This window comes from Stegodyphus dumicola, chromosome 4 (genome assembly GCF_044657685.1).
Source record: "Stegodyphus dumicola isolate Sdum_Otavi_A_Nest chromosome 4, ASM4465768v1".
NCBI classification, from domain to species: Eukaryota; Metazoa; Arthropoda; class Arachnida; order Araneae; family Eresidae; genus Stegodyphus; species Stegodyphus dumicola.
Genome location: NC_140771.1, coordinates 27,320,674 through 27,588,895, shown reverse-complemented (window position 1 = coordinate 27,588,895; position 268,222 = coordinate 27,320,674). Strand labels below are relative to the sequence as shown.

Sequence of the window (268,222 nt, the reverse complement as noted above, 5' to 3'; positions counted from 1 at the left end):
AGATTTTCAAGGTTGTCATCTTCGCTCATGGCACTATTTGAGTAGGTTTTATCATAGACATGACTACAACAACAACAGCGCGTTTTATGCATAACATATTCCAAAGCAAGTACGCTATCGGAAGTACAAAGATAAAGAATTTAGAACACAGGCTAAATTAATAACTGAAAGTTATTTTCAACCATAGTTTGTGGAAATAACTTAAAAAAATACAGAATACAAAATTTAGAAGATTTCGCTAACTCAAAAGAAAATACAAAATAAACTTAAAACCGCTAACAATTTACAATATTATTTAATCAGCTAGGTTCTTGGAAGCATCCTAATTCTCGCTAATGTTCTAACTTTCACGTAGCAGAAGGTTGTCAATTCATTGTCAGTATTCAACTCATTTTCTAAAAGACAACAGCACCTACCTCAAAAAGGAACTTTATTCCTCCATTAACGAATTTGCCATCATTCAATTTTATCCGCTTGTCAGTTAAAAATTGCTTGAGATTTCTACAAGTTTTAACTGTTAGGTCACTTATCACCTATCAGTAAAATTCATTATTCAATTCTTCTTTCAGATCCCATCTCTAATTTTACTTCTTAGGGAATGAATAGCTGATGTTGGTAGTGTGGTTTGACAAATATCTGATGTAATCAACTTCATGCACAATGGATTAACAAAGCGTTTATAAGAAGAGTGGATTAATTACACCACATAACGCTTTGATAGACGAATAAAAAGCTAATAGAAAAAACAAATCCCATTAATCATTGCATCTCAGTATATTCGGAGGTTAAAATTACAACACCACTCCTCAATGATTAATCCTTAATAGAAGAAAATAACTTACCTCGAGATGCATACATTCATTAAATTGATACATAACATGGAATTCCAACATTAATATAATTCAAAGTATTGTTTAATGATTCTTAATTTGTTTGTCTTTAATGGCTTTGTTAAAATGCCTGCAGTCATTTGTTCAGTAGGCAGTCATTCCGTCATTCATAATTTTAATCTGTATTAACATCTTTCACAAAATGTTATTAAGTATCTACATGTTTAGTTCTCCCACTGCATATTGATGCAATTTTTATTACCCTAATAGGAAATGAAAATAGTTTCGTTTTCATAAAGACCTTGCAAAAGCCTTTTAAGCGAAAACTGCTTTCTTTAATATTAGAGGTAAGAGCTATAAATCCCGCTTCAGGCGATGAACATGGTTATTTTCACATACGGTTAATTTTGTAGTTAAATGCAAAAACACTGTTTTGATATGCAAATAAATTCATAGGAGTTAGATTTCCTATGAATAGGGTCCTTTCCCCAAACTGCATAACCATTGCATAATAGAGAATTGTTTTCTTCCTCGCTTACATTTTTTAGACGCAATTTAAGATCTTTAGTTAATTTCAAATATCTAAAGAGCCTTGTCACTTCGATATGTTACGACGCCATTTTGTATTTCGTCTTCGTGTCTATATTTCTTCTGGTATCCTTGAGGATAACTTTAGAACGGAACACGTTTCCTTCGCTATCTTGTTTGGTCTTGTATACCATTTGCAGTCTACAGTGGTTTTACCTTCAGGAGGCGATTTGTCAAAATTCATGTGCTATTCGTCTTTAAAGCATTAATCTCTTCTTGCGCGGCTTATTTGTTTTCCTCATTGGCATCTAAACAAACTTTTTGATATAATGTTGAACCTGCTGCTTCCTCCTGTGCTGCGAATGAACTAATGCTGCATTTGATAGGAGGCAAGCCTTTGTTTTGTTTAGGAAATCGTGTTAGTTCTGTTTTGAGAAACATCCTCCTTTTCTGAATTATCTTTAAAAGTAGCTGAATCTTCTGTATCCTCTTGGTTATCCTTAAAAAGGGGATTCTTTGGTATAAAAGTCACGTACTGACCATACACCATATTATCAATATTTGTATCCAGCTAAGGGTAATCTTTTTTCCTTCTTCATATCAAAGTTTAACAGAAGTGTCGGAAACATCGTGTACGAAAACGATGAAGAGCCAAACTCTGTGGAGGAGTTAGATGCAGCGCTGTAATAAAGAGTAACAATTAAGTTATACAAGCAATGGAAAGGGCACTTAGGATCAGGGAATACAGTATTTCAAACTGAAGTGGCCGCAGTTAGGCAGGCTATCACAGCAACGGAACAATTTGATGGGCACACATACCTCATCTTCACAACCTTCTTGCTATTTATGCAACCCGTTTTGGGACGCAAATGCCATGGCCAAATACAGATTAAAGAAACTTTCAGTTCCAGCACCAGCTCCATAACATCAATGGAACTTGACTTGTAACTAAAATCATTGTCAGTTTTAGAAGTGACCATCACAGACGATTGAAGATTGACTAAGATGGTAGGAATACATACAGGGACTGAGAGAACTGCCCGGAAACCGAACTGACAACTGCATACATTTGTCCGGCCATTCTTGCTGAGTTGTTAAAAAATTAGGGTCTTGTTTAAGAGAACGAACCTTTATGATGATAACATTTTGCAGATTTTCAAGGTTGTCATCTTCGCTCATGGCACTATTTGAGTAGGTTTTATCATAGACATGACTACAACAACAACAGCGCGTTTTATGCATAACATATTCCAAAGCAAGTACGCTATCGGAAGTACAAAGATAAAGAATTTAGAACACAGGCTAAATTAATAACTGAAAGTTATTTTCAACCATAGTTTGTGGAAATAACTTAAAAAAATACAGAAAACAAAATTTAGAAGATTTCGCTAACTCAAAAGAAAATACAAAATAAACTTAAAACCGCTAACAATTTACAATATTATTTAATCAGCTAGGTTCTTGGAAGCATCCTAATTCTCGCTAATGTTCTAACTTTCACGTAGCAGAAGGTTGTCAATTCATTGTCAGTATTCAACTCATTTTCTAAAAGACAACAGCACCTACTTCAAAAAGGAACTTTATTCCTCCATTAACGAATTTGCCATCATTCAATTTTATCCGCTTGTCAGTTAAAAATTGCTTGAGATTTCTACAAGTTTTAACTGTTAGGTCACTTATCACCTATCAGTAAAATTCATTATTCAATTCTTCTTTCAGATCCCATCTCTAATTTTACTTCTTAGGGAATGAATAGCTGATGTTGGTAGTGTGGTTTGACAAATATCTGATGTAATCAACTTCATGCACAATGGATTAACAAAGCGTTTATAAGAAGAGTGGATTAATTACACCACATAACGCTTTGATAGACGAATAAAAAGCTAATAGAAAAAACAAATCCCATTAATCATTGCATCTCAGTATATTCGGAGGTTAAAATTACAACACCACTCCTCAATGATTAATCCTTAATAGAAGAAAATAACTTACCTCGAGATGCATACATTCATTAAATTGATACATAACATGGAATTCCAACATTAATATAATTCAAAGTATTGCTTAATGATTCTTAATTTGTTTGTCTTTAATGGCTTTGTTAAAATGCCTGCAGTCATTTGTTCAGTAGGCAGTCATTCCGTCATTCATAATTTTAATCTGTATTAACATCTTTCACAAAATGTTATTAAGTATCTACATGTTTAGTTCTCCCACTGCATATTGATGCAATTTTTATTACCCTAATAGGAAATGAAAATAGTTTCGTTTTCATAAAGACCTTGCAAAAGCCTTTTAAGCGAAAACTGCTTTCTTTAATATTAGAGGTAAGAGCTATAAATCCCGCTTCAGGCGATGAACATGGTTATTTTCACATACGGTTAATTTTGTAGTTAAATGCAAAAACACTGTTTTGATATGCAAATAAATTCATAGGAGTTAGATTTCCTATGAATAGGGTCCTTTCCCCAAACTGCATAACCATTGCATAATAGAGAATTGTTTTCTTCCTCGCTTACATTTTTTAGACGCAATTTAAGATCTTTAGTTAATTTCAAATATCTAAAGAGCCTTGTCACGTCGATATGTTACGACGCCTTTTTGTATTTCGTCTTCGTGTCTATATTTCTTCTGGTATCCTTGAGGATAACTTTAGAACGGAACACGTTTCCTTCGCTATCTTGCTTGGTCTTGTATACCATTTGCAGTCTACGGTGGTTTTACCTTCAGGAGGCGATTTGTCAAAATTCATGTGCTATTCGTCTTTAAAGCATTAATCTCTTCTTGCGCGGCTTATTTGTTTTCCTCATTGGCATCTAAACAAACTTTTTGATATAATGTTGAACCTGCTGCTTCCTCCTGTGCTGCGAATGAACTAATGCTGCATTTGATAGGAGGCAAGCCTTTGTTTTGTTTAGGAAATCGTGTTAGTTCTGTTTTGAGAAACATCCTCCTTTTCTGAATTATCTTTAAAAGTAGCTGAATCTTCTGTATCCTCTTGGTTATCCTTAAAAAGGGGATTCTTTGGTATAAAAGTCACGTACTGACCATACACCATATTATCAATATTTGTATCCAGCTAAGGGTAATCTTTTTTCCTTCTTCATATCAAAGTTTAACAGAAGTGTCGGAAACATCGTGTACGAAAACGATGAAGAGCCAAACTCTGTGGAGGAGTTAGATGCAGCGCTGTAATAAAGAGTAACAATTAAGTTATACAAGCAATGGAAAGGGCACTTAGGATCAGGGAATACAGTATTTCAAACTGAAGTGGCCGCAGTTAGGCAGGCTATCACAGCAACGGAACAATTTGATGGGCACACATACCTCATCTTCACAACCTTCTTGCTATTTATGCAACCCGTTTTGGGACGCAAATGCCATGGCCAAATACAGATTAAAGAAACTTTCAGTTCCAGCACCAGCTCCATAACATCAATGGAACTTGACTTGTAACTAAAATCATTGTCAGTTTTAGAAGTGACCATCACAGACGATTGAAGATTGACTAAGATGGTAGGAATACATACAGGGACTGAGAGAACTGCCCGGAAACCGAACTGACAACTGCATACATTTGTCCGGCCATTCTTGCTGAGTTGTTAAAAAATTAGGGTCTTGTTTAAGAGAACGAACCTTTATGATGATAACATTTTGCAGATTTTCAAGGTTGTCATCTTCGCTCATGGCACTATTTGAGTAGGTTTTATCATAGACATGACTACAACAACAACAGCGCGTTTTATGCATAACATATTCCAAAGCAAGTACGCTATCGGAAGTACAAAGATAAAGAATTTAGAACACAGGCTAAATTAATAACTGAAAGTTATTTTCAACCATAGTTTGTGGAAATAACTTAAAAAAATACAGAAAACAAAATTTAGAAGATTTCGCTAACTCAAAAGAAAATACAAAATAAACTTAAAACCGCTAACAATTTACAATATTATTTAATCAGCTAGGTTCTTGGAAGCATCCTAATTCTCGCTAATGTTCTAACTTTCACGTAGCAGAAGGCTGTCAATTCATTGTCAGTATTCAACTCATTTTCTAAAAGACAACAGCACCTACCTCAAAAAGGAACTTTATTCCTCCATTAACGAATTTGCCATCATTCAATTTTATCCGCTTGTCAGTTAAAAATTGCTTGAGATTTCTACAAGTTTTAACTGTTAGGTCACTTATCACCTATCAGTAAAATTCATTATTCAATTCTTCTTTCAGATCCCATCTCTAATTTTACTTCTTAGGGAATGAATAGCTGATGTTGGTAGTGTGGTTTGACAAATATCTGATGTAATCAACTTCATGCACAATGGATTAACAAAGCGTTTATAAGAAGAGTGGATTAATTACACCACATAACGCTTTGATAGACGAATAAAAAGCTAATAGAAAAAACAAATCCCATTAATCATTGCATCTCAGTATATTCGGATGTTAAAATTACAACACCACTCCTCAATGATTAATCCTTAATAGAAGAAAATAACTTACCTCGAGATGCATACATTCATTAAATTGATACATAACATGGAATTCCAACATTAATATAATTCAAAGTATTGCTTAATGATTCTTAATTTGTTTGTCTTTAATGGCTTTGTTAAAATGCCTGCAGTCATTTGTTCAGTAGGCAGTCATTCCGTCATTCATAATTTTAATCTGTATTAACATCTTTCACAAAATGTTATTAAGTATCTACATGTTTAGTTCTCCCACTGCATATTGATGCAATTTTTATTACCCTAATAGGAAATGAAAATAGTTTCGTTTTCATAAAGACCTTGCAAAAGCCTTTTAAGCGAAAACTGCTTTCTTTAATATTAGAGGTAAGAGCTATAAATCCCGCTTCAGGCGATGAACATGGTTATTTTCACATACGGTTAATTTTGTAGTTAAATGCAAAAACACTGTTTTGATATGCAAATAAATTCATAGGAGTTAGATTTCCTATGAATAGGGTCCTTTCCCCAAACTGCATAACCATTGCATAATAGAGAATTGTTTTCTTCCTCGCTTACATTTTTTAGACGCAATTTAAGATCTTTAGTTAATTTCAAATATCTAAAGAGCCTTGTCACGTCGATATGTTACGACGCCTTTTTGTATTTCGTCTTCGTGTCTATATTTCTTCTGGTATCCTTGAGGATAACTTTAGAACGGAACACGTTTCCTTCGCTATCTTGCTTGGTCTTGTATACCATTTGCAGTCTACAGTGGTTTTACCTTCAGGAGGCGATTTGTCAAAATTCATGTGCTATTCGTCTTTAAAGCATTAATCTCTTCTTGCGCGGCTTATTTGTTTTCCTCATTGGCATCTAAACAAACTTTTTGATATAATGTTGAACCTGCTGCTTCCTCCTGTGCTGCGAATGAACTAATGCTGCATTTGATAGGAGGCAAGCCTTTGTTTTGTTTAGGAAATCGTGTTAGTTCTGTTTTGAGAAACATCCTCCTTTTCTGAATTATCTTTAAAAGTAGCTGAATCTTCTGTATCCTCTTGGTTATCCTTAAAAAGGGGATTCTTTGGTATAAAAGTCACGTACTGACCATACACCATATTATCAATATTTGTATCCAGCTAAGGGTAATCTTTTTTCCTTCTTCATATCAAAGTTTAACAGAAGTGTCGGAAACATCGTGTACGAAAACGATGAAGAGCCAAACTCTGTGGAGGAGTTAGATGCAGCGCTGTAATAAAGAGTAACAATTAAGTTATACAAGCAATGGAAAGGGCACTTAGGATCAGGGAATACAGTATTTCAAACTGAAGTGGCCGCAGTTAGGCAGGCTATCACAGCAACGGAACAATTTGATGGGCACACATACCTCATCTTCACAACCTTCTTGCTATTTATGCAACCCGTTTTGGGACGCAAATGCCATGGCCAAATACAGATTAAAGAAACTTTCAGTTCCAGCACCAGCTCCATAACATCAATGGAACTTGACTTGTAACTAAAATCATTGTCAGTTTTAGAAGTGACCATCACAGACGATTGAAGATTGACTAAGATGGTAGGAATACATACAGGGACTGAGAGAACTGCCCGGAAACCGAACTGACAACTGCATACATTTGTCCGGCCATTCTTGCTGAGTTGTTAAAAAATTAGGGTCTTGTTTAAGAGAACGAACCTTTATGATGATAACATTTTGCAGATTTTCAAGGTTGTCATCTTCGCTCATGGCACTATTTGAGTAGGTTTTATCATAGACATGACTACAACAACAACAGCGCGTTTTATGCATAACATATTCCAAAGCAAGTACGCTATCGGAAGTACAAAGATAAAGAATTTAGAACACAGGCTAAATTAATAACTGAAAGTTATTTTCAACCATAGTTTGTGGAAATAACTTAAAAAAATACAGAAAACAAAATTTAGAAGATTTCGCTAACTCAAAAGAAAATACAAAATAAACTTAAAACCGCTAACAATTTACAATATTATTTAATCAGCTAGGTTCTTGGAAGCATCCTAATTCTCGCTAATGTTCTAACTTTCACGTAGCAGAAGGCTGTCAATTCATTGTCAGTATTCAACTCATTTTCTAAAAGACAACAGCACCTACCTCAAAAAGGAACTTTATTCCTCCATTAACGAATTTGCCATCATTCAATTTTATCCGCTTGTCAGTTAAAAATTGCTTGAGATTTCTACAAGTTTTAACTGTTAGGTCACTTATCACCTATCAGTAAAATTCATTATTCAATTCTTCTTTCAGATCCCATCTCTAATTTTACTTCTTAGGGAATGAATAGCTGATGTTGGTAGTGTGGTTTGACAAATATCTGATGTAATCAACTTCATGCACAATGGATTAACAAAGCGTTTATAAGAAGAGTGGATTAATTACACCACATAACGCTTTGATAGACGAATAAAAAGCTAATAGAAAAAACAAATCCCATTAATCATTGCATCTCAGTATATTCGGATGTTAAAATTACAACACCACTCCTCAATGATTAATCCTTAATAGAAGAAAATAACTTACCTCGAGATGCATACATTCATTAAATTGATACATAACATGGAATTCCAACATTAATATAATTCAAAGTATTGCTTAATGATTCTTAATTTGTTTGTCTTTAATGGCTTTGTTAAAATGCCTGCAGTCATTTGTTCAGTAGGCAGTCATTCCGTCATTCATAATTTTAATCTGTATTAACATCTTTCACAAAATGTTATTAAGTATCTACATGTTTAGTTCTCCCACTGCATATTGATGCAATTTTTATTACCCTAATAGGAAATGAAAATAGTTTCGTTTTCATAAAGACCTTGCAAAAGCCTTTTAAGCGAAAACTGCTTTCTTTAATATTAGAGGTAAGAGCTATAAATCCCGCTTCAGGCGATGAACATGGTTATTTTCACATACGGTTAATTTTGTAGTTAAATGCAAAAACACTGTTTTGATATGCAAATAAATTCATAGGAGTTAGATTTCCTATGAATAGGGTCCTTTCCCCAAACTGCATAACCATTGCATAATAGAGAATTGTTTTCTTCCTCGCTTACATTTTTTAGACGCAATTTAAGATCTTTAGTTAATTTCAAATATCTAAAGAGCCTTGTCACGTCGATATGTTACGACGCCTTTTTGTATTTCGTCTTCGTGTCTATATTTCTTCTGGTATCCTTGAGGATAACTTTAGAACGGAACACGTTTCCTTCGCTATCTTGCTTGGTCTTGTATACCATTTGCAGTCTACGGTGGTTTTACCTTCAGGAGGCGATTTGTCAAAATTCATGTGCTATTCGTCTTTAAAGCATTAATCTCTTCTTGCGCGGCTTATTTGTTTTCCTCATTGGCATCTAAACAAACTTTTTGATATAATGTTGAACCTGCTGCTTCCTCCTGTGCTGCGAATGAACTAATGCTGCATTTGATAGGAGGCAAGCCTTTGTTTTGTTTAGGAAATCGTGTTAGTTCTGTTTTGAGAAACATCCTCCTTTTCTGAATTATCTTTAAAAGTAGCTGAATCTTCTGTATCCTCTTGGTTATCCTTAAAAAGGGGATTCTTTGGTATAAAAGTCACGTACTGACCATACACCATATTATCAATATTTGTATCCAGCTAAGGGTAATCTTTTTTCCTTCTTCATATCAAAGTTTAACAGAAGTGTCGGAAACATCGTGTACGAAAACGATGAAGAGCCAAACTCTGTGGAGGAGTTAGATGCAGCGCTGTAATAAAGAGTAACAATTAAGTTATACAAGCAATGGAAAGGGCACTTAGGATCAGGGAATACAGTATTTCAAACTGAAGTGGCCGCAGTTAGGCAGGCTATCACAGCAACGGAACAATTTGATGGGCACACATACCTCATCTTCACAACCTTCTTGCTATTTATGCAACCCGTTATCCCTACCATCCAGGTTTATTAGAGAGAGCGAGAGTCGAAGACTATTCATATCTCCTGGATAAAGGCACATGCTGGATACCAGTGGAATGAAGCCGATGACCTCGCCAAAGAAGCAGTAAGAAATATCAATGCTCAGCCTATGCCCATTCTGCTACCTAGACCTTATCTCAAGAGAGGGATATGGGAGAAGGTATTAAAACAATGGCAAGAGGAATGGGATGCAGCTCCTGCATCCCATTCCTCTTGGATAGGAGAGCCCATGCATTTTACCACTAAGTTTCCACTGATCGACTCATCTCGAAATCCTTTGTAATAAAATTTGTAATGGGCCACGGCCCTTTCCCAGAGTATTTATGTAAAAGGAGATTTGTCTCATCTAGCCTGTGGGTGTGAACGGTGAAGCTGGTACTCTAGACCATTACATAATAACATGCCCACTCACAGAGGTGTGGCACATGAGGCTGCCGGCTAGTGATGCACCATTCATGCGCTTCTACATTAAGCTATAAGGTATTTTTCCCGCCTTCTTAGTGTGCCTTCGTGATGTAATGGTCTGCACTCTGGGTGCGTATTCCAGAGGTCTGTAATTCGATTCCCGGTGAAAGTGTTGTTCCTTTTTCAAGTTTCTAGCTTCCAAAAAAATTCCAATGTCTCTACAGTGGAGCCCGAACTAAAAGGGTGTTGGATGATGATTCTCCCCACCCAGGATTTGGCGAATAAGTCTCCTAAAAACCCCAGTCGCCCTTTAAAAGGGGGAGTATATAAGGTACTTCTCCTGCTTCTTCGCGTGCCTTCATGGTGTAGTGGTCTGCACGCTAGGCGCGTATTCCAGAGGTCCGTGGTTCCATTCCAGGCGAAGGTGTTGCTCATTTTTTAAGTGTCCTGCTTCCAAAAAAAATTCGTAATATCTCTAAAAAGCAGTCTGCTTTTCTCAGAAAACTTAAACTCATAAATGGAAAAATTGAAGGCTTTGGTACAAGACCTTTGTCATGTCACCTGGTGCACTATGAATCCTGGCCACTCTTCAGTACTAACTGTTTTGCTCCTGGAAGTCTTGTTTGTTACTAGTGCTCTTATGCGGCATGCTAGCTTGCTATTTAGTGTATGTATGATGGAACTGTACACTAACACTCTGAAGTTATTAACATATGCAGAGCAACTATATATATAAAATGCACCAGGGTAATTTGTGTGTGTATGTGCGTACGTGTATATATATATGCATCATTGTAGAATTGGCCTATAATTAAGAGTAAAATCAGTAAACGTTTATGTATTCGCTACAAAGTACACATGTGTAAAACAAACATTATTGTAACAATACATTCTCAGTGTTTAAACCTTGTCGCACATAAAATAAACAAGGGTATGTTTAATTATTGGCGCATAATATTTATGCAAAAGCTACAGTGTATGCATCAGTATACAAATATTGTATTGCGCAAAATGTTTAAATAACAATGCAAAATTCTCAGATTTCAGTGTACGATATCAGCAAAATTTTCTATTACGTTTCCGATTCCATGCTTCTACGGGGCCAAAGAGTTCTTTCATTGTATAGTTAAGGATTCCGGGCGATACCTGAATAGTTCCTTTAAGCCATCCGGGTGTCCGGACTCGCTCTCACCTGTCTCCTGTGACATTACCAGACTCTCAACAGTATTTCCATACCTAGCCTGATTGTGATAGATAAACACCCACTTCCTCTTTGTTACACCGAAATGAGAAATAATCAAGCATTTTTAATTTCATTGTCATGATCAGCAGTCCCAAACTAGTAAAAAATATGCACTTAAATACCAAAATGTGAGTAAAATGGTGTAATTTATTTAAATATATTTCGCTTCTAATATTGGTGACTAATTCGAAGATTATCACTGACCGAAAATCTTTAACCTTAAGGTTTTGACAACTGGTAGTGGTCCCTTAAATTTTGACTTCAGATAGTCTTAAGATACTGAAGATATATATTAACTTTTTTTTGCAGTTTTAAATTTTATTCATTTGTTATGCATGCGACTTGGAAGTGGAATAACAAGATCCTTTGGTTTATCTTTTATGATGACTCGCATGTAGCCATTTTTCGGTTGCTGTTAGGCAAAGTGTATTCTTTATTTTATACTTCAAATTCAGTCAATCTGTAATTGTTTAGCAAACGGAGTGCTTTAATTATTGAGCCACAGAATACTGTGAATCAGAAGGTGGATGGTGACAAGCGGTTTGACGATAAGTGATGGTCTTAGGTTTAATTTAATTTTAATAATCTATTTAAATTTAATTGGCCTCCTTACACACTGACAATCAAACTGTAGATCGGGATTTTCCTCATTAATACTCTCATCCCGATGTAAGGAAATGTTGCATTTCCTCGTAATGCTTTCTGTCTCCTTAATATTCTTATGTTTAATGTTAATGCTCTTATGGTGCATGTGATTAGCCCATCCACCTAGTAACATAGAGATTCACTGCTCAAAATCCCGAGAGGTCATAATTCATTTAGCACGTTCTCAAGTTTCGAAAAATAAAAACAAAATCTGTACAATACTGCCCGAACTTAAATGTGGTCGATAATAACGCATCACCACCTGGATTAGATCTACTAGATCTCATTATTCCCCCCCCCCGAAACCTTTTAAGGGCAAGATTTTTAGGTCCTGATCTCGTGGTGTGAAAAGCAATCATTTAGCTAGCATTCAGAAGATCTGTAGTTCGAATACTAATGTGGATAGGTTGATTTTTCATGTTCCTTGGCTTTGAAAGACTTAAAATTGTCTAAAACAGTGTCCAAACTAAAATGTGAAACATTTGTAGTTATTGTAGCTGAATCAAGAACAATAATTTATAAATGAGGAAAGGTAGAGAAGAAATTTGATTAAAGACCTAGTATTCAGACAATGGTACTAGAACTACAAATTTACCCAATATAATTTCGCAAGACTTATTGGTAATCTCCGAATGCTTCATATGTTTTGTAACGTTTGACAACAATTCTAAAATACCTTGTAGAGTCATTAGGTTAATTGGAAGCATAAAAGATGAAAAATATGTAACCACCTTCGCCGGGAATCGAACCACGGACCTCTGGAATACCGGCCCAGCGTGCTACCATTACACCACGAAGGCACGCTAGGGAAGTGGGAGAAATACCTTACAACTTTTCTATTTTAGCTCAATAAATTGTTTAGAGGAACTGCTGTTTTATTTAATAAATAGTTTTTAATTATCTAGTTAAAAATAATGAGAAATAAAGCACGATGTAAATGAGAAAATGTTTTTTGTAATGCAAAAGAAGGAAAAGAAATCGTCGAATAAGAATAATACGCCAAAGAGGTGTTTTTTTTAACTTTTTGTGTGTTACATTTATTTATTAAATATCATGTTCTTCGCACTTAAACCATAAAATTCAATTCAACAGCAATATCGCAAATTATTTAAAAACAACGTATCTTTAGAATTTCTAATACAAAATATCGCGCGCTGGAGATAATAACGTTTTTTTTTTCGTACAGTGTTGCCATTACTCGCTTTGAAATCGTTGAATTTATTAATGAAAAATTCGTTAACGTTTTACAAAATATGAAACAGGTAATAAAACAAATTCCAAACATCGTCTTTCAGATGCCTATATTTGAGTGAAGGACTACGATTTTTATAGGTACCGTTGTTTTATCACAATGCGAGAAACATACATACATACATGCAGATTCTTCATTATTTAATTCTTTTAAATATAATACAGGGCTCTAATATTTGGTGGCAACAATTTGAAAAGTGAAACGCCGTTTTATAGTGGACGACGCAAAATGCAAAAACGAAATTAATAGCTCTTCTGGCCAAACTTTCCTTTTGAGCTAATAATAATATAATGTCGAAGTGATCATTATTCTGAAGTCAGTCGGTCAGTCGAAGACACAACAACTTTAGTAATTATTTTTTTTTAAAAGCATAAAAAGTTCTTACTGTATCTACCTTTTCATTAATAGCGATCAGGTGCTTAGTGAGCGGCCAAACTAATAAGCAATACTACATTTCGCGATTATCATAAATTTAACAGGAAGTTAGCGTTTAGTTCGTTTTCTCTATTTCCTACATATTATTTTACTACCGAAACGAAGTTTTCTTTCTTCATTGTTTCAATAAGCTTAAATGAAATTAGCAATAGAGTATTTATAGCTTCTGAGAAAATTTTCATCCTTATTACAATTTAAAAAGAATGTTTCTGACTCAGAATGCTCAGTTTCTGACTCAGATGTGCTTAGCTCAGAATCGTTTGCTTTTAAATGTGAATACCGTTACTTCTTAAGCGATACATATATTCTACTCATTTGTATCCTTTCATCAGCATGGAGAACATTAAATTAAACGCTCTTTATATTTATGAACAGAATTATCTAAATCTCAATGTTTCAATTCTTGTAACTCAACGTCGTCCTTATTTACAAGCGACCTTGTAACAGAAAATGGTATCTCACTAACTTATCTTTACATCCGTGATGTGATGCTTGTTATTTGTTACTCTTTCTCTGAACTGTTGTGTTTTAGATTAATGATCTTGGCTTTACTGCATATGACAAAGTAATTGTCTGAAATTTAAGACTACCATGTTTAAAAAAAATAAATAAGCTCAGTACGATGTGAATTTTGTTTCGATTTTCCATCACCCGATAGCAATCTTCTGAAGAGAATCTTCTGATCTTTTTCAATCTTCTTTTTTTTTTAATTCTTTCTCACTTTTTCGAATTCGCTATCGACTATCTTGTTGTGGAATCTCGGGAGTTGGAAATAAATCCCGAGTTATCATTTGAATCTTCACTTCCGAGTAAATTTCCAATTCTTGGTTCATTTCTTTTCGAATAGAACTGATTCAGTTGTAAAAAAAAAAAAAAAAAAAAAAAAAAAAAAAAACCACTTGGTGTTAAAAGCATACTACTGCAACACAGCATCGCATGGTGTAAGCAAGCTTAAAAATACAGAAATCTAAAGTATTTTTCAAATTATATCCATTTTAAATTGTAAGAAAATTAAAGTCAACCCTTTTGTATATCCATGCAGTGTAATGATTAACGGATGTGGCTTGGGTTTTGAAGATCCGGTTGTTCAATTAATCGCTGAGGTTGTAGAGACATTAGGTTACTTGGAAGCAGGAAAGATGAAAAATATGCAAACGCTTTCGCCGGGAATCGAACCACAGACATCTGGAATACCGGCCCATCGTGCGGACCACTGCACCACAAAGGCACGTTAGGAAAGCGGAAAAAATACCTTATAAGGTTATAGATGAGTCTCTTGTTTTCTTATTGGGAAAAACAAAAGAAGTCTCTAAAATGGAACCTGGACTAATATGTTGAGGACAACTAGTCACATTTGGCTGTTTCATTCACCTCAGTAGTAGTCGAAAATCGGTATGTGTATGATGGGAATATAAATAAAGAAGGCATCCCTCCATGCGATGTAGTGGTTAACATATTTTATCTACAGCCATAAAGTATCAGGTTTGTTTCTTGACAAGAATATTTTTTCTCCTCTCCTTTAAGATTTCTTCCTCCCGAAAGCTTGATGACTCTACATGTTTGAATAAAATATTGATGCAGATCATTAAAATAATGAAACTTCGTATTCTATATTGAATCTTCTGTTTCCATGCACAAATATATTTTAAATTCCAGACCGTTGAATGGTAAAAGCGCAAAACATGGTGGTTTCACTTGAAATAAAATCCAGACGAATGGGCTGGTTGCATGGCAGTTTTCGTGTTTTTCTCTTGTGTACGCGAATACGCATAATTCTTTTTTACTTACTTGTAGAAAATAGTTTGTAACCGCGAAAAATTTTGTGTATAATATTTCAACTGAAATATCTGATCTCGAATCAATATCAACGATGTTTTTATGCTTTTGTGTACTACGGACAGAATGAAGGTCTCTCTTTCCTAAAATGGATTTAAAATTGTTTTTTTCGTGACGTCTGTACGTACGTATATATGTAACTCGCCTAACTCAAAAATGAATAGCCTCAGAATGTTGAAATTTTGTATATGGTACTGCTATAACATGTAATTGTCACCCCCTTTTTGATTGCAGTCAACAACAGCAAAAGTATATATATATGATATTTCGGCATCAAAGTTCAGGCATGGTTTTTGCGGAGTGGTAAGGCTAATTCAAATGAAGAGGTAATTTGATTTACCTTTTAATGGTACATCTTTATATTCCATAGCCTTTATTCAATTTTTACCGTAGATCATGCTTTACTTCATATGAAATTCTCTAAATCACATATTCAATAGTAGTTTAAACCAAGTACGACTAAAGTTAAACTTTATGCGTCATTACTATTTCTAACAAAGGAAAGATAGATCAAGCAGCAGGGAAATGTATAGCAGAGGAGGAGAGGCGAGCTTCTGACGCAAAATTGGGCGGTGCAGGAAGCTGAGATGTAGAAAGGGGTGTGACCAAAGTCACGTGAGCACTGAGATGACATCTGATTGGTGTTGAAGTATTCGTCAAAAAGTAACATATATAAAATACAAGAAAGATATAAAATAAAATAAAAATATAAAATAAAAAAAAATAAAAATATAAAATAACAAAAAAATATATATATATATATAAAATAAAATAAAAATATAAAATAAAATTCCGACGCAAAATGGCGCGCATTCGTTATTTGTAGTAGCGGTTACGTAATAGGCTAGCAAATTCTAGGAGGTACTGGTCTAGGGGGAAGATTCTGAATTGCAGAAAGTTAATTAAAGGTTAAGTGTTCACGAAGAGCAAAGCCATCGTATTTTTTTATATTTTACATATACGAGAGCAATCCCAAAAAAAGATCTCCTATTTTTTGGGGACATAGAGAAAGTTTTAATATGGTTGTTGGCAACACTGTTGTGAGTGGTGCCTTCTCCGCTACCACATAAGCACGCAGGCGCTTCGCTCGGATGCTCAGTCTTGGCTTGGCAGCCATTCGAAATGGAGCTCCCGATAAACGTTACCGCCAAGTGCGAAGTGCGCGCAGTTATTCAATTTTTGAACGCAAAAGGCGTTAAACTGGTTGAAAATCACCGCCTAGTGACAGAAGTGTATGGACAGTCGTGCATGGATGTCAAAAACGTTCGCAAGTGGTGTAGAGAGTTTACAGCCGGTAGTACTGAAATTCATGACGAAGAAAGGAGCGGGAGGCCGTCAATTGCCAACGAGACAATCGCGAAAGTTGAGTTCCTCAACTTTCGCGGTTGTTGAGTTCGTATTCGTTGAGTTTCGCGATTGTTGAGTTCGTAAAATGAGTAAAGATCGGAGGATCTTCCGGATGCTCCTGAAGCTCCTCAATGCTTCCTGAAGGGTATGGCGGCAAGCTGGTATGACAGGGGCATTGTAAAACTGCCACAGCGTCTACAAAAATGCATCGACCGAAATGGCGATTATGTTGAAAAATAAAGCATTCTGCAATCTTTAAAGTGATGTAGCAATTATAGAAAATAAACGGTTCTTTGTATATCTAAAAATCTAGGAGACCTTTTTTTTGGGATTGCCCTCGTATATATATCCACTCTGTTACCCGGCTCAGTGAGCTCAAGTATTTTTATATTTATATGGTGTTAAATTATGCATTTTTTGCTTTAAAAGTGATTGACTTACGTTGTTCTTATGCTCCGGTTAAGGTTTTTATGCCTTTAGTTAATCTGCATGCAATAACTATGGAATTATCATCAATTTAAGTTGTAGAATTATCAACAATTAAGTTACTCAAATTAGTTAAGTGCTACTAAACCTAACGGAGCCGTCATTTGTTTGCATTTGGAGCTCTTAGTAAAACAGTGAATTAAGTCTGTTTCTGCAGCAAATTCAGTGTCGTTTTGGCGAGTGGAACCAAAGGTAAAATTTCAGTGTTGTGCACCGAAAAACCTTTTTTTTTTTTGGCCCGTTGGTCGAATTGCTTGTTTTTTGCGTAAAACTTCTAATTTAAATTGCAAATTTTTATAACTTCTTTTATCTGTATTTGGTATTTCAGGTTGTTCTGTGTTTTACAATTTTTAATGAAGATATTTTGAGTTTTTATGCCTTTTTGCCTTGCCGCGAAGTGAGAACTGAATTAATTGAATGAAAAATACGTCTAATGAAATTTTGAAGAAGTAAGTTTAAATGAAATGCAGCCAAAACTGTGCATAAATTACTATGCCGTATAAGGAAGTCATGTAACGTCCACATCGAATTCTGTTTTAAAAATTTTCTAGAAAGGCTTGTAGGATTTTCCACTATGTATTTTTCAGTTGAAAGTGAAGAATCTTAAGAACTCGTAAGCGAATAATCACTTGAGTTCGTGAGATAGAAAACAACAAGTAAGAAGGGTGAAATAATTCTTTATTATTCCAACTAAAGTTTAACAAAACTCCGTTTTGAAGTTTTACAATAAAACCGACACTTGGGCTTGAACTTAAAAGACTAAGAATTAAACTAATCTCAGCCGAAGCTATCCAAAATTATAACAGAGTTGGCCCCTTAACGCTCATTGACTGCGAAGCTATCTAGGGCCTAAAGTACGGCCGAGCGTAATAATACCTTATGAGAGAGTAGCCTAAAAAGGCGGACTCGTGCAGACAGAATATCTGGTATCTCTCTCAATAAGACTGTAGAACTTTGCGATTATATACCGCTCTTCCTCATTAACATTCAAACATGATTCTAAAACTACTTTCTGGCCGGAAGTGGTAAGTTGAAGTAAGAATCGATAGGAAAGGAAGTTTAACTAAAAATTTAACTGTTAATAAAATTAACATAATTCTTACAGGCTTATCCAGATCTTTACTTATTTAGGTTAGCTCTAATGTCCTTTGCGATCATCTAATAAAATAAAAAAAAACCTGCAACGTTTAGCTGGGGCGTTAAATGTGCAGATGAATAAAGAAAATGAAATTGTGTGTTATGGTTTTTGACTTAAAATTGTTTTTAAAACTCTATAAGCGGATCGAAGCATATTATCACAAGTGACAATAATTTCATTCACACTTTCATTTAAGGCAAGCATAATTTTTTTCAATGGAATCCAAGGGAGACTTAAGATATTTATGATGATATATAATCTCGAATATAATCATATCAGTATAAATGGATAGTTATTTTAGTAAAATCGATTTCTTAGAGCAATAATTTTCAAACTGGGCACCTCGGGGTTTGTGTGACTTATATAAGCGCCACGCAATATTTGAATACTTTCGTAGGGATGATATTTAATCCACGTAGCTTTAGAATCAAGCCATAAATGCTGTAATAAAAAGAATATCTAACAGACGATGTACAAGACACAGTTTCTGAAAAGAATTCGTCTGCTTATCAAATTTTTCAAAAATTACATTAAAGAACAACGTTTTGACAAATTTCTGTGGATTCAGGACCCTTTGATATCCAAAGTTCCATTTGAATTTCAGAATTTATTTCTTTTGAAAGAAATCCTGCTGATCTCTCTTGCAAGAATGTACCAAAGACTTCTCTGAATTTAGGATATTACTAAAATATGAAAAGTTCACAAATTACGTCATGTTTGTGTAAAGCTATGTTTCAATAGCTGTTGTGACAGAAAGAAAGTATCGTGTGTAGACTGGATTATTATAGCAAAGTACACTATAGTTATGTCTAAGAGGAGGGATGCCTTCGTGAAAGATTTTCTACAGAAGAGTGGTTCTCATTAACATTACACATAGTGAAAATTCGAAACTGTTTGTACCTAGACATTTTACGACGATCCAAACCTAGGTCAAATTACCAGTGTTTAGTGATTCAGGGTTATCTATTCGACACCCAGGTGCCATGAGAAAAGTCAGTATGGAATAGAATATGAAGAGGTTTGATTTCAAGATTTCAAAAGACTGTGCAATGAAAAAAAGGCTTATCCTCTTCTCACTAATACAACTAATTTATTCAATAATATGAATGTTCAAAATGTGTTTTTATTTAATAGATTTTATATTCATTAATTGTTTCTGAATTTGAAATACGTGTTTCATTTATTTTTTAATTTACGTATCAATTAGGATCTATGTTTTCTGTTAAATAGATCTATGTTTTAAACGCCCTGGAAAGATTCTGATACCCCAAGAGCAACGGGCCGAAAATGCTTTGTAACAGATCATGACAGTCAACGGTAAGAGCCCAAGAACTAGGAAATGGTTTAAACATATCGATATTTCATGTTAAAGAAACGTTCTCGTCTCAAATTTCAAACATGTGTTACATCCAATTTGAACATTATCTAAGATAGATTTCTTGAAGATTTTAGATTTTATCTTATCCGATAATAAAACAGGAATATTTTCGTTTACCTTATTTTTTATCGCTTGTATTCGAAACGTGCAAATGAATGTTTTTCGATCTTGAATGGAGAATACCATAAAGTTTACAACTGAAAATTTTCATTTCGTCGTATTGTTTTATAGAAAAAAGAAATTACCTCCTTCATTAGAGTCAAATCTAAATTTTTTAATGCGCTGCTAAGTGCTCTGTAAACGTTCTGAATCAACGGTTGATAGTCGTCTTCCTACAAAAAGAACTTGCTTATGTAACAGCCTATCAGTGTTGAATGGTTAAATGCCCACTGGTGGGGACTTCAACCCGGTTTCTATCCTTATCGAACAGGTTGACGGCATGGTTGGTTTTCGTTGTTCTCCCCATGCGTAACGTGAATGATTCCATGAAGGTATCCCTCTTCTTAGGCAGATAGATCTTGTGTGCTTTGAGATTTTTCAATGCTCTTGTTGTAAATCCATTAGGTTTGTCGAAGCAGAGACTCTGAGAAAAAAGCAGTAACATAGCCGAGATACGAAACCTTGACCTCCCGATTCTTAGCCGGAAGTATTTTCAATTACACCAAGAAGGTAAGCGGGAAGGCGGAAGAAAATATCTTAAATCCTACCCCACTTAAAGGGCGACTAAAGAGGCAAAGAACCAATCGCCAGATCCTGGTAGTGACGAATTATCGTCGAACACATTTTAACTTTTAGACCCAGGAATCATGAAAAATTAGAAATGCCATCTCCGAGATTCAAATTTCGAACTTCCTGATTTCTATTTAGAGGAGTATTTATACTTAAAATACGAAAGTAGGGAGAACATACCTTATAATATAACTCTAGAACACTTCAAAAGAAAGTTGAAGGATGCATAAGGACTTAACCAGGGAGCTCTGCATACTGTTCAGTAGTATGAGAACGAATTGTGAGAATCAACGTACGGATCTTATTATGCAACCAAAACATGCACAGTTTATGCACAAGTGTGTTTGCTTATAACGGAGTACGTAAAAGTTACCTGGCTTCTTGGAGGACCTTCTGGAAGAAACTGGCTCTGTTTGTATTAAAAATGGATGAAACCAAGAAAAAGCTCATACAGGCAAGCTCATTTGCTAGGACTAGAATTCAAGGTACTAATATTTCGAATCCAGATACCAGTTTTCAACTGTCTTAACTATTGGGGCACTAGCACACTGCTCCTTTGTTAGAACTAATGCGAAATATTTTATCAGATGGAGAAAACCGCAGCAAAAATTTATTTTTGCTCAAGTGTGATTCGGTTTTACAACAATTGCGGAAACTGCAATCGAAATGTCTTATTTTAAAAACCACTAGTTTGAAAAATTCCAGATATTAAAAATTAAATAAATTAAAGAAGTAAACTCTTTTCGCTGATCTAGAGTTTACTTCTTTAATTTAGGATAAGAAACATATGTGACATTATATTTGGTCCTTTACGAGTTTTTTTTTACTTGAAACGTTTACTTAAAATGCAAAAGAATTTTCGTCACATAATTATCGATATTTAAATTAATACATGCCTTTATAAATTGAAAAACATTAGATAGGTTTTTCAAAAGAAAATGGTAAATATAGACAATAAACTAAAAAGAATATTTTTAAAATGTTATTAAACTTTGTTCTAAATCATCAAATTTTTAGATTAACTTTTTCAGTCATAATCCTAATCGTATTATTTCTCCTTTTTAATGATAGATGATATTTTTATTCAATCGTACCCTAATTTAGAAGTTACGTTGACAATATATTTTATGTCAACAGCAACTGATGATACGATTACGTTCAAGAAATTTGGATTAGTAAATAATTCTTCACTTCGCCAGGAAAAATTCTGAAACATGGCTACTATATCAATGGAATGTAAATTTAGAAATTAGGAAATTTTTGGGAAACTGCTGATTATATAGAAATGTTTTTCGTGTTTCATAGGAAAAAGGAAAAAAAAATAATTACGCCTTATTTTTTAAAAATTGTATGTGCTATTTATTTATGAAATATTAGTTTGTCTGAATTATGAACAAAGATTTTAATTTTATTTTTTGAATATAAATCATTATACATTCCACGATACACAGGAAAACATAATATTTTATACCTCTCCAGGACACCAAAAGGTATTGTTAAAATTTGTAATAACAGTTAATTAAGCACAGCGTAAAATCTCTAAAATATTGATTAAATAAATTAATAAAAATGATTAAATAAATGTATATGCTTAAATAAAGTTGCCACAAATTATATAACTAAAACAATGCATACAGGCATGTTACGTTATCCATTTCCAAAATATGATAACACATTTATGATACTCTGTAAGAGACTAATCACGTTAGGTTTGTTAGGATCTTGAATTATTTACAAACCAGGCTTCAGCATCAACAGTACAGCATCTTGGTGATATGCTCTATGACAATCTATGCATTGCTAGTTCGCTTGGCAAAGACCCAATGTAGCATGTCATTAGAAGCATTTTCAATTGTTTGATAAATTTCATTTTTAATGCTGTTAAAGTCAGATAGCCTGAGATTGAAAACTTGAGTTTCCAAATACTTCCATTAAGAAGAAAAAAAAAATAGTTCTGCTACCCTTACCCAGGTGACTTCTATCTCGGTTTAGCAACACTAATGGTTCTTATTAAACTCTCTTCAGGGCAGTGATACCTTGATTGCCATAGAAGTCATCTACAAGAAGTTGACTTAAAGAAGCGATATCTATTTTGTAAATCTAAGACACTAACTCAAAGACATGATCAGTTATAACTGTGTGCAATAAATGCGTTATTTCTGCTTTGAGAATGAGTGTTGTTAAATGCTACACTCCGTACACAATGCATATATAAAATTTTTAGTATTATATTTTTAATATGTTCAAGTGAACTTTCTAAACGATAACTGACAGCCTTTATTACAATGACGTCTCAAATTGCTTGCTCTTAAATATTTTCTGCTTTCTATGTAGTTACTATTCATTTTGGTCTAAAGAACATCTGCTATCACGGAGTCAAAAGCCCGGTAAACGCTAGCAATAAAGTTCTTTTCTTGTTCTGCTTTTGCAAACTGAGGGAAACAGCAACGGAGGCATTTGAAATATTGTGTGAAGGTACAGGGATCAAGCAATAACTTGATCCCTTTGTGTTTCGTTGGCATGGACAGTTTCGTGATGGATGCAAAGATGTCAGAAATGCATACTTTGCAATCTCAAATGGATTACAGCATCTGAAAAGAATGTGCTACTGAAAAACCGTCATGCGTTTTTTCAAGTACAGCTGATGAGTTTAACATCGATATAGACTCTGCTTGCAAGATTGTCATAAAAGATCTTGCTCGCTTTGTTCCTCATGAAGTTCCAGCATAGAAAAATAATCGAATTTACTCGTGATATGGTTTAATCGAAATGGCAGATACTGATCCTGGTTTCCTTAAACAAATTCTGACTGGAGATGAAATTTGAGGCTAGGTCCTCAGACAAAACGTCCCTCCCTTGGATTGGAGAAGATTCACCGCGGCCACAAAAACGTTCAAAAATCTCTGCTAGTTTATTTTAATGAGTGTTTTTGGCTGAAAACTTATAATTCACAAGGAATTTTCTGCTGAACGACAAAAGTTGACTTCCATATTTTGTAAAGTTTCAATCGATAGTCTTTCAGAGAGAATTCAACGTGTTAGGCTTGAGAAAGATCAATCGTGTATCTGGTTTCTGCTACAGTACAATGTCTGACAGTCCATTTCTTGTCAAATAGTTTGTGGCAAAGAAAAATGTCACAGCTCTCAATTACTCTTATATTTTCATTCAATTAAACTGCGGTTGGAGAAAAGCATGAGACTTAGTTGATACAGGCTATGTGATGGAGAGATATCATTTACACGAGAGAAAATGCAATAATTGTTTAAATTTTCCTCCATTTAAAGGCGAATGTGGAGAAGCACCAGAGCCAGTCAACTAAACCTAGGTGATGAAGAGTTATCGTCCATCATATTTATTTTTTGAGGGGAGGGGGATACACTATAGAGACTACTACAATTTTTACAATGTAAAGCGTAATATACATATATTTTTTCGGAGTTATGAAACGTCAGAACCAACTGTGCTGTCACTGGGTTTCGAATTAATAGATCTGCTTGCTAGCTAGAATATACCAACTATTTACTCTATGACAGCATGCGAGGGGAAATGTAATAATATCTTATAACCCATCATTGTTATCTTTTATATAGCATACAAAGTTTTGTACTTAAAGGAAACTGCAAAAGAATTTTGTACGATGAAAAATATTCTTACAAATGTTTAAAGGGCTAATAAAACTGAAATTAAATTTAGGTAAGTATAACATATAAGTACTTTTGTTGCTGTAGATCTGGATTTTACTTTTTGTATAAGATGCACAAGAAGAGACTGTATATTCGAAATTGTTTCTTATTATATTTTTAAATCTATTCATTGAATTCTTCAACAGCGTCCGAAAAATTTGCACATTATCCGGCCTAAGATCTGGTTCTGTAGGGGCTTGTTAATACAGAGTCTGCCTTAAATGATTGGCTAATTCATTCGATCATTTTAAGCATTGGAAAAGGGAGTCATGAAGAGTATTGGAATCTAATACATTTTCTAGCCATGGAGCAAAAGAAGGAAAAAAATTATTTTTGATATAAAAATACAAAATGACATAAAAATTGCAATGGGTCTGTAGGTGCCTATAGTTTTAACAATTATTTAATAGTCAAAATTCCAAGCTCAAAACCGGCTGGAATGTTGATTCCGTCGCCATAGCAACCGTTGGGATGCAGGGCGGAGGCAGGGAGCATGCGCATTCTAGTCATTGAGAGGAAAGGCTAAACCTCGCTGAAACCTCTAACATTCAGAGAAACGGTCAAGCGAGGAGTAAAAGGTTGAGAAATTACACACCGAGTGAAAAGGATTCACACACGTAACATAACGCTTGGAGGTCTCAAACCGTTAAAGGTAAGGATAACATTTCTTCTTGAAAAATTATTATCTTAATTTTAGAGAAATCTTTATCTTGCAGTAGAATAAATTTTGGAGAAATATTTTTTTTTTTAATTTCACCGTACGTGGAAAATCATGCTTTCACCTTTTGACATTGAAGCATTTTCAGGACCTGTGTGTAAAAGTAAATTTATTGGATAGATTTAAGAATTCGAATGATGGTTTGGGTGAGATTTATTTAAAGTTTGCTTGGATTTTTGAGAGCTATCCATTTTTTTTATATTCCGGGTGTATAAATTAAAAAAGAAGGAAGGCATGGTGTTTGTAACTACGAGTCAGTAACATGTTTTTTTTATGGAAGAAATATCATTGCCAATATGTGCCAACTAAAAAATGTATAATTTTCGGGTACATAATTGTTTGCTTCAGCAAGAAATCGTAAAAGAATTTTGCATGATTAAAATATGTAATGGCATGGTTTATTGTAGAAGTTTAAAATGCTTGTAAAATTGAAATTTGATTTATGTTAGTATGATACATAAATATCTTATAAATAAAAATTACACATAAAGTTCTGAAATTTCCTTAGTGTATAAAATACATATTGCAAAATTATATACTAGTTATTACTTCTTCCGTTTGTATTTTTTGTTATGTTCATTAAACTCTCGAGCAACGCCCTAAAAAGGCACAATTTCTTGCTAAATTTCTTGTGATGTAGGTAATTTCAAATCAGATCCTTTACTTTTATTATAAATTTGAGACAGTTTCTCAAATTCCAAAGAATGTTTCGGCAAATAATTATTTATAGTAAAAGGAATGCGTGTATTTAAAAAATGACAACAGTTGGAAAGTTTTTGCGATGAAATTAGTTGTCAAAGCACAATTAACTCAAGGCAAAGTAGTGATTGAAATCACAAGTGTAATTGCTTATTTTTTTACGCTTAATGAGAGTTTTTAAAAGTATCCTCTGTATTCTACTCGCATTTCAAAATATCTTCTCCAAAGCAATAAAGTAGAATGAGATGTAATTTTTCAAATAAGAACATTCATAAAATCTTTTTCTTGTACTTTTTTTTCACTTAATACTACTGCGAGGAAGTGATTTCAGTATCTTACGATTTAATATTTATTATAAATATATGCTTCTGTTATGATTTTTGTTATTTTTTTAATCATAAAATTTAATCCCCCAGAAATAAAATAAATAAAATAAATAAAAATATAAACAGACCTTGAAAAACTTGCTTACCAAATAACAATCTTCTATAGGCCAAACTTGAGTTGAATTTTTGTAAAAATTTCACAGGTATTTCTTGATCTTAATAACTTGGATATTTTTTTAGCGTATTAATCTTTTTGCAAGGTTTAAGTTTTGTAAATTTTAAACCGTAATATTTTATTCCTGAATTCAAATATAATTTGCTAGTTTTTTTTTTTAAATCTGCTAATCTAACGGTATTTTTTAGGTTGCGCTGATATCGAGATGAGTTATAGCCAATTCAAGAATTCATAACCTGCAACACAACTAAATTAACAATAATTAAAAATTTATTTAAGTTACAATTTGCGGGACATGTACGGTGTGTCTACAGAGTTACAGTTAAATTCGCAAAGGAATGAACGCTGCAAAAAAACAACGTTTAGCTATTAGTATAACTATCTTTCCAAGATTATGCAACACTTAGCACATTTATCCAGTTGCTTGCATCCTTGAAAGAACTCATTTTTGAAATACTGCTTGCGGTTTTCTTCAGACTCTTCAAAGCTATTAAAGTAATATGAACTTTGAAGTCAGACTTCATTTAGGGAAGAATGCCAAATCCGATGAGTAAGGGGGATGGTTCAGATATGTGACATTTTTGTTTGCTAGAAATTACTTCAGAAAATGGAATTGTGTGAATTTGTATTATCGTGCGACAAAAACTTTTTTTTCTGACTGAGTATTTTATGACCTAATGCTTTGAAATGTTTTCAGAAGTCTGTCCATTACGTCTTTGTAAAATACGGAGTTCACAGTTTGTCATTTAAGAGCAAATTACTTGTGAATTAGAAAAGCTCTTCAATGAGAAAATCAGAAATCCTTTCCACTCAAAAAAGCTCTCCAATGAGGGTTTTTTTTTTTTTTTTTTTTTTGTTGCCAGATTTCTAAAATTAAAGTTTCTGTAACCTTGGACCACCTTCTCCAACCCAAGAAGATGACTGCCCTTTTGCTTTAAGATCATAAGCAAAGCATCAAGTTTCATCCTCAGTCACATTTTGTTTGAAAACTCAGGATTAATTTCTGCTTTACAGCAGAATGTTGCTATTTTTTGCTCAGCTTTCAAATCCATGACAACAGATATTCACTGCGTAGAGACATTAGGTTTTTTTTTGGAAGCAAGTAAGAGGAAAAATGAGCAAATGCCTTCGCCGGGAATCGAACCACGGACCTCTGGAATACCGGCCCAGCGTGCAGAACCACTACACCACGAAGGCACGCTAGGAAAGGGGGACAAATACCTTATAACTGCATCAAAGCAAAGATTAACTGAATTAGAAATTCTATCCGTAAGCAGACGATATTTTAGGATAATCAGTTTGAGAGATCATAATATTAAATGCTGCCAAATGCAATTTCGGCAAATTCCTTAGAATTGATAAAAATTAACGCTAATGACGTACTGTGTGATCAAGCTCTTAAAGTTAAATATGTGCTTATCTCCTTCCGAAACGAGCAATATATTTGCTTTATAAAAGGCACTTCAGGATCATTTTTACCCTTCCAACTTGCATTGTAACGATGGTAGCGATAGCTATAACAGGTGGTCCAGTCTCCTAATTTTTTCCCCACTTCATTTCGGCTTAGCGCTTTGTGAAAAGCTTAAGCGTGTTTCACTTTGCGAAAATCTAAAATGTACAGTATAAAATGAGGTAGAGAAAATAAATGTTATTACGGTGGTGGCGACTGGGCTTACGATTGCGTAGGAGGTACAGTCGCAAAGGCCTTGAAGAACCTATTATAGCAAAATAGCAGCACATACCCAAGAGACACGATACTTTCTCTAACACGAAAGGATCTTGCTAGAATTCATCAGTTCATAAATTGCTATAATCTCGCTTAGCTGAAGTTTGTGCAGAATTACTGAACTGTACAAATAACTACGGTGGGAAAAAGGAATATGGCACTAAAAGTTAACTGTGGGCAAATTAACGCTGCTATCAAAAGTTAAATATACGAATTTTACTAACAGTAGGTCAAAATGTTATTTAGAAATACACATTGTTTACAAATAGCTCAGCTTCGTTTTCGGATTGAGGTACAATAAACGGTTATCATTTGGAAGATACGATCTTATGGCGTTTGGTTTGACAGTAGCTACTTTTACACAAAGTACGCCTATGTGAGCAATAATAGATTTTACTTGTTATCCGAGTTAAGCTGCCAAAAGATAATGATGACCTCACCACTAAGCAAAATTCCGAGAAATGTCACTCAAAATTGTCAACAAAAAGGACACCCCGAAGTACTAAATGTTAAAATAACAAATGATAAACAACAAAAATTGAGTAACGTGAGTTAGTTTGCAAGGTATGATTTCGGAGGTTAAATAAAAAACTTTTTTTCAGCTGCGGGGAAGAACATAACGGGAAAAACAAACGTGGATTTACACGAGAATAACACACAGAAATTCTAGCTAAATGATAGAAGAAGAAGCTCCAGCTTCATCCGCTGAGCGACTAGTAAAGTTAATTTAAATGCAACAACAACAAAAAAACAAACAAAAAAAAGTTACCGACAAAATAAATAATAACGTAATGGATGATAAATAACAAGAACTGGCGTAACTATTAATTTTCTGTCAATACATGATTACACCCTAATCATGTTTTCTATCATTCAGCTGGTTCAGCTGGTTTCTATCATTCAGCTTGGTTTTCTATCATTCAGCTGGAAAATTCTCAAATTTCTTTATTGTTCGTAAGTCTCTTTCTTCGCCATTTTTATTCCCTCAGCTGAGAAAGAAGATTACTGTTTAGGGTTCGAAACTGTACTCTTACAAATTTACTCAAGTTACGTCTTGTTGCTTTTCGTTTATTGCCGTAACACTGTTCTAAATGTTTCAGAATCTTACAGACATTTAATACTGAGCAATTAGAGAACGCTTTCAGTGCGTTGGATAACCGGTTTGCGCATTGTTCCACGAAAGATAATCATTGTATTTAATATCAGAAATAAATGAAAAAATTTAGAAATGAAATTTTGAGGAGATTAGAAATAAAACTCCGAACATAGATTGCAGTGTGTTTGTATCAGTTATACATCGAAACTTATTTATGCTTAAAGTTGCACAAGATGTTTATAAGTAATTTGTGGGCAACTTTTAAAAACAACTCCCTTAATTAAAAAAGTATTTTGACACTGGACATGCATTTATTTATTTTAATTACATTACGCTATCATGCATTTATCATCCATATGGTTTGATAAATGTTGCTACTGCAAGAAACATTGCACTGCCCCCGCACACTAAAGTCAAACTATACATTGTAAGAAAACGCACTGTGTAGAATAAAAGAATATGTTAAGTAATTTACATAAATATGCTGTACCAATGATACTACATACCTGTAATCTATGATGACTGCTGGGTACCAATGATATGTGGTCACTGGTCAATAGGCCGAGCGACAGGTGGCGTTTATTAACACTTTGGGTTTAATTAGGTTTCAGTAACCTATTTAATTGGCACGATTTTAACGATATTTAATTTACAATATGGAGAAATGATAATTTTTATAAAAATTTGCGACTTTGTGGTAATTAAATAAAATATATTTTAAATACCATAACTTAACATCTTCGGAACAATATCACCATTTTTTTTTTTTTTTAAATCTTTTAGTTTAAAATCGGGCGATGTGTAAGAAAAAGAAAGGTACTTTTCTTGCTTAATTTCTGCAAAGAATTATAACTAACCATGCTAAAAAATAAAATTCAACTCAGCGGCACACATGATAACGCCGTAGATTGTTGAGCACCGAAGTTCGTTTAGTTTCAAACAATTAAGATTTCAACACTTTCGAAGTATTGATCAAAAGTGTAGTTTCAATTAACGCTCAGCCGGAATAAATTAGATTAGATGGATAAAGTGGCGCTTTCTTAACAAGTCTGACATTGACATGATAGAACACAAGACTAAGGCGGTTAAATTATTTAATGGGTTATTCCAAATAACCGATGCACTTGTATAATGGATAATATTAATTTTTTCGTCCCTGAATGTCAAGCAATTTACGAGAAATATAAGCTATGGTTATAATAATTTGGATTCCGCTTAAATAATTCTACTATAAAAGTCGATTTATGTCTTGGAAGGAAGTTGGCGATGATATATTTGTTGTACCAAAAGGGTTTTAGTGTGGCAGATATATGTACTATTAGGGATTAAATAATGCAAGATCTCCTAACTGTTTTTCCCAAACCAGAATTCATTATAAAATACAGCTATTTTATAGTATCATCAATGTTTATATAGAGGAACATTAACTTTATTGGCATTTTCTGATTCACCGTCGGTGCCACTCTTTGCAGTTTTCTAAGGACACAGACAAGAAAGTCTGACTAAAAAGTTCCAGTACTTCTGTGGTCAATACTCGTTTCATTTTAGCTCTAAAATAAAAATGGCAGACTTGTAAAGTTTATTTTATGAGTACATTTTTGCTTATGTTAAAAATCTGTCATATTCTCTTACTGCTTCGTCTGTTTCAGCATAATATATAAATGGAGAGAAGTTTTAAATAGTAGTAAGCAACCTTGTCATAGTGAAAATCGTCTTTTGCTGTTTGACATCAATAGTATTTGTACCAATCTGTGAGTTTCCCCTTTATCTGAATATTTAGTAGTCGTACTCCTGCAGGAAATAAAATAAAATTGATGTTACTTAGGTTAGTTCTGTACGTCGAGGTAAAGTCAACAATAGATTTTTAGTTGCTTTATTTCTCTTGTATTCATTTACTGTTCCAGTTTCTACAATTAAGCGAAATGAAATTTTGTTTTGCAGTATAAACAAAGGAGAATGTTTGTCCCCAAAAGGAGTTTAATCTTGTAGAATTTAAAATCTAATAGTATTCGAGTGCATTAGAGAATATACGTATGCACGGACCAAAAAAAAAAAAAAAAAAAAAAAAAAAAAAAAAAAAAAAAAAAAATTAGGAACATGACAAAAATAATCCAAAACAACAGGCGGATTACAAACCAATGTAAGTACCTGATGGCTGGGATTGCTCATAGATTCATGCATCCCCATTTAGGAAGATAGCCACTGCGAGTTTTACCGTATTCAATTAACTTAACTTCTGTTGTTACTTGAATTATTGATAGCAAAAGATCCAGTGAAATAATATTTTCCTGTTTCTGGAATGTTACAACATGCTGTCATGTACTTTAAAATTTTAGAGATACATATATGGGGGCGAAAGGTTTAAATATATAACATCTTGTGTTATAAATACCATCTGCTTAAGTCTAGGCTACAAAACTGACAGTTCGTTTTTTCCAAATTACTATTACAGTCTCAGAATACCGAATGAGCACAGCAGTAGGGTAAAAAAATCAAACTTAAAAAAATATTACAAACTTCAGCTCGAAGTGCAGAACAAACTTAACAGAAATTTACTTTTGATTCTTCCGAAAAAAACAGATAATACTGAATGAAAATTATTTAAATTTCACAAAATAATTCCTATCTTATAGTCCGTTTTTTTAGAATAGACACTTCAATACCATTTCTTCTCCCCAAATGATGACAAATAACCATAATAATGACTGCTATAAAAAAACGTTTGAACGCTCTACTTTGCTAAAATCTTTTAATTCCCTCTGTGCGGTGCTGACGACACACGTTACCACCGCCAATGACGGAAGGTTCCCTGCAACCTCGAAATGCCGATTTTGAAGTATTAAACTATAGCACCTAGGTCAGTAAATTTCACGATCTAATTAATTGATATGCAGTATCAAAAGGAAAACTTACCTGCTCAGAGAATTAACGGGTGCGATGAGAGGAGTTCCTTTAAGGTCACTGGCGATGCCAATCCTTATTCCCTTAACTTACATTCTTACACCTATTTAAAAATCCTTTTATTTACATATTATAGTGGAAGAAGAAGAAATAATAGATGTATAGAACATATTTAAACATGTTCAAAACGTTGTTAATTAAAATAAATCTCATATTACAAATTCTTATTAAATTTTTAACATATAAATTGTTTTAAATGATAAAATTTTAAATAATAACTAACCAAGAATGAATGGGAAGGCGAAAATTTTGAATGTTTCAAAGGAATGTATAAAATTAAGGACTAAAGAAACTAAAAGTTAAAGATACAAAAAGGAGTAAAAATTAAAACATTCCAAACTGATCTTCGTATTAGATTCAAGATAATACAAGAAAGAATTTTAAGATGAGCATTTACAATGAGCTTCCTAATTTAAGAATGCATTCCCCGAAATTCATTATGCAAAACATAAAGTCGTATATTTAAAAAAGGCTGTTCAAACTAACTCTCAAACTACATAATTAAAAGCTGTTAAAATATCGTTCCATTTATAAATCAAACTCAAATATAGACTTTTACATCTTTAAATAAAAAAGAAAAAAGTCTTAATTATTCTCAGTGTTAACAAATGCGTATATTTCACCAGATCACTTGAACGCTTGAATTAGTTATTTCCAGCGAGAGTAGTGATAATAATGTATATGTTTTCAGTTCTGTGAAAACAGTAACATTTTCTTCGGGATGGAGATATTTTTAACTAAAAAAAGAAGGCCTAAGCATCTTTTATCAACCACGAAAATGCTGCAAGTGTTCATAAAAATTATCCATCTGGTAGAGCATAAATTAATTACATCAATTAGTTCTGTTTTTGAAAATGTCAGATGTTTTGCGCTGTGGCAACACTTGCCATACACGGTAAAGCAACGTGATGATCTGAACACTTTGGAAAAATCTTCTTCTACAAACATTTATGACATAACATTGTTGCATATTACAGACAATAAAATAATTATTCTCTTTTTAAAATAATTGCTATGCATCGTTCACACTTACGTATAAAACACTAAATGTTGCGCAGATAAGATACTTTTCAAGAATGCCACTGCCAAAAGTGTAATTCTATTATTTTCAAAATTATCCTGAAATTAATTATCAGAGAAATATGTATTATTTCTTGTATAGTAAGAGTAAACCGAAGTATTTGAACTGTAAGTGTAAAAATTATGTGTAGGAAAAAATGAAAATGTACTCTTTATTATTTTTTTAAAATTTATTCTCATTTCAATAGGATGTAAATTTTGTTACATATATATATTTTAAAACTGATGTTAATCATTTTCGAAAAACTATTTCCTGAGAGAGAGATGTTTCTTTAGATTATTTTTACCATAATCGCTAAAGCCAAGAAGTATTTAAAAATGTTTTAAGGGTGTCATTCTGAATATTTTGGGCATAATATTAAATTGCGCTGCGTTACACTGCTTGGTAAATACTATCCATACATCCTAGTAAGTGTTACCTCCGTACAAGACATAGATTATTTAATTATTTTCTGTACTGCATAGCGAATAACGACTTCCAAGAATGCTGCCATTCCAAATGCCGTAAGACTTTTAAACTATATTTCAAATTATAACTGCAAAGTGAGAGATTTAAAGAAAGTAAGAGCATTATTGATTGTTAAAATATATTTTTCTTGTAGTATAATTAATTGATCTAATTAAAACTGTATTTAATTCATAAAGTTATAAGGTATTTCTTCCGCCTTCTTAGCATGCCTTCTTGGTGTAATGGTCATATATAAAATAGATATACTATTTATATATAGGTATGAATTTCTGCTATTGATAAAAATTGTTTTCTGATAGCGGTATTACGATTTTTTTTAATCAATAGGTTTTTCCTTCATAGCATTTTTAAAAATTTACATCTGTGAAAGAAAAAAGTTTTTTTATTTCTTTCAACTTTTTGTGGTTATTAAAATGCAAATTGAATTGTGAATAAAAATGATCAAGGCTAGTGAGTTTAAACAGCTCAAACTTCCTCGCTAATTGCCAGTTAGTGTAAATTATGAATTGTTTATATGATACAACAGCGATCAGCAAATATGCAATTAATAAAGTTATTCTCTGAAATTTAATAAATTTACTATTCTAGAAGCTGCCTCATCTATAAACAGCAATACTGTTACAAATGCACTGCACAAAAAACTAACGTGTTTACCTACAGATTTGCATGGTAACAAATATCAAAATGCAACCTAGAAATTTCAATTTGCAGTTTTGTGCCCCAAACCAGAACTTACAGTTAAAGCATAATTAAAAAAAAAAAAAAAAAAAAAAAAAAAAAAAAAAACTGAAATGTTTCAGATTTTAAATTACGTCCAAAGGGGTGATTTTTTAACATTTTGTGTGTTACATTTATTTATTAAATATCACGTTCTTCGCACTTAAACCATAAAATTAAGTTCAACAGCAATATCACAAAATAGTTTTAAAATGAACATATCTTTAGAATTTCCGATACAGACACTCATGCGTTGAAGATAAGAAATGTTTTTTTCTGTACAACGTTGCCATTGCTCCTTTGAAATCGTTGAGTTTGTTAATAAAACATTCGTTAAAGTTTTACAAAATGTGAAATCGATAATAAAACAAATTTCAAGCTTAAAATTTGGTCTTCCGCATGCCCATATTCGTAGAAGGATTACGTTATTCAAAATTCGATGGCTCTATGTACCGTTGTTTTACTACAATGCGAGAAATATACATATATTTATGCAGATTTTTCATTATTTAATTTCTTTAAATATAACACAGGGCGATAATATTTTGTGGCAACAGTTTGAAAAGTGATTCGCCGTTTGTAGCGAATCGATGCAAAATCGCAAAACAAAAACAATAGTCCTTTTAGAGACAAAGCTCCTTTGGACTAAAAAAAATTTTTAAATCAGTACTTAAACAAAATTTAAAATGTAAAAAAAGTCATAAAAAAATTAACAAAATTTGAAATGTTTCAGATTTTAAATTACGTCCAAAGGGGCGTTTTTTAATATTTTGTGTGTTACCTTTCTTTATTAAATATCATGTTCCTCGCACTTAAACCATAAGATCCAGTGCAACAGCAATATCGCAAAATAGTTTTAAAACGAGCATATCTTTAGAATTTCCGATACAGAGACTCACGCGCTGGAGATAAAAATGTTTTTTCTGCACAACGTTGCCATTGCTCGCTTTGAAATCCTTGAGTTTGTTAATCAAAAATTCGTCAAAGTTTTAAAAAATAGGAAATCGATCATAAAACAAATTTCAAATTTCAAATTTGGTCTTCCACATGCTCATATTCGTTGGAGGATTACGTTATTCAAAATTCGATGACTCTATGTACCGTTGTTTTATCACAATACGAGAAATATACATACATTTATGCAGATTTTTCATTATTTAATTTCTTCAAATATAATGCAGGACTCTAACATTTTGTGGCAACAGTTTGAAAAGTGAACCGACATTTATGAGTCCGACGCAAAATGCCAAAACGAAACTAATAGTCCTTCGGGATTCAAATCCCTTTGGACTAATAAAATTTAACTGCTCAAAAGAAAGACTGCAAATTATTATTTGTGTTGAGATTCTATTTTAACGTTTGGCAGAGTTTTTAACTAAACAGTTGTGTCAAGCCTCCTAGTTTATGAATCCACCTGCAAAAATTCAATATACAGAACTGTTGAACATGCAGCTATGCTTACTCCAATTTTTCACCGTATCGCTTGTACACGAGTATAGCGATTTCTCGCAAATAAGTGGCAGGAGTTCTTACTTTGTTAGAACATAAAATTCGTACCGCGAAAACAACAATAACTTCGAGGCGTCAAACCCATCAGTAGCCAGGTGGATAAGACCACATAACAATACTAGTTTGATCCGGATTTAAACGCAGATAAATAGGATAGCTGCAGGCGTTTACACGGTTTTCTTCTGTTTTTGTTTGAATATCCCCTACGTAGGCATCTGTCGCCATAGACAGACAGTTATTTTGTGTTTTCCCGTAACCGAATAATAACAATAAAAGTCCAGAGAAATTCGAAGCGCTACAAAAAAGAAAGCCTTTTTACAGAGGAGAGACTTTAAAACATTCGAAGCGCTACAAAAAAGAAAGCCTTTTTACAGAAGAAAGACTGTAAAACCTAAGTCAGTTTTATTACTTTTTTAGTTCAACACTGCTTTACGTTCTATGCAGGTCAATTGCAAGCACTGAAACATTCATTATTAGTCCAAAGGGACAATTTTCCCTGAAGGACTATTAATTTCGTTTCGGCATTTTGCGTTGAAAACTTTAAAAGGCTGTACCACTTTTCAAATCGTTGCCACCATATATTATCGCACTGTCTTATATTTAAAGAAATTAAATAATGAAGAATCTGCATAAATGTACGTATGTTTCTCGCATTGTGATAAAACAATGGTACCAAGAGCCATCAACAATTGAATAACGTAATATTCCATAGAATATGGGGATGTGGAAGCTCTAATTTGAATTTGAAATTTGTTTTATTATCGATTTCAGATTTTGTAACACTTAAACGAATTTTTGATTAAAAAAGTAAATGATTTCAAAGCGAGCAATGGCAACACTGTACGACCCCCCTCCCCCCAAAAAAAATCTCCAGCGCGCAAGACTCTGTATCGCAAATTCTAAAGATATGCTCATTTTAAAATTAATTTGCGATATTACTGTTGAACTGAATTTTATAGTTTGAGTATGTAGAACATGGTATTTAATACATAAAGGTAACACACAAAAAGTTTACAAAACGCCCCTTTTGACGTAATTTAAAATCTGGAACCTTTGAGTTTCCCTCTTTTTTGTAGTCATTTATTAATTTTAATGTGTTATTCTCAGTTTGTTCATATTTTCCGGTTATCTGGTTATATTTTTACGGTTATTTATTCCAGTTATTTATCTGCGCGTACCCGTGAATTAATTAGCTCAAGCGTGTGTACTTTAAATTCAAAATTTTCTAATTGGCAAAATCTCACCTATAAATCTCTCAAATATAAAAAATATAAAAAATCATATCTCTCATCAAAAAATCATCCCAAATATAAAAAAGCAGCCTTAGATTAGATTCTCTCTCGACTTCAGGCCCACCAGCGGCCGAGCGGTAAAGTCGCTGAACACCGGTAGTTCGGTCTGAAGTTCGAATCCCGCGAACGAGCTGGCTGCATGGGTGTTTTCGTGGTTTGCCCCATGTGTAACGTGTGTACGAGCCAGTTTTCCATAGAAAGTCCTCCACGAAGGCATCTCTTCCCTTAGGCAGATAGCCCTCGAGGCTTTGCCGTAATTAAATAACCTAATCTCTCTACCGACTTCGAGAACGGCAGTCAAGGGTCCCTCTTTATCAGGAAGAAAACATTGTTGCCTGCTTTAAATTTATACATTAGCTTATTTCTCTTCCACTACTTCCACTTATTGAATAACGAAGAAAAATAAATAAATTTCAAGAAAATAAATTTTTGTATTATCTCTCACACTTAAATGAAAGTAATCTGTAAAGTTCATATCACTATAAGTCTGTTTATCCTTTTAATAAATTAAATATAATCCTAATTTTAATACATATCATCGATTCCCTTTTTGTTAGAGAAAGTTAGCATTTTTATGTTCCACGAAATCAATAGAAACATACTCTCAATACATTTCGCGTTTTTATTTAATTTTATTTTCGGAATTATCGATTAACAATTACCTTTGAGAAACTATTGGAATTTTCTCTTAACCTTCTGGTATTTAATTACATCTCCCCAGTTTGGGATAGTATTTGTGAGATACGGAGCTACATGTTTTGGTTTCGTAAGCTATGACACAAGGGCATTCAATTTTAGCATTTAATGGTATTCAATTTTAGCAATTAAGCAGCATTTTGTAATGGATCCTCGGGAACGAATGTTTACCTCTTTGCTTTGTAAGCGACTTTTGCTTATCAAAATAAATGAGCATTTAATGACTAAAAAGGTAGAAAGTTAGAACAGAAATTTATTCGATAGCTTATGTATTTAATTAAAAATTATTAAAAATATTGCTTAGCACTGCTAATTCTAATTTCGACCTAGTTTTTGACAGTAATACGAGTATCTGTAATTTATCAGTTTCAGAGTCCCACAACAAAGGTTTAAATTAGTTTTAAGGATACAATGTCGACAATTTCCCATTACCTTAAGGATGTTTCATAGCCAAAGCTTGATTTTAATTAGCTTCTGTTGAAGGAAATCGTATTTAACTATATTGCGACAAAGCCCGAAGCCAAAATCCGATAACAGAGAAAACTATCTGACTTTTAGATATCATTAAAAGCTGAAAAGTCTGCATTAACAGTCTTGCTTATGCAAAGGCTACCGCTGTAGTAGAAAATAATTATTGTGCATGAAATGCATTTTTCTGATTATGGCAAATCACACTAATGCTATATGAACAAGAGTAGTGATGTTTCTTGAAGGAGTTTCTAAGGAAGGCCGGCTCGCTTTCACGTTACGCATGGAGAAATGATGAACACACCCATGCAGCTAGCCCATTCGCCGGAATTGAGCCCAGATCGAAATACCGTCGTTTAGCGGTCTTATCCAATCGATACGCAATATCGGGAGAAAACTCAATATGATAGGAAAAGAGGCGGTCATGTCTAAGTTGATTCTAAAATTACGAAATATGCGCAATATAAAAAGGCTCACACTTCATTTAATTGCAGTCAATTTATTTTATGGTAAAATTATTCAAAACATTTATTCATTTATTATAAATTATATAAATGGTATTTGAATTTCGAATACGTATTCCATTTATTTTTAATTGAATCAACCTAACAGCGTAGCGTCATTATGCTCTGTACCAGTAAGTCTGTGTTTTTCTTAAAGCACAATGGAAAAATTCTTACATGCAAATTACAGCATTGTGAATTAAAATTGCTTGCGGATACAAGTGTTTTAATGACTTACAATATATTAATGCATTGATTATTTTAATGACTTTTTAATGTATTAAAGCAGTTTACTTACACTATACTGACTTACACTGTATTAAAGCAGTTTAAACAAGAATATAATGTAAATGTGATATTTACGCTTAAAGCAATGTAAAAAATAAAATTTATAAAAATTATCATATAAATTTTAGTGCTCACATATTCATTTGAAGAAAACATCGCGTGTTAGAATTTATTTATTTCAAATTTCCCATTGGCTAGTTATATCTGCTCCCTCATCTAAAACTTCCAACGGATTTTTGAAACTGAGGAAGGATCAATACGTGATAGCATAATGTAATAAAACACGCCAATAATTTTAAAAAGATTCCTTTAAGAACGCTTCCAACATCACAAAAACTGTTTTTCTTTTACAATTAAAACAGGAGTTAACAAACAGTAATCGCAAAATAGGGCCTTCCACAAGAAATAAACTTGTAAACTATTAAATTTATGCTGTTATAAATTTAATCTTTTAAATAATTAGTCCAAAAGGGCTTTGTCCCTGAAGGACTATTGTTTTCGTTTTACGATTTTGCGTTGCATCACTATAAATGTCCGTTTCACTTTTCAAACTGTTGCCACACAATGTTAGAGCCCTGCATTATATTTCAAGAAACTAAAAATGAAAAAAATCTGTATAAATGTATGTATATTTCTCGCATTGTGATAAAACAACGGTACATAGAACCATCGAATTTTGAATGACGTAATCCTGCTGCAAATATGGGCATGTGGAAGCCCAAATTTAAAATTTGGAATTTGTTTTATTATCGATTTCCTATTTTGTGAAACTTTAACGAAATTTTGAGTAACAAACTCAACGATTTGAAAACGAGCAATGGAAACAATCTACGGGGGGGGGGAACTTTTTATCTCCAACGCGCGGAAATGTGTATCGGAAATTCTAAAGATAGGCTCATTTTAAAATTATTTTGCGACATTGCTATTGAACTGAATTTTATGGTTTAAGTGCGAAGAACATAATTTTTAAAAAATAAAGGTAACACACAAAACGTTAAAAAAAAACGCCTTTTTGGACGTAATTTAAAATCTGAAACCTTTCAGATTTTTTTAAAATTTTTTATTCTGATATTATTAAATTAGTGATTGTGCCTGTTGATAAGAGAAGGTAAGGGTTCTTATAAGAGAAAAGGTTTTTTCTAATTTTAAATAAACTTGACTGTTATTTAAAATGTATTCATATTTTTTATTAAATACTTTTTGAAACGAAAAAATATTGAAATCTTTTACTAGAAAAAACTGATAACTGTTTCGGAAGTTCTTATTTTCCCCCATCTCTATCACATAGATCATTTCAAAATTAAGGTTAAAAAATTGTATTCGAAAATCAAAATTTAATTTATGCTTTTTAAGCCCAGAAGATGTTGCTAATTTTATAATGCTTTTTAATACTCAAAAGATCCTATAAGATCTTTTTTAGAAAATTAAAGCAGGGATTATGGCCCAATTTTCTATAATTGGATCCATTTTTATGGATAATAATCTTATTATCCATAAAAATGGATCTGATATCAGAATTTTATTATTTGATTCTACACGCATTATATAAAATTTTTGTACTTAGGACCGCCGTAAACTGTACAAATATTTATGGAATTTCTGCACAAATTTCTATGGAATATGTACACATATCTCTGTATAAAATTCTATAGGTATTATATTTACAGTTTTACAGAATTCCATATAAGACTAGCCCACCAGCGGCCGAGCGGTAATGTCGCTGAACACTGGTAGTTCGGTCCGAGGTTCGAATCCCGCGAACGGGCTGGCTGCATGGGTGTTTTCGTGGTTTTCCCCATGTGTAACGTGTATACGAGCCAGTTTCCCTTAGAAAGTCCTCCACGAAAGGCATCCCTCCCCTTAGGCAGATAGCCCTAGTGTGCTTTGCCATAATTAAATACACCACACCACACCACACCATATAAGACTTCTGACCTAATTTACGGAAAATTGGGCTACTATTCTAAAGATGTTTAAAACTGGACTTTCTTATAATTCTATATCAGACATTTTTGTTGGAGAAGCCACCTTCAGACCATCGCTTACTATTAGGCATAACTTCTTAAATTTAACCGCTGCATTACAAAACATGTAGTTGCCAGGTAGTTAAAAACATTTAGAAGTTATAAATTTGTCTCCTTTCTATTCAGTGTCCAGAGGAATATCAATAATTTCAATTTTATACCCTGGATTTTCACAAAATTGGGAGAAGGGGGAAAAAGGGGTTCGTATAAGTAAGAGATTAAGAAACACTGATATGTAGGACGCGTAAAAGTTCCTCCGTTCATCTAAACTCGTATTTGTTAACACCGGAAACAGAAAAATAATTTTAAGACATAAAATTTCAATAAAGCGTGTTAGACTCTAAATATCTATTGTTTTCAAATGTATTCGCAGAGTCGTAAATTCAGGCGAAACAATTGGAAAAGTTTCACGTAAGGTTATCTTTAAAAACCTCTAAAAAAATGCTGCAAGTAGACTTACGCATTGTGTGCGAAACATCTAATGATAGTAATGAGCAAGGGTGTCTCCTTTTACAAACATATTGTTAAAATTCCAAGTACTATATTGCAAAAGTGTGTAAAAGTCTGCCACAGCTGTTTCGTAAGAGTATGATAAATAAAGAATAATAATAAATAAAGAAATCTGAGGAAAAAAATCTTCAATGAAAAATCCTCTATATTTTATAAGACGAAGTAGAATATAATAAGCTTTGTGGCAGCCGTGAAATATACGTTTTATGAAATAAATTTTTAAAATAAGCAATCTGAAAATTTCAGAAACAAGTCCAACTCTTAACAGAAGCTTTACCATTCGAAACTGATTTTAGTTAAACGACGGGTTTACTAGCTCAATTAAATTCTAGAAATTCCTAATAGAGAACGAAAAATCACAGTTTTCGAATGAGCTATTCAAAATAACAACGCCAAATCATCAGGAAGAGAAGGACTTGCTCTGTTATTACTGCGCCTACAAAGTTTTAGAACGAATTTCTTTAAAATAAATTCCAAGAAATCTACAAGATAACTGACAGCATTTGTTATTATGGCATCTCAAATTGCTTTCTAAAGTACCGTTTGCATACGAAAAGAATTTTCTATGTAATTCATTGCTTATTCTAATTCAATGAACAATTGTTGTCATGGATTCGAAAGTAGGTCAAAGAATAGCACAAAAAAAAAAAAAAAAAAAAAAAAAAAAAAAAAAAAAATCACTTTTAAAGCGGAAACTAATCCTAATTTTCTCGAGCCTATTGTGAGTGGAGATGAAACAGGGTTTTTTGGTTATGATTTTAAGATAAAACAGAAATCTCTGCTTGTGTTGGAGTAGCTATCTGCTTATGTTGGAGAAGGTTCATCATAGCCAAGTTTCAGTTCCAGAAAACCATGAGCAAAAATCATGTTGGTGGCAAAAATCATGGTTGGGAAAAGATAATTCAAAAGGAATATGTCTCTGAGGAGCAGTTGTTGAACTCCATACTTTATAAAGACTATATGAAATTCTTAAGAAAGTTTAGAGCTTTAGGTTCGAGAAATGTCAATCGAATAACTTATTTCTGCTGCACGACAATTTGCCGCCACACAATTACATTCTCGTGAATCAGCTTTTAGTAAAGAAATGAGTCAAAATTCTCAACCAATTTTCTTATTCATCAGATTTAGCACTTGTAGGGGATTTTTCCTTCCCTAAAATGAAGTCTTGCATTAAAAATCGTTATTTTAAATAATATTGAAGAGATTAATCAAACTCTAAACAGTTTCCAAAAAGATGAGTCTACGAAAATATCAAGCAACTGTGGGAGCGTAATAAGCTCGCAACCAATATTGAAGAATAAGAAGTAAGAATGTTTTCTATTTAATTTTCTGTTCCATACGTCTTAGTCTTAAAAAGTTATAGATGGACTGTTCCATCCTGAGACAACATTCCACGGAGACTTTCGCATCTATTTCATAAAAAAAGACTGGATTATCTAAGACATAACTGGGCTTTTTTTCCGATGGATCGCATTGCGGAGAAAGTATGCAACATATTTCTCTCATATGATTTGATAGCAATTTCTGTTTTGCCAGAACATGAAATATTATTATGAATGTAATAATAGCGTCGAAATATCAGTGGAATAAATGAAATTGTTAGAAATATTTCTGCTATGTAATTAAAGACATTATTCTTCTTATATATTGAAAACTATTTATTTTTTGTATTATATAATATACAAAAAATCTGATGTGTACACCACATGACTTCCTTGTACGGAATATTAAATTATACGAATTTTTTCTTGCATTTCATTTAAACTTATTGGATTGAATTAAATCTACTTCGCCGACAGCGCATAAACCACAATAGAATAAATGCATTCTTTAACATTCACTCTAGTATTTGTTTATAATAGCGACACTCTGTCGCTAGATTCACTTAACAGTATTATATTTCGTTCATATTATAACTCATAATGCACAAAATTTATATCATTTAAAGAATAGAATTATCTAATCGTTGCCACATGTTCTATTCAAATACTATAATAAAGCTAGAATGATGTATAAAAGAAATTAAGCAAACAAAACAAAAAAGAAACTTTTCACAGACGATTGAGTATTTCTCATTCAATTAATTCAGTTCTCACTTCGCGAGAAGGCAAAAATACATAAAAACTCAAAATATCTATATTAAAAATTACGAAGTAAATCTTAAACACTTATTTCCTCGGAAAAAATTCCAGAAAGGATTAAGCATGATTTAATTGGCAATAATAAATGAAGGCGTTAACTTTGCTGTTGCGAAGCTACGTTTCTCTAGATTGGCAACAAATCCACTAGTCTGCTGTTTCAAATGTAAACAAACAATGGCTGCCATCAAGAAAAGGATTAGGCTTAGCGGCACTTAAACAACTTTAAAATTGTTAATAATTCTAAAAATAATGCATACAGATTTACTAAAGGCATAAAAACCTTAACCGGAAGATAAAAACAACATAATTCAATCCTTTTTAAAGCAAAAAGCTTTTTTTTTTTTTGTTCTACGTTTTCCATAGCCTGCTTGTCACTTATGAGATTCGACTGAGAAAGCATTTGTCAACAAGTGCAGTGTGAAGATCTTTCTTTCTATTCATGTTTCCATAATATTAACAATAACTTCAATTTGAAAATTCCAGGTTACTGTTTAACACCTCAAATACCTAACCATTAAAATTTTCAAAACGTAATGTGTGCTGAAAAACTTAAACTCTGAAAGTTTTACAAAATATTAAACACTACGCGAATATTCATCTCCTTGTTTTAAATAAAAATAATATCCACTGTTTCCTTCCCATGAAACAGTCTGAAGAACATTGAAAGTTAGGTCAAAAAGGATTTTAATTTTAAAAGCACAGGACTTCGTTTCAGTCCTTCATTTTTTGAAGGCACAATGTAATAAAAATGTTAGAATCATTTTTGATGTTCTTCATTAGTTTAATTTTGAACTGTTATATATTGATTGGTAGAGCAATATGCCTCTGGGAGCTGCTGGGTTGGAGACGAAGTCCTGCTTGTTCGTGCTCATAACTACAGGTATTGGTCTTCATCTTTCATTTGACTTTTGGCGTTCCTTTGTAAGCCTTTTGATGGTGGAATTTGTAACTATTGCCAAAGTGTAAATAGTTAGCACGTCCATCTAGCAACTGAAAATCCGTGGTTCTAATTTAGGCTAATGAAAGATTTTTCATGTTGCCGCTCCGAAAGTTTAATGAATCTCTGAAAAGTCTGTGGCTCGGAGAAAGATTCCCATTTAGATATTTGTCTCATTCCATCTGACATATAATAATTAGACTAATAGGTCTAACAGATAATAATTAGAAGATCATTTTAACAAATGGTTCCTCAGATTTCTTCTCTCACAGACACGTTAGAATTAATGCCCAGTTTTGAAACAAGTGTGTTTAGGCTAGTGTCTCATGGCGCAAACTGATATCCCCATCAGTATTGGCATACTGCAATTATCTTATATTGCAATGCTATTTTCTTTAGAATAAAATAATAAATGAATATCTGTGTCATAAGGTTTATTATCCTTTTGAGTTATCACTTGCTTTGTAAGTTTTCCAATTTTTATGTTACTGTTGTTGTGACTTAGATTACTTATTTTAAAGTAACATCAGACCAAGTCCATGAATTGCATCATGGCAAGCAGTGCAGAAATGTACTTGTGGTAATTGGGTCTCTTCCAACAAATAAGTGAATTTACCTAGTTCGTTCAAATTTTGAAAGCGAATCCCTCGGGAGACGAGACCAGAGGCCAACCGTCACTCTTTCCCTACCGACAAAACCACTGAAGAGGATTTTAGACTCACCATACGTTTAAGTGTCCCCATGCCGCAAAGTTACATCCATACAGTTACATCCAAGCCTTTTCTGGGATTCTGGTCCAGATATTGGATCAATTTTAATCTAGTAAGAAGACATGTAGAAATAATTATAAAACTAAAAATGTGAAATATTTTATGAAATAATGATGCACTTATAATCTTAACGGAATCAAAATTTACAAAAAGAAAAAAACTCAGTATTTATTTGTTTACTTTGTTCAATATTTCTTTCAATGTAAATTGTTTAAGTTGCTTCGTTGATTTTGGGCTAACATTTTCTCTTTAATTCTATAGATAGATATAATTTCTTCTTCAGTCACAAAGTTCCATTGTCCAAGTCCTGTAATTGCCGTGTAAAAATTTCCCGCTTAATTGTTAATCGAAATTGTTTCGCTCTCCAACTACCTCTCTGTCACTTTCTTCACTATCGGTATCGGTATTGTCTGGCTTTAGAGCGACAATACAGATTTCGCGGTCCGTGAGTTGAATTGAAGTGTTGTCATCGCAATGGAAAATCTTCTTCTATATTATCTTCATTTATTACTTCTTCTCCACAAATTCTATTAGTTGGAAAAATTCGCTTTTTGTTAGAGATATCTGAAAACTTACAAATTCGCGGCTGTCCTCATTAAGTTTAGCTAGCATTCACTGTACATTTTTGACGATTTTTTATGAGATTGGTGATTAAAGACATGCTTGTTTATTTTTTGCTAAATAGACATGCTAAATTCATTATACTTATGCCCATTTCTCGCACATGCTTATTGGATTCCCGAATAAATAAATTCCCACATATAGTACTTAAAACTTATCCCGGGCCAAAGCTAGGCATTTTGCAACCCAGTTCGATCACTGCGAGTCCTAAATTCTTCTTCTAAGCACCTTTCTAAAATATGCATCCCAATGACTTCCCTAAATTAAGGGGTTTCAAAAAACCCCTTAATTTTGTTGCTTGGTGTTTATCTAAATTTTAAAATCTTCACCTCCTCTAAATATTGCAGCCTGGTATGGCTGCAACAGCTCTGGTGTCGTTCCTGGGCTTGACTGAATAATAAATCAGTTATTCTTAATTCAAACAGCTCTCTACATGTTTAATTATTAATCCGAACTCTGCATATGTTTTATTGTGTAAAAATATCAAATTCACATGCGTAAAACATGCATTAAAAAAAATGCGGAGATCTGAATTTTAGATCATTTCAAATAATGGATTTTGGACTGTCCGGATTTTGGGCCTTTTCGGATTTCGGATTTTATCATATAACATTATTTATTCGTATTTCCAACTAGCATTCGGATATTTTAAGCTCAGCTCAACAAAAAAGTACGGCTGAATAATTTAAGTTTGCGATTGTAATTCTTATTGCTTGTCAGATCGATAGCTGCCCACAGAGTTAGAATACTCAATGCTCATTGCATATCGGAATTGAAACTCAAGAGGCATAGACTTTAGCTTGTTGCGAGGCCCCAACTTGTTCGCAACAGTAGTAGTGACTACTATGAACTGGAAGTTACACAAACTCGTAAGAAGGGTATAATCCCTTTTTATTTCACTTTAGAACTTACAGTTGCATTCACTTGACGCTCACAAACTACGCCGACCCGGCGGTGTAACAAAAAAATAGAAAAGTACAACTAAAAATAAATAACAGGATGCATAACTAACGAAGTCACTATCTACGAGGCTCTATAATTGTAACTATCTTAACCGCGTTCTAAGATACAGCTGAGATTCAGCAAACTTTCTGATTAAGACGTTGAAAGAATTCAACTAACTGCCGAAGTAGGCACACAGGCCGAAACGCGCGGTTCTTAAACTTCTACCAAGCAACCTTCACGCTCGTGAATCAAGAAGCACATTTACAAACTCGTTTCCCTTCTATTTAACTCAAATTACTTCTGCTAAAAATTTGAATACTCTGCGCGTTCTACTAAAATTTACATACTCTGGCATTGGCAATTCCAGGGGAAAGTAAAGGCTTGACAGGAAAGATAGTTTAAACTTAAAATAAATGTTAGTTAAAATAAATATAAACCCTACATTTGCCGCTGCCAAAATTCGGTAAACTTGGAAGCAGGTCCTAGAAACGACCTGTTGAAAAAGTTTCCATATTCTGATCTAAAACTCAAGAGTTCCGTTTACATAAAACAAACTGTTTCGTATAAGATTAGAATAATTTCTGTAGACGCATAATGTTACAATCTCTTCTTACAGGATCCTTTTCTGGCCTTCAGCAATCACTCTTTTCTCTTCCTTCCAGCATTTGCAAGGAATAAGTATCAGTATCTTCTAAATACATTATGATTTACACTTTCTTAACACTGGAGAAAGTTTTCGTTTTCGATCGTTTTATTTTCCTTAATTAACTGCTTAATTCACATTCATTCAAGTATTCAAACATGAATTTAACTTTACCTTTCTCCACCATGTGTGGTGTCAAACGGGAATATTCGTGTTTTAGTATTACAACACTTCCCCTAACCACAATGATTTGTTAGACTTCCAACAACCAAATAGACACACCTTAATCGACATACTGAAACTCGATGAGTTATGTTTAACATTCTTAAAATTCAAGTGTAGGTGGAGAACCCTACAAAACACATTTATTCTAATTCCCCCTCATTCATCTTTAGACATGCAGGCTTTCGCTCTAAAGCATGATTTTATCTACAGTTTAATACTTAAATTTGAATTCATTTCTTTCGAGTATTTACATTTAGCATCTAAAATTTTATGCTTCTAGACTAAATTCTACTTTTACATAACTTTCAAGTATTTACGTATATTTACAAGATTCTAATACATATGATTTTTACAATTTACCATAAAATGAATGAGATAAAAATAAATTTTTACTTCACGCATTCTTCGCCAAGCTGGCGGCACTGAAACTAAATTTTTCATTAATACAAGAATACGAAGTTATTTTACTTTCGGCCAAATTTTGGCTTTAACATAACAGAATTAGTCTTTCGACCAACAGGAACTGCTTGCTCTTAGATTTTATACTTAAAGAAAATAATGCTTTTGCCTTAGCTAAATTGTAACTATCTTAACCGCGTTCTAAGTAAAACAAAACTAAGTCTGAACCGAAACAAATTGACTTCCGTCAAAACATAGAACTTCGTATTTACGCATAACATTTCGGAACAAAAGAAAAAATTTATAGAAGATTTTAACTTATCTTTGAGTTTTCGATGCTTGAAACTCCGACATCCTCTTCTGGCAGAATTGGTCCCAAGTTATGGAATTCATAGAAGTCAATCTTCGCCTTTTGGGTTCTTCGAGTTTCGTCCATGGTGACTTCTTTTTCGCCCTCTGTACGCCGGCCTCTTGGGGTGGTAGTGTTCGAGTTCCTGTCCGTTTTGCCCCTGGACGGCTGGTCTTGGCGGCCTCCGGTCTGGAATCTTGCTTGAATTTCTTCTGTTGGTGGCTGTCTTTTCGTTCCTCCTTCTGTCTTTTTGTTATCGTGAACGGTGGCCTTGTTTGCCCCTGACTATCTGGCCCTGGAAGTGGTCTCCTCGACGCAGAATTTCTACTGCGGGACGTTGTAACTGGTCTTTTCCTCTTTACCAAAGATTCTTTACGCGGCGGCGTTGATTTCCTGTACTTCTTGAATGCTGGAGTCTGACCATTTTCCTTTCTTCTTTTCGGGACCCTATAATGACTTGTAGAAGGGCTAGGTTCCTCTTCTGTTCTCTGCTTCTTGGGTGGTGGAGCGGGTGGCGTTACTTCTGGACCTACCACTTCCTTTGCGCTTGAGTCCTGCAAGAAACTTTTTCAAAATCATTTTGATTATAATATTTTTTCACCTGGTCGGGACTTTTACAGATTTCCCCTCTCTCGTTCTTAAGGTACAATACGACTCCCTTGATTTCCTGAATTACATAGGGGCCTTCAAATTTTGGAGCCAACTTTGCAGTGAAATTATCTGGGGCACTTGATAAAGAAAATTTCCTCTTTCACACTTTATCCCCAACTTTAAAATCTGCTTCACGGCGTTTTCGATCATAGTACAGTTTCTGTCTATTTCTTGCCGTATCCGAACTTTTAACCGCCTGGTCAATGAGTTTTTGTATATCTTTTCGTCTGAATTCTTCCTCTCTTTGTTGCACAAAGAATAATTTATCTAGTGACGTAATTAACTTCCGTCCTAAAAATAATTCTGCTGAGTTTTTCCCGTAGTATCATGATTTGCTGTTCTCAAAGCATAAGCTAACTCATTTATGTAGCCTTCCCAGCGCTTGTGATGTGTGCTAACATAACTTCGAATTATTTTTACAATATTTTTATTAACTCTTTCTGCAATGTTTGTCTGTGGTCTATACGGAACCATTTTGATACGGCGTATGCCAAGTCCAGTGCATATGTTTTCAAATATTTGACTAATGAATTGTTTACCGTTATCGCTAATGATTTTTATCGGTGCACCGTATTTTAAAATGTATCTGTGTAAGAATGCATCTGCGACTGTTTTGGCTGACGCGCGTTTAAATGTAACAATTTCTGTCCATTTTGAAAAATGATCTACAATTACTAAAAGAAAACGATTTTTATTTAACTCACTCTGGGGGAAAGGACCAAGAAGATCTATGCCTAAAATTTCATTCGGAAATGTAGCGCGAATGCTATTTAAGTACCCTTCCGGGCTGTAATTAATATCATTTATTAACTGACATTGATTGCAGGACCTGACATACGCAGTTACTATTTTGTATAATTGCGGGAAATATACCGCCTCGTGTACCCTTTTTAAAGTCTTTCTGACCCCTAAATGACCCGCTGTTTTCGTGTCGTGTAATTCTTTCAAAATACTTAATCGAAGCGAGGTTGGGATGACTGGTTTATATTCGAAATTTTCGTTTGTTGTTTTCGTATAAAATAATAAATTATCTATTATTTCATAGTTTTCTGCTCTACTTCTTATTGAAACGATATCTGTGTGTTCAAAGCTTTCGAGGTCTTTCAAATATTCATAGATACTTCCAAATTCAGGATCAGCTTTCAATTCAGCAGTAATTGTATCTCTAGAATCTAAAATTTTTGAAGTCAACACAGCGCATTTAAGTTCATTTCCTTCATCGTCCAGTTTTATACGAGATAGTGCGTCAGCAACATTGTTTTCCTTACCCGGTTTATATTTAATTATGAGATTATATTCTTGAAGTTTTAAAGCCCATCTTATTAACCTGGGCGTTAGGTTTTTCCCCGAGTAAAGTCTACCAACAGCCGCATGATCCGAAAAGACTGTTACTGGCGCTTTGCCGAAATAAACTCGAAATTTGTGTACATCCATTAATAGGGCTAATGTTTCTCTCTCTGTAGCTGTATAATTCCTTTGTGTAGGGTTCAACGTTTTACTAAAAAATGCCAAAGGATGGCCATTTTGCATGAGAACAGCACCTACAGCATAGTCTGACGCATCTGCTGCAATTTCCAGGTTTTCGTTCCCTCCGGGAATTTCAAAACAGGGGCATTGATGAGCGCTTCTTTTAACCTTTCAAATGCGGTATTTGCTTCTGCTGTCCACGTGAATTTACTTTTCTTTCTTTTAATTACTAACAAGGGTTCAACAATATAAGCAAAATCTTTTATGAATGACCGATAATAAGAACATAACCCAAGGAAAGAAGAAAGTTTCTTGGCGGTGTTGGGAGGTGGGAAATTCTTGATGGATTTTATTTTTGAATCCTGAGTTTCTATACCCTTTTGCGAAATTTTATAACCCAGATATTTAAGTTCTTTAGTCGCGAACTTGCATTTTGATGCGTTAATTGTAAGACCGGCCTCTTTTAATAATTTAAAAACCTCTTCTAAATCTTTAATATGTTGTTCCAACGTACTACTCGTTATAATTATATCATCTAGATAGATTAAAGTCGATTTTCCTAGGACAGGCTTTAGAACAATGTCCATAGCTCTCTGGAATGTTGACGGGGCCCCACACAACCCAAAGGGCATGCGTAAAAATGCATAAGTGCCCGATTTTGTGATAAACGCGGTTTTATGTATGTCTTCGGGTCTCATAGCTATTTGATAGTAGCCAGACGTTAAATCCAACGTAGTCATGTATCTCGTAGACTTAATCTTTCTAATAATTTCCTCTATAACCGGCAAAATCCCGCAAACGGGCTGGCTGCATGGGTGTTTTCTTGGTTTTCCCCATGTGTAACGTGTATACGAGCCAGTTTCCCTTAGAAAGTCCTCCACGAAGGCTTCCCTCCCCTTAGGCAGATAGCCCTAGTGTACTTTGCCGTAATTAAATAACCCCCCCCAAAAAAAACAAAAACAAAAAAACAAAAAAAAAAAAAAAAAAACCTATAACCGGCAAACTATAACCGGGAATTTAGTAACACTATTAAGCTTTCTGTAATCGATAGCAAAGCTCCAAGCCCTTTTATCGGAGGGAGGGAACTCATTCTTTATCCTACATAGTACGACTGGACTCGCGTACTCACTATTTTTGGGCGTTATTATCTGGTTCTTCAACATTTCCTGAATGTGTTCTTCGATAATTTGTTCTTTCTGTTTATCATACCGGTAAGGTTTAGTCCTACAGGGTTTGTCGGCAGTTAATTGTATATCATGCGTAACAATTTGACAATTACTAAACCGTTCTGAAAACAAGTTCGAAAAAGTACTCACCACTTGCTGGATGGCTTGGCTTTCATGGTCATACAAATGGCTAAGGTCGACTTGCGGTTGTTTCACTGGCTCCACCACCCTCTGGTCCATTTCCAGCATAATTGAATTTTTCTGAAAATCCAGTTTGGCCTTCGCGGCCTTTAAAAACTCCATGCCTAAAATAAGTGGACTTTGCAATTTTTTTACGACAAAAATTAATACTTTAAGGCTTTCATCTTTTACCTGTATTTGTAATGATAATTTCCCAATACAAGTTTTTCCTTGCGCTGCTAAGATTTCTGTGTTTTTATTTTTAAATAATCGTAACCTATTAAAATTCTTCTTAAAAATGTATCACTCATAAAATTACCTTCTGCCCCTGTATCGATGAGGGCTTCTACTGGTACATCGCCAACCAGGACTTGCATAATCGGTAATTGTGAGTTCTTTACCACGACCGTATTTAGGTATCTTCTTGAGGGTTTTTCGAAACTTCCGGGGTCTGGACCCTCGCTTTTACAGGCCCCTCTACTCGTTTAAAGCTTTCCTTTCAACTTCTGTCTTCTGGGTACGCGGACGGTTGTTTTCAAATTTCCTTTTTGGGCCTTGACATTCGAGCTTCGATGAGTTAGCTTGATAGCTCTTTCCCCCATAAGAGCGATTTGTGTTTCTGGTCTGTTGATTTGACGATTGCCTTCGGAGACCTTGAGAATACGATGCCCCTCTAACGATTTTGGAACTTGACCGCCAACTCGAAGAGTTCCTGCAAGGTGCTTGGGTTTCGAATTTCGAAGTAATCTTGGACAGCAGGTAGCAATCTTGGTAAGATTATTTCAATAATCTCCGCGTCGGGTTTCTTCTCATACAGCATATCCGTCAGTTTAATTTTTCGCAGAATAAAGTCCGTCAACTCTTCTATATTTCGTTGATAAAAACTATATAGCTCGGCTTCTAGCTTTGCTCGGTCTTTCACTATGGGGAAGGCCTTTAACAATGATCTTTTGAAATTTTCAGAGGTATATGTTTGGCCTCCGAATTCCCCTAATAAAAATTTGCCTGTATTCTTCCACCATAGTGAGGCCTGTCCTCTTAGTGCAGACGTGGCAATGGCAATTTTTTCTCTTTCAGGCACAGGGTATAGCTGGAAATGATTTTCTAGGGCTTCTAAAAATACCGCCACCGAATTGTTTCCGTCGAAATTGACGTTTGGCTTGATCGATGCTCTTATCGTCTGGACCAGGTATCCAAATCCTTCTAATTGGTTCGCCATTTCTTGTTGTTGGACTTGTACAGGAGCTTCCATCCAGTTTTCGGCCATTTCAATTCGAAAAGTGTTCGTGCGCCAATGTGATGTTGCGTGGCCTCAACTTGTCCGCAACAGTAGTAGTGACTGCTATAAACTTGAAGTTACAGAAACTAGTAAGAAGAGTTTAATCCCTTTTTATTTCACTTTAGAACTTACAGTTGCGTTCACTTGACGTTCACAAACTACGCCGACCCTGCGGTGTAACAAAAAATAGAAAAGTACAACTAAAAAAAAATAACAGGATGCATAACTAACGAAGTCACTATCTACGAGGCTCTATAATTGTAACTATCTTAACCGCTATCTAAGATACAGCTGAGATTCAGCAAACTTTCTGATAAAGACGTTGAAAGAATTCAACTAACTGCCGAAGTAGGCACACAGGCCGAAACGCGCGGTTCTTAAACTTCTACCAAGCAACCTTCACGCTCGTGAATCAAGAAGCACACTTACAAACTCGTTTCCCTTCTTTTTGACTCAAATTACTTCTGCTAAAAATTTGAATACTCTGCGCGTTCTACTAAAATTACATACTCTGGCATTGGCAATTCCAGGGGAAAGTAAAGGCTTGACAGGAAAGATAGTTTAAACTTAAAATAAATGTTAGTTAAAATAAATATAAACCCTACAAGCTCATTGACCATAAGTAGACGATAACGTATATCAATGAGCGCAGGAAAATTCTCAATATACGAAGTCAGTTTTGAAATACATGTTGATGTTACTGGCTACATAATATATTTTGTTTAACGTGTAAGCAGAGGCGTAGGTAGGGAAAGGCAATGGAAGATATCTGTCCCTGGGCGCAACATCCAAGGGGCGTCAAACTGATGTTAGGAATTTTTAGAGTGAAAAGTTTTCCATTTTTGGAAAACAGGACGGGGCTGGAAAACTTCAACTATACCCAGGTGCTGAAAACTATAACTACAGCTCTGCGCGTAAGGAATTCAGGACATAGTTTTCACCTGAAACCTTGCATCAGCGTATTCAACTAGCAGCTGGAAAGTCTCGAAATCAATACGTGGCAAGAGCACAGTGATTTTTCAAGAACCTTTTCTGAAAGAACTAACGACTCTACAAGCCACAATGAAGAGAACACGTCCTAGAATATTACACATGATTTATTCCTTTATATTAGTTATATTTACTTCAAATTACTTTTGTAATTTTTGTCCAGTGTTTGGACCTGGCGATTGGACTTCCTTGAAAGCAATTCTTGGCGAATGGCCGAACCTATCGGTGTTTTAGACGTCTCGTCAACGAAAGCATAGCCTTAAGTGTATCGTGAGGGATAGACCGTTATTATCCCGGCTAGAAAGGGGGAAGGCATAAAAAAACAACAAATTCTAACACGGAGTTGAAGGTTACTCTTGATTTAGGGTTGGCGGATAGCCTTCGCTCACTTGCAAGGCGTTTTTATAAAACACTTTTCAAGTCAAACAATACAGGTATCAAATTAAATGGGAAAAGAATTAAAATGATAACTGTTCTGAATTCATTTTTCAGTAAAATAAGAATGTATTAAATACATTAATGAGAGCATTGTCAATATTCATAGTAAGTCCTCCAAATTAAATTTCAGTTGAAACGAACTAACAGAAATCTCCAATTCTTTATATTGTGTACAGAATTGTGTACATTATATACATTGTGTAATCCGCAATTCCGTACATGCAGCTTTATGCTGTTAGAAGAAAACAAACATGTATACACTCTCAGGAGCCAAATAATAATAACTAATAATATTTAGATAACTTTTGCACAAGCTGTCGAAAAGGAACTCGCGAACTACCCTCGACTTACAGGCCTAGTGTTGGTTACCACTGATGTGCATAAAAGACAACCTTTGCAAAAACAATTTGTACAATCATTAGGATATTTATGGGCAGGAAAATTCAGATTTTAATCTTATCATCACCAGGAATTGAAATCAAGATCTTCCAATCCTAAGCTGCATTGTCTTGCATATAGGAGAAATACCTTAAATTAGATACAATTTCATTATATAAAACTAGAAAGCCCGGCGGTCATACGAAATGACCGCTGTTCTAGATATTATAAATTGTAATTAAAATGATTTACGCAAAGGTATCTGCTAATTCAAAGTGAATTACCCAGGGCAGGCGGCAAAGACGTCCGTTTGCTTACTGCCCCACGGGGTTTCCCCTTCTACTTGCTTAATTGCTTAAAGTAGAGTGAATGAAGGAAACCACTGGCTGTACATTTCTTAAGAGACACCGCTAGCTCAATAAATAAAGATGATTTAAATAATAAAATGTTAATTCACATGACAAAGATCTCTTTGTACACAACATTTCTTGTGTAGATCTTTCCATCATTTTAAAGCTCGCCTTGCAGAGGACCATCCATTATTTTTAATTTTACGTCCGTTCTTTCACGAACTCTTGAACAGGCAACATAAAGTTGAACGTGTCCAAATGCAGGCTCAAGTAAAAAATGCCAACACGCTTAAGCGTTTGGCCCTGAGACTTATTGATGGTCATAGCAAAGGCAAGTTTTACAGGAAATTGTTGCGTCTCAATTGAAACGACAATCCTGTGCCGTGGCAACTTCACCCCATTGGCTAGTACAGTTACGCAAGCAGCCAATAAACTATCGGCGACAAACAGACACTTAAGCCGCATATAGATATGGGGTGAAGTAACGTCATCTCCTCCGAAACAGCTGGCTCCCGGGCATAGCGAAGCACACCGTTGGATTCCGCAGGTCCATGGCACGCTTTTTTGATCATTCGCGTCTTCTTGGGACTTTAATTAGCCGAGATATTAATTAAAAACTAATTTTGCCCTACGTTTTCCCTACATTTTCCACTTTCTTCCTTGGGTTTTCCCTATTAGAGGGATTTGGCTACGTGCTTGCTCAATTCTTTTTCCTGGAATATCTACGGAACGGCGCCGAGTTGAAATTCGAGACGCATATCCTCAGATTTCAAAAACTTCTCCGAATCCACCGATACCATTCTCATCTTCGTACGACTTTAATCGGCCGAGATATTAATTAAAACCTGCAGAAACGTTAATTTGCGAGCTTATTTTTCCGAGCGGCAACAATAAACTATCGGCGACACACACTTTAGCCGCTTGTATATATAAAGATATACATAATAACAATGGCTATTGTTATTATTTTATTATCATTTATACTGTTTTTATCTATTTACAATAACTATAATAACAGTATAAATATTAACAAATTTTTAAATGAATAACTTAAATTCCTCGATGAACAATGCTTTTAAAAATATGAAAACGATTCGAGTTCTGGTTTTTATTAATTTCTTGATACCGTGTTAACATTTGTAGCTTCCAAATGGTAAAATCTTTCATTGAAAGCTTTTTGATTTATTTTAAAATTTTGACATCTCATTGATTGTATAAAGAAAGAGCTCTCGTAGGTTCATAGTAAAAAAAGCGAAACCAGGGTAAATTCAGTTTATAGTTGGCTTTGTATGTATTTACTTAAGGTTTCCCAGAAAACAATCAGTTAAAAATTATAACTGCTAAGCTACATGTTTCCTCTTCTTTTATGTGGTGCCGACGCGATTACATAAAATAAACTTGAGACCGCTCGACTGGAAAGTAACCGAAGAGTAGTAGAGCGCGATTAAATGAGTTCTTCAGCAGATCGCCAGTTATTAATTTCGGAAAGCGAGAGGGGGACATTGTGCATCGGTACTATATATTTATCCTTATACTTTGACTTCCCCTATTCATCCCCCTATTACAACGTTTCTTGCTTTGTGAGGTGTGATTTACGGATATGTTGTTAGTTAAAATCTTTTAAGCATTTAGCTCTATTCCATCACAGTTTACAATTTATCACAAGTTGTAGTTATGCACGGGCTTATGTTTCGGAGGACTTTGGGAGGTTTCTAAACCAGCCGTAAATCCTTACAATGGTATTTTTTGTTCTGGAGAACAAAAAAAGCGTGTGTTTCAGCCCCTGATGAAATCTTGTCTCTAAGGCTCCTTATTATTTTTCCATGCCAAGGTTAGGCAAGGTTCCTTAGGAAAACCATTGCAAGAGATTTAGAAGTATGATCCTTTTTTTAACACCTAGGTTGCAGTATTATTTACCGCAATATTACAGTAATGTAACACTTATTTTGTTTGTACAATTTGGATAAAATTACCAGACCATTATTGAACGAAATTTCCGGTACAGAACACTTCTCAGAGCTTTTGCCATTTCAACTTAAACTAGTGATGGACAGTCTCCCGTAGCAAACGTTAGTACGCAACGTCTGAGCAAAACTAAGATTAAATAGGTATATTATCAACCTTATATGATTGATCTGGTCCCATATGGGCTTTGTTTTTATTTCCGATGTAGAAATCAAACCTACAGAAATACGCATCGCTGATACCTCGATCTTTACCAACATGATAAGATAGTCTTAAAAAATATCACGAAAGGTTGCCTACAACACGTACCTGACAAAGGATTTTAGTTAGTAATAATTGCTTGAAAACGTTTTGAAACAATCAAAATAAAAATCTTCGATGCAGTAGGGAGAAAAATAATAAGATAAGAAATCATAAACTGAAAACTCCATGTTATAGAGTTACTCCTTAAAGAAGAGATTGTAAGGATCTTAAGTTTTACTAACGTTTATTTTATTTTAAATCTTTACTATCACTTCTTATTTTCTACTTCCGGCCAGAATTATAAGCGTTAACGTATTTATGCAAAGTTTGTCTGGCGAACGCCAACTACTTAAGTTGTGGCTTTTTGCCAAGCGAAAGAGAGAGGAAGCAGTTAGTCGAAGCAGGCCGCTTACCTTAGAAGTTTTACTCAGTTGCTGGTTGCCTTCCAGGCCAGAGGTTTAATCCTCTTGATACCTTTAAACGTATTGTAGTGTTCACAGTTTTCTGTACTACATACGGCTTCCTGTTAATATAAGGCCAATCTTCCACGTTTATTATTTTAAAGTTAAATTAGAGTTTAGTTTTATTTTTATATTTTTACGTTTAGACCACAAGTAGTGGGTCTTTGTATTCCGAAGTACGAAAGTTATTGTAAATAGAGAAAAATAAAGGGTTTTGTATACCCTTCTTGTGTATCCTGTCTACTTCCCACAGTTATTGAACATAGCTTTAGTAAGCTCTCTGTTCCGAGTCAGGTCCTTGCATGTTCCCGAAGAAAGTAAGACGGAACATTGAACCTGATAGTGGCGCCCAACGAAGAAGAATAACCATGGCCGAGTTTCAAGAAGAACCTGTGCTGCCTGCAGAAGCGGCTCAAAATTCAGAAATGCCAGTTGCCGCCCTGGAAGGATTTGGTTACATCGTCCAGACCATGCGCGCTTCGATGAAAGCAGAAGCAACATTTAATGGAAACTCACCGGTAACCAGTTTTTTGGAAAAATTGGATGACCACTTCATGCTCTACCCCGTGCACGAATTTCAAAAGTTACCTTAGCTACCAGCGCTTTGAGAGGCCAAGCGCTTAACTGGTTCAAATGTATAGGCAGAAGTCTCTTGGGTCAAGCAGGAAGTCCCACCTATACTTACGAGAATTTCAAGACTGCCCTAGTAAAAGCCTTCCCTGTTGTAAGGGATCGTGCGAAATTAGAAACGGAACTTTTTAGTATATATGAGCAAAGAATCGAAAATCTCTCAAGCTTTATTTTAAGAAAAATTCACGTCTTCAAACTCTTGTATGGAAACCGTCCGGATCCTGAGATAATTCAAGTGATTTTGCCGAGGTTACTGCCTCAAGTGCAAGACTTTATTGAATTAAGAAATCCGACTACACTGGGAAAGTTATTTGAGCTAGCAATCCAGTTTGAAAGTAGAAGAACGGCGGACATTGAAAGAAGACGCCAATATCAACAGCGAAACCAATTTGGTGCGCCAAGACTACAGCAAACTCAAGCACACGGCTACGGAAGCAAAGCGAATCAGTGGGCAAGGAAACCCGAGCATTGAAAAACAGTCGGCGAACGTCGACAGATCAATAGCAATCCAGGAAAAAAATCTCAAGGCCAGTGGAAAAAGAAGGAAAGCACGGAAATGAAAAATAATTTAAACTAAAACGGATTTCTGCTTACGGGAGGGTGCGGAAATCCGAAGGCCACGAAAACCCCTCTTCCTTCAAGTTAAATACAGTAATGGTGAAAAATTTGACTCTTCCGAAGATTGAAGTGTTGGTGAATAATATCCCAGCCACCGCACTCCTGGATACAGGCGCGCAGTGTTCCTGTGTGGCAGAAGAATTTTTTAGGAAGTATTTTCGGAAATACCGCATATATAATTCGGATAATACGACAGTGTTAGCGGCGCAAGGAGAAAAATGTGAGTATATAGGTAAATTACCGCTGTATGTCCGTATCAAGGACGAACAAGTAAAGGTGATGTTTTTCATAGTAAAGAATCTGCAAGCACATATTATTTTAGGAATAGATTTTCTTTCAGAGGCACAAGCAACGCTAGATTTTAATGAAGCGTCCCTTAAGCTGACAATGAAACCAGTTCGTGAAGAAAAGGCTGAACCGCCGATGTTAAATCTTGACCACCTGCCTAATGACGAGCAACGAAGAATCCGACAAGTGGTAAGTGAATTTGCTTCGTTATTTAGTGATATTCCAGGATTTACTCAGGTTACTAACCATAGTATTGACACCGGAGATTCAATGCCAGTTCGCCACAAATCATACCGGTATGATAAGAATAAGGAAAAAATTATAGAATGGCATATCACCGATATGCTACGTAAAAAGATCATAACGCCCATCTCAAGTAGTTATGCTAGCCCGGTGGTTTTATGTAAGAAAAATAATGACTATCATTTGACACATCCGAAAAGGTGGAGATTCGCAATTGACTACCGTAAATTAAACTCCATAACTAAATATCTATTATATCCGTTACCTATTATTGAAGAAATTCTAAGGAACATAACATCCACCAAATATATGACGACTTTAGACTTAACGACTGGTTATTTTCAAATAGGGTTTAGGCCTGAGGACGTGCCTAAGACTGCTTTTATAACCAAGTCTGCCACTTATGCATTTTTGCGTATGCCGTTTGGCCTTTCAGGGGCCCCGGCAACATTTCAGCGATGCATGGACATTGTGTTAAGACCTGTTCTTGGAAAGTCCACATTTATCTATTTAGACGATATCATTATTACTAGTGATAATCTCGACCAACATGTACAGGATTTAAGACAGGTGTTTTCTTTATTAAATGAGGCCGGTCTAAAAGTTAATGTCGAAAAGTGCAAATTTGCAGCCCCTGAATTAAAATATTTAGGTTAAAAAATATCTCAAAAAGGAATCGAGACAGACGAATCAAAAATAATTGCTGTACAAAAGTATCCGACTCCAACCACGGCGAAGAAGCTCTCTTCTTTTCGAGGACTTTGTTCATGTTATAGGTCCTTTATAAAAGATTTTGCAGCTATTGCTGAACCATTGTTAAAATTAAAAAGGAAAAAGGCAAGATTCTCGTGGACGGCCGAAGCCAATAGTGCTTTCGAAAAATTAAAACAAGCATTAACGCAAGCCCCTGTGTTGAAATTTCCTGAAAAGGATGAGAATTTAGAAATTTCAGCGGATGCTTCGGATTATGCGGTAGGAGCGGTACTTTCGCAAAATCAGCAGCCCGTGGCATTTTTTAGCCGAACTTTAAATCAAACACAAAGAAACTATTCCGCGACGGAGAGAGAGGCACTTGCAGTTCTGTTAGCAGTGCAAAAGTTCCGAGTCTATTTTGGAAAGGCGCCAATAACAGTATACTCTGCTCATGCGGAGGTAACTAGATTGTACTCAGGGAAAAACCTATCCCCAAGGTTAATAAGATGGGCACTCAAGCTACAAGAATATAATCTGGTAATCAAGCATACCCCCGGAAAGAAAAATATCGTAGCAGATGCCCTATCCAGAATTAAAATAGATGAAGAAGGTAATACCGTAAAGGTGGCAATGCTCACAGCATGTACAATAAATTCCCGAGAAACTCTAATAACCGAACTGTGTAAAGATCCTGAGTTTGGAAGCATTTATGAGTATTTAAAGGATCCTGAAAATTTTAGCCACCAAGATATTGTGGCGATAAGAAATAGGGCGGCCCATTACGAACTAATAGATGGTCTATTATTCTATACAAAAACTACGAATTCCAACAACGAATTTCGACCTGTTATCCCAGCTAGTCTTAGATTAAATATCCTGCAGGAGCTCCATGACAGCCCTTTAGCTTCTCATGCTGGTATTCGAAAAATTATCCAACGCGTACGCGAGGCAGTCTATTGTCCTGAACTGCAAAAGTTAACAAGGGCGTATGTCCAGTCCTGCCCAACATGTCAAGCAGTTAATTATATTAATTTCCGCCCGGCCGGGTTTCTAAATAGTATTAAATCCGAATTTCCAAATTAAATAATTGGCATCGATTTCTTGGGCCCTTTCCCCAAAAGTCAGTTAAATAAAAGTCGCTATCTCCTTGTTATGGTTGATCATTTTAGTAAGTGGACCGAAATTGTTCCCTTAAAACGAGCCTCCGCGAAATTAGTTACTGATTCTATTTTAAATAAATATATTTTAAAATACGGGGCGTCCCTAAAAGTTACATCGGATAGTGGTCCTCAATTTGTAAGTAATGTATTTGAAGACATGTGCCAAAAACTGGGCATACGTCATTTAAAAATGGTCCCGTATCGGCCGCAATCAAATATAGCGGAACGGGTCAATAGAAATATAGTGAAAATTATCCGTAGTTATGTTAAAAATTTTCATAAAAGCTGGGATAACTATGTCAATGAATTTGCTTTCGCCCTTAGGACCGCAAAACATGATACAACGGGCAAAACTCCTGCTGAGTTATTTTTAGGCGGAAAGATTATAACGCCGTTAGATAAATTATTTTATGTTCAACAAAGAGCCCCAGAATTTAAAATGGGTGATATAGAAAAACTAATTAAAGAAGCAAAAAAGAATACGGAAGTAGCACAGAGAAAACAAAAGCTGTATTACGACTTGAAACGACGGGGAGTAACTTATAAAGTAGGGGATGAAGTATTAAAAATTAAGCATTCACTTTCTTCAGCAACAGAAGATAAAACTGCCAAATTTTTTCCACGATTTGAAGGACCATATGTCATAGAAAAAATAACTCATGCTGTACTAGTGTTAAAAGCCAGAAATGGTGAAACCTGCTCCGCAAACATTGATGAAATCAAACCCTACTATGATCGTAATAAAATGCAAATTTTCAAAGATCTTTTGCAGGATCCGGCACGGCAGACACCGCAGGCACAAGCTCCAGAGGTGGAACAACGACAAGTACAAGGGCAAGCCATTAAGAGGCAGTAGCAAGTGAAAAGAAAGTTTCCCCGCGGGAAAATTGAAGGTTACAAGAAAAAGAAGCCGTTCCACCGTCCGGAAAAGAAAGCTCACGAACACCCCCAGAATGAAGAAGGGAGAAGGACGACGAATGCAAAGAGAGCCAGGAGAAATGGCGGCAACTATAACCCGGCTCTAAAACGGAAGATCTCATCCGACAGGACTCTCCGCAGCAAATGTCGCCGAACTGCGGAAGGGCCACCAGCGGCGGAGGAAAAGTTACAAGGAAAATTTGAACGGCCAGCAACGAGGTCCAAGCAGGAACACGAAAGAAGTTTCCCGGTTCCGCCAAGACCAGCTGCCATCAAACGGCCAAGACCACAGGCAGAGGCGAAAAAGAAGGTATTCAAGGGTGACCGAACTGGAAAAAAAAGAAAGCTTCTAGAGGAAGGCACTGAAGGGCGAGCCCGCACACGAAGGAGGATAAATCAAACAACAATCTACGCTACTTTCTAGGACTGGGCTCAGAAAAGAATGTCCGAATATCACAAAGATAAGTAAAATTTTATGTTACTTTGCAAACTTAAGTTAATCTTTCATTCTTACTGCAAGTGGCAGATTTCAAGAAGTTTTACCTCATGCGAGGTCTACCTTTGTCGCCAAAAGGGCGAGAAATGAGTTGTTACCGATTTTGGTATTATGTTTTTCAATTACTCGCGAGTAAAACTAAAGTTGATGTATAATAGCGATGTGTAAAGACTTAAATATTGTAAAAGTTATTGTATAAATTTTATTTAAAACATTCTGGCAAGAAAGAAGTTTTAGTCTGAAAGACTTTTTGAAATGTAATATTTCAATGTAGAAAAATTGGCACTTGCTTTGAAAAGAATAGAAGTTGACAATGTACTACTAATGTATGTTGTCAAATGCGTAAAATTAACGGCATGTTAATATGTTCTTATATACAATGTGAACTGTTATTTCAAATGTTAAGAAATACCGTGATATGGTAAAAGTGAAAGTAATGTTAAAATTTTTTTTATTCGTGTGACTGTAAAAAGACTAAATCATGGTGAATATGTGTTAAAGGTTGAATGATGTAGTTAGGCTCTCTGTCGCTACACTTCAGAGTTAGCCACTTTCAGAATAGTACCTCAGGGTTTAGAGTTGAAGTTAGGGTGTGTTACGAGGTCTTGGTATGTTGAATTTTTAACACGTTAGTGCTTTGATTGTAGGAGGAAGTGTTGAACACATAGACATAAACACATTCGTGTTTGGTGTTCTTTTACAAGACATGTCAGAGAGCACGGGGAGAGATAATTAAAATAGTCATGAATGAAATAAGAATGTTAAGAGAAATATAATTATACATGTTACTTGCCATTTCATTGTGTAACATTTCATTAAACTAGTTTTCCTTCCAGATATCTGGAAGGAACCAGATTTGAATAAAAGCTCCTGTTTAGATGCAGTACAGATGAAAAAATTGCGTGTCCTGGGATCTGCTATTGTAAAAACAAATTTCTTTCTTTTAAATTTCTAGTTTCTAGCGAAAAATGTTTGTAAAAGATTGGCCTCGCTTTAGATTCTAGAGCTAAAAGTTTTCAACAAGGTCGTTTTAGACCTCAGTTTCAAACTAATTAACTCTGGCGGGAAGTATGTAAGGACCTTAAGTTTTACTAACGTTTATTTTATTTTAAATCTTTACTATCACTTCTTATTTTCTACTTCCGTCCAGAATTATAAGCATTAACGTATTTATGCAAAGTTTGTCTGGCGAACGCCAAGTACTTAAGTTGTGGCTTTTTGCCAAGCGAAAGAGAGAGGAAGCAGTTAGTCGAAGCAGGCCGCTTAGCTTAGAAGTTTTACTCAGTTGCTGGTTGCCTTCCAGGCCAGAGGTTTAATCCTCTTGATAACTTTAAACGTATTGTAGTGTTCACAGTTCTCTGTACTACATACGGCTTCCTGTTAATATAAGGCCAATCTTCCACGTTTATTATTTTAAAGTTAAATTAGAGTTTAGTTTTATTTTTATATTTTTACGTTTAGACCACAAGTAGTGGGTCTTTGTATTCCGAAGTACGAAAGTTATTGTAAATAGAGAAAAATAAAGGGTTTTGTATACCCTTCTTGTGTATCCTGTCTACTTCCCACAGTTATTGAACATAGCTTTAGTAAGCTCTCTGTTCCGAGTCAGGTCCTTGCATGTTCCCGAAGAAAGTAAGACGGAACATTGAACCTGATAAGTTTACCATAAAAAATATTAAAAATCTTAAATTATAAGAAGTAGCACAAATATTTCGCTTATTTCTTAAATAAAAAATGATATCTGTTATTTCCAACTCGTAAAACTAAAACTTTGAATGCTGAATAATATTAAAACTTAAATCCAAATGAGGTTTAATTTTAATAGCTCAGGTCTTTATTTTTGCATTCATTTTATTCAATTAAAAATGGCATAAACAGAAAGATATAGAAATGTTAAAACAGTATATTACCGTTTGACTGTCATTAAAGAAAGAAATACAACCAATAAAGGCTTGCATCTTCACTAGGTATATTAAGAATTATTACAAAATTTTATTATGACTACCTGATTTTATTTTGGATACAGAATGCTGCGTGTACAAGGAATAGAGTTAGAAATTTTCTAATTGATTTTCGAAAGCTGTTAGAACTATATATTTTATTTATAACTATTTAGCATTTATTCATGATAAAAAATTGTAGATAAATTTAGCATAGAAGATTATTTAATAACTTATCCCCGTTAAACTATATGATATTTTTTTTATTTTCGGTTCATTAACTATTTTATTAATTTTAAAAAAGCTTATTTTATAATAATTTTAATTTTTTTTATTTATTTCCATATTGTAATTCTCAGCAAGGTAAGTTGCCTCAGTTTTCGTAACTCCTCGTCGATAAATTACCGACTTTGTATTGCAGTTTTTCAGTTTTGTTGTAACAAACGAGGAATGACTACATTTTTTGAATAAATTGTTATTTAGTTTTAATTTGTCTGTGTCTGAAGTTGACAACATACTTGAGTACAGTTCTATGAGAAGTTCATGTGAAGTTCCTAGTTTGTCTTGAAAGAATACTTTATTATCAGATTTATAACTACAATCACTTACCGTGAAACAGCACTTGGATAACTTTTTAAATGGTGAACTTCGTACTGCATTCAACCATGCATTTTTAAAATGATCGAAAATTAATGACAGACTTTTATTAGTATGAATTATCAACGATGTCTGCATTTGATAAGATTTTAACGAAACTGTAAGAAACTTTTCGAGGAATAAAAATATGATCCCTCTATGTACCGAAACAAGGTACAAACTGTGCATGCCAACTAATCCTGCAAGATTGTATAGTACTTCAAATGAATGATAAAAAACTATCAAGAGTTTTGTAGACGCAGCGATGCTTTCAAAGTATCGGAAGAGAAAAGAATTTTTAGAAGTATTGTGGGAAACCACTGGTGAGAATAATAAATGAGAATCTGATGGAGTTGGGATTCAGGTGAAAGACGGATGAAAGTGAAGATCTATTTAGATAATGAAACGAAATTTTCCGTTTCTAAAGAATGTAGGATAAAGTTTCAGATTCTGGTTAAACTTCTGTTTTCTTTTATGTATTTTATTCGAAACGCACTATTTTATGTACTTGGTAATATTTCTATGAAACTAAATTTAGTATTTTTTTCATGCCGGCGCAAATCTCGCCAAGCAGACTTTATTGGCGACAACGTACAGTATACACATAAAAATGTTAACAAATATTAGTTCTTAAGAATTTTTTATTTTGAAGGCATAAACATTTTAATATTGTTTAAAATTTTTTATAAAGCCAATAAATAAAGACAATAAATTTGTAAAAAGACATTAATTTAAGAATTTACTATGCTTTTATGGTTCAACATCCTGATTCGCCGGTTCATATCAAGCGACCTCAAGTAATCTCATCTCACGTAAACTATGCTACAAAAATCTAAATCTCTCAGTAATTATCTACATTAATTTCGAGTTAAAACTTAATTTGGAATACAAGTTTAAATGCAAGAATTATTTCAATTCAGTACGAATGGCTTACTCAGAAATTATGTAAAACCGCAATGCTTTACTTCGCTAGTGCATTTTCATTAGACTGGATGAAATTAACCCTTGACTTTGCCTTTTCTATATTGGCCCACCAGCGGCCGAGCGGTAAAGTCGCTGAACACTGGTAGTTCGGTCCGAGGTTCGAATCCCGCGAACGGGCTGGCTGCATGGGCGTTTTCGTGGTTTTCCCCATGTGTAACGTGTATACGAGCCAGTTTCCCTTAGAAAGCCCTCCACGAAGGCATCCCTCCCTTTAGGCAGATAGCCCTCGTGTGCTTTGCCATAATTAAATACACCACACCACCTTTTCTATATTTTCGCCTTCGCGTGAGCAATGTGATTCCATCCTAATTGACTTAATTACCGCGAATGGCTTTAAGGCATAAAATTGAACTATCTGGTAAAATTTCTATGTAATTGTATGCCAGTATTGAAAGAAACAATCAATCTGATAAGAAATAGTTGCGACTTGTTTTGAAAATGAGACTTAAAAGGTTATCAGCGAGGTTATTCCGTTTGGCATCATCTGTACCATTTTTGGCGACTTTATCGCCTGCGCCGGCAAAACGGAAAAGTACCCTAAATTTAAACTAGAACATGTATATTTAAATTTTAGTAGCTCAAAGCAGCTTAATTTTTCTTACTACTATTATAACGACACGTTATCGTTTCAGTTCGTGCTGTAGCGCTTAGTTGTAAATTACTCTTTTAAAATAAAAATAGGTACTTTTCCATTTTGCCGGCGCAAGCGATAAAGTCTCGCCAATAATGGTACAACCGATGCCAAACGGAATATTCTCGCTGGTAACCTTTTACGTCTTATTTTCAAAACAAGTCGCAGCTTTTTCTTATCAGATTGATTGTTTCTTTCAATACTGGCATATAATTACATAGAATTTTTATCAGATAGTTCAGTTTTATGTCTAAGGCCATTTTCGGTAATTAGGTCAATTAGGATGCAATCGCAGCTCTTACCCGACGCCGAAAATATAGAAAAGGAAAGTCAAGGATTAAATTCATCAATTCTAATGAGAATGCATTAGTGAAGTAAAAGCACTGCAGTTTTACATAATTTCTGAGTAAGCTATTCGTACGCATTGAAATATTTCTTGCATTTAAACTTGTGTTCCAAATTAAGATTTAACTTGAAATTAATGTAGATAATTACTGAGAGCATTAGATTTTTGTAGAATAGTTTGCGTGAGATGAGATCGCTTGGAGTCACGTGATATGAACCGGCGAATTAGGATGTTGAACCATGAAAGCATAGTAAATTCTTAAATTGATGTCTTTTTACAAATTTATTGCCTTTATTTATTGGCTTTTTATAAAGTTTTAAGCGATATTAAAATGTTTATGCCTTCAAAAAAAATTCTTAGAACTAAAATTTTTTACGTGTATACTGTATGTTGTCGCCAATAAAGTCTGTTTGGCGAGATTTGCGCCGGCGAAACGGAAAAGTACCTAAAAATATTTGCAGACATTTTTGTGCGTTTTTTTTTTTTTTTTTTTTCCCTGACCTTTTCGTGATTTCAGTAAAAGCTTTTAAGAGCCGATAACTCGAAGACAGATTAAGGTAACTTTCTGTGTCAGCCGTTACCTTGAATGATATAGAGTCAGACGTTACCTTTCTCAATATAGAGTTACATTGGCGTCCAAAACAAAAAACGCTGTGGACGATAATTGTATAATCTCTCGTCACTTAGATCTGATCGAATAGCTCTCGTGCCTCTTCCCAGGCACCCTTTAAAGGGGCGAATATAACGAATTTCACATTCTCCAGTGCGTACTTTCATGGTGTAAGTGGTTACCATGTCTAGTTAACAAACTAAAAGATTCTTTCTTCGAATCTCGGCTAGGAAAAAGCTAATTTTTCATGTTTCTTCAAAACTTCTTAGAATCACTAAACAGTAATTCAGATTTCGACATTTTTCATTTGTACCAAAAAAAGCTCTAAACTGTGCCATGTTAGTTTCTTAGTTCGCTAGATTTTTATTTCTTGATTAAGTTAAATAAAAAGAGAGCACATTTGTCTGTGATCTCATCACAGAAAGTAATTAAAACAAGTCCAAATATGAACCTTGAATTTTAGTCTAACGAAGGTTAAATCTCTTTTCATGAAGGTCAGATTACAGTTTGGAGAACAAGTAATAATCACTTGGTGCTAAATGCATATGAGCATTATAATACAGAAGATTAACTTCGCGGCAGAGCCCACTGCGTTTTTTCCCCTTAATTTCATCGCGCAGTATATGCTAAAGCCTTGCTTCATTTTCTCCATTAATAACTGTGTTTCTTTTTCAGAGTCTGTCAGAAGTGTTTCGTGACAGTCCAACAAAATGGTTGCTATTATCCTTTTCGTTGATTTGCTGTATATTTTCTTCTCTTGTTTGTGCTTACCGTTTTTCTCCAATAATTTTCTCCTCGATAGAGCGTCATAGAATAGGACCATTGTTTTATCACTAGTTGCGATCGACTATAAAATATTCCTCTCATTTGCACTGCAGAACTGCCGCAACAATACGCCGCTGTTTTTGAATTTCTGAAAATTGTTGGGAACTTTTATTCATGTGAAGTTCATATAAAAATATTCTTGTAAATTACGAAAAACGGTTGTTTAAGATATATCCAATTTTTTGCTTTAATCTCCAATCAGTCGATATTTCCTTCTAAACACATGGATCGTTTTCTTATGTCGTTGCCTCCAGTGATTGATCTACACGAGAGTCATCTTCATTACTTATTCTCGGGCCAAGCAAAATTATTTTACACTTTCGAACAGAAAGGATACGAATTACTGTAAACATGATCCAAGCTTTGTTTAATTTGTGTGGGATTAAACAATCTTCAGCTAAAAACTTAATCATAGAACAATACTTAGTTTTAAACATTTTAAAATGAACTACCACATCACTTCATTCAGAAGACAGCCAAAAAAGAAAGGAGGCAATTTTAATAAGGAAACTTTCAAATTTATTCCTTTAGTATTGCCACTATATGTTTGTAAGAAGAATTATTTTCAAACGATTTTTCATATCGGTAGCTGAAAAGTATTGGGTCTACGTGTGTATACTAATGCGCCTTCGCGTGTTATAAATGAAAGCTAACTCTTCAACAGTTAGCATCGCATCCAACAGCTGGAATCAGTAATACAGCGCTCTGGATCTAAGTTTCCAAAATGTTCTCTTTCTGTCTAAGAGATTTGCGCTCGTTTTCTAAATCCAGTTCATTTGCATTTTTGGCGGAGTACACGAAAAGAGTAGAAGTACAGGAAAGATTAAACATGAGAAATAAGATATTACTTAAAATGAGTTTTTGGTATTGAGCATCACCTCTCTAAAGCGACCACTTGCAAAGACGCATTTTTATTTGCGGCTGGTCGCCTTGGAGACACCTCGTTGTGTTTGGTGTATATGATTACTGTTATTGTTTCCAACAAAAACTTAAATCAAATAAATAAGCATATTTAGTAAAAACCCCTCTCTAAAGCAACCACCTGCGTTTCCAGGTTATTCTGATGGTCTCAAAGAAATCATATTTTCATGCTCTCAATTTTATTGTTTACAAGAAGTCTATTAACGTCAGATAGAAAATTAGCATAAACCCATATAAACCAACAGAAGATTTATTATTTTATTGATACCAGTAAGAAAACCAGTAAAAGTCAATATAAGTCAATACAAACCAGTAGAAAGTTCTGATATTGATATCGATTTGTATGGGCGTCCATTGATACCAGTACGAAAAACCCACAGAGATTAATAGAAAGCAGTAAAAGTCAGTAGGAACCAAGAAAAATTCTATAGGTACCAGTAGAAAGTTTTACTGCTTTCTATGGGGAATTTTGAAATCAGTAAGAAAAACCCACAGAGACCAACAGAAACCAGTAAAAGTCAATAGAAACCTATAAAATGTTATGGGTACCCATAAAAAGGTTTTACTGGTTTCTATGAGGCATTTTAACAGGGTTTACAAAACTAGTAGACCTATCTTAAGTGTTTAGTTTAAAACTGTTTCGGGTATTGAAATGAAATATAATTGTGGAAATCAGATTTCAATTTTCTTAGATATTTTAGACCTTTTTTAATATATTAAATTATGTTTTATGTTTAACTATTTTTCGAGGTATAAGACTGTCATCTACATTTTTCAGATGGCACCTTTTGAATTTTTTTAGTTGTTATAGTTTGCATTTAGAAGTTAAACTATAATTTTATATTAAGCCTTCCTCGACGAAAGTAAAGTTCATAAATAGATACACTCAATAATAAATATGTAAAATTTCAATGAAATGATGTAAAGTTCACTCAGAGTAAACCGTCTACATTATCTAAGTTAATTCCAAAACGTAATACAGCGGGGTCCACCAGGCCGAGCAGTGAAATTGCTTAACACTGATAGTTCGGTCCGCGGTTTGAATTCTGGAGAACGGGCTGGTTTGTGGTTTTCCTCATGTCTATTGTAAATACTAGCCAGTTTTAATTAGAAAGTCCTCTACGAAGGCATCCTTCCCCTTAGGCAGCTAGCTTTGAATGCTTTGCCATTATCAAGTAAAAAGCCAAATCAAAACGAATTATAGACAATTCTTCTAAATCAATAGCAGTCGTTAAGACGAATTTGAAGTTCTTTCCTTGTGTAGTTTTTCGCGTGTATTTGTGAAAATTGTTTGCTCTTAAATATTTGCTTGTTAGGCCTGTCTAATAGTAGGATAGTGATGATCCCACATTTGATCCAAGCGTTGAATACAGTCATAATCACAAAGGCTTTTAATTAGGAAAGCGCCAGAGATAATGCCTTAAGTTTAGGGAACTTAACTGAATATTGTTTCTTAACTTCAGTTCCTGCGCATCATCCGGGCCAAAGAAATTTAGGGATTACTGGCGTTATTGAATAAATAATTAAATAAAATATTTTTTATATATCACAATTTCTTGAAATTTTTTATGAGCGCAACTGTAAACGAATATCTTCAAAAAATGGAAAATAGCTATTAATGTGGACAAGTCTGAAGCAGTTCTCTTCACCAGGAAAAGAAACGTAACGGTTACTATTTATAATACTGCTATCCCCTGGACCAAGCAAGTTAAATACCTAGGCTTTATTTAAGATTAAAAACACATGGAATTCCTACATAACGCGCATTACTCCCAGAAAAGAGAAGTACAGGAAAAATTAAACATGAGAAATAAGAAATTAATTAAAATGAGCTTTACAAATCTAGTAGACCTATCTTAAGTATTTAGTTTAAAACTGTTTCAGGTATTAAAATGAAATAACACACATAACTCCCAAATTCCAGGGTACTAAAGCTAATTTAGTCCCCTTAATTTCCCGGAACTCAGTTTTATCTGTAGATAACAAATATACTGGTGTATAAGGACAACATAAGGACATGTTGAGATCCATAAACACTTATGCTTGTCTTGTATGAGGTAACGGATGAAAAACTAATCTTAAAACTACAAGTGCTACAAAACACTATAATATGCAAATAACAACCAGTAGATGGTTCATAAGAAACAATGCAATCCACGATAAATATAAAATTAAAAGTATCGCCAAATTCATGGCAAAAGTAGTAAAGACATTTCTCAATTATTTTAAGGGCGAATAATGAAAGTATCCCACAATTGGACTATAACTTCAACGACTGTGTGAATAGAAAAACGACTTGAAGCAGTGCTTCTTCACTTGGACTAATATTTTTGTATGTATTTCATAATTTTGCTACCTGACTTTAACTGCATAGGCAGTCGCTGCTAATTTCAATTCATCTATCTAGTGCTCACTGTTATCAATTTCCCGTTATTTATCTTTAATATTCGGCTTAATTATTTTTTTTATTTTATACCATATTCAATGTGGCTCCAAAATTAGTCCGACCGGAATTCAACATCTTTACTAACTCGTCGCAATTATCTGACTTAAGTGGTGTTTTTCTCTGCATCTAGAAAACTCTAGTACTCTGAGTTACCACTTTTGAAATGCTGATCAATTTGAAATGCTGCTATCAGTTTACCATAATATTTCACATAGGATCGGACTATGCCCTGGCGTTTGTATCACGTGATTTGCTCCCCTAAGTCATTTAGAATATTTTGTTTTCTTATAAAACTTTTGTATTTAACTTATTTACTTATTTATTAAATTCGTGATATATTTCGGATTATATACAGCTAAAAAAACTATGTTTTGTAGATAAAAATTATTCTCAGTTACTCTAACACCATCTGTTACCCCACAAAAAATTTTTTGCTTTTGGTATTTTATGTAAATAGTTGTATTTAAGACAATAAAGACACTGAAGAATCTACCAGTTCTCTATATTCAAATTTACAAAATGTGAAACCACAAATACCCTATTACTAAAAGCTTGCAACTACTAGAAGAGTTGAGGAATGTTAAGTTGTATATAACTTGAACAAAACTGATTGTAAAGAATTATCGTATTCTCCTGCGTATTATTTTATGGCGTAAACATACCCAGCTAGAAACTGGAAGGTCTCTGGTGAGAATCCTGGCTAGGGCATGGTCGTTTTCTAATTTTGCAATTACCGGTGTCTATAATGGAGGTCCAAACTGAAACAAAAAGTTGGATGATTACTCTTCATCACCTGGATTTGGTCGATTGGTCATCTTACCTCTTCCCATTCGCCATTTGATTGAAGGAGAATGTAAAGAATTTGCACCATTCTCGACTGCTCTTGTGGTGTATGACGTTAACATGTCCATTTGCCAAATGAACTTGTAGAGTTCCTCACTTTGGAATTCTAATTTAATGTTGGAAGTGAAGAATCTAAGAACTGATAAGCGAATAATCGCTTGAGTTCGGTGACAAGAAACAACAAGATGGAAGGGTAACTAACCCTTTATTATTCCAATAAGATTTAACAAAACTCCGCCTGGGAGTGTACAAGCAAAGCCCGCACTTGGACTTGAACTTAAAAGACTAAGAATTAAACTAAAACTAAGATTAACTAAAGAAGTATAGCCGAAGCTATCAAGGTTCAAAACGAGTTGGCCCCCTTAACTTATTTGACTACGAAGCTTAGCAAGGCCTGAGTACTGCCGAGCGTAATAACAGCTTTGAGAGAGAGAGAGTGGTCAAAAGGCAGACGCGCGTAAATCAGAAACTCTGATTCTCTCTGACTCAGTAAGATACTTCGTGGTTTAAATACCGCTCCTCCTCATTAAATATTCAGCAAGATTCCAAAACTACGTTCTGGCCGGAAGTAGTAAGTAGAAGTTAAGAATTTGACAGGAAAGGAAAACTTAAAATTTAACTGTTAATAAAATTAACATAATACTTACATACTGTTATAAATCTCGGTTAAGGTACAGTGTATTTTTCACATATTGGGCTCTGAAAATGCGTGATCTACATAAATTCATGAATCGATTAATGAATCCATTATCCATGGACAGATTATCATCTTCACATGGTTGCGAAACAGAATCACTCTTCTCTTTTCCTAAGCATTTTCTTGAAAGATCGGTAAAAATCTTCTTTAAGCTTTATCTAGTCTATTACATATTGTTTAGAAGTTGCTGAAAGCACCGTTTTTCCTTCCTTTCATAAGAAAGAATTAATGACTCGTAAAGTTTTGTAATCATGGGCGAAATAAACCGAGAGTGCTAAAATTGTTTTAGAAAGAATTCACCAGTATGAATCCATATAAAATGTAGTTGGCTTTTAGCCACTTTATGTATTTCGCATTATGATTAATGATCTTCAGTGTTCTTTTATGAAATGGGCTTTATAACTTGGAGATTTATACTATAGGAAAGGATGTTCCTATGCTTTCGCTTTCTCACAAAAGTACTTCCTGTCAACAAGTGTTTTCTTCGCATAAAAAGCACATTTTAATACAGTAGAATTCGAATAAGAAGTTTCCTTCTAATAAGCTTTATTTTCATTCCCTAACCAAAACTTGATGGATTTATTATCATTGCCTGAGCAAACTGGGCATGAGTAATGAAATAATTTTATGTATTTACTTAACAACATTCAAAGGCAAAGTAAAGAACAATATAAAATTCAATAGAAGCTATTCGTTATTTTGAAGAAAATGAATGAACGATATGTAGAAAATCTGCATCTAAACTATTCAGAAAACTGGAATTTTGAAAATAAATATCGGACGTAAAAAGCTATTCATCTTGGAAAAAAAAAAGAAATTTAAAACATAATAGCGAAAGCATTACTTCTTTTAAAGTTTCAAAATAAAACTATGAAGCTAAGAATTGTACTGAACCGCTCACCGCAATAAATTGACGCAGGAGATCTGAGTCTTGATATAATTATGTTCAAAATGTATGGTTAATATACATTCCAAAAGAAAAATGGAGATTAGTACGTTCACATTTGATTTATTTTTTAAGAGGAGAATCGTTTTTGTTAATAGGTTGCTATTTAAAACATAAATTTTAAAGTTTTTTATTATTTTCATTTGATATAATTATGTCCTAAATGTATGGTTAATATACACTTCAGAAAAAAATGGAGATTAGTATGTTCACTTTTGATTTATTTTTTAAGAGGAGAATCGTTTTTGTTAATAGGTTGCTATTTAAAACATAAATTTTGAATTTTTTTATTATTTGTATTTCCCAGACTTGACACTACTTTCTAAGTAATAAAGAATCCTGAGTGATTGAAAACTGAAGCTGAAAGTAGTTTCGTCATGTTAGGCTTCGGACACTAAAAATAGTTATTAATAGTTATGCACAGAAGTGCATTTAACAAAGCAAAATAGAAATACCTAATCGTAAAAGAAACATGCTACTGTAAAATTTAAAATTATATAAAAAATAGCAGTCTTAGTTTGCTGCTGATTTTGAGTGAAAGTTCTCTCGATGAGGATAACTAGATAAAAATTCAGAAGCATAATATTTTAGCAAGCGTAAACAGTAGATCATGATTATTCTTCAGTCTTAACAACTCCGTCCAGACGGTATAGTGGGTAGGGGAGCCGACTGAGATACTAAAGGGCCCGGGTTCGAATCTTGAAGAAGGCATGATTGTAATTCTCAGTCGCTTCATAGGAGGCTAAGGTGGCCCACCTATTAGGTGCCTCCATAATAAAATGACCACCACTTCTGACCTTAGTAGTGGGCAAGCCGAAGTCGGCTGAAAGCCCACCATTGGTATAAAAAAACTCTTAACAACTTCTTCACGTATAATCGAAGGCTTCTTAAACTATTGCCATTGAGTACACCGTATACACCGTACATATACAAGGCTCTATAAAAAAAGAACGAAAGCTGTACGATCAATATGATAAAAATTAGAATGTCTTGAGGTTGGAGGAACTACATGAGATGTAAAAAGTACTTAAATGTAGAATACCAGAGAAATTTCTTGGCTGGAATTGTTGTTGGAATAATACTCTTATGATCATTCTCTACATTAGGTTCATAATTGGTAATAATTACGGCATTTGAGGTTAGGTCTAATAGTTTAGTTTGGTTTATTTGGTTACGGCAAAGCACACGACGGCTATCTGCCTAAGGGGAAGGATGCCCTCGTTGAGGGTTTTCTACGGGAAACTGGCTCATATACACTTTACATATGCGAAAATGTCCATGCAGCCAATCCGTTCGCAGGATTCGGACTTTGCACCGAACCACTGGTGTTCAGCAACTTTATCGCTTGGCCGCTGGGTGGAGGCGCTGCTAATTTTGCACCTTACTTAATATTTGGCTTTGATGTCCTTTTTGATTATGTCCTTTGTCAGTATGGATTGTTCTATAGTGGCCAGGTGGGTCTGAGTGTACCCCCAATGTATTACCATGTAATTAAAGGCAGTCATACGGACAAAGTTTTGTTTCTTTAACAAGAAATAAATCGAATTTACGTTTCTTTTTCAAATTAATTCCAAAGAAAATTCAAAATTTTTGCTTTCTTAATGCCATTTGCATTAAAGTATGATGTTTCTCTACAGCTATTATCTGCTTTTATATTGTGTTGAGTGTCGTGATTAGATATTAAGAACATATTCAAGTGGGGTGAGGTCGATTTCAATAACCTCTTTGCCAAATCGTGTTTTTTCGAGAAATCATTCAGCCCAGCGTTCTTGTATCTTGCAAGATCTTCGTCCTTCTTTAGCCAATTTAAAAAAAATTGTGTCATCAGGCTTCCTATTTTTCTGAGGTTCTTTGTTTATAGTTGTTCTTTAGTCCATTAATTTTTACTAGGAGCTTTCCGAATACCCAAACATAGGAAAGCTTTTTATTTTTTAAAAAAATTCAGTATTTTGTATTGATTTGGTTTTGAGAATCGTTTTTGTTAATCGTTTGTAAATCGTTTAATTAATTAATGTAATTTTGTAATTTGTTTAATTAATGTAATTTGTAAATCGTTTGTTGAGGGTGTGTTGGATAACTTTTATAGTACTATGAGATATGAGACAAGATCTTTATCACAAAGGACCAACATTGTGAGTCGTTTTGCACTCATTTGCCCATATGTTGTGGACATTTTCATACTTCATGCAACGATATTTGTTAAAACATTCAGTTTTGGCTATGTCCATAATGTGACTTTGCGCACTTGTAACGTTGCGTAATACTAAGTTTGGGCCCACATGATTCTACAGTAATTTTCAGGACCATAAAGCCTGTAACTTTATAAATATTTTCCCTCCTTATCTTTGTTATCCGTCTCAACTAGGAACATGTGAGATGGGCAATATTTTTGTTTTTTTATTTAATCATTTGGTGTGTTGGATAACTTTTATAGTACTATGAGATATGAGACAAGATCTTTATCACAAAGGACCAACATTGTGAGTCGTTTTGCACTCATTTGCCCATATGTTGTGGACATTTTCATACTTCATGCAACGATATTTGTTAAAACATTCAGTTTTGGCTATGTCCATAATGTGACTTTGCGCACTTGTAACGTTGCGTAATACTAAGTTTGGGCCCACATGATTCTACAGTAATTTTCAGGACCATAAAGCCTGTAACTTTATAAATATTTTCCCTCCTTATCTTTGTTATCCGTCTCAACTAGGAACATGTGAGATGGGCAATATTTTTGTTTTTTTATTTAATCATTTGTCTAGTCTTTCTGACTGGTATGTTTTTCTTTTTGAGTTCGTGTTCAATGTGCTTAGTTTGCATGCTTTTTGGGGACTTTTTTAAAGTTTTGCTTTAATAAGCTTTTGAGATTCCATGAAGAATGCGTAAAACGAAATTTCGTGTTCATTTAGCTTTGCAAAGGTTTTACCGTAATCATCCGGGTCACGGAATTATATTTTAACTGTACCGTCAGTTAAGTTGCTAATCATTTTTGTGAACACATAAGTTCTGTTTGATCTCTTATGTATTTCTAATTTTCTTTCCTTCAGAGATAACAATGGGAGAAAGAAATTTTTTATAAAACCCTTCACTGTTATGAGTTTCGTTATTTTTTTTCCTTTAGTGTTATTTATTTCCTTATTTTTATTTACAGATACGTTAGGCCAAGGCTAAATATTTATTTGCTTGTTCTACCTCAACCCAGGATTGACTAAGAGCAAGATTTAAGGGTTTAATCGGCTCTTGCTCTGAATTTCTGTTGTTTTAATAACATGCATTTTAAATTCGTTTAGAAGCTGAACTAATGAGTTCCTTTTCTTTGTGAGAAATTTGTTCAAGTTTATCTGAAATCTCCATGAGTAAGTGTTTAGAATTTATTTAAAGCGGATGATTTTTATAATACTCCTCAGTCATCATATTTTTCCTGTTTTTCTCTTGAAGTCCTTCAGTCATCATTTTTTTTTTTTTTTTTTTTATGAATACTAGCAGATACAATAAGACAAGTACAAATTCTTACAAGAGTAAATTTCCCTACTTAGCTTGCATTTGAAATTCAGTTTGCTAAACATATCTGGTGTTTCATTCATGATGATCTGAATGTAATTATTGCAACAAACGGAAAAAAATCAAAAAGCAAGGAGAAGGAATTAAAAGAGAAACTAATGTCCCACTTATACCGGACACTCTTACCATGCCCGGTATAAATGGCTGTGGAAACATTAGCAAACGTACTTGGCACCAGTGGCGCATGGAGGTAAGAAACTTCCTACCTCCATGCAGTGGCGAAGCGAGGAGGGGCAAGGGGGTGTATGATGCCCCAGGCGCCGCTCGCAGAGGGGCACCAAATGGTTTCCAAGGAAGATTTTCCATCATATCACTGTGGTTTTTTCGGCGTAGGGTCGCCAAAAAGATATTTTGCCCCGGGCGCCAGTTATGCTTGCTACTCCACTGCTTGGCACCTCTGCTAAAAATTGAAACTTTGCTTTGATGTGATCATGAATAAGAAAGTAACTATCCTAAAAATGTGTTGACCGTATAAGCCTTGAAAGGTGCTACCAGAAGAATTTGAACAATGGATGAACTACTCACCGCAATTAGCAAAAGCAAATTTTGACTTCAAGGTTTAGCTTTACGGAGGAATTTCGCCCGTGTTTAACTCACGCTTCAAAATATGGACCAAACCTGGTGTTCCTCGAACAAGACAGTAAAAGTGCTTACCAAATACTGTGGCATTTATTTATTTATTTTTCTCTTTTAGTCACAGGTCTTCAAATCTAGATCTAGGGATTATACTTATTTCTCGTTCACTCCTGTCATATCCATTTCCATTAAATTTGCCTGAATGTCAACATGCGCACCTACCGACTTCGAAACATTCAAACCCAATAACAGATTTGCCTGCAAATTTCTGACTACTTAAAATAGAACGCCATTCGTTCTTAAATTATAACTTGACGTCGCACTGCTTCTGCATTAACAGTATTGACTCAGCGTTATTACAACTTTCTTCCTCGCAACTTCAAATAACCTGTGCCTTTTAAGACGTTTCCTGAAAAACTTCTTTGTCAAGAAACTGCTCTTCTCTGTATCCACCAACGCTATAGAAGAAATTCCACTTAAAACCACTTACATAAGAGGGCAACTTCCCATTTTTTAAAAACACCATATTTAATAAATATTGAAAATCTTTCTCCGTGACCTCTTTGACCTTCAGCATCCTTTCCTAGTTTAAACGACTGTCCTTATTTTTACAGTATCCGTTTTCAGCCTCTAGTATCGCAACTATTATGGAATACAACAACCTTTGGGAGTTCCCCGCTCCGTGAACCGAATCACACTACGGGTCCACCCCCCTTTGGGGCACATCGTGGAGGTTCAACTTCCACTATTACCCCGCCCAGGGGTGGCGCACCACCTGGAAAAATCTCCAGGCAGCACTGGTCGTTATTTGCTACCTACCAGTCGCTCGTGCTGCCCGTCGCAGCGGGACATTACTCACCAAACCCGGGGGATAACCCCCGGGCTACTAGTACCACGCCGCGCTAGGACGCACCAGACCCCGAGGCCGGCCAATAAGCGAACTTTCCCAGGGCCTTCAGAACTACCAAGTTCATAAATTTTATACCCCCGTGGCCGAGACTGCCTACGTACAGATCCTAGCCAGTAGCTTCGCAGAGTTCTCTAAGTCGACCCCCCGGGGGGAGAGCTCTATTATGGAGTACAGGGTGATTCAGAAGTCATCACCAATATTTGGTGGAGAGGTAGGGAATAGGAAAAGAAGGAGATTTCACATAGGAAAGTGTAGGCGCAGACGAACGCATAGTGGTGTAGAGGGCGCTGTGTGCACACAACTTCCATACATAAGCACGTGTGCAGCCAGTCGTCATTCGACTAGGTGACTTTGCTGAAGTAACATGAACCGGTATACGTGGAATGAACTTGCAGATATGCATGTAAATGCTAGGCGTATTCCAGAAGGTCCGGTTGTCCATGCAACGCCGTTCTGAGTCATGCATTCAAGCACATGGTCAGCAATTAGAGCACCTCTTGTAAGTCTGTAAAACCGATACAAAGAAAGGTTACATGTAAAATAATAATTTTTTTTTTCATTACTACTTCCTTTTTATGTGTCCTTTCCATCATTAAACTGGGGTCATTTTGCCCTACTACATGGCATATGCGCCCGTGCATTCCTATGTGAAATCTCTTTCTTTTCCTATTCCCTACTTCCCCACCAAACATTGATGATGAATTCTGAATCACCCTGTATATTAGCTTATTTATCCACATACCTTTTTGGCCGACTAACGACTTTTGGATCTTTACCACCAGTTTAAACAATTCTTCTAACGTTACCGAGAATTCGCAAATCCATGAACTGGTATCTGTTTTAGTAATCTTGGCGTCTGATCTATATAATGTTTAGCTGGCTGCCGTTATTGGGCCTGATTTTCAAATACCAGTAAAGGGCCCGGATATTTGTAAGTTTATAGTGTCTTTACGGCATCATGCACTTAAATATTAACAAACCGAAAGCCTTGTCAAGTAGTTTGGTTGAAAAGAGGGTGGCAGGCCCTTGGATCTGTCCACCGAGGTGTTTTCCGTCAAAATTGCGGTGAAACTATGTAGGTGGTGCGTTGTGACTATACCTACAAAACTACTGGTAATGTTATGATGTCCCAATTACTTCTTCCTGATCCTGCTTTTATAACTTCGATATATGGCTTCCTTCGATATAACAATTTTACTATTTCAACTTTTAGTATAAAAACGATTTCAATTCTTTCCTTGCGATTTGATATTTTCTGAATAATTTAAATTCCACCCGAGGCTGAATAATTGTAAATCATATTAATTCTGAAATTTCTAAATAATTCTAGTTCTCCCGTCCTATGTATCCCTTACTGCAGGGAAAGCTGTATTTAATCAGAAACTTGGAAAAAAATCAAAATTATGAGTCTCGCAGCTGGGTTCCCCTAACACACTTTTTTCCGTTACCTCTGAATCAGGACTGCCGTTTTAAAGCTAATGCTTCCATCGCTAGTTTTAGCTAACCTTCAACTGGATACAGAAGAAAGTGACGTTCAAATCCCTCCATCAGATAGATAGGAAAGTTCTGAAAATTAAAATAGAGATCGTAACTTCAAAACTGGCCGTTGGTTCCATCAAAGCTTGCAAAGCATCTACAAGATATCCGAATTCTTCCATCAGATTCGTCGACATTCCTCCAACTTTCCTCCAACTCCAACGACATTCCTCCAACTCCAACGACATTCCTCCAACAGTCTCTTAGGAGTTTCCACTATCTCTAAGTATACTTAACTCGGCAAGTTGGGTGCCATGTTGTGCCACGTTGAATGCACATTTTAAATGTTTCAGATTGCTTCAGATGTCAACTTTTAAAACTGTAAAGGCAGATAGACGGCTTAGATGGCTTATCGCTTTGTTTTACTTCTAAAATACAAACTCACTTAAAGGTTTAAGATAAATTTCTTCATTAGCCTCTCAACATAACGGTTACAAAAAACTTAAAACTATACTCCGGCTTGCCAGAAATTCAGAACAAATGTTCAAGTAAAATTAAGGTATTAAGTACAAAGCAACACGAGCTTAGAAAAACTGGCTCAGGCTTGAATATTTTCATGGAGCAATCGTGGCAAGGAAAGCTAAGGTTGGTTGAGTAATCCAATAAGCAGGGTGATCTAACTGAGTGACCGGTTAGCGACAGCTCCCGAAGGCTGTGCCTCGAGCTTAAAACTTTGCCTTTAAATGCATCCCGCTGGAAGATGGGAGAAGTAGAAGTGAAAAGAAAAGCAAAATAACATAGTAACTGAGTATAACTTAAAATCCTACGAATTTCATCATAAAAATTTTAATTTTTTCGGATGTAGACGACAGCGTAAGTACACAACACATATAGAAATTTTTCCAGCGAAATATATACAGGGTAAGAGTAACCTATTTTATTTATGGCAATTCTGGGATAAAAATAGAATTTCTTTTCAAAAGTTTCGGGTAAAATAACTTTTAAAAGAGTAACTTTGCTTTATTCAGCAAATGCCTTTAAGCGCATCCTAGAGAAATGAAAAATGCTATTTAATTACAGATTAGAAACAACGTCCACTTTAAACCGGAGGCTATGTTATCAAAACTGGAACTAGTAACACATTTTCAAACTGTTATTGTTTTTTAAAAGTAGTGTAGAGACATTGGGTATTTCTTCGAAGCAGGAAAGACGAAGAATTTGCAACGCCTCCGCCGGGAATTGAACCACGGACCTCTACAATACGCCCCCAGCGTGCAGACCACCACACCACGAAGGTAGGCTAAGAAGGCGGGAGAAATACCTTATAGTAAAACGGCTATTTCGGTTATTTTTTAAAGTACAGCAGTTAAAGATTTTATAAAGGAAATTTGCACAATGACCTTTATAATTCGAAACTAATACCTAACTTCGGTTCATAGGAAATGAAAAAAAGTATCAACGTGCTTCGAAAAAATGTTTTACACATGGAATATTTTGACTTGAAGTAATTTTACTTTTCGAGGGGGGGGAATCTTTTAAGTTCTAATGCATTTCATCTGTAGAAATAATTTGCAGTTTAAATCTTTAAGTATTTAAGATGATCGACTTTCATGCCACTAACCGTGTCTTGTATTAATACCAGAAATTAGTTAAATTAATGTAATTATTAAATATTTAATACAAGATTTTGCAATGATCCTCCTCTCATTTGTGATCTTATATATGTCGTCATCAGCAAACGTAAGGAGTTAATACTAGATTTTAGTAATTTAGAAGACTCGATTTTTCTTTTTCGCTGCAGTCGTTACCATGATTATGAGGCACAAAAGTAGAAATGGCTTTGAAATCTCTTTTCTAACGTAACAGACTATAAAAGATTTTGAAATCTGAAATATCACTGCCATTGTAATATTCTAAGTGACATCCGGAAGCTATTTAAAAGAAAAACTCTAATTAGCGTGTTACAAGTTTTCAGAATTCCAAGCGAATGTTAATTTTTGCGTAGAAAGAAAACAGCATTATTTCACCAGTTCTATGGAATACCAAGAATTAAAAAAAAGCATTAGCGCATTAAAACAAACCATATCATTTATTATTATTATTATTATTATTATTTTTTTTTTTTTTTTTTACTTTTGTAACGCTTCCATTACTCGGGATACTCTAAGAAGTAAAAGCAAACTAAAAGTTCTTTCAAGAACTTCATTAAAGAATTTTGCATGTTCTACATATTTCCCAAACGATAAGCTTGCCGAGGAATTTCGATTAACGGGTCAGAAATATTTTCTGTGTCCTTGACGTGCACTGGGACGATTTAAACAACTCCTACATTACTTTTGCGTTCACGTGATTGCGATACATAGAGCATGACGCAAACATTAACCTGCACCTGGCAACACAGTCATCGATCTCGTCTAGCGACACCTTTTGCCGAAATTCGGGCACAAGTAGCTTGATGAGTTAAATTTAATAGCACCATTTACGCATAGTGGCTTCTAAAAGTATACGGATGCATTCGAGGCCGCAATAAAAGTAATTTCGTACTCAGATTAAATTGGAATTTCTCAATCGCATTTTCAAATAAAATAGCTATTCTATTCCTTAAAACATGATGTATGAAATTTAACAATTTAAAAAGCTAAAAATTAATTAGCAATGAAAACTAATTCTGCAAATATCGTGGGACACTAAAACGAAACTGCCGAAAGCAGAGAAAAGGTTAAACTTCTAAACGTCTAGTATTTGTCATCCTTCTGCTTTTATTACACACTGAAAACTTTTCAGCATTACGTATGTAACTTCTGCAGTGAGTTGTTTCACTTTTGTTTCATCAATGTTTTAAATTCAGCTTTCGATAATATGCTATATTTCCGAATTTAAATCTGCAATTAGGTCCAAATACAGGGTAAGTCAAAAAGAATTAGCCTGCTACAAATGTTTATTGCAAAAACTGTATTTGGCTCATATTTACCTGAGATACATGACATTAAATTATACTGTCCAAATGTCTTGGAGGAACTAAGGACAATGCGTTCTCCTTCTCGCATCAAACTTCGCCGGACCTCTTGTATTCTTTTTTTTTTAAATAACGAAGGGGTTGTAAAAAGTATTATATTATTATTTTGTGCAACAATTTCCACCTGATCATATAGTGGCTTGTCTCACTTGTCTGATAGTAAAACAACCCACGAAATCTTACTCTGATTAAAAGGCAAGGCCCACATGCCGCAAAAACATAGCAAACTTACAAACAACTTACGTACTTCTTTGGGATTCGAACTTCTGGCTAAAGACCATGGCAGCCGGCTCTCTTGCCGTTTATGTACATATTTTATTTCCGCTTTTTACATGGAACTGTTCTAGACATAAACATTTCATCCTTACTATTTTGTATTGCCCGATTCAAAAGTTAAATAAAAATCCGAGCGTAGGAACGTAACTGACGTCACGAGCAACATTGTCTATCGAAAGGCCGGAGCATTCTCCCCACCCTAGTCAACCTCAAAAGGTATGACCAACTGCTCGTATGATCGCTCGAGTCACTTCTTTCGGATCAACGAGCAGTACGCATGATCTGCATTTTCCATCGCAGACTTCTATTAACCTTTCAATAAGGGCCCTTTAACACATACTCAAAAGCCTCCTGCAGAAGTACGAGATCTTCTTTCTTAATGGAAACTAATTTATGGATATTGCGTTATTTGATGAAAACTACGTAGTTTCAGAACTACGTAGTTTTTCGTGTTTTAGATGATCTCTTCCAAAATATATTCAACAAATCTTTCTACATCCTATAATTTCGTGTAAGTTTTTGTATTTTCTGATTCAGGCTTCGATGTTAATGTTGTCAGTTTCTGACCAGTTAGAAAATGGAGTCAAGGCTTCTTCAAAATTGCCATTTCTTCGCTCATACTTTAATGGTCTGCTGTTCAGGGCGGCTTCTAACCCCTACTAATGCAGTAAAATGTGTTTCGTAATCCAGTAACGAGGAACCAAACAATTTTCTAGGACATCGTTTAGTTAATCCTATTAAACGCTGCCACTAACCTCTCCACCAAGCTGCCCATGGAACAATAAGTTTCTATTCAATGCCGTTTGTAGCATAAAAGCTTTTGGACTGTATTAGCCGTTATAGTACTCCAGAGAGCGATCAACTCTTTGTTTGCGGCATGGAAAGTGGTGACGCTGTCTGTAAAGATGATGTGAAGCAGCCCTCGTCGACCAATAAACCTTTGAAATGTCATCATGAACTTATCAGTTTTTCGGTCCGAAACGAGCTTCAAATGCAAAGCTCGAGTAGTTGAGCACATGAATAGCACAATGTACTCTGCATTCAAGGATTGCGTGTTGCGTACAAACACAGAACCAGTAAAATCTATTCCAGTTGTTAGTGAATGATAAAGCGTCATTCTTTCTGGTGGCAGAGGAGCTTCTGTTTGGTTATCCGATAGCGCTTGTGACAGTTTACAAGAGTATCCGTTTAATGGTATCATGACCTCGCAAGATTCAATAATTAGAGTGTAGTTCGGAAAAACTATTTGAACACCTAAATGATGTAGACGAATATGCGTATAGTGAATCAGAAGGCGAACAGAAGAATGAGAGCCATCAAGTAACAGAGGATGCCGTATGTTCGAAGATACCGATGCAAACTGAAGTCTGCCTCCTAGCCGTAAAAGACTGCTTTTCAGGAATGGATTGAAATGAACAATTTCCTATTTTCTAGGTAATTTGTAGAGCTTCCATTTCTGTTGGGAAACATTATTTTTGCACAAAATATACCCAATATTCTTTTGCATTCCTTAGTTCAGCTGCAGAGACATTAAAGGATGGACATTGCTGCGATTTACGACTGTGAATGAAGCGGAATACCCAGGCTGTCACACTGTTTAGTTTGATCTAACCACTTAATCGAGTAAAATTTATGACGGGATTAAACACGTACACAGTCGTACACAGAGGTTCAAATTCTTTTTCCCTTGTTTCTGCTTCAACCGATGACTGGTTATTAATCGATACAGATTTCGGCCAAACATATTTTAGGTTGCGTTAGCCAAGGTGTTCTTTCTCACTATAACATTAAAGTGGAGAGTGTAGCAATCATTTGACTGTTTTTCTTGAAAGGTGTGTCTCTGATGAAGACAAAGGAGAACAGGTGGTGATGCGGCTCGAAGAGATAAGAAGAAAGGCGTCGGAGGTCACTGACACTCTGGACTTGATATTCGGTAGTACGCTGTTAAAAGCTCCTATTGTTTCAATTTAGAAATTCTGTAATATTTCTAGGCTCGCATAAGCAACTTGTGTTAAATAAATTCTAACTTGAATATGGATAATTTGAATCTTACTTTATAGGTTTTTATCAAGCATTAGTGAAACCACTATAGAGAGCTTTGCTGGTGAAATATTTAATGATGATTTGATGTATTTTGATATGTGGCGAAATGACGCCATTGTGCTGGATACGTGTATTGTTGGATTTCAGTAATTCGATTACAGACAACATTATCCAACTGTTGGTATCCCCTCGGATATAACTTAGAACTACAGTGTAGCCATTCCAAAGCGTTGCTGTGCTACTGTCTAAGCCAGTTTCTTTACAGAAGTAGCGGAGCAAACGAACTCCGATCACTGTTGCCAATACATCTTGCCGAGGAAGAATTATTTTTTAGGAGAAAGACTGTTGCGACTGCACACTAATCGAACCTTTATACCATTTTATTCTATAAAACGGACGTACAGCACTGCTCCATGTGCTCGTTCGGAAGCATCGCAAAATATATGAATATTTACCTCAGAAGAAAATGAAACTCCAATTCATTTTGGAATGTATATGGTGTTTGAAGTGGTAACTCAGTGATCCATTTGTACCAACGTGTAGCGATAGCAGGGGGGAGAATCTCATTCTAGAGCAATCCGCAGAGCCAAGTATCTTGGAAGTTTTCTACAACTACTGTCGGGGCAAAAGGACCTAGGGTATCATAAAAATTGGACACTGTTCTCGAAAGGAAACGTTTCGTTGTGAGCTTTTCTGTCAAATCATAAACACTAAATTGAACTTCTTGATATCTTTGACGGTCTTCGGTATTCCAACTGATGCCTAAAACTTGCGTCACAATTTTGAATTCAACACCCACTTTTTTCCAAATATTTTGGAGTGTTTGTGAATTTGTGGTCTACTTCGTTAACTGAAAAGTAACAAGAGACATCAAATCTTACACTTCATAATAAACAGTCGTGGTCTCATCTTCGGAATCAGTTCCCATTTTGAAGCCATCCTTAAAGGTGTTATTTTCAAGCTGTTTTGCTGCTATAGTATAAATGTCTAAGTGCATAACTGTCAATTCTCTGCAGAGGCATCAAAATAAAGTAGCAACAGCACTTTGCTGTCTTCATGTCTTTTAGCACTTTGAAGGGGCCAAAAAGGGGCTTGAAGTGACTTAGCTTTCAAAGCAACTTTTTGCTGTCTACAACTGTAAAGTAGCAGACAGCAAAATGAGGCTCTAAGTTAACACAAAAGGTTAGTCGTGAAAACTTGTAAGTAGGAATTTCTTTTTTGAGAGTTCTTTTACCGTCAACGTCCCGTTCAGTTCTGAATGATAAAAATCGAGTTGCGTCTCTGTCTTTCTCAGATAATATTAACTGCAAAAAGGCTTGACTTCTATCGCATGTGATTCCTTGTTTGTAAAGTAGAAATTGTAGTAACATAGCCAAAATCGTAGTAACATAGCCAAAATGTCTGGAATTAAATTAGGACGTTGTTCGAGGACTTCATTAAGAGAAGGATTTCCTAGTGTATTAGAATATGCATCGAATACTATGTGCCATTTTGTTTCTCCATTTAGTGCATTCGAACTGCATGATGATGAAGATAGTAATGTTTAGAATCTCAAGCATTAGTATTACAGACTAATTTTAATTTGACTTAATTATTATCAATATAATCTTGAGTGCATTCCATATAAACGTACTCTAAATTTGGATTAACAGACAGTTTTCTGAACAAAAATTTCAAAAGTTTCAGGGCCACATCATAATTGTCGGAAGATATGGTGGCATCTTGTTACCATGGAAACTTCACAAGTAAACATCCCTCTATAATTTTCTAAGAATTGTGGAAATGTTTCAAAATTTCTGAATTATTAGTAGACTTTCTCTATCTTGAGAAGGTTTACTGTTAATGATTTCTAAATCCCAAAATCTTCTAAAAATCTTCATCTATTTTATGAGGGACAATTGATGTATAAACATTTATGAATTATGGATGAGGGAGTAACAGTAATTTTGGAACGAGATCCGCTAATAATCCAAGCAAAATTCGAAAGCACCATGTCAAGGATTTCCTTAATTTGAAAGATGGCTCGTCGTTGACAACACTTCAATAGAAATGTTCTGTGACGTATCATAGGGAACAATAATTTTCACTTTCTGTTTACGAGCAAGACGTACAATATCTAATGGTGCAGTGGGATGGTATGCATAAATATTACTGTCTTCAAATGCCTTTAGGATAAATGTTAGATTTATTCCAAATGTCGGACACTTCAAACTGCACTTGACGTCTAGGTTGTGCAATATAGTAGGAAGACTCAAATGCTCTAACTTGAAGTGTATCTGAACAAATAACTTGTAAATTCAATATGTATACTACACGTGAATGAACAAAATTGGATTGGCTTCCACCATCTAAAATGCATCGGTTAATTTAGTAATGCCTGGCCTGTCAGGCCAGTGATGTATAGTCGAACAGTTTGTAAATGGGTAAAGTTAGAAGCCAATTACACCAATCTGATTAGTAGAAGTAACGAGGGGAAGTCAAACGGTGTTTGGATTTTTACAAATTGAAACGTGGTGCTTCCTTTTGCGTTTAATGCGGAAAATCGTTGAGTGCACAATTTTTAAAATTATCTCCTCGATTCTTACACAAGAAACACCTACCAGCACTCTTTTAGCTCTTGAGTACGCGTGTCAATATTAGTTATAATTTTATAGTTTTGAGGCCAGTGTCCGTTAATATTACAGAATGGGCAAAATGCTGAAGGTTTCTTTGAACTAATATTGGATTTTAGCGCTAACATTTATAGCTGCTATAGGAGAATTAAATATATAATCAACTGGTTTCTCATTTCTCATCTTTTGAGCAGTAAGTTCTCATTCTAGCAACTGTCACAGTGTAGTAATATCCTCTTCCGAAAATTTCCCTTTTCTTTGGCGTGAATAAGCCATCTTCTAAACATGTTATCAGGAAACGCACGTAAAATTCCAGGTGCTAAGAACACGGCCGAATGCTTCGACATTTTCTCTGAGTGCAGAAGCTTTCGATTGCACTCAATGAAAACTTTATTCAAGGTTGTAGGTGATGGATGTCGTATTGTTGTAATACTTCAAAAAATTGAGGTGAGCTTGAATTATTCTATTTTTATTCCCATATTTGTTAATAAGAAGTTTTTTGTAGTTTCATATGTATGTGTGATAATACTTATTCCATCAATTAATCTTTTCAGTTCTGGTAAATAACCGCGTAAAAATGGCTGAAATATTTGGGTTATCGTCGACAGAAGATTTACTGTTCTACATCCCAACGGAATGGTTCAAGTTTAACTGTCGCTAGCTTCACAGTATAAGAATTAGGAATCAGCGCAGGAGTATTTGGGAGCAAATTTAGAAATTGGAAGGTTCAATTCCTAATAGCTGTACGAGCTTTAAAAATAGCGAGTTTTTCACGCTTGCTAGGTGTTCAAACTGACCCTCTTTCCAATAGTATACTCTTCACATTGTAAAACATGAGATTCATATTCAGCATCGGAGAATAAATTATGAATATTATTATCCAATAATTTCATTTCACCGAAGTCCGAAAGTCGATGACAAAAATGATCCAAATTATCATTATTCACATTTTTGGAACTATGATTATTAGTGTCTGTCAACTTTGCAATATTTACTCTAACAGTCTTTCTTAAGAAGCGTAAATCATCCACCTTGGAACGACATGTCAAAATACAAAAGGAAAGAAACAGAATTTTAAACGATATAATTAAACAAAAATAAAACCACACTTACCTCTAACTTAAGATAACGGGAGCGTAAGTGTTCAAAATGCTGCATCTATCCAGTTTCGGCGCCAAATTTTGCGTTTATACATATATTTTATTTGGGTTATTGTACATGCAACTGTTCTCAACATTTCGTTCTTACAATTTTGTATAGCTAGATATAAATATTAAATCAAACTGCGCGCAGTGAAATATCGTGACTAACCTCATGAACAATATTGTTTATCGGGAAGTCCGGAACATATATTTCGTAAGTGCACATCTGTATCGCCACCGAGGGAGTGGCTTCTAGAATGGACCAATGGTCTTCCAGTAATAGTTCTGTCATTTCACATGAAAGATGACTGGAAATGTAAGAAAATGCACTCTAAGAAAGATGATTGGAAGTGTTTTGTCATGCAATTTCCTGCACAAAATAATTAAAGCCTCATGCATTTCTTGTAAACATTTTCAGTGTGAAGCTAGATCATATATAAGCATAATTATATATGTAAATAGTAGCAGTTTTAGTATTTTTATTGCAGTCTATATGAAAAAGATATTCTATAATAATAGCCAATGCACAGTTTAATTCAAAGTAAATTTTCCTAATTTGCATGCCTACACATTTATTGTGTTAAATTTCACATTAATATCTGTTCAGTCTTAAATGTATTGTCTGCCAAGAAATAATCTTCAAGCAGAATGAATTTATCTTATCCACAAGGAATATATTTAATTTAGTCATATATAAATTTTAATGTTACCAGTAGGTATAATCAGATCATTCATAATATAAATTTTGAATTTTACGCTTTCAAAATCAAAGGAATGCAAGCATTGAGATAAGAAATCACTTCCAGTCATTTTCAGCTCAATAAAAAAGTTATACACTTGAATTCTCTTAAAACACTATTAGTTAAATGCATAATATTCGAGGCTAATTGTAGCTTGAGTCATTTTCTCGATATAAAGAGGGATAATACATTGCAAGCATTAATCCGAATATTCAGTACGTGATAATTTTCTCGAAAGTGGAATGTTGACGATTAAATAAACTTATAAAATGAAAGTACTACAAGATTTTCTGCTAAAATGATAGCAGCATTTATACGCCCGAAACAAATGTAAAATGAGACATAAACAACATGCACAGTTTCAAAGATTCAGCGTCACAACAGCAATAGAAGCTCATTGGTCTATTTTTGAACTCCTTCTTCTGTGGCTATATTAATGTGCACTTGTGAATTATGCGGCCGCAACATGCTCCTTCTAAAACCATGCTAATAAGGTAGTTCAACAGATCATTGATAAACTCGTTGCGTGTTATTCATGTCGTGGTATCAATCAGATTCGATATCTTTCGTGTATGTGAATTGAAAAAAAATCTGGGTGTGTTTGTCTTTTGACAAAGGGCATCATACAAATTAGTGGTTTCAAACTCAAATTGTGTGCGAGTCGCGAAGGCACAATCTGAAAGCAGCTGAAGGGCCAGAATTTATTTTAGCCAAATGAAAGTTTTTGATCAACAAAGTTAAATTTTAATAAAATATTAAATTTCGCTTACTCTATATTTATAAAAACACATAAAATATAAAATTAAAAATTTAAATATATATTTATTTTCTGACTGAAATTTAAAATTCGGTACCTACAAGATATTTTTGTACGATTAAAAGTACGATTAAAAGGTAATCAGATCTATATCTTCAAATGTTTAAATAGATTTATATCACATCGTGAATTAATTAGCTAAATTTATAGATATTCTGGTGCTTTATTTAACATTGGTTTTTAATCCTAATGAAAATTATTCGGTCAATCGAGTTATTTTCTTATTAATTTTCAACTGTGAAAAAAAAAGTTGCTCGCATATAAATATATTCCCAGACAAAGCGATTATTTTTAGCCCAAAAATTCTTAACTGACTGTAATTATTTTTTACAAGTACGATTAAAAGTTAATCAGATGTATATCTTCAAATCTTTTAAATAAGATTTATATCACACATGTGAATTAATTAGCTCGATTTATAGATTTTGCTGGTGCATTATTTAAGATTGGTTTTTAATCCTAATGAAAATTATGTCAATTCGAACTTCAAATAGTTAAAATCTTGAAATATTTGTAACATCAGATTTGTAACAAATAACATAATTCAAATATTTTCACGAGCCGCATAAAATTGCTTTAGTGGCCGCGGGTAGCCGTCAGTTTGAGACTGCTGATATAGAACTTAGAGAAAACTTAGAATAATAAGAAACTTGTATAATCAAAATTTCATTAAATGGTTTGAATAGCCAAAGTTTAACTGGATGATTTAGAAAAGTTAAAAGATTCTAGTTTTTGAGTTTTGAGCCTTTCTTCAGATATGGAAATTCGAATGCTTTATTCCTATACTAAAAACACAAGACACATTTTGTATGAAAAATTAAACAGAAGAATTGCCATTAAAGAGCGAAGACACGGCTATTTTAAAATTTCATTCTGTTTTTTTCTCTTAGATTAAAATTTGCGTGCTCCAAGAACTACTTCGAAGCCATTCATGGCTCCTAAAGCCTTTAAAACGAGAACAAATCTACTTAAGCTCAGTTAATGCTTCGTGATGTGACCATCACACAGAAAATGGCAATTTTATTAATGTTTTTCCCACATAATCACTTAGATTAAAGAATAAGAAAATGGTTACATTGATTAATGTCACAATGCTACTTCTATAACGGAGTTTTCCCGAGAAGTTTTCATATTTTACTCTTTGGATTAAAAGAAGAATCAAACCAAACTTTGTGATATGTATCTGCTGAAATCTTCAGCATTCTTTAAGCTTCCTAATAACGACAGAATTTTGAATATTTTTCATTCTTATAATCTTTTCGAATAGCAGTTTAATTATCTTTAATTGATTAACGTTTTTACTTTTTACCTTGAATTAAAATGTGCAGAACTATTATTGACGTTTACATACGCCTTTAGCGAATTCTTTCGGAACTGGACCTTTCATGGCTGAGAAGTAAGACAACTGAAAATTAGTAGTTCAGTTCTCAGAGGCAAAGTCCGTCGGATAGACTGGCTGCATGTAAATTTTTATGAGTTGCCTCGTGTGTAACATGAATATGATATAGTTTTCCTTAAAATTTCTTAAATGAAGGCATCCGTACACTTAAGCAGATAGCCGTAGCTTGTTCTGTAAAGCTCCAAATAATCAAAATCTTTGAGAACTACACGCATTTATTATTTATAAGACTTAGAAAGCGTTGCCGTTGTTCGAAACATAAAACGTTTAATTTATCTTGTCCTATGCTTTTAAAATAAGCGATTCTCAAAATGTCGCTTTTTAGCAAATTCAGACTTAATTACTTAAGTGAATGTGACTTTTAAGACATACATGCATTTTCTAAAAAATACTTCTTATGTTTTAATATCAGATTTAATTGATTCAAAAACAGATTTAATTTATAATACGTCGAGTTAATAATTTTTAAGAACATTTATAGCATTACTGTAATTAATAGCTGCTTCTGATGCTACATAGTTCGAATTTTGATGTAGAATCGTTTGGTGATTTATTTGTTTCAGTTGTTAGAGTTATTACTTATGAAAATATGAATAGTTACAATTGTATTCAAATAATTAATTTCTAAGTATAAAGAAAAAGAGCTAATTTCAGTGCATAATTTTACTTTTGAAGGAATATAAAAAAATGTTTTTGAAGAGGAAAAAGTACGTTGTAGTACATATTGCCGGTATCGCGCCGAAGCAATACACCTGGAAAATCTTTGGCTCAAACCGCTTTTGAAAAGTTAATAATTTATAAACAAACGAGTTACGATATTAACAGGATAATTCTGTACTCCCAGATAAAGATTGTCTCTACTTGTGATCTGTGTCGAATGTTTTTGTTTCCAACTGTGAATGTTAGTGATTATAATTTAGCTTCATATTTCTAAATTATCAGACTGAAAGTTTTTTCGACAGGTGAGGTGGTAAAGTAATGTGTAGCATTATTGCATTTTCTTTTGCGTGCTATTATGGTGTAAGTGAATAGTACATTCAGCAGGCTAATGGTAAATTCATGCCTTGAATTTCGGGGTAGAAACGTTCATTTTTCCCGTTTCTCTTTCCTAAAAGCATAATCTTAACAGGTAGTGCACGAGGCATTCAGTTAGATCCTGGAATACTAAGCTGTCAGTAGCATTGTTACATCACAATATACAATATAATACATCACTTTAATACTAAAATATAGTAGATCAGTAAGTCACTATACATTATATCAGTATAACTGTAGTACTAATGTAGAGTGCATGATCACTATGTATAATATACCTTCATAATAATGTTATAAAACAGTAATCGCAGTAGTACTGCATTAACTATAGTAATTACTTTAAGTATTTACTGTAGTACTATAATTCATCACTTAGTATTCTCATCACTCTATAGAAGATAGTATAAATAATAACTGATGTTATTTTTAAGCATTTCTATTAAACTTTATGCTTATGAAATCACCTTCAAAATATTCTACATCAGCATCGATACATTTGTTCCAAAGTTTGCCCAATGCTGGATACAGTTTGGGAAGTTATGATCCGGAATATTATTTGCATCTCACAGAATTTACTGAATTGCATCTCTCTGAGAGTTTTCTTTATCCGTGAAGATAAAAAAAGGCCAAACGGATTACAATACTGTGAGTAGCATGGATGAGATATAAGCATCATGTTCTTCGTCCAGAATTATTGAATAGAAAGATCCATGTGGACTACAGCACTTTTATGGTAAAGGAACAAATCTCCAACTATCCATATTATCTCAACCTAAAATCTACTAGAATTCTGCTTAGAACTTTTAGATTGCTCTGGTTCTCTAGGATTATATGTACCAGCTTGTTATTAGTGTTATTAGCCTTGTTATTAGCCTCTGGCTGTCTCAGTGACGTTCTCAAAAAACCTTGCGCTTCTCCACAACTGAGAAGAGTGATAAAAGTTTCCTTCAGCTTCTTTACTACTGCTGTTGGTGGCACGTTGAAAATAATCAGCCCGGTATTCTTAGTTTCGGGAATTCGCTGATGTATTGAAGAATAAAAGGACGGTGTGTCTTTCAGAGCCTTTTGAAGTATAACTACGTCTTCTTTCTTTCCACAGCTGATCAGAACCTCTTTAGAGAGGGTAGCTCTGATAGTTTTTAGTATAATTCCTAAGACTGGTTGTGACGGGAAGACTCCTCGGAGCGTTGCATGATTTCCACTTCTCTCCTGTGCTATAAAACTAAGGCGTTCCTTCGTCTGCATGATGCAGGCTTTCTATGCAATTGTAACTAGTTCCTGCTATCCTGCTAAATCCCAGATGTCTTTAATGAATCCCTGCAGTTTCTTAGCGCCTCTGTCTGTAGCGTCTGTTGTGATTTGTATTACGTAAAAATAGATTCATATCAATACCAATGGCAGATATGTTACGACGCAAGACACTACCAGGTTTGCTCTTGTATGACGCCACTGACTCCTTTTAGTCTGTTCAAATGCGATTTCTTCCTTTGTGTCTTCGTTTATCCCACTTCTGTAATTAAGTGACAACAGCATTGTGAAGAGCTTAACCTTGTTTTTCTACCTTGTCTTATTAGTCAAGACTCGTGAATAATAACTTATCACGGCGAACAGCAACTTCATAGTATGAAATACTTTTTATGCTAAAAACTTCCAGCAAACTTTCTGCAAATTTTCGTTACATTACGTTATATATTTACGATCTGTGTAGAATAGTGTAGTGTTGATGCTGTGGTAAATGTTTTTGAAACTTTATTAAATTCTTTCCATCTTATTTATGCAGTGTTGCTAATTAAAAGCCTTCTCTGTATGCCATGGAAATGCAAATTTTATATTATGTCCATTCTCTGCCAGTTTTTATTCCGTGAATTGTCTTTCTATGCCGCTTTTAATATTATGCAGTAACGTTTGTATGCTTTTGATGACTCTAAAAAATGTGCATCCATCCTTTTACTCAATTATTCAAAAGTTATGATGTCGGTCGTATGTTCGGGTATATTATACGGAGAGTTGCAGTGTTAAGCTTAAAAATTGTAAGTTCTGAAATGAGCCCTTCGGATCGTTGTAGTTAAACCATACATTAGGGTTGCGATCGGCATGAGATGCTTGTTGAAATAGTACGCTCATGTCCATAAATTAAAGATAATGCAAAATCAGGCAAAGGAAGAGTTAGAAGCAAAACAAATTTGACTTATTTGTAAAGCTCATTCATTAAACAAAAGGTAAAGAGCAAAAAAAAAGATGCTATATGTTTGATATTATTAAAAAAATTAGCGATTTTTTCTCCCTGGAGCGAATTACAAAAAACACCTATTTACCAAAAAAAAAAAAAAAAAAAAAAAAAAAAAAACAATATTACATGGTTGGTATGATTGTTAATATATTGTATGTCTCCCAGACGATGCAATACAGTCCGTACAACTCCTAGGCATGCTGAGTATCAAATTATCGATCTGATCTTGGGGGATATTACACCACTCAAAAAGCAATGTTCTCCGAAGTTCCGGTAGACATGTAGGAGGAGGTTGACGGGCTGCACCTCGTCGGCCAAGCATGTCCCACATGTTCTCTACTGGATTCAAGTCCGGTGGCGCTGCCGCTGCAAGTCCATACGGGTGATATCCTCCTATCGCAGGCATTCGCTTACGATGTTTGCATGGTGAGGACGGACGTTGTCATCCATAAACACAAATTGTGCGCCCATGGCGCCCCGAAACAAACGTACATGTTGTTCTAGAATGACGTACCGACAGATTTGGCTTGTCATGGTTCCAATTTGAGCACGCAGATGAGTTCTGGAACCCAGAATAATTCCACCCCAAACAAGCACTCCTGCCCCACCGTAATGGTGTCGTTCAATGATGTCTTCTTGCTGGTAACGGGTACCTGGAGCTCTCCATATGAACGTCCGGCGAGAATCAGACTGCAAGCTAAACCTGGACTCGTCGGAAAACATCACAGAAACCCACTGTTGCGGTGTTCACAATGCATGCTCCAGGCTAAAAATGAGGTTCGAATCCCGCGAACGGGCTGGCTGCATGGGCGTTTTCGTGGTTTTCCCCATGTGTAACGTGTATACGAGCCAGTTTCCTTTAGAAAGTCCTCCACGAAGGCATCCCTCCCCTTAGGCAGATAGCCCTAGTGTGCTTTTCCATAATTAAATACACACACACCACTACTCCAGGCTAACCGCAGGCGACAGTGAGTTGCAGTAAGTGGAATGCATCTGACAGGTATACGAGCATATAGACCAATCTGTCCTAAGCGTCTGTACACGGTCTGCCTTGAAATTGTCGTACCAGTGGCTGAAGAGAGCTGACGAGACAGATCTGAAGCTGGCCAAATACCGGTCCTCATTCGGCGTTGTATCTCTGGGGCGACCTGTGCTGTAACGTCTACTCACATTACCATCATCTTGGAATCGTTGCCAAAGCCTGAAGATGACACTCTGGGCAATTCCAAGTTCGTCTGATACTTCCAGTTGGGTACGCCCACATTCCAGACGGCCGATAATTCTACCACGTAAAAAATCATCCAAATGCGTCCTTTGTGTCATAAGTATTCGGTTATTGCACTGAAATGCTTATAAAGCGCCTGCGAACAATTTTACTTCTTTGCCTGTATTCCTTATATATCACTCTCTTACACTATCGTCATTGTGACGTAGTATCGGTGTCATCTGGTTACTTCCTGAAATTTGCATATGATTCTTGAAAATGTGTGTAGTGATTTTAGAGGTGATATATTTATTTTAGAGTTCGACTTCCGCGTGACTCCGAATTATCCTTAATTTATGGACATGAGTGTAGAATTAATTCTTTCATAGAAATAGTTTAGGACGAAATCTATAATACATATGCGGTAATAGTAGCTTTCTACTTGACGCTAATGCATGTAATGCGATCGTGATTGTATGTCATGGTGTTCTGGTATCCCTTATACTTTTAGCTTTATTTACTTTTATAATTTCCATTCCTTCTATTTTGTCTCAGAAATCGAGGATTCTTTGAAGCCCCAGCTGATAAATTCTACTAAAATGTAGCTCATTGTTGACTTTCTATGCAATTATTAGATACTTTTCTTCTTATGCAAGCTTTCGTTAAGGCAATACAATAAGCATAATTCTGAAAATGATGTATGATGACTCACAAAACGTAGTTCTGGAACTAGTTCACTTTTCTTCTGAGAGAGCCATTTCTTTTTCCGTGGAAGATGAATCGATTTCGTATATGACACATTACACTGTCTCTAAGTGTTCAGAAGGTGCACTTAAGCAACTGTCGGGTATGAAATAAAAATTACCGATTCTTTATCAACAGTCGATATTGATTTCTTTTTTACGGCAGAAAAAAAAGCTTTAAAAATGTGATGAGGAGAAACCGCTGGTTACTTCCCTTGTTTTTTCGTCTTTTAAAAGAAATAATATGCGTAAATCACTTTCAAACCACACTTCAATTGAAATACTTTATCGTTACTGAGCAACTAAAACTTGAACTTTCTTAAAAGCTTACTCACAATGTGTGCTCGCCTAGCAGTACTTTTATGAAAGTTACTTTCCAAACATCGGTAAATTATCACCCTGACTGTAATCAGGCTACGATAACGTAGATGAAATTTGCGTAGATTCAATAAACTTTGTTTCATCTCTTTTCGTGCGAAGTAAGGTTAAGTTAACTTAACAAAATACTGGTTTAAACTTCTTAAACTTCTGCTTAGTTATCGTCGAGTATTTACTTTCAAATGTTTAATAATGAAGTGAAAACAACAAAAGTAAAACTATGACATTTCTTTTGACTTCAGCTCGGTTTATAGGAAACCAAAGTTTTAACAAAATTAACTTCTACTTCTTGCACTCTAAACAGACAAAATTGATCAAAACTATTTGAAAGTTGTAGTTTAAAATCTAATATTTTGGCTTCGTTATCCCACAAATAATAAAGAAATTTCAGTCAAGGACAAACTCACGCCCTCATGTCACAGCATTAATGAGAGACAGCAATAAAAATTTTCATTAGGGCAGGCTGAGGTTATTGAATCTTTCTCTCTAAACTTGCATTCCCTATGCCTTTTTAAATAGGCCCGGGCATTTTCTTCTCAAATATTTTTCGAGAATATCTGAATTCATCAGCTATTTAGCTTCCTCATCACTTCACTATCAGCAGACTGTTGCCGAAGGTGCACCACACTGATTAGACCGATGAAATCAAAGTTTATTTATGCTAATTTTCAAATATTCTTGCACATATTTTACATTTCCTTTTGATATGAAAGAATATCTGTGATGTGAAGCAAAGCGAAGACAAGGATTTAAATTTAGCTTAACTGTTAGTAAAACTTCAAATAATAGTCACAATGCCTTCTCCCTCTAAAACAGTTATTACCTAATATATGATGATTAAAATGGCCAAAACTATCCGGCAGCCAAATCCTCAACAAGATAATACAAGCACCTTGTTAAAGAAAAGAATGAAAATTTTCATACCTTAGTAACGTCTCGAAGCAGAATTTAACATTAAATTTTTATAAATAAAAATTTAAAGCTATAAAAGTTTGTAAAATATTTCACTTTTCTTCTTAAATAGAAACATATAAAACCTAAATCTTTCCTATTTAATAACATTAAAACTCAACTCAAAAAGGATTTTCAATTTTACAAACTCCAGCATTTGATTCTGCATTTCTTTTTTTGGAACTTAAAATAGTACAAAAAGAAAAATTTCGAAACATTAAAATAGGTAATTACCATTTGAAGAAAACTAAAAAAGAAATTTACTTTCAATGTTTTGCGACCAATAAAAGTTATTTAATAACTTATTTATCTGAATATGAATTATCTGCACGTTTTGCCTATTCTTGTGCTCGTGTGCGTCTGAATGGCTAAGTGTGAAATTCATCAGATTTTTGGATGAATCAATTAAAAACACTCGTAATAAACGATTGCTAAATTACAGCAAGCATCCATTTATGCATTCATTTCCAAAAGAGAGAATTTTAGAAATGCTTGCAGTAATTGATGTCGTTACAGATGAAAATAAAAGTCAAAGGAAATCTAAGATAGAATTTTTGCCGTATCTAGCGAGCATGGGCCTTTCTAATACAAAATAAAGCACTCGGCTAAGGTACTTATGCGAATGGCGGGTAGTACATTACAGATGGTTATCTTTCAAACCATTCAGCTTTCTAGCACATTCCTCAACGAAAAGTGCCAAAACAATGCAAGCCATGGTAATGAAAGATCGTACTATAAAAAATAAATCTTATTTATTGCTAGGCATTCCGGCAAACATAGTTTTTCTTCAAATATTGCATGAGCATTTGATAAAGCTAAAGTTTATTTCTCGATGTTGACAGCAGATTAAAAGCTGTTTCACTGATATGTCTGCAAAGACCATCTGGAGTTCCTTGTGCCAAATTGTGATGCATTTTCACAGCTTTTGTAACCGTTGATGAAGTATGAGTTTCAACATGATATGATTCGGACATCAAACAAGAATCGGCAATACACACAATGGTTCACAACTCCCAAAACGTTTCATGCTCAGCGATAGGCAGAAAAGAAAATGACAACCATCTTTGGAGACATAAATAGTATTTTTCTCATTGAATTCACGCTAGATTGGTCTACCATTACTTGATACCTGTAATACCAATGGCGGAGCAGGACATGGATAATTGTTATTACTATAATTTGAGAATATGACATTAATATTATACAGTTACAAGGAATTTTGTCATTTCTCACGAGAGTGCTCTCGTGGTACAAATACCCTCAGCCATGTCCAGTTAACAGCTGGACCAAGATCTGCTTCTTGCCCACACACACACACACAAAATCTAATAGACTCTTCGGTGTCACCATGGAATTCCATCAAGAATAAAAATTTCCTAGCAAACTTTCAGTTGATGTTATTGTTCTTTCATGACACATGTTCTCATATGACGTAGCCTGCTATAAGAAAATTAGGTTTCAAAGACATCACTCGCCATCCCTACAGAATAGAATAAGCTCTTAGTGACTGCGACTATTTTCGTTTGCGAAAAGATACTTGAGCAGACAATAAATTGCTGTCGATGATGATCTCAAGCAGCGACTGACTGGATTGATAGCTGAGTTGGTGATGCCTTTTATTCTGAGAAAATCCAATCGCTAGAATCAAAGAGGAAGGATTCTTATGAAATCATGGTAGATTGCACTGAAAAATCATAAAATCAATTTTATTCTAATTTGTAATATTGATGTGTAGCAAGATACGTTACAAAATATCCTTCACATACCAGATGTGCAAATAAAGTAATGAGATTAATTATTTTATTATATTTTGTTGAATTAAAATTACAGTCTCGCATTATCTCCTTCAAAGTAATCATCTTGGAAAGCGCCACACAGTGTTGGAGATGATTTTTCCATTCTTCCCGGAAGTGCTGAAACTTAGAATTGCCTTTAGCTAATCCGTTATATCTGCTTTAATGTTTTCTATTGCTCCAAAATGATGTCTTTAGAGGTGAAGTTTCAATCTTTAGAATAGTAAACATTCACGTGGACTTAAATCAGGAGAATAAGGGACTGAAGAGTTAATCGATTATTTTTACTTGGCCAAATCTCCTAACTGAAAATGCCATGTAACAAGGCATGTTGTCGTGATGCAGCACCCAGTTGATCTTTATTTTTTACCTCACACGCATGATCTGTTTTCGCAGTCATTCAAGAGCTTCTTGATAAAAGTGCTAGCTCACTGTTTGGCCTAGAGCACAATTTTTTTTTGGCGATGCTCTGACTATTTTTTTTCCAATGGCAGATTGTGAAGAGTTACAGTGTAACACAGTCCATTAATCTATACAAGGCCAGATGTGGCCAGATTACGGAGATACAAGGCCAGATTATAGAGGCACCTAATAGGTGGGCCACCATCGCCTCCTATGAAAGGACGGACAGTTACAACACGCCTTATCCGGAATTCGAACCCAGCCCTCCGGTATCGCAGTCAGGCTTCTTTAACCACTATGCCGTCTGGGCCGCGAGGCCCTGACTATTGAAAACGCAAATTAGCAGACTTTTGATCTTCGAATTTTGCTTTGTCTGGCCTCAGTGAGTTTGAAATATGCTATTCCTGGTTCTAACGCTTCTTTTCTATGTTGTCCTGACACGCTGGACTCGTCCCCAAGAATAATATGTTCCAGAAAATGAGGATAATTTCAATCCATTCAATATCCATTACAAAAAAAAGGCCTTTGTCCTTCTTGTTTTCTTTTGCTACGGAGAAAGTTTTTCGAAATAGTTTTCGCACAGATTGTCCTCATCTCCAATTCATTCCCCAAAATATGATGAATGGTGGTGTTATTCAAATTCAACTCTTCTCCAATTATTCTGACTGTCAAACGAGGATCAGAATGATTCTTTGAATTCTGGTAATATTTTCGTAAGGTCTTGCAATTTCAGGCTGTTCTATCCGTTTCCATTCGTCTTCAATAGATTCCCTTCCTTCCGAAAATACCTTAAGTCACCGGAAAACATAGGCCTTTGAAAAAACATTGTCTCTATTGCTATGAAGTTTTGCAAACATTTCTGTAGCACTTTGTTCACGTTTGAAGCAATATATGATTCCACAACGTTGCTCGAAATTGATGTCATTTATTTTCAAAACGCAGAAGAGTAAAACAGTTTACGAAAAAATATCCTACAACAACTGTGTAATTCTACTTAGTTCAAACTCGTACTGGCTTTGCATCGAATATTCCCTCACTCTTCCCTCCAAACAATGCTACCAAACAGTGCTACCAAATCGACTACTACACTTCCAGTCTCATTATTATATTCATACTTCTCATATGTAACAACAAAACATCACCATAATCTGAATGCTGTATATAGATAATATTCTACACAAGAAATGTAATCAAAAGTTTCCCATTCTACTTATTATTGGTGACGGAAACCTATTTTATTCATGATAGTCAAGTTATAAAATAACAGTTTCTGAAAAATGGTGTTTAAAACACTTATAAGATAATTTTTTAATCATTAATTTGACGCTGTATTCAAAGTACTTTTATTGAAGATAGACGTTATTCAACATTGATTTACAAATGCTGTTTATTATAAAATAGAAGTTACGTTATTCAGACTGAGAACTATAACATCTGAAGATGTGTTAAAGAGAATTGGTTTTAAATAAAACTTTATTAGTAATCCGATATAATAATAAATCAATGTTAAATCGTTTCATTTCATCACGTAGATCAATCTGAAGTTGTGCATCTTTAAAGATTTTTGCCAATAGACTTCCATAATAAATGGCCTTTCATATTGATGTCTCTGCCAAAACCAATCGCTTAAAATAAATAAGCGCAAAATTCAGTATGTTTATGTTCAAAGAAATAAATACTTATGTAAATATGAAAGCAAGATATGGGAAAATAGATCTGTCTTCCTGTTGATTTAGCTACTCTGAAAATTCATCATCTATTTCTAGAAAAGAGGAACTGTCAAATGTTTCTTGCACCAACGCCTCTTAGGTAAATATTTGATGCGCTTTACTTCGGCTTGAATATCAAGAAGTATCCATTTTAATCAAAGCTGAAATGAAAACAGAGACATACCTTCTGAACATTAACTAAGTTCTTTAGTGGCAAATGTCGTCTTATTCTGTCAAAATATTTACTTAACTAAACTTTACCTATTCTCGGTTGTTACATAGCGCAGTCGTTGATGAATGGATTAATCGATAGAATCCAAAGCTAGAACATCACGTTAGACTGACTACACACGGAATTTCTATTGTTAGATTCTTATCGATTGTATCGAGTTATCGATACTTTGATAGCCATAGTTTACGGTGAAGAAAAGTGGTACAGTTAACTGTTTCAATAAGTTCGAACACGTTTAGATTTGATCTTAGTTTTAGCTTTTTTTATAAATATCAATGAAATAGTTTTAAATAAATGATACATATTTAAGATGCGAACGTTTCCGGCTTTTAAATTAAAAATTCGCTTGATAATAAATTTATGTTTCACAGCACTGCAGCAGTAAAATTTAAAGTCCTGTTAATGTAATCGTTTAGTTCTCTTGGGAAAATTACTTGCGTAAAGTGCTTTGAAAATTTTTCTAAAATGCTTAAAATTGAGGTCCATGTAGTCGTTAACCTATAGTCTGTTGTAATCTCCATCTGAATATTTTCTGCGTGAGTTCTGCTAACTTTGCTTATAGTTAATATATTGCAGTATGAATTGATTATTTAAATTAGTAATGTGTAACTGACAATTCTTTTTACATATTTTAGATTTTTTATGTCTTACAGAGGAAAGCACCGCTTTGTGTAAAACAAACGCTAGTAAGCAGTGCAGTAACATGCAATGTTGAACACTGTATAGACCACTTTGCACAGCGGTATAAAAATATTCAGTAAATTTCCTGTTTCCCAAATAGATATGTAAAAAAATACAGTATTGCTAACAATAATTGAATTTTCGGTAGAAACTATATAACTCATGCCTTTATGGCGTAAAAGAAAGCTATTAAGATAAAATTTAATTTAAAGAATTTGACAGTTTATGATTTAAATTTGTAACTGAAACAGATTTGAATCCCAATGAAACAAAACAATATTTGCTGATACCATTATTGTTTCCAGACCAAGAAACATACAAAGGAAACATGCCTTCACCGACCACCGGTTCGGACTACGTGTTCACCGAATTCGGACTACGGGACATCCACTTGCTAGCTGGATATGTTAACTAATTACATCAGAAAAGCACGCACGGGAGAATGAGCTAATCCCTAATACTTTTGAATGGTGTTTGTAGTAATTTTTCTTCTTCATTTTCTGCAGAGAAAGAATGGTAAGCAAAATCGGTTATAGATGATCTTCGTCAAGTTTGTCCATTGGAAGATTTGACATCAGGAAATATAGGAAATTCACAGGAGAAAGGTCTCTGTAAGATACAGGTTCCAAGTTCTATCAGCGAATCAAAAATAATAGCGCATTGATTACTGCAGTTTTGCACTTCAAATCAAGAAACATTTTTGCAGTCTGCAATGACAAACTATAATATTATGATCGCCTATCAGAGAAGGAGAAATTCATAAAATAGTGGCAAAAACATCGCAGAGCTTTACCAAGAAAAGCAAAAATGCAGCAATTGTAGGGACTAATTATGATCACAAATTTTTGGAACGTTAAGGGATTCTTATGATAGACTTTAAAGAAATACGGTGAATGGACAGTATTATGCACGTTTTTTACATGAATAGCGCAATGAAATTTAAGAGAAGTGGTGTAGAATATTGAGTCGAAGAAAGTCATTTTCTCCACGATAATTCTTCAGTTCCAACAGCTGTTGCTGCGAAAAGAAGGAGTAAGGAACTCTGAAGTTTAGGAAGCTGGATCCTCTTAGAATTCAGATGTGGCTCCAAGTGATTGAACTCGAAGATTGCCTTCAATGAAGAAAATGGTTTAATGATGATAAAGAGATAACGACAGAAGTTACAGAACATTTTGCTATCCCAATTTTCGCTAATGTATTATAAAACATTTTGCTACACGTTTTGCTACACCAATTTCTCTTAGAAAGTCCTCAGTTAAATAAACAGATAAATGCCATCTGAAAACTTCAGATTACAAACATTCCCAAGAGTCTCAAAACATAGAAATAAGTAATTAAAAAAAATTTGAAGTCTATAAATTAAAAAAAAACTGTAATTTGATCTTCGATTACAGATTCCAGTTTAACACCTGAAATAATATTAAGATATGTTGTCAGATAATATATAATACTTTTGCTTTAAGAAATAGTCCTCTAGAAATTCAAGCTATAAAGCTTAGAATCTTCTATTTAAAATACCATAAACAAGAAAATTCAAAAATATAGAAAGTAAGTAACTTAATGAAAAAAAATGATTGTTTGAATGAAATTAAAGTAATAAATGTTTATTTAGATACGACTACTGTGATTTATATGATAGCGTAAAATTTCATTGTGATCGTTGGTTTTTATTTTTAATACAAATGATATTTCTGTTCTTAAATAACGAAGAATAGGGATGTATGGAAGAATCTGGATGTTCTTTCCATATTGGAAAGGCGATGATACCTAGCCCCACCAGATATTGACCACACACAATCCCCACCCGAACATGTGCACCTCGAAGGCCGAATTATGTATTTCGAATTCATTTCTTATTTATCTAATATTTTGTTTGAGTTTAATGAATTCAGAGTATTAACAAATTCAGAGATGAGAAAATAATCAGTTGCCACTGCTGGAAATAAAATATTTTTATCTTCCACGCACCAGTGTGCTACATTCGGCAAAGTGTAAGATTAATAGTGTAATCTTGTAGATTTAATCAATAAACTCGGCTGTTAGAACCACTGTATGTCCACTACCACAAAAAATGCTTTTATCTCCCATATTCTACCGTGTTGCTATTCGGCAAAGAGTAAAATATTTAACTTTTAAATTTAATCTGTCTATTACTGATTAAAAAATGAAGCGATTTAAAAGGAATAAATGCAGTTTTTAATATTTTTTTTTTAATTTGGCTGATTAAATTAAAATCCAATTGTTTTCCCTTGTTGGACTCGTGCTAATAATTCGTACTGAAATTCTTTAGCATTCGTTACGCTCAGGTCGTTTAATCTGTCCTATATCTTGTGCTAATATGGTTTTAAACTCTGTTCTTGAATTATTTAGTGTTACTTTAACGTGGCGTATTTATTTATGGCAAAGCACACTAGGGTATCTGCCTAAGGGGAGGGATGCCTTTGTGGAGGACTTTCTAAGGGAAACTGGCTCGTATACACGTTACACATGGGGAAAACCACGAAAACACCCATGTAGCCAGCCCGTTCGCGGGATTCGAACCTCGGACCGAACTACCGGTGTTCAGCGACTTTACCGCTCGGCCGCTGGTGGGCCGTGTTACTTTGAAAAAGATTCGGAAGACTTTATTGCATAGGTAAAAAGAAAAATAAATGAATCTTACTACAGAAATTGTACATATGATGATTACATTAGAACGATCATTGTGTTTTCTGTCATCATATTTTTTATTAAATACAAAAGCAAAATAAAATGAAATAATTGGAATTTTAGTTAATTTCAGTTTTACCATACGAACTGGAAAATACAACAGTATACCAAAATCAATACAAATATGGTTAAAAAGATATAAAGGAAAGAAATAATCTGATCAATATTTTATATTCCGTACATAATTGTTAAGTAACGAAACACTTTTGTACAATGAAAAATAAAATACTTTAAAACATTTTCCTGCATTCCATGCGTTTTCGGAGCATAGTTAAAAGTAATTATCATATTAAAGAAATTATATAATGAGAGTCAAAATTCACTACAACTCACTGTATGATTTCTGTTAGCACCTAAGTCTAAAACTGGAACAATTAATTAACTCACTGGTATTAAAAAAAGAAATTACATTTGGTTATTGATAAACTTTTTAAGTATTTTATAACATTGTATTAGCAAGATCCAATAAAATTGACACTAACTGGATTCATTAAAATCATTATATTATTTTCTTTTGTATAACAACTGTTTGGAGCAGCTAGTTTTACACAGAATTTTGTAATCGACTAGTTTTAGATGTTAGAAATATTATTTATAATGCTTGTAATATAAAATAACACTTATTGCAATATTTTCGTCAGAGATCTATATGAAACGACATTTTAAAATAATTGTTTTGTTTGCAGGTGAGCGACGCACCAAGCAAAAGATAAAAAAACTTTATAATTGTGCTTAATGGCAAGGCTAAGGACTGTAATATCCATAAACCGGTGAACCGGTTTCTAGGTAAATGGCAAAAAGAGCTGAAAGGTTTTACCGATAAATCGATATCCTTTATAGCGTTTGTTTTATTTTGGCAGCATAAAATATTTCCAAACGGGCGTACAGCAAATTATCGCTGTATCTGAAGTAACAACAAACAGAGACTTGAAAAGGTTTAAACAAACCTTTTTATTAAAACAGAATTTGATTATAAACGCACTTCTTCTGTTTAACAAAATCAGCCATGCACCAGTTGTGGCGATGTAACTTAAAGTAGCAGTCAAATTCAAATTCAGAACGTAAATTAGTGGTCAAAGAATTTAAGTTAACCTAAATTAGATTACACCTTAATTTTAAAAGTTAATTTTAAATTAGTCTAACTTAAATTATATTACATTTCAATTTAACTTAAATTTGAATCTAAGTTGGCTCGAAGCTTTAACCGACGTACCAATTTAAATTTCTGCAGCAAATAACGCAAAGCCGAATAATTACAAACTTATCAGAGATGGCAGAACTAAAGTAACATAACCTCGAGAAGCAAAATGCGCTGTGTTTTAAAAGGCAAAACCCTCAGTTTAAATACTCTCTAATTCAATTTACGTTTTAGTGAGAAAATGTAAAAGAGAAATTATACAAAAGATCTAAATCATAATAACTGGTTACCTACAAATAACAAACCTGTATTTTAACCAATAATTTCATAAGGGAAGAGATGCCTTCGTGAAAGACTTTTGAAAGGCAACTGGCTCGTATTCACGGTACACAAGGAGAAAAATTACGAACAGCTCACTTGCTTTGGATCGATCCCGGGTCGAGCTTCTAATATTAAGGGGAGTCATCAACTTTACACATTCAAAAAATCGAATTTTATTTTTTGCATTTTTAGAAACTGTCAACATTTCTGAGTCTGTTAAAATAAACGGCATTACTATATTCGAATTAGAACCTTAAAAATTATGAAATAAAGAAACCGATTCTGAGGTAAATATTGCTAGATCGGGAATTTAAATCATCACTTGACGTTTGTTTATATTTGTACATGCAGTAGATTACGAATGTTCACTCGTAGATTGCTTTAATTTTTACTGTTAACATCATGTATATTGGTAAAATTGAATGTGTCGGACACATTCAGAAAAGAATAGGCATTAAATTACGAAAGAAAGAATGAAGAGGAAGCAACTTGGTGAAGGTAAAATTCTCAGTGGAAAAGGTCGCCTTAAGAATGATATTATAAACCAGTTGACAATTTATTATGAAAATACTATTAGAAAACACTGCAATTCTGTAAAAGATATGCAAAAGGCAGTGTGGTCAATATTTTACCATAAACGTTCAACCGCCGTGGAACCTCTTAACAATTTTTGCCCAACAAGGAAGGATTCGTGGTGTACATATCAAAGAGAGAGTGCGAGTGGAAATATAAAAACTCAATTCCACCAACTGTAATGAATGCTATCAAAGATATATTTAAAGATATTAGTATGTCATTATTACTAAAAAAGTGTTTAGGAGGTCAAACACAGAATCCAAGTGAATCATTGAATGCTTTGATTTGGAAATTGTGTTCTGAAAATTCCGAGTGTGGAGTAATGAGGGTAAATAAGGCAGTTATTATATACAACGAAGGTCAAGCTGGGCGATTCCATACTAGGAATGAACTTGGATATCGAATTGGTGCTTTCAGAGCACGAAAAGGAGCCAAACGTGTTGCAGTAACAGTTAATTGAAGAACAGGAGAGTATGGTGTATGCAACTGGGCAGTTTCAAACTGTTCTGGTGTTATTTGAGAGAAAATATATTGAAAATTTTGACTTTTTAAATTTTAAACCCATTTTATTTTCAAAATGGTGATTTTTATACTTGTGCGCACTCTTTAAAACAATCTATTATATATAAGCATTTAAAAATTTCAGGGTAAGTACATGATGGTATTACTCACAAACTGCATCTATCGTTTTCTTTGAAAAATTATTTTTTAAGTATTTATACAATTTAAATTTTTTTATATGCTATTTCTGTTTTCTAAGATTTTATTGTAATGGTGTTAATATTCTTTAATATTTTAAAATTTAAATAGGTGCAGAATCATACCTAATGATATTTCATCACAAAATTGTAAAAATTATTACTGTAACTAGATTTGTATTACTGTCAGTTTGCGCGCAGTGCTTTAGTACAAATTTTAAATTTTGGGGCAAATACAGATTGTTTTTTCCTTATAAACCAAATTCTGATACACTATTAGTAAAATAAATCAAGAAGCATAATTATCTATGTATAGAGATGACACACTGAAAATTTCATATATCTGTGACCTTAACAATGTGACTTATTAAAACTCGAAAATCAGTCAAAATTCTTAGTTTTTGTGTTGTGCAGAGGTAATGACTCCCCTTAAGTGGTCTTGGCCATTCGGCCACTAGTGGGACTACTAATCCGAAAATTGTTTTAGCTAGTTGCTGGTAAATTGCTGGTTGGTTTAATTTAATTATTAAATTAAAATTAATATTGATAAAATTATTATTTAATTTAATTATTTAAATTTAATTATTAAATACTTAATTTAATTTAACTATTTAAATTTAATTATTAAATGCTTAATTTAATTATTGATAATAATAATTAAATTATTATTAACAAAGTTAATTTTTATCTACAATATTTATGATTTTTTATCCATAATATTTATGATTTTAAAATTTAAAGCATTTACTGTTTTTTAAACATATGTTTCATAACAAGTACAAATATACTATTGATTCTAACTACCTGAGTTTTGCTTTCTTAAATCTATCTGCAATGCACGTTTTTTACAAACAATAAACTTAGTCTGTTATCAGACAAAATATTAACGCTATAAGGTATTTCTCCCGCTTTCTTCACATGCCTTCGTGGTGTGGTGGTCTGCACACTGAGCGCGTATTCCAGAGTTCCGCGGTTCGATTCCTGGTGAAGGCGTTGCTAATTGTTCATCTTCTCTGCTTCCAAAAAAGTCCTAATATCTCTACAACGCTACAAGCTAAAAAAAATTCCTCCTTTGTTACGGAAAAATCAATTTATATATATTTATATTGCTTACGTCAATTTATTATTATATCAATCATTATTATATATTACGTCAATTTATATTGCTTACGTCACAATGATATTCATGCATGGCTAACTAACAAATTCAAAACACGGTGTAAGTAATTGTTTGGTTTGGTTTAGTTTATGTGATTAATGCAAAACTTCCAGGGCTGTCTCCCTAAATAGTGTAAGTAATAAACTTGCAAATACTTCGATACATCGCAGAAAAGAAGAACTAGCTTACTCTGCAACATCATTTTGCTTTTAATCTTGAAAAAAAAATGGATTGACAGTAACTATTAACTTTTTAATGAAATTCGAAAACAGATAATTGCGAAGAAAATTGTGAAATCGCTTTAGCGCAAATACAAAAGCAAAATAAATGCTGCTGTACTACCAGAAAATAGCATGTGATTCCAGTTACGAAAAAGCTCTAAGTCCAACTTATTCTATTATGCTATCAACAAATGAAACAAAATACATTTTTAAATAAAGTAATATTTTATGCTAACAAAAAAAAATAAAAGTTTCATTACGTCATCAAATCGAATTACAGTAATCAACAGAAAAATTAATAAAAATGCAAACTGCCATCTACAAATTTCTAAGATAATTTGGAAAAATACGAACTGCCATATACAAAGTTCTAAGATAACATTTTTAACAAATTCCCAACAAACCTGGCAAAGGATGAATGACAGGATTTTCACTGTCAATATCTATAATCGGTTTTCTTAAATATCATCTTTCATCGAACAGTATTTTCTATATAGTTAATTATTTGCATTGATCCTATAATATCTGTTGTGACAGATTCGAAAGCTCAACAAAGAATAATAATAATATATTTTTATAAATCCCTAACAACTGTTGAATTTCAGATGACATGTTGTTTGTATTTTATACGTACTTTCATTTACTTTTATTTAATTAATGTTTTGGCCGCCAATAATTATTGTTAGCTTTGTTTCTCGGAATTGACAACAAAGCAACTTACAGAATAAGCAAAAATATGTACGTGTAGTAAGTAGACTTATCAAAAAATGTTTTATTATTTATATGAGTGATGTATTTCAACATAATACTTTAAAATATGTTTATTAGTCTCTAAAGTCTGTGTTTCGCCGGTAGCATAATAGTTTATTTTGACGCGTAAGCGAACAACAATAGCTAAAATAGCAATAACGACATGCATTTGACATGCATAAAGCAGTGGCAGTATATTTGACGTATAAAGCAAACGGCTGAAACTGAAGGCCGCATGTGGTATTCGAAATCTCGAAAACATTCCCTGTAAGTTAAATTAACATTATTCTAGCACGATTTATTATGGCAAAAAACTGAAGAAAGATTTCAGATTTTTATGATTATGAGTCAAATTTTACATTATTTTCAGTGTCATTAAAAACAAATATGATAACGTTATGGAAATCTATATATATAGAGTTTATATTTTGTTAAACATTATTCAAAGTTTTGATAATACATATTTTATTAATTTTTTCGGACTTGTCAAAAAATAAATACCGTCAGTTACGAACTTTAACAATAAAAATAATCTTTTGTTTAGGAATACATTTATATATGAACAGTTTTTTCTCGTAGTTGTCAATTAATAAATCTAAAAAAATTTTCAAATTGGGTGATGAGCATCTACGATTTCTGATAAGGATAGTTTCTAATAATTTTACTCCAAGGTTGTGAACTTTATCAAAATCGAAACGCCATTAGGTGTTATAACTGGAAGTTCTGATATGAAATAAAAAAGTGTACTTTTTTAAATGCATCGAAGAAAAATTAAATAAATATAAATAGATTATTCTTGTTTATGCTCAAACTTTACTCCATTTATAAAGTTTTCATAATTTTTTTACTTTTTACTTTTAGTTTAAGTAAGTTAATGTCAGTCTGAAAATGTAATATTAACTATCAGTAAGTTTGATTTACAAAGTGTAACCAGTGTTTCTTGCAGATACCATACGTTAGATTTTAAACGCAAGATAAATATGAATTGTAATTTTTTCCATATTCGTTATTATTATTACTGTTAATAAATATTAAGTAAATAAAATTTTAATTTAGTTTAAAAACTTCGTTTTAATTAAAAAATTCCATTCCGTTTAAAAATTTTAAAAACTAAAAAAAGGGGGGGGCCCACCAGCTGCTTTTTGATAGGGCATTCGGCCCACTAGAATTTAATTAACGAGACTTAGCCGAAGCTAAACGTAGTTGGCCCTTAAATAGAATATCAATAGGTACGTATAATACGGCCGAGCGTAACAGCTTCGAGAGTGACTTAGCCAGAAGGCAAAAAACGCTCGCTAATGAGGAATCCTAGCACTCTCTATCGAAGTAAGCTGAACCTTCCTTAAATACTTCTTCTAACTCATTTGCATTCAACACGATTCTTAAAACTCATTCTGATAGGGAGTTGTTAGTAGAAACGAGAATTTATAGGAAATGGTTTCAAAATTAAAATAACTGTTATAAAATTTAAATATACTTTACAACTGCGTAACTGAAAGAAGATCGAATTTCGAAGTCATGATTTGATCCGAATGGTTCGCATTAATCCTCATTATTTCAAACAGTCTGTTAATGGGAGTGGAACTTGATTCTTGGTTCATGATCCTTAATAATCAGTCATCTGCTTGGGTTGAAGGAGGTTCACCCCGTCCACACAAACTTTGGTTTCGGAAATCTAGAGTAAAGATTATGTTGCTTATCGTTTCTGCATGGAAAAGGAGAGTTCACAAGTAATTTATTCCTGCGGAAGAGATACGAACTCTATATTTTGTGAAGACGTAGCGGGCAATTCAGTGTATTACGACTGGAAATATTCAATCGAATAACTAGTTTGTACTGCAGGATATGTGCTCTCATGCAGTTCTCATTCTTGTCAAGCAGTTTCTAGCAAACCAAGTTGTCACGATTCTCAGATTCTCATTCATGAGATTTGACATCTGCAAACTACTTTCTCTTCTCTAACTTGAAATCGCATCTGAAATGTCATTTTTTAATGGCTTTAAAGAAATTCAGAAAGCCGTCATCAGAGATTTAAATAATATTCTAAAATATAAGTTCTATGAAGGATTCGAGAAACTATATAAAAGTGGCAAGCGTTGCAGAGACTTACGATTACTATACTTTGAAGAACAAGAAGTAAAAAAGTTGTTTTCTTCAACATTCGGTTTAATCCTAAATCTTTGTAGATGAAATATTCAAAAAAAAATTTTATGAGTACTAGACCTTACAAGTGGAGAATCTGCGAAAACGTTCTATAGTCTCGTTGGTTTTGTAGAAAAGCTAGATACGGAAGAAATTTGGATAAAGAGTTGTCTCTTTTACAAAGATTGATAAGTATAAAATGTTAAATACGCAAAGGGAAACATGTGTCAGTCATGGTAAAAACTTATGATATATTTATAATAGATTTTTAACATAGTACCACATGTAGTTTTGAATTATTTTTCATAAAATTAGGCTAAAGAAGTCCCTCTACCCCAGAAGCAAAAACAATTATTTTACATTTAAAGAAGAGGGATGTCTTTTTGCCCTGGAAATTGATAGAGTTTTACTTAAAACTCTTAACTAAGGTTACTCTTTTGCTTAATTTTATGTTTTACATTGGCTTGTTACTCTTCCTATTTTATTCTTTTTATTTACCCAGTTTCATCTTTTATATTTCATTCGCAATATTGTTAAATAAATACAGAAATTCAAATAGGCTCCTGCAATGCTTTATAAATTTAAAAAATAATTTAGTGATTTTTTTAATTATTTAACTCTTATATTTTCAATAAATGTTTTGGAAAGAAAACATAACTACCAGTAACACTGCCAGTAAATCGGTTTAAATGTCAATTTTACCGAGTAACCGTAACTGAGGAAAATTGGTTAATTTACGATCCCTAAGAAACATTTACCAATTAGTACAGTAATAAATGTATACTCCACATAATATAATATGGCATCGCGTAATCTAAAGCAACTATGTACAAGCTCTGGGAAAATATTTCTAACTTCCATAGTATCTTAGCATAAATAGCCGCTTTCCTATAAATGCCGTATAAATATCTTCTTAGAAATAATAATTATAATTAATTAGTTTTCTATACTAATTCCCCAATCATATGTAACTTAAGAATATCTCAAAAATGATTTCATTAAAATTTATTACATAAAATTCTGCGATTACAAGGATTCGAAACAAAGACGTGGATGCCTCGTTAAGGAACTGTTGAGAAGCTGTGAAAGAAAACAGTTATAATTGGTCATTGCACAGGTACATCAGTTATTGATCGATCGCCTTAACGAATCGATCGATTGATGTCGTTTGATCTTTAAGAATTGCTTTTATTTAGCTGAGGGTAAGAGATAAAAGGGGAAAAACGATCAAAAGATCAAGTTAGATAAAGAGCTAACAGAGGAGAAGGTTCTAACATGATCTTTTTCTACGTGATAAGAGAGGTATTTTTTGAAATTTGGAAACCTCGCCTACTCCGACTAGGATAACAGAAAGCTATAAATTCAGAACTTAACATATAAGCTATAAATTCAGTAAACATATAAAAAGATACAGAACAAAATTGGTAGGCAAAGTTTTTAAAATTATTTGCAACTTTTTTTTCCATCAAGAATTTGATCAAAATAAATGTTTAAAATGTGTGTTTGAGATTTGAATAGCGATCTTACCATTAAATAAATGAGAACAGCATTTCTTGTTGCCAACCAATAACACTAAATTTTTACTGTTTGATGAAATTATTAATGAAATTTTAAAATGCTGAAGTCATTTTCATTTACTGAGAATACATTTTACAAAGAGATTTGCTTCGAGATGAGTCTGTAGAGACTTTAGGTATTTTTTGGAAGCAGGAGAGATGAAAAATGAGCGACGCCTTCGACTGGAATCGAACCACGGACCTCTGGAATAAGCGCCTAGTGTGCTGACCACTACACTACGAAGGCTTGCTAAGGAGGCGGGAGAAATACCTTATATGTCAACTTTATAATATTAAATTTTGTTCTAAATTAGACAAGTCTTATACGTAAACGTTAGAGATAATTCAAACAGAAATCAATCAATTATTTCAGTATTTTTACAAGAGGAGCTTTTTTTGATTTAAGAAACAGGATAAAGCGAGTTATGAAAGAACTTTTTGATTGTGGGAAATGGTTTCTTTTATACGATAATGTTAGGTCCCGTATAGAATCGCCTGTGTAACAATATCTTGCTAAGCATCCACCTGCAGTGGTAAATCACCTACCATATTCTCCAGCCACCTAATTATTTTCTTTTCTTCGAAATTTAAGATGACATGAAAAGAACAAAGATTTGAAATTTTCTCGGATATTAAAACCTTTTCACGCTTATTTTGGGTACGGTTCGTTCTAACGCCTATAAACAGGGTTTAGATGACCTGAAGAAACAATGCAAAAATTCTATTGACTCCTCTAGCGGAATTTTTTATTTACAAGGCAATTTTCCGGTTACTTTTTGTATGTACCTTGTATATTTTTAATATTTTTCATAGCTTTATTCTCATAAACAAAGTCAGGCAGCAAGTACTTACAGGGGTTTGGAGTTTGAGGAAATTTTGGCCAGATTGTGTTGCAGGCAGAGATTGTAAAGGCTGTAATACTGAGGCTATTTTTTTTTTTTTTTTTTTTTTTTTTTTTTTTGTTATGTACTATATTCTATCTCTAGGAAAAGTCGTGATGATCGTGAAAAGTCTGGATGGTAACAATGAAAATGTGGAAGCATTACTAAAAAACCGTAAAATGGAGTTCAACAAGAAAGAATTTGAGCAACTTCAGAAGCATCAACAAAGGTCGGATGTTACAAAATTATCTTCAGGAGAAGAGGAAATAATAATAGATGAGCTTAGTTCTTTGATCCGCAAAATTTGTGGAAAATGGAATAAGATGGATTTAATGACATCAGCTTATAGAGCAGCAGCAAGTTACGACATAAAGCTATTTCAATGGGTATACCCGTGCCTCACTTTAGAAATATTTTATAACTCAGATAACAACAAATCCCATTAGAACAATTTTTGAGTGAAATGGTGGCCTAATGAGTCTCAGGCAGAGTCGAGTGACGCTAAAATTTAGTTTGATTATTGGAATACGGTAAAGCACACGAGTGTTACCTAGAGGGAGGGATGTTTTCGTAGAGGAATTTCTAGGTGAAACTCGTGTTCACGTTATGCATAGGGAAAGACACAAACTAAAAATACAGCCAAACCATTCGTCTGCATCGAACTCCTGATATTTTGCAGCCTTAAACACTTCAACCACTGGTGATACCGAACGTTATGAGACAAAGAAAAACAAAAGAAGATGCTTCAGAAAGATGTACCTGAAAGTTACTTGATGTTTTCATGGAACGGAAATTTTCATGCAAAATGACATCTGGTTCTGGTCAGTTTCTACTTATGCTGGCCACTCACCATCGTACGGGTATAGTGTGGATAAATTTTCGCCAGTTTTATCTGTTTAATATTAGATTTATTTCTTTCTCTTAAATATAATGATTTTTATTACATTTGTGGTAGGAACTTGTACACAAATTAAAATATACTACTGTTCTAAACTTTAAATAAGCAGCCTAGGTCCAGAAACGTATTAATCCATCTTAGATTAATTTCTAAGGCGAAAATGTTTTTGGTTTACTACCTTTGATACTGAACGGCCTTAAGAAAAGAATTAAATTCAAGAACTGAGATTTCACCGTATTTGAAGGTTCAGATGTCTGGTTTGCACTTTGAAACATGATTATTTGGATTCCAATGGAAGATAGTATTAACATTAATTAAATATGAAACTTTTCTTAATAGTTATAATAGCAAGAGATCCGAAATTCTTTGTCTCTTCGATAAATTTTCATGAAGTCTGTAATCGCTCTTATCGAAACTCTCTCTCTGTCTGTTACCGCTTCCGAAAATGTCATTTTTATCTTTATAAGATTTTATGTTAATTTATCCAATTATTTTATTATTTTTGCTTTACTTTTTCCTATCATTTTCATAAACTTGCACCAAAATGCAAATTAGTTAAAATGCAAAAAAACACAGAATTGTTAAGGGAGAGAGCTTTTGACAGTTGAAACTGACTGTTACTTTCTTTTGTTTACCTGCTGGTTGAATTTAATTCATCGGCTTAAGTGCTGGCAATAATTAGGGCTGAGCCAAAGTTTAATAAATCATATTGAATTTTGTATTTCACACTTAACTAAGTTTGAATATTGTGTCTGTTACGGTTCATGTAACCTTCAGATTGAAATATTAATTAATAGTTTTAAGTATTTCTTTTCAGTTGTAATCCCTATAGAAGGTAAACAGGACGATATGCTGTCTGCCAGTATGTGCAATTCTAGTAGATTTGGCACTTTAACTACTGAAAAGCATCATCATCATCATCGGTGCAAAGCCTCGATCCTCCTAGCCGGCATAAGCCGGTCGTATGATCAACACGTGGGACTGGCCAGGAAAAAAACGAACATAAGAAAAAACATATAAAGTCCAAAATCTGAGTCTCAGTGCCGAATTCCAATTCTATTTTTGTTCGTCTTTGTTTGCCGAATTCCAATTCTATCTTTTTTCGTCAATTAATCTTCATTAGTGTCTCTGCAAAATCTTTCAAATTTGAATAGTTCCTTTTAAAATCTTCCTTAAAATCCTTTCTATATTTCTCTCTTGCACTCCGGGTAAGCGTACATTCATCGACGAAGTGTCTGATCTCCCCAAACTTACCATATATTAAGCATTTATCATTATTCTGTAGATGGAACTGTTTAAAATAAGCCGGGAAAAGCCCATGATTAGTCAGTACCTGATTTGTATCAACATTATTTATAATATTCATCTTCTTGTTTAACTTAATATTTTTCACTAACTTATTTTTCTTATTAGACGACTCCTAACAAATATTCCATTCTGTATAATCCTTTTAAGATCAAGCACATGAATCATGTCTAGTATTCTTTCGTCATAATTCTAATTCTGGCGTTGCTGAAAGAAATGTCGCCTGGTTTTATGGCCATTTTAATGGATTTTACAAAACTATAACGTGAATAGAAGCTATATTACTTCCGAAAGCTTGTAGGGTTTATATTTATTTTAACTAACATTTATTTTAAATTTAAGCTTTCCTGTCAAGCCTTACTTTCCCCTGGAATTGCCAATGCCAGAGTATGTAAATTTTAGTAGAACGCGCAAAGTATTCAAATTTTCAGCAGAAGTATTTTGAGTTAAATAGAAGGGAAACGAGTTTGTAGGTGTGCTTTCTTGATTCACGAGCGTGAAGGTTGTTAGGTAGAAATTTAAGAACCGCGCGTTTCGGTTTGTGTGCTTGCTTCGTCAGTTAGTTGAATCTTTCAACTTTTTATTCAGAAAGTTTGCTGAAATCTCAGCTGTATCTTAGAACGCGGTTAAGTTAGTTACGTTTAGAGAGCCTCGTAGGTAGTGACTTGTTATTATTCATTTTTAGTTGTACTTTCTTATTTTTATTTAACCGCCGGGTCGGCGTAGTTTGTGAGCGTCAAGTGAACGCATCTGTAACTTCTAAAGTGGAATAAAAAGGGAGTTAAACCCTTCTTAAGAGTTTGTGTACTTTCCAGTTCATAGCAGTCACTACTATTGTTGCGGGCAAGTTGGGGCCACGCAACACCACAAGCTTTATACGAAGGCATTCCTTCTGAGTGCCTTCGCGGATGCAAGATTGCTGTCGTGTGCAGTGTCATAATTAACGCAGCAACTCTATCATTTTATTTGAGTTGGGAAGGATTTAAATAGTAAACCTCCACAAAATTTGCCCCAGAAGTTTCTCGAAGCATTTTTTTAGTACAAAGTTTATGATAACTTTTTTGATTAGTGCAGTGGTCTATTAATTATGAAGCAATAACATATATGTAGCTAAGTAAACATTATACGGAGCACCTTTTAATTATAGCTTACATTTAGAAACGACTTAGCATTTGGAAATGTATTCACCAACGTTATCTGAAGTCAAGATTACCATTTCGTTTAAGACATATTTTTGCATTTATAGAATAAGTACACGGATTTTCGGCATCGAGATTTTTGTCGGCATTGAAAAGCGACTCTTTGTAATTTTTTCGCGTGTTCTAGAAGTTCAGCAAAACTTAAGCGAATTGAAAATTCTAGTTTGGATTTTTGAATAAGATTTCATTGTTCTTGGGGAGAATTTCTGATGGGATATAGCTTAAAATTGCCTTATACTTATACTTATTATATATTATAATATTTAACACACATGATAACATTTGAAAATAACAGGGGGGGAATCAAAGTTTGCAGATTTATTGGACATTTGCAATTTGATATTTGAAACTGAATATTAAACCTGAAAAATAAAACCTAATATTTTCGAAATCTTAGGAAATAGCTTAAAATTCGCGGAAATAATTCGCTTAGTGATAAAGTTATCCTAGCTAATTATAAAACTAATTAATGTTTCATACAAGTTGGTCTAAGTCATAGAAGAGTCTTTCTTTTTAATTCCAACTGATATCAGTACTCGTCTGTCTAAACTTTTTTTTAATAAAAAAGGGGGAACAGAAGCTGTACGCGCAAATAACATTTCTTTCAACAAATAATAATGTAATAAAACAATTTGCAATATATTACTGAAACTACCGTATAACTCGAATTTCATGTATATTCCAATTATCCTGATTGCTTCTTGTTCTTTTTGATTTAAATGAAGTAAACTTTATGGTTCCTGTACAATCCAAATTATCTCGATCAAGTATAGTCTTCACAAGAAAATAAGACTTCTAACAATGAAACGTCAAATTAACAAAAGTTATTAATTTCCCAATTTGTAATACAAATTTAGAAACGGTAGTGAAAATAATAATAATAAAATTGAAATCTGAAAATTTCAGATTATTATCTATACCTTAGAGTGTTCTAGATAAATTAATGTTACTTGACTGCCAGAACATATTAAAGCTGCAAAGCGACTATTCGCTTAGTTCTACTGGGTCAGTAACGACAACAGAAAAAGCGTTAAAATACACTTCTATTTTAACTCAAACCCTGATGGCCCCACTTCGGCGTACAAATAACCAGCACTTATGGATTTAACTTGAAAGTAGAAAACATAAAACTAAACTAATTCTACGTTGAATAATGAGCCGAAGCTGCTCAGAGATATTTAAAGTTGGCTCTTTGGCTAATTTCATCGACTTAGATTAACAGGCAATTAACATTCACGGCCGTAAAATAGCAAGCTTTAACTATTAGCAATAACGTGGTCCACAGGCAGAACACGCGCTAAAGTAGGTCAGACTTCAGCGTGAGTTCTGCCTGTGGGTAGCTTCAGCTTGTAGTTTCCGCACTACTTTGCATAAAGTGTGAAACTGAAAACTCATTCTTGTAGCCAAGCGTAGGTAGGTGTGGTGTGGTGTGGTGGTGTATTTAATTATGGCAAAGCACATTAGGGCTATCTGCCTAAGGGGAGGGATGCCTTCGGGAAGGACTTTCTAAGGGAAACTGGTTCGTATACACGTTACACATGGGAAAAACAACGGAAACACCCATGCAGCCAGCCCGTTCGCGGGATTCGAACCTCGGACCGAACTACCAACGTACAGCGACTTTACCGCTCGGCCGTTGGTGGGCCAAGCATAGGTAGGAAAATGAGGGTGTGAAGGAAAAGGCTATTTCCAAAATAAAAATTAAATGTTAAGAAAATAAAATCCTAAAACCTTCAACAAAAAGTTCAAATTTAAAAAGAAAATATCTACAAATGTAATAAATGATAAAAACTAAAAGACGAAAAACAAATGAATCTGTACCAGCTATGCAACATACAGAATTGAAAACAGTTTTTATTAATTACGATAAAGTTGCAGCTCTTCATAAAAATTCTCAATAACAGATAGTTTAAATCACTCAGTTTCTTAATCAATCAGCAATAATTTATTTATCAAAAACATTTGGATGTTAAAGTAAAGATCTTATGCTTTACTGAAAGGTAACACTCTAAAAGTTCGTTACATTTGATGATGTGAGAAAAATTAACTATGTAGATTTTATGTTTCGTGAAATGCCTCTTACCCCCCCCCCCCAATAAGCCCGCTTTTAAACACTTTTCATTCTTCCCGCCCCTTGATTTCTGGGCAAGAAGGCGTATGTGAATAAATAACTACCGTCATTTTGTAAACTTTGCAAAAGTATCACTACATAAAATTAAAAAATAAGGACCAATATAAGTAAATAGCTTATTTCAACAAAGAGGTAAGAAAAAGTACAAATATTTCAATACAGGTAATTTATTTTCCTCTATCTTAAAATATCTTTGCTTCTACATATATTCATTAAGATCGTAATTCATTCAAGTCTCAACAGCCGATAGAAGAAGTTTGCGCACGTGCTACGGTAATCTATCTTGGTTCTGGGCAGTTTTCGCATTTCAAGCATAGAATTTAAATGATGAACAGCAGCTTGTTTCATGCGTTCAAACTTCTTTCTTGCTATCAAATAGCGGCCATAAATCAAAACTTGCTCTTTAGGAGTTTCGGTGAAAACTGTCTTTAATCTGCACAATATTTTTTAAACGTATAGTCATTAAAGGTTAGAAAATATTTCTTTGAAGCAGAATAGCGAAACGGAAGTTTCTAGAAGAAGTTCAAAAGAAAGTTTGAACATAAAAGTAGCTGTTTTAATATTCTAGACAAATTTTTGATATAAATGTTTATGATGGGACAAATCCTAAATTTTTTCGACTACGAATCTTAAAAAAGTTCTTGAATGTCTTGAATCAAGACCTTGACATTATGCCCATTCATTACATTTCAGCTATGTTAAATTTTAAATAATTTTTTACAGTTCTAATTTCAATATTAAAAACTTTAAAGCAGAAACAAAATTTCATATTTCGTACTTCAGTTTTTAAAATCTTTCTTGAAAACATCAGACGTTAAATCGTTATCTCGCACTCTCATTGGCGTTAAATGGGTAATGGGATTTTCGTAAAAGAAATTAAATTGTGTAAGTTAATGTAAGTTTTGATATGAATAAAAATGACAAATTTGATATAAGAAAATAAATAAATTATTTTGAAGATCTTTAAATCAAGAAAATATATTTTTTTCCAAAAATAAAAATGTACAAAAAAATTTAGCTCACATGTTAAAATGCATTGAAAAATTTTAGTCTCGTATATGACTGCTAGAATAATGATTAAAATAATTTAAATTTATATAAAATATCAAGATTGTTTTCAAATTCGTAGGGGCTCTTAAAGAGAGGAAAATTAATTTGAAACGTAAAGATGAGTTAAAAACAGAAATAATTTTGATAGTGCATTAAAATGACGTTGGAAAAAATATTTGCATACCCTTTTTTCATGTTCGTGGAAAAAGGAAAACAAAGTAAAATGCCAGACATTCACTAAATATTTTGAATTAATAAACTTCATTTTCAATCTTTTTAGAATTCGTATAATATCCGTAAAGGTGACGATTGAAATGTACCATAAAGTCGGTAGTTTTTTTCAGTGCATTCGGGTTCGTATAATTTTTGTAAAAATAATGTGTGGAAAATAAGGATAAAGAGTCAACAGTATCTTCAGCCTTTTTTATTCGTATAAATTTCGTAACATAGTAAGTAACGTGCAAAAAATACCATACCGTTATTTCACCAAAATTATACGTATATTTTTGGAGACGTGCTGCCTGGGTAAAGGCTAAGATGCAAAAATCAAGATGCGAAACGGTAGTCTTTTTTTCATGGTAATGGTAAATAATAGTCTTTAGTTGCCTTGATCGATCCTAAACAGCAAGAAGAAGAATTGTTTTTATGCTTGAAACAATCTCAGATTCTAAGATCATGCTTTTGGGAGTCTTCAGATCATTGAAGATGTCCAGTTGCATTTCACGCGTCTCAAGTGTACTGACCACTCGCCATTTTTACTCTTCATTTAATACAAGGGTTTTCAAACCGTAGCTCCATGAAGATATTTTAGTGACCTGGAGAAACTTTTTAAAAAGTTAAAAACGAAACTGTCAATACGACTGTTTCATTTTTCTTGCTGTTCTTTACTTTTCCTCATAGAGATGTTTTGTGAAAAGTTTGATATTTATCTCACCCAGCTCTGCTTTTGTTAAGAGTCAATATACACTCGTGTCCAAAATTAAAAAGAATTTGCACATTATGTAGAATTTATGAAAAGCTAGTGGACAGATTTTAATGAAATTTGGTCTGGATATACATTCATAACACAGAAAGAAATGTACTGTTCTAAAGTAATTTTATATATCCATGATTATCATTAAATCTCAGAGTTCAGGGATGTCCAAAATTCACAATGTGATATCGAACTGAAAATGAGCTTAATATGGGGCCTCTTACAACCAGACAGGTAGTGTAGTGTCACTACGTACTGGATAGGAGGCAGATGAAGAGTTAATCTGGCAATCGATCCCATTCCTGCAGCAAGGCCGTTTTCAACTCCGGGATGTTTCTTGGAGGGGATGGAAAGATAACGTTACGCTTTCAAGAGCGAGCGTTCCAGATATGCTGTAGAAAGTTCCTGTCAGAAGATTTGGCTGGCCAATCCTTGCGGCGAATATCCTCACTTTCCAGGAAATTGTTGACTAGCTGAGCTCTATGAGAACGACCGTTATTGTCCATTAACAAGAACCCAAAACCAACTACGCCCCTAAAACTTCGAAAATAGGGCTGTAAGATCTGCTGTTAGGGAGCCTTTTTCAAACCCAGGTAGAGATGGGCGGCCGTCCAACATAATGTCTTCCAAACCATTACACCCCCACCATCGTAGCGACCCTTTTCTTTGATGAAAGAGGGATGATGTCGTATTATATTGTAGGTTCTGTCTAGATGTAGGCAAATTGAGAAACAGTGTACAGCCGAATCTGTACTCCTCTGTAAAAAGCATGCTCCAAGACTGCTCCAAGGCACATCGTGTAATCCAAGGCACGTGTGCAGACAACATGTGCCTTCTACCAGCTTCAAGAATAGTCCAAGGCAAATCGTGTCTTCACCAATGCTAAACGCGCTCTCTTGTGTGCTGCAGTGAGTGCGACGCAAGCAATCTATCTTCTGGCATACAGCTTTATCTCTTGAAGCCTTCGGGCTACTATAGAACGTAAACCTCGGGTTCTAGCGGTAGCATTCAACTCATGTGACAGCTGTGAGTTGTATGCTGCTACGGGAACCTCGAGTGAGAGCTGTGAAGCTGTAGCAGTCCTATGCCGTCCCGCTAGAAGTGCCAGATAATGATACGCATTCGCCGTTGTGGATCTTGATTGACCTTATAAGGTATTTCTCCCGTCTTCCTAGCGTGCCTTCGTGGTGTAGTGGTTCTGCACGCTGGGCCGGTATCCAGAAGTCCGTGGTTCGATTCCCAGCGAAGGCGATTGCTCATTTTTCATCTTCCATAAAGTACCTAATGTCTCTACAACCTTTATCCATATATTCTCTATATGGATACAGTGATTGAAACTACTTGCACAAATTGCAGACGGCGTTACATTGAGCTCTATAGCCACCTACGCTTGTGATCTGCCTACCTCTAATCTACCCACAGTTCTTCATATCATTCTATCATCCATACGATCGTAGCTACTCATTTTACCTGATACATTGTAGATATGTTACCGGCAAAGTATGAAATCCAGCATTCTATAGAATGCCTAGGCTTTATATATAATGTCTGAAACTAGCCGGCAATGTATGAAACGATTCATATTTCATACATTTCCTAGGCATTCTATGGAATGCCAAATGGCAAACCGGCAAAGTATAAAATACATTTCCGATTCGTTTCGAAGAACCGAAACTATTTACCAGAAACCGCTACAAAATCATCAACGGATTCAACTCTGCAAAAGAAGCCATTTTTTATCGTGGCGCTGATAGAAACTTCACGAATGTACAGGAATTAGCCAATTTCTTTGCACTTAAAGGTACAACACAGACATCAGATTTGAGTTTGGAAAAAACTTTGGCTAAATATGAGTTAGACTTGAGCAATAAATTTGCTATAATCACAGATGGTACTCCTTCTGAGACACGATAGAGAATAGTAGTTATAATATTACTCAAATCTGAAGCGAAGGCATATGGAATTGTGCTATGATGGCTTTCCATTGTATTAACCATTAAGAAAATTTGTGAAAGAAGTCCTTCTTAAACTTTGAATATGTAATGACCGCTGTTGAAAAAGTGATTAATTTCATCACAGACAATTTAAGCAGTTCTTGAATGATTTGAGCACTCAATCCAAACAAAGTGACATTGTGTAGTATGCGACAGTTCGTTGGTTGATTTGAGGAAAGATGCTTCTGCACCCGTTTCCCTTGGCGAATGCAGCACAGAAATTCATAAAATCTAAAACGAAATCTCTTTGCGAATTCCATGCTGAGGAGCGGTTAAGAGATTTTTCATTTCTTATCGATATTACTGGTCATGTCAGTGATCTGAACTACCGTTTACTGCGGAAAAGTCTACTTGTTTTTGAATATTTATAACCCTATGAAAGCGTTTAAGACCAAATTAATCCTATCAGAAGGATCTTTTGCTAAGTAAGAATTTCATTCACTTTCCAAACTTCATGGATTTATGAATAAAACTACAATATGGAGCTCGGATGATTATGTATAGTGCAAGTCTCAGAATGGAATACAAAAGCAGGTTTTTTCGACTTTCTTGATAATAAAATTTTTATGAAAATCTTTTCATTGTCATTCTCGATAGATATTGAAAGTATTTCTGCTGAACTTCTGTTAGGATTTGCAGTGTGATTTTGTACTAAAATGCAAATTTCTGTAAATTCTTGTATTAACTGATTTTTATTGGAAATACTTGTCCAAAGAGAAGTGTCCAGGAATACGTAAACATGTATTGTTCACATCTTTTATCTTTGGTAACACCTACATATGTGAACAGTTGTTTAGTCAAATAAAGAGCACAAAATCAAAAACAAGAACATGCCTGACAGATTACCATTTGGAGGATACTTTACGAATCTCAACAACACAGATTCTACTGGGTATCGAAACTTTAATAAAGTAACAACAATGCCAAATGTTTTCTCATTAATTAATTATGATTAAATATGAATTATTATTAATTATTATTAATTATTTTTCTCATTATTTAATTATTAATTATTATTTAGCATCAATCATTGTCGTAAGTTTTTGTTGTCAATTGATTTTGTAACATCACTATCTTTATGATTTAAATTAGGTTAAAGGCCCCTAATTTAAATCAGAGTTTAGACACGAAAAAGAGCACAAATCCAGTGGTGCCTCGCATAATGAATTTGATCCCGCATTACGATGCACATTTCATTACACGCAGAACGCAAGGCTTTGTTTTACTTTCTGTTTTAACTGCACGTAAATACAAAAGATTTGTGGAAAACAATAAGCAAAGAAGAGGGACAACAAATAAATATTTAAATACTCACGGAAGACTTGTAAGTTTTTATTAACCAGGAATACGAGCCTAGAGGTAAAATAAAAGTTTTATCTGCTTAGGAAAAAGAGAACTTAAGGGACGGACGCCAGACGTAACCATTAAGGACCTTCGACCTAAAATTAGACTGATTCTGCTTTTCTTAAAGAAAAAATCATTTAATTAGAAGTAGTCCACGTCGCAGCTAAACAGTGGCCTTCTGATAAATTGAGCTGAACGAAATGTCTGATCTGCTCAATGATCATGCACTACTTCGCAATCACAGATCAGGACCAGCCAGAAGCCAAGTGTAGGAAAACAAAGGAGACCTGAATCTTCAACTTCCAATGAAATATTGGGAAGACTAAGACTAAACTGACCTAAAAACTATGAGACTGCGTCTACATATACTGTATTGTATGTAAATATTTTAAAAATAAATACAATAAATTCCCGACATTTTCAACATAAAAACTATTTTTAATACTTTTATTTAAAATTTTATTTTATTTTTTAATTTTAATACCTGAAATTTTTTGCGGTGTTTTGTGATCTTGATCCTTCTCGCTTAAGGATTAAAATTATTTCCATATTAACCCACGAAAAAATCCCGCATAATGAATGTCTGCTATCTCGGAACTGACTGCATTCTTTATGCGAAACGTCACTTTATGTGGTTCTAAATGCAATGGATGGTTTTTGAGATCTATAGCATATAATTGCTATAAGCAAATGGAGATACATGAAATTTTAATCAGTGTTTACATAATTACACCAGTTTTACAACTGTCCTTTACTTTTTAGCATCTCTCTATTTTAACTGTCATTTACATAATCTGTATTAAACATTCTTTATTCATGCAGGTAAAGTGATCAAGATGACCTCGGAGGACGCGGAACTCCGAAATATAGAATTACATTTCCCGCTCATGCGGAACATGTCCAGGAGTGATTCCGAATGCAGGCAGGTAAATGCGTGTTTTAATTTTATCTCGCTTGTATTACAGGCAATCCATAATCACAAAAAATGTTACTAAAATTAAACCTCGATAGTACATCGACTTTGCGACTGCTTTATCGTAAGTGACGCGATGCAGTATAATGGATTTCTTACATCATGTTGCTTCACGTTTATTTCTAACGAAAACAGCACTAAAGACCTTGAATAAAGTGCACTGCTATTCTTTAGCAAAATGAGAGTCAGAGACTACGTAGAAGGAATCTAACTCAATCACCTTACTCTGTGATTTCCATAAGAGATCATCGAGTAAGGTGATTTAGATGCTCCATAAGAGATCGGTCATTTCTGTAAGAGATCATCGAGTAATATCTTACGGAAAATGTATGGGATACAATCAATCGGTGGTGAAAACATCGAACTACTATTGTGTTAGTAAAACCGCAAGCAGAAATTTAGTTTTGGTTATTCTACTTAGTTGTAATTTTAAGCTGACGTACCAATAAATATTGTAACGTTTTTATACGTTTCCTGTTATCAGTTTGTGTTAGGTTAAGACCATAGTAAAACGTCACCCGGCAGTAAAATAAAGTTACTCAGTGTAGACTCAGTAAGTTCGTAGTGTAACATGCGTATGATACTGAATGTAATCATTCCTGTATAGACCATATCTAAGCATTACGCTTGCTGTTCTTTAAAATTCTGTTAATTACATTGTTGTCTCTTGTAGAAAAGATTTTAGCAGAATTTCCTTTACTGCTACTTCTTCATAATTAATAAAAGTCAGCTACATAAGACAGAATGTTTTTAACAATATCAACACCAAGCAAATTAACTTGCATTTTATTCAGTTAAGGTGTACCTTTTTTATGTGATACCCTGTAGATTTTAATTTCTAGTGAAGGAGAAATAATAAAGAAAATCACTACTTCTAAATGTAGCAAAATTATTATCTTTAATGAGCTTAGCAATTAAGTACTCAGGGTGACCTTTCCTTTAAAGCGCTCTGACCTATTCCACGGTGTAAGATTATATTCAGTTCATTTAACTGCGTCTTCGATAATTTTAATTTAAAAACTCTGTCAGTGTTAGCAGTTTCACGATTATTCATAGCAACTTAAACACCACTATTCATAGCATTTTAGACTGATTCTAGAAAAACTGCCCAAATTTGGTACATTGTGCTAGAAATTCTGAAGCAGATTCTTTTGATGATCAGTCTGATGGTTGAGCAAAGATATATATGAAAAATATGTAAAAGATTATTTCCAACTTAGACTAAAAAATTTATGAAAATGTGAAGGAAAAAAATCTCTCTGAAGTATTATATTATCATCGAAAATACGTATATGGCAGAAAATTTCAAGAAAAATGATTGGAAAAGAAACAAAAGGTTTCAATATTATATGCTGTTACAGTGGTAAATAAAATTGTGCAGTACAAAGTTAATTTTTAAGTTTTACATATATCAGAGACTACTAAAGTTTAAGTAATACAATTTATTATTATTATTATTTATTTTCAAGTTTCCTTACATAGAGTAACATTGCTTATTGCCTATTCGCTGAATTCCAGTTTGTCGATTCGAATTGGAATACCCATTGATGGGCGGAGTGTCGTGAGGTTTTCAATTTTTAGCATAAAAATCATAATTTTCCTTTAAAAGTCCTTCATTAAAACATTCCTACTTCTAGCCTAACGTGTTTTGCTATGTACAAGTAAGCAAAATTGCTTATTAATTGCCTGTAAATTGTTTTACCAGCATTAACTGGCTGAACGCCAGAAAGCTAATGTATCAGGGTTGGATTCGATTTATTTGACAAAGGAAAAACATGCTATACTTATCTGCCAAGGTGAGAGAGGCCTGCATGGAGAAGTTTCTGAAGGGCATTAACTCATATTCACATTACATATGGTAAAATGTAAACAAGTATTCACGCAGCTCATCCAGTCGCTTAGACTTGAGGTGGGTCGAACCACCACTATGTTTGAGGATCGTATGCCCTGCCAAGATTCCAGAATGACGCTTAATTACTTTTTTCTTAAATAGAATACGTGCACCACTAAATTTAAATAACAAAAACATTACATTACCATCAAAAATACTTAAAACGAATGCGTGAAAATTTTAAAAGAAATTGTTTTAGTAAAAGAAATTTCAGGACTGAAGCCAAAAAAGATCGGAGAAACCATCCTAAATAAAATAACATTAAAATATTCTAATATTAATTACAATTAAAATTTGAAAATATTTGGACAATATCTGAAATATGATATTTTATTTTATATTTTCGAAATTTCAGAAAACTTGAAAATTTGAGCAAATTTAAACTGCAACAAAATTACATGTGCAATTTAATTCTACATGGTATGTTACATAAGAAATTTGATTCAAGTTTTTAAAATTTTTCTATTTCAGGAAGACAGAATTATGACAGACACGGGAACAATGGTAGTAGCCGTCCATGGCGACAGGAATAAACCGGCCATATTCACATACCATGACATAGGCCTCAATCGTAAGTCCCCTTTTTTATCACCTTGTATTCATTCTTGTAAGAGATCCATGGTTTGCTTGGCATTTTTACTCCTTCGGGCATTCACGTAAGGGTGAAGAAAACTACACTCCGTTGAGAAAAATTTGTATATCAATATCCTTTGAAGTAATAAACAAGAAAATATAAATAACTTTCGATAGCAATGAAACTTGAAATAAGCTATAATTTTAATTACTACTTTATCTCTCTTAAACAGGCCGAGATTTCACATAAAGTTTTAGAATTAAGGTATTATAACTAAAATTTTCATAATTAAAATAGTAACCAATTTTAATCTAATATTTTTATGCGTGCATATTTAATACAAATAGACAATAGGTTTTGGAAATGGCAAAATAATTTTTTAATTTTTTTTATTCAGAAACTGAAAAATAATCTTTGTAAAATGTAGCACTAAAGTTTTTTCAATTTTTGTTTAGGTGGTACGCGCTAGTCAGTACGAGCCGCTCTAGGTTAAAGTACCAATGAAATCTAACCCTTCTCCTGTCAAATTTTGGATTTTCACTTGCTAGTTATATCGGGCTCAGAACTCAACGAAATCGAGTTAAAATATCTAGATGGCTAGCCTTATCTAATTTAAACGAACCGTATTTATATACTTATTTTTCAACAATTTTCCATCAAAACCAATATTTCGCATTTAATTACTAATATTAATAAATTTCGCATTTATTCGCATCCTCTTAAAGAGAAAATTATGTATCCCTAAACATAATTCAATTAATACCATAAAAGTATCAACAAAAAACTTTCCTAAGAGACCCACTTTGTTAGAAGTTTTATTGCACAGATTAAAAAGCGATTTTTGTCCCAGAAAAAATATATATTTTGACCAAAAATAACTGACTCATTATACCATTTAATTAGAACTATTGCTTTATTCATTTAAAACTTTTACATGCATCAGAGCTTAGTTTTTTCACTGATGTTAGAAGTTACTTTGCAGTTTTCCACTTTTTAAGGTTTATTCGTTGATTTATTGGAGACTGTATGTGTAAAGATAAACTGGATTAGCTATTTATTTTAACCTCCCCTTGCTCTGAAAATTTTTCATCTTTACAATATTTAGAAGTCTAATTAATCCTAAATAACACTTACTAATCCTAATTACTAATCCCCACTTAACAAGAAATGATTGTTAGGCATTTTATTTTGAAGAAGAAGATATAACAAATATATATATATATATATGCAAACAAACAAGATATAACAAATGCGCACTGCCTTCGCCAGGATTCAAACTCAGGACCTCCCGATTACTAGCCGGAAGTGCTTCCAATTACATCACGAAAGAAAGCGGTAAAAACGGAGAAAATATCTTACAAAATAAAGTATTTATTTAAAACTAATTACATTAAGTAACAAAAATAAGATAACTAAATTAAATAACACATGAAACTTAACAAGACTTAATTAAAATATTTATTTAGAGATACGCCTTATAAAACAACTAAATATAAACAAATAGCCATTGCTACCTACGGCATTACCATGACTCATATATTTTAATAAGTACACCATAGAAGTTAACTTTCAACTTCTAAACTATTCCAGCTAACGGAAACTTCAATCCTATGCACAGCTTCAATCATTGAATATAGAAGTCAGCGTCCCGGGTTGCAGAGCTTTACCGGTTCATTGCCAGAGCTACCTTTCTAAAACCTTTCGTTATTTAAGCTTCACTTAATTTCCATTTTGGTGAAGTCTGACGAAAAAAATAGAAGGTACAGAAAAGTATTAATATTAAAATAACATGTTAGGTAACCTAACATGTTAGGTAACCTAACATGTTAGCTAACCTAAAAATATTATACTTATAATTTGGACGACTATGGACATTTAGAAAACCCAGTTTCATATTTAAGCCTTCTCTCAGTGCCAATGCGGAGTTTGAAAACTAAACTGCAATCAAATTAATACAAGAAATATGTTAAGGGTATATGAAAAATTATCTGCAACGCAAATCGGTACTTAATTTTACATATGATTTTCACTTCAAGGTGAAGGGGAATCTTTCTAGTTAGAGTTAATTTATTCGAAATGTGAAAATATATCTCTACATCTAAAACAGTGCACTGAAACTCTTTCTGCAACTACTAAGCTATTTTTTTAATATCACTAAAAGAGAGCTTCTACGTAATTGACTCAGCAGCGCACTACTGGGAAAATGTGGTAAGAATACTGATGAAGCTTGGGTACTCGGAGAAGGCTGGAAACTAAAATTGACCGAATTCTTTGTTCTTAAAATCATAGAGGTCCGAAGAAAATTAGTTACTGAACATAGTTTCGTGTGGTTCTTTTTCCTCCTGTTCCATCTCAGTTTTATGAAACAAAGATATATCATCATTTTATATTCCGATCACATACAATGACACATGCTTTCTATGATAACTTCATCTTTACACTTATCATATTAAACTTTTTTTCCTTAAGAAGGAAAAAAGAGGATGCTTTCCGAAATTTTGAGAGCGTTACGTTAGGGTACGTTACGCTATAAGGAATTATCGCAGTCCCGATTACTCTCGTAATGTAAGTACGATTGGTTTTTTGTTCTTTCATGCTCCAAAAAATGTAACACTTTCTTTACAGTGGCATCTGAACTAAACTATAGAGAAAGATAATTCATCAGCATCTGGACTTTATTGATTGGGTGTTGTGGCTCTCAGTTTCTTTTGGCGGAAAATGTAATAACATTTCCCATATATTCTTGAGCATGCTCTCCTGGCATAAGGGGTTAACACGTTCAGTGAGTTATTAGAAGATATGTGGTTCAAATTCAGGCGACCGAAGAGCTGAATTTTTTTGTATTCTTTTTCGAAAAGCCTATTACTCTTACGGTGGCAGGCACCAGACGAAAATTATGGTAAACGACAACCTCTCACCATCTGGATTTGAGCGACTAGTTATCGTTTCTCATCTCAGTTTGCTTAGTTTCTCAGTTGGAGATGAAAATAAGAAATTACCTCTTTCTCCTATGCGTGTTTTTACGATATAAAATGGATAGTACGTCCGATTAGCAAACTGAAGATCCGTAGTTTCAATCCCAGTGAAGACACAGTTAAATTTCGCGCTTCCTGTTCCAAAATGTCTAATGGTTTCTGTAAGACAATCATTATTTATCATCCAAGCGATTTACTAAATATTGCAATTATACGAAATTCTACAGTTAACACTCCGGGATGGTCAGCCCATTAAGTCACAGTGACTGATGACCTTGATAGTTATTTGCTACCCTTTGTGAATTTTATTATAATAATTCGTCTAAATTTACTATATCTTCTCAATTCGGGGGTTTATGAGTTGACCACTGGCAGAAACTAACTTATTAGTCCCCAGTGAACGACGGCTTTGATTGGGTACCTTATTCATCAGTCTTGATTTTAATAATTTATTTAGTTTATTGTAGTGCCTCGTACTAATAGCAGTCACTTGTATGCTACCAGGGACCAACAGCCTCGACATTCACATTCAGTTTAATTTATTTTCATAACTGTTTTAACTGATAGAGTTTAAAATAAACTTAATATATAATATGGCCAGCTGAAAATTTATGAGAAAATTTGCAGCATCTTTTTAATTAAAAGATTCCTCATGATCATATATTACATAACAGGTATAAAAATGTTTCATTTTTCTTTACCTTTATGAGTGAAGTATATATTTAAATTAAAATGTAAGAGAGTTGATTTTCATATATTATGACTAAATGGAATACAACTCACATGGAATTTAGGAAACTCCAGAAATTTGAATCGTCATGCATTTAAGGCTCAAGTCATATTTACTAAATGCGTAATTCATATTTACTAGATGCAATAGTCGTATTTTATTTCAACAAGGATTACATAATTAAAAAATCTGATGTGTACACCACATGACTTTCTTGTACGGAATATTAAATTATACGCATTTTTCTTGCATTTCATTTAAACTTATTGGATTGAATTAAATCTACTTCGTCGATAGCGCATAAACCACAATAGAATAAATGCACTCTTTAAAATTAACTACATTTGTTTACCATAGAGACACTCTGGCGCTAGGTTCACTTAATATTTCGTTCATATTATAACTCAGAATGCACAAAATTTATATCATTTGAAGAATTATCTTACCATAACCACAAGTTCTATTCAAATACTATTAAAGCTAGAACGATGTATAAAATAAATTATGCAAACAAAACAAAAAAGAAAGTTTTTCACAGACGATTGAGTACTTCTCATTCCATTATTTCAGTTCTCACTTCGCGACAAGGCAAAAATACATAAAAACTCAAAACATCTGTACGTAAGGACAGAATAAGAGTAATCTGTACGTAAGGACAGAATAAGAGTAATCTGTAAGTAAGGACAGAATTACGAAATAAATCTTAAACACTTAATTTCTCGAAAAAATTCCAGAAAGGATTAAGCATGATTTAATTCGCAATAATAAATGAAGGCGTTATTTTTGTTGTTGCGAAGCTTAGTCTCTCTAGATTGGCAACAAATCTACTATTCTGCTGTTTCAAATGTAAACAAATATGTTCGCCATGTTTTTTAAACTTAACCGCAATTAAACAGCTTTTAAATTCTTGATAGTTGTACAAATAATGCTTCCAGATTTACGAAAGGCATAAAAACCTTAACCGGAAGATAAGAACAACATAATTCAGTTATTTTTAAAGCAAAAAATGTATAATTTACAAACATATAAGAGTAAAGAAACTGAGATCACTATGCTGAGTAACAGAGTGGACATATATATAAATATATTTATATACGTTTGGTGCGGCCGATTGCAACCAAAATACGAGGTGCACATTTACATGTTATAGCAGTCCTATATACAAAATTTCAACGTTCTGAGGCTACTCGTTTTTGAGTTATGCGAGATACGTACGTACGTACGTTCATACAGACGCCACGAAAAATTCTCTTCAGAATTAATTTTAAATCAGTTTTATAATTTTTTTGGAGGAAACGAGTCTTTTATTCTGTCCTTACGTACAGATGTTACGCAAAAACATCGTTAAATTGCATTCGATAGAGGTCAAAATGGATATTTTCGTTGAAATATGCTGCCTGAAACTTTTCGCGATTACAATACTTCCTTTTTACTTCGTACAAGGAAGTAAAAAGAGAAAGTTTTTTAATTAAAATAAATATGTAAATTATATAAAAGAAATTTATTACACGTTTTTAGTAAAATGCAATCAAAAGTTAAAAAAAAAAAAAAAAAAAAAACTTAGTTTTTCAATCACATTTGATTCAAAATAAAGCTAAGGAACGCCTTAAAATAATGCGCTCATACATTAATAGAACTTCAAACAAGAAAGAAGTGCAAACACGATAATGTCATACATAAGAATGATTATATTCCATTACTTTGAATTTCGTCTTCATAATTTTAAGGTACTCCATTCACTGGTCCCATATGGCCAAAAATATTAGGTTCACTGATTTTTTTCTTCTAATGCATTTAATTAAAACCATGTAAATTAGAATTTTCCTTTTACATAATCTATTCGTCTTTAAAATCAGTCTTCTTATCGTACTAACCAAATGAACTATTTGAAAGCAGTAAATATATTTTTTATCGTAATATTCTTGGTCAAACTCACCTGAAAATAATACGTATGTCACACTAATAAAGACAAAGCTTAAATCAGATTTATCAAACAAAAATGTTAATGAAATGAACGCAGTTATTCTTATATGTGCCATTTTCAAGCTATCATGCCTATTGTTTCTTAGAATTCTGTTAATGTCATAATACAATTTTTATACGGGCTCATGACGATTTTCTTTTTAGTCGTGTACCTTGAAGAATATTGTGATGGTTGTAAAAATTATATTTTTTTAATTGGATTGAACTAAAATCCTGGAATTTATGAAGTCTCGTTATATATTTTATTTTATCCTTCTTAGTCTATCAAGACAGAAGATAAGGAAATTCACTACTTCAGAGCTAACAGAATTACTCTTTTTATTCAGCACAGTAGTGATGCACGCAAGCTATCATCTTTTCTAAAGCTCTACTTATCTACTCGATGTCATAAGATTACATTTAACACATTTATGTTTCTGTTTCATTTAGAAATCCCATCTCGTGAATAAAAATCGGGGGCTGTTATCAGTGAATGATAATGTCTTTAGATTTAATAATCCATTATTATTAGAAAACGCATGATTGTTAAAAAACTAATTTAATTAATTTTGATTAAACTCTACATGTAATAAAAGAAAGAGTATGTGTTCCGTTCGTTCGTGCTGCGCGTAAGCTAATAGACCCAGGGCTACGAAATTCGGTATATAGGTGCATTTAGACAAGAGCCAGTGCACCTCGAAGCGATTTTTTTTTTTTCAAAATTCGAATCAGATTTTTTTAAATTTTATCTTTTCGATTTTATAGCATCATTTTGACTAGTTTCATTCTTTTAGAAATGTGGTTTTGGCAACAGTTTTTCATTCAATTGTATATTGGACTGTTGACTGCTGAAAATTAGCACTGTTGCCACTTGGAAAAATGAGGGCGATAATTCTGTGCAGTTTTTAAATTTAATGTTTCTCTTGGATACTGGACATTTGTTGAGAGAAGGTAACGGGAAGTTGATTAATTTATTTATTAGGATAATTAACATTTGTATTAAGGAATATTGCTTATTTCATTGTAATTTTGTTATATGTAATACATTTTTTTTAAAAAAGTTGTATTTGTTTATGAAGTTGTTTTGAAGAGAAAATTTTTCGCAGTTTTTAAATTTAATTTAATGTTTTTAAATTTAATGCTTATCATTTTACTGGTACATTTAAAAACCAGACGAAGGCTGGCCGCGTAGCTGCTAATTTATATATATATGTAGGAATTGACAAAAAAATAAATAATCGGCTTAGCAAAAAAAATCAGAGTAATATGTAGTTTAATTATATTTAGATTTATAGAAAATGCTTTCTTAGAGTTGGCAACAAGAATTAAAATTCGTATTCTTATTCATATTAAAATTCCTATTCTACATATATTAATAATTAAATAATTTAATTTTGATAAATATATATATATATATTAGTAATCAAATTATTTCATTTTATTTTTGAGAAAAAAAACCCTTAAAATTTGGTAAATTACCTAAAACGCTCAAAAACTTCAGTTCGAAGTTTAGGGACGGTAAGGGTTAAGTAGCACCTACTGCATTATAGAGCTTCTCGGCCCCGAAATTCAAGAGCAGCGCCTGTTAAAACATTATTTTCTATAATGAACAATATATGGTCAAAGAAGAAATCTGGGTTAAACATTAGGTTAAAGAAAGCGATGTTAAATTTTGTTACAAACATACGCCACGGAGTGAGAAAAATTTATAAGGTGAAGAAAGAACAAACTATAAGACAACTTCATCTGAGATATCGGAGTGTAATACAAATAAGAAGAATTACGTTTAATTTATTACAAATGTTTTAAATCTATTTTATTTATAACTCTCCTAAAATTACCCTTATTATAAAGGCCTGTTATGAAATCGAAAATAAAATGACTTTCTAAGGGATAAATTTCTTAGATTTCTTTCTTTTCTTTTAAAGATGTAACCAATTTCCTCGCTTTCTTCAATCATCCAGACACGAGAGTGTTGATGCAAAGTTTTTGTGTATATCATATAAACGCTCCAGGTCAAGAAGAAGACTCAACAACATTACCGACAGCGTAAGTAATCAGGAAAATTTCTCTATCCTTTATTAAAGATATATCTTCGTTTGAAATAGTGTTGATAATTATTATTCTTTTCAAGATAATGGTAAATTAAGTTTTTTAACGCAAAAGTTTGTTTCCCTTGATTTCATCGTACTATTAAACAACCTCTCGCCTGTTCATTTAACGTAGGAGGTCTACTCCTTCATTTCTTCCTTCAGTTTGTCTAGTATATCTTTGAATTAATTGTTTCACCTTGCAAAAGCAGTTCATAATAAATTATGCTCTTCCATTCCCGCCAAATTGGGATTAAAATTTCCTTCGTTAGGAGACCGAACTTGGTGCCATTATGTGTTTATTATAGCTCGAAGAAGACCTTTTAATATTCTGATAGAGAATCCAAGTTTCATCCCTAATAGCTAGACCAGAGATTCTCAACCGGCGGTACGCGTACCACTGGTGGTACGTAAGAGAAAAATTGGTGGTACGCAAAGAAGCAAAGTACTTATAACTATTAAATTCAAAAATCGTGAAGAAAAGAACAATTGATAGAAATTTCCTGTGATCGAACTCTTAACTGAAGATTTCAAAAATAACACACTTGTTAGCTTTTGCCTGAACCGATAAAAAGAATTTAAAGGTATTTCTAATAAAGATATTTAATTTTTATTGCCTTCTTGCACAACATATTTGTGTGAACAAGGATTTTCTTCCATGTTATATTTAAAATATAATACCAAACAGAATTAAAAGTGGATCCTAATTTACGTTTAAAACTAAGTGAAATAAGACCAGATATAAATTGATCTCTCTTAAACAGGTCCAAATTTCATACTAAATTTTAGAATTTAAGTATTATAACTTATTTTACTATTTAGAAGGGCAACCAATTTTTAATCTAATAATCTTTTATGTGTGCATATTTAATACAAATATCTAATAGGTTGTGCAAATGGCTATATATTTTTTAAAATATTTCTATTGAGAAATTGAAAAATAATCATTGTAAAATGTAGTGGTGGTACTAAAGTTTTTCAGTTTTTGTTTAGATGGTACCATCATAGTCAAAAGGCTGAGAACCGCTGACGTAGACTGTTCTAAGAATTCTCCGCAAAAAAGCAATTCTCAGGTGAAAACATGCTTAAGGAAAGTGTTGTGTGCCAACTGAAAAAAGTGTCCAACTCACCCTGAAGTATGGATGCTTTATGCAACTCTGAAGTTTGGAAAAGCTTTATTCATAAAAATCTGTTTATGAGCCTTAAAGTTCTACTAGAATATTTAGCTGATTTCCAAAATAGACTCTTTCTAGAGTGAATGCCATCCTATTATAGGATTGAAATCGTACTTTCACTGATTTATATGGAACTCATCGTTCTAAGTGAATTCCATATCTGGCAATGAATCGACGGAGAGCCTTTGCACCGAACTAACTCAATGTATTTTCTGTAATGCAACCTTCAAAATCAAATTTCTTTTATTTTTCCTTTAATGCAACAATCAAAATCAAAGTTCTTTCATTTGTAATTTTCAAAACCGCTAAACATTTTGAAACAAGAGTCTTAATGGTTACCAGATTACCCTCTAGACACTGGAGCAGGTGTTTTCCGTTCGAACATGATTACAAACTGCCTTGAGCAAGATTGGAATTTTCGATAAGATCGCATGAAACTATCTTTGAAGCATTTTAACATTTTGTTCGTAATTTTTGTAAGTTCTATTTCTACTTCTATATTTTACCTACTTATTATTCTGTATTTTACCTGTATTTTAGCATTTTATCGCTGATGGTTTTTAGTACCCTGGGAAAGCCACTTTGAGTACTTTCGCAGGTTTTTAATAGAAAGCGAAAGGGAGAGGAAGAATGCTTTTTAATGTAAAAGCTATGGATGACCACATAAGCAAATTTTAAATTAATTCTCTTTTTTCTTCTGCATCATCTAGGTTCACCTTCCCTACAATGGACATGCTAGCAGAAATGATTCTTGCCGTAATGGAGCACTATGGGTAAATATGAAAATAAGATTTCTGTTCATTTCTGCTCGTAAAGTTGAAAACATAAAAACATTTTATTATTTTCCATAAATTTTGTCATAACTTCAGGCTATTATTTTAAAACAGGCTGTTCAAGGAAATGCCATCCCACCCATTTGCGATTGTAACTTGTGTTGTCATCAACACACAAAATTTATTTTCTCCATGTCATTTAAGACTGTAATTTAAGTCATTCAACATTTCCGCGCTTGTCATGAAGAGAAATACGCTGAATTGAAATTATGAGTGTATGTGGGGGGGGAGGGAAATTAAGCTAGTTGACCTTTTTTTCGCAGTTGTAATTCCCATGGTTGCGAGTCAAATCAAGGGGCGAAATGTAACCGTGAAGTTCTTATTTTAAAGTACTAAGCTATAATTAGGCATATGTTAGAGTTATTTTGTGTCTGACAGTTTATTTCATGTTTTATATGAAGGAATAATCTAAGCAGAATTTCGTGGGCTTGGGCTGATTACATCAGACAAGTGAACATAAGTTACAACAACATAATCTAAGGTAATGCAGCTCTTTAACTTTAATATAAAAATAAGAGCTAATGCAACTCTTTTAACCTGTACATTAAAAGATTAGACAAAACATCTTAATTCCTAGTTTTGTTATAACTTCATTTCAAAACAAAGGGAAGAGTCAATTTTGTAAGCCATCAGTATTTTAAAATATTGAATTTTATACAGAAATTTTAACTAATTGGAAATAGCGCATTACATATACAAAGAGCAGCAGAAACTAGAGAATTAAAGATTTGGCATAGGCTTCATCTGAAAGATTATTTTCAGATCTGCCCAAAAGTGCAAAGCATAACGCTGCAATGGTTAGTTTTGATCGTTAAAAAGAAGATATCTGCAGAAACATTCGTAAGAATTCGGTTCAAGATTAAACATAAGACAAAATCTAGATCAAATTTTGAAGAAAAGAAAAGTACCTTTAAATAGTTTATTGTTACTATACGCTAGATTAAAAGAAAATTGGCTCGGTGTAAAGTAATTGAATATTTAAAAAACTTATTCGCACGGAATGGAGAATGAGTTGGATCACCCATAACGAACTGCACCCAAACTTCGTCACATAATAAACGCAAAGCCAAATTTGTTTTGCTTTGTGTTCTAACAGAGAGTAAATATAAAAAGGTCTGATCAGAAATAAAGGTAAAGAATGAAAAAGGCGGGCAAATAAACATATTTCTTAATATTACTATATTACTATGGAATAACTATAAGTAATGCAAAACTAAGAAAAATTTGAAGTTCACAGACGAGGAAAGCTTCCTTCAGCCAGGAGGCGGAGAATATGTAACGTATCTTACGTTAATTAACCGGTATTGTGCTTAAATCTGCACTATAACTTCTTTCCGTATTCCTCACCAGAATGAAAGTCAGGTTTGTGTGCATTTTAGCTGAGGGGTTTTAATCTTTAGTTTAGTGTTTCTTGCTCTTAACATTCTCGCCAGCTCTCCTTAAAGCTAGCTTAAAAGTTATATTTTAGCTTTAACATCTCTCTAGCGGATGTTTTAAAACACAGGACGTTGATATGCTTGATCCAGCTTAAATTGCCTTTTTTATCTGTAGTCTTAGACTACGTTTCTATGTTTGAATTTAACTTCGACATGTCAATTTAAATACCCAGAAATGATGAAAGTTTCTCCTGTAGCACAAGTTATGCCTGTTTTGTTACACTAAATATAAAGGTTATTTTAAGCTTCTTCAGTATTTTGTGAGTTGTCTAAGACATAGCGCTAACTTTAGTTGGGTCTGCATGATTTTAACTTCCAGTTATAAGAGAAACTCTACAAACATTAAAAGTTCATGTGAGTCGAAACTATCAAGGACATTCCGAGAAAATGGAAATTTTATTGACCTCATATTTCTTAAAGCGAAAAATCATTTCAGTAGAAGTGGGAAGAAGTCCAAGATCAGAGCCAAGAAGTGGCATCTCAGTAAGATGAGGTGAATAGTAATGGTCCATCTGTTCAATGAATTGCGTCAGGATCATATTAAAGAAGAGAAAATAACTTCATACAACTTCTTAAAATATGGACCTCACACAAAATTAAAAGCAGCTGGGCAAGAAGACAAAGAACAGCTTCGACCTCAAACGGAAATATGAGAAGACTCAGGTTAAACATACACAAAAATTGTCAGATTGAAAATATATATATGTAAGATAAGGAATATATGCGAAAAAACTCTAAGTTTGTTAATAGCCCATAAAATATTCTTTTTAATTTTGTTCTTCTTCCTGCTATTCTAAAATAGTAATATTCACATAGTAAATCTCACGGAAATGCGCCATTTCAAATTTAACTATGTCATATGATTCTTATATAATGACAAAATGGTATCCATACTTACATAATGGAAAGGGTGAAATTGAAGTATTTTACCTAATACTACTGAAACAATTCAGACGAAAAAATTTATTAACTGACAACAGTAACACGACACTACTCCACTGAGAAATCTAGTGATTTCATCATTCTTAATTTAACATCAATAACGTGATCCTGCTTTTTTCATTCTCCCGTATGTTTAGCTGGTACGCAGTCCGCTATTTAGCTTCGTCACCATTGTAAAGCCAGGAATATATAAACGATGATTAAAATATAGAATAATAGCCTCTTGTGCCAATTTAGATATACATAATTATTTCTGTCTCTTAAATAAAGAATAGTGTTTAATTGGTCATGACTGCATCTTTGTTGTATTCACCCAGCTATCATAATCACCTAAATTCTATCATGCATATATTACACTGAGAAATCCAAATATAATAACAAATGTAAAAATTCAATGGTTTGAAAGCAGCGCAACAATACCATAATGCGGTTTTCACAGAAGGACATGAAATTATTTTAATAATAATGAAAAAAAAGTTCAATGGCCGTCATTCATAAGAATGGCCATCAAATGTGGCATGACATTCTGCACATCATCGAAGAAGGTTTCGCTGTAATTTCTGTCACACGATGGCGGATGACTTCTTTCAATTTACCCACTAACGTCGAACATCATCCATACACCTGACTTCAGGCAGCCTCATAATAAAAAACTGTAAGTCTGGAGAACTTGGTGACCATTCGTGTGCGAAAGTGCAGCTGAGAGCATAGTCATCGTCAAATGCCGATCACAGCAAGTTCTCGATAGGATTAGTTGAAGGCGCTCCTTCCTGCATGAATGTCATCCTACGAGGCATCTGCTTTTCTTGCAAATAGGAACTGATGTTCTCTTCTGAAAGCGCTGCATAACACTGGGCTGTGATAGAAAGAGTTCGAAATATACCTCTGTGGACTTTTTCAAAAAATTGAGCCTATTATGAGGGACGCAGTCATCCACGCTGTCATCTTTGGCTGATGCAAAGAGGCTTCCAAGATCATATGCTTTTTCTCTTTCGCTCAGATGGGCAATTTGCGTGAATTTACGTTTCCATTAAGAGAAACTGCGCCTTGCCAGTCTTCAAGACATCTGATAATCAGTACGCATTGTTTTCCATTTGATGAAAAGTACAATTTTCGAATTCATGGCATCTCTCGAAATGAGTTGGTTTAAGTTCCTGTAAGACTTGGAGTGTATAGGATAGATCTTGAGGATTATCCTATAGTTCATCACATAATTTTATGTGAAATTCCAGTTTTCTAGAACAGCTATCTGTCGAAGAAAAATGTCGTAAAATAACCTAGTGTCTTTCTGTGCACTTCTGTGAAAACCGCATCGTACTACTAGCCTAGTAATTTTCGAATTTTTATTTTTTCTGTTACATTCGGATCACCCGAAATATCTATCTATCTATATCTATATTTATATAATGCAAATATTTTTATAATTAGTGAATTAGATCTCTTGGAAGAAAAGACTGGAATACTATGAATAAATTAGTAAATTTATTTTTAGCATTTCTTACAGTTAAGCATTTCCTTTTTGGTTACGAGAAAATAAATTTATTAATTTATTAACATTTTGATTATTGATGGTATTTAAAACGCCTTGAAATTTTCTACTATTTTTTGTGATTTTGGTCCAGGTAACCTATGGGAGACAGTGTCTCGTATAATGAACCCCATCCCGAAAGGGATTCCTTTCGCTATGCGAGATGCACAACTACACACACTTTTTGTGATAGTTATTTTTTATTAAATGAAAATATTTCTATAACTCTCTTACTTTGTATTTCTATAACTCTTGAACTCTCTTACTTTACAGGATTAAGCATTTCATCGGAATGGGCGTTGGAGCCGGAGCAAATATTCTTAGCCGTTTCGCAGTAAGTTTTTATTCCTTATACGCATTATTGCACATCTGTTAAACTCCTGTTTAATTAGCTTATTATTACCTGCATTGCGTTGCACTAAAAATTCGAATTACACGTTTTGGGGTCATCTGAAAAACAGAAAATTAATTTGTAATCTGTTATTATTACCTGCATTGCGTTGTCAAGTCATGCATTGCACTAAAAATTCGAATTACACGTTTTGGGGTCATCTGAAAAACAGAAAATTAATTCGTAATCTGTATGCTTCAGATTGTAACCTAACACCTGAAAGAAGAGTTTACCAACAAAGTTTGCTTCAGAATTTTAAATATATCTAAAAAAGCAAAAAATATAAAACGTCAAACAAATATATCGCCTCTTTTCTTAAGGATCTTTCTCTTTTCTAAAGGTACCTTTAAAAGGTAGAAATATGCCAAAACATAGCACATTTTTAAATTTAATGTTTTTATATCTGACTTATTACGATTGTAAAATTTTATATACTTATTTCGATACGTTTGTTATTGCATTTGCTTTTTTGCTGTATGCTCCAGATATTAAATTATTTTAAATAAATAAAAATGTTTTTCTTCTTTTTCGAAATAAAATTGTAATATTTACTGCGCGCAGCATTAAGGATAAACATGTTTGCTACTTTTACATGGTTTTTTTATCGGAATTAGAAAAATAAAGCCTAATTAAGAAGACGTATTTAAAAAATAATCGAATTATATTTTCTTAAAAAATAAAAATTTAAAAAACTTTTTTGAGACCCCAAGATTGACTATTTTTAACAAAAAAATTTGAAGATATTTTATAAAATTTACGAGAAACATAATAATTGTTCATCTGATATTTTCATAGAATTTACACTATTGGTCAAAGTATAAGGTATTTCTCCTGCCTTCTTGGCATGCTTTCCTGGTGTGGTGATCTGCACGCTTGGCCCGTATTCCAGAGGTCCGAGGCTCGATTCCCGCCGAAGGCGTTGCTAATTTTTCATCTTGCCTGCTTCCCAAAATACCTAATGTCTCTACAAAAGTTTCTTGAAATTCTGGCCAGTAATTTTAAGCAAATCATGCAAGGGATTAAGAAAATTGTAGTTTTGTGAAATCATCACTTAAAGGTATAATTTCAGAGAGTGATTACGCATTCCTAGAACTATTTGCGGGTCATTTAATTAATCGTTTAAAATTCAAAGAGTACTTTTTAAAATGTTCGACGTGTTAGCCTTTTTTCTGGTCTTCGTAGTGATTTCGATAGAGTAAGTGATTTCATAGAAATAAGAAATAATATCGCTTACTCTATCGAAATTCATCATTCATTCATTCGTAGTGATTTCATCATTCATTCGTAGTGATTTCATAGAAAAGCTTTTCATAAAATTTTCAGGGATATTGATTTCCACTACTCTTCCACAACTTTCCAGAATTCATTAATAGTGGTGGATTTTCGCTTAGAAAGAGCTCTTAGTATTTGAGCACTACTGTGAATCTGCGAACTATTGTTCCTTTGGTCTCTTTGGGAGAGACCAAAGGCACAAGAACTCGCAGGTGAAAGGTCAGCGGACTATGGATAGGTAGGCTAATAAGTGAACTTTTCAATCATGTGTACTTATATATTTATATTAAATTATAGGTAGAAGCATTTTGTGCATAAGTCAGAGGATGTATTATGAGAACTTTTCTCAAATGCAAACGTAAACAGACCGTCTGGCAAATGCTTAGAACTATTTTTTCATACTATATAGAACTATTATTTCATACTATATAGGTTATAGAGTACATTGTTATGTGGGAATTATTTTAAAATGCTTCAAAGAAATGGTATTTTAATTCAAAAGAAGAATTGTTTCCCATTTTGGGGGGTCTGATTAAATATACCCGATCCCGTAATAAAAAATAATATGCACTGTTACCAAAGCATAAAACTAAATTTTATTATTTAATAAAATTTTAACTCAGTTGAAGAATTTCAATTTCGATTTTGATAGCTATTACTTTTTTGCATTTCTTTTTTATATTGTAAATTGGTATAAGCTATAAAGTGCCAAAATATTAAAATAGAGAATAATACCGTTTGAACAAATTTTAAAATAAAAGTAGAATGAAAGTTACATGTACATGCAATCTGTTCATTACTACAAAGCTTAGTCGCTATTACCGTTCAATTTTATTTTCTGTGTAGATAATAATATACTAAAAAAATGAAAGAGAGGAAGACAAAAAGAAAATAAAGCTGTACATTTTTCAGTCGATATCTTATACGGCATTAGAAACATATTTTATTTATCAGCCTTAATAGAATAAATGAACAACACTTTCATGCAAAATGTTGTTAAGGGGCTAATAATACCAATGAAATAACTTTTTAAAGGATACACTTTTACGCTAATGAATAATTCACTTCTACAGTATCGAAGATAAATAATAGATCTTACGCATTGTCAATAGTAGAAAGGTGCTGCCATGTTCTTAACTTACAGGATTTTATCCTTAGTAAAAAAAAGTAATACCTACTCAAGATATTTAAGGTTTTCAGATTGGTACTTGAACAGAGATGGAAAGTTGTGAGTTTTCCGAAGAAAGGTACAATTTCTGATGCAGCAAATTTCGTTATTAATGGAGTTAAAATTTTACTAATGGAATTAATATCTTACCCAAGAATTCACAATCAACTCCCGACTAACTGGATAAATATGGGAACAACGTAAATCAAAATCTGAAAGCAGTTAAAAAAACACAGGAACGGTAAATAATGCATTAAGATAATTAAAAGGGAAAATACTGTCAGGAATTTTCTTTTATTTTCAGGCCCTTTAGTCTGGAGAGGGAGTTTATTGTGTTATGTAAATTAAATCAGTATTCAAAGTTCTTTCTTTTTCTTCTCTCTGTCTCTCGAGCGCATGCATGTGCCCTCTTATCCTCTAGGTTCTTTCTCTCTCTGTCTGTATTCCTTCTTCATTTGACGGTGCAAATGTTGTTTTCGTCGCGTTACTCTAGCATTTCGATGTAAGTCAATGTGAAACAGAAGATGAATGACTAAACAATTGATTTACTTTTAAGAGAGCAATTTATTTTAGACGACTGATTTAGTAATGCTGATGTATTTCGGATTACATAAAATTACATCGACTACTTAGAAAAACAACTGCCAAATACTCTGACATGATCTTTTATCACTGCCATTATCTCACGCATTATTTTTTTTTTTTTTTTTTTTTTTTTTGCTTTGGTATTTTCTATAAGTAGTTTTATTTATGCTAATATTTGGGGATAGTAACTTTTGATGGTTTTTCAAAAAAAAAAAAAAACGAATTATTTAATATATCTAATTCGGCTCTTAGACAGGGCCAGATTAATCTTCAACTTCATTAACCTGCTCCAGGTATTCGGATATTGAGAGCATTTTAATCTTGCTTTAATATCTTACTCCATATTTCGTTGCAACTAGAATAAACATCTAAAGTCACAGACAGATTCTTAAATTAACAAAGCAGCTGAAAGAATATCTAATTATCAAAAGATGAAAATTTTGCAACGACATATAGACCTCGAAATTTTTATCTATGACTTTAGTTTTCTAGTAACGTAGGTAACAGCTTAAAATAATAGATTGAAGCTCAAAATACGTTTTTTGAATGACCAGATACATTTAAAATGCATATATTCACGGCGCTGTGAAAAGCAGCTTCTTCCCTGGATTTGAAATTCAATGAATATATCTTTATTCGGCAGTTCCAAAAAATTTTCGACAGTCGAGTAATAATTTTAGAAGGTGATTTATCATAAAATACTTCCTTTTTACTTCTTCCAAATAAGTTTAAAGTTCAAGCTGTAAGGAATTATTCCTCCGTGCCTATATTCTCATGACGTAAGTGGGCAGCAAGTTGTCACCACTCGACAATTAGAAAATCTGCAGTTCAAAACCCGACTTAAAATCTCGTCTCATTGCCTGCGGATTTTATGTTTTCTTCATGTGTAATGTGAATAAAAGTCCCAGTTTACCTGAAACGTTCTCCATGAAGGCCTCCCTTCCCTTACTCAGACAGACCCTGAATGCTTTTCCATAATTTAAACAATACATATTCAGAAAACTTAATAATCTGTACAGCGTCGCATGAACTAATATTTAGTGGACAACAACTCGTCACAACCTTAACTTGGTTGACTGAATAACGTGTCTGTTTCCATTAGTCGTTTAAAGGAAAGGAGAACGTAAGGAATCATCGCAATACCTCTCTGCTGGTGTGAGTGATTAACACATTCAGCTTGCAACTATAAGATTCGTGGATGCAAGCCTGGCGAGCATACAACTACTTTCTCATGTTTTCAAACTCAGAGAAACTTGATAGTCTATGCAAACTAAATTAGAAATTCACATATAATTAAACAAATCAGTATTAAGCTATTCTTCTTTGAAGAAGTATTAGTTATGATTTAATTATTTTTCAGTTAGTCATGAGATTCTCCGTCTTAGAAACAGACGTTCTTACCTGTCGACAATAGGAAGGATCTTTCGTTTATCTTTGATTTTTTGATAAAAGTCCTTTGCTCATCAGCATAAAAAAAGTTAGACGTTTTAGAAAGTCCATTCACCTCTTTTTCTTGAAAATATTTCGTGAAAAAGCATCACAAATAAAACAGGTTTCTCACATTTTAATGCAAAATTTCTAACTCTAATGTAAAATTTCTAATTCTTACTTCTTGCGTACACTATCATAAACACCCAAAATAAATAGGCTGTTGATGAAATTGTATTATAATATAGAATAGATTGCAGTTTTCATTATCTTTTTATTATTATTAAAGGGTAATGTAAGTTTCTAATATTTTTGGTATTTTTCTGCAGTTTTGCCCCAAAATATAAAGGTGGGATCTAAATAAAGGCGTTAGGACTTGTGTCGAGATCGTTGCATATTGATTAAGTTTGAAAGAACTAAAGATCTTAAATTTTTCGGAATTTCCGAACCACGTAAAAGATAAATTAAACCTTTCGTTACTTCAAAAGCAACGCTTTCCAATGCGAGTAGATGATATACGCAGAATAGGTAGGTAAACTCAAATTTTCGGATCATACATCTAACTGAAATAAAGCAAATTGCAGTTTATGTTTTATGATTTTTATGAGTTTTTTATTACCTTCTTGTATTAAAAGATATGTTTCACATTGTTTAACGAGCAACTCTGCCAAATCTATATCTTGCCCTCAAAATATTTCATAGTTACACTTTCACGAATCGTTACCATTAAATTTCTTTTCACGAAGGTCAGATATCAATTTGAAGAACAGATAATAATCATCTGAAGCTAAGTCTGTGCTATAAGGGACTAAATCAGACTTTTAAAACCCAGTACTGACACGCTGCTTTTTACTTCCTTGTACGAAGTAAAAACGAAGTATTGTAATCACGAAATGTTTCAAGCAGCCTATTTCAACGAAAATATCCATTTTGACCGCTATTGAATGCAATTTAACGATGTTTTTGCGTGATATCTGTACGTAAGGACAGAATAAAAGACTCGTTTCCTCCAAAAAAATTATAAAACTGCTTTAAAATTAATCTGAAGAGAATTTTTCGTGGCGTCTGTACGAACGTATGTACGTACGTACGTATCTCGCATAACTCAAAAACGAGTAGCCTCAGAACGTTGAAATTTTGTATATAGGACTGCTATAACATGTAGATGTGCACCTCGTATTTTGGTTGCAATCGGCCGCACCAAACGTATATAAATATATTTATATATTTGTAATAATAAAATTCCATAGTCAAGAATACACTTAAAATTCTAACTGTATGTTCTTTTCATTTTTAATGGCGACGGTCTCTTATTTGAAAGTACGTGGAATTAAATTCACAGCCCCGTAGTCAAGTTGTTTTTCCCGCGTTTTCTACACGTACAGTTATAGAATGTTCTGGAAATATTTAAAGCGAACTGGATTGGCAGACGAGGCTGACGTCATTTCTTTGAAGCTCCGCCTTTGCAGAAGCTATAAAAAGACTCGCAAAGGAATATCGGGGTCTTTTCTTAAATGTCACGATGCAGTAAACTTCATACAAAAAGTTATTAGTAATTCTTTTTTATTTACTCCGGAGATCAGATTTTTGTAATTGCTATTTCCCCTGAAATATAATAAATAGATCCTGTTTTTTTAAACTTATCGTCTGATAATTTAAGCTACGACTACATCTATGATTCTTCACCAATCTATTTATTCCGGAAAAAAAGCTGGTACATCACATATATATCCACTCTGTTACCCGGCTCAGTGATCTCAGTTTCTTTACTCTTATATATTTGTAAATTGTACATTTTTTCCTTTAAAAATGATTGAATTATGTTGTTTTTATATTCGGGTTAAGGTTTTTATGCCTTTAGTAAATTCTATTCTTTAAATTCTATAATTAATAAATAATTCTATTCTTTAAAGGATATAACTTTTGAGCATTCTGAGTTATAATATGAACGAAATATAATACTGTTAAATGAATCTAGCGCCAGAGCGTCGCTATGGTAAACAAATACTATAGTGAATTTTAAAGAATGCCTTTATTCTATTGTGCTGTCGGCGAAGTAGATTTAATTCAATCCAATAATTTTAAATGAAATGCAAGAAAAAATGCGTATAATTTAATATTCTGTACAAGGAAGTCATGTGGTGTACACATCAGATTTTTTTGAATTGCCTAACAAGTGAAGGTACCCATCTTGCAGAAACTTTATTTATGGTAGGATGGGGATGTAGAATTCTTAAAACAGCTGTTTTAGATACAGTGTCTCACAAAAGTGATGGGACACTTGTGCTTTGCAAAAGGAAACTGCAATAAAATAAATTTAAAAAACATGTAAAATTTTTTGTGGGTGTGTTTCATACTTAAATTTAGTAACAATTATTACATAACATACATTTTCTCAAAATATTAAAATATTAATTTAGTAAAAATACAATTTTTTTCAATTTTCGTGCTGAAGATTTCAAATTTTGATTTAAAATGTCAATATACTTGTACTGATCCATTATACTGTCAATAAAAACAAGATTACCAACTCCAGCGGACGACATACACCCCCATACCATAACTCCTCCTCCACCATGTTTTACTGTTGGCACCAAGTTCTGCTTGCGAAATTCTTCCCTGACTTTTCTCCACACCAAGATTCTACCGTCAGAACCAAATATATTAAATTTACTCTCATCAGCAAATATAACTTCATTCCAGTAATCAGAATTCTTATTTATGTTGGATTTTGCGAAAGCCAGTCTGAGTTTTCTATTCTTTTCACTTACGAAGAATTTTTTCCTGGCTGCTCTACCGGGATATCCAGTAGATCGAATTACTCTTCTAATAGTCTCAGAATTAACAATTACTCCATATAATGCTTGTAAATCAGCAGCAATTTTAGGAGCACTCATTCTTGCATTTTTTTTAAATATTTCGAACGATAATTCGCTTTATTCCATTGGATAGCTTTGATGGTCGGCCAGGTCTTCTTTTATTCTGAATCATATGATTCTTTTTATATCGTTTAATGATATTGAAAACTGTTGAATGAGTGAAGTTAACTGTTTCAGTAGTTTCTCTAATAGATTTTCCACGTTCAATAGGCAAATTAATAACTAATTTTCGAATTCCAGGCAAAGTTTATTTTCGTTTAGCATTCATGGCTGCACAGAGCTAAAAAACACAAAAATTCCAAAACAAACTGGAGAGAAATACTGCAGACGATTTTATAAATTATTGACAATTGCTTCTGAGTAAAAATAAATACCTCAAAAGATATTTTTATTGCTTACTTCAGACGGTTTTTGTTGCATAGTACGTAGTGTCCCATCACTTAAGTGAGCCATTTTCTGCTCCGTTATAAACAATTGTATTTTTATTAAATTAATATTTTAATATTTTGAGAAAATGTATGTTATGTAATAATTGTTACTAAATTTAAGTATGAAACACACCCACAAAAAATTTTACATGTTTTTTTAAATTTATTTTATTGCAGTTTCCTTTTGTAAAGCACAAGTGTCCCATTACTTTTTTGAGACACTGTAGGTCAAATCGTGTTGCTATATCCTTGACTTTTATTCTCCTGTCGCACAGTACTTCCTTCCTAGACAAGAGCAGTATCTATTGGGTATGCCAAACGGTTCAGAGGTGATGAATTTGAGTAGATACGCTATATAATTAAAAAAGAACTTAACTAGAAATATCACAAATAAATTCAATTCAAAGTTTAATATCTAGTTTTATAATTTACATCTAACACAATAAAAATAATTTTCTTTGAGCGAAGCCACTTATCGATCATTTAAATCGAAAAGGATTTTATCATTTCTTGTCTTGCCATTCAGAAAAGTCCAAAACATTCTATTCAGACAGAAACATTTTCTGTTTTGTCAGAACACGATATACATTTTAAGTGGAAAACATCTGATTTCAGCTGGTAAAATTCCACATCAACAGTTTATCGAATTTTTAAGAAAATTATTCTGGTGGTACATAAATTGATTTTTAAGTGTGGCTGTTTGATTTTAAATTTTTTATCTACTTCAGATAATTATAAAATATCTTCTAACTATACTTTTGAAATATAGGTTTACTTCTTATTGTGGTACTCGGTTCATTTTCTTGGGAAACTGATATCGTTTTTATTTTTTCTTCTGTATGTAGTTGCAACATCCACACTGTGTAGATGGACTTTTTCTCATCAACTGCACGTCAACAGCCGCAGGTTGGACAGAGTGGGGTTACCAGAAATTAAACACGATGCATCTCAGGAGTTCAGGGATGACTTCATCTACGCAAGAATATTTGATGTGGCATCACTTCGGAAAGGTGAAACTTTTAAGAAACATATTTTTTTAATTATAAAAATGCGTATAATAAAAATTACTAATGTATTATATCATAAATTATCTGTATTTTTATTTATTTTAACTGTTTAATTTATATAAACTATTAATATTTCTTAAATAACGATTTGTATTACTAAGAAATGCATTTATTGCTTTTTAATCGCTGCTTAATTTTAAAACAGTTACTGACTGATTGAAATTGAAAGATAAATTATTAATAGTACGTTTTGTTGAAGATAAGAGTCTGAGAATAACTATTTGGAAAATTACTTGTAACATAAATTAAAGATCTCACGTTTACCGCAATTGCATTGCTTGCCAGGTCGGGTGATAAAGATAGATTAGCCTAACATCAACCTCCAAAATTTTTGAGAGAACTTTTGAAAGGATATTTCTAATATTGTAACCTTGTGGATAAATAATGATGTACTCGATTGGTCTGATTTCTCCAGCTATAATGTTCAGCGGATTACTCTTCAGGAAAGCAGGATTGCAAAATAGTAGTAATAAATAAAAAGTTCCTAAATATTTATGCGCAATTTATCGCCATTTTTTGACATCTGTAGTGCATAACAGGTGCAAACAAAGAATGATAAAGCTATTACAAACAGATATACTGAATATGCAAAATTCAGAATTTTTATAAACCAATCAAGAACGCTTGAAAAATCTTCCAAGGTATTCAGTTAGAAGATTACTAAAGTAAAATAATAAATAACATTTCAGAAAAAGGCAGCATTATAATAATTGGATAAGAATATACTTAGATGAAGTAGCAGTAATTGTTACATGTTTTGCAAGAAAATAAATAAATAAAAACCGAACCAACAATCTGTTCAATATTCTCATTCGTCGCCTGATTCTATCAGCTTGTGAGATAACCTTCATTGTTCAACAAACAGATAGAATTTGAACTACATTAGTATTTACATAGAAATTTGCGTTCAAAAATAATGAAGTTGCATGATAATAAAATATGTAAAAGTGCCTTGTGCAGAATAATCTTTTCGGAAGAAACGTCTAAGAAAAAACGACACTGTTGACGCGAGAAAAACTAACAAAAACTTCTCAAGTTTCTCATTCGCTCATTTCCAACACAACTTGCAGAAAAGTTAAAAGTTTTCAAAAGTTTCATCTCTTGTACAACTGGTAAACTAGATAAAGAAAACAGCAAATTAAGATTTTTCATCAAATCCGTTTACGTGGTTTATTTAAGTTCATTCGGGAATAATTTCAGGAAATAAATTTGTTAATTTTTTTTAATTTCACTAAAAAAGCATATATCAAGTATCATTTTAAAAAGGTATGAACGGATACAGTATATAATTTTCTGTACTTTTTTTTTTTTTTTTTTTTTTTTTTTTTTTTTTAGCATTTTAGCAGTATTGAAAGTAAATAATAAAAATATATTCAGGAAAACGCTACTTCTCGGGTATCAATGAATTTTTTTAAATTTGTTTTTATTCATTTAAATGCTTGCTAAAAATGTCAGAAGAGTACTTTCTTCGTATAAATGAAATATATAATATTTATATATTATTGAATTTTTTTTGTGTTGCTTTTGCGAAAAACTTAGGTTGAAATGTATAAATATTTTTTTTTCTTTTTTTTAACAGACAGTAGAAAATCGGAGTTATGATTTAATGCAAGAATTCAGGCAATATTTCAGCAAATTCAATCCTTACAATCTCGCCCTTTTTATCGATTCCTTCATACGGTAAGCAAATACGGGAAACTAAAACTTCAGTCAGTTAAATTTCTTAACTAAATTAATAACTTTGCATGCTTTTTTATATTCTTACACTGCTTTCTTAGATGGCTAAGCCTACATAACTTTTGCCCGCCTTCCAAAAACATTGGTTGCCATTTTATTCTTACTAATTACTATATCATTCCACTGATTTGCTGGATGATTAAGCTTAATTTACTTTTGCAAAGAATTTTTAGCTGCCATTTCACTTTGATCAATGCATTCTTACGCTGCTATTTTGAATAATTACATCTAAATCATTTTTACAAGGAATTTTTAGCTACCATTTTCAATCTTAATGAATGTATGCTCACATTGCTATTTTGGGGGAGATTAAGCATTATCCAGTTTTAAGAAAAGGCTACCATTTTATTTCTTGTGGATATATTATTAGGCTACTATTTTTAACGACCTAGTCTAATTCAGTAGAAAGAAGTTTTAGTTGTAATTTTATTCTTAATGACTATATTGTAATTTTGCATGAGAAAGCCTTATTTCATTATAATTAAGAATTTAAAGCTGCTAGTTCTTTCTTAAAGAATGAATTCTTACATTGTTACCTTGAATGACAAAGCTTGATTCGTTTTCATAGAAGTTTTCCATTGTTATCCATAGCATTTTAAAATGTTTATCAAAAAATAAGGTAATCATATATTTTTTCCCACCTTTTCTTTTTTTAGACGTACTGACCTACAAATTGTCAGAGAAACTGATCCATCGAAGAAGACGAGTGTAAGGAATTTCAGGTGAAAATACAAATTAATCTCCTTTATATTTTATTTTACTTACTTCTCCGTTTTATTTATTTATTTATTATTAGCTCTCTGATTGGTAATTCAGAGAGCTAATAATATTACGATAGTTATAATCTTCAAGAATGAAAAGAAAATACACTTCTGAAATTTGAAGTTTTGATTCAAAAAGATGCTTCTCCAGATATCTAACATATGATTTTAGATATATCCTATGTTAGTTATAATCCTGCTGAAAATATTCATAATTATCAATCAGATGTTTCATAAATTAAATGCATTTTAAATCATAAAAAACTAGACATATTATTTCCAAAAATTTTTTAAGATTTAAAATTTATTAAGAAGTCCTTTTATACGTTTTAAATCTCTCAGTTTTTTAAGCAATATAACTTGAAAGAATCTCAATTTGCCACGTCAAACGTGAACTCTATGAAAACTGTTGGAGAATGAAAGATTTCCTGACACTGATGGAGTAGAAAAAATTTCTTGCTCGAGTGAATCATAAATGCGCGGTAGCATAATGCTCCAAAAACTTTGGAATACCATTGATGACATTTCTTTTACAAAAACTGATTCATTTTCGGGGAATTCAAAATGGAAACTCCTTATCGCTATACATCTAAATCTTCTCTTAAACATTTAGATAAATGTTTCCAAAGCATAACTTTTGAACATGACAACTGTAATATTTAAGCCATAATATGAAAATACGATCAGCCACGCGCTCAAATTTCAGAACCTGTCTGATTTAATGTAACAAAAATGTGCTAAATCATATCAAATAATGACATTAGACAGAAAGCAACTTTCATTTGGCTTAGATTTAAACAAAACTCTATCGATATCGAGAGCGATCTGATGTTGGTCCTTATTTCTTATGAGCTTAGTATTTGAAAAAGTGTACCCTTATCCTTATGAGCAAAGTATTTTAAAAGGTGAAAAAAGCAACAACAAATGTATAAAAAAATCAAAGGATGGAGCAAAAAGAAAACGGATACAGCATCAGCTGTCGACTAAAATTGTAATGAAGTGTGAAGAAAAGTTGTTAATCATTTGAATTACGGGGAAAATGCTGTTAGAGTTTTCGAATCATTGAAAAGAACTGGATTGTTCTTACTGCCATTAATTAAGGAAGACAAGATAAAAGGTTCCTAGAAAATCCATTTCGCCAACTTAAACAAACTTTGAGAACAATATTCGCAGAATCAGAGGGAAAATTATGGTAAATGTATAACCGATTGGTCAAGTGTGACCATATTGAACGCTGTACGAATCTCAACGGCTCCAGATTATTAACATCCGAAAGAACAGACATGTTCTCAATTGCATGTAAATCAATTGCATGCAAAGTTGCATGAACGAATGCAAAGGCAACTAAAATTAGCATGAAACGTAATCCCGCTGTCACACCACAATGCCTTGAAAAGGAACATGTGGGATTTATGCGTCATTTCACAAGCCGCGATTATTCCGTGTAATCCGAGATAGCCAAAGCGGAAAACCATGAGCCGAAGATACCATTTGCACGATGAAATGCTTTGGAGGGCTTTCGGAGACTTGCAAGCTGGTGCAAGACAATCTGATATTGCGAGAGAGATGAATGTTCATTGTAGTGTCATCAATAGGCTGTGGAATCGTTGCCATAGGGATCAAACCCACTGTAGTAGATGTGGGTCTGCGCGCCGGAAGATTACCACGACAGACAATCGCTTGCTGTTGGTATATGCAAGACGCCGTAGATCACTAATAGCACAACAGCTGGAGCCGCATTTCTCTGCTGCAGGACAGCCCTTATCCCGCCAAACTGTATCGCGCCTACTGCTGGAAGGTAGACTGTACGACCGGAGAGCTCTGATTTGTATTCCTTTGTCTCCATCGCATGCCAGAGAGTGGCTGAATTGAGCACGTGAGCATCGCAGTTAGATACCAGAGTAGTGGGACCACGTACTGTTTATGAATGAGTTTTGATTTAACATCCAGAACGATTAACGAAGGCCATTGATATGGCGCGATATTCAGGGACACGTTATCGAACTCCACTCATCGTCGAAAGAGGCCATTATAGAGACGGAAGCTTACTTGTATGGGTTGAGACGGCAACGAAGGGCAGATCTGATTCCTGGCGGTTACAAGCGTCCGATATCACGATGAAATTCTGCAGTCTTTTGTACGTCTTTTTATCTCTGCAGTGGGTAATTACACGATATTTATGGACGATAACGCCAGCTCGCATACAACTCGAGCGGTGCAGAGTTATCTGGAGAGCGAAACCGTTTCACATCTGCCGTGGCCTGTTAGATCACCAGACCTGAATCCCATAGATTATATGTGGGACATGTTATAATGGAATAACGGACATGGAATAACGGACATCGGGTAGCAGTGTGCCTTTCGCGATGTGATGGTTATAATACATGTGTTTTTGTATGTGTTCGGTTTATTGTTTGCTATGTGATCTAGTAATGCCCCACAAACCCCTTTGAATCAATTTCTTCCATTAAATAACTTTTGTTTTATTCCGTGTTTTGCCTTTGTTGCTTACTTTTTTGAGCAGGCGTGTATATTTACATTTGTAAATAAAAGGCAGCGTTTCATACAACTTATTTTTCCACATGGTCTTCATAATTGTTTAAGCATTGTTCTAGTGTGCAACAATACAAATAAATCAGCATAGAGGAAGTCAGCGTCAGATGCTTATACCACATTGTGAATTGCTGATTCAAATTAATATTTTGATGAGCATCATTATGACTTGCGATTATGAAGCTGTAATGCTTCACTAGCAAGATTTATAGCTAGGATCAAAGATAATAGACAAACAAGGTCAGGTTCTCCCCAGGGCTAATATCATTTACTTAGAGTAGTGGGGAAAAGAAGCCGCGAAGAAAATAATTTCTTTTCAGTAGATTAGGAGTCACTGACGTAACAAAAGAGCAATCTTACAGTGTAGTAACTTTGTCTAAGGTGAATATGAGAAAGTTTCTATCGTTTCAAAGCTGCTGCCTAAGACAGTTTGTGATACTTCGGACAACTATGGAAAGATAATCGTAACATAATTTACAACAGCAGGCAAGATTTGTGCTTAGGACATACTAATATAATCGCTTTTAATAATTAATAAGTTTTGCCTAAATTATGACTAAGTTCCTTTCTTGTCTGCTCCTGCCACCCAAATTACTCATCAGTGACCCAAGCCAATGAAAATCACTATCTGTTAGATATAGTTACATGGAAAATTGTCTAATACTTCCCATTAGAAACGATGCACCAAATCATTCGTTCTGTTGTCTACGACTGTGGCCTGATGGGGTAAGCCACATGATGCCTATTTGTAGAAGCCTAGCATCTTTTATAATATAAAGTACAGTATGATTCTATAAGATGACAATGATTTTAATCAGATCATGTACTCGTGGGAGCAAAAATCTGATCACACTGCGCATTTCAGCGTTCGATCAAGTTTCTGTCAAAGTAGCCACATTCATGTTGAAAAACAATGTCTCACACGAGGCCCATCGAATGGGCAAGAGAAAAAGTAGCTGTCAACAACTCTATCCTCGGGGGGGGGGGGGAATTTTAATGTTATCGAAAGCATACCATGCCTTCGCGATGTCTTTTTCATAGTTATAAAATCTCTTTTGTTTCGCGCAAGTGCATTAATGAATTAAAATAGAAATAATTGATTAAGTAATGTCAGCAAATGCAACAATTAACTTCCTGTGTGATTTTATTTCTGTAGGTGTCACGTCCTTTTGATGTCTGGTGCCTTCTCGCCTCATTTAGAAGATACAGTAATAATGAACAGTCGGCTTGACCCTACGAATTCCACGTGGATGAAAGTAAGTCCTCGTCACAGTTTTTGACTGATTGACCCTTATCAGTCGTACCATTCGGTATCGCCTTAGGCTTCCCTAACCATTATACCGTCTGCGCGGCCTCGTTACCGCTGTAGGCTCTCCTAACCACTATACCCCCTGAGAGCGCTCTCGAATTCTGAAACAGCACATTATTATGAAGGGGAATGAGATTTGTATTTAAATGTTTTTTAAATATTTCTGTGTGAGACTTTTAAGTAGTGCACTAATGCCAAGTTGATTCATCTGTAGAATATTTATTATATACATAGAGTATATGATAAAGTAGTTAAAAAGTCGTTTGTTTTCTACATGTCTAACAATGAGTGTGTGTTTTACAGCTGTCTGACTGCGGTATGCCGCTAGAAGAGAGACCACATAAAGTCTGCGAAGCTCTTTACCTTTTTCTACAAGGATTAGGACACGGTAAATCATTTATGTTTATTGTATTAACATCCAGAAGAGATATTGTTTTCAAGTAGAAATAAAATACTGGCCTTTATAAATATATGTTACCAAATGAGAATACAGAGGACCTTTCTTTGAAATTACAGGCGACGAAACGAAACGAAAATTAATCTGTCATCTTATTAAACTTCTTAATAATATTTTGCAATGAACATTACGAATAAAATAGTTTCTAATACCTTATAATAGTCGATCACAAAATGTTCTCTCTCTGCTTCCTGCATACGATATTATCTGTTCAGAAATTAAAATCGAATGAGAATATTTAAATTTTACAATAACATACAAACTTCAAGCCTATGCAGGATGATACACTAAATGTCATACGTTTGTTTTATTTATTACATATTTATTAATCATCAAAACATTACATAATGAATGTATAATTAACTGAGTCTGAGCATAGAAAGTCTAATGTCTGAACACAGAAAGTGAGTTTATTGCAGAATGTGTTCAATAAGTCTATTATTTTGTTTTATAACCCCTAGTTCAAGCTAACTTTTGCTTTTCTTACAACATTCCAGTATGTCTTTGAGAGTGACCATTTAGCTCCCCCTTTTGCAGTCATTCCCAATCTTCTTCAACTGACAACCTTATATTAGTGTCGTAGTATTATGATCACATTAAGAGTCATATATTAATTTGAAGTCTGTGCCTGTAGTCTTCCCTATAGCTTGCCTTTCAGAACACATAACAATATGCAATCTTAAATCAACAAATCTCAAGTCATAATCTTATGTTTTTCTGATTTCTTTACTTTCGTTTCAGAAAGCCCTGAGTTATATAATTAAGGCATTTCTCTAATGAAGTAAAATTTTAAAACGTTTACTCAAATTCAATTAGTTCACTACAGGTTCACAATATACAATAATACAAACAAATGTAAAAAGGGAATACGAAACAATTAGCTATAACGAACAGCGAAACACATGCAACATTTGCTCCCGATACACAATGAAGTTAACATTGTAAGAAATTGATATAATAGTAGAAGGTGAAATTAGATGAGGATTATATATAATTCGAATAAGATGATAGATTCCTGCACAGTAGTAAGAGTTGAAAAATTATTAAATGTGAAATGGTGTTGAAGCTGGAAACCAAGCTGGAAAAGGGAATACAATAAAATCGTTAAAGTATATGATTATGTTCTAGAAATTATGTTAATCATTTTATACTTTATTTCGCACTTTTTTTATATATTCTTAGTCTCCTGTAATAGATTTCGCTCGAAACAGCAGTAAATTTTCTTAAAAATCTGAATATTTTGTTTATTTTACTACAGTTAGATGCTTTTACGTAACTCTGCATTTCTATTTTTCTAGCTGTAAATCAGTATCGAAGAAGATCTTCCGCAGCCTCTACGAGCAACGAAGGTAATTTACTTTTTATACTGGTAGCTATTTTAGTAAACATTTTTATTGTTGAGTCATTAGATTTTTTTTTTTTTTTCGAAGCCAGGAAACCTCAGAAATCCGCAATGCCTTTGCCGGGATTCGAAATCTGAACCTCCCGAATACTCGTTAGGCATGTTTCCACTTATACCACGAACGCATATGAAAGGAGGAAGAAATGTCTTATATACTCCTCCTTTTAAAGAGGAGTATATAAGATACTCCGATTGGGGATTAGGAGACCCAATCGCCAAATCCTGGTGGGGACGAATTATCACCCACAACGTTTTTAGCTCGGGCGCCACTTGTAGAGTCAATAGATTTTTTTTTTTTCCTAAGGTAGGAAACTGAAGAAATCCGCAATGCCCTCGGGGGGATTCTAACTTCGAACCTCCTGAATGCGCGTCGAGCGTGCTTCCAGTTACACCACTAAGGCAGGCGAAAAGGAGTGAGAAAATACCTTATATTATAATTGATTAGAAGGCGCGAAAAGCACTAACATTCTAATCTGATAAAGTAGATAACAATTTGAATTTATAATTTCTTTCATGATAAATACACTTCTTTAAATGCATTCAGAAAATGTGTCATCATTTCAACACCTATTACTTAATATAAGCTTGAATAATTTAGTCTCAGAATCAAGGAACTGTAATTATAAAATGTAATTCTCTATATGCAGTCTTTTAAAGTATATAATTTATTGATGTTTACTGTAATAATAATTTATTGATGAAGTGAGCAATAAATTATTATCATAATTTATTGATGAAGTGAGCGATTTCTGCAATTAAAAAAAACCGAAAAAAGCTGAGAAAAGTTTTACATGCCGCCGCCCGGACGGTATAGTGGTTAGAGGAGCCTGATTGCGATACCAAAGGGCCCGGGTTCGAATCCCGGAGTAAGCATGGATGTAAAATTGTCTGTCCCTTCATAGGAAGGTACCGATGGCTACCTATTAGGTGCCTCCACAATAAAATGCCCACCATTTCTGCGGCCTTAAGGAGTGGCCAATGCCGTTATAGGCAAGTGCCCGGCACTGAAGGAAAAAAAAATAATAATTGCAATAATTTAAAATCCTTCAGATGCTCAAATCGTTCAAAGTATATATTTTGTCTTCTCTAACTTATTCTGACACCAACATTAAACTAAATCCACAAATTTTTATCTCAAAGAGGAACGCAAGATTGCGCCAGGCTTTGGCATGGGTCTTAGTGACTTAAAAGTAGCAGTATGATTTGACCAGTTCCAGCCAAATTTTGCAGAATAAACACACAAGGGGGGACGGATCTGAAGCTCTCCCATCTCCTTTCCACTACCACCAAACCTCTCGAGAGGACTTTCGATTCGTCATTTGTTCTAAGTGACCCAATGCCCCAAAGACACTATGCATTTACAAATATTGAATTCTTCTCCGGGTTTTGAGCACAGTTTACGTATAGTGGGAGCCAGTATCGCTAACCACTATACCGACTAGAACGGCCCGTTTATATAAAGCAATCTATTATCTAAAAAAAGAAACGGAAAAGTATATTAGTGTTTTTATCAGTGTGCTGCTTCGTATTCCTAAACTAAAATGTCTACACACCAGTTTTTTTTATCTGCAAATCATGCTAACATTTGTCTATAGTTATGCAGCAATAATTAATCTGCAGGCGATATGATGTTTCATGGATAGGGTACTAAACGTAATAAAATAAATACTGTGACTTCTCGAGGATCATAAATTACATTGGCTATCTACTAAGCTACAGTTACAACTTAATTACAGTTCCAAAACCTATTCAGAATTACAACACTGATTGGTTTGAACGGATAAAAAAAACAATTAACTTTTTAAGCCTTACTGAATTTTTCAATCTTCGGCTGTCTAAGCATCTGCTGTGTGAGTGACTTTCTTTCAAACAGCAGCAATGCAACATGGGACTTCCCTGAGGTGTCGGTTAAGAAGACACCCTAGTTGTAACTATGCCGCTTCGCGTAAAATTTTCTTAACCCTCTAGTGACGAGACAAGGCATAAATTAACTTAAAGCTACCATAAATGCTTCAAATGAAACGAATTATGATATTTAAAAAGAAAACACTTAAAGTGACTGCAGATCTCAGTTTGCAACTTCAGGATCGGATCAAGCAAAACAGTCAAGAGGGATCTTCAGAAACAAAATATTCATGGCAGAACATACATTCCTAAGCCTGATTCATTGATATGTGGAAAAATATCATTTGATCAGATATGAAGAACAAACTGAACTTGTTCTTCACAAACGAATGTGCCTACATTTAGAAAACACCTTAAGAAATGAATGATCTCATTATCTTACGTCAATTGCCAAGCATTTTACAGGCAGCAAAATGTCTTATTTCGGGCACTATGAGAATGCTGTTCGAAACATGACAAATTCGCCTAATGGTAGTAAGCGTAAAGTGAAGGCCAAAAATTATGCCTAAATTTTAACCATCTGTATATAGGATTTCCTGCAGGAAACAAAATGCAAACATTGTTCTCAACAGGTGATGACATTTTACAGTATTGTAAGAAGAGGCCTAGCTTCATGGGTATGCAGTGTGACATGCCAACACAGTCCCTTGACATCAGTATTATCGAGTTACTATGGTCTGTATTAAAGAAAGGAATTTGAAATCAATATCCTCACAGATACTTTCAATTGCGTGTTTTCTCCATGAATTTCCAGCACCTCACAACTTCCAGCATTTTCTCACGTATCGCACCTATCGTTTCTAATACTTCCAGCACTTCACAGACACTTGCAATTGTGCGGTTTTTCCATGAATAACCATTCAGTGTTACTAATAACTTTGATTATTCTACATCTAAACGAATTCAGTTGATAATACATGCCAAAAGTGGTTCTGAATCAGAATTTACGCTCATACCTAGTTTTTCCATTGTTTCGATAAAAACTTGAAAATTCAGCAATATTTGTCAAGTATCTTTAAGCAATATGTCGCGAGAAAACTATTGGAGGTACAAATCAGAAATTACATTTTTTATAGTCAAGAAAAAATTTGGAAAAAAAAAATCCTTGAACCATTGCACGATTAAAGGCATATAAAAGGAGCTGTACTCCTACAAACGGGAGTCACGTAATCAGCGATTAAAGAAGTAGAAAACGGGGGAATCTTCTGTTTTATAGCTGACGTTCAAGTGTCTGTCGTTATGTCTTTAGGAGGACATCAGAAACAAATATGCTAAAAGAAGATGGTTTAATATCTTCAAAGCTTAGACGGCTCTTCATATATATTTCTTCGAAGTTATTCATAAAGATTTTCAGTGAAATGATAGCATAGCTACTGAAGAATTTTTTAAATACAATTGAAGATTTCCTCTAAATTGAACATTACTTGCATTAAATGAATGTAGCAGAGTTCTCTGGAGAGGGGGATTACCAGTGGAACTCAAAACATAAACATAGCCAAAACAATTTAAATGATAAAGCAGTTGAAAATAGCAAATATAAAATCCGCTTCAACCATATTTACGTTTTCTGATTTTTGTCGTACTTTCACATCGACTTTCATTCTTTTCTTTTGAATTTTCGTGACATAAAAGAACACTTTTAAATACTGTTCTGGGTACATTTCTAGGTTGATACGAAAAGTTTTCTTTTGAAATTAACTAAACTATTGCTTATATCCCGAAATAAAATTCGATTCATTACTTATCACGATAATTATTATTCTGAACAACATATGAACCTGCACTTAACACCCACTAAAGCTAGTCTCAGGGCAAGACACCATGTTCTTTTAGAAGTCCCTGCCTTCATTTTATTGTTTCTATGATGGGAAAAATAAAATTATAATGAACTATAGGGGGATTCTGTAGCATGATAAAATCAGGGGTCTAGGCGTATGCCTGGTGAGCTTAGGCGGTAATTAAACGATCACCATTTAGAATCTGTCTGCACATGAGTTCCAAACAATTTACATTTCTTTGTCTTTCATTGCAGCATTCAAAGTACTTCAAGAATACCAGAATTCGCTATCAAAATCCTTGGATGAGCAGTCGAACCAGCTACCATCCACAGCAGTTACGACGACAACCTACAATCCTCGGCAAGAAGTTCATATCGTTGAGAATCCCATCAACCAGCACACATGCCCGTGAAATGGAGACAACGATCTTTCTTTTTTTCTTTTTGTTTCATATTTTTTTATTTTCATTTTCGCGCCCTAGGAACTTAGATTATCGAGAACGCTAGATGATGGTTGATACACAAATATATACATGATGCATACATATATTGTAACGACGAAAAATATTAGCTGTAAAAATTATTACGAATATCGAGTGCCTAGAGAGAAGGATTGATATCCAACCGTTTTGGGTTGCTAGCTGTATCTTCGAAAGTAGGATCAAGAGCTGATGCAGTCCTTCTTCAGATGTGTTGCAAAGCCAGAACTTTTGCAATGAATCTAATATCTATTTTGCTACGCTTGAGCGCATAATAAGTGTTAAAAGGAATGTTAATTTCAACCTCTTGAGGTATGTAGTACTTTTCAATTATTAGTGATTTTTCTGTATAGATTCATTTGAGTAGTACCTGCAGATAGGAATGCAGTGAAGTATATTAGACGAGTGGTGAAACTGTTTTGTCATTTTATGCGCTTCAGCCTGAAATTGAAGCCGAATTTGCTCAATTCTATTAAGCAGCTAGTAATAGTATATTTTCTGCTTTAAACCGATGCTAACGAAGCCACTCAAAGTAAGCGTAATTTTATAATCCAACTACAATAAAACTTATCATTTTCGAAACATGAAACGTTCTTCAGAGAAGGAGAGAGATGTTCCAATTCTGATGTACTGTAACATAAAATAATTTATTGTTGCTAAACTGATCCTTCGAATGTACGGGTTGGAAAGGAAGTTAGCTTCAAAAAATAGGCAAGCCAGTTTGAAATTCAAAATTAACTCTAATTTCAACAATCAAGTAAAACAAATGCAACACAGCTTCCATTCGTTCAATACAGAAAAATATCCTGCCCCATTTTAACGGATATATTTTAAAAATATGCCCACAATAGCAAAGTAAGGAATAATATTGTTCCATTAAATAGAAGAAACGGGAAGCAAAGGTTTAAAAAAAATCACCCAACATTGTAATCATCGTAAAGTAAATACAAAATAATTTTGGAATAACAGTGGGTCTTAGTTAACGTAAGCAAATTTTTAATTATTTGATAAAACTGAGCATCAATCATATACAAACCTTGCTCCAATCAGTAACACAGTACTCTCTAACTGCCATCACAGAATTACTTTTAATATAGTTTTAAAAATACCTTTGATTTCGATATACTATAGAATAAGAGAAGCATTCTTGATCAAAAGTTCTATCTTGAAATTTGGTAAAATATCGCTGCCATTTGTTGCATCTTTTACGTTATTTCCAGCAACCCATCTTTGTCTCTGTTTCCTTTTAAAATTTGTTAATCGTTTTTAAACGTGGAATGCTTTTGCCTTTATTTCTACACCCTAAATAAAAATTCCATTCAGACGCTTCCAAATTATTTTAAGGCAAGTTTTCTCAAATGTAGAATTTTACGGTTTTAGGTAAAGTAGTTTACTCAGCTGTATAAGTATTATTAAATTACAACAAAAGGGATCATGGCAAAAAAACAGCTAAATCGTATGAACAAATGCTTGTTAAAGGTAACTGTAACTGAAATTAACCATGTTTCCAAAGCTGAAAAATGCTCACTTCGGATATTTGAAGGTGCAATATGATATAAGCATAGCGAAGTTAAAAGAAAAGGGTCCTTGCGAATTATTAAACATTACTAATCTATATATGAATAAAATGCATGATATATCTATATATACATTAAATAAAATAAACTTTAAATTTATATGTGCCTTTGTTCCACAGTAAAATATAACATTTTCAGTCTTACATGTTAAAAAAAATGGAGCTTTCTAAATACTTTATTTCTTACAATTCCATACTGAGCAGTGAAGTAAAGTTTCAGTCCAAAAAAGCTATTAGTCTCGAAACATGATTTGGCGTTTCATCCGACATTTTCATTCGGACTTTTCACTTTTTTGTAATGAGATTTCGTGCTCAACCGTGAAGAAGGAAGGTTGTAGCTTTGTGAACTCCGGTTTTGTGCAAAGCTAGTGCGCCAGCGCCGGAAGGCGAATCTATACCGCCAGATGGGCGTGGCTGGAATGAGTGTGTCTTGATCTCCTTGAGAATGATGATAACGATGTGGACTGCATTAATTCCGTGGACAATTCTACTGTTGATAATTTTACTGAAGACGATAATTTGGAATCTGAACACAAATCGATTACAAGAGAACTTCAATACCTGAATTAAGTATTATCAAATGTATATTTACGTAAAATGTGGTGCTGATCGAATTTGTTCCCCAGATGATTACTCCGATTGTGTTAGACAAATGATAACATGTTAATTAAAATGGATTGCTTGACTCAAAAAAGGACGGATATGAACAAAAATTATTTAAAATTATTGTTACCAAGGGAAAGGGACAAAGAAAATGCTACGGTAATATGTTTTGCAATCTTGATAAACTTATTAAATTATAAGGAAAATTACTGCAGATCAAAAAAGTGCATAACTTTCTTTCCAACCCCACATACTCATTTCAACTTCTCATTAAGAGAATTATTATGTGTATCAGGTGTGCGTGTATATTTTGATATCTTATTTACTAAAATAATGTTTGAAATATTATTGATTTGTGAGATTCATATCATGCGCAGGATTATACGCTTTCAATCTTGCATATTTTTATAACTTTGTTATCATTTAAAAAAATATATTTTAACATCTGATTTTTAAAATGATTCTAGTAATACATAAAAATTGTGATATCATATTTAATTCTCTGCTAATGTTCCAAAACCACAATCATTTTTGAAAACTCAGTTAATTCTGATTAATGTATCCACAAGTTAATCGGGACTAATGTTACACAATAAATTCTTAGCAAATAAAAATTAGAGGGAAGATGAATCCTATATTTTCTCGAATTCGAGTCCTTTAAGGTTCTCAAATCATTCATTCAAAGGTTATAAGAGAAAGAAAAATGCCTTTTACTAAGTATTAGAATTCTTTAATTAAAAAGAAATTTCTAAAGCAATTCTGGAAAATAAATAACATGTTAAGAATATATTGAGGATACATAGTATGAAGTTTGGTAAATGAAGATTAAAATTCTTTAATTTTGAGTTTTATTTTCTTTCTATAATTTGACAAAAAATATTGAGTGATAGTTCAAATATTTTATATTTTTAAAAATTTATTATTTTTTTAAATCAAATGTTAAGGAGAGAAATATGATTTCTAGAGTTAACGCAGGTAAACATTATATACGAAACGTTTAAATTTCCTAGAAAAATAAATGTATAATATTCAGAATTTTTACGAAATAATACTTTAATTGAGATCCACTAAAACTGCAACAAAGGAGGAGTGTTTTTTTATGAATTTTTTACTGCATTTCAATAAAACTAACTTTTTCCACAGTTTCGAGTTAAAATGTTTAACGGTTTTAAATTAGAATTCAGAAGATTTGAATGATGGAAAAGCGTTTAAGATTCGAGTTTTGTTATTTTAAATCCTTTTCAAGATTCGTGAAATTCGAGAGGATTCAAATGTCTAGGATTTACTTTGCTCATTGTATGACAACAATATGCTGTTTAATTAAAATATTTAATTTCTCATTTGGGACTATATGATTGGCGACTTTTAACGAAACATTATTTTGCCAACAGTCAATAGAAGACGGTAACTTATCTTCACATGGCAATTTCTATAGGTGAATCGACAATAAATGCGAATGGTGAACATTTACTCCCGACTGAAAATTAACCCAAATTATACAAAATGGGGAAAGGAAGGAAAGCAACTCAGTTTGAAAATTCAATCATAAGACCAGACGATTCTGCTCGAGGTACGTAATACATGGCACAAAGAGCATCTTTAATTAATTATAAAATACTGCAAATATTCATAAAAGTTATTAGCTTGATATATTTTTAACTAAATATATTATAATTAATACAAGTTTGGTGTATTATTCAATTACGAAGTAAAGATTTAAATTTTTTGGAAGTGCATCATTGCTTTCAAGTAGTTCAATTTGTTAAACAGAGACTGATTAAAATTTGAAATGAAATAAATATCTTATGCATTGTTGAATAGCACATATTTAACAATAATGCAAGAAATTATGCACATTCAACAATGCATAATTTCTTGCAGCATTCTGAGAATTATTCATAATTACTTTCAAGGATGCAGGGAAGGTAAAGGACAGCAATGGAACACTCGCGAAATCACGCGGATGGTAATGCGAAGCTAACGTAAAGGTCCAAAAACTTCAGAAAGACACCTTCAAGGAACATTTATAACTTTTAAATGCTTTTCGAATTTTCTTTTCCACAAAGGTTTTTTTAGATTTGAACGAATGACTAAAGACTTATAATCTGTTACGATAATCTTGTGGGAAAGATATGTAGGAGTCCGTTTTTTTAATAAATATTATTATGATGTTAATCAGGATAAAGAAGTCAAATTTAAGTATAAGGTCTTTTAATAACCTTTCAAATTTAATGAGTGTGCAACTGTTTATAAAACTAAGTGATTTGAAAGCAATAAATGCACTACTTAATAATGAAAACTTCATAAGATCCAACTTTTATTTTATTTTTTAATAATATATCTAATTGATTTATATCGAACCCTTCAGTGCAGCCCCTTCCCATAGACACCACGCACTGAAAGTAACTAGTATCTAAGTACGTAAACAAACATCGAATATAGCCTGTCTAAGATAGCCGCCTCTATAAAAGAGTAAAATAATCCAAAAATGTCTTAAAAAGGAGTCATCGAAATTTAAGACGCGTTTGGTAACATACGCAACTAATAATTTCATGACATTTGCAACATTATTTTAACTAATGAGCGATATTATAATTAAGTTGAAGGAAATAATTATATTAAAAAAGTAATTAACTATATATATTTGTTACTTCAAATAAAACAATAAATAAAGGGAAAATACTTATAATATTTTTAATTTTAAAAAAGGAGGAAAAATAATATTCCGTGAAAATTTTACGCAGGAGAAAAAAAAAAATGGCTCTTTGTATTGTAAAAAAAACTTTTTAAAATTATGAAGACAAAACCTTTTATTTTTTATTTTACTTATTTCTTTAAATTATGAATGCAGATTTAGTCAGACGTTATCCGAAATTAAAAGGTTAATTCATTTCTTTATTATTTTCTACCGCAATTAGTGCATCACTGCTTATTTTCTTGCTATAAATCTACAGCATAAACTAATAGTGCCCTATAAGTCTTTAACATTCAGTTCCATTTAACAGCATGCAAATGCATTTAGTCGATTTTCCCACATCTTTTAGATTCCAGACTGTTCTGGCATGTGCTGCTTTTAAAGCATATTTTGATTCCTGCAGTATCTTCTAACACAACTTCTTCCTTTATTTTCTTTATTTATTATGACTATTGTTGTCGTCATTTTACGTATGTGTCGGATATACCTAAATTTAATTATTATTTGGATAAAATCTCTGAGTCGACAGATGCCTCGCATCGACCTGTACGCCGGAAAATACGGTATTACATACCTCGGTGAAGAATTGTTTGGTTTTTACTTCAAAAACAATCAAACTTGGAATAGTAAGGGCAGTTGGTTTATTGGACTGAAACCACACACTCGCTGTGCCCCGATTAACAATACCAGACTGTATTTTTACAGTTTGAGTATATTTTTACATCTGCGTTTACAAATTCAAAGCAAATTAAAATTCCGATACATCAAACTGATGCACGTATTCTATACAGAACGAATTGCATTATAATTTGAGAAACAAGGCAGAATTTAAACGCGGTGAGAAGGATATATTATATATTCTTGCGTTCAATTGTTTCGAAGCGAAGCCATCATTTCACGCCTAACCGACGAGTACAAAGCTAACGATTTTCTGCGAAGTTCTGGTTCTTGCGAATTCATATATACCTGTGCTTTCAACTTACTAACTATATTCAGGATGCAATATATTTAGTGTACATATATAGAAATGATTCTAGATACCACAGCGCAATGCTAAGTAGTTTGTAATTAGCTTCTACGACAGAGGAAGGCTCTAGAAGACACGAGCTTAGCCTTTTATTGTTAATGCTTACCTGCAAATATTTTCATCACTCCTGTTTCTGATATTGATTAGTTTCACATGATGTTATTGCAAATGAAGATTCTAAAGCTTGAAACAGGTTATCAAACCATGAAAATGTTGAAAATTATAGCACAAATTATTGAATATTTTACTGAATAATTTTCAAAGCGCAATACAGAGTGAACTACGGGAATATGTAAAGCTTAAAATAGCACTATGAACTATGAAATGAAACTCAAATACTTACTTTACAAAATAATAGGAAATGTGATGTCATTTATTACAACAGGACCATACTTCTTATTATTTGTAACAACACATTTTTCAGCTGCTTTCCGCGATTTCTACAGCACTTTATAAGTACGTCATGTACATTTGGATGCACTGTTTGGACCACGTAGATTGGTATAGTTGCAATTGTTTCTTGCAGTATGACCCTGAGTTCGTTGATGTTCTTGGGTTTATTAATGTGTAAGGTGTATTTTAATTTTGTAACAGTTATTTTTAATTTTGAAATCCTTTGCTTTCAATTCTTGTTCCTCACTTACAACTCCCTACCAGATTGAGTTTTTCTAATGGCGTTGAATGCAAATGAGTTAGAAGAAATAACTTACTTCGAAAGAGAATGCTTAGGAGCCCTTAGTGGTGCGTGTTTGCCTTTTGGCTATTGCGTTTTTGAATCTATTACGCTCGGCCGTATTGTACGTGCATGTTGAGAATCCCCGGCTAGTTTAATTTAAAGGCGAATTATTTTAAGTGTTTGTGTCAAGCTTCGGATAAGTCTATTTACTAGTTTAGTATTACATTAGTTTCCTATTTTCTTATCCTGATTTAAAAGCCCAAGTAGAGGCTTTTCTGTAAGCACGACAAGGGGCCATCTATTATTATTTCTTTGAGTGAATAAATGGGTATTTTAACCCTTCTCACGTCTCCGTAGTAGCTATTGGAACTCAGCTGTAATTCGCTACGTAGTTCACTAGGTTCCTCGACGTTATATCTAGACAAAGTATCGGGGAACATTACAAATGCACATTTAAGGCTCCAGACTACTCCACAGACAGGAATCGCATATTGGCAAGTCAGAAAAACATTGGACTTTACAAGACCGTAAAACACAATCCTGGATTTCTATGGCAGCATGTATGTTCTCGTTTCTTGCTGGAACATCTTAATCTCTCAAACATATGATGTATTGCCAGTATCTTCTAATTAACAAACCGTTAAATTCCACAAAGAACGTTTAAAAAATGTATTGTTAAAAAAAAGGGGGCTAAAAAAGGTATGGAAGTTTTATAATAAATAGTATCATCTCTTCAACTGTTTAAGCATTTGAATTACATTTTGTTGTGTTATTCAAGCTTTAATTCTTCGGATTCTGGTTGCTCCGTCCTGTGAAAATACGGCCACGTCATGAACTTACGAGATGCTGCAGTTCTTTCAAATTTGAGAAAGTGTTAAACTCGTGGAGTCTTGTCTAGAAAATATTGCAGTTGTTCGAGAAGCTTACACTACCATCAAATTAACAAATTCTTTAGAACACAATAACACGCCGAATAAATACTAATTCAGAAATCAAACAACAAAAATCAGCGTAATATTTTCAAAATTTTTACAGGACTAGTTTCGATGGTTTTACCGAACACACCGTTTGTTTGACTTCTGAATTAAATTCTTTAGGGTTGTGAAAAATTAGAGAACGATTAGGAACTCCTTAAAATCTCAGAGCTTAAGACTGGCCTTTCTGGATATAGATAGTAATAACATTCAAAAGGCAAAGACATAGCTATAACGCGATGGTTTTGATGATACTAAAAAGCGATGCTTTACCCCGAAAAGTAGTCACGACAATAATTCAAAAAAACAACCGCGCCTTTTCGAAAATTCCACTGCTTTGTGTCCAGAGCAGGTAGATTTATTTTTTGCCTATTTTTAACGCAATCAATTTTTGGCTAGATTTCTGGTGTATCTACGATTTCTTTTCAAAATCAGAAAAACCACTAAAAGAAAAGCGTTTTCAGATAATAGACGAAATTCTACTAAACTTCGGGCAGTCATTTGCTATCCATTTACATTACCAAATACGCTTTGCGTAGTATAAACGCTCTCTAGTAGTCAACTCTTTAGAAACACTGTAATCGCAAGCAAGTATAATTACTTTAACATACGGAAACACGAGATGTGTTATAGTGAGAATGCGAATGTACCAAGATAAATTTTAACATGCACACTGTTGTGTTTGTAATATTGTCCATTTATTAAAATATATGTTTTGTAATTTAATGAATGAATTTATTACATGCTTTGTAATTTATTCCGCGTCTAAGTTTTGAAGACTTTTACCAAAAATTAAGAATCATAAGTACACAAACTGAAAAGTTTTATACCAATTTTTCCATTTTTAAAATTATTATTATTATTTATTATTATTATTATCCCCAACAAAATAACCTGTTACAAAGGCATTTAGAATCTTCAAAAGCTCCTTCCAAAGAAGAGCTACACTATCATTCTTGATATATAATACGTTTGTATTATATATCAAAAAAACGTTTTCAAACCAAAGGTTTTGGGTCCATTCCTTCCCAAAGTTCTTTCTTGTTAAAACTGCAAGCGTAATTTTATGTTTACGTCGAACCTTGTAAAACATGCTTGAGCAAACAGAGCTACCAACAGTTCTTGATCACTTGCTCAAGATTTTTAACGTAATCGAATGCCAATTTTTATTCTAATATATAGAGCGATAAGTTAGTATCGAGCCAATATGACTAACAAATGCATTAAAAATCTTATACTTCGAAGTAATACACATAGAAAAATACTGAATCTGAAATAGATATATTCATCAAAAGGAAAGAAATGAATATTTATTCACAGCCTGATTAAAACAGTTTGAAGCTTTACACACAGGATTCTTTAAAAGGCCCCTAACACACAATTCCCTTGTTTTCTCTCATAAAGCAAAATTAGGAGAAACTATAGGATGATTTGGGGGCCCTAGGCCTAAGTCTTGTCAGCTTAAGTAGTAATCAGGCCCAGTGTATAACAATATGTAATTATAAATTGTGCAAGTCTTCTATAATATATGCTAATATTTTTACATAATTACTTATAACTAATATTAATAAGGCTCCCACCTTATCTGAGAAATATATAATTTGTTGTTTTCCTGCTTTTTTCTGTCTCTGTAAGTTTGCATCTGGTTTTATATTCTAAGTTTTGAAATAAATATTTTGTTGAAAATAAATGCAATACTTCATATTTCAGTGCTTACGTATTGACTAATGACAGATGTTTCTATTGGCGTTTTTAGTAACAATTTGGCTGATTTTTTTCAGTAAAATCTGGCGCCTTTGGGGCAAGGGGGGATGATACATCAAATTATACTTTGTTTTTCTGTTCTTCTTCCCCATTTTCTCAATGCATCATTCTTGAAGGGAACTGTAATCAATATATAGTCAATTTCTAGTCAAACTCCGATTAATCCAACTGAAGAAAATAGAGAACAATCAATAAATAAATTCAGATATTCAAAAGTCGAGTTAAGGAAAGCTTTCGAAAAACTGCGTTTAAAAAAAGAACTTAATATTCTTACGCAGTTATCTACATAAAATTACTCAACAAAGTAAGGTAGAAATTACTGTATACATCCAAGCATAATTTTTTTGATAAGTATGAAACATTTACACATAAATAAATTCAAAAAATCGTATTTTGAAATGTATATTTGCCTCAAAAATTTACTGATCATAGATGACCGCAAGTTCGAGACAGAGATTTACTGGCAGGTTGCTGCCAATGGAATCACAGGACTAGTGAATACGTGAGTACTTTGTATATTGAAATGTATTCCAGATATTTTGCTTTGCGATGTGTTCATGATTCATGAGTAAAGTGACCAGATTTTCTACATTCTACTATAGACTTCTTCAATGAATATTTCAAATCTATAAGAGGGAGTATTCCAGTACAATACTTTGGCAATGGAATAATGTCTTTAAAATTTATATATCAAGTTTGTATGTTTTTCTGTTTCTTGATTTCTCAGGGCAAAACATACAAAGGCTATGTTTTCACGGAGGATGTTTTAAGAAAAAACGGCTCTTATTAATGTTATACATGAGAAAATCCAGCAGGAATATATAATACTGCATTTGTTAATATTAAACTAAATATTAACCAGGTATTATCATGAGAAAAATAGGCCTGAAGAATAGTTTAAGGTTTTTATTCCTAAAAATAAATAAAGTAAATAAACACAGAACTAAATTTTATGACTTAATTTATTAACGCTTTACTCTGATTACCATTCTGAATTCATCGCGTACTTTACCCCTTTTTTTAACTAATTTTATCATTCGAAAATTGAGAAGGGAAAATTATGTGACTTATTTAATTTTGGAAGAACGCGGTTTCAGTAAGAACATAACAAATGAAGAGTAGTCATAAATAAACTACTGGTAACTATCACAATATTATTCTTTAAAAGAAACCTACATTCCAGTAAGAATACATAGTATTTACATTACAATATCTGATGAATACTGAGCCGATATCTGACGGTGATTGAGCCGGATACGTTGTGCAACTCGTTGCAACGGATCCGGCACAATAACTTTGTAAAGCTCAGGGGCACTTCATATGAATGAGTCTGCAGTTCCGAAGAGGAACATCGGAGGAACGAAGAAGGGGGTAAACGAAAGACCCGGATTTCGAAAGATCGAATAACGAGGAGTAGATAAGGCTAAAATTATCTGGAATGTAAATAATAGAAGTAAGATGAAATAACATGCCTTTTATTGCAGAAAGATTTTAAATAAAATTTTGCAAATTTTATGATGGCTGAGAAATAAAAATTGGATTTAAAAAAAATTCTAACTGTTATCGGCTAAAAAAATAAAGAATAAGTCCTTTCTGTTGTAGCTTTAGTACAAAATTTAATTATGATTCGAATATGTCATAGGCGAAGATGTATCCGTTCATTACTCTTCAAGATACTATCAGTACCAAATATATTATTTTAAGGAAATTATAGTTAGGGTAAATTATTCAGCATTTCTTCCTTTTAATTCAGCGCAACTTTAAAATTTCGTATAAGACTCACTACATATATGAAATCACATCGAAGTTCTAAATCAATATTATGCTGAATTATATGTTACATAAGGTCACTTTACTCATGGTGTTCAGTACTGTAACAATATGGATTCAAGTTCCTACTATTTACCTTTGAAGGGCAATTTTAGCGTAATTTTTTTGTGTGTGCAATGTGTTATTCTTCCATGGAATATTCACATGAATTTCCAACGCACTGAGATATTGACCATCCCCAATATCAGCAAGAATCGGAGCTGTCGTTATTGGTAACTCTAACTAACAATTCATATTGCAAATGTTTGCTATCAAAGATCATGTAATCATGAAAGGTGCTGTACAAAGATTACATTTAAAAGCATGCTTGGTTCGACAATATGCTCACTTCTGTGCCCAGAATGATCCTGCTCCATGTTGCTACTTATTAAAAGATATATAAAACTAAATATTGAAAGAGTGTCCATTTTCAATTATTGTATAAGCATATCAGTCCAACATATAGAGCATATTTCTGCGCTTCCATTCAATGTAATTCAACTTGGCAACTGAAGAATGCAGTTTCATTTTTGATATTTTGGTAATGCAAATAGTTCCCTAAAAGAAGGATAAAGTACAAATAGTTCAGACCTACCATATTTAAGTATATATTGGAAAGCACAAAAGTAGCATAAAATAATATATCGTATATTCCGGCGTATAATGTGCACTTTTAATAAAAAAAAATATGATCGAAATTTATGGGTGCGCCTTATAAGCCGGATATAAAAACGATATAGTATTTGAAAATAAGGAAAAGGTGGACGTAAAAAAATTAGATTTGTATGTGTGCCTAAATGCTATTTATTTAAAAGTAATGACATAAGAGGATAACATGAAAAGTTTGTCACATTCCTCTTCCGTTATATAGCATTGTACAATGCCAGAATAACGTTATTCTAGTCCATAGATAAATAATCAAGTTCCGCTCCATCCAGTTTATTAGATACACTACACTTTTTAAAGAACTTTTGAATTATGTCGGCTTCAATTTCATTCCATGCTTTTATTATCCACTCACACATCATTTCTAGACTGGCATGATGCTTTTGGTCTCTTTTGTAAATGTTTTTTTCGCCTTCTAAAATCCATATATTCCACTTTCTTTCTTTTCACCATCGACGGAACAGCTGGCCCACTGGGTTAGGTGCTTTTCAGCCTGTTGGATCCCGTCGATGGAATTTTAAAAAATACATGAATAAATATAAATAAAGAGCTTAGTACTGTGTCCTCCGGGGATTGGCCACGAAACGAGGAACATTGAAGTGAGGACCAGAGCATGGAAAGAAGATGCATGGTGGGGACTGCTGAAACTAAACGGAACACTTTTCACTATTATCGTACATGTTAGGCATACAGTTATATTAAGGATGTGCTATAAAAATCAGGTACAGATGTAAAGATGACCAAATACATTACAAATTGTGGAATACGTTAAATGAGTTCCGGATTAGTCATAATATTAAATATAATTAAAAACAGCAAAACAAACAAAAAATACAAGACATTAAGCAGAGTCGTAGCTAGGGTTTTCAGCACCCAGGGACAACTGAAGATTTCGCGCCCCTATTGCTTGCCAAGGATGGAAAACATTTAATTCTAAAATGTCGTAACATCAGTTTGGCGCCCCTTGGATTCTGCGCCCGGGGGGCAGATGCCCCACTTGCCCCCTCTAGCTACGCCCCTGACATTAAGTAAATTAATATATGTACAGAGCAGGCTGCTGACGGCATGGTGTCCAAGGATAGAAGTCACTCCAGGTTGTCAGCAATGCTTTTAGCAATGGTAATGCAGTCTCTAATGCGGCTAAGCGCATATTTATTCTTAATTGTGTTCTTGAACCATGCTGGCATATTGATTGCAGTTGGTCTTTTCAAATGTGAATTCCTTGTGTGCGAGCAGTCAAACAGATAGTGATCTGGGTCACCAGTACTGCCACAAATACATTGGTCACTGTCTCTTAGGCGAAATCTGTGAAGATAGGACATATATGGGCCATGCGCTGTCAGATACCGTGCGCACATATTCCACTGTCATTTTAAATTTTCTTTGACTGGTTTATTGATACACACACATCTAAAGGCTGAATGAATGACGTTAATCCGCCTGGAATAATTGCCATGTCTGTATTACATTCTTTCATAATTATTTATTCTTTCATAATAATTCATTTAATTTCTTCGTATTATCCGTTTCAACACTCCCAAGCTAAAAGGCTTTCTGGATTCTTTAAGGCAACAAGACGTTTTTGCCAAACAATTCTTATCCACAATTTCACACCAATTTCATCCATCTATCGCTTGTTGTCAACATGAATGAAAAACACTATCTGGAAAGTTAGATTTCAACACCATCTTTCTTTTAAAAATAACCATGGGTTTTTATTTTGTACTGTTTGTTTTGTAAGCAGGAAAGCACTATAATGATTTGAATCTTTCGCAACCTGTTGCTTTTGTGTGAACCGATTTTATACACCATTTTTTTTTTTTTTTCCTTCCTATCATATCATCATTACTGGAGTTTCATCCATATTTCCAGCACGTGACAGTAAATATTTTTATTTGCTTTATTTATTTATTTGCCTTCGTAGATCTGAGAACTTACGTCATCCAAATCTTTCGGAAGGCCTTTTAGAAACTTTTGTTTTTTCTCTTAGAAACAAATTATTCCGTGCCATAAATCAATTACACCAAATCAAAGTTGATTTAAAATTTTCACTTTCAGTTGCATTCTTTTTTGCCCGCTTTAAGGAAATAAACCTGTTTCTTATTACAATTATCCACTCTGGAGATTTTCTAGGATTCATTTTGCAACACTTTCTTCCAGGATAGGCCATTTCGTTACTCATTTAAGCAAAGCAAATTTATTCTTTGTCATATTAATTACTGTAATTTCATTTTACTTTCACTCATGTATGTAGCTTTGTAGAACACCAAATATCCTTGCTGCAGTATGATTTCCATTTTCTTTCGAAAACTGAATGTCTTTGCATTTGAAATTAGCACTATGTTTGTTTCGTTTGACAAGAGCCCTATTTGATACTAAAAGGAACACTAGATCACCGAGTTCCAACTAAAGCAAATACGATTTACTGAAGTCTTCAATGTTCACTTCAATATCACGGCTTCAAATGACGACAGAAGGAGAAAACATTTGACATTTAATTCCGCTAATTCAGTCGGGTCGGAAGAGTATTCTTACCCCAAATTATGCCCTCCTTTTCTTGAAATCGAATAATAACATTCTTGTCCCACCTGCAATAAATACAACCCACCCTCATTTGCAGAATCATTTACTCTCTCAAGCATTTCCCCTACATACATACTGTTCCCCTTATCGCTTGTCAATTCAGTATACTGCCGTTCGAAAGCCTGAGAAAAATCTTCAAATGAACGACTTCATAAGAGCATCTCACATATATCTTTCAGGTTTCTTCGTAAAGAAAAAGGTGTGCGTTATACAGCGAAAGTACTTAAAATTGAAAAATATAGTTTGAAATTCTAAATGCACGTTGTACACTGGTGCGCATTATACGCCGGAATATATGGACTCTGAATTAAAATGCAATTAATTAATTGGAGGTCTGTTATAAACTAACCACTATTCTTAAGTAACTCAAGTTTCAGACTCAAACGAAAGTTCCTTATAATGGCACAGCGGCCTTCAAAGGGGGGGGGGAAGGAACTTAAAAAAAAAGAAACAATGTTGATATTTTTACACCATAGCTTTTCTTTCACTAAATATACAGGAACAGGCAGAAAGACTCCTTCAATATATAACATAAATAAAACTGGCAATTAAGATCCTATTCAAAATTTTACTTTACCTGTTTACAAATAAATATTTGTCATTTTATCATTACTTTGTTCTAACGATAGTATTCTCTTAATGACTTATCTTTACAAGCTAGTTCAGATACATTCCTGAGTAGGCTGACCATATTTCCGAGACACAAAAAGGTATAAGTATATTTAAAAAAAGAGAAGGCAAAAAAATTTTATACATTAACATGTTGCGTCTAACATTATTATTCAGTAACAGAACTCATACAAAAATTTAGACATACTTAGAAGCAGGGCTCCTGAGTCGGCAGGGAAAATGACCAACTCCTGGAATTTTAAAGACTCCGACTTCGATTCCTACTCCCTCATAGATGTATATGTAAACATATACACATGGGTTATAGCGTGTTTTTTTAAAATAAAAGAAGTAATAGATGCTGCAGAAAGAACAATTGATGGCATAGCAAAATATTTATGTTAATTAGCATTTATTATGAAATGAAAAATCTAGCATTAGGTTATTGTCGATGTTATACTGGTCTAAGAAAAAGTATCGTATCGGCAAGATCTTCATTCTTGGAGCACTATAGATCCGATTTGATAAACTTCAGAGCTGATAAGAGTCCACACTGACTTGAGTATGAGGAAGAGCTGTTACTGTTGGGACTACTTCTTTTAAGTTCTCAGGACAGATTTTTATAAGTTCTAAAAGAGGTATCTTGCAGGAGCAATCATGTTTCTCTATTTCTTCAAAGGCCATGTAGAAATTGTGTTTGTATTTTTTCATTTTTATATCTACAGGGTCTTAGTGCTTTATTTTCATTCGCTTTGCCTTAGCCTTTTCAATATTATCCAAAAATATTTCTCAAAATCTAATTTATCACCGAAAGAGGATGATAGAGAGTCAGTTGCAATGATTGCAGTTTGACTGTCCTGATTTGAATAATCCAATTGTTCTGAAAATAATTTCATTCTTATTGAAAGATCATAGATGGCTTTTTTTGCCTTCTTAATTTGTTCGTCACCCAACAAAATTCGGTGTTTTGGATCTATATATATTGAATCCAGCAAGATCTCATTGTCTAGCAAACCAGCTTCTCTTTTCTTCATTTAAGAAATGATTCCTTCTGCAATAAACCTTCCATTCCAGAAAGAACAAACATCACATTCTTCCATTCTCGCCTCCTGTTAATTCTTCAGATTGTAGCTTTTTTGTGGCTATGTACAGTGTAGAAAGAAAAGCTTCTAATTCTGAAAGATCATTCCACAGTCTTCCTGTTAGTGAAACATTAGGATTATCTACATCTTCTAAAGTTCTAAATTCTAATAACCTCTATATCATTAAATATGTACTTCCTCATAGCGTTGCTTGATCAATAATTGCTCCCTTTCCTGTTCGCTTCCTAAGAATGGCATCAGTTTGGGGAGTTCTTGCTTCTTACCTAAATTTACCAGCGAGATTTGTAACTAAATGATTCAAACACAATAACATGCCGAATAAATACTAATTCAGTTTAATGACTAATGCCAAATATCATATCCATCCTCCACCCCCATACTTACTTATTAATATGTCAATAAAATAGAAAATATCTATTTATTAATGTATATAGTCCATAGAAAAATAATAAATCCGTTTGTCATTAATTTTTTTTAATTCACTTTAATTTAATTTCAAATTCAAACTTTTCAACAAAAATTGGAGTCGAAGTTGACCTGTTTTTTAGAGACTCCAGCTCCAACTCCTTTTACCCCAAAATCTGCTTAACTCCGATCAAACTGCTAACTTAGGGACATCTAATACATTCACATAATCAGATTCTAAGAATAATTAATTAGCTTTGCAAAAGGACCACATTTTGGTGCATATTATACTGAAAGGAAGACGCTTTTCACATTTAGAAACAATAAATTTTCATAACGTTTATCAATAAAATATCTGGGAATAAAAAAACAACAGACAGGGTATAATTATGGATATAAATAAAAATTCAAAGGTTTTGAATATGTTTATTTTGTTGTAAATATAGTTTAGCACACAACATTAGTAATCAGTTCAACATTAACATGTACATGAAAAGAAAATGAAAAAAGCAATACTGAGAACAACATTTTGATTTGGCTAAGAAAGTACATACAAAAAACATTTTACATAAATATAGTGTCCTTTAAGAAGTCCACATTACATTCAATTGAATATTTACACATGCAAATATTATTTGGCCATTTTCATGCAATTTCCAGACAAAAGCAATAAACACATAAACTGGTTTACATGAAAATAAATTATGAATAAACGCTTAAATGCTTTAACTTAGTTTACAGTATAAAAACGTATATACATAATATCTGAAGTATGTTAATTTCAGGTTTAGTGTTATTAATATACACTTTTTCTGAATTAAATATTTTAATTTAATATAGAAAAATGTATATTAACATATGAGGTTTCACAGATAGAGCATAGTGTTTGAATATAAATAATACAATATATTTGAATTAAATATGAATAAAACATGTCGAACAAGATGCATGATAAAAAAGGAGTACAAAACGTTTGAGCAAACTATTGCACTAAGTAAATATTTTTTAAATGAGTATAACATAAAATGAACACATTTGTTTAAAAATATATAATAATTAAATAAGACAATAAAAATGCACTTTCTTGTACTATTCTACACAAGACTCAAAACCAATATTAATACATGTCAAAAAATGTTAAATTAAAATTCAATTAGGTATGTACTGTCAGCAATGAAAGAAGAAATGATTGTTAACCATTTTAAATTGTTGTTCTTAATTATTGTTGATTGTTGTTCATTTTTAGTTATCAGTACCTTAAAAAATATTTCATATTTACAAAACAAACCTAACAAATAAAACTACCTAAACAAAATATAATTTTAGAATAAGTCAGAACAATCAGTAACACTGATATAAAAGAATAAAATAAGAACTCTTTTTAACACATTACTCAATGCAACAGGCATAAATTTAAAAAAAATTTCAATTTGAATTTATATTCATTGTTCTGAGTAACTTAAATTATGCAGCAGTCTTATTCTCATAAAACTTTAAAATATTGATATAGGGAAAATTGTCAGTAATAAAATAATCAACAGATGGCATATAGACAACAATTATTAATACTAATAAATACTTGAGATAAGTGATTTAAATGCAATCAAAATGCTAACAGTTCTTGACTAGATTAAAATATATTTTATATATAGCTGCATAGAAGTTACAAAATTCAGTATAATTGTTTTGAAATTTAATGACATGTTAATGGATAATCACAATGCTTTTACATTAAATATTTATAGGCTACACATTTGTTGAACACCAGGATAATTTACATGTCATACACATTCCAGTATATTAATATTTTGTTAAATATATTTATTATCCTGCATTACGTTTTATATCACTAAAATTTAATTAAAAAAATTTACATAAATAAACTAATAACAACCTTGATTTTATGGCCTGGGGGAAAATGCCTTTCAGAGTTCCACGTAAAAGTGATCCATATAACTGGAGTTCTCAATACTTGGAGTTAGACTAGCTGTAGTTTTATTATATTATGAAAATTTTATTTAATTATGATATGGGATAAAAATATAATTAGTATTACAACTATCATACTTTTGGTCCCTCTAAGCTGCAGATAAATAAAGATTGTTTTCTAAATATTTCGACAATATAATATTTGATAAACTGTATATTTTAATTTAAATCAAATCCAGTTTATATACATATAAGTTATTATTAATGAAATATGAGAATGCATTATTTTCCACTAATTTACAATAACAGGTTACTTGAAATTTTGTTTGCTAAAAAAAGAAGCAAAATTCTTTAAACTGTTTATTATTGCATTTCAAAGTAGTCCTAAATGAGCATATGATGATAGTAAGATTTTCAAAGTAGTCTTGACTGAGCATATGATAATAACAAGATTTGCTAAGGGATTATGAAGCTGTCCGAAAATTGTTTCCATAAAAATATCAAAAAAATTCTATATATAGTCAACTCCCAATCTACTGGAGGCAGATTTCAAGCCCTGTCTATAAACTTTATTTATTGAGGGGTGATGGAAAAATTACCATCACAAACCATAATAAAACAAAATTCTCTACAAAAACTAAAATTTAAAAAAATGTATGGACTAATAGCAGGAAAGTGGAAGGTGTTTTCTCCATAACATCCTGCAGGTAATCTGCATGTAAATATTATCAAATCTTCCCTTAAAAATTAAATCAAACGTACACGTACAGCCATTAGCACATTTGCTATCTCAGTAAATGACTAGTTTTTAGATAATATATCACCATTACATGCCTCTGTGTAATCAAAAGCAAATATTTCTGCAACTCCTACCGAAATATAATTGCAGTTTCAGTAAATTAACAGTGAATATATGCTTTGTGATTTCTTCAAGTGTTTTGGTAAATGCCTTCAAAGATAGCAAATATCTTGGTTTAAAATCTCCTAAGATTCAAACTTTCATCATAATTTACAACAGTTGTCTAATTATTGAAATATTTTAATACTCTTAAAGTTTGCAGGCATATTTTTACAGTATTCACAGGAATATAAAATATTGCACACACATGTTGATTATGCTATGTTTTGAAATAAAAAATTAGAACCAACAGTCAGTAAAAGTCATAGTTACATAGCTCAGGGAATAAAAGATTTGTGATAACAATAGTAAAGTAAATAAACACAAACAGTTGAACTATGAAGTCAGAAACATAGACATGGATAGAAATTTCTTCATTTCTCATGAATTTTATTTTTTTATTATTTAGAGCACGTTTTTTTTATTTCAAGTATTAATTTCTTTTATGAAATCAAATGAATTTATTCTCTAGATTAATCAGCTTGAAAACAGAGGTAAATTGTTAATAACATTTCTCTGTTAATTATAATATAGGTAATTACTCTTTTCTGTGTTTTCCTAACTACCCTTGGATCAGCACCTAGTAACTCGGGATCTGTTAAACCAAGAGTTGACTGTAGTACAAAAATGGGGAAAAAAGAAAAAAAAGTCTGAAACTGAGTCCATTCTCATCCTCACATATGTTATTTTCAAGTCTAGACAATAAATAAAATGATTCACATCAATAAATAAGTCTGATAATGGTTTATAATAAATTTCAAAATAAATACAAATTACAGATAAAATGCCTGTAAAAGCATATAATTGAAAATCCCCGAAACTGAGAGCAAAAGTCTAATGTAATCAACAAATATTTTAAATCTATTCTTTTATATGTATCAAAATAAATATTAATTATATAGCCTTCAATATATAAAATGCAAAAGAGAAATTTCAAACAGAAATCGCTATTTGTTTTACCCAGTTGATTTCCAGAATATGATATTTAAATTGGCATTTGCAAAACTAAAACAGAATTTACAAATATTGTTAGACCCCTGAAATAAAACTTGTAAAAGCAACATTTATTATATTCAATTACTACATTCCACTACTAATTTCCTTCAACATTTACTTTCTATTAAAATTCTATTTTAATTCTAACATTCAATTTAAACAACTCAAAAAAAAATTTTTTTTTAAATATTCTAACTCAAAAATATTTTAAATCATAAAACACTTGTAAATGCAGAAATATGACATAGATAAGTAAAGGAAGAATTTTCAAAACTTTAAAACACATTTCATTTGTTTTATAAAAAATTTTAAACTAATTAAAATGCAGACTATTAAATGTGTAAATGACACAGAAATAAATGTGCTATTGTTGTATTACAGTTAATAAACATGAATAATTATCACACTAGCAAATTTTCCTAAGCAACATTACAGCAGTCATTTTAATTAATTAATCAACATAAAATAGAATATCTTTAATTTTTAATAAACTAAAAATAGTATATTTAAAAAATGGAATAATATTGCTAATAAACACTTTTGAAGAAATACACTCATGACAAATGGGTCTCCCAAATGGAAAAAAATTATTTGCATCATATACCTGTGTGTGCATGATATATATATATGCATTTATAATAATTCAAATTAACAATATTTTTAAATGAGATTCAAAAGATAAATTTGTAAAATCAACATGCATTACATAAATATATCTTATACTTACTATGACAATAGTTATTCAAATACATAAAAACTAAAATTTAATACAATTTTTTATTTTAATCTAATTTTCTTATCTAGTACATAACATGGATTCATGTAAAATAAATAATCAATAAATAAGACATTCAATCTATGATTATGATATATACAAGCATTTCTTTAAAGATATGAGAAAAAATTTTCATTGAATTATTTTGTAACCAATCCAGCACGTACTATAGCAAAATAAATCACCTCTATCTCAATAAATAAGGAAAATCAGATCAAAATAAACAAACAAATACCCACAATTATAATTTGAAATCATGCAGTTTTTAAAATACTTTTTAATTCTGAACTATAAAATACTTTTCAAATCAACTTAAAAAGCTAAATTTTATGAATTTTCATACAAAATAATTTGAATTACTGATATTTTTCAAACAGCAGTCATAGAATAAACCATAAATGCAATTTCATACATCTTTCATTTAAATCTACACACTTAATAGGAACTGCGCTTTTAATACATAAAATTAAGAGTAAAACATGATTTTTCACAAATTTTCATACTCAAAATACCTTACATTTGCTCTTGACTATGTATTCAAATCGCTACAAAGAAAGTAGATGAGATATAAAATGCTAATCTTTTTAACTTATCTGCTTTATTATTTTTGTGTTATAAAGCCCAACATAAAATAGCAGTTTCCATAATTAATTTCTACTGTTGATCGATCACCAACTAAAAACTAACCTTACATCTTTCACAAGCAGCATAACTATTTCCGTGAACAAATATTTCACACATTAACTGCTTCTTATGCTGTTTAATAGACAGCAGTTCTTCTGCCCAAAAGTAAATAAACTGCAGTGCATTCAAAGATAATGTTCACAACCACAGAACCAATTTTCAATATACATATGTTGCCAATGTATAAGAAATGAAAATCTTTCTGAAGCCACGTTATACAGAAACTATAAGCAAAAAATAACTAACTGAGAAACTGAGCACAAGAAATAAATGTGTAGATGGACATTTATTTTTTCTGCCATTTAATTTCAACATTCACAACTTAAGCTTGCAAATTTTCTTTCACAATGGCTGCTGCAACATAAAAATAGCACCACATTTTATGAATACAGTAAATGATAAGAAGCAATCTGATTAGTGAATACATGAAATATACAAAAATATCACTAAACGAATGGATGAAATGAAATCTTTACATAAAGTAGCATTGAATAAAATGTTCTAGTCATTTTTCTAAAAAAGCATAATAAAAGAAGACCATATAAATATTATCTATGCAAATGCATAACTTTCATTTTAATAGCTTTTATTTAATATATATTATCACATTGAAAAACAGGCTGAAATCTGCACATACTTCATTATTTAGATTAATGACAAAAGAAAAATTAATGTGACATGCAAGACAATTTCTAATATTTTCCTTTCACTGTGGTACTTGTGTGCTTTAAATACTTTTTTAATGCAACAATATCATGTTTGTAATAAAAATGAGAATAACATATTGAAAGAAAAACTAAATAAAGTATTTCACTTCATAATAAAAAATCTGATGTGTACACCACATGACTTCCTTGTACGGAATATTAAATTATACGCATTTTTTCTTGAATTTCATTTAAATTGATTGGATTGGATTAAATCTACTTCGTCGACAGCGCATAAACCACAATAGAATAAATGCACCCTTTTAAATTCACTATATTTGTTTACTATAATGACACTCTAAATGCACAAAATTAATATAATTTGAAGAATTATCGTTGCCACATGTTCTATTCAAATAAAGCTAAAACAATGTATGAAAGAAATTAAGCAAACAAAACAGAAAAGAAACAGTTTTTCACAGACGATTTAGTATTTCTCATTTAATCAATTCAGCTCTCACTTCGCGACAAGGCAAAAATACATAAAAACTCAAAATATCTGCATTAAAAATTACAAAGTAAATCTTAAACGCTTATTTCATCGAAAAAATTGCGTATTAACACTACTTCTTTTAACTGCATCCTGCCATTAGTACAACTGTCCTCCAGTCTACTGTGCAAATTTGTACCATTCGTTGCTTCGTATGTGTTTTAATGTACACTTCAGACTTCAAGTGGCCCTCAAAGAAAATAATCACACACTGACAAGTCTGGAGAATTTACTTGTCATAGATCTCCTTTAAAAAAAAAAAAAAAAAGAGAGAGAGAGAGAGAGAGAGAGAGAGAGAGAAAAGCATAACCACAAAACAATTGCTGCCTATTGTAATTTTTAAATGCAACAGTTTGCTTCCTGTCTTATAGGTGTCAAATTTGAAATATGAAAAACCTGAAGGTTTTTCTGCCACAAATTCAAATGATTTCAAAACTGATAAATTGTAACTAAAGTAAAATGTAAAACTTTGTTTATTACACAATGATGATTGTAACATAAAATAGATTAAAATTTAGAATGGCAAATGAAGTACTAAGGAATAGTTTTGGGTTATTTCATTCAAGTACACATATAATAAGTTGGGAATGAAGCAAATATATTTTGAAGCATACATAGGTGATCTATAATGAAGGAAAAAATTTGAAGTTGTGTAGATGCGATAAAACGAAATTATAGCAGATTTTAAATGTTCATTTTATTTCTGCTGAACATTCTGTAGCCACAAATATCTTTGAATACAAATTGTGCCTATTCCAGAACATAACATTTATATTTTTTAAACTATTGCGATAGGAAGAAAGAGGCACACCAGTACTTTAGCAGCAACAGAAGAAGCAGCGTAGATTGCATTGAGGGTGAAATCTTAATTCAGAATGAGTTAATTTCAGTTATCATATATTTGATTGGATAATTAACAAATTCTAAACTTTGTTATTGCCAGTTCCTAGTTTTATTTAGGTTGTATGTTATGTAGAAGTCATATGATATGGTCATTATGTAGAAATGACGCAGTACACAAAAGTTTGTTATAATCAATTGTTACTTTTAAAACAGAAAGGGAAAATATCCAAATTAAAATGGAGCCTTAAGAGGCTATTGCTAAGTTAAAATTTTAATTTACCTATTTTTTTTAATTTAATTTTATTATTATTATTATTATTATTATTATTTTCTCTTTATATATATATATATACAGAGAGAGAGAAAATGATGAAAGTCAGCAAAGGAAAAACATTTTATCCACATGCATAAATATGATAAATAAAAATTAACTAATATGCATATAATCATATGAATAAGATTAGTAATGTACCATTTACAAATTTTAAGTAGAATTAAATACAAGTATTTAGTTATTAAATACTAATTCAGTCTTCATGAAATAGTCTCAAAACTGTTGTTTATTAAAACACTTCAGACTGAATAAATTTTGCACCAAGTTTAGAAACAATTCAATCTTCACAACTCAAGTTTCATTACAAGATGACACATGTATGCCTTAAAATTTTTTAAGTTTGCCATCAAAATTCTCATTGCAGCAGTTCACTTTCCTTTCGTACTTAGTTACTAACTTTAGTAACTAAGTGCTATTTACATTTGAACAAGATGATCTAAATTCACACAAATTTAAAAACCAGGAAATTTAGAGATTTATTGAAAGACCATACTTGATTCAAAATCAGAAATTTCAAGGTTTTAATGCAAAGACTGAAAGCTCGGTATCTAAATGGCAATATAACTAACCTATACTACTGAAAAACTCCTCACATTCTGCACGGAACATTTGAAAAATGTACAGTTAAAAAAATTAATGACAAGAAAATGTACAGGTAAAAAAATTAATGACAAGAAAATGTACAGTTAAAAAAATTAATGACAAGAATAACATTATACAGTCAAAAGTCGTTAATCCGGACTCGTTGTGACTTCGGCGATTCCGGATTATCGATTTTTCCGGATTATAGATAATCAGTTTAAATCTGGTAAGATGGCATGCAGAAATTATAAAATTAAAAATAGGAAACCGTAATTTATGAAATAAAGATCAATTATGATCTAAAGGGTATCAAAATTTACAAAAAAAAAAGCTTAATATTTATTTGTTTACTTTATTAAACATTTCTTTCAATGTAAGTTGTTTAAGTTGCTTCGTTTTCTATGTGATAATACATTCTCTTTAATTCTATAAACAGACATAATTTCTTGTTCAGTTACAAAGTTCCGCTGTTTAAGTCCTATAATTGCTGTGTCTACCGACTAATTTGTCAATCCAAATTTTTTCGTTTTCAATAACCTCTATTACTTTCTTCGCTATCGGAAGCGAATTATAATGACGAGGAATTTGATTTAAATCATATCAAAGACGGAGTACATCGAGATGAAATACTACATTTAATAAGAAATTATAAACCAAATAAAATAAAAACATCTGCCCTGAAGATAAGGATAGTGCTGACAGATCAACTTCCAATTGATAGCGCGCCCGCCGCAGCGTTAAAGATAAACAAAGTTTAGATAAACAAACGTTAAAGTTTAGATAAACAAAGGATATGCCTTTATCCATTTTTTGCAGCAATTCCACTTTTTGTTTAATGAACTTCGAAATATACTTTTGCTTTGTAAATCCTTTACATATTAGTAAATATATATCAGAAATTCTATTTGACATAATCGAAAGTTCAAGCTTACTTTTATAAAATTGCTTTAACAGTTTGTAAAAAATAATAAGCCGGAAATAATTCGAAGATTAAGGAACAACACAATCTGCAACATTAACTGAAATAGATAATTAGATAATTTTAGCTTAGCTTAAAACGTCCGTTATACATTAAACGCGCACTCGTAAACGTATTTTGCGCACGCACACAAACATATTCGCAGCCGTAAAGGTCAACTCGACGCATGCGCAGAAAGTTTGTAGCTTTGAGGTCCGGATTATGGGTGTCCGAATTAACGACTTTTGACTGTATATCTTATCGTGCTGCAAAATAAACAAATATTTGAATTACATTTCATGACATCAGCTTTAAACACAAAATCCAAAATCATCACATTTCTGTGTTCCACATTAGAGAAGTTTGCCACTTCGTTCCAAATACAATAGTTTACTAGACTTTAATACCATGATACAAAAGGGTAAACATGTCACAACAAAGTGTTACCATTGAAACATAAATGATTCAGGTGTATTACAAAAACCAATCACTCACTGAGTGCGAGTTGAATAGCAAAAAACACTCAATCTCCTATTCAACTCGCACACAAGTAATGATCATATTAATTCTAAAAATCCAGAAATATTTTAAAAACGCACATTTTGTTCATCCTTATGTAGCTCTTAATTGGTTTCATCACCTAATAAATAAAAATTAATTTACACAACAAAGATTTTACAAGACATTAAACCTGCAATATGATGTAAATGTTCTAAGCAAATAACACATGATAAAGTTCACAAGCAACAAGTGAAAAAAAAAATCACTTTTATAGTGATGATTCCATGATAATTATAAATAAGCTTTTTCACAATAACAATGATGATATTGAAGCTAGTTACCAAATGAAATTTGGTAATAAATTCCAGTATTTTTCAAAAAATCTGATAATGCTTCAGGTTAGCTAGATCTCAAGGCAGTCAACACAATATCTTCGGGAACTGCAGGAGATTTGCTGGCACAAGCACGAATTATAGTAATAAACACACATATCAACATACAAAGGAAACCAAATACCTAAAGTGGAAATATAAACATTAAATTGAATGCATAAAATTTAGGAAAATATAAATTAGAAGTGCATAAATGTATAAAATTCGTTAAGCTTTTAATCTTAAAATCAAACAAGAACATAACACAAATAAAATAAATAAATGATAATTAAATTATGAAAAATGAGATTTTTTTAACCTTTATTTATTAAATATCATGTTCTATGCTTAAACCACATAAAATTTAATTCAACAGCAATATCACAAAATATTTAAAAGCAGCATATCTTTAGAATTTACGATAGACAGTCTCGCATGCTGAATATAAAAATGTTATTTTCCATACAGCATTACCTTGCTTTGAAATTGTTGAGTATGTTAATCAAAAATTCATTAAAAGTTTTACAAAATATGAAATAGATAATAACACAAATTAAAAATTTGGGCATCCAGGTACCCATGTTCAGCTGCAGGATTACATTATTCAAAATTTGACAACTCTGGGTACCATTGTTTTTTTCACAATGCGAGAAACATACATACATTCATGCAGATTCTTGATTATTTTATTTCTTTAAATATAATATTTGGTGGCAACAATTTGAAAAGTGAAACAAACATTTATAATGAAACAACGAAAATGCCATTTTGAAACTAATAGCCATTCTGGGCTACTGCTCCTGAGCATTACTACATGAAAAACAGAAAGAATAACCTGAATCAATTTGAGCAATTTTTGATACTCACTGGTTTGGAGAAAAGTAATTAGCTTGAAATAAAGTTTTACTAAAGTGACATATTAAGTAGTTTGCAGTAAAAAGCTTGAAAACATGATACATAAATCAGGCTGACGTTAGAATTTGCAGAAATTTGTATTTTATATATTTATACATTACTTCGTTGATTAATAAATTTCATTCCACTTTTAAGCTTCAGTATAAACTTTTTTATTACCACTTTTTAATACTATCATCTAAGTCTAAAGAAAACTAGCCAGTTTGAAGCACACTTTTACTAGTTACAGTCAACCAATGTAATTATTACCAGTCATATTCTTTTCATTAATTAAGAAAAATAGCATCACTTCATCAATTATGAAAAAATCAGACACTTCACAGCCTTTAATTTTCTATGCATGATTCAATTATTTAAAAAACCGGAATTTATAACAAGACGGAAATACTGTGTTTTTTCAAATCTGCTAGAAAACCTGCTGTAAAAGAATAGCTTTGATTATTAATATTACATGTTAAAAGTATAATTGCAGATACCCCCTTGGCGATAATTGGCAGTACATGGATACCAAGTTTGTGCAATTCTTTGAATGGTTATTTTGGCTTTGTGTAGCGGTGATTTTAGCGCCAAAATTTGCTGCTACACAAAGACAAAATAACAAGCCAAAGAATTGAACAAACTCGGTATCCATCTACACACTGACCTATTTTTACTTAAAAAAAAAAAAAAAAAACACAGAATTGCACAAACTAGGCATTGCACACTCCCTTGACTTTATCCATGTATATTTATCCATGTTATGACATTTATCCATGAATGGTTATTTTGGCTTTGTGTAGCGGTGATTTTAGCGCCAAAATTTGCTGCTACACAAAGACAAAATAACAAGCCAAAGAATTGAACAAACTCGGTATCCATCTACACATTGACCTATTTTTACTTAACAAAAAAAAAAAAAAAAAATCACAGAATTGCACACTCCCTTGACTTTATCCATGTACACATCGACCTATTTCACTCAAAAAAAATCAGAGAATTGCATAAACTTGAATTGTGTACTACTTTGCCCATGTACACATCGATATACTTTCACTTAAAAAGTCAAAGGAGCACCCAATTCTAGGTAAAAATGTATTTATGTAACATTCAACTACTCAGGTTACCAAAAATGAAATAACAACTTGGCGATAAATGAAACAACAACTTGGCAATAAATGAAACAACTTTGCGATAATACAAGGGGTACCCTTCAGTCTACTCTTGTAAGGATCTTAAGTTTTACTAACGTTTATTTTATTTTAAATCTTTACTATCACTTCTTATTTTCTACTTCCGGCCAGAATTAAAAGCGTTAACGTATTTATGCATAATTTGTCTGGCGAACGCCAAGTACTTAAGTTATGGCTTTTTGCCAAGCGAAAGAGAGAGGAAGCAGTTAGTCGAAGCAGGCCGCTTACCTTAGAAGTTTTACTCAGTTGCTGGTTGCCTTCCAGGCCAGAGGTTTTAATCCTCTTGATAATTTTAAACGTATTGTAGTGTTAACAGTTCTCTGTACTACATACGGCTTCCTGTTAATATAAGGCCAATCTTCCACGTTTATTATTTCAAAGTTAAGTTAGAGTTTATTTATATTTTTATATTCTTACGTTTAGACCACAAGTAGTGGGTCTTTGTATTCCGAAGTACGGAAATTATTGTAAAGAGAGAAAAATAAAGGGTTTTGTATACCCTTCTTGTGTATCCTGTCTACTTCCCACAGGTATTGAACATAGCTTTAGTAAGCTCTCTGTTCCAAGTCAGGTCCTTGCATGTTCCCAAAGAAAGTAAGACGGAACATTGAACCTGATACTCTAACCTATTATTGTTATTATTACTGAAAATATTTTTATAATTCACAAAATTTTGATTCATTTTCACCTTTTTATTTCAAATATACACTAGCTCAGATATTACAATCAAGAGTGAGATTTAAGACCTAGTCCTATTACATTATACCAAGTTACAGAAATAGTCCTATTACATTATACCAAGTTACAGAAAATTATGTCCTTTTTTGCACTGTAAATTATGGTTCCTGGTGTTATTTCAGGTTAGTACAACTTACATTCTTTAGAATGCCCAATATTCTAGCTGCTAAAAACTTAACATTAAGATCTATTATCAACAGGGCTCAAAAGTTTGATAAAAAAATCTGCCAAAATTGCTAAAAACACTAGTTTCAACTTTTACAGTTATTGCCATAAAACACATAACTAACAGAAACTAAGAAAATAACTAAATATATTATGGTGCAGGAAATAGTACAAGAAAACATGTACAGAACAAAGTCCGTAATCCGGACATCCATTATCTGGAATGATCTATAATCCGGACCTCAAAGCCACAAACTTACGCATGCGCATAAAGTGTTTACGCATGCGCGTTTGATGCGTTTTCTGTATGCTTTATGTATGCACATACAGAATGTGCAGAATGTATGCTCTAAGCATACCAGTGTTGAAAGAAATGTTTAATAAAGTAAATAAATAAATATTAGGTACTTTTCCGTTTTGCCGGCGCAAATCTAGCCAAGCAGACTTTATTGGTGACAACATACAGTATACATATAAAAAATATTAAAAAAATGTTAGTTCTAAGAATTCTTTTTTTTTTTTTTTTTTTTTTTTTTTTGAAGGCATAAACATTTTAACATCGCTTAAAACTTTATAAAAAGCCAATAAATAAAGGCAATAAATTTATAAGAAGACATTAATTTAAGAATTTACTATGCTTTCATGGTTCAACATCCTAATTCGCCGGTTCATATCACGTGACCCCAAGCGATCTCATCTCACGTAAACTACTCTACAAAAATCTAATGCTCTCAGTAATTATCTACATTAATTTCAAGTTAAATCTTAATTTGGAACACAAGTTTAAATGCAAGAAATATTTCAATGCGTACGAATAGCTTACTCAGAAATTATGTAAAACTGCAGTGCTTTACTTCGCTAATACATTCTCATTAGAATTAAAGAATTTAACCCTTGACTTTCCTTTTCTATATATTCGGCTTCGGGTAAGAGCTGTGATTGCATCCTAATTGACTTAATTACCGAAAATGGCCTTAGACATAAAACTGATATATCTGATAAAAATTCTATGTAATTATATGCCAGTATTGAAAGAAACAATCAATCTGATAAGAAAAAGCTGAAACTTGTTTTGAAAATGAGGCGTAAAAGGTTACCAGCGAGAATATTCCGTTTGGCATCGGTTGTACCATTATTGGCAACTTTATCGTTTGCGCCGGCAAAACGGAAAAGTACCAAATATTACAATTTTTTTTTTGAAAATTTGATACCCTTTAGATCACAATTGTTCTTTATTTCATAAATTATGGTTTCATATTTTTAATTGTATAATTTCTGCATGCTATCTTACCAGATTTAAATTGATGATCTATAATCCGGAATCGCCGAAGTCCCGACGAGTCCAGATTACGGGCTTTGTACTGTATAAACATTTTGTTTAATTTTAAATGCATTTTTAAATTAAACAATAATTGCAGAGTTCAGCCATAATATTTATAAATATTATGGCTGAACTCTGTGATTATTATTTAATTTATAATGCATTTAAAATTAGCCATAATATTAAAGTTCAGCCATTAAGCCATAAATTCAAAAGTCATACAACAGCAGTTTCACCACAAAAGACCTGCTAGATCTTTTCCACAAAGTAGTTTACAGCAGAAGACCAATTTTGCTGCTGTTCCAAGTCATATTTTGAAAAGTACCACTGCATTTCTTGAAAAAAAGGAAAGACTAATGAAGCCTTGCATATATACCATTTCAGCATATTCATAAGAAATGCCCTGACATTTCAACTACAGACTATTGCACTTTTGGTCTCAAAAAAAAAAAAAAAAAAAGAGTATAAACCCACCATTATTGATGGACTTCAGAAAATACTGGAAGAGGAATGGAAATCAATATTCCTGGAAATTTTATGAAAAGTCCTTCTAGCATGAAAATCACAATGCACACTTATAACCTAGAAAAAAGGCTATCAGATCAAACGTTTAAAAAAAATACTCTTTAAATATTAATTAAATAGCCCTGAAATAATTCTAAAAATATGTAAATACCCTCTGCATAATCCAACAGAAGAATATACAGTTATTATTCTGTGAACTGTGATTACAATACCACAGCACACAATGAAGTTGGTGACCATTTCTCAATAGAAGAGCCAGAAACTTCCACTTAATCTAAACCACTCACAATGGAAAAACAAATATTCTGCACATTATGTACCAAAAGACCTGTAAGTTGTAAGGAATAAACATTGCTTATACATTTTATTAAAAAAATAAAATAAATAAAAAATTACTTTGAGTAGAATTTTCAAATGTGCAAGAGTAATTTTTCAACATATCACACAAATTTGCATTTATATCCAAAATTTAAGTCTCCATATTACTTCCTATAATAATGAATTTAAGAAGAAAGTTTTAGTTTAAAAATTTAATATATATGCTTTAAGATTCTGTCTTCAAAATGGTTGCAGGCATTTTTATTCTTTTTTACATAAATAGAGTAAAGTATATTTAATCTATATGAAAACTGGTGCTGACTTATAATGCTAAAATAAAATTTATCATGTGAACATCTGCATATCAAAATTCCAGATGTTATGATGTTTTTTAACAGCAACTGGAAATTATCAATTTTCGAATGAAAATCATCCCATGTTAAACAGTTTGAAACAAAAATTTCAAACTACGAATTAAGCATCTAGCTAGTAAATCTAGCTAGATCATCTAGTAAATCTAGATGACTAAGCAGCGGAGAAAGGTGAAACAGATTCAGTTTGTACTCTATCAGCTATAACCAACTGCTTTTTCTGCTCCTAGTTAAGACACTTGCATTTCAGAGAAGAAAAGATTTTCAGTCAGTTCAGAGAATTGTTTTTTAGCTGCCACTTGAATTACTGCTTCAAACAGACTGGCACATGAGGCTTGTTTCTTGAATACAATAGTTAATAAAATTCAAAAAAGGAAAAAAAAAAAAAAAGAAATCTTTAAATTATTTATTTGTAACACAGCAATCAGGATAAAATTACCTCATATTATACAACTATTATGATACCAATAATGAAATAAAGTAAAGGTGTTAAACATAATGCTGAGGATAATAGCAAAATTTTTATTAGAGTGGCACTAAAAATGTTACTGTACATTAAATTGTACTGTTAATAAATTATATTATTATTTAACAAAATTAATACTTACAGCTGATATAGACATCTGCACTTTAGTCCATTGTGTTATAGGAGAGTCAGAGGTATGAAAGTGATGCTCAGCACGAAGAAGCATTGTTGAAGAAAATATATAAAGCATGCACAAACTTCCATGCAGAGCTGCATCCTGTAAGATTAACAAAATTTCAATTTAAATAAAAAAAACTCTGAAAGATTTTACATTAACGTTTTGTGCGTTACCTTTATTTATTAAATATCATGTTCTTCGCATTTAAACCATAAAATTCAGTTCAACAGCAATATCCCAAAATTATCTTAAAATGAGCATAGCTTTAGAAATTCTGATGAACAGTCTCGTGCTTTGGAGATAAAAATATTTTTTCAGTAGTGTTGCCATTGCTCGCTTTGAATTCATTGAGTTTATTAACCAAAAATTCACAAAATATGAAAGAGAAAATAAAACAAATTTCAAATTCCAAATTAGGGCTTTCAGAAGCCCATATTCAGGTGGAAACGTTCAATATTAAAAATTTTATGGCTCTATGTATCATTGTTTTATCACAATGTGAGAAACATACATACATTTATGCAGATTCTTCATTATTTAATTTCATTAAATATAATACAGGGCTCTAATATTTGGTGGCAACAATTTGAAAAGTGAAATCACATTTATAATGAACCAACACAAAATGCCAAAACAAAATTAATAGTCCTTTTGGCCAAATAAATTGCTCCTTTGGACTAAAAAGTATGGAAACCTTAAAAGGTAACCTTTCACAATAAATACACCTTAACTGTGTAGTTAAAGGTATAACACCTTTCACAATAAATACACCTTAACTGTGTAGTTAAAGGTATAACACCTTTCACAATAAATACACAGTTGACTCTGAACCCGAGACATTAATCTTTTGCACTTCTAGGAACTTGTGCATAAGTTTTGACTTATGCCAAAAAACATCTTTATTAATCAGGGCTGGGGAGTCGGAACTGGAGTTAGGCTGATTTTTAGTTAAAAGGAGTAGGAGCTGGAGTCGCTAAAAAAACATGAACTCCGAATCCAGTTTCTGTTGGACAGTTTGAATTTGAAACGAAATTAAAGTTAACTAAAAAAAATATAAAAAAATTAACGACAAACTGAGTTATTATTTCTATTTATGGACTATATACATTAACAAATAGTTATTTTCTATTTTAGTGACCTATTAATAAATAAATATAAGGGATGAGAATGGATGTGATATTTGTCGTTATTGATTAAAATGATTCATTTAGTTACAAATATCAATGGTAGCAGCAATAATAGCAAGAACTCCCAAAATTAGTGGCATTCTTAGGAAGCAAGCAGAAAAAGGAGAAAGTATTGATTAAGCAATGTGATGGGGAAGTACATATTTGATGATATAGAAATTGTTAGAATTAAGAACTTTTTCAGAAGTTGTAGATAACCCTAATGTTTCCACAGAAAGACTGTGGAATGACCTTGCAGAATTGGAAACTCTTCTTTCTGCACCATATATAGCGACAAACAGGGGCGTAGCTAGAGGGCGACAAGGGGGGGGCATCTGTCCCTGGGTGCAGAATCCAAGGGGCGCCAAACTGATGTTACGACATTTTAGAATTAAATGTTTTCCATCCTTGGCAAGCAGTAGGGGGCGCGAAATCTTCAGTTGTCCCTGGGCGCTGAAAACCCTAGCTACGACTCTGGCCACAAAAAAGCTATAGTCCGAAGAATTAACAGGAGGCAAGAATGGAAAAATGTGATGTTTGTTCTTTCTTATTGCAGAAGGAATTATTTTTTCAATGAAGAAAAGAGAAACTAGTTTGCTAGACAATGAGGTCTTGCTGGGTTCAATATATGTAAATGAAAACACCGAATTTTGTTGGATGACGAACAAATTAAAAAGCCAAAGAAAGCCATCTAAGAAGTTTCATTAAGAAGGAAATTATTGTCAGAATAATTGGAGTATTCAAACTAGGAGAGTCAAACTGCAGAGACTGCAACCTAGCCTCTATCATTCTCTTCCAGTCATGAATTAGATTCCGAGAAATATTTGGATAATATTGAAAATGCTAAGGCAAAGCGAATGAAGATAAAGAACCAGGAGCCTTTAGATATAAAAATGAAAAAACACAAACAAGATTTCTAAACAGATTTTAAATAAAGAAATATGATGGCTCTTGCAAGACATCTCTTTTAGAACTTACAAAAATCTATCCTGAAAAGTTAAAAAAAGTAGCCCTAACAGTAACAGCTTTCCTCCTACTCAAGTTAGTTTGGAAAGACTGTTCTCAGCTCTGAAGTATATCACATTGTATCTACAATCCTCTAACAAAGAAGATCTTGCCAAAGTTATACTGTTTCTTAGAAATTACTAATGCCAGTTTTCAATTTCATAATAAATGTTAATTAATACAGTCAAAAGTCGTTAATCCGGACTCGTTGGGACTTCAGCGATTCCGGATTATCGATTTTTCCGGATTATAGATCATCAGTTTAAATCTCGTAAGATGGCATGCAGAAATTCTAAAATTAAAAATATGAAACCGTAATTTATGAAATCAATTATGATCTAAAGGGTATCAAAATTTACAAAAAAAAAAGCTTAATATTTATTTGTTTACTTTATTAAACATTTCTTTCAATGCGCGCACATGTAAAGCGTACATTACGCATAGTCGAAATTAGAAAATTGCAACCAGAAAACTATTTGATGTGTATTCCTGATATTTATAATGATGAGGAATTTGATTTAAATCATATCAAAGATGGAGTACAATGAGATGAAATACTACATTTAGTAAGGAATTATAAGCCAAATAAAATAAAAATATCTTCCCTGAAGATAAGGATAGTGCTGACAGATCAACTTCCAATTCATTGCGTGCTGCGACGTCCCCCCCCCCACAGAGCAGCGTGAAATTGATAAACAGATTTTGGAATGATTAGAGAAACAAATCACCTCTCTGTCACTTTCTTCATACCTTTATCCATTTCTTGCAGCAATTCTACTTTTTGTTTGATGGACATCAAAACATACTTTCATTTTGTAGATCCTTTGGGAGCTCCAGCATCGGAAATTCTATTTGACATAATCGAAAGTTCAAGCTTGCTTTTATAAAATTGCTCTTACAGTCTGCAAAAAATAATATGCCGGATCCAATTCAAAGATTAAGGAACAACGCAATCATCAACATTAACTGAAATAGATAATTAGATAATTTTAGCTTATACCGTCCGTTATACATTAAATGCGCATGCAAAAACGTATTCTGCGCTTGCGCACACGCATATGCATAGTCGCAAAGATCTTACGCGCACGCATAAACGCCTATGCGCATGTGTCAACGCGGCACATGCACAGAAAGTTTTTAGCTTAGAGGTCCAGATTATAGATCATTCCATATTATGGGTGTCCGAATTAACGACTTTTGACTGTATAAATAATTTGTTAAGCCATCATCATTTTTGAGTAGCATCTATAACTTCTTTTAGATTAAAAACAATAAGCTGTTACACATGTTTACATATATACGAGGGAGTCAAAGTCTTTAAAATTCCACGAGTCCGAGTCTGCTATTTTCCTTACCGACTCCACAGCCCTGCTATTAATAATCTACAATAAACCTTACTGATAATATTTTTAAAAAAGCAGAATGATATCAGAAATATCTTTATATACATAACAGAAATATCCTAGACTTTCCAAAACTTTTGAAGGTTACATTACTTCGCATTTATATCTGTGGGACTTAGCAAGAGTTGCATAGCATAAAACACACAGTTAACTTCTGACTTATGACTTAATGGTATTGACATTCATGGTTTAACACTTTTTGCAGTAATTAAGCCCTGGTTTGTTTCTGAGCTTTTCAAACTGTTGCAAATTTAAAAAGGAAGGTCATTTTTGTCATAGAGGTCACTGTGAAAGCAAATCACCAGCCTAAATTGCACAACATGAAAATAATATCAAGAAAAAATGAAAAAAATAACAAAAACATTAAACACTACAAAAAGAAATAAAACAAAATTACATCCACATTTATTTCTTGCATATAGTTTCTAACAACTCAAGGTGCTGAGACATATATAAAATTCTTTCATAAAAAAGGCATACTAGCTCTTAAAAAAAAATAGATGATAATGATCACTAGATGCACCTATATATTAACAATGAAACAATTTGGAAATGCAGTGTTTAACATTGTAAAAGTAGAAAAGCATTTGTGTTGGAAATTTTTCTTATGGTTATCAGCTACCTTTTCTAAAAGCATTGCAGGTGATTTACATTTAGGCTGAACTCTTGTCTATTAAATGGTTTAAGGATTTAAAATTGGGTAAAATAGCTATATGCTTCCTTAAGATATTAAGTAGAGCTGATTTTCAATCGAAGATTAATGGGTGATGTGCAGAATCCCCCATTTATTTGGCACATTTTGTTTGGTGCTTTCACAAGAGTAAGAAGAATTGGATTTTTGTCAATTTCCATTTACTTTTTAAGTGAAAATAGATTGATGTGTACATTTACAAAGAGAGTGTGCATTGCCGAGTTTGTCCAATTCTCTGATATTCCTTTAAGCGAAAATAGGTTAATGTGTACATGGATACCGAGTTTCTGCAATTCTTAAAAATGCACAAAGCAGTCAGTGATTTTACACTTTCCCCAGATTAATTAACAAAAGCAATAATTTTGATACTTTTCCTGTTATCAGGACCGGATTTAGAAATACATGCATGTGTGCCTGAATGTATGTGGGTATATGGGGGGGTACACTACTCTTATGGTTATACAGTATAAAGTCCGTAATCTGGACGTCCATTATCCAGAATGATCTATAATTCGGACCTTCAAAGCCACAAACTTACGCATGCGCATTTGATGCACGTAAAGCCAGTAAAGGTTTATCCATGCGCGCTTCCAATAGTGAAGAAAGTAACAGAGAACGTTATTGAAAATGAAAAAATTTTGATTAGTTGGTATTCTCGACACAGCAATTACAGGACTTGAACAGTGAAACTTTGTAATTGAACAAGAAATTATATCTGTTTATAGAATTAAAGAGAAAGTATTAGCACGAAAAACGAAGCAGCTTAAACAACTTACATTGATAGAAATGTTTACTAAAGTAAACACATAAAGAACTACTCTGATATGCACCCTCAAATCGCCAAATTTCGCGCCAAATATTTTTGGCGAGAAACTTCACGCTGCCATATTACTATCTAAATTTTTTGTCTACATTTCGAACTTTTAGCCTAAAATGTCTCCAAAAACGCGGTTTTCGCACATGCAAAAATTACGTTTTCAACATACAATTTAGCTAAAAATCCGAAAGAAAAACAAAAAATTTAGATAGCAAAAACGTAAAGTTTCTAACCAAAAATATTTGACAAGAATCCATGTACACGGCGACATGTTTTAACTTAAAAAAACATCTACGAATGGCACAATGTAGGCAACGAACGAATCTATAAACTACGCACACCTCGCTTTAGTAAATTAACATAACAACAATAAATTTCAAAGAATACCATGTACACAGCATCCTGTTTAAACTTAAAAAAAAAATCTACGAATTGCACAATTTAGGCAAGGAAGGAATCTATGATCTACGCACTCCTTGCTTTAATAAAATAACATAACAACAATAAATTTCAAATAATACCATGTACACAGCATTCTGTTTCAACTTTAAAAAACATCCACAAATTGCACAGTCTAGACACTAAACAACAAAATAAATTTCAAACAATTTAAAAAAACAACAATAACGACAGAAATTCATACTAAAGAACCAATGAACATAACATTCTACAAAATAAGAACAAGGATAAAATAAAATGCACTTACCATGAATTAATGCGTTTTCGAATAGCAGAAATATAAATTTCATACCGCCTTTAACATGCCGCCACGTAACCACTATCGTATTTACATGACAGCCAGACACACAATCCAGAAAATTTATACTATGGTTCACAAATAAATAAAATCACAAATCCCTACTTCTATCATGCAGTGCCATTAAAAATAATCTCCCAGACCCTCTTTCCACACTTCCAAATACCCACTACCCCTCAACAGGATAGCCACAATGATATTTCCTTTTGCCGAACTTCAATTCAACAACTACCATTTTATGTTTCCCTCCCATCTTCTCAGACACAGAGGTGAATCAACGAGCTCCAGCGAAAGATTTTTTAACATCAACAGGGTTGCCATAGAACACGCAATCGTGCCAAAAACCAGCGCAGAACACATATCGCCACATTTGGTGAAATTAGGGCGTACATTAGAGTTGTACCACAAATAAATATTAACCCTTTTTTTTTTTTTTTTTTGTAAATTATGATACCCTTTAGATCATAATCGCTCTTTATTTCATAAATTATGGTTTGATATTTTTAATTGTATAATTTCTGCATGTCATCTTACTAGAAATTGATGATCTACAATCCGGAAAAACTCCTAATCCGGAATCGCCGAAGTCCCGACGAGTCCAGATTACGGACTTTGTACTGTACTATTTTTCTACCTATTACTGCCTCTTTAAGTATATAGGTAAGTATATTATCTATTACAGCATCTTTCAAGTATATAGGTAATTATTATGTGACGAATATATGATGTTAATGACAGTTAATATAAATAATAATCATATTATAAATTTTATTAATAATAAAATTATGTAACATAATTATGGATATATTTATATTTATGTATTTATAATTATTATTCCTATGGCTATACTATTTTTTTCTACTTATTACAGCATTTTCAAGTACAGTCAAAAGTCTTTAATCCGGACTCGTCGGGACTTCGTCGATTTCGGATTATCGGTTTTTCCGGATTATAGATCATCAGTTTAAATCTGGTGAGATGGCATGCAGAAATTATAAAATTAAAAATATGAAACCGTAATTTATGAAATACAGAGCAATTATGATCTAAAGGGTATCAAAATTTACAAAAAAAAAAAAAAAGCTTAATATTTATTTGTTTACTTTATTAAACATTTCTTTCAACGCGCGCATGTGTCAAGTATATATTATGCATAGTCGAAATTAGAAAATTTCAACCAGAAAACTATTCGATGTGTATTCGTGATATTTATAATGATGAGGAATTTGATTTAAATCATATCAAAGACAGAGTACATCGAGATGAAATACTACATTTAGTAAGGAATTATAAGCCGAATAAAATAAAAACATCTGCCCTGAAGATAAGGATAGTGCTGACAGATCAACTTCCAGTTCATTGCGCGCAGCGATTTTCCTATAGAAATCCATACAAAATATGCTGAAAATCAGAATGATAATGAATTAGGCCGGAGTTTCTATTTCATGAAAGGACTGAAATTATACAAGTCATAAATGTACAATACGATAAGTCATAAAATCTCCTTGTAATTAATTATTAATAACAAATTCATTTACTTACGATAATATTCCAATATATAGGAAAACTTTCAACAAGGGTCGTTATTCCAAGCAGAAAAAATCCAACAGCAACAAGAATGGCAAAAACAGTTACAAAAATATGAGCACGTACAGATGATGAAAATGGCATGTCCAGCACATCAATGTCAGTTGATCCAGCACTTGTCAAGCAACCTAAGCTTATTGTAGAACAAATCTAAAAAAAATACAGAAAATTTTGAGACACAGATAAAAAAATTACATTTTAAGGTTGATCTTTACATTATGGTAACTTGGCGATTTTTGGGCGAAAATTTGGCAACCAACTCTCCTACAGCAACCCTCTATTTTTTTTCCCCCCGCTGCCATTTTGTCTTCACTAAGTAAAGACATGTTTCTTTTCTTTTTATCTACTGAACACTTCTTCCAACAATCTACTAGCCAAATTACACTTATGCTAGAAATTTTATCAAACAAAACTGCTTAATCATGACAAATATTCACTGCAAAATTGGGAAAAAGTGCACAATACCATACTCCTTACGCGTTTTTCAAAATAACACATACACATAAACCATGTACAAGCCAAATTACTTTTACTTAAAAAAACATCCCAGAATTGCACAAAAATGGCATTGAGCTACACTCTTCACTATATCCATGTACACTGCTTTTTTCTCATAAATTAGAAAAGTTTAACGAAAATACATGACAATTTTCTCAATCTTTAAACCCAGTAAAAAGAACATATATGAAATTACCTGATCGTGAAAAAGTATTTACCCTTTCCAAATATGAACATTTCCACATATAAAATAAATAAAATATCCAAAAACTTTTACCTCTAAATCATCTATTATATTATACATGTCACCAACGAATTCATACCGCAAGCATTACAAATACTTAGTATCAAATATTTAAATTATTTCCATGCACATTTACTTCAACTTAAATGTATACCAAATTTGGTACTATTCCGTTTTGAGGACCGTAAAAAATCGCCAAACTATCGTTGATGCCAGTGCTGCCAAAAATAATTGCGGCAACCCTAACGCAAAAAAGGAAGTATAATAGTAAATAACTATTTAAAGATTATTGTTTTAATTTAGATAAAAGGTTAATTTCATATAATACTTTTTTATTATTATAATTTATATGAAAAAGGCTAAACCTGACTGAATGGAAGCATAAGAGTAAATAACTATTTCAGATCATTTTTATAATTTATATAAAAAAAAAGCTAAACATAACTGAATGGATTACTGCATCGCTATTTCGCTACCGAGTTATCGTTAAAGCATAATTTCATCTTGTTGGTTGTTCAAACATAATTTTCTATAATGAATGATGCCTTTTCTTTGAAAAAATTCTTGGTAAAGTGCAGAATCGCCCACTTATTTGTTTGGCGATTTTTACAAGGTTAAAAACAATTGAATTTTTATCAATTTTCTTTTACTTTTTAAGTGAAAATAGGCCGATGTGTACATAGATAAAGTCAAGGGTGTGCGCAGTGCCATTTTTGTGATTTTTTTTTAAAGTGAAAATAGGTCGAAGTGTACATGGATTGCAGACTTTTCGTCATGGGCAATTCCAAAATTGTTAAATCTATAGGATATCAAAAAAGGATTTGAAATCAAAAAGGATTTAAAAATTAAACTAGTATTTCAATGGCGTCTTAAGAAATATAGAACTATCTAAAATTACGCAATTTGAAATCAGTGCATACGCTAGATTTGGCGCTCTGTTAAATGGGCGCGTTTGTTAGATTTGGCGCTTTTGCGCATACATTTTCGCTGCAATTTTTTACGGTCCTCAAAACGGAATAGTACCCCAAATTCCTACAAACATAAAATTCACAAAATAACTATCATTTCATTAAAATATAATTAAATTCAAAAACACTACTTAAAATATAAATGAGCACATACATTAAATTAAAAAAAATTACCTTACAATCCTAATTACTTTAAACTAAATCATTGCTAATAACAATTTTCCCAATAATACCAAATTCCTTTCCACCTTACATTTAGAATAATGCATAAAAATAATATCCTCAAATAATTAAAAATACTAACTTACCTAATCTTCTTCAGAATCTTGATTACGTGTCCGATAAACTTTTCTTCTTTCTGTTTCAGGATCTTTAAAATCATACTTATATTTCACAGCAAGGTACCAGGTAAAATAAATAACTTAATAAAACATCTTTATTTCTATCTTGCACAACCTTAAACAAACATTTATTACTACCCTTTTCAATACCACTAAATACCCATTTGAATTCACTTTAGTTACGGCCATGGGATCCAAAAATTAACCAACACTGTTTCACACAACACAGAATAAAGCCAAATACAAAATTTCCAGATTTTTTCCCGATTTCCCCCCTTTTCCGATTAAAGAACCATAATTCGTCCATTAATATCACATGACATATCCCATGATCTCTCATTTCCCTCACACAAAATAATGCGTAATCGGAACTGAGTACTGCTCACATTATTACCAAAGTCCCAGGTATTAACCTTTATCGCCTCCAAAATGTCGCCAAACTACCAGTTACCATATTGTAAAGATCACTCCATTTTAAATTTAATATTATACAGTCAAAAGTCGTTTATCCGGACTTGTCGGGACTTCGGCGATTCCGGATTATCAATTTTTCCGGATTATAGATCATCAGTTTAAATCTCGTAAGATGGCATGCAGAAATTCTAAAATTAAAAATATGAAACCATAATTTATGAAATAAAGAACAATTATGATCTAAAGGGTATCAAAATTTAGAAAAAAAAAAAGGATAATATTTATTTGTTTACTTTATTAAACATTTCTTTCAATGTAAGTTGTTTAAGTTGCTTCGTTTTATGAGATACTTTCTCTTTAATTCTATAAACAGACATAATTTCTTGTTCAGTTACAAAGTTCCGGTATTCAAGTCCCGTAATTGCTGTGCTGAGAATACCAACTAACTTGTCAATCGAAATTTTTTCGTTTTCACTAACCTCTCTGTCACCTTCTTCATGTCTTTATCCATTTTTTGCAGCAATTCCACTTTTTGTTTGATGGACATCGGAACATACTTTCGTTTTGTAGATCCTTTGGGAGCTCCAGTATCGGAAATTCTATTTGACATAATCGAAAGTTCAAGTTTACTTTTATAAAATTGTTCTTACAGTCTGCAAAAAATAATAAGCCGGAAATAATTCGAAGATTAAGGAACAACGCAATCATCAACATTAACTGAAACAGATAATTTTAGCTTATACCGTTCATTATACATAAAACGCGCATGCGAAAACGTATTCTGCGCTTGTGCACACACATATGCGCAGTCGTGAAGGTCTTACGCGCACGCGCAAACGCTTATGCGCATGTGTCAACTCGGCGCATGCGCAGAAAGTTTTTAGCTTTGAGGTCTGGATTATAGATCATTCCGGATTATGGGTGTCCGAATTAACGACTTTTGACTGTATAGAAAAAACATCATGTATTATAGTCATGTAAATTTTTGATTTCCTGCATAAAAATTTTACTTTGTTCTCCATATATTTTTGTTTTAACACAACAGTGATAAAACAGAAATCTACACTTGATTTTTAAGAAATGATTGCTCACATAATTAAAGAAACCTACCTTATTTTTAAAACAAAACTATGCATGTAAGCACTTAATTAGATTAATTACAAAAAATTCAGTTTTTTTAAAGGGGCTTAAAATAGTATATTATATCTTGTCAATGACTGAATACCATTTAAAAGCATGGCAGTAACTCAATAAAGAATGTTAACTTATTTCTAGTTCAACTGTGCTGTATTTATAGAGCTTTTAGCATCATTATAGTGACACTTCACAATGAACACAATCTATTCTAAGATGGTGTTAGTTAAAAAGGTACTTATGTATTAATGCCAGCTGCAGATTTGGTGGTTATTAAGTGCCGCCAATCTACACCTAAAATTTTTACGACAAATCATAAATTAAAACACTTTATTTAAAATCAAAGTAATCAATCGGATTCTGGTGCAAAATGGGCCAATATAGAGTTTAACATAGATTCAAAACAGTCTATTTTCTTTGACCTGATGCTATCACCATATGAACTCTGCTAAATAAGATTCTAAATGGTGTCTCATTGTCTCCCCCCATGTCTTTTGTTGCCTATGTTCTCTCAACTGTTTGTGTATGAACTCCTGTATCAGGATGAATAGGATTGTATTTACGATTAACTTTAGCATGTAGGAATCCTTTTTTTATTCTATTTGTTTGGTAACCTTTCCAACTGTCAGAATAAATTATGCTACCATCTGCAATGTTTTTATGCTTTCAATAATTTTATAAGGAAGGGTAGAGCCAGTTCTATTAGCGACAGTGACAACAAAGGAATCTTTTACCTCTCTACATATACCACCAAACACCCACTGTTTGAGTAATACTCGACCACAATTATTTTTACACTTCGTAAACAAACTTTCATAATTTCCACATTGCAATCTGGTCCACCTACATTCTTGTTTGGTTTATTCGCCATATCCAAGACACATAATTTACGCATGTAATTGTTCCAATCTATAACAGTTTTATCCAATAAATCAAGTTGCTTTTCACAAAATTTAATCGACGTCAACTCTTTGCAGCAGCAGTATATGAATCTCAAAGATGAACAAAACGGAATTCTGCTTCCTTCAAACCAGGTGTCTTTTCTAAGTTCCACTTGATGATCACACTGTCTTAAATTACATTTCCAAAATTTATGTTTAACCAAAATAAAGTTTCATATCATGCGAATTGGTACATTTTTGTTTTTTGGTAAAATATTTCACTCCTGAAAAAATATAATTGAATCTTCTTCTGTGTTTGGCAAATCCCAAAGACACATTTTTGTAGCACTAAAAAATGGCATCAAAAATCAGCAAACAACAAGGCAAAAAGTAATCCAAAAGATAACCATGTGAGAACAACAGGATTGTTCTTTATTGGCACATCAACACAACTTCTGCTGCGGTGGCATTAATATGTAAGTACTGTTATGCAAGACAGTGGTTTCAAGTGACAAACCCCGTGCAGCTCCTGAAGCAATTTTATGTTGCCTGCCAATGCATTTCAGTTGAATATTTGTTTTCATACAGTGCTTATTGATTTCAATGCAGCATAAATTCACTGGGCAATGGATTGCAATATACTATGTACTATTAAGAAAATGGAGAAGTACTAACAAACATTTCAGCAGTCATTACATTTCAACTGAGTTTGAAGCTAGAGCTGGCACACAGCCAAAACTACATTATGTAACACATATAAGTGCTCTGTTAGACACACAAAAAAAGCTAAGGGAGAAAAAAGGATATTAATCATCCCATCTCAGGAAATGAGGATTTAAAATACAAATATAAACAACATTAGACACACAAACATTATACATTATTACAAATTATTTCATATTCTGAACTGTTTAAAGTTGAAGCTTAATACAGATGCATCTTCAATCACAGATGTAAATTTTATTAATGCTAATAGCAACTAGTTTCAGACTTTCTGAAATGGGATGGTATTTTTGAAACAATCCACTACAAACTACAATATTATTAGCATCCATAAATGCTATTTTTAATTGGATAAATATAAATTAATTTTTTAAGAAAAGTCGACACAAAAAATTATTGTACAGCACAAATCTGGGCAACAAGACTTAGAATACAGTAGACAAATAAGGTAATGTAGTACTATTTGGTAGGATCTATTTCTTAGAAAGGTAAAAGTTTACAATTGGGTGCCCCTTGTTTTTTGACGCCAAGATCGGCGCCAGGAGGACACAATTTCAAGATGGCCGCTACACAAAACCAAAATAAAAAGTCAAAGAATTGCAAAAACTCTGTGTCCATGTACACATCGATCTGTTTTCACTTAAAAAAAATCCCAGAATTGCACAAACTAGGCATTGCGCACTGTTTAAATTTGTCCATATACACACGAATCTATTTTTATTTTTTTAAAAATTATGAGTCTAAAGCAAAGTTACACTATCATGGTAACCAGAAATAAGATTTCATCGCCAAAATTTTACAAAAAATTGTCGCTAATCGAAGGGGCACCCAATTCTACACTAGAGCCTACAAAACACTAAATTTGAATTTAAATTTTTCAGCTGCATATAAAATACAGAAATTAACTAATAATATTACCTATCAATCAACAATTAAAATAATACACAACAAATTAAGAACAAATACAGTTAAAATGTTTACAATTAAACTCAGCACTTTCAACATAGACTAAACTAAGCCACTGTTAAATAAGTAAATTGTCCTTTCCATTTAATATGCCATATTTTTTGGAATAAAGCTAACTTTTCTGGAATAGTTTCTTCTTTCAAGAGAAATAATAAATGAATGGCTAAGTCACATATTAATGTGCTAGAAATTCCCTGCTTATAGTGAATAAAAAAATACACCTACATGCAAACATAACATACCCAAAGAGCAAGCCTTAATATTCCTTCTGGTTTATTACAATAACTATTATGCCATTCCAGAATAACAGCTAGTCTGACAGCTTGTTCACTACTAACAGAACTAGGCGTTCTTCTGATATTTCCATCGACACCAGACAAACAACCAGCATCACTTAATTCTTCAAGTTCATCCAGTGAAATATTTCTAAGGGTAGATTCTTCAACAAAATGTCCAAAACCACTTTTACTATGACGCGTTATACTGTCACTAATCGAATTTTCGTCTTTTTCGCTTTCACCCGAATGGGTTTGAACAAAAACGTTCATTTCATTCCCTTCCATACTTTATAGTACAGTGCAGAGTAAGAACACATTAATTTACCTTTCCTTAAGGAAAGATATGTATCATTTAATTGAAATTTTCCTTAACATATTTTAGCCGCTATACACTGACTAACATAAACAAATAATTTAGAAGTTGCAGTGTTTATTATTATGTTTTTCATGAATTTCAATGAATCAGAAAAAAAAAAAGTTTTTTTTTGCTTTAGATCTTGCATTTGAATTTATGTGTTATAACGTGATAAAAAGTTTTAGCTAGCCACTACCCAAATTTATTAACGTAGTTACCAAAGGTACCTCGACAGAGTAGGTAAATAACATGAATTGGTTCAAATTTCTATGAATTGAAAAGAAGGAGGATGCTCGCTACTCAACCGCCTCTTTGTTATTTTCGTCTCTACTTTCATGATGTTCTTTCTATAAAGTAATAATTTGTGTTTATTATTTAATATAAGTTTGACAAAGGGAAAGCAAACGAAAAAAAAAATGTCTGATAAAGATTATGCTCCACTTAGCTCTTATTGCGTTCGGGCTCTCAACGACAAACTTTATGAAAAGCGTAAAACAGCAGCATTAGAGATAGAAAAGTAAGTTTTTCCAAGTTCGTATTTGTATTAAAGAAGTAATATCGGTTTATATTTATTTCTGATTTCTTTATATTTTATAGAATGGTTAAAGATTTTCAAAGAGTCAATGAGACAACAGAAATAAGAAAATTACTTAAAGTATTAGGCCAAGATTTCACATTATCTCATAATGTCAATAGTAGGAAAGGAGGTTTGATTGGACTTGCTGCAATGGCTATTGCTTTAGGAAAGGTGAGACTGTTTTTATTGAAATTATAGTTTAAGTAGCATTAGATTTAATCCGCGAGAACGCTCACTGAATATCCCATAATTGGAAGACATTTAATAGTAACTTCGTCAGTGCCGGCAAAATTTTTTTAATTTAAGAAGCACAGGGCAGTAGAATTTAGAAACGGCAGATATTAATTAATTGGGTAAAAATATATTTACGGGTGCCCCGTGGTGAATTTTGGTGGTACAAAGATACCGAGTTTGTGCAATTCTTTGACGTATTTTGGCGCCGCTACACAAAGACAAAATAGCAAGTCAAAGATTTGCACAAACACGGTATCCATGGACACATCGACCTATTTTCGCTTAAAAAAACATCAGAAAATTGCACAAATTTGGCATTGTGCACTCTCTTGACTTTATCCATGTACACATCAAACTATTTCCATTTAAAAAGTCAAATGAGCAGTCAACAAAAAATATATAATCTCAATAAACTATATTTTAAATCAAAGGTTTAATCCTAGTATCCGGTGCACACGGGATTTGGCTACTTTGGCGACTTTATGAGGAGCAATAAAAACGGGACATACACGATGAGTAGTAAACGGGTCATTCAAAGAATATATATAGTTGTACATAGTATATATTTAGTATATAGTGTATAGTATATACATAGACGTTGTTTGGGTATGTATATAGTGTAAAGTACATAGACGTTGTTTGGGTCATTTTTGGTGTTGCCGATAATTTTCAAAATCGCGCCAAGGCTGCACCGTATACTAAGATTTTACCAAATCAAATAGCATAAAAAAGGAAATTTATCTTAGCATTAAACAAAAGAAATATCCACTTATCTTATTTAGAAATTTCCAATCAAACAAAATTTTTTAACAGCATCTAAAAACTTGCTAAAATTATCTGAACTAGAACTAGTCACCACATAAATTCACAAAAATAAGAGTGAAAAATTTCCTCCGACGTTCAACTATATGTAGTTCCTTCCAACAAACAGGATACTTAATAATGGCTATTAAGTAAACCTTCATTTACACACCAGTCAATTAATGCTCTTTTACCCTTTTGTTCCAAATCATACAGGAACTTCAAATTAATCTTACCACATTCAGCCTTTCCACCATCTGAACCACAAAACAAGCAATGTACTTCCTAATTAACACACACCACAAACCTTTTTCCCATCATTCAAAATTTACGGCTTTCGTGCAACCGATTATGTCATAATAGGGTTTCCATAACGTTCAACTACTTAGGTTACCATAAATGAAAATATAACTTAGCTATAATAAAAGGGGCACCCAATTAGTTGCCTCTCCATTTAAATGAGAAACTAAGATTTTGTGGTTATACAGTCAAAAGTCTTTAATATGGACTCGTCGGGACTTCTTCGATTCCGGATTATAGATCATCAGTTTAAATCTGGTAAGATGGCATGCAGAAATTACAAAATTAAAAATATGAAACCGTAATTTATGAAATAAAGAGCAATTATGATCTAAAGGGTATCAAAATTTACAAAAAAAAACAACTTAATATTTATTTGTTTACTTTATTAAACATTTCTTTCAACGCGCGCATGCGTAAAGCATACATTACGCATTGTCGAAATTAGAAAATTGCAACCAGAAAACTATTTGATGTGTATTCCTGATATTTATAATGACGAGGAATTTGATTTAAATCATATCAAAGATGGAGTACATCGAGATGAAATACTACATTTAGTAAGGAATTATAAACCGAATAAAATACGTAAAAACATCTGCCCTGAAGATAAGGATAGTGCTGACAGATCAACTTCCAGTTCATTGCGCTCCACGACGTTCCCCCCCCCTTCGCAGAGCAGCGTGAAATTGATAAACAGATTTCAGAATGGTTAGAGAAACAAAGGATATGCCTTTATCCATTTTTTGCAGCAATTCCACTTTTTGTTTGATGGACATCGAAACTTCCTTTCGCTTTGTAGATCCTTTGGCAGCTCCAGAATCGGAAATTCTTTTTGACATAATCGAAAGTTCAAGCTTACTTTTATAAAATTGCTCTAACAATCTGCAAAATATGATAAGATGGATCCAATTCGAAGATTAAGGAACAACGCAATATGCAGCATTAACTGAAATGGATAATTATATCGTTTTAGCTTATACCGTCCATTATACATTAAACGTGCATGCGTAAACGTATTATGCACATGCATAAAGGTATTTTGTGCATGCGTAAATGCATTATGCATTTACGCATGCGCATAAAGTCTAGCTTTAAGGTCCGGATTGTAGGTCATTCCAGATTATGGACGTCCGGATTAAAGACTTTTGACTGTATTTAAATAAGTTAAATATTTTATTTGGTTTTATTTTTGCATACTGTACATAAATTGTGCACATGTTTTTGCCACATTTTCCTGTGCTTTATGCGCACTCCCACCAAAAGGTCACAAACTCATTACCGACTTTGGAGAGAAGTGTTTGATTGGGTATTTTTATATCTGTTTTAATCATGCATCCATTTTTGCCTACATTTTATATGGATTTTTAAAAAAATACCTTTACAAAAAATCCTTCATTAATTTGTTTGTGCTGTTGTTCTTCTCATATACACAGTGATTTGTTTTCATTAAAAAAATTGCAGAATTTCAAAAACTCAGCATTGCTTGTAGGTTGGTCGTAATCACGACCTGCCAACAATAATTAAAACCTCAATGTAAGTTTCAACATAGTGAAAGTTTTACAATTCTACAATTTCATTGTTATTAATTACCATAGAAACAAGTGCACTGAATGCAAAAATACCAAACAGGAAAATTACTGTAAAATTTTTAAATGCAAATCTACATGTACTCAAGCATATCTGTGCTGTGCACATACCTGGGTTATGACATAAATATTTTTGTATAGCATCGTATTTTGCCTCATATTTTTTTGCAGCTTTCTATGAGGATTCAGATAATCAATAAGCACCCATTTTTTGTAGAAAAAACAAGTACAGTGAAAGCTTGAGAAATATTGGATAACTAAAAACTCAATAGTTGAGTGTATAAAATATGCTATTCAAGGTAGAAAATGAATGAAAGAAGAAAGTTCTTGTTTAAAATTATAAAATGCCGTCTAATTTACTGTAAGTTTGAATATTAACCCTTTCAACCCAACTTTTTCATGATTAAAATTTAACTCTAAGAAGTAGCTTAATTTAATGTTGACGTACTAAAAGAAGTGCAATATGAGTTTAAAGTTTATAACTTTTCCCATTTCCTGAAAATCTCCTGGGATAATAAATCCCAATCATATTGTCAACTGGGACTATTTGTTCCAATCATCTAGGATATTACCCTTTCTCAGGAAACAAAACTAAAATTTGTAGTAATATATGTGAATATTACAAAACGTAAACTCCGCCACATGTACCAGTTCATATGCAACAAAAATTTTCATATACATTTCATAAACATAAGCATAATATATCAGCATGTAGTAATTTGATCACTGATGGGATATATTAACCCACCATTAAATATGATTGGGACAATATAGCACACAAAAAGAATTTATTCAAAATCTGGCATTAAAAAAGTTAAATTACTACTTAATAAGAACCATTTCATACAAAGCATGCCTTCAATCTCATTGTATTTACTGTAATTTTTTTTTAAAAAAATAGATAAATCGAAACTAAAGTAATCAATGTGGTCAAAAACATAAGTGCTCCATTTGCAAGTTAAAAGTGTTACCATGTTTCTTTAGTTGTATATTTGTTCCCTAATTCCTTAAAAACACTGCAAATGTAAATACCCATTTAAAAGTGGGCTTTAAATAGGCTATAAAATCTAATCTCTGGAACATTTGTGTCCATTAGGACCGAAAGGTTTAAAAGACTAATCTAAAAATTATAATGTACCGCATATATAACATACCTTGAATGGGAAATGTGCAAAGTGCAATGAATTAATACAATGAATCTCAAAGTACAGTATAGAATTTTAAACTAACTTTATAGGAATTTTTCATAAAAGTTATCTATATGTTTGTTTTTATATCCAAATCCTCTGTTCTCACCTTTGTTTTGCGAAATCCGAAAACCTTTAAAATTAGCGGCTATCATCATCAAATTTAGCTGTCCTTCACTATGCATATTTGGCTATGCATCATGAGCTTGGCAACTAACAAGTTGTTCCGTTAATTTTTTTCTTGCTTCTATCGCACACTGAGACAATTAAGCCTGAATTGAATTATTTTAGTTATTTATTATAATTATGTCTATCTCTTGCACATGCTTAAGGCTTATCAGAGTCCTGAATAAATGTGGTGTCTTAAGTATATGTGGGAATAATAAATTTCTACTTATTGAGGGCCAGCGCTAGATATTTTACTGCCTGATGCAGTCTCTGGGGTCCTAATTCTGTGACTCAGTGCGGCCATACGAGCCCTGGCGCTGGTTCCGAGTTTATGTGAATAACAAATCAGTTATTCTTAATTCAAATAGCCCTAAATATATAAATTTAGGTCTATAAGTATCATCAACAAAATATTTTTTTAGCATATGGAAAGAAATTTTTGGTGAATTTTAACTCATCAACATTTTTGGCTGATCTTTGGAATATGGTAACTGGTAGTTTGGCGACATTTTGGAGGCGATAAAGGTTACTACCTAGGACTTTGGTAATAATGTGGGAAGTACTCAGTTCTGATTACGCATTATTTTGTGTGAGGGAAATGAGAGATCATGAGATATGTCATATGCCATTAATGGTTGAATTACAGTTCTTTAATCGGAAAAGGGGGGAAATCTGGAAATTTTGTATTTAGCTTTATTCTGTGTTGTGTGAAACAGTGTTGGTTAATTTTTGGATCCCATGGCCAGGTGGGCGTCAGATCAACGATGTATATATGTTTCGTTTTCAGATGTGTGCCAAGCAGATTATGCAGCAATGGAGCCAAATTACTGATTGTACAAATTTATGCTAAAATGATTGTTTCTTCACCAACAAGGTATTTTATTTAGTGTTGAAGTGAAATTAAGAATGGGGATTCTCCAGATGTTTTATTATGTCCAGAGGGGGGGGACTCAAATGCGCATGCGTAAAGTTAGTGGTTTTAAGGTCCGAATTTTAGATCATTTCGGACTTTGTACTGTACATCAATAGCTGCTTTCTTAAATCTAAAAGAATATACAGTCAAATATCTGTTCATGGACATTCCATCGTAGTGAATGCTTTCCATTAGCACACGATTTCTAAATCCTTAGAAGATCAAGATTGTGCCAGAACGACTATCAAGAGATCTAAATGAATATTAAGTCCGTAAATCATTATTTAAATTATTACTTTGTTTTTGTTTATAATTTGTATCTATTTACGTTTATATTATTAAGTTTAAAATTACTTGACCAGCATCTATTGATAGAAGCATGTTTAATATATGTTCACCTCCTAATTCAAATTGTTAGCTGAACAGCTGATATTGGAAAAACTGTTAAGCATTATTATGCCTATTTAATTAAAATTCTTCATTTTATGACTTACATTCCAAATTTAATTATTTGTAGTGAAAATTTGCAAATTACAGCCCTTTAATTTGGGGAAGGGGCTTATTTCCAGGCATCTAGGTGTATACATAGATCTGTATTATGCTTGGAAGATTAGTGCACTCTTATTTAATATACAGTTGCGAATAATGTACAAAATACGTTGGTCCTTTGAGCATTCACTAGAAAAAATTTTGATTGTTTTCTTATTCATTTCTATGATAATAAATGTCAAAATAAAAAAGGAACATAAATTTGTTCTAGAGCTCGTTCTTCAATAATGTCCTTGGTCAAAACTGAGGTGGAATTAGGGGAAATAGCCAGACTTTGCTTTAATTAAAATAATTCTATTGTGAACTTACTAAGCAAGCATTTTTCATTGAGCAAGTTAATATGCTAATATTTTTGTGATTGGTATAGCATGCCATGTAAGTTAATATTGAATATATTGAATTACATAAGTAATGACCAAATTTAAAAACCTAGAATTATTTAAGGAAATGCTGTATACTTCCGTCAAAAATTGGCTAATGAACAAGAGCTTCTGAAGTAAATAGTTCAAAAAACTGATTTGTAGAATATTCAAATGGCATTCAAGTAAGTCATAGTATTTATATAATAGCATCATATTTATTATATATTTATAATGCTGTGAATAGTTTTTTCTTGTAAAATATTTTTTATAATATGCTGCCTTTATATCAAATTGATAGACTTTTTTTTTTTCTTTTTTTCTTAAATCTATTATTCAAATACTAAATGTTTAGATCCAAGCTTACAGAATTTCATATAGTATTTATTTGCTTACTTAATCTTTTTAAATTCTTTTCTGTTTTAGGATACATCTCTTTATGTTGATGAATTAGTGCGGCCAGTTCTTTCATGCTTCAATGATCAAGACACCCGTGTGCGATATTATGCATGTGAAGCTTTGTACAATATTGTTAAAGTTGCAAGAGGATCTGTGCTGCCATTTTTCCCAGATATATTTGATGCAATTAGTAGAGTAAGGAAGTATTATGTATTTACATATGTTTAGCATTGTAGATGATATAGGAAAATTCCGCTATAATATGTGCTAAAAGTCAAGCAAAATTTTATTCTTGCAACCATTTTTTTAATGGGTTAAATCTGTATAGAAAGACACATATCTTAAATCTGTTTGCTCAGATATAATTTTATCATAATTAAGTTGCATCTATGGATAGAAGTCGTGCCTAATTATAAAAAAATATTTATATATAATTTATTTTTTAAAATAAGATTAATTGTAAAGGTAATAGCAAAATATATAATTTAATTTCCTAGTTGTGGAAAAGGAAAAATTAATGCTTTCGTAAGTAAATAAAATAGGTAAGCTGTAAAAAGAGAGAAGAATTACTGTATATTTTAGCAAAATTTTATTCTTGCAACCATTTTTTTAATGGGTTAAATCTGTATAGAAAGACACATATCTTAAATCTGTTTGCTCAGATATAATTTTATCATAATTAAGTTGCATCTATGGATAGAAGTCGTGCCTAATTATAAAAAAATATTTATATATAATTTATTTTTTAAAATAAGATTAATTGTAAAGGTAATAGTAAAATATATAATTTAATTTCCTAGTTGTGGAAAAGGAAAAATTAATGCTTTTGTAAGTAAATAAAATAGGTAAGCTGTAAAAAGAGAGAAGAATTAGAAGAATTACTGTATATTTTCATATTGAGCTGAAATTTTGTGATTGTTTAGTTTTTTTTTTTTTTTTTTTTTTTAAGTTTGGGAATTGGCTTATATGCAAGTTCAAAGTGATTTACAGATAATTTGATCGCAAAAATCATAATATAGATTAAATAACCAAAAAATGTATATGATTCTAATATATGAATCAAGTTTCTTTACACTGATTTCCAAATTAAAATTTTCTAGCAATCATCTCTCTGCTAGGGGCAAGTCCAGGTGAATGTCACTATCCTCCATTTTGTCATTAACAGTGTCATCATCCGTTTCATAGTTACCATCTTCATTTCTACCCAATGTATTTCAAAGTGGTAACTTTAATTTTAAAACTAGCAGTTGTTTTATGTCCGAGTACTTTATAGTATAAAGCAGAAAATTTAATTGCTTTATAATATGTATTAATTATTTATTTATGGAAATTTACATACATTTATATTTTCTGTATGCTCTAGTACTCTCATTTCTCATATTTGCTCATGTGCATAGGAAGTATTTTAATTACAGATTTAAATTAAATTGTTTATAACTGCTATCAAAGTTTTTATACTCTCTCTCTCTGTTTGGGGAGGGTGCACTTTTTAATTTATAGCATGTTTTTCACAGCAGAATTTCTGTATCAGTTTGGCAAACAAAGCCTGAGGCTGTGCTAAATTGAAACAAAATCTGCCAATGTATTTTGTTAACAAAAAAGTATTCAAGAATCTTACTTTACTACAAGAAAATTAACTTAATTGTAGAATTGCTGTAAATGAGTTATGTTTCTAAGCTGTGCTATTCAATTAATAATACATGACCTTTTAGCTGTTATCTACAAAATGATTTTTTTCTCCTTAACATTTATTTCTTTTATGTTTTATAGCTGTCTGCTGATGCCGATCAAAATATAAAAAACGGATCGGAGCTTGTTGATAGACTCATGAAAGTAAGTGACATGAATCATCTATGATATTAAAAAAAAAAAAAATTTTTTTTAAGCATCAGAAGGAAGGAAATCTTGCATCTTTTTCTTTTAAATTTTTAATGGAAGAAAACATAAAAAGTGTTTAATTTCTTTGTATTGTTTTATATTATGAAAGAGGTATTTTATAAATAAGTGGGTTGTTTTTTTTATACAATAGAATGAAATTGATCATATGAAAAGAAATGGTTAATCTTTGGATTCTGGTAACTTAGTGATTTTTTGGCGAAAATTTGGCAACCAACCCTGTTACAGCAACCTGCTAGTTTTGTTCCATTTTGTTTTCACGAAGTAAAGGCATGTTTTTTTTTTACTCAACATTTTTTCTAACAATCTGCTACCCGAATTATGCTTATACTAGAACTTTTATGGAACAAAAATGCTTAATCATGACGAAGATTAGGTGCAAAATTGAGAGAAAGTGCAGAATCGCAAACTGCTTGCCGCGTTTTTAAGAATTGCACATACACGGTATCATCCATGTACACGTCGACCTATTTTCACTTAAAAAAAATCCCAGAATTGCACAAAAATGGCATTGCGCACACTCTTGACTTTATCCATGTACACTACTAAAGTCCTAGCTAGTAACGTTTATCGCCTTACCAAAATGTCGCCAAACTACCTGTTACCATATTCCAAAGATTAGCCAAAGAAATAAATAATAACATTATCAATTTTTTTTTTTTTTTTTTTTTTTTTTTTTTTTTAAGTTAATTTAAGGACTTCAGCTGTAGCAGCCAAACTTAAATAAATTTGGCAAAGTATAGCTGCCCTGCAGTTAAAATCTTTATTATCCAAATAGAGTTAAATTCTGCTACTAATCCACTGCTGTTTTGGAATTTAAATAGATAAAATTTCAATTTTCAAAAAACTCAACATGGCAAATTTTTCTCAAATTAATATGCAGATATATTTAAAAAAATACCATATTTGTTACATTTCATTTGTTGATTTCAAAAAGTGAAGTTATTCTGTTATTGAAGTAATTAAGCATTTTTTGCAAGTGTTTCCTTTGCATGGTAAACACTGATAGTGAACCTCTAGGCAAAATTGTCATTTAACATCAAATCCTTATATTTGTGTATCCATTTTCTAGAGTTTGAATTCATGTGTAAAGGATATCGTGTGTAAATGCATAAATATATCATGTGTAAAGGATATATTTATCCTAAATTTTTATTTTTTATTAGATTTTTCTGGCTTTAAAAATATAAAAAATTTTAAAAAAAGAGGGCTGAAATTATAACTTTTCTTTCGGTAAATGCAGAATGTAATGGCACAATTAATACATAAAGATTCAGTTTAAGGCATTATTACTTGAGTATGTGTTGACAATGTGTTTATTAATTTATTCTCTTATTTAAGAATGTGAAAATTACATTGAATTATACTGGTGGATATACAGTTTGTTAATATAAAATGTTTTGATGCATTTTTACAAAACATTTTTTCTTCAAAATATTTCTCTGTTGTTTATTTATTTATTTATTTATTTATTTATTTTTATTTTTTTTATTATTATTATTATTTTTTTTTTTTTTTTTTGGTGTGTGTGTGCGTGTGCGCAGTACATTTACCCTTTGTACTGTCATTATGTTCTTTGTACATAATTATTTTTAGAAAATATAATTTATATTCAGTAAATCTTGATTAAATAACTTTAAATTATGAGTATGGTTTTGATTAGCTGTTTAAATAGAAACATATTTAAAGTAAAAAATTTGAAAGGAACAAACATGGCTTGTAATCTGAAATTTTTTCTAATCCACACAGGCTTTTGTCTGAAGATATGTGGGTTATGGGAAATTTACTATATTTTCCAGTCCTCAAGTCATTATACACATCAGGTATAATGATGTGTATAACGCATTAGGCCATCATTTCACAGATTAAATAATAAAATAATTTTAATCTGTGGCCACTTTTCCTAACAAATAAATATCTGTATTTAATTTATTCAGGATATTGTCACAGAAAGCTCTTCATTTGATCTGGTTGGCTTTATGCCTCTTTTAAGGGAAAGAATAACATCCAAAAATCCTTTTACAAGGCAGTTTATTATCTCCTGGGTAAGTCATATTCCTTTATACTCTTTGTCACTCAAATTTGCTCTCTTCAATTTAACCATAATATATTATTAATGAATATTCAGCATGTTGCTTTGTAAAAATACATATACAGTATGTATATATATATATATCAAGCAAAATAGCAAGCAAGTGTTATGAATTAAAATAATTCCTGATTTTCAAAGTATAAAAACCTTCTTATCTAAACTAAATATTCCCAAAACCCTTGTTTGTAACATCTCTTTTCTGCATTTGGTTTAAAGAAAACTGTGTGGAGCAATGTTTAGAAGCCTTTTCTGCTTCTGAGTATTCATATGCTTTTCTAAATTTGAAAAATCAAAATGTTTAACAAGCATTAGTTGCTATCTCTGAAACATTCTGCAGATCAAGCATGAAATTTACATCATCTGATCCATGTTTTGTGACTTTCAAAGGGTATCCTGATGTTTGTCTTTATTTTATTTTAATTATTTAAAAAATTTTATAATTTCTGAATAATATAAAGAAAGTAGAGATGAAAACAACAAAGCACTTGAAAAAATTGATATGGTAAGTTGTCATTTAGCAAAGTTTTCTTGCCCAGCTACTTCCAGATTTTATGAAAAGGAAATTATCAGCTAGGTGTGTTGCTGTTCTATTTTATATTCAAATATAAAGGTATATGACAAATCTAACTTTCATTTTAAAACATGAGTTATGTGTGAACTAAAAATCATCTTTTGCAGATTAAAAATGTTTAGTGCTAAGTTTTGTCATCAAATGAGAATCTGTTTCTCCATTTCTGCTAATAAAATTTCTAAAGTGGCCACCTTGCACTCTCATGCATTACATTCTCAGGTGTTTTGCCTTTTGGAAAGTTCTGTAAGCTTTGATTTATCTCGCGAATTTGATCAGTTTAACATTAATTAACAAACTGGGTAATTTAACCTTTATGTCCCAAATTACGTTATTTTTTTAAAAAGAGTTTGTAACTTTTTTATTTAGTATTATAAGTTTTTCATTGCTTTTCTTAAAATTGGGGCTTAAAAATCCCATTGGGACACAGTTGAGTGATTTTTATTGATGGGACTTTAAAGTCTCATCAGAAAATAAAGGATTAAAAGCAATGTAATGTCATTTTGTGAAAAAGAAGAATCTGTCACATTCCTGGTAACTGAGGGGAAGATGCTGTTTTCAACACATTGCTTTGGCATCTGCTTCAGATTGAAATAGTAGGCACTTAGATGTCCCTACTGGTGTCAATCGGCTGGTCACTAGTCCTACAGCCCCTGCATTTTGGCAGTTAAGACTGGCAGTAGAAGTATGGCTAGTACTAGCTAAGGATCTCTCTTTTTTTTTTTTTTTTTTTTTTTTTTTTACAGGTTTGTATATTCCGGCCTGTAAAGTTCCTTCATATTTGGGGCAATATAATTCTTCATTTGAGTTGCTTTCACGTTCCTAAGACTCTATACTCTTGCATACCTAAGACCTTATACTTTTTTACAGCAGATGCTTGGGTAGGGTTTATTATTGACAGATACTTTGATAGGATCTTTTAATTCTTTTTATTTATGCTTTTAATATTCTTAAAAAGTTTTGTGATATTTTGGAGTTTTAATTTTTTATTAAAAGAATGATTAAATCTTAATATGACATTTTTTATGTTTATGATTAGCAACAACTGAAAAATTTCAAAATTTTTCATCATTTTTCTTCTAAGTTATATAAGAATTTAAGTAGTTTAAGGCAGTAAATAATATAAAACTAAGAAAACTACATTAAGTTTTTAACTTGACTTTCCCTTAAATATAAATCACTCTGATTAAAATACCTCTAGCATGCTTTCTGGTTATTATGTTAAAATTTACAGTATAAGATTAACATATAACATTTTGATCTTGGATTTCTGATACTTGGTTTGATACAAAAGGTTTCCATTTTGAAGCCTTCCCTTTAATCCAGAGAAGAGTGATTAAGAAATCAGTCCGCAAATATGCATTAGAAACACGAAATTTAAAATTTGTTTTCAAATATTGGAAAAGTCTAGAAAAATAACAGCTTCCATTAGTTCAAGCCACGGTAGTATGAACCTTTTCGGTGGCATGATGCTAGATTTTGCAGTGATAAAACTTGTGTAACTACAGTTGCCACTTAACACATAATGAAAGTATGCAACTGCTCTAAAAGCTTTAGGACTAGCCTCAAAAAATGTATGCAGTTCTAATTCTTTCACTAACTTCAATGGAAAAGAGAAATGTTTTCTTTCGATTGTCAAATCTTTTAAAACATTTAATCTGAGAACACCAGTTCCCCTCCCCAACACACACACACCTTTTTTTCAGTGCAGTTATTCAGTGCAATTATTCATTGTTCCATCCAAATCCAGTATCCCATATTTTTTGCATTAATAATTTTTTTAGGACTAGCATAAAAAATATATGCAATTTTAATTCTTTCACTAACTTCAATGGAAAAGAGAAATATTTTTCCCCCGATTGTCAAATCTTTCAAACAGTCAACCTGAGAACACTAACTACCCCCTTTTTTCAGTACAGTTGATTATTCATCATTCCATCCTAATCCAGTATCCCATATTTCTTGCATTAATAATTTTATGAGAACAATAAAAGGTGAAGCATTTCGCCTAGTATCGCCAGAAAACATTAAAGTTTCCAGACAGGTATACTTTTTTTTTTTTTTTTTTACAATGCATAAGAAATTCATTAGCCCTGTAACAATTTAATATACTCGTACTCCTACCACAATTCCTAGACAGGAATCCATGTGGCTTTGACCTCTTCCTGAAACTGGAAGGAGTTGCTGAAAATTCCAGGGAAATTGTTTGCGAACATTACCACAAGATTTCACTTAATGCTCGTTGCCAACAAGGCTGGTCATCAAGGGTTGAACCTTTGATGACATCCGGCAACTTCAGGATATGGTCATCGCAACATTATATATGCGAGTAGGCATTATATTTAAGGATTTAAGTTTAAAATTCTGTGAATGAATACTTTCTTATATGTTAACATTTTGCTCCCATTTTGTATCTAATACTCTCAATAAAATTTAAATAAACAGTATTAAAATTTTTCAGTACTATTCGGTTTTGAGGGCTGTAAAAAATCACCAAGCTATTGTTGATGCCAGTGCTGCCAAAAATAATTGCGGCAAACTTAACACAAGAAAGGAAATATAATAGTAAATAACTAGCTAAGATTGATATTTTAATTTAGATGAAAGGTTAATTTCATATAATACTTTTTTATTATTATAATTTATATAAAAAAGGCTAAACATGACTGAATTGAAGCATAAGATTAAATAACTATTTCAGATCATTATTATAATTTATATAAAAATTGCTAAACATAACTGAATGGATGCTTGCATCGCTATTTCGCTACCGAGTTATAGCTAAAGCATAGTTTCATCTCGTTGGTTGTTTAAACATAATTTTCTGTAATGAATGATGCCTTTTCTTTGAAAAAATTCTCGGTAAAGTGCTGAATCGCCCACTTCTTTGTTTGCTTCTTTTTACTAGGGTAAAAACAATTGAATTTTTGTCAATTTTCTTTTACTTTTTAAGTGAAAATAAGTCGATGTGTACATAGAAAAAGTCAAGGGTGTGCGCAGTGCCATTTTTCTGCAATTCTGGGATTTTTTTTTTTTTTTAAAGTAAAAATAGTACGATGTGTACATGGATACCGAGTATGTGCAATTCTTAAAAACGCATCAAGCAGTGGGTGATTCTGCACTTTACCCAAAATTCTATTGCAGACTTTTCGTCACGGGCAATTCCCAAATTGTTAAGTCCATAGTATATCAAAAAAGGATTTAAAGTCAAAAAAAGGATTTGAAAATTAAACTAGTATTTCAATGGCATCTTAAGAAATATAGAACTGTATAAACTTACGCAGTCTGAAATCAGCGTGTACGCTAGATTTGACTGCTGTTAAATGGACGCGTTTGCTAGATTTGGTGCTTTAGCACATACATTTCCTCTGCAATTTTTTTACGGTCCACAAAATGGAATAGTACCAATTTTTCTTATATTACCTTTTATCATTTTAAGTTAGAAAAATCATAGCTGATGTTTTTACTAATTAAGAAGTGTTGTTGTTTACTCCATGACTTTTTTGTAATTTAAATTCAGAACTGAGAGTTTGATATATAATTCATGGTTTTAAGAGGATTTTCTTCCTTATATATAGGTTTCAACATTAGATTCTGTACCTGACATTAATATGATAGTTTTTCTTCCTGAAATTCTTGATGGCCTGTTTATTATATTGGGAGATCCTCTTGCTGAAATCAGAAAGATGTAAGCATTATTACATATATTAGGGTTTCTTTATGTTCTTTTATGATTTTATTTTGTGTGTGTCAACTTGGTTAACTGCCAATTCCTCAGTTATGCCTCAAGACTCCCAATGTTTCATCCCATTTTTTCTTGGTCTCCTAGTTTTTAATTTTTATCCTTTATTAAGGAAACCTAATAAGAAAATGTTTGACAGTAATAAATGAATCTTAAATTGTCCGAAAAATTTATGTGATTTGAATTGTCTTAATCTGTTGTAGACATTACTAAAACTTTTCATGACCATTCCACCAATGTTTAATCAGTTAATATTTGTATTTAATTTTGTTTTGCATTAATAAATAATATACATTATGAAATTTGTCCATACAATAGTATATACAAGGCATGTCCAGAAAGTAAGTTTCGTTTCAATTTATCTCCGCTGCAGCTCTGCGATCGCAGTTCCGCACTCTGTATCAAGGAGAAGAAACGCGCGCCATTTGGAGATCGCTGTCAGTCACGTACGCTTTGTTGTGCTTGTTTACAATGTCGGTGTTGATTGAAAATCCCGCCGCTTGTGAAATCAGATCTGTGATTCGTTTTCTGAATGCAAGGAAAGTGAAACCGAGTGAAATTTATCGGCAAATTTGCGATGTTTACGGACCAAAAGCGATGAGTGATTCAATGGTGAGAAGATGGGTCCAAACGTTTAGTGACGGACGTAGTGATGTGCACGATGAAGAACGAAGTGGGCGTCCATCTTTGGTTACAGAAGAACTGGTTGACGCGATTGATGACAAGATCCATGAAAACCGAAGGTTTACAATTAGTGCTCTCACTATGGAATTTCCCCAAATTTCACGATCACTAATGCATGAAATTGTTACCGAAAAACTGAAATTTCGTAAACTTTGCTCACGTTGGGTACCAAAGATTCTTAATGAGCAACACAAAACAAAACGGATGGGTAGTGCACTTCAATTTTTGACCTGTTATGCTGAAAGCGGCGAAGAATTTCTGACACAGATAGTCACAGGAGATGAAACTTGGGTTTCTTGCGACACCCCTGAAAGTAAGCGGCAATCAATGGAATGGAGGCACACTTCATCCCCAGCAAAGGTTAAGCCGAAGCAAATCTTGACACCTCAAAAAATGATGTGCACAGTGTTCTGGGACTGGAAAGGCTTCATACTCATTGATTTCTTACCGCGTGGTCAAACAATCAGAGAAGATGCTTATTGCGAGACACTTCGGAAATTGTGCCGCGCAATACAGAATAAGTGCTGAGGATTGCTGTCAAAAAGTGTTGTTTTTCTTCACGACCAAACACTGCAAATGTGACGAAAAACCTCCTACAGGGATTTGGCTGGGACGTGTTTGACCATCCTCCGTACAGCCCTGACCTCGCTCCTAGCGACTTTCATCTGTTCTTACATCTTAAGTCTTTCCTTGGCGGTCAACACTTCAACAATGACGACGAGCTGAAAGAAACTGTTTTTAACTGGTTGAAGACACAGGCGGCAAATTTCTATGAAGAAGGTATACAAAAATTTGTGCCACGCTATGACAAATGCCTGCAATTTTTCGGCAGTTATGTGGAAAAGTAGTTTAAGAGTTGTTAAATTTTGTGCAATAAATAACTTTTCTGTAGCTGTACACAATTTACTTTTATTACCAAACAGAACTTACTTTCTGGACGTACATTGATTATTAATTTTCTTCCTGATTAAAAATGCTTTGATGAATAAAGATTTTTTCATACCTGGGATAAAAAGTATGATAAAAATGCAAAATTAAATTAGCCGAAGACCATAAAATTCAGCACATGTTATCAGATATTAATATAATTTATATCAGGATCATATTATAAATAGTTCAGTATTAGGAAGTATGCATTATAAAGTGAATTTGGAATTCTTTCTAAGTCACATTGCTGTTCAACACAAAAACCTCCCAGAGTTTCCTGGTTTTTCATATTTTAAGGTCAGCAGCCATGGAATAGAATTACTGGTACTGTTCTGTTATCAAGACCAGTATCCAGATATGTTAAACTACTTATAAGACAATTTATGCAGTCACTGTATCATGATGAGATTGTGTGCAAAATTGAAGCCAAATATGGAAAACCAGGTTTTTTGATGTACCTCGTAAACTAAGACCACTGGGCAGTGGCTTTTACTAACCGGCCATGATTATACTGCTGTCATATTGGCATTCTCACTGATGCTGCCATTCCCAAAAATGAGCGTAGGGATAAACATGACCTGTATGTCTCGTCATTGTAATTTATATGGTAACAAACAGGCAGATTTTTTTGCCAGAATGGGTGCCAAGCTACACTGTACAAAACAAAAAAATCTCTTTATAAAGCAACTCGTACAGTATACTAAACTATTTATAAGACAATTTTTGCAGTCAACATACCAGGTTGAGCTCCTGTGCAAAGATGAATTTTTATTTGAAGCCAAATATAGAAAACTATTAATTGAATTATCCTTATTTTTTTAATTAATTTCTGGATTAGAAAAACATTTAAGGGTTTTCATTAGTTAAAGTCAGTAAAAAAAAAAAAAAAAAGCACCTATGTAGACATTTATCTTTGTAAACTGAATTTTAAAATTATGGCTGATAGTAAAAGGAAAACTAAGTTTCTTTGGTAAACTAGATAATAGAACAAAATCTGAATATGACTTGTATTCTCTTGTGTAAAATTAAATGAAATCATAAAAATAGGAAAAGAAATTGATAATGTTGTTTTTCTCGTGTTTTATTATTGATATTAAAAAAGAAGAAATGTATAAGCTTGAACATTAACTAACATAAATGCTCTTCATGAAGATGATAAAAGGGTCATGAATTCAACTTGCCCATAGACAATTTTCATAATTTAGTCCACATGGTGAGTGGTAGACAGGAATTCCAAATTTTTAGCACATTTAAATTATCTGGAATATTTTTAATCACATTAAAATAAGAAAGCAGAAATGAAATTTAGATTGAGGAGGGGAAATATAAGTTTGAATGAAAGTTATAATAAGAAAAGAATATAAAAGTTTGAATGACTTCTTTTCTAAGTAGGATATATTTGTTATATGTTGCTTATTAGTTTGCTGTTGCATCAGTTTTTGGAGCTTTACTAATGAATGGATTGTGAAAATATCATACATTACTATAGTTTTGCAATTTTTTTTAACATTTTGCAGGTGTGAGTCAGTTTTAGGAGAATTTTTACGAAATATTATTGAAAATCCTCGTCGAGTTAATTTTGTTGCTATGGTGAATATATTGACTATGCATGCAAATTCAACTGGTAAGTGATTTTCTAAAAGTTTTCTTGAACTTTTGTTATTAGAATTATGTGTAGCTTAATCTTTCAATTTCTGTCATTGTTACATTTTACTGTTAGGGCATTTATCATCCATGCAGACTGCACATTTTCAGACATACTGCTGCTTGAAATTCCATTTCAAGTTACAGAAGCTTATGTTTATTAACTGAAAATTTTGTAAATATGTGCAAAATCCTACATTAACTCATAGAAACTCATATTGTTTTCACATAGACATTTCGTAGTTCAATGTGGGTTTTCTTTTGTTCTATGGCATCCATCGTACTGTTGTCCATCATACTGTTCGTAGTCTTTTGTTCTATGGCATAAGTCATTTACTTCTTAGTTTCCATGCAGAATATATTTGTGTCACCTCCCCAACTGCAGTGGTGATTCAGTTTATGAGTTTAGCAACATGACAGGTAAGTTTAGAACAAATACTGAAACACCATAAGGAAAAAAACTGAAGACCAAAGTGGCCATACTATCTGTCTTCCATGTCCATTTCACCGATTAGAAAAGTGTTCTTTAAGTTAATCTCAGAAGTGTGTGAGGTATTGGGGAGTTTTCCATTCTGCATGAAATATATAATGTTGAATGCACTTTTTTTTTTTTTTTTTTTTTTTATTTCTAGATCATTAACAGCTCAAAACACATTCATCTTTAAGCTGTCATGAATGTGTTATGCCAGTGGTTCCCAACATTTTTTTCCCATGTACTTCTTTCACTTTTGTTAGAAGATCCCCCCTCCATCCTTCCCAAAGTTTGAAAAACGCATACATACATTTATTTAGATCTAGATTATTTTCTAGCGTGTTTTATAAATTTAACAAAAAAAAAGTATAGAAAATGTTAGTATTAAGTACCAGAACTTAACAAAAGTAGTTTAGATTAGTAGTAGAATAAAACTTTAGTAGAAATTTAGTAGTACTTTAATTTAATAGCACTTTAATTTAGTAGTACTTTAATTTAATAGCACTTTAATTTAGTAGTACTTTAATTTAATAGCACTTTAATTTAGTAGTACTTTAATTTTGTAGTACTTTTAATTTAGTATTACCTTTAAAGTACTTAGTAGAATAAAATTTGAAAAAAATATTTTTTTTATATATTCATAAAGTAAAACTAGTGTCCTAGATAGTGCAATTAAGGATGCTTACTTTATCAATCAGATAAGATATCATTTCTTCACTGAAAATTATGGGATATAGTATTGTCTTGCCTTCACTACTAATATGTTGCATAATCAGTCATAAAATAACATTTTTTCAAGTGTTGAAATTTCTATGATATGGCCAGATTATTGTATAGGGAATTCCAGTTTGTGTCATTTTGATTTTTAAGCTATTATTAAAGAAGCTATCCTTTATTCATTGGTGACAAAACATATCGTCATCCTAGAGATTTTGCATGGCTAACAAAACAACTGATTATAACAAAAAATCTGGTGCCAGAAGTAAACTGTTAGGACATTGGAAGGATCCTCACCATGATGGGTGTGAAATTGGCATTTGAACACTTGTTCTATATTTAATTTCCTTGAACCAAACTTTGCAGCAAGTACACTTTGCACCTGTCTAAGCATCCATTGTTAAACAAATACGGCGAAGATTTTCAGTAGTGTAGTTCAATATAAATATACCAATAGTATTCACGGTTGTAGAATTCAGTAACATGTACTTATGTGAGTGAAAACTTTGAGTTGCATTATCAGATGCTATTGAAACTAAGTATGTAAGTCTTTTGAATAACTTTCACTGAGCTTACAAACTATGTTTTTTTTTTTTTTTTTTTTTTTAATCCTTTATCAAGCATTTTAGGATGCATTTAGTTGATATTTTTGGTAAATATTTTCACTATTATTATAATTAACAAGAAATGTTTCTAAAAGCATATGATAAGTATCTCAGTATAGAGTGACATATATGTATGTGCTGCCTAAAAATAAATTATCAATAATGGCAGAATATTAATATAATGACTAAATTTCACAAAATATAAAATTATATTTACTGTCTCTCTTTTGCTATATCTGAAATTTAGAGGGGAAAAAAGTATTTTTGAAAATGTTTTATACTACTTAAATGTATTTAATTTCCTTATATAACTTTCTGGTTTTTAATTTTTCAGAGGATTTGGTTCAGTTTACTGCTCTTGTATGGTTAAAAGAATTTGTAAGGCTTGCTGGATGCACACTATTGCCTTATTCATCTGGTATACTGACTGCTGTACTTCCAAATTTAGCTCAAGATACTGAAAATAGAAGAAGTATCCTTCTAAATAATCATTTATCTTCTTATGTTTTTATGCATCCAAGTTTCTTTTTATTTAAAAAATAAGAAAAAGAAAATTTTAGAGTTGTGAGAAAAATTCTTCAAAATTGCTACAGTAATGTTTCTTTATTTCTGGAAATATATTTGAAACCATTTAAAAAAGAGTAATGTTTAATATAAAAGAAAATATATAAGGTACAGGGTGCACACAAGTCTGTACATCATCAGATACTTTAGAAAATACATTACAAAAAACATATGTTAATCGATATAATTATCGAAAAGATAAAACATGTTTTAATTATAGAAATATCCATATGTATCTTTCCAAAATCTCTACATAGCTAACTGTGCTACTAAATTTACTTGTTCACATTATTCAGTATTTCTGAGATTACTTTCTGGAAGGCTTCGTACAACAGCATTTTTGTAGTTCATCAGTTGTTGAATGACAGCACCACTGTACAGACCTTTTTAATGAAACCTTTTAAAGTACATTATCTCATCTCTTAAAATAAAGCTTCTTGAAGGCTTAAGGAAGCAGAATTGGAAATTGTCCTATCAATGCAAAGTTTGGAAATACTTCATTTAGATGGCATCAAATGGACATATACAAACTGAGCTGGTGCCATATAGCACTGAGGCCAAACACTGTATGCGATTCCAGCAGTTCAGAACCGTGAAATGAGCCAATTCTTGAACATTTCAAGTTACTTCATGTTTGTAATAAAACCATTAAAAAAATATGACCAGATACAGATTCATTGCTGTCATTCTGGCGTATATTTTAAAAGATAGTAGCTAAAGTCATTCAAGAAATTGTAGTGCACTGCTTATTAGATATGCCCATATCAGGTATATAGACATTGTACATACCATACCGTGTGTGTATATTTTTAGAAAGTTTTTCTAAATTGCTCTTTAACTATTCGAAGATATTGTTGAAACAGCTAAAACAGTTAACAATGATCTAATGAAACTAGTTGTACAAGAAAAGCAACAGCTGACATGTGAGGCTACTGATGATTCTTCGTCATCTGATAAAGTTGAAGCACCTTTAATGGATCAGTTGGACAATCAGCTTGATTTGAAGTCTCTGGTTATTGTTTTAACAAAACAGATAAAATACGATTCAATTCAAACTCGTATTGCAGTCTTAAGGTGGATACATCATTTGCTCTTGCAAATTCCAGATAAGGTTATTGCTTAAAAAATTTTATGAAATTGTGCACAAAGCTTTAATTATGCTTCTTGGTCAAGCAAAACTTCATTTTTAATCCCAGAAAAAACCTTGATAAAATGCAATAATTGACCATATCAAGTCAATTATTGTAAGTAAATTGAAATCAAAATTTCTTTTTATAAAATTGGTGTAACTACTATGAAAAATTGCTTTTTATTGCATAAGTTTTCCACATTTTTCATTCAATTTAAAATATGTTTTAAAATTTCTTATGAGAAATTTATGTGTGTTATATTGTGTAAGATGTTGCCAGACAGTGAGATATCTACGGGAGAAAGAAATAGTTTTCATTTTAAAATGTACTTCATTGCTTCTAAAGCAGAATTGTTAAACCTGGTCTTGAAGTTCAAGTAAAGACATAAAAGGCAGAATATACAAATATTTATACATCATACTAGCTAGGAAGAAATAATTACAATTTTGAAAATATACTTTTGTTAGGAATGTTAATCAAATAACGCCAGAAATCCTCGAACTTTGTCAAAACTTGTACATATGTGTTGCCTTATGTATGTGAATGTTATTACACATTATTTTTCTTGTCTCAGTAGAATGAATTTTCTTCATTTCCAGTGATCAAATTTCAATAATTATAAAGTGTTTTAAATGTAATATCTTTAAAATACGTAATATAATAGAAATATATATATATATTTGTAATAAGGTATACCCTTGTAGAACACGATTTTGTGTATACGTGTTTTCTTAACTATCTCCATTCAATTTGCCCACCATGAAATTTCAGTTATAAACAGTTCACTGCAGAGTGTTGGCAGCCTTTCAATAGTCGTCTTTAACCCCTTAACTGCCACGGAAAATGTACACGATTCATTTCCCAGTGCCACGATATTTCACACAGGCGGGCGTAGTTATGTGATGTGTTAGGGGGAAAATAAATGCAAGTTTTACTTTCACCAAATAAAGAATAAAAGAAAAAAATGAATGTACAAAATTTAATGTTTTGAGTAAAAGTATAATAAAAAGATGTAAGTATAATAAAAATGATGTTTTTATAATAAAAAATATCCCTAAAATGGAGTTTCGATCAACTCATTTTTAGACCAGTAAAGTGTAATACAGTCAAATACCGAAAATCCGCGTTGCCTCTCAGAATATAAACATTCAGTTTATAGGTTCCAGAAACCGCAACATTGAGTACAAAATATCGAAGAAAAAAATACTTACTGAATAATAATGAGTCAAAACGATTATTGATATAAAAATGTTAAAAAAATAAGATAAAATAAATAAGCTTTTTTTTTCCTCTAATCTGCATCAAGGTAAAAAAGCAAATGATTCACTTAACTCTTTGTTCAAGTTCAGGATTCACGTTGTTGTATTTTCTGAGCTTTGTTATTTCATTTCACGAGATTGTTTAAGGCTGCCTTTTTTTTATCTGGATATTTTGTGGATAAATTAAGAATATTTTTAATTTCAGCCCTTTTTAATGCAATGACAGGTAAGAAACGCACTCGTGATTTTACTGCTTGCAACGTTGAAAATTGTAAACACGTTGCATTGACGGTATTGCAAAAAGTGCAAATTCTGTAAAAGATTGAAGCAGGTGCTACTCCTCGATTTATAGCAGAATAGTATGGAATTGCGAAACGATTGTGTATGATATACGGGAAAATAAAGAAAAGCTGTTGAAATTTTACAGCAACAGTGATTCTAACACCAGAAATCTTTGCATGAGGCGAAATCGGCAAACCTCGATGCTGTGTACATATAATATATGTAATAATAATTTAATGCATACAATAAATTATTGCAATAATGTATATAATAATTTAATTTAAATGTATCTAATACGCATTATTCATTTTGCTCTTTTAATCTGAATATTATGCTTTATCTTTTCTGTCCTAAAATCCGCACAACCTCTGGTCCCAAGCTTTGCGGATTTCTGGAATTTTACCGTATCAGGTTTCAGTGTTATACCTTGTGAAATCAATATGCCTAAAAAAACATATATTTCTTCTGAACTGGTTGAATGCCATGATTTTGTTCTTTAGTTTTCGTTTGCAAGGTGTTGAGTTTCAGTAACAAAATGAAGCACGAGTAGTTCATCAAAAAATAATTCAAAAAAGATAAATGGGTTTGAAACATCTCTTATATCTTTCTTTATTCCTGGAACCCACTACAAAAAATAAAAGAAAACGGAGGACACACAAGGAAAAAAATACCTTGTACTCAAACAATACCGTGCAGTCATTACTTTCACCGCTTTAGACACATCCCTTTCTCCAATTTCTCCCCACACTTCTCTGAAATAGTATCCTCCTTTGTATACTTTGTCAAGGTCATTGTGGTGTTGCATTCCAAAGTTTTGCGAATAATTATTCAAATAATATTAGCAGCGCAAAGCAAATGATAGTATTTTGAAAGGGCGTATATGTATGCCCAGGGCAGTTAATGCATCGGCAGAGCAAGGTGTATTTATATGCCTGTGGCAGTTAAGGGGTTAATGATTGGTTTGAAAATTATTCATTAAAGAAGTCCATCTTTGCTTAAAACAAAGAAGCATTAAAGTTCCACTAATTCTTGATAATGCTTCAGCGCAAGCTGAAACCCTCATAACATTGCAACCAAATGTAGAAGTTTATTCCGTCAACCCAATACCTCTTCCTTTATCCAACCAATGGATCAAGAAATGATAAAAACATTTAAACCCTCTTGTATCAGGCATGTTTAAATCTCTACAAATAAAGCATTAGACAAATAAAAACATGATACACTAATGGCATTTTGGAAGCAACTCAACATGAAACACTGCATAAAAATAATTAAACTGGTATAGGAACAAATGCATTCATCTGTCATCAGCACTGGCCAGAAGTTGTCAACAGTTTTAAAGGATTTCCATTGATTGAAATTGCGGCCAAGGAAATTGTATAGATCGCAAAAGTAATAGGCTGCATAGAATTTTGAGATATGAAGGAAGGAAAAATCAAAAAATTAGTTGAGAATGACAGTTTTGAAATGCCAGGTGAATAACTGCATGATCTTATAATAGCAGCCAGCATTGAAAGCAGCGAGAGTGAAGGAAATAGTGAGTGAGCTTTTAACATACAAGAAATTAAACCAATTATTAGAAAAGGCACAGAAACTGTCTGAATTTGTAATGGAGATCGACTCAAATGAAGAAAAAGATACTATTTTAAAGGTATTGAAAAACTTTGCACTCCTTACCACAAAACGTTTAATGAGTTGCATCAAACTTTGTCCTGAGCAAAAACCATCAAATATTTTTTAAAAAATAATTATATCATGTGCCTATTTATTAAGTAGTAATTGAAATCTTTTCAGTTAACATTTGTTTCATTTTCCCCTTTTAATTAAAATAATATTTAGGTGTGTTTAAATTATACATATTTTCTTAACCCGAACTATACCTAACCCTTTTTTTTTTTTCGACAGAAAGTTAACTTTGCAGAATGTGATTTTGCCATGCGCTCAATGTGTTAATAATATAGCTCTTGCATTTGGCAAGGATTTACTGTATATTGATTTATATAAATAAAAATTATTCTTAGTATTCCTTCTGAAATATATATATATATGTATTGATTTTTAACAGATATTCATATATGTGGATGACATATTTCCTGTTCTCTTGCAAACATTATCTGATCCTTCAGATGAGGTATCAGTATATTTTATTAATCCATTTTTGTCCAAAAAAGCAAATTTTTGCTTTTTAATTGATACTTATTTAGATCTCAAAAAAGGTTTTTGTCTAATTATTGATATCAAAATGTGTCATCATCTGCATTTGTTCAGATTCTGTTATAAAAATTAATTATTACTTTTTTATACTTATTGTGTAACAGCTTTTTATCCATTTTTATAAAGTTCCCCTATTTTTGCTCTAATGGTTTATTTTAAGTATGAAGCTATATTAGTGTTCTTAAAATTAAATAAAAAATAAAGTTTAGATCAATATGGAACAGTAGTATTCAACCTGTTTTGTCCTATGCACTCTTTTTACCATCACTAAAAGATCACTGCACCCCTCCTTTCCAAAACCCGAAAAATATATATATATATTTATTGAGATTTAGATTATTTTTTATTATGTTTTCTAAATTAAACCGTAAAAAGTAAAGAAAATATTGATAAATACCAAACTGTGAATAAAAATATTTTTGTATATTCATAAACTAAAAATAAACACTAAAATAGCTAAAACACTGACCATACCCCCTCTGAAATTATGAAATTCCGTCTTGATTGAGAATAATTGCTATAGAACCTAAGGTAGTCTATGCTTATCTAAAATTTCCTTTTTGTTTAGTTTTAATTTTTACATTGGTGTTTTTCTCTTCAGTGTAAATACAGTAATGTGCATTCCTTTGAATGTGGTAGAATTATTTTTAAGCTTGAAAAGGGGCATAGTTTGACATCTGTCTTTGTCTATTTTGCAGTTTGAAATTGATAAAAGTATTGTTTCTTGAGCTTGGAAAGCCTTCCAAATAACAGGTACAGCTGTAAGAAAGGTTGCTGGTGGTCAACCAAGGAAAACAGTGGTAACTGATGACCAGTATATCACCTTAAAAAGCAAAGAAGAGATTGAAACTAGACAGCGGGTAATAGTGAAAGCAGTTATGCACACCAACCATACGACAAATGTCCTAGGTGTGGTGACATAACCACATTTTTTATCCAGTTGTCTAAGCTTTCTCTCCCCGCCCCCCTTTTTTTTTACTGTGGTGGATTTAATGAATTAAGATTTGTTGTTCTTTCAAGAAAGCGTGATAGCCCTCAAGGCTTTGCCATAATCACACACGCTCACCTTCAAGAAAGTGATTTCCGTTACAAAGGAAGATTGTGTTCAATTAACTATTTCATGATGTTAAAATACATCAAAGCTGAAATGGTTATGCAAGTTTCACTCATGCTAGGAAGGAAAAAAGATGTCCAAACATAAATGTGATTTCCTGGATCGTACATTTTTTCTTTACTACCATCCGTATGGTGTCAGGAGTTAATATCTATTGAGTGTTGTGAACCAAAGTTTGCATCAAATGAATCACAACACAATGGTTAATTGAAATAACTACATAAGGAGAGGTACATGTTAGTTTTTCATCCTAATAGTTTATGAAAATTGCTGAGGTTTTCTTCGTGAGAGAAAAAAAGGGACATAGGCTGTGTTCCTCTCCCATGGAAATTTTTCGATTATTTTATCATGAAATTAGAGAATGCATCCGTGTTGTTATATCCGATCATGCTGTTTTGTCGAGTATGGAGGCAAAGGGATAGGGAAAGAAACAAATCAAAATGCACCTGTATGTTGCCCAAAATGTATGATTTGGCTTTAACAGAAAAGTACCAAATAATTTAATTTTATGGCACTTTGTACTACTCATCTAAAGCATTGGGTATTTACGTGGTCTACTGAATAATCAAACTTAGTGATCTGAATTTTGTCCTTTTAAATTTAGAATTTCACTTTTTAAAATTAAAGAAAGTTTTTTCATAATTTACAAATAATTTGGTCAAATATAGGTATTTTTAGTTGCTTAAAGTATCAAAATGCTCGCCTCATTAAATAATGTGTGATATCTGTTATCCAAGTCTTATAAAGTAAATTATGTAATTAAACGATATAAGCTTAAACAAATATAACTTTAATTGTAATATGTTGATCCTCTAGTTTATTGTGAGGGAAATCTGAATTATTAAATGTATATAAAAACCTGTAATACTGTGATAGTTTATTTTGTTCTCATCTCAAACTGCAGTATCTCCACATCATGCACTATTCTGCCTAATTTTTTAATTCTTTGCAGTTTAAAATTAACTACTAAATATTACTGCGTTTGTTTTCTCTTGAATGAAAAGCTTTTTAGATTCGTGTAAAAATCATCTTTTTTTGTTTTCAATTTACTCCTGTTAAAATTAATTGACAACCAACAAGAATAAACAGAAAAAGTCTTTCTGGAAACTGAAAGAAAAGTTTTAAAATTTTTGTATTGTAAGAACTTATTTGCATGAATAGAAAGCGAAGTCAACAGTAATTATTTATTGTAATAAGTAACCAAATTAATAAGTGTAAAATTCTTGCAAATGTACTCTTTTACTATTAAAAACTACTTACTTTAGACTTCTGGCTTTTTTATCAAAAATCTTAGCTTTCATATATATTTTCTTTGTTTTGTTTTGCATTCAATGTATAAATTGTAGTAGAATTAATTTTGAGGATGTGTTTTTAAAGGCATTTATTCTTTAAGGTTGTACTTTTAGACATAGAGGTCTTAGCTGAAATATCAAAGTCACCTGCTGGACAAAAACATCATTCTAATTTTGAGAATGTTGCTTCATCATGCTTGTTAAAAGAGATCAAATTGAAACCTCCATCCAACTTGAATAGTTACTTCACGAGTTTCATGCTGTCACTTTTGTATTTGTTTAAGACAAATAGTCAGCTGTTTGAAAGCAAGTGTTCTTTCATTATCAGGTATTAAATTGTTCCTTTTTTCGTGTGTGTGTGTTTGTGTCTTTCTGAAATATTTTGTTTAATTTACTGACATAAAGAAGAAAAGAAAGAAATGTTTTGTGGGGTAGTATATGCTCTTCTGTTTTCTTTTTGCTTTTAAATCTTTAACTACTAAACCTTTTATCAAATGTGTGGGGTGAAAATACTGCCTAAACTTTCATATAGATTGCTAAGTAATTCTAACAGCTTTGTTTCTGGTGCTTTCTAAAGGAACTACCTGTAATCCTCCAAGTCACTGAGGTAAGAATTCTGCTTTTCTTTTATACATCCATCCTCGATGCAAGGGAATAATAGTGAGAGTGAGTGAGAGATTATGGCGCAAAACCAAAGATGATTATAGCACGCCAAGGGAATAATAATAAAACCTGTTGCTATGCTTCCAGTCCGAGGATGTTTGACAAAAAATTGGCAAGACACTGTATTATGACCTTTCTCTAACAAGTGTTGAATAATAATAAAGCATCTTTCCTATTTGATCAGCAAATTAACTCTCTTCAGTCCCCCCCCCCAAGTTATGTCATGATTTTGCCAAAAATGGCTAATAATTTACAAATTATTTCTTTAGATAATGATTTGCAAAGAAGCTTCCAAGTAAACTTGGCTGTACCAGTGGCTAAGCAATTAAAGACTGCTGAGTACTTGTTGGTTGGTGGGTTACTTTTGTAGGTTGGTTACCTTGGGTTTGAAATGGGGTAGTTTCATGTTTGGCTCATGAAGGCATCCTTTTCCTTAGGCTTAAAGCATTTACTGCTTTGCTGTATTCAAATAAATATCTAAATAAATGTCCAATTTGACTGTCTCATGGGTGAAAATAGAACTGGTTCCAAATTGTGCCCCAATGATTACTTTTTTTTAATGAGTGGGGGAGGGGGAGGACTACTGCATTACCAAATAAGTTTCATTAGTTCAGAAATACTAATTTTGCTTATTCACTGTCGCAGTGTCATGCGATTGGCCGCAAGAAAGCACAGTATTGTTACTTAGTTTTAAAGAAAATGATCTCAGCATCCTTTCAAAAAGTTTGATGTATTGAATTAAAGAAAATTGTATCATGAAAAGTTAACTTTAGTTAACTTAATTTCTTAAGAGGAATCATTCAATTTGATACATTAAAAGTTCTGCTTGATTTTGTTATGAGTAATATCAAAACTTTAATAAGTTTGAGTATGCATTGTTCCCTTTTTTGCTGTGCATGTGCAAGAAATAAACAGTTACCCATCTGCCTATTCTGTAAAAGAAAAAAAATGTTTGATGATCTAACTAGTTTTTCATTACAGAATTGTGGTAATATAGCAGTTCTTCATTGTGCACTACTCATTTTATGCTTACTATATTCAGTCTTCTATCAGTGGAAAAAGAAGCTGTAGTTTTTTTTTTTTTTTTTTTTTTTTTGGTGGGTTAAACATTTTTGCCAGAGTTCTATTGAATGAAACAATAAATATAATTTTACAATTTGTTTAATAATAAATACAATTTTTCAGCTTTTCTATAAATGTTATTTTAAACAAATTGCTAATAAAATTGTATTAAATACTATAATAAACACAAATTTATATTGATTTCCTTCTATGTATGTGTATAGTAAATAACTAGTGTCATATAAATAATGAATGAATAACCGATTTGTCTTTTATCATAGTCAGTTTCATTTCTGTGGATGTTTACAACAGTTAGTCACAAATCACCAAATTGTGTCAATGCCATTATTCACTTTCAGACTAAAACTGTTACAAAAGACAACTCCCAGTTATTCATATAAAATCTGCGTTGATTTTTATTTTTACATACATTTAAATTTATAATTGTAAACAAAAGTGAATTTTTTAGAATTAAAATAACAATAAAAAATAAAGTGTAATATCACTAATAGTGATAATACATTAAAATGATTTCTGTTCATGAATGTATGACCATGCTTAAAAGATTAGTAGTCCTTTCACAATGTGAAATATTATAAACCTTGCATTGATCGACATTGCATCTTTACATTCATAAAGTACAATAGTAAATAATACTCCTAACAACAAGATTAACATTCAAGACATAAACCATTCATTTAAGTTTCAAGGCATTCTAACATCATTTATTCAATTCAAATTTCAAGTAAAACATTCTGTAAAACAAATGTGATAGGGAGAGGCATCAATGACAATTCATTTTTGTATCATAATAGATACTGTGGGCCTGTTGAGGGAAACTTAAGCATATTGTCTTGTAAAAATCATGAATTTCTGAAAAAAAAACCTGTTTTAAAGTGTACACCATGTTCACAAAGTCCTTACCTAGTCTTTATTTTCACAACCATTGGCCATAGCCATGTACCTCCTGTTACAAAAGTGTTTAAATGATGCAAAGATCCGTGTTTTTGCATTTTTAAATTTAAATATATTGAAAAATTTTATACTCTCTATGAAAAATAAAACATAAAATTTGACTCTTATGTTATGAAAATTGACCAAGATATTTAATTTCAAAATTTGCAGTTTTTATATCATATTCAATTTACATTGAATGCATGAATAACAAGTAAATTAGAATAATTCCAAGTTGATTTTCTTTTCCTTAAATATTATTCAATGCTATTGTTTTCTGATTTATTGGTGTCTTAATTTATCATTTTATTCTATTTTGTATCTGGAAAAATTTTCACACATGTAATTTAAAAGATTTCAAGTGCTAAAAATACATTATTAATATTCTTAATTAAAGTTTTATTTCTTTAGAATAATAATATTTCCAAGTCAAGCTAGCGCTTTGAAGCCCTTAATGTTCATGATCCTAGATGTATGGGAAGGGGAGAAATTGCACCTACTTTCAGGAAACCAAACATTTTGGCCTCGTATTTTTGTTAATTTACATTCGCCTTAATTATTTTGATGTGTGTGGTACCATAAACAGATATGCAGTTCCAAATCCGTGAAGATGGATTTAAAATGCAGCCTTCTGTGTTTGCTTCTTATTGCTTCTCATGAATGTGTTGAACCCTATCATTAAGTATCTGAATTACAGTTCTCATCGGAAAAACAATCTATAAGCAAAAGATAACAAGAATAGTGAAAGAAATGTTTCTCATTTAGGAAGCAATTTAGTTATAAGTTCTAAAAGATTAAAAAATGAATAAAATTAATTTGAATATCAATAATAATTAAATTTGGAATAAATACCTTTCTGTAATCATGAGAAATCCATATGGCATACGTTTGATTCCAAAAATCATTTCTTTTTTGGAGAAAATGTCAGTTTAGGTTTCTTAAGAGATGTTACTGAAAAATAATTAAGTTTTTGTCCAGCTTTCAAAAGGCGTCATTGTACTACTTGTGCTTGATGAGAGCCATGATCTTCCCACATCCATTTTAATTGTGTGTATAATAATCTACAGTATCTTAGACTCATTCTTGTGAGTTTCTATCTTCTTCAGTAAATCTATTTTTATGCCCACACTTATCTAAATATCTCAGTGACAAATTTTCACTTTTTACTATCTATTTTTTTGGGGGGGTAGAGATAATACTAATTCAGGTTAAAATTTTAGTTTTTTTATCAATATATTTTTGTTCCATATCAGTATTTTTTAGCAATATCTCAATTTGTTCTCATAATTTGTTATTCAAACCTTTCTTGTTATCCACTTGAGTTATTAGAGAAATTCAGTAAATTAAAGTAAAAGTAAGTAATCTAAAAATTAAACAAATGTGTGAAACTTAAATGAAGAAAAGCAAATTGAAATGAATGAATGAAATTAATTACATTTATAATATTAGTGAAATATCCAAGACTGTCCCAGATCCATTACAGTTGCGGCATATTCTTTGGAGATTTGGCATGGTTTTCTTGTTAAACATCTGCACCACATTGGCATATATGACAATCCTTTGTGTATTTTGTGCAACCAGAATTTTGAGATCGACAGAGATCATTTGCTATTGATGTTCTTTGTTGAAGGAAGAAAACCTATACAGTCGATATTGGCAGGCTAGAGGGTTTTTGCAGTTGACATCCAGAGACTAATTTATTATTATTATTAATGCTTAATATAGTCATTTGTTGTTTCATTTCCTAATTTTGATGTAGTTATTGTAATGAGGTTAATTACTGTTTCGTCTTTTTGCATACTCTAATTTCGCCAGTGATGTATAATCAAGTGATTGCAATAAAAAAATTATATTAGTGATGTAATAAAATATTGTTAACTGTAAAAATAAAGGAAAAAATGCTTATAATCTAATTTAAATACAAGTAATTAAAATTATGTTGCCATTTTTGTTTGTTAAATTATTAAATTATGTGTAGCACATTTATTTTAGTTTAAAAATATTTGTGCTGGAATAAAATGCAAATGTGAAAGCTGCAATAAATTGTACATACCATAACAAAGGGAAAAAATATATAATGTTTTCTACAAGATTGTACATGATACACTAAGAGTGAGAAGATTAATTGTATTTGTGTTTTGTAATAAGTTTAATTTGTTATTTATTTTCAGGCAGCTTTGCATTTTATTAAATGCAGAAGACATTTATCTCACTTTATCAGAAATTCTAGTCATTTACAATGATGCCCGATTTTCCTGTCAGATGGTGCATACCTTGAATAGTATCTTACTTACTTCAACTGAACTTTTTGAACTCAGGAATCAACTTAAAGATCTTAAAACAGAGGTATAAACTTGTTTATATATATCTTTCTTTCTTTCCTCCCCCCAGGTAAAAATCTGAATTTTTGGTCTTGAAACTCTCAATTTATTATTTTACAACTGTTATTACAAGGATCCCATTCACCTGAAAATTTAAGCAAATAAAAAAAAAAAAAAAAAAAAAAGTCATGTAAAATAGAAACTTTCCTAAAAAGTCAGATTTTTTTTTTTTTTTTTTTTTAAATATATACACACCAATCTTTTCTAGTAAGTTCATGTATTAGATAGTAACAACTAAAAATTTCCCATCCTAAAAAGAAAGCAAATGAAATCTTTATTCAGATACATCCCATCAACTGCTGACAGAAATTTCATCAGCAGCTGCTAATTGTTATTGCAGAATTCTAAGAAGTAGTCATCCATAATTGGTGCTAAATCGTGCTACTTGTTGTCTTTATCAATTTAAATATGAGAATTTGTACTCATTAAATTTAGATAATGAGCAAGCATTAAAATTATTTAAATGTGAAAAATAATCCATCAGTTATAGTTAAACTTAAAAAAAGATTAAAAAATTGCAGACTTATTTCCCCTCCTTTTTTTTATTTGCAAAATTTTTCCAACTAAGGTTTAAAACTAACTCTTCCTTTATCCTTGCTGGGGATTTCTGTTAACCCATGAGCACAATAATATTGAAAAAAACTGATTTAAGTTTTATGTTATGCAATGTTGAGCATTCTAAAAATGTGAAAAATACTCAAATTCATTGGTTCAAACTCAAAGTTCAGTTTCCTGGTTCAAGTAACGTGTAACTATGAGATGGCTGGCATAAAAAAGGTTAACTGTTGCTTCAGAGATTTTAATAACAATTATTATGATTATTTATATGCTTTAATATTTATCGCTTTTCATTTTAGAGCAGCTGGTCTTTATTTGCGTGTCTGTATCGATGTTGGTGCCATAGTCCTGTTGCCACAGTTTCTCTTTGTCTCTTGGCTCAGACTTACAAACATGCATGTGATCTGTTGCATCTTTTGTATCCTTTTCTTAGCATTAATTTTCATTATTCATTTTTAGAATATATATAGCTTAATTACCTTTAAGCTTCAATTAGGAAGTTATTCATTCGTAGACTTAGTTAAACTATTGCCAAAATAACCACTTATTGAACTATTTTCATCTGTTTGTTTCCCATGTAGGTTGTTTAAATGTTTCTAGAAGAATTTCTCAGCATTACCAATTCATAGGTAAAACTAGTGAATAATAGCAGGCCCATTGCAATGTCAAAATGCAGAAGCTTCCATGATATTATGTTATAGACCATGTATAACCATTCTATTACCTTTTAACAATATCAACAAAAAGAAAGAAAGAAAATTTCTTTTCTCTGTGATGTTTTTGTAATTTAGGTATTTATACATAAAACATGAGTAAACATAATCTTAACTTGTTTGCAGCCAGTTTTTTCCCCCTATTTTTATACTTAAAATCTAAGCTGAAGTACAATTTAAAAATTTATTTTCCCTCATTAATGAACTACAGTAAGCACCATTTAATGTGATCATGTTGGTCCACAGCTATAATGATAACATTAAACAATAAGAAAAAAGGGTGCTATCAATATAGTGCCTAACCCACCCGCAAGGTCTCCAGTCGTTGGCAACTAGTTTTTCTACACCCTAATACATAAAAAAAATTAACAATGTAGGCACAATTAAAATTTCACAAAGCAGCATAAAATTAGCAGAATTGAAAATGCAAGAAATATCTGTAATGAAATGCTAAAAATTACATAAAACAATAATTTGACTAAATTAAAAATTTTAAAAAAATCCATGAAATACTGAAAATTGCATAAAATAACATCCATAATGAAACACTCAAAATTATATAAAATAACTAAACATTAACTAATTTAATAATATCACAAATTTCCATAATAATTTTTTTTTTTTTTTTTTTTTTTTTTTTTTTTTTTTTTTTTTTTACCCAGTCTGCCTGTACACAGCAGTCTGCTTCAACTTAAATAAATAGAAAGTAGCAGAATTCTCAGGATTACAGAAACAGAGCACCTTGGCACTGTTCTCTGTGTATGCATCAATATGTTTTAACTTTGAAAAAAATATTAATAATAATAAAAGGAAAAAATGAGACAATTGCTGTTATTTGTAAAAAGCTATGTTCACAATCACATGAACACAGTTCATGAACTTTCGAGCTGTAACATTTCTATAATAAAAAAAAGGTAGCCAAATGTATCATTTTATTTCTATAACAATAAGAAAACAATCTTTTTGCTTTCCTACATGACATTTTCTCCAAATGAATTCCCCAAGATAACTCAAAAGGTGATGCTTTGCTGTGTCTTGCCCTTTATTCTTGTACTTAATGGATCTGCATAGCCTTTCCTTATTTTGTATATGTATGTCACTTAAGGGAGCTACAAAATTATGCTTATGATTTACTTCCTAATGATAATAACCTACTAGGTTGAATCTGAATAAGGTTAATTGCAGCATAATTTTGAGAATGAGTAATGTCTGAATTTGGTTGTTATGCCATAAAAAACGAGATGTTTTCCTTATCATAATTCCAGAATGTTGCTGAATACCATGCTTTTTTTTTTTTTTTTTTTTTTTTTTTAATAAAGATGTTTATTATTCTGAACACATTTCAAGGTGCATGTACATGTAATTATATAAAGGTATCAGTAAAAATGTTTTTGGGAGAGTTAACCCTTTGACGCGCTCGATATTATTTTTATAATTTTTTTAACTAAAAACTCTAGAAATTGAATATTATGATCCTAGAGACAAATAATATATGAATTAAAAAAATCTACTCTTGCCCATTGTTTTGTGAATGGTGGTCGCACTGTAAAACCACCACGCGTCTAGGACTTTGAAACTTACCTAGGTAGTAGGAAAAAAAAAAACTTGCCTTTTTCCGTATGCGTTTCCAATAAATGACGAAATTTATGAATTAAAAAAAAATGCATGTAAGAATTACATAATATATATATTTCTTACATTATTTTACAAACTAAATCGTCAGAAAAAATTAAAAAATAAACATTTATGTAATTTTTCTATCGCAGTGAAAGTATAAGTACCTACATAATAAGCGTTTGGCTACATGGATTAAAAAACTCAGTAAAATAAGGATAAAAAAGACTCAGTTTATTATTATTATTATTATTATTTTCAAAGAACAAATATTTTTGTGACACTGTTGAAAGCATCTTTTGTCTCTTTGGTACATGCATAGACCCACAATGTACGTTTCGCACATGTGTCTTCTGTGATGTTTTTTCCTTGTGCTATAAAATGGACACTGATTGGATCTAAATTTCACTGGTATATGTCCAGCGTTATTTAGTTTCTTTTCATCTGGCACATGGAATTTGTGGTTTTTTTTATGTTAATGGGGGGGGGGCTTGGTCTTTTTGGCTTTGGTATGGATCATTCGTTTCCCATTCATACTTATTTTACTCGTATTTCATCTCAAAATATTCAGAAAATATTTTTAATTTAAATAAAACTTTACACGATTTCTATTTTTAATTACAGCAAAGTATATTTACATTAAATTTAAACCACAGGAAATAATTTATAAAATCACAATACTGGCATGGGGAGCAAGTGTGCTGAGGTCAGAGAAAAGTCTCTGGAAAAGAAAGACCTTTTTACTGGGCAGGTGCATGTATTATTTAGTAATAAAATAACTCTATGATTTCAAAACCCCTTATCTATATCCGGGTAAAAATAAACATTCCTATTTGAGAAGCAAGCAAACGCCATTGTGAAGAGCAGTGGTTTCAAGGCGCCACAATGCTCTAGTGGGGCAGTGGTCGCGCCCTGAAACCACAAAGCAAATGCCATACATATAGAGGTTTATATATATATATATATATATATATATATATATATATATATATATGCAGTTTAATTTTTGCTATTTTTTATTGTTTATGATAAAAATCATAATGTGTGGTGAATAACTTTTGAAATTTAAAGTTGTTTATATTACTAAAAGGAAGTTATTTTGTCTCATTGAAAATGAATTTTAAAAGGCCTCCGATTTGAAGTACTAAGACCTAAAACGTGTATGATTCTGTAGTCATTTTGTGTTATTTAAAGATAAAAGATCAGTAATGAATTGATTTTCACTCAAAAATTTCGGAAGGAAGAGGAGAAAAAAATTCGAAAATTGGTGGTTTCAATGCGCGACCACTGCTCGTCAAAGGGTTAAGTGACAGGAGACTTTCAATTCTATGCTACTAACATTTTTTTTTTTTTTTTTTTTTTTTTTTTTTTTTTATCATTCATGTCCACCAACTCCCTTTTTTTTATAATTTAAGCTTATGAAGTTTTAAAAAGCTTCTTAATTTTTTAATTCATTAATATTTTATTTCTTTCAAATCTAAAGATACTAATTAAAGTTGATGTATCATTATTGAGGTTTTCTTTAATGGATTATTTTATATTTTCATTCTGTACTGAATCTTTGCAAACTGAATGCACTCTGTTCCGTCTTTTTGGTAGATAGGTGGCGCTCTTGATGCACGCCGATGAAAAATATAGCACTTGACGCTTGAACATGAAGAATGACGCATGTCATTTTATTTGATGCTTGATTATGTTTCATGGCCGCTGTAGGCGGAAATAATATAAGTAATATAAGTTTATCGTTAATAAATGTTATTTCTATGTTCTGTGAACTCTTGAAATTTTGATTTGAAATTCTAATGCTCTCCCAACCGTGACTCCTGAAACGAAACGATCTTTGAATTTATGACTCATGAAGAAAGACACCACACATTTTGCTGGTGCCAAAACCCGGGACAAGGGGAATTACCTTTTGAAAGGTAAGACTTTTGATTCATTTGTTCCTGGTATCGATCTTTGAAAACGAAACATAATGGATGATTTAGCAAAAGAGAAAAAGAAACGTGCTATTGTACGTAGTAAAGTTACTACACTTCTAAATAAACTTGAGAAATTATTATCGGAAGCATTAAGTAAAGAACATGTAGAAGATCTAAATTCATCATATGAATTGTTAATTGAATACCATGAGAAACTTAAAACTCTTGACTCAAAGATCGATGCTCTCATAATTGATGAAAAAGAATATGATAACGAACTACTTGTATGTGAAGAGTATGATGAAAAAATTATAACGTTTAAAGCTAAGATTATTAGTAAAGTAAAGAAAATTAACAGGAATGAAGTTGTTGAAAGAAGTATAATTACAACTAGTAATGGTATTAGTAGTACTCTGAATGGTAATAATGTTGTTACAAGTGGTGCTTCAGTAAAGTTACCTAAATTAAATATTGAAAAATTTGCTGGTGATCCCAGTAAATGGCTCGAATTCTTTAATTCGTATGATAATGCTATTCATTCTAATCCAAGTTTATCTAAAATAGGTAAGTTTACATATTTGAAAAGTTTATTATCTGGTTCAGCATATAATTGTGTTTCTGGTTATGCTTTATCTGAAGAAAATTATGATCTATGCATTAAACGTTTAGAAGAGAGGTTTGGTCGTAAAGATGTTATTATATCAAAATTCATGCAGATGTTGTTACAGTTAGAACCAGTTAAAAGTTCTTCAAATGTTTTTGAGTTAAGAAAGCTCTATGATCAGTTACAAATCTGCGTTAGAAATTTAAGTAGTTTAGATGTTACTAGCGGTTCATACGGACAGTTATTGAACCCAATAATTCTTAAATTGTTACCTGAAGATTTAGCTCTTGAATTCCATAGAAAAAGAACATCTAACCAAAATATAGAAGTAAGTGAATTAATAGAGTTCATTAAAATAGAAACTGAATGCCGAGAAGCAAGTATTTTGATTAATAGCTCAAAAGGTAATAAATACACAGGGGTTAATCCTAAACAAGGGTTAAAAAATTATAAGGTCAAATCACAAGCTTCTGCTTTTAACACATCGGTAAAAATGTTTTGCATATTCTGCAAATCAAACGAACGTACATCTGCCGGATGTTTGAAATTTTCCGACGAACAAAAACGAAAGAAATTGAAACATGAAGGTCGCTGTTATAGATGCTTTCTGAGATCACATTTGCGGTCGTTTTGTCAATCAAAAATACAACCATGCGAAAATTGTAACGAGAAAAATCATAATAAACTTTTCTGCCGTTTGAAATTGAAAGAAATGGAAGATGTTAAATCTGCAGATACGCAAAATAAAACTTTAGTATCTACTTCCCACTGTAACACTCTAAAACCTGAAAATAGTGTGCTTTTACAGACATGTTCTGTTATTGCTCAAAGCAAAAATAAATCGAGAATCGTAAGATTATTAATTCAGGTAGTGAACGAAACTTCATCACCCACAAGTTAGCGCGCGATTTAGAATTGCAAGTCATTAGAAAAGAATTTCTAACAATTTATTCGTTTGGAAATCAGCGCGGTAACTCGCAAGAATTTGATGTATATAGTCTAAAAATAAAAAATAAAAACGATGATCGCTGCCTTGTTGTAGAAGCTATAGGGATAGAATTAATATCATCAATAGAATTCCAGGCGCCATCAACATGTCAAAACATTAAAGAATTTATAACTAAAAAAGGTTTGGAACTTTCGGATACAAGTCCCGTTAATGAGAACATAAATATTCTGCTTGGCGCGGAGCATTTCTGGTATATACAAACAGGAAGTAATTCAATGATAAATGATGGTTTGTTTATAGTACCGACTATATTTGGATACACAGTGATGGGTAAAGTAAAAAATAATAATACTCGAATTAATGCGTTGTTTTTATCTGCCGTTGAAGGAAACACATTTGATTTGCAGTCATTTTGGAAATTGGATTCGATAGGAATTGAAAATGAAAACAAAACATTTTCGGAAACTGATTTGGATACTATTAAGCATTTTAGCGACAGTTTGAAATTTAATAACGGCAGGTATGAAACAAAACTCTTTTGGAAGGACAATAAATCACAACTCGCTGATAATTTTTTCATTGCTAAACAACGATTTCTAGGACTAAAGCATAAATTAAAGGGAAATGATTTCCTATATAATGAATATGATAATATAATTAGAGAACAAGTTGAAAGGGGGATTGTTGAACAATGTAAGTTTGTTGAAAATGAACCTAATTGTTATTATATGCCTCATAGGCCCGTTATACGTGAAGAAAAAGTAACAACAAGAATAAGAATAGTTTATGATGCCTCTTCTAAGTCTGAAGGAGCTAAATCGTTAAATGAATGTTTGATATTAGGCCCTAATTTAAATCCTAACTTGTTGGATATAATTTTAAAATTTCGCGTACATAAAGTTGCATTTTGTGCAGACATAGAGAAGGCTTTTCACCAAATTCAAATTGATAGTGAAGATAGAAATTTTTTAAGGTTCTTGTGGTTTGACCATTCTTACGATGATAGTGACAATAGTTTAGGCTTTAAGGTTTTCCGAATGTGCCGAGTGCCGTTTGGAATGACAACAAGTCCGTTTATTTTGTCCGCCACTATCAAACATCATATTAAGGGTTATGAAAAGAAATATAGCAAAGCTGTTGACATGTTAAATAACTCCTTATATGTTGATGACCTTATCCATGGAGCAGACTCCGTTGAAGAAGTTTTCTCATTATCAACTGATGCAGTTAAAATTCTTCAAGACGCTGGTATGAACTTAAGAAAATTTGAATCAAATTCCGTATCCTTAAAAAATCATTGACAAGATATTGGTTTAATTAATAAGGAAGATAATTTGGATAAGAAAACGTTAAAGGTGCTGGGAATAATTTGGGATTTGGATAAGGACACATTGAAATTAGATGTACAAGAACTTTTACAACCAGTTGACTGGAAACACGTTACAAAGCGAAAGGTATTACAGATTGTGGCAAAAATTTATGACCCAGTTGAATTCATTGCACCCTTTGTTATCAGAATAAAATTCTTATTACAAGAGTTATGGGAATTGGGTATTGATTGGGACACAATTTTGCCCAGTTATTTGAGTGAAAAATTTAAAACTTGGTACTTTGAAATTGAAGTTATTCTCAACTTGTGTATTCCTAGAAAATACATATTAAATGATGAATGTGTAAATTTCAATAAAATAGAGCTTTTTGTCTTTTGTGACGCCAGCCTCAAGGGATATGGAGCTGTTGCATATTTTCGTGATCCTGATTCTTGCTGTACGTCTTTTGTTCTTTCAAAGAGCCGTGTATCCCCACTTAAAAAATTAACCTTGCCTCGTTTAGAACTTATGGGAGCCATTATTGCCGCAAAAATAGTTAAATATTTAAGGAAATTATTTACAGGGTGATTATAATTAAAGTTTAAGTTTCAAACCGCTATAAAAAAAGAACCACTCATGAAAATGACGTCAAATTTGAAAGGAATGTTATTGAAGAAGGCGGAAAGCGTATGGCAGAAGAAAAAATTTAGTTTCAAAAGTTAGCAACAGATGGCGCTGCAAGCGAAAGAAGACTTAAATTAAAATGTTAGTTAAATTTCAGTGTTATAAAGCCACCAGGTACCAGGCTGTTCCTCATTTCGCGTCTCAGACGTTCGCCATGGGTGTTTCACTGCAGGACCGCGCTCTGCTGGTAAAGCTGTATTACAAGAATGATGATTGTCAAGAGTAGCTCTGCAAAAATTCAGGACACTGAAGGGTATAAAAGAAGGCGTTGGTCCAATGAGTGTCGTAGGTCTAAAGAAAATGATGCAAAAATTCGAAACGACAAGTTCGTTTGATGTGCAATCTGGTAGAGGGAGAAAACGAGTGCATTCGACGGTAGTTGAAGAAGTGGCCACAGCATTACAGGAGGGGTCGGCCGGTGGTGTGCAACCGTGCAGTGCACGAGGAATTGTCCGAACATTGGACAGGCCTATGAGCACAGTGCTGAAAATTGTGCGAAACATTCTGCAATGCTATCCGTACAAAATTGGCCATGTGCAGGAGTTGCTTCCGTCTGACCTGACAGCTAGGGAGACTTTTGCGTTAGAATTCCTGGCTCGCATGGAAGTGGATAATGAATGGCCGTGGAAAATTTTGTGGACAGATGAAGCCCATTTCCATCTGACAGGATACATGAATACCCAGAATTGTCGAATATAGGCAACAGAAAATCCACTGGCAACGCACCCCGTACCACTTCATCCTGAAAGGGTCATGGTATGGTGTGGCTTTACGGCATCATTCATCCTACAACCATATTTTTTCGAGCAAACGGGTGCTTCCGGTCCTGTTCCCGCAACTGTCACTGGTCAGAGGTATGCGTCTCTTTTGTGCAACCACGTGATTCCAGGTCTGCAACAGCATGGATGTGTGGATGAAATCATTTTTATGCAAGATGGCGCTCCTCCGCACATTGCACATCCCGTGAAACAGCTGCTGAGGCGCCATTTCGGAAATGCTCGAATTATCAGCCGTCATTTGCCTACATCCTGGCCATCCCGATCGCCTGATCTTACTCTGTGTGATTTCTGGCTGTGGGAGTATCTGAAGGATGTTGTGTTCCGTGCTCCGATTGCAAATTTAGCGGAATTAAAGGCACGCATTTCGCAACACATTCTGAACATCACCCTGGAGACACTGCGATCCGTTGTGGAACATGCTGTTTGTCACTTTCAACTTGTTGCACACAACGGTGGACACCATATTGAACATGTTTTGCGCCAGTCTCGCGACAGTTCCGAACTTCTTTGATGAATGGTTCTTATGCGGTATGTCGCCGCAAAACTCTTGAAACCGATTTGTCCCTTTCGATGTGATATGTACAGTCATGCAAATAAAATTATTCAACAATTCTAATTTGTCAATGCGTTTTGATGTGTAACTTCCACCTTAGCCATTGTTTTACGAATTTCTCGTTTCTCGTCGTGATTCTGCCGCTTACAGCGCCATCTGTTGCTAACTTTTGAAACTAAAATTTTTCTTCTGCCATATGCTTTCCGCCTTTTTCAATAACATTCCTTTCAAATTTCACATCATTTTCATCAGTGGTTCTTTTTTTATAGCGTTTTGAAACTTAAACTTTAATTATAATCACCCTGTAATATCCAAGAAGATAATGTATTTTGTTTTAGTGACTCTAAAATTGTTCTTCACTGGATCAGGGGTACCGCTGATAAATGGAAACCCTTTGTTGCTAATCGTGTACGGGAAATACAAGATGTTGTATCACCTTCGCAATGGAAATACTGTAAGGGAAATGACAATCCGGCTGACATAGTTTCACGTGGATTAAGAGCTTCTGATCTAGTGGAAAATAAACTTTGGTTCAATGGACCAGTGTGGTTAAAAGAGAAAAATGTACCTTCATCATCTTTTGATCCTTTGATTGAGCCTATGGTAGAAGAGGTACAGGTAGAACAGCGTCAAACTACTGTATATTCTGTTATTAGCCAAGAGGTTGAATTTGAATTGATATCCAGGTTTTCATCCTGGAAAAAACTGAAACGCGTAACTGCATGGTGTTTAAGATTCTGCCACAATATTAAACCTACATCTTTAAAACTCAAGGGTTTTTTAACAGTTCAAGAATTGGATAAGGCAAGCAATTTGATTTTTAAAATCATGCAAAATTCCGAATTTAGAGAAGAAATTAGACTTTTGAAAGCAGGGAAGAAATTGAATCTCAGCAGTAAAATCCTGAAATTAAATCCTTTTCTTTATAGAGAAGAAATCCTTAGAGTCGGTGGTAGACTCTGTAACTCGAATCTTTCAGAAAACACAAAGTATCCAATCATTCTTCCCAAAAGTCACCAAGTTACTGAATTGATAGTCAAACACTTTCACGAAGTGAACCTTCACGGAGGAGCCACATTAACATTATCTGCTCTGCAACAGAAATATTGGATCGTTAATGGCCGAGAAATTGTAAGAAAAATAATTTGGAAATGTATAAAATGTTTTAAAAATCGAACAAGCACATCCAGTCAGATAATGGGCGACCTACCTGCTTCTCGCGTATTGCCGGATAGAACATTCTCGAATACAGGACTAGATTTTGCAGGCCCCTTTTTAATTAAAGCTAGGAAAGGAAGAGGAAGAACGAGATATAAATGTTACGTTTGTCTTTACATATGTTTCACCACAAAGGCCATTCACCTAGAAGTGGTCAGTGATCTAACAACTGAAGCATTCCTAGCATCTCTGAAAAGATTTGTGTCACGCAGAGGAAAACCCAAGAAAATCTTTTCCGATAGAGGAACCAACTTTGTTGGGGCTGATCGAGAATTAAGAAGATACATAGCTACACTTTCCTCTGACGAAGCATTTCAAAACTACCTGAGCGGTGAAAATATTCAATGGATCTTCAATCCTCCTGCTGCCCCTCATTTTGGAGGCCTTTGGGAGGCTGGAGTGAAACAAATGAAGATTCACTTAAAGCAAACTATTGGGACCCAGGTTCTGACATACGAAGAATTTCACACCTTAATTACACAAATCGAGGCGTGTTTGAATTCCAGGCCAATAGTTTCCATCTCATCTGACCCTGAAGATTTTAATCCTTTAACACCTGGACATTTCCTAATTGGAACTACATTAACAGCAATTCCTGAACCTGATTTTACAAATAATAAGCTAACCCCTGCTGAAAGATGGAAATTGACACAGCAAATTTTCCAGAGCTTTTGGGAACGTTGGTCTAGAGATTATCTTTCACAATTACAAGGGCGTACCAAATGGTTGAGGGATAAACCAAATTTAGCCCTCAATGACTTAGTCTTGATAAAGGACGAAAATTTTCCTCTATTAAAGTGGCGACTTGGACGAGTAATTGAACTATATCCTGGTGCTGATGGAAAAGTTCGTGTTGTGAAACTAAAAACTTTATTGGGCGAAATGAAGCGTCCTATACATAAACTTTCCCGCTTACCATTGAGTGAATAAGACTCTAAAAAAAAAAAAAAAAAAGCATTAATTGTATATTCATAATTTGTGTCTTTATTATTATTAATTCAATTATGTTTCACATTCATAGAATGGACCACAGTTGTGGATTATGATAATTTAGCAGTTTCATTATTTTGTTTTCCTTCTAGAGATGTAAGTGTGTTTTAATTTGTAAAATTTTGTGCTAAATTTAATGTTGTTATTCAATTTAAATTTGTCATTATGCATTTTTATTTTATGATATACTGTTGAACTTTTGGAAAACTTGTTTAAATCTAAAATTGAAGATCTTTATAATAATGTTGTAATGAACCAATGTTCATCGGGGCGGAGTATGTTCCGTCTTTTTGGTAGATAGGTGGCGCTCTTGATGCGCGCCGATGAAAAATATAGCACTTGACGCTTGAACATGAAGAATGACGCATGTCATTTTATTTGATGCTTGATTATGTTTCATGGCCGCTATAGGCGGAAGTAATATAAGTAATATAAGTTTATCGTTAATAAATGTTATTTCTATGTTCTGTGAACTCTTGAAATTTTGATTTGAAATTCTAATGCTCTCCCAACCGTGACTCCTGAAACGAAACGATCTTTGAATTTATGACTCATGAAGAAAGACACCACACACACTCTTTTATAATTTTATTTTAGGTCACAATTTTATTATGTAGCCACAGATCAAAATATTCTAAATTGTTGGTTACAATTATTTTTTGTCCTTATTTGTTTGGCATTTTATGCTGTAGACAAGAGGAAAGTAATTAATGTAACTATTCAAAGCATCTAGAGTCATTTTTTTATAAATTACATTATGCATTATTCTTTTAATAAAAATTGCTGACTATGTGCATGTCTAAATTGAAAATCATATTTTATTTTAGTAATGACTGAATTTATGAAATAAGTAGATATGTATGAAATATATGAAAGATTGGAGATGGTTTAAACAGAGTCTGAGAATGAATGGTGAAATTTCATGAAGTGTCTGTAAAGTGTGTATAATGTGAAATGGGTTGAAATTGATTTTATTTAATTGAATCATCCGGAAGATCATGAATAAAATTAACACATTTCTGTCGGTGTACCATTAACAATGCAACATATGTCACAAATAATATTGAGTTTTGGTCCATAGTCTGACAGAAACATCTGCTGTTGTGCGATTCTCACATTAAAGTGGTCAAATTATTTTTTCTGTGCATTGTTAAAGTATTTATCAGAGACCTCATGTTACAAGGTATTTCTCCCACCTTCATAGTGTATTGGTTTGCACTCTGAGCACGTATTCCAGAGGTCTGTGGTTCAATTTCCGATGAGGGCATTGCTCATTTTTCATCAGTCCTGCTTTAAAAATAACTTAATGTCTCTAAGTGGCACCCAAACTAAAAGGGTGGTAGATGATGATTCTTCACACCCAGGATTTGGTGATCCTGGTCCCCTAAAAACCCCAGTCACCCTTTAAAAGGGGAAGTATATAAGGTATTTCTCTCGCCTTCGTAGTGTAGTGGTCAGCATGGTGGGCGCATATTCCAGAAGTCCGTGGTTCGATTCCCGGCGAGGGCATTGTTCATTTTTCATCACTCATGCTTTAAAAATAACCTAATGTCTCTACAATGTAATCCCGTTATTGTTGGACACCTGTGTTTTACCTGTGTATTGTATTGTATTGTACCTGTGTATAGTAAATACTTTACTTCGAAGTATTAACATTAATAAAGTATTTAATGTACTGATAAAATGCAAATTAAATCTCTTGAAAATTATTTGTTTAAAAAAGTTCTTAAATTTTAATATTTTTTTCCGATAAGCAATTGCTACTAAGTCTTTGTTAGTTTTTTCCTTAATCTATATACAGTGCAGATATTGAAGTAACAGTAGATTTTCTGACAGAAATTGACAAGCTTGTTCAGCTCATAGAATCTCCTATATTTACATGTGAGTTTTATAACCTAGTAAAAGATACAGTAATGTTGTGAGTCATGGTAATTAAAGGAGAGAAGTAAATAATTATTAACAAAAAGTAGAAATACATAAATACCAATAAATAATTGCTGTTCTTAACAATGTGAAATGAGGATTCTCACTTACCTAGAAAATTCTGAAATGCTCAGGAAAAATTTTTTAAAAATAAGTCAATACTCTTAAACAATAAAAAGTTAATATTTTAATGAGTGCTTAGCAAATAAAAATTGCCCTTCTTATGAAGAAGGTAAATGAAGAATAACTGTTATCTCTTGTTTTTCTAGCAGAAAATATTTTACTCATCAACTGTCTGTTGAAATTTTTAACTCATTCAAATAGCTCTTTGCACCTTTTTTATCTCTTTAGAAGTGTAATAGCCATCCAAAAATAAATATTGTAATTGAGAAACTGTTATACTGAGTGGTTTTATAATAATTATATTAAAACACTTAAGCACGTAAATTCTGATCCCCTAAGTTTTGTGCTGAAAAACCATATAACTAATATTTATTGTCTATTGTTACTATTATAAATCTTTTAGTAGAATAAATATCTTTCCTCCTAGGCTTTTGAATTGATTTAAGAAATTGATATTTTTTTAAAGCTTCACTATTTTATTGAATGATTTAAACACGTGTATAAATGTTTCTTTTATTTGATCACAATAATAAATAATGTAAATTTTTAATGATATTCTACTGTATTGTAATTTGTAATCAACATATAAAATTATTATATTACTTATTTGATAATTAGTTCATTCTGTTTGGTCATGGAAAATAAGGAAAGTTAAAAGTTCAATTTCAGTAGGAATCTTGTTAGGTCTAATCACTTCAAAAAATTTCATAATAATACCTGTAAATTTTCTTAATAATACTCGGCTATTTATGGCTTTCTTAATAATACTTTTCTATTTATGTCTAGAAACATAAATTGCTAGAAATAACATTTATGTTACTTCTGGCTGTGTGAAGAATACCATAAATTTATCCTCATGTGTACTAAATTACTATAATATTAATTATTGATGAAACTGAATATAATTTCTAAGCCAAGTCAATTGTTGTTTCTGTTTCTGCTATGTGCAACATTTAGTGCATTCTAACTAAATGTTGAGGAAATTGACATTTTAATTGGGAATCTTTTCTTACTGTATACTTGCACTAATACAGTTGGTACCATCATTCTCCAAGTAATAAAATTAATAAAAATTAAGATCATTTTGCTTCATATGATTTACAGTGATATTTTTTTATTTTTCATCCATTATTTAGAACCATAGTCCCAACTTTTTTTTAGGTCACTGCCTCCTTTTTGAGTCTTTTTTGCTAGGCAGTCCAAGTCTGAATAGTGCCTCATGCCCTTGCAACAGTGATATAGTAGATATATGAATATGACCTATAGGTATTGACTGAAAACATATAAACACCTTTAGGTATTTATATATTATGAAAATCATCATATGATATAGTGAATAATAACGACTTTTAGGTATTTATATGTTATAAAAATCATCGTATAATATAGAAGTAGAATAATAATTATTAAGATTTCTCAATAGGAATGATTATGCTCAAATTTCTTCAGTCAATGTTTTTAGAATATTAAATTAATAGTTAATAAGTTCTGATCCTTTGGAATAGTCAAATGAAATTACATGCAACTTGAACCACCTTGGGTGAAGGCTGAGACGTAATTTGGTGTGGTTCTTTAAACATGCATGACTGTAATATTTTATGTAACCAAATAAGTGTGTAAATTTTTGTTTTAAAAATATTTAAATAACCAACTTTTCCAACTGCACTGATTGCTTCTGAATACCTTTTTACTGCTCTGAGCCATTAAAACCCCCAAAATCTTCTTGGAGCCCAGTGGTGGCCATTGGAAATATTATGGTTTAGGTGACAGAAAAATTCTGTAACTCATTGCAGTAATGCAATCTATGAATATATTGTATTTCTATTATTCTTCCATGAATTAATGTTTTTAATTTCATTTGAATAATATTTTAGGATATATTTTATAAATTTTGTACTATCTATTTGCTATTTGATTTTAATAATTCCAAGTTCCTGGTTTTTATTTGTTTAATTTTAGACTAATAAATTTCATGTATTTTACAGATTTAAGGCTTCAGCTTCTTGATGCTCAACAGAACCCGTACTTAGTTAAGAGTTTATATGGCCTTTTAATGTTATTGCCCCAAAGTGAAGCATTCCATACTTTGAGACATAGACTTGCATGTGTTCCTAATGTGCAGCTTATGCCTCCCCAAAAGGCAAAGTAAGAGAATTTTAATTTTTTTTTAATGGTGAATTGTGTGTGTGGGTAACTTCAAAAAGTTTCTAGAATTATTGTCTCTCACATGAAGTATAAATTATCTGTGATGTGTTACTGTAGTTAGCATGCCAAAACAAACTCTTCTTCTGTAACAATAAGATTGGCCTTTTTACCTCCCATCAACCTGTATACATAGGTAAGAGAGGTCGTGTTTTCAGTCCAAAAATCTGATAGTGAGTTTTCTGTGAATAAGTATGCATTAGGGTCCGTACAACATGTGTTTACTATTTTTACAAGCATGTCCGTATGTGTGATGATTTTTTCACCAGATAGTTTTCACTTGAAGCCCATAACAGTTTTGCAACAATTAACATAGCATAACATATTGTTGCATATATATAGAGAGAGAGATAAACCATAACAAATTGTTGCAGTTGAATGAGCATTGTTTACTGATACATAAATATTGCAGAGATGTATGTGTAGATCAAAATGAATTTAGATTTGATGATACTGCAGAAATAACACAGAAGAAAATTAAATTATACTCTTCATTTCAAAGTACTTATTTTAAGTATTAAGCATATTTTTTCCAACTAAACTGCCCAATGAAGTACAATTTTTAATAAAGAAAAACAAAAGCAAACATTTTATTACTTTGATATAAATTTAGAAGAACTACTTTTTGCACATGACCTAGTAAAGTATAATCCAAAATATTGTATTACAAATTATACTATTTATTCGAACAACAAATTAGATTGTTTATAAAATGATCAACCAGAAGTGATACTTCGCTTAAATTGTCGCTATTTGAAAAATGGAAACATGGTACTAACAGAAGGTCATGCTAGGTACATCAAATTTTATTTAAAATGTAGCTCATAGGGTATCATGATTAAACATTGCTACTAAGATGCAGTGTGACCCTATACTTAGTTTACTTGAATATTTCCTCGTCATGGATCCCTCTACTATTTTTAAAGTATGATTTAGAAACTTCATATAAACTTACTTACTGAATTCATGAAAAGGACTCCTGAACAAGAAATCAGTTCTTGAAATTTCTCAGATTGATATTCTTTGCTGATATGTTTCATTATCAGCCTTACAAATTTCCAGCCAAGTCCAATCATCTTCCATTCCTTTTAGATGAAAAGGAAAATCACGTTGATACAGAGTATTAGGGAACCAACTCGTAGAATTTAAATCTCTAGAATAGGGGTGCACAACCTTTTTAGCAGAAGGGCCACTGGATTGCCGAGGGCCAATAGCGTATGCAAAAAAATGGGGGGTCAAGGTAATAAATTGCTTAATTTGATGTTCAGTTGAAAGCTAGTTGTTGATATTCTGAAGACAGTTTGTAAGTACTGGTCTGTCAGTGTATTTCGTAACTTATTTAGGATTCATAAGAAAAAGTTCTTGTTCACATATATAAGTACTACTAAACAGAGTAGCACATCTACTTTCATTATTTTTTAAGCACAAAATTCGGCAAGTTGAGTTTTATAAAAGTCAAACATGTCTAAATCATGTAATCTGGATTTCCATAAGTCAGAAGTTTGTAAATCAGTAAGTTCCATTTGAACATCTTCTGAAGCTTCTTCGACTACAATAGAAAATGGGTCCCCAAACAATTTAAATTTAACCTTATGCAACTCAAAATCTATCAATCACTTTTCAAATGAAGTAAGCAGTACCTTTATTTGATCAGAATACTCCAATTTGTTTGTCAGGAAAATTTCCCTTGAGTTTCTTCAGGTTAGGAAAATTCACAAAATTTTGACAACCAAGCTGCTTTGAGAACAGCTGGAGTTTTAGTTTGAAAGCTGATACTGGTGAACTGGATTTTTCCCATCAATTTTTTGTTTAGATCATTCAGATGGGCTGTGACATCAACTAAAAATGCTAAGTCACACTTAAAAGATGGTTCCTTTAACATCCTAGTTTGCTTGCCTTTTTCATCAAGGAATGCTATTATTTCATCAATCAAATCAGCAAGCCTTTTCAAAACCTCAACATGCCTCAACCACCGTACTGTACTTCAGAGTAATATATGAGATCAGTATATGGTGCATCTGTGGGTTGTAGGATTTCCTTAAATTGCCTGTGGTTTAAAACATGTGAGTGAATAAAATTGATTTTATCACTCACTACCTTCATTAGGCTGTTAAATCCTAGTTCTTTTGCACACAGCTATTCTTGATGTGTGATACAGTGATACTCAAGCAAATCTTTGCCATCCATCATCCAGCTGTTTTCTCAGTAGATTCACCATGCTATTCTGAATTCCAATCATGGCTGGAGCTCCAAAATTATGTGCAGGACACAAATTTAAAATGAAGGATGAAATATCAGCTTAAAAATATTTTTTATAATACAAAATTTGTGTTTTGTACTGAAATTTTGTAGTTGATTTTGTATTGTCATATGTGAGAATAAATGTAAAAGTTTGTTTTAAATTAACAAATTTATCTCATAATCCATTTAAAAATTTACAGTTCTGTTTTAAATATAAAGGGAGTCTAATATATATATATATATATACACATGTAAATTATATATATATATATAACACACACGCACCAAGGGACTGTAATCTCATTTATGCCATTTCAACGTTTCAACAACATAACTAATTTTTTTTTTTTAGATTGACAATGTAGTAATGCTAAATGTAATGCTTTTTTGTTAACTGTAAATTAAAAAATGTACAGTTCTGTTTTAAATATAAAGGGAGTCTAATATATATATATATATATATATATAACGCACACGCATCAAGGGACTGTAATCTCATTTATGCCATTTCAACGTTTCAACAACATGACTAATTTTTTTTTTTTTTAGATTGACAATGTAGTAATGCTAAATGTAATGCTTTTTTGTTAACTGTAAATTAAAAAATGTACAGTTCTGTTTTAAATATAAAGGGAGTCTAATATATATATATATATATACACACCAAGGGACTGTAATCCCATTTATGCCATTTCAGTGTTGGTTAAACAACATAACTAATTTTTTCTTTTTTTTTAGATTGACAATGTGGTAACACTAAATGTAATGCTGCTTTTTTTTTTTTTTTTTTTTTTTTTTTTTAAGTATATTACAGCTTATTTTAAAAACTGGATAGGTTATTTAATATGAAACAAATAATCATTAATTTTAATTCTTTATTTCAGACCAAAGGATGAAAGGAAGCCACCTTCTTTCATTAATTTTGATGAACTTATAAAACATTTTAAAGAAATTCAAGATAGAAGAAGAAAAGAAAAGAAAACTATTCTATGGAAATAGTGTTGATTTATGTACAAATTTCTTCTCCGAATTGATACTTATGAATGACATATTTTAATGCTATTTGTTACATGTATTTAACACACAAGTTATTAAAAAATGAATTATTGTATTATTTTCCCATTTATCAAATATATTGTGATTGAATTGTATTCAGTATCTTCTCTGTTGAATATATTATGAGCTATATTTATGTACTTTTATATGTGAAATTGAAGTATATTATTTTATATTTGTTATATTATTTCTTAATTTATTATGTTTTTCTGTTATGAAATTAAATACATTAATATATTTACAGTTATTGGATATTTTGTATGAACTTTAACGTATTTCCTGTGATAAGAAAACAAAATGTTTAACAACAGGGTGCTTTCCCAAATCTAATCTTTCGTTTTTTTTATGTTGTTAATTATTTTGTAAGTAAATGTAATGTAATAAGCATTATAAAACATGCAGTTTCAACTATTTAAAGTCATTTAAAACTGAAATCAGTTACAGAAATTGGTGTTAAAATGTTGCACCTTTTAAGTGGATGGAAAGATTGAAATTTTGCTGGCACATATATTATTTTGTTTTTAGAACTTTGGAATATAAAATTTACGCTTTGAATATGAAGCTGTATGGATTTTAGCATTTTGCAGATTTCAGATCATAAAAGAAAAATTATTACATTTAGATTAATAAAAAGAATAAATTTATTTTTGATAACGTATAGAAAAAAAATTTTATTTAACATATAAGGATGAAAACCATTCAAACATTTATTTACGGTAAATTGCATTAAAAGTTTATGATGTTCTAATCTGCTCACCCTTCTCCTCAAATTACACAATCATTACTTCCTGATTATTTCCACAGATTTGTTGTTATAAATTAGCTTTTCATTAATGCTGATAGGAAAACTCTGAGTTTATTTAGAATTTGCCATTATGATACAACAAAATAAGGACTGTTTGTGATCCTAGTCACAATAAAATTAAACATTGGGAATGTCCAAATATAAGTAGTGGCCTGAAATGTTTCAATATTGTACGTGATTTTAAACTATTTTCCTGTGATAGAAGTAAAATACGTAGCTTTGCAAACATAGTTTCCAAATTTCAAATTTCAAATTTCAAAAACTATTATTTAATAGTTGCAGTACAGTAAGCCCTTGTTATTGCAGTTTTGACTGTCTGCAGTCAATTAAAATCTTTAATGAAGTAAAATAAAATCCTGAAACAGTAAGAGCAATCCTAACAATACATTCAAGATCCAGCTTTGCTCATAAATATAGTCATGGCTATTTGAATCCATGGCTGTCTTTCATTCTGGGTTATTTCTTTTCCTACAAGAATTTAGTGTCTTTATTTCAGATTTTGTACTATATACCTTTTGAATGTATTTCAGCGAAATCCCCCTGATGTTTCACCTACGGACTATGTTGCCTTTGGTCTTTTGAAAAAAGCTCTTTTGAAGCGCAAACCCCTGATGTCTGAAAGACTCCTATGTGTCTACACCCCCCCCCCGTTTTTTTTTACAAACAAATTAATAACATTCTAATTGAATGATTTTTTTATCATGTTTTTTTCAATTGAGATCATGGAGCTCTTAGTCTATTCACGGTGAATAAGTATTCCTTCATAGAAAACAAGTTAACATTTTTTTTCTTATAATGGAATGTTATAAAACCATAATACTGTTTACAGTATATTTTTGAACGTTGGATTACAAAACAAACTTGCAAGTTTTGCAAATTAAATCCACTCGTCCTTTTTTTTAAAGAGATAAGCAAATTAATAATATTTTAAT

The 268,222-nt window shown here is 32.5% G+C and overlaps 3 protein-coding genes across 5 annotated transcripts; 2 read left to right on the top strand and 1 right to left on the bottom strand.

The window, feature by feature from the left end:
- Positions 1 to 24,851: 24,851 nt before the first annotated feature.
- LOC118186482 (protein NDRG3-like) lies at positions 24,852 to 186,805 on the top strand. 2 transcript variants are annotated; one of them, XR_004757781.2, is made up of 14 exons: positions 24,852 to 25,001; positions 128,872 to 128,975; positions 131,385 to 131,484; positions 139,083 to 139,203; positions 141,130 to 141,192; positions 145,432 to 145,492; positions 154,155 to 154,319; positions 155,956 to 156,056; positions 156,770 to 156,835; positions 160,584 to 160,683; positions 161,040 to 161,124; positions 162,492 to 162,542; positions 166,533 to 167,068; positions 186,608 to 186,805. XR_004757781.2 is itself a non-coding variant. In XM_035356582.2 (13 exons), the coding sequence occupies exons 2-13, from the start codon at positions 128,886 to 128,888 to the stop codon at positions 166,688 to 166,690; spliced, it is 1,161 nt and encodes a 386-aa protein (XP_035212473.1). In that variant the 5' UTR covers positions 24,852 to 25,001; positions 128,872 to 128,885; the 3' UTR covers positions 166,691 to 178,303. The 2 variants fall into 2 exon arrangements, 1 of the variants encoding a protein (XP_035212473.1); XM_035356582.2 differs by lacking the exon at positions 186,608 to 186,805 and having other exon boundaries at positions 166,533 to 178,303.
- LOC118186489 (uncharacterized) lies at positions 183,634 to 213,778 on the bottom strand. 2 transcript variants are annotated; one of them, XM_035356593.2, is made up of 4 exons: positions 213,318 to 213,778; positions 206,862 to 207,056; positions 199,445 to 199,579; positions 183,634 to 193,459 (listed from the first exon to the last, which is right to left on the bottom strand). In XM_035356593.2, exons 1-4 carry the CDS (start codon positions 213,636 to 213,638, stop codon positions 193,343 to 193,345), a joined length of 768 nt encoding a protein of 255 aa, XP_035212484.2. In that variant the 5' UTR covers positions 213,639 to 213,778; the 3' UTR covers positions 183,634 to 193,342. The 2 variants fall into 2 exon arrangements, with proteins under 2 accessions (XP_035212484.2, XP_085670758.1); XM_085814632.1 differs by having other exon boundaries at positions 183,634 to 186,768.
- Positions 213,779 to 214,011: 233 nt separating this feature from the next.
- Positions 214,012 to 266,728, top strand: LOC118186483 (protein VAC14 homolog). The gene is made up of 16 exons (XM_035356583.2): positions 214,012 to 214,225; positions 214,306 to 214,456; positions 220,812 to 220,979; positions 222,555 to 222,617; positions 224,618 to 224,725; positions 228,919 to 229,028; positions 232,211 to 232,317; positions 234,466 to 234,603; positions 235,544 to 235,806; positions 239,432 to 239,497; positions 242,088 to 242,314; positions 246,837 to 247,011; positions 247,904 to 248,022; positions 260,742 to 260,821; positions 262,972 to 263,131; positions 266,314 to 266,728. Exons 1-16 carry the CDS (start codon positions 214,125 to 214,127, stop codon positions 266,426 to 266,428), a joined length of 2,151 nt encoding a protein of 716 aa, XP_035212474.1. The 5' UTR covers positions 214,012 to 214,124; the 3' UTR covers positions 266,429 to 266,728.
- Positions 266,729 to 268,222: the final 1,494 nt, after the last annotated feature.

What these genes read in the sequence shown, in the direction of transcription:
- LOC118186482 (XM_035356582.2), top strand. Translation starts at nt 128,886, where the DNA reads ATGACCTCGGAGGACGCGGAACTCCGAAATATAGAATTACATTTCCCG. An exon ending in TCAACAACATTACCGACAGC is followed by an intron (nt 139,204 to 141,129) that starts GTAAGTAATCAG and finishes TGCATCATCTAG; the next exon opens with GTTCACCTTCCCTACAATGG. An exon ending in GCCGTAATGGAGCACTATGG is followed by an intron (nt 141,193 to 145,431) that starts GTAAATATGAAA and finishes CTTACTTTACAG; the next exon opens with GATTAAGCATTTCATCGGAA.
- LOC118186489 (XM_035356593.2), bottom strand. Translation starts at nt 213,638, where the DNA reads ATGGAAGGGAATGAAATGAACGTTTTTGTTCAAACCCATTCGGGTGAA. An exon ending in TATTAAGGCTTGCTCTTTGG is followed by an intron (nt 207,057 to 213,317) that starts GTATGTTATGTT and finishes TATTTTTTTTAG; the next exon opens with ATTTGTTCTACAATAAGCTT. An exon ending in CTATATATTGGAATATTATC is followed by an intron (nt 199,580 to 206,861) that starts GTAAGTAAATGA and finishes TTAATCTTACAG; the next exon opens with GATGCAGCTCTGCATGGAAG.
- LOC118186483 (XM_035356583.2), top strand. Translation starts at nt 214,125, where the DNA reads ATGTCTGATAAAGATTATGCTCCACTTAGCTCTTATTGCGTTCGGGCT. An exon ending in TATCTGATCCTTCAGATGAG is followed by an intron (nt 239,498 to 242,087) that starts GTATCAGTATAT and finishes TTATTCTTTAAG; the next exon opens with GTTGTACTTTTAGACATAGA. An exon ending in TTAAAGATCTTAAAACAGAG is followed by an intron (nt 247,012 to 247,903) that starts GTATAAACTTGT and finishes TTTTCATTTTAG; the next exon opens with AGCAGCTGGTCTTTATTTGC.